At 46.5% G+C, this 288,358-nt stretch overlaps 1 protein-coding gene and 1 pseudogene across 1 annotated transcript; both read right to left on the bottom strand.

Moving 5' to 3' along the window:
- Window positions 1-43,138: 43,138 nt before the first annotated feature.
- On the bottom strand, window positions 43,139-43,257 carry LOC134947091 (5S ribosomal RNA; annotated as a pseudogene).
- A 14,801-nt stretch (window positions 43,258-58,058) lies between these two features.
- Window positions 58,059-238,929, bottom strand: LOC134945224 (BOS complex subunit NOMO3-like). The gene is made up of 31 exons (XM_063934381.1): window positions 238,491-238,929; window positions 229,448-229,537; window positions 225,534-225,579; window positions 222,397-222,497; window positions 221,393-221,499; window positions 188,894-188,966; window positions 180,145-180,297; window positions 177,884-178,021; window positions 155,736-155,825; window positions 153,628-153,733; window positions 152,237-152,387; window positions 151,973-152,150; window positions 151,579-151,720; window positions 144,452-144,583; window positions 143,477-143,613; window positions 135,539-135,626; window positions 135,317-135,380; window positions 116,806-116,901; window positions 104,251-104,460; window positions 102,175-102,257; window positions 101,353-101,512; window positions 100,772-100,898; window positions 87,859-87,972; window positions 87,195-87,322; window positions 85,985-86,126; window positions 84,644-84,727; window positions 76,899-77,009; window positions 72,686-72,787; window positions 62,800-62,919; window positions 61,566-61,658; window positions 58,059-58,569 (listed from the first exon to the last, which is right to left on the bottom strand). Exons 1-31 carry the CDS (start codon window positions 238,620-238,622, stop codon window positions 58,438-58,440), a joined length of 3,630 nt encoding a protein of 1,209 aa, XP_063790451.1. The 5' UTR covers window positions 238,623-238,929; the 3' UTR covers window positions 58,059-58,437.
- Window positions 238,930-288,358: the final 49,429 nt, after the last annotated feature.

Here is a 288,358-nt window from a genome sequence, read left to right as displayed (position 1 = left end):
TGGGTGTTTCTGGGCGGAATGGGTGTGTGTGAAAAAACGCTACCGTTTCTGGGAAAAACGCAGGAGTGGCTGGAGAAACGGAGGAGTGTCTGGCCGAACGTTGGGAGTGTTTGTGACGTCAAACCAGGAACGAAACTGACTGAACTGATCGCAGTTGCCGAGTAAGTGTGGAGCTACTCAGAAACTGCTAAGAAGTGTCTATTCGCAATTTTGCTAATCTTTCGTTCGCAATTTTGCTAAGCTAAGATTCACTCCTAGTAGGCGGCGGCTTAGCGTGTGCAAAGCTGCTAAAAGCGAACAACTCGGAATGAGGGCCCATGTGCACTGCATGGGAGGCAGATATAACATTTGCAGAGAGAGTTAGATTTGGGTGGGTTATTTTATTTCTGTGCAGGGTAAATACTGGCTGCTTTATTTTTACTCTGCAATTTAGATTTCAGTTTGAATACACCCCACCCAAAATCTAACTCTCTCTGCACATGTTATATCTGCCTCACCTGCACTGCACATGGGGGGTCATTCTGAGTTGTTCGCTCGCAAGCTGCTTTTAGCAGCTTTGCACACTGTAAGCCGCCGCCTACTGGGAGTGAATCTTAGCTTCTTAAAATTGCGAACGAAAGATTCGCAATTTTGCGATAAGACATCTCTGTGCAGTTTCTGAGTAACTCGAGACTTACTCTGCATCTGCGATCAGTTCAGTGCTTGTCGTTCCTGGTTTGACGTCACAAACACACCCAGCGTTCGCCCAGACACTCCTCAGTTTCTCCAGCCACTCCCGCGTTTTTCCCAGAAACAGTAGCGTTTTTTCACACACACCCATAAAACGGGCAGTTTCCGCCCAGAAACACCCACTTCCTGTCAATCACATTACGATCACCAGAACGAAGAAAAAACCGTGAGTAAAATTCCTAACTGCATAGCAAATTTACTTGGCGCAGTCGCAGTGCGGACATTGCGCATGCGCACTAAGCGGGAAATCGCTGCGATGCGAAGAAATTTACAGAGCGAACAACTCGGAATGACCCCCATGGTTTTGCCCAATTGCTAACAGAATTCCTACTGCGATCAACTTGGAATTACCCCCATAGTTACTTGTCCTACTTGAATATATATACTGTAAATATATCAAGTACAGTACAAGTGTGTAGACTGTATGCTGGTGAGCAGAGCCCTCTTACCTCTATGTCTGCCTGTTATTATCCAGTCTTGTTTTATTACTGTTTTTCATTTGTAGAACACAATGGAATATATACGGGTATAGTAGGGTATGCCGGTGGCCGGGCTCCTGGCGGCCAGCATACCGGCGCCGAAATCCCGACTGCTGGCATACAGACAGCTGGGTGAGCACAAATAAGCGGGCTTGCGCATATATACAGCGCTCTATAAGTAACTGTTAATAAATACATATCATTTGTTTATGCACCTTGACGCAAATACATTGTGACATTGTTCCTCATGTTATCTGTAAAGAGCATAATGAGAAGAATAAGAATAAGTCAGCAAAACATCCCCAAAACTCTTTCTAAGGAAAAATTAATTAATCAGCATATTCTATTTTGAAAGTATTATAACTTGTCAACCGTTATCATGTCTACCCGAATATGGGGGTCATTCCGACCCATTCGCACGCAGCGGTTCTTCACTGCAGTGAGAACGGGTCGGGACTGCGGCTGCGCACCACCCGCAATGCGCACGCGCGTCGTCGACGCAAAAAGTGATCGCAGCGGTGATCGCATGAAGGCTGACAGGCTGGAGGCATTCCCGGGCATCAACTGACCCTTTTCCATGCGTGGTGAGGCGAACGCAGGTGGATCCAGGCGTTTGGAGGGCGGATGTCTGACGTCAATCCCGGGACCTTCGTCGCCGGATTTGTCGCACAGGGTAAGGAACTCTTACCCTGGTCTTGTTTTGCAGGAAACGGTTTTAGCATAGCAGGGCTGCACAAGCGATCACAGCCCTGCTATGCTAAAATACACACCCCCCATAGGCGGCGTCAAGTTGATTGCACGAGCAGCAAAAAGTTGCTACGTGCGATCAACTCAGAATGAGGGCCCATGTTGCTAGGATGAACTGTCAACAAACCATTCCTGTTGTTCTAGTTCTTCTTACATTTTGCAACGGCATCTCCAGATGAGTATGTCTCCCCCTATCCCTAACTCTCTCCTTAGTGCCTAACCCTTACCCCCCCATCCCCACTTACAATCACCCTCTGTAGCTTAACCCTAACCCTTCCAGCAGAGCCTAACCCTAACCTCACCCCTCCCCCACCCTCTGCAGCCTCACCCTAACCTCATACGCACCCTCTGCAGCCTAACTCGTAACCCTCCCCCTAGTGCCTAACCCTAACCTCACCCCCCCACCACCCCCAATCCACCCCTATCCTCTGCAGCCTAACCCTAACCTCACCCCCAATCCACCCCTAGCCTCTGCAGCCTAACCCTAACCCTTCCAGCAGGGACTAAGCCTAACTGTTGGCACCTTCAAAATGTCGACATTTCACACAGCTGCATTTCAGATGTAGGTATTATAAACCTGTCAACAGTTTGAACCATGTTGACATTCTAATATCGACATTGCAGTGTCGGTATTATGAACTCCAACACGGTTACTGTCAACCATGTGACTATATACTATCTCTTTTACTGGGAATGGTGAAAAAAATTAACAAGTGAAAGAATAGACAATTAACTATGTATATTATAACCAAAAAATACACACACTGTGTTGCTGTATAATACTTTCAGCTGATTATTATATAAATATCAGCAGAAGCTTGACCAGTGAGCAGAATTATCAAAATTTGGCATTGAGTTTGAGAATCTACCAATATTTTCCCACCCTTGTTCTATGGTTAAATTGTCACCTGTTCACATAGTTTACTCCCCAAATGTTAACATGCACCAGCAATGGATAACCCCCGCATAAGGTTTACAAGACCAATGAGTGCAAGGTGGTCTTCAATTTGCCGGCGGTCGGGATCCCGGCGCCGGAATACTGACCGCCGGCGTACTGACAGTTCTTCTACCTCTTGGGGGTCCAAGACCCCTCTGGAGGAAGAATAGATAGCGCGGCACGCGTAGTGCGCCACCTTGCCCACAAGGGGCTCATTTGCGCTCGCCCAGCTGTCGGTATGCCGGCGGTCGGGATTCCGGCGCCTGTATGCTGGTCGCCGGGAGCCCGACCGCCGGCAACACATACTACACCCATGAGTGCACTATGTAAAATGATACTGTACCATGATAGGTGTAACATTATATTGATTTGATACAATAACAATATTCAGTGACAAATAGAAACTTGATTCTGTGTGATGTCAAACTGCAAGTAGATTTCAGATTTTTTTTTATTCATTTATTTTCTACTTCAGGCATTTGTATACAGCAAATAGAAGACTAACTATGTACAGTTACACATAATGGGCAATGGACAAGTAAATAACATTGTACAGTTAAAAATTATATATTTTTTCAGCAGAATCCTCTTGATATATTTTAAGTTGAACACATATTAGGTCATTTACAAAGTGAATATTTCCTAGGCGTAACACAGTAATACAGGCATTCCCAACCACGGTCCTCAGGGCACACTAACAGTGCATGTTTTAGTGATATCCAGGCTTCAGCACAGGTGACTTAATTAGTGTCTCAGTTATTTTGATTTAACCGTCTGTGCTGCAGCCTGGATATCACTAAAACCTGCACTGTTGGTGTGCCTTGAGGACCGCGGTTGGAAATGCCTGCACAAATATGATAAATTCAGAGCCACCATCAGGTGCGACTACTGGGACTGGAGTCCCAGGCCCAGACAGAAAGGGAGGCCCGCCTCTGGCTCCTACCGCTGATACCTGGAGTACTTCACCAGGCTTCACAACAGCAGGCAATTGCACAGGGTGGAATTCTTAAAAACAAGGACTTCCCTGTGCATCGAGCCTCTTTTAATCATTCCTGAAGGTATGCGATACTCCACGTATATGTGACGTCTCAACGTGTCATCTCACGGAATACTGCCCCCGAGAGTTCCAAGTGAACGAAGATTGCATTGCAGAGGAGAGGACAGAAAGACCAGCTAAAGAAGTAGGTAGGTAAGGGTAAGGTAGTCTGGGCCCTGCCATTTTGTCAGTCCCGGACCCCACAACGTCTGATGGCAATCCTGATTTTTAGGACTGTCCTGCTGTCCCACTCACGGGCCACAGTGTCCCACGGTGAGGGGGGGCAGTTGGGTTGCTCCTGTTACTAATGATGTTGCTGCTGTGTGCATGTGCATAGCATCTATTCACAGGAGGCAGAGAGGCTGGGGGCATGGCCAAAAGCTCACAGAGTGCTGGGCATGCCCCATAGTGATAAAAATGAGGCGTGGCTTGCGATCGCAGCATTTTTTACAGCTGAGCAATGCCTCTTATTTCTGAGGCCACGCCACTTTTCACAGACGCGCCCTCTCGGCGTGCAGAATTGTCCCTCCTTTAACACTGAGAATGTTGGGAGGTATGCTGTTTATACTGTAAATGATTAGTAAAATAGCATTTTGCCTAAAGAAGTGTGTATTATATCCATATTTGCATTTGTAAATATTATGTTTACTGAGAGAGAATGCTGCCATAGAATGTGGTTGGTTAAAATACACCTACACACAGAGGACAGCCATCCTGTGTACTGAAGAAATATATACCTTGAGCATCCAGTGGGAACTAGAGCTGTGCGGAGGGCACTTTTCGTGTTTTGGTTATGGATCTGGATTAGTTTTGCCAAAACCACCCTTCCGGGTTTTGGTTTTGGATCTGGATGATTTTTTTTTGGGGGGGGGGAACACAAAACAGCTAAAATCACAGAATTTGGGGGTAATTTTGATCCTACGGTATTATTAACTTCAATAACATTAATTTCCACTCGGTCAGCAAGAGGAGAGGACGTCTTGGCTGAGAGCTCCTGCTAAAAAGCTAGATTTAGTGCCCGTTTACCGTGCCATTGGGACTCTCCACCACCCCCATTAGCCCTAGGGATTACCCCTCATTGTCACTGACTGGGGGACTGTAGCTACGGAGCCGGGGGACCCTTTTGAGGGTCTCTGCGGGTTGTGGCCTTCCCCCCATTGTAAAGCAGGGGACTGTAGTAGCACTCTCTCCCCCGGACCGGACGCCGCGGTGTCCCCTCATCTTGTGGACTCCCAAGACGCCGGCCCCTGAGACGCGCCGGGAAGAGGCGCCCGGGGCTGTCTCCTCAGTGGACCAGTGACAGCTACGTGAGGATCGCGGGCCTAGCGGCGGCTCCGGGCGGCCGACGGATTCCCTCCCCGCAGGCTTTCCCCGAGTGCCCGGGAGACCATCACTGCGGCATCTCCGCACAGACCCCGTGCACGGCTGTGCACGGCTCGCTGGGCGGCGCGGGGAGACGGAGAGGCCTCCTACTTACCCGGATGGCGACGGCTACCTCTTAGTCTCTGAGGCCTCCGTCCGGATCTAAAGCCGGGACCTCGGGTTGGGGATCTCCCCGGGGACGGGCTCTGAAGCCGGGACTGGACCGGAGGCTGCTGTTGTCTCGCTGGCCGCCGGGACTTCTTCACAAGTCTTCTCCCTCCTGCCTTGGACCATCGGGCACGGCCTGGAACGAGTGGGCTCCCTCTCTGCCCCCTGCAGCCACATCTGTTCTCTGTGCTGGCCCCAGCCTAGGCTCATACAGGCGGCCATCTTGGGGCACACAAAACTGTAAGTAATTGCAGCTGTCCCACACTGGGACCCCGCTCTAGAGCCCTCATCCTCATCCTCCTGCGGTGCCTCCTGCCTACCTCCTACCCTGCTAGGGTGCCAGTGCGCTATCTCCCCTGTGACCCTTTCTGACCGCACACGTTGCCTGCGACCTTCCCCAGCTGCAGTAACACCTGCCTGCGGCACCTACTACCGGGGGATACAGTGCTGGGGGGCTCTGCAGACCTCAAGATCTGCGCTCAATAGCGCATAAGTCCCTTAATCGGGTCCTGCCGCGTTGCGACTGGTCACTGGCTGGACCGTGACCAGACGAGCGTGCCCCTCCCCTTTACTCCCACCTGGCTGCCGGGATGGATACTAATGGGATCTACCTACCTCGCTTGGCAATCCTGATGATGCCGCACACTTGATTACTACTTATTTCACCCGCTACAACATGAGGATCATATGATCTCAGCTTTATACTAAATCATTCCGTGACCGGGAGGTGATCAGGTTCTCACGCCTCATAATACTCATAAAATCTCGGGAAGCTGACCCCAACCTGTCCCGTGGCTGTGTCAATAGCTTAATTGAGCCGACAATAATACTGGACATCTTTCAGCCTTTATCATTGCGCCATGTCACAAAAGAACCGCAAAACACCTGCTCAAGCTAAGCCTAGTATTCTCCGAGCATGGGAGAAAGCAGGAGCTATGCCACGGGGCTCCCCATCTGTGGATCCCCAGTCGGATGCCGATGACGATCCTTCATCAAAATCAGGTCTTACGACCCAAGATGTAGTGGCAATCGTCACTAAGACTATCCAAACGGAAATGAGATCGATCCTGACTGAATTCAGAACTGAACTAGCTGACCTCGGCACTCGCACGGATTCCCTGGAACGTAAAGTCGATGAAGTCTGCCAGTATCAGGTGGTGGTCGAACAGGAGTTAGCGGAGATCCGGGCGGAAATAGCCCAGCAAGAGGATCACTTAGAAGATTTGGACAACCGGAATCGCCGGAACAATGTACGGATCCGTAACATTCCGGAGAGCGTCGCTATGGAGAGCCTCCCGACTTTTCTGGAGGGCCTTCTGCAAACCATGATTCCGGAGGTACCGAAAGACTTCCTCCTACTCGATAGAGCGCATCGAGCTTTGCGCCCGCGCCCACCACCGACCCAACCCCCAAGAGATGTCATTTTGCGATTTCACTTTTACAAAACGAAAGAGAGATTTATGATGGCGGCCCGGGATCATCAAACGGTTCTCTACTCTGGAGCCCAATTGCAGATCTTCCAGGACTTGGCCCCCTCCACGCTTAGAAAACGCAAGGACCTGACCGTCATCACTAAAGTCCTTCGAGATAACTCCATCAAGTATAAATGGGGGTTCCCGTTCCAGCTGCATGTCACGAAAGATGGCTCTCACCACTCAATAAAAACGCCCTCCCAGGGATATGATTTCCTCAAAACCTTGGGCTTATTTGAGTCTCTTCCTGATGAGATCCGAAAGCAACTACCTGTCACCTCCCCTAAGAGGCCTGGGGCTCCTGCCCCCGAATGGTCTACTAAATGAGCGAGCGGACTTCCTCCATCGGATCAGCAATAATACTGGTTATTGTTTACAGTCTCCTCCCACATTTGCTGCATAGCGACTTACTGATATATTATTTTACATGTTGGGCCTCTGTGGTTTGGCGAGTTCAGTACTTTAAGTTGCCTTATCTGTTTATTGCTAGGCGCTGCATGGCGCCTCTGTCCTGGGGATGATTGATCGCGCCCTCTGGGATGGACGGGCTCTCGGCCTGCTCAGACCCGGAGGACGACGTGCCCCCCCGGACCCGGTTTGCCTATTTCTAGGGTACGGTTATTTTGCTACTAAATATCTTGATCTAATTAATATGTTACGTTAGTTTCTCATATTTCAGTTTATATAATGTTAGTTACCATATCTGTTTTTGGCGACTAGATTGATTAGACGCAGCTTGAGCCTCCTGCTTCTCGGTTCATAGTGGTCCCTCTTATCTTTGCTGGTTTCGTGCCTTGAAATGGAAAGGCTAATCTGCTTCTAGACTCAGGGGAGCCACTCGGATACCGACAATAGAGGTGACAATTATAGGTATTATGGTGGTCATTTGCTGCCATCGATCTTTCTATACAATGTTGTACACTACATTGATAATGTACCTTAGGATGCCTTGGTTGATTTCATGTAAATGAGCACTGTTATTGTTAATATGAATGATGATAAAGGTTTCCTCTTCTTTCAACCTACCCTTACTTACTCCCTGATCTGAACCCCCCCGCTCCCCCCCTGTTCTGTCCTGGTCTGCGGAATGTTTCTCCTGGTTCTTATACCCTCCCATGTGTTCCTCATCCTCCTTGTTATGTGTTATTACAGACACGACCCCACACCCCGAAGGGGCTGCCCGCTCGGCGCCCGCCCCTTCCTTTCTGGACCCAACCCGTTTTTAGGAAAGGGTTTAGCCCTACAGTTCGTACTTACGATCTCCTTTACCTGTTTCTACTTTCTTTATTTTCCCTCTTTCACACCCCCTGGCCGGCCATGTCCAGAGCTACCTTTTCTATTGAGCTATGCTGATTTTCAACCCCCATGACTCTGAAAGTTTTATCCATTAACGTCAATGGCCTTAACTCCCCAACCAAGCGATCCATGGCGTTTCAGTTTTTTGCCAGACAAAAGGTGGACATCATATTCTTACAGGAAACCCATTTTAAGACCCCTCACCCCTCCTTAAGTTCCAAACGCTATCCTCATGCCTTCTATTCTACAATGTCTGCTAAACGCAGAGGCACTGCCATATTGGTTCATCGTGATCTCCCCTTAGTTGTTCAGGACACAATTCAGGATGACCATGGCAGATTTGTGATTCTCTCCGGCTCCCTTAATCAAACTCCCATTACTTTGGCATCGGTTTGTGCTCCAAACATGCAGCAGGGTTCCTTCTTTAGGACGTTCTCGGACCACCTTTCTAAATTCTCAAATCCCTTGGTTATTGTGGCCGGTGATTGTAACGCTACAATGGATCCCCATGTTGATAGATCCCGCCCGGGTGTTGAGCCCTCTCCTCATGCCAAATTGTCTAAACTCCTCCAGACCTGTGTCACTGCACATAATTTATATGACTCCTGGAAAACGCTCTACCCCTCCGCTAAGGGCTATACACACTTCTCCCCACAACACGATACATACACTCGTATTGACTACATTTTTGTAGATAGAGACTCCACCCAATCCCTGTTGGGAGCCCAGGTGATCCCGACCACTTGGTCTGATCACTATGCGATTCTCCTTGATCTTGCCTGCTCCCATAAACCTCCGACATTCCGCAAATGGCGCCTTAATGAGTCCCTATTCCTTAAGCCTGATAATGTGACCCGAATTGAGGAGGCGATTCATCACTTCTTAAATTATAACGTTTCCCCTGACATATCGCCGACAATACTATGGGAAGCACACAAAGCGACCTTGCGGGGGCTCCTGATTAGCCTTACGTCGACACAAAGGAAGATTGAGTCTAAGCGGATCACGGACCTGGAGATTGAATTAACGGCCCTGACACTCCGTCATCAGCGATTCCCCAAACGTAAATTATATTTAAAAATACTTGCCCTGAAAGGGCAATTATCACAAATACTCACAAAGAAAACGATCAAGTCACTGTTGTGGATCCGCCAAAAATTCTATGAAAAATCGGATAAGGCAGATACATTACTAGCCCGGCGATTACGTGAGAAACGTACGCTCAATCGTATTCTGGCCTTGCGATTACCTGACGGATCCGCAACAAGTGACCCTAAAATGATGGCTTCCCTTTTCCAGGAATATTATGCTTCTCTTTATAACCTTCCCTCAGAGGCCGCTATTGACCCACATTATACCACAACTACCCAACATTACCTTTCCTCTTGTCAATTACCGCAATTATCCACAGAGGACCTTAAGTTACTCAATGATCCCATCACACACGAGGAAATTCTTATCACAATCGGCCAGCTCCGTCGCTCCTCCGCACCCGGTCCTGACGGATATACTGCCATATATTATAAGAAATTCTCCCAAGCCCTTCTCCCTATGTTACATTCACTTTTTAACTCACTGATGGAGGGGAGCTCGCTTGATGCAGCGACCACCAGAGCCAATATTATAGTTATCGCCAAACCTGATCGGGATCCTATGGAACTAAAAAACTATAGACCCATTTCGTTATTAAACACGGATTTAAAGCTATTCGCTAAAATCCTGGCAAATCGACTCGCCCCCCATCTCCCTACACTGATACACCCAGATCAAGTAGGCTTCATCCCCAATCGCCAGGCTGCTGATAATACCAGGCGCCTTATAGATCTTATTCACCTCTCCCATCGGGATGCTACCCCAACGTTGGTGGTGGCACTTGATGCGGAGAAGGCCTTTGATAGGGTAGCATGGCCCTTCATACAACAAGCCCTTCAGGCAGTAGGTATTCAAGGCCCATTTTATAATGCCGTCACCTCGCTATATATTAACCCTTCAGCGTCAATCCTGGTTAATGGCCTCACCTCCTCGCCTTTGTCTATCAAAAATGGCACCCGACAGGGATGCCCACTTTCCCCATTACTCTTTGCCCTAGTGATGGAGCCACTGGCGGCGAAAATCCGTCTGAACCCCAACATTTCGGGTATTCGGGTGGACAACCATGAATATAAAATCGCATTATATGCAGATGATGTCATTCTCACATTGGCCGACCCACACATATCCTTACAACAGCTCTTTCAGGAGATCCACGCATATAGCTCCATTTCAAATTATAAACTTAATGCAGAAAAAACAGAGATTCTGGACCTACATATCCCCCTACAGGATCTCAGTATTTTACGTTCTTCCTATGCCTTTAAATGGCAAACTACAAAACTTAAATACTTAGGCATTTACCTAACCAAATCTTATTCATCGCTATATGCTGCTAACTTCCCACGGTTGATATCTCAATTTAAAACAGATCTTGCTACTTGGAACAAATTCTTTATCTCCTGGTTTGGTCGCATAGCAGCAGTCAAAATGAACTTACTGCCACGGATATTGTACCTGTGGCAAACCCTGCCTATTCACATCCCAGTCAAAATATTAAAGAACCTACAGCGAGATATATCTAACTTTATTTGGGCTGGGAAGAAACCCAGGGTTAAGATACGGCTGCTGCAACAACACCGCTCGGAAGGCGGTCTTGGCGTTCCAGACCTTACTCGTTACTATCGAGCCACACACCTGGCCTCTTGTGTCCTGTGGCATTCACCTCCGGCACAGAGAACGTGGACCTGCATTGAGGCACAATCTCTTCGGATGTTCTCACCTTCAACCCTACTATGGTGCCCAGCCCGTTCTCGACCTGTCTCTAGTCTTCTCTTGCCAACGGTGCGCTTTTCCCTGTCAATATGGGATTTCTGCACTCGCTTCTATCAACTTCGCTCCCACAATCCCTACCTAACTCCTTTATGGAACAATCCGCACTTCCCACCGGGTAATGCCCACTCGGCATTTCATCATTGGACATCACACAATATTCTCTTCCTTCAAGACATTGCCCCTCTTTCCTCCTTCCCATCTTTTGAAAATTTACAATCCCGCTACTCGCTCCCTCACTCGGTATTTTACCAATTTCTACAAATTAGACACTTCTACGGAACATTCCCTAAACCCACCCACCCCATCATAGCTACCCCTCTGGAAATATGGTGTTGCGGCTCCCGCTCAACGAAAGGACTCCTTTCACGCATTTACCGAGTGTTACTATCACATAATATCCCCCCCAAGGAGAGTCACGAGCTGGCATGGGAGAGGGAGGTGGGAGAGACCTTAACTATAGAGGAGTGGGAGGATATTAAACAGGAAATTGCCAAAAGCTCTATTTCAGTTCGTATAGCCGAAAACTCATATAAATTGTATTATCGCTGGTATCTGGTCCCGACTAGATTACATTTTATATATCCAACGTGCTCGGACGAGTGCTGGAGATTGTGTGGTTGCAGGGGGACCCTGTTGCATGTTTGGTGGTCTTGTCCAAAAATTAGCCAGTATTGGGGACAAATTCATAAACTGGTTTTAGAAGTTACGCACTTAACCATGCCGGACTCACCCTTTTACTCACTGCTCTCCCGCCCCATCCCTGACACCTCGCACCACCAACGAGCTCTAATTAAACACATTCTGAACACAGCCAAATGCTTAATAGCATCTAATTGGAAATCTGTGGCCCCTCCCACCATGACCGCTACTATTAACGCAATTTGGTACACATATAAGTTAGAACGAATCACGGCTTCTCTCCGAGACTCCCCTACCTCCTTTATTGAGACATGGACACCATGGACCTTGCATTTTAACGCTGAACCACCATTGACAACCATTTAACATTTAATACTTAGTGTTTCATTCTATATGTTTGACTCTGAATATTTGAGACATCAATCAGACCTTATTTACACCTGAATCTGGCTTCTATAGGTGGCTCGGACTGGCTGACCCTTCTTCTCTCTTCCTCCCTCCCCCCCCCCCCCCTCTCCCTCTTCATGCTATTTCTCTCTTTCACCCCCTCTACTAACTTTAAAGAATAGTTGTAGCAATTAGGTAATTCGGCTATTTGGAGGCAAGCGTCACAGCTACTTATTGATATGTCTATTATATGCCCCTCCATCCTGATTATTACTTCTCACTAGTTCCTCATATGCCTTCTATTGTTACAACGATGTATCTACCTGTTTATATGCTTATATAACCAATAAAACGTTATTTCAAAAAAAAAAAAACAACATTAATTTCCACTCATTTCCAGTCTATTCTGAACACCTCACAATATTGTTTTTAGGCCAAAAGGTTGCACCAAGGTCACTGGATAACTAAACTAAGCGACACAAGTGGGCGGCACAAAAACCTGGCCCATCTAGGAGTGGCACTGCAGTGTCAGACAGGATGGCACTTTTAAAAAGTAGGCCGCAAACAAATTTGCATCATGCAAACAAGAAAAAGAGGTGCAATGAGGTAGCTGGATGACTAAGCTAAGCGACACAAGTGGCGGCACAAACACCTAGCCCATCTAGGAGTGGCACTGCAGTGTCAGACAGGATGGCACTTTTAAAAACTAGGCCCCAAAGACCACATCATGTAAAGAAAGAAAAAAGAGGCGCAATGAGGTAGCTGGATGACTAAGCTAAGCAAGAAAAGTGTGCGGCACAAACACCTGGCCCATCTAGGAGTGGCACTGTAGTGTCAGACAGGATAGCACTTTTAAAAACTAGGCCCCAAACAGCACATCATGCAAAGAAAAAAAAAAGAGGTGCAACGAGTTAGCTGGTTGACTAAGCTAAGTGACACAAGTTAGGGCACAAACACCTGGCCCATCTAGGAGTGGCACTGCAGTGGCAGACAGGATGGCAGTTTTAAAAAGTAGGCCGCAAACAGCACATCATGCAAAGAAGAAAAAGAGGTGCAATGAGGTTGCTGGATGACTAAGCTGAGCGACACAAGTGGGCGGCACAAACACCTGGCCCATTTAGGAGTGGCACTGCAGTGGCAGACAGGATGGAAGTTTTAAAAACTAGGCCTCAAACAGCACATACTTGACAATGTACTTCACTTTAATTTAATTTGACACTTGACAATGACTTCTGATTAATGCGCTGCAGGTGACATGTAAAGAAGGATGTTCCAAGGTGGTTAATGTCCTTACCCGTACTTATTATGGATTGACATAGGAAACAGATGGCTTGACACCTGTTGTCTGGATTTGTGGAGAAATAATTCCACACCGAAGTGATGGCTTTTTTTGGTATTTTGCCCAGACATGACAATGGGCTTTTTCATCCCATGGACAACAACTGTCTCCACTGGTGCCTTATTCAAACAAAAACCACATCACCATCAGAAACGTCATCATCAACTTCCTCCGCAGCGCCAGCAACACCCATATCCTCATCCTGGCGTACTTCAACAGTGACAACTTCAATTTGAATATCAGAAACTGGACTGTGGGTGCTCCTTCCAGCACTTGCAGAGGGCGTGCAAATGGTGGAAGGAGCCACCTCTTCCCGTCCAGTGTTGGGAAGGTCAGGCATCGCAACCGCAGACACACTTGGACTCTCCTTGGGGATTTGTGATACCATCTTAGAATGCACAGTTCTTTGCTGTGCTTTTGCTAGCATAACTCTTTTCATTTTTCTAGCGGGAGGATGAGGGCTTCCATTGTCACATGAAGCTGAACCACTAGTCATTAACATAGGCCAGGGCCTTAGCCGTTCCTTGTCACTCCGTGTTGTAAATGGCATATTGGCAAATTTACGTTTCTCCTCAGACTATTTAAATTTATTTTTTGGGGTCATTTTACTGAACCTTGGCTTTTTGGATTTTACATGCCCTCTACTATGACATTGGGCATTGGCCTTGGCAGATGACATTGATGGCATTTCATCGTCTACTGTATGTCAGTCATCATGACTAGTGGCAGCAGCTTCAGCACTAGGAGGAAGTGGTTCTTGATCTTTCCCTATTTTATCCTCCAAATTTTTGTTCTCCATTATTTTTCTGGAGTTATATAACAATATGCGGCACAGGAGAGTGTACCCCTACACAACACAGGGAAAACCCTGTAAAAATTATTTGGATTAAATATTAACCCCTTTATATGCTTCCTATATTCAGTAGAGATGAGCGGGTTCGGTTTCTCTGAATCCGAACCCGCCAGAACTTCATGTTTTTTTTCACGGGTCCGAGCGACTCGGATCTTCCCGCCTTGCTCGGTTAACCCGAGCGCGCCCGAACGTCATCATGACGCTGTCGGATTCTCGCGAGGCTCGGATTCTATCGCGAGACTCGGATTCTATATAAGGAGCCGCGCGTCGCCGCCATTTTCACACGTGCATTGAGATTGATAGGGAGAGGACGTGGCTGGCGTCCTCTCCATTTAGATTATAAGAGACTGAGAGAGATTTACTGGAGCTGACTAGGAGGAGTACTGTTACTGTAGAAGTGTAGAGACTGAGTGGAGAGAGTTTACTAGTGAGGACAGTGCAGTTTACTTTATAATCCGTTCTCTGCCTGAAAAAAGCGATACACAGCACACAGTGACTCAGTCACATACCATATCTGTGTGCACTGCTCAGGCTCAGGCCAGTGTGCTGCATCATCTATTATCTATATATAATATTATATATATCTGTCTGACTGCTCAGCTCACACAGCTTATAATTGTGGGGGAGACTGGGGAGCACTACTGCAGTGCCAGTTATAGGTTATAGCAGGAGCCAGGAGTACATAATATATTATATAGTGAGTGACCACCAGACACACAGTGCAGTTTATTTAATATATCCGTTCTCTGCCTGAAAAAAGCGATACACACAGTGACTCAGTCAGTCACATACCATATCTGTGTGCACTGCTCAGGCTCAGGCCAGTGTGCTGCATCATCTATATATATTATATATCTGTCTGACTGCTCAGCTCACACAGCTTATAATTGTGGGGGAGACTGGGGAGCACTACTGCAGTGCCAGTTATAGGTTATAGCAGGAGCCAGGAGTACATAATATTATATTAAAATTAAACAGTGCACACTTTTGCTGCAGGAGTGCCACTGCCAGTGTGACTAGTGACCAGTGACCTGACCACCAGTATATATAATATTAGTAGTATACTATCTCTTTATCAACCAGTCTATATTAGCAGCAGACACAGTACAGTGCGGTAGTTCACGGCTGTGGCTACCTCTGTGTCGGCACTCGGCAGCCCGTCCATAATTGTATATACCACCTAACCGTGGTTTTTTTTTCTTTCTTTATACATACATACTAGTTACGAGTATACTATCTCTTTATCAACCAGTCTATATATTAGCAGCAGACACAGTACAGTGCGGTAGTTCACGGCTGTGGCTACCTCTGTGTCGGCACTCGGCAGCCCGTCCATAATTGTATATACCACCTAACCGTGGTTTTTTTTTCTTTCTTTATACATACATACTAGTTACGAGTATACTATCTCTTTATCAACCAGTCTATATTAGCAGCAGACACAGTACAGTGCGGTAGTTCACGGCTGTGGCTACCTCTGTGTCGGCACTCGGCAGCCCGTCCATAATTGTATATACCACCTAACCGTGGTTTTTTTTTTTTTCTTTATACATACATACTAGTTACGAGTATACTATCTCTTTATCAACCAGTCTATATTAGCAGCAGACACAGTACAGTGCGGTAGTTCACGGCTGTGGCTACCTCTGTGTCGGCACTCGGCAGCCCGTCCATAATTGTATATACCACCTAACCGTGGTTTTTTTTTCTTTCTTTATACATACATACTAGTTACGAGTATACTATCTCTTTATCAACCAGTCTATATATTAGCAGCAGACACAGTACAGTGCGGTAGTTCACGGCTGTGGCTACCTCTGTGTCGGCACTCGGCAGCCCGTCCATAATTGTATATACCACCTAACCGTGGTTTTTTTTTCTTTCTTTATACATACATACTAGTTACGAGTATACTATCTCTTTATCAACCAGTCTATATTAGCAGCAGACACAGTACAGTGCGGTAGTTCACGGCTGTGGCTACCTCTGTGTCGGCACTCGGCAGCCCGTCCATAATTGTATATATCACCTAACCGTGGTTTTTTTTTCTTTCTTTATACATACATACTAGTTACGAGTATACTATCTCTTTATCAACCAGTCTATATATTAGCAGCAGACACAGTACAGTGCGGTAGTTCACGGCTGTGGCTACCTCTGTGTCGGCACTCGGCAGCCCGTCCATAATTGTATATACCACCTAACCGTGGTTTTTTTTTCTTTCTTTATACATACATACTAGTTACGAGTATACTATCTCTTTATCAACCAGTCTATATTAGCAGCAGACACAGTACAGTGCGGTAGTTCACGGCTGTGGCTACCTCTGTGTCGGCACTCGGCAGCCCGTCCATAATTGTATATATCACCTAACCGTGGTTTTTTTTTCTTTCTTTATACATACATACTAGTTACGAGTATACTATCTCTTTATCAACCAGTCTATATATTAGCAGCAGACACAGTACAGTGCGGTAGTTCACGGCTGTGGCTACCTCTGTGTCGGCACTCGGCAGCCCGTCCATAATTGTATATACCACCTAACCGTGGTTTTTTTTTCTTTCTTTATACATACATACTAGTTACGAGTATACTATCTCTTTATCAACCAGTCTATATATTAGCAGCAGACACAGTACAGTGCGGTAGTTCACGGCTGTGGCTACCTCTGTGTCGGCACTCGGCAGCCCGTCCATAATTGTATACTAGTATCCAATCCATCCATCTCCATTGTTTACCTGAGGTGCCTTTTAGTTGTGCCTATTAAAATATGGAGAACAAAAATGTTGAGGTTCCAAAATTAGGGAAAGATCAAGATCCACTTCCACCTCGTGCTGAAGCTGCTGCCACTAGTCATGGCCGAGACGATGAAATGCCAGCAACGTCGTCTGCCAAAGCCGATGCCCAATGTCATAGTACAGAGCATGTCAAATCCAAAACACCAAATATCAGTAAAAAAAGGACTCCAAAACCTAAAATAAAATTGTCGGAGGAGAAGCGTAAACTTGCCAATATGCCATTTACCACACGGAGTGGCAAGGAACGGCTGAGGCCCTGGCCTATGTTCATGGCTAGTGGTTCAGCTTCACATGAGGATGGAAGCACTCAGCCTCTCGCTAGAAAAATGAAAAGACTCAAGCTGGCAAAAGCAGCACAGCAAAGAACTGTGCATTCTTCGAAATCCCAAATCCACAAGGAGAGTCCAATTGTGTCGGTTGCGATGCCTGACCTTCCCAACACTGGACGTGAAGAGCATGCGCCTTCCACCATTTGCACGCCCCCTGCAAGTGCTGGAAGGAGCACCCGCAGTCCAGTTCCTGATAGTCAGATTGAAGATGTCAGTGTTGAAGTACACCAGGATGAGGAGGATATGGGTGTTGCTGGCGCTGGGGAGGAAATTGACCAGGAGGATTCTGATGGTGAGGTGGTTTGTTTAAGTCAGGCACCCGGGGAGACACCTGTTGTCCGTGGGAGGAATATGGCCGTTGACATGCCAGGTGAAAATACCAAAAAAATCAGCTCTTCGGTGTGGAGGTATTTCACCAGAAATGCGGACAACAGGTGTCAAGCCGTGTGTTCCCTTTGTCAAGCTGTAATAAGTAGGGGTAAGGACGTTAACCACCTCGGAACATCCTCCCTTATACGTCACCTGCAGCGCATTCATAATAAGTCAGTGACAAGTTCAAAAACTTTGGGTGACAGCGGAAGCAGTCCACTGACCAGTAAATCCCTTCCTCTTGTAACCAAGCTCACGCAAACCACCCCACCAACTCCCTCAGTGTCAATTTCCTCCTTCCCCAGGAATGCCAATAGTCCTGCAGGCCATGTCACTGGCAATTCTGACGAGTCCTCTCCTGCCTGGGATTCCTCCGATGCATCCTTGCGTGTAACGCCTACTGCTGCTGGCGCTGCTGTTGTTGCCGCTGGGAGTCGATGGTCATCCCAGAGGGGAAGTCGTAAGCCCACTTGTACTACTTCCAGTAAGCAATTGACTGTTCAACAGTCCTTTGCGAGGAAGATGAAATATCACAGCAGTCATCCTACTGCAAAGCGGATAACTGAGTCCTTGACAACTATGTTGGTGTTAGACGTGCGTCCGGTATCCGCCGTTAGTTCACAGGGAACTAGACAATTTATTGAGGCAGTGTGCCCCCGTTACCAAATACCATCTAGGTTCCACTTCTCTAGGCAGGCGATACCGAGAATGTACACGGACGTCAGAAAAAGACTCACCAGTGTCCTAAAAAATGCAGTTGTACCCAATGTCCACTTAACCACGGACATGTGGAGCAGGGCAGGGTCAGGACTATATGACTGTGACAGCCCACTGGGTAGATGTATGGACTCCCGCCGCAAGAACAGCAGCGGCGGCACCAGTAGCAGCATCTCGCAAACGCCAACTCTTTCCTAGGCAGGCTACGCTTTGTATCACCGCTTTCCAGAATACGCACACAGCTGAAAACCTCTTACGGCAACTGAGGAAGATCATCGCGGAATGGCTTACCCCAATTGGACTCTCCTGTGGATTTGTGGCATCGGACAACGCCAGCAATATTGTGTGTGCATTAAATATGGGCAAATTCCAGCACGTCCCATGTTTTGCACATACCTTGAATTTGGTGGTGCAGAATTTTTTAAAAAACGACAGGGGCGTGCAAGAGATGCTGTCGGTGGCCAGAAAAATTGCGGGACACTTTCGGCGTACAGGCACCACGTACAGAAGACTGGAGCACCACCAAAAACTACTGAACCTGCCCTGCCATCATCTGAAGCAAGAAGTGGTAACGAGGTGGAATTCAACCCTCTATATGCTTCAGAGGTTGGAGGAGCAGCAAAAGGCCATTCAAGCCTATACAATTGAGCACGATATAGGAGGTGGAATGCACCTGTCTCAAGTGCAGTGGAGAATGATTTCAACGTTGTGCAAGGTTCTGATGCCCTTTGAACTTGCCACACGTGAAGTCAGTTCAGACACTACCAGCCTGAGTCAGGTCATTCCCCTCATCAGGCTTTTGCAGAAGAAGCTGGAGGCATTGAAGAAGGAGCTAAAAGGGAGCGATTCCGCTAGGCATGTGGGACTTGTGGATGCAGCCCTTAATTCGCTTAACAAGGATTCACGGGTGGTCAATCTGTTGAAATCAGAGCACTACATTTTGGCCACCGTGCTCGATCCTAGATTTAAAGCCTACCTTGGATCTCTCTTTCCGGCAGACACAGGTCTGCTGGGGTTGAAAGACCTGCTGGTGACAAAATTGTCAAGTCAAGCGGAACGCGACCTGTCAACATCTCCTCCTTCACATTCTCCCGCAACTGGGGGTGCGAGGAAAAGGCTCAGAATTCCGAGCCCACCCGCTGGCGGTGATGCAGGGCAGTCTGGAGCGACTGCTGATGCTGACATCTGGTCCGGACTGAAGGACCTGACAACGATTACGGACATGTCGTCTACTGTCACTGCATATGATTCTCTCAACATTGATAGAATGGTGGAGGATTATATGAGTGACCGCATCCAAGTAGGCACGTCACACAGTCCGTACTTATACTGGCAGGAAAAAGAGGCAATTTGGAGGCCCTTGCACAAACTGGCTTTATTCTACCTAAGTTGCCCTCCCACAAGTGTGTACTCCGAAAGAGTGTTTAGTGCCGCCGCTCACCTTGTCAGCAATCGGCGTACGAGGTTACATCCAGAAAATGTGGAGAAGATGATGTTCATTAAAATGAATTATAATCAATTCCTCCGCGGAGACATTGACCAGCAGCAATTGCCTCCACAAAGTACACAGGGAGCTGAGATGGTGGATTCCAGTGGGGACGAATTGATAATCTGTGAGGAGGGGGATGTACACGGTGATATATCGGAGGGTGAAGATGAGGTGGACATCTTGCCTCTGTAGAGCCAGTTTGTGCAAGGAGAGATTAATTGCTTCTTTTTTGGGGGGGGTCCAAACCAACCCGTCATATCAGTCACAGTCGTGTGGCAGACCCTGTCACTGAAATGATGGGTTGGTTAAAGTGTGCATGTCCTGTTTTGTTTATACAACATAAGGGTGGGTGGGAGGGCCCAAGGACAATTCCATCTTGCACCTCTTTTTTCTTTTCTTTTTCTTTGCATCATGTGCTGATTGGGGAGGGTTTTTTGGAAGGGACATCCTGCGTGACACTGCAGTGCCACTCCTAGATGGGCCCGGTGTTTGTGTCGGCCACTAGGGTCGCTAATCTTACTCACACAGCTACCTCATTGCGCCTCTTTTTTTCTTTGCGTCATGTGCTGTTTGGGGAGGGTTTTTTGGAAGGGACATCCTGCGTGACACTGCAGTGACACTCCTAGATGGGCCCGGTGTTTGTGTCGGCCACTAGGGTCGCTTATCTTACTCACACAGCGACCTCGGTGCAAATTTTAGGACTAAAAATAATATTGTGAGGTATTCAGAATAGACTGAAAATGAGTGTAAATTATGGTTTTTGAGGTTAATAATACTTTGGGATCAAAATGACCCCCAAATTCTATGATTTAAGCTGTTTTTTAGTGTTTTTTGAAAAAAACACCCGAATCCAAAACACACCCGAATCCGACAAAAAAAATTCGGTGAGGTTTTGCCAAAACGCGTTCGAACCCAAAACACGGCCGCGGAACCGAACCCAAAACCAAAACACAAAACCCGAAAAATTTCAGGCGCTCATCTCTAATATTCAGTAGCTTGTTAGGTAAGTGCTATGAAAACAGACAACAAAGAAAGTTTTTTAGACCTAGGCCACAGACTGGGGAAACCCCCAGATCAAATTACCTGAGTACAGAAGAAAAGAAGGAACAACTTCCCAAACGACAAAAGAAACGAGAAACGAGAGAAGGAAAGAGAAAAAAGAAAATAGAGAAACAGATAGATGTGGAAATGTAAAAACCATCAATATTCAATCTCAGCTCAAAAACATCAACAGATTATAGCGGTCCGAACAAAAGGTCTAAACTTTGCACCACAATGAAGTATCAATAAATTCAACCTACACATTGACACCCAGAAATTTGTAAGAAAATTATGTATCAAGAAATTTTTCGTGAAGGATCTAGTGATGAGGGGAAACTACCAATCAGTCTAGAGAATATAGTCATTCAAACTTCAAACCTAAGTCAACGTTCTTTCCTGCCCACATCAAGGGACCGCATGTAACAACCTTCCAAAAATTAATAGAGGAGAACATAAAAAGATTACATGATAAAGCTAAAATCAAATACAACTTTACAGAAAAATAAAAGAAAGTTTTTTTTTTTGTTTTTTTTAAAGATTTGAAAAATGATACTTCTATCATTATTAAACCTGCTGACACGGAGAGAGGTGGAGTGGTCATAATGAACGAACAACAGTACAATCAAGAAGCAACCAGATTATTATCAGATCAAACAATATATGAGAAGCTAAAAAAAGATCCCACTCATGAACTACAACAATTACTTTAAGAACATCTAGAAGGATGAGAAAAGGAGAGTTATGGTAGACTTACCATGGTTAACTCTCTGCCAGGTACATTGCGTTCCACAGGGAAACTTTGGAGTGTAGAGTGGATCTTGATCCAGAGGCACCAACAGGCTAAAGCTTTAGGCTGTCTCAGGATGCATTGGTGCCTCCTCTATAAACCCCACCTCCCGGCTCTGGAGCTCAGTTTCGTTAACCAGACAAATGCGGGAGCAGGGAAGAGAGAAAGCAGATGTTAGAACCACATTCTCAGGAGAAGGGACCAGCGGCTAATGCCATACAAACCCATAGAATCTAGGTGCGTTAGAGTGGGCGCCCTGTGGATCCCAATGTACCTCGCAGAAAGAGAGATAACCATGGTAAATCTACCATAACTCTCCTTTTTTGCAGCAGGGTACATTGTGTTCCACAGGGAAACATCGGGGATGTCCTAAAGCAGTTCCTCAAGGGAGGGGACGCACCTTAGCGGGTATTTGAACCCGGCATCCAAAGGAAGCATCTTGGAAGGTGGAAGTATCAAAGGCATAGAACCTAATGAACGTGTTCACTAAGGACCACGTAGCCACCTTGTACAATTGTTCTGCGGACGCGCCACAGTGGGCCGCCCAAGAAGGTCCAACAGACCGAGTAGAATGGGCATTAATAGCAGCAGGAGCTGGGAGTACAGCCTGCACATAAGCTTGTGCAATCACCATTCTAATCCATCTGGCCAAGGTTTGCTTATTCGCAGGCCAGCCACGTTTGTGAAAAGCAAACAAGACAGAAAGGGAATCTGACCTCCTGATAGAGGCAGTCCTCTCCACATATATATGGAAAGCCCGTACCACATCCAAAGACCACTCTTTGGAGGACAAATCAGAAGAGATAAAGGCCGAAGCCACAATCTCTTGGTTAAGGTGAAAAGATGACACCACCTTAGGTAAATAACCTGGGCGAGTTCTAAGAATTGACCGGTCACAATTAAATATCAGAAAGGGTGGACGACAGGACAAGGCGCCTAAGTCTGACACCCTTCTAGCAGAGGCAATAGCCAGTAAAAACAAGATCTTGGGGTAAATTTACTTAGATGGGAGTTCTATTTAAGATGTGATGTTGCCCATGGCAACCAATCAGATTCTACTTCTCATTTATCTAGCACCTTATAGAATATAATACCTGGAATCTGATTGGTTGCTATGGGCAACATCATATCTTACATAGAACTCCCATCTTCGTAAATTTACCCCCTTGGCTATAAGCCATTTAAGGTCAACCGACTCAAGAGGTTCAATTGGAGACTCTTGCAGGGCATTCAGGACAACCGACAGATCCCATGGAGCCACAGGAGGGACATAAGGAGGCTGAATCCGTAAGACACCCTAAGTGAATGTATGAACGTCCGGTATAGACGCAATTTTCTCTGAAAACAAACCGACAAGGCAAATATATGAACCTTGAGGGAGGCCAAACAAAGACCTAAATCCAGGCCACGTTGCAGAAAATCCAGAAGTTCTGAATCTGTATGCATCATAATTCTTAGCAGCACACTAGGTGAAGTAAGAATTCCAGACCCTGTAATAAATGCTGGTTTGCAGGCTTTCAACATAGCTTGGATGACCGCCTCAGAAAATCCTTTGGAGTGATGCTTCAAGAGCCATGTCGTCAAAGCCAGTCTGACCAGGTCTGGATAAAGACAAGGGCCCTGTACGAGGAGGTCTGGGCACTGAGGAAGTAGAAGGGGACGCTCTGTCGATAGACCTTGCAGGTCTGAGAACCAATGCTGTCTGGGCCATGCTGGAGTGACTAGAAGTAGTATTCCTCCTTCTTGTTTGAACTTCTGAAAGACCCTGGGCAGGAGTGACACTGGGGGGAACACGTAGAGCAGCTGAACATTCCATGGAATTGCTAGTGCGTCCACGAACGTTGCTTGAGGATCCCTGGTCCTTGATCCAAAGACCGGAACCTTGTGATTGTGTCGAGACGCCATCAGGTGTACATCTGGTAGATCCCACTCGTCCACTAGGAGTTGAAAGTCTTCCAGATGAAGACTCCACTCTCCGGTGTGCACGTCCTGGTAACTGAGGAAGTCCGCTTCCCAGTTTAGGAAGCCCGGAATGAACACTGCCGATATTGCTGGCAGATGGCGTTCCGCCCAACAAAGGATTTTTGACACTTTCATCAGAGCCATGTGGCTTCAAGTGCCGCCTTGATGGTTTATGTATGCCACCGTGGTGGCATAGTCTGACCGTACTTGAACCGGCCTGTTCTGTACCAGAGGCAGGGCAAGAGTCAATGTATTGAACACCGCCCGCAACTCCAGAATGTTTATTGGGAGGAGTGACTCCTCCTTAGTCCAGCGACCCTGAAAAGAGTGTTGCTCCAACACCACACCCCATGCCCTTAGACTGGCATCCGTTGTCAGCAGGACCCAGTCAGGGATCCAGAAGGGACAGCCCCTGCTCAGTTGCTGGTCCTGTAACCAACAGGTCAGCGACAGGCGAACCTCCAGAGTCAAAGTGATCACATGAGATCTGATCCGATGAGGTAGGCCGTTCCACTTGGAAAGAATTAACCTATGCAGAGGGCGGGAATGAAATTGAGCGTACTCTACCATGTCGAATGGCGACACCATCAGGCCAAGTACTTGCATCGCTGAGTGTATTGACACTCTGGAGCGAGAAAGGAAGCATCTTATCCTGTCCTGAAGCTTCAGGACTTTTTCTAGAGACAGAAACAGTCGCTGACTGTGTGTGTCCAGGAGTGCCCCCAGATGCACCATGCTCTGAGCTGGGACCAGCAAGTATTTCTTCCAATTGATGAGCAACCCGTGGGCTTGTAGGAAGCTTACTGTCAGTTGCAGATGACTGAGGAGGACATCGTGGGAGTTTGCCATAATCAGTAAGTCGTCCAGATAGGGCAGGATCCTGACTCCCTGGTGATGGAGATGGGCTGTCATTACGGCCATGACCTTGGTGAAGAGCCGAGGAGCCATAGCCAATCCAAATGGCAGAGCCTGGAACTGATAGTGAAGGTCGCCAATAACAAACCGCAGATACTGCTGATGCGACATGGCAATAGGTATATGCAGGAACGTATCCTGTATATCCAGGGGTACCATATAGTCTCTGGGTTCCATGGCCAGTACAATTGAGCGCAGTGTTTCCATACGGAACTTGGACACTCTCACAAACTTGTTCAGTGACTTGAGGTTGAGTATAAGTCGGAAAGACCCATTGGGTTTCGGAACTAGAAACAGGGTCGAGTGGTAACCTCTGCCTCTGTGAGACAGAGGAACCGGCACTACCACTCCTGTATTCATGAGGGAACTCACAACCTTTTGCAAAGCTTGCGCCTTTAACGGATCTGAAGGGATAACCATGATGTAAAACTGGTGAGTGGGACGTCTCGTGAATGAGACTGCGTACCTGTGAGAGACAACTTCTTGCACCCATGCATCTGAAGTGGTTTTTAACCAGACCTGGATGAGCTGCAGAGGTCAGCCTCCCACCCTGGGGTCCCCCAGGGGGAGGCCCGTCCCCGTCATACAGCAGGCTTGTCTTGTTTAGAAGCAAACTGACGGGCCGCGCTGGATTGTTTAGCCTAGGACTTTGTGATTTTGGAAGCACGAGAATGTCTCGGGTATGCCTGACCTTTTGCTTTCCCTTGAGGCTGAAAGGAACGAAAAGTGGTCCCTTTTGCCTTCTGTGCATAAGGATTAGTATTTGGGAGAAAAGCAGTCTTAGCAGCTGCTAACTCAGACACAATTTTATTAAGGTTTTCCTTAAACAAAAGCACCTTCAAGCTCTTTTTGAAGTCCAGGTACACCTTCCATGACCTCAACCACAGAATATGGCGAGCCAGGACAGACGTAGTCGGCTCCCTGGTTGCCAACACACCCACCTCAGAGGACGCCTCCTAAATGTAATAGTCGGCGGTGGTAATGTGAGACAGGTACTGTCTGGCATTTTCAGATATATCCTCGGGCAGCTCTTCCTCTAATGCCTGAACCCATGCTTCAATACCTTTTGCAGCCCAAGAGGCTGCAATAGTGGGTCTATGTACAGCACCTGTAAGGGAGTAAATAGATTTCAGGCATCCCTCCACACTCTTATCTGTTGGTTCTTTCAGTGGAGTGACCGTGGTGACAGTCAGGCGGGTGACATGAGAATCCACCGGCGATGGATTTTCCCGCTTGTTACATAACTCTGTAGGGAGAGGATAGCGAGCCAAGGCCCGTTTAGACAGAGGTAATTTCTTCCCTCGGTTAGACCAGGGCTCCTGCCTGATGTCCACCAAATGGTCAGAATAGGGTAATAGATCTTTAACTACCTTCTGCCATTTAAACATATCAGTTTTTTTAGTCACAGTAGTGGGATCCTCATAATCAGTGATTTGTAGGATCTGCTTAATAGCAAACACTAGGGCAGGGACATCAATTTGCAATGGAGAATCCTCGTCAGAAACACCTGATTCAGTGTCTGACAGGACAGTATGCTCCCCCTCCTCTTCAGATGAAACATCTGAGAGATATGTGGATTGCGAGGAGAAAGCATCCCGCTTAGATGACCCAGAGACACGGGAGTAACCTGGAGTAGATTTTTGTCTGACCAAGGATTGATTTAATTGCTGCAACTGGTTAGACAAATTTTCCACCCAAGGCAGATTAACCATAGGGACAATTTGTGGCTGTAGTGGCACAGGTGGTCCCATAGGGGGTGTAAGGTGTTCTACCAGAGTACCAAGTAGGTTTCTGAACGCAGCCCAGGGTGACTCCTGGTTGGTTACAGTACCTGCGGACTGACTGGGAGATGTATGTCAAACAGTTCACAGACCATCATACAAATCTTCCCCCTCTAGTGAATCTTTGGCGCATGCTCTGAATGATGCAGGAGCATCCACAGACTTACTGCCCTTCCTGTTAGACATTGTGCAGAAATGCAACAACAGAGTGGTTTAGTACGATAAAGCCAGAGTACAATACCTGCGAATAAATACGTTAGTATGTGACTGAATACACCATACACAACACCTGCAAATCAATCCGGTATTATGTGACTGAGTACACAGTAGAATACACGTAATGGGTATATACTGTGACGCACTGCATATACGACCCAGACGCACCTAGTCCCTGAGGGTACAGAATATAGTGATAGATATAGCTTGGAAACACTGAAAGTTAAACCACACAGCAGATACAGGCACACACAGTCACAGGCAATGCAGATAATTATTATGACAATAAAACTGCGCTGGACTCTTATATGTACAGACATAATTATATATATATATATTGTAACACTGTAGGGGTGCAAGGTGCCTTTTCCTGGGGAATATGGCAGGACGCAGCAGCTGAGGAACAACACAAGTCCAGTTTCTGGTACAACTGACCCCGGCCAGTTTTATTGAAACAGAAAATAAAACAAACCCCAAAATAAAAATACCTTGCCTGCAGCCTTCCCAGGCAGTCTGCCCATACTAATCAGGTTAGAAGCACTATATCACTCTTACACAGCTGAAACCCTGATTAGCCCTCTGTGAGGCCAAAGACCCGAACTGGGCCCACTGTCTAGAACTCGCCTTATCTCTCTCTCAGAGCCTTTACCCAGCTTTTACAGCAAACTGAAAAGGTTCAGACAAAACAAAAAGCATTTTTCCTAGAAGTTTACATTTTCTAAAACATGTAAGACAAGAACCTGGGACAAATATACCTGCCCTCAAACACTATCCCAGTGTTCTTGTCACATATCCCCCTCCCCTGTTTCGACCTAGGGGCCGGAACACTTGTAGCCCCCAAACAGAAGATGCGAGACAATGCATCTGCGTTGGCCAATTGTGTTCCCGGTCTATGTTCGACAGTAAACTTAAAGTCCTGCAACGCTAGAAACCATCTAGTTACACGAGCATTCTTGCCTCTATTTACATACATCCATTTTAAAGGGGCATGGTCTGTCACTAGTCTGAATTGTCTACCCAAGAGGTAATATCTCAAGGTATCTAGTGCCCACTTAATGGCCAAAGCCTCCTTTTCCACAATGGCATACCTTTTTTCATGCTCATTGAGTTTCCTACTCAAATAAATGATAGGGTGTTCGTCCCCATCTCTGGTTTGGGACAGCACAGCACCTATCCCTACCTCTGAGGCATCTGTCTGTACCACAAATTCTTTTGAAAAATCTGGTGTTATCAACACCGGTTGTGAACACAAAGCCACTTTTAACGCTTGGAACGCCTTTTCTGCATCAGGGTTCCATTTCACCACATTTGACTGCTTCCCTTTGGTAAGGTCTGACAACGGCACCGCTGTGGTCGCAAAATTAGGAATAAACCGTCTATAGTACCCAGTAATTCCCAAAAAAGCCCTTACCTGTTTTTTATTCACTGGACGAGGCCAGTTTTGAATAGCATCAACTTTATTCAATTGGGGCCTAATCAGACCTCTGCCTATGGTGAAGCCCAAGTATTTGACCTCCTCCATTGCGAGGCAGCACTTCTTTGGGTTAGCAGTTAACCCTGCCTCTCTGATTGAGTCCAGTACTGCTTGTACTTTAACCAAATGTGACCCCCAGTCTGTACTGTGAATTACCACATCATCCAAATAGGCAGCTGCATATTTTCTATGGGGCCTCAAAATTTTATCCATCGCCCGTTGAAAGGTTGCTGGAGCCCCATGCAACCCAAAGGGTAACATCTTATACTGGTACAGCCCCTCCGGAACCGAAAAGGCTGTTTTTTCTTTGGCGCTATCAGATAAAGGTATTTGCCAGTAACCTTTGGTCAGGTCCAATGTGGTGAGAAACCTGGCTGTTCCCAGCCTTTCTACAAGCTCATCCACACGGGGCATGGGGTATGCGTCAAACTTGGACACCTCATTTAACTTACGAAAGTCATTACAGAAGCGTATGCTACCGTCGGGCTTCGGGATGAGCACTATGGGACTGGACCACTCACTGTTAGACTCCTCTATGACTCCAAGTTCTAACATGGTTTTAACTTCCTTAGAAATAGCTTCTCGCTGAGCTTCAGGAATCCTATATGGCTTTAAATGAACCCTGACCCCTGGTTCTGTGACAATGTCATGTTTTATTATGGTCGTTCGGCCAGGCAGCTCTGAAAATACCTCCCTATTTTGGATGAGAAATTCTTTAACCTGATTGCTCTGATCAGCTGATAATGTCTCTGACACCTTCACTGCGGGAAGCAACCGGGGTGAAGACACCGAAGGGCAAGGCTCCGCTGACAGAGACAACCTATCTTTCCAGGGTTTGATTAAGTTAACATGGTAGATCTGTTCGGGTTTTCTCTTTCCCGGCTGGTATACTTTGTAATTAACCTCATTCACTTTTTCCCTAATCTCAAATGGACCCTGCCATTTAGCTAGGAATTTGCTTTCCACAGTGGGTACCAAAACAAGAACTCTATCTCCAGAAGCAAATTCCCGTATCTTCGCACTCCGGTTATAGACCCTCTGTTGAGCACTTTGGGCCTGTTCCATGTGCTCTCTGACAACAGGTACCACGGCTGCAATCCTATCCTGCATTTGTGTTACATGCTCAATAACGCTTCTATAAGGAGTGGGCTGTCCTTCCCACGTCTCTTTGGCAACATCCAACAGCCCTCTGGGGTGTCTACCATACAACAAATCAAATGGAGAAAACCCCGTAGAGGACTGAGGAACTTCTCTGATGGCCATTAACAAGTAGGGCAACAAACAATCCCAATTTTTCCCATCTCTCTCAACAACCTTTTTTAACATACTTTTTAATGTTTTATTAAACCTTTCCACCAACCCGTCAGTTTGGGGATGGTAGATGGACGTCCTGAGGTGAGTGACCTTAAATAACTTGCACAATTCTTTCATGATCCTTGACATAAATGGAGTACCTTGGTCAGTCAAAATTTCTTTTGGTATTCCCACTCTACTAAATACCTGCACCAGCTCCCTAGCTATCGCCTTGGTTGTGATAGTGCGTAAAGGGACAGCCTCAGGATATCGAGTGGCATAGTCCATAATTACCAGGATATACTGATGGCCCCGAGCAGACTTTAACAAGGGCCCCACGAGATCCATGGCTATTCTGTCAAACGGGACCTCTATAATAGGCATGGGAACTAGTGGGCTCCTGAAATGGGGTCTAGGGGCATGATACTGGCACTCAGGACAGGAAGAACAATATTCAGACACTTCTTTATAAACCCCTGGCCAAAAGAACCTTTGTAAAACTCTTTCAGTGGTTTTTTCTGCCCCTAAATGTCCTGCGGTAACGTGACTATGAGCTAAATCTAGTACCGTTCTCCGATAAGGCTGGGGAACTACCAGCTGTTCCACCACATCCTCACCCCTTTTGACAATGTGGTACAAGAGCTCATTACAGATGGCCATGTGGGGATACGTAACCCTGTCACCTGGTACCACAGGTTCCCCATTAACAATCTTAACATTCTCTCTAGCCTTTATTAAGGTAGGATCCTTTAACTGTTCAGACGCAAACAGATCCTTCTTTACCTCCAGGTCAGGCACGCTTTCAGTTCTAACTACTATGTCTCTGTTCCCGGCAAGAGGGTCCTCACTGGACTCCCCATCTGTCACTTCCCCAGCCAAACTAGCAAAAGGCAAAGGGCCAGAAAGTTCCGAAGACCCACGTACATCCATAAAATCACCGGTATTATCAACTGGCTTTTTACTTCTCACATCTGTTGATAACCGTGATTCCCACAGTTTCCAAAAATGAGGAAAATCCCTCCCTATTATGGCCTCATGCACCAAGGTAGGGACCAGTCCCACTTTAACCATTGCTGACCCACAACAAGTTTCTATATTCACCTCAGCAGTGGCATAATGTTGGGTATCCCCATGTATGCAAGTTACCCCAATAGGTATTTGCTGGACCTTTAAGGGGTTCACTAACCCAGCTTTCACGAGGGTAACTAAACTTCCTGAATCTAGCAAGGCCTCTACCCGGTTACCTTCTAAGAACACATCACACATTTGTTTTTCCAGCTCAGGTGAAGGTACCACAGTACAGGCTAACCTAGCAAAGAAAGATATTCTGCGACATTCAAAGGCAGCATCACATTGCATGGGTTCTTGCGTGACTGGGCAATTGGCAATAACATGACCTGGCATACCACACCTAAAACATTTAACCACACGATTATCAACCCATTTGGGCAGCATAGACCGTTCTAGCCCCATTGGCCTGTTTCCAGGGCCAGTGTTTACAGTCTCTCCAGCCTTGCGTTCTCTTAACCGCCCAGCAACGTTTTCCCACGGAACAGTCTTACCAGTCTTTACTGAAGGGCGCTGTCGAGGATCTATGGGTTGCTGGGTGGTCATCAGTAGTTCCTCTGCTGCCAAATACCTCTCTACCATGTCCACTAATTGGTCAGCAGTACCCGGGTTTCCATGGCTCACCCACTTGCGCAGGACCATGGGCAAAGATCTCAAGTAGCGGTCCATGACGACTCTTTCCACCATCTGGGGACCAGTTAATGTCTCTGGCTGTAGCCATTTTTTTGTTCGCTGAATAAGGTCGTGCATCTGGGAGCGCGGAGGCTTCTCCATGGCGTACAGCCAACGGTGCACCCGTTGTGCTCGTACTGACAGCGTGACTCCCAGGCGGGTCAGGATCTCAGTCTTTAGTTTATCATAGTCCCGAGCCTCAGCAGGGCTTAAATCAAAGTAAGCTTTTTGGGGCTCACCTGACAGGAAAGGTGCCAGCAGACTGGCCCACTGTGCTTTCGGCCAGTTCTCACGCTCGGCAGTCCTTTCAAACGTGGTCAGATAGGCCTCCACATCATCAGCCTCTGTCATTTTCTGCAGGAAGTGACTGGCTCGTATAGAACTAGAGCTGGTTGGAGCACTGACGGCCACATCTCCAACCCGAGCTGCAAGTCTCTGCACCACTTCTGCTAAGGCCTCTCTATCCTGACGCTGTTGCCTGTAAAGTTCATCAACAACTGCCTGCTGTTGTCTCTTATTTTCCTCCATTGCCACCTGCTGCTGTCGGTTGGCCTCCTGCTGAGCCGCTGTAGCTTGCAGCAAGGCTTTAAGCAGATCCTCCATGTCAACAGATTTTTCAGGCGGCTTTGCAGCTGCTTTCACCCAGGACATATATCAAACCCTCAGGGGTGAGTCTCAGTAACTTCACACTGGGCTGTATCTGCATAAACCACCGTTTTCTGCAGGCCTCACAAAGCTGCTGCTTTCACTTATGCGCAGAACGGCCTGCTCGCATTCTCCACCAAGTTGTAACACTGTAGGGGTGCAAGGTGCCTTTTCCTGGGGAATATGGCAGGACGCAGCAGCTGAGGAACAACACAAGTCCAGTTTCTGGTACAACTGACCCCGGCCAGTTTTATTGAAACAGAAAATAAAACAAACCCCAAAATAAAAATACCTTGCCTGTCCGGCACTAACTAAACATAAGATGTTCCTAACTGTCACTAAACAAAACACAGAGTTCTTCAGTACATACTGTATAGCTTACTTGCATCAGAAAGCGTGTCTCTCACACACAGATCCTGCAGCCTTCCCAGGCAGTCTGCCCATACTAATCAGGTTAGAAGCACTATATCACTCTTACACAGCTGAAACCCTGATTAGCCCTCTGTGAGGCCAAAGACCCGAACTGGGCCCAATGTCTAGAACTCGCCTTATCTCTCTCTCAGAGCCTTTACCCAGCTTTTACAGCAAACTGAAAAGGTTCAGACAAAACAAAAAGCATTTTTCCTAGAAGTTAACATTTTCTAAAACATGTAAGACAAGAACCTGGGACAAATATACCTGCCCTCAAACACTATCCCAGTGTTCTTGTCACAATATATATATATATATTGTCAAAGTCGAAAAATATTGCAGTACACACATCACGTACAAACTACGCACAAATGGCCTCCGTGCGCGTACTTGCTCTGCTGTGAGTGCACATATTCGCAATTTGCGTATGGTCGCTCCTGCGGTCCTGCGCATTAGCGCGTGGTATAGGTATTTATGGTAGAGTTTGTGAACGCATGGAAAGCTATCAAAACACATTACATATTTAATCCAAATAGTGCACAATGTACACATAGCCTCCCTGCACCACATCAGAAAATAACAGCAGTTTAAATGGTTTCAGAACAAAGGGATTCACTTTTACAGAATAGGACGGAACAGAACAAGGTTATAAGGTGGTGTTTGGTATCCAGCTGAAGCGTATTTTAAGGGCAACATTCCGGTGTTGGTTTGAGAAAGATCGCATGTTCCTGCGGATAGTTATGTGCAGGAGCAGAATATAGATATTTACTGTACATTATGTATGCGGCGGGAATCCAGAGGAGACCACCCACAAGAGCAGTTGGGAAAGACATCGCCTACCTATTCAAACCGACCTATGACCTCTCCTGTACTGTAAATGTGCATCCCTGTGTCCAATGGACAAAGAGATTACCGTATCTATTGTATTGCTTTTGGAAGAATTGTCTAAAGAGAGCCTGCTGCAGGCCTGGTCAGACACAAGACTCACAACGTTATCTATCAGATGACGGAGGACCGGACCGGGTGGCGCAAGCGAAACCACTCACGTATGTACCATTGAATGTAGCCATTTGCTCTGTTATATTGTATTATTTGTATTGTAACCCCCTTTCAGCAATAATACCCTGTGGTGTCGAAACCCAGCGGTTTAATTACAATCTGGTGTCGTGTCTTCATTGCCCTGCTAAGGTTTAAAGTGTATTATCATTGCATTGCATTGCTGTAAAAGGTTTAAAGTGTATCTCTGGGTGTGTACGCGCTGTGAGTACTTTGTACCGTCAGCGCGGCGTTTGTACGCTAAGTCTGTACACAGCACGGGACTTTGTACGCTAATGGCGTACAAAATACGTAGAGTGTGTATTAAGTACAGCGGCCGCAGCGGCTCCATGGTAAAATGTATTAAGGTGTGTTTGAGGTAAACAGGGGAAAAAAAGCTATTTATAATCTGTGAATTTATTTTGGCGCCAAAAGCGTACACGGCACCCATACTTTGAATACTCTCTCACATTGTTGCCATAACATTCAAATTGTTAGATTCATTTAGACCTGTGTGAAACCGGAGATATTTGTTGCTATATAGTTAAAAATAAAAGAAATATTTAAGGAAATAAGAGTAAAATCACAAAACACATTTCTGGCCCAGTAGTAAGAGGGTTAAAACGGAACAAGTGTGGATTGTGTTTAGTGGGCAATAGTAGTTTTATTGCTCACATTTATAGAATTGTATGATTTGTGCTATTGCGGACGTACGGTTTTGTACACGTGTCTCGGACACAGTACGGAACTGCACACGCGGCGTAAGCGACACGCACGGTAGCGTGTTTACGCAAATTGCGTAAGAAATATGGTCGCTAAGTACAAATTACAAAATAGTTCGTTTAGTTTAAAGGTGGGACAGTAGCCACGCTACAATAGCACCAAACTACCCGGTTTCTAAAGAAATTTTATATAAAAACAAAATTTAGTATAAATAATTTTTTTAATTGCCTCTGGGGGTAAAGCTGCCAACTTGAATGAATCCTAATTTTCTGTACAGAAAAACCAAGTATACCTGAGTGAGCGAACGTAGGAGTGAGTGAAATTCGAACCCCGGGAAATCGGGATCCCGTCGTTTTGGTACATCAAGTGAGTGGAGACTTGGTGGCGTGAGGCGGCTGACTCACGTTAGTATAAGATTGAAATACGCAAATCGTGAGGTGATTTGTAGAGGAGCGTGATAGTGCATTGTATTGCAAAGTATTGAAGTTACAAGATTTTTGTATTACGCTCCGGACTGAGGGTCCCAGTTTGTACAACGACCCATGGTCGTACGGCAGATAAGTAACAAGTACCTATATGCTGTGCAATTGGACCGCGCGTTTGTGGGTGCGATACGTAGCGCAATGTGATATCCGTTTTATGAGCTTTTGCGTAAAATTGCAGTATCATTAGCGCTGTATAGAGCATACGCAAGCGTGATTTGTGTATAATGAAGTGCATAGGGAGTTTTCGCTGGTCTCTCTCAGGAAAATCTCCAACAACCGATACTTTACTGGAAAGGGTAAGTTATTCCTAAAAACTTCCAGTAAATATAGGTTACTATAGGGCCCTAGGTTGGGTACATTGCCTTCGCTATCAACAGTGTATGGTAGTACTGGCAAACGTGGGCGTGAGTGGGTGGAAGCGCTTGGAGAATTTTCACCGTCTATTCGTATTGTGCATTGGGGATTGCGTTAAAGGAAAAAGTGCGCGATGGGATCCAGTTGCACAAGCGGTGGACGTTTTGTAACCAGGGTTCAGGTTGAATAGCCGTGGCCCAGGGGGTCAGCGAGGATTGTTATGTGTGGTAAATATGGATCACACACTGAAGACTTTTTGTCTGAATGGGTACGTATGACTGACAAAGATAGGGTACCATTCCCTAAGGTGAGCAGCTTTGAACCAGAGGTATTACAGAACTTAAGGTTAAGGATATGTCTGATAAAATCCAAGAAAACAAAGGATTAGACATACAGATTGTTTAAATTTATGGCAACAGGAGGGGGATATACAAAGAGAATTAGCTCGCGCAGCAGGTTCCAAACCTAGCGGGAAAGCAATGGCGACCGCACCACCACCACTACCGTATATTGCGGGGGAGAAGATGGCTACAGTCAATGGTATATCCGTAAAATATAGTAGTATGTAAAAACAATGTATTAACCCTAATTATTTTTTTTTTTGCATGATGTATCCTGTTTTTGAAGTCTTTTCAAGGTTATAGGTCACAAGAGGATGATGGACTTGCTGGCAGATCAGTTCCTGTATTTATTTACAGAGAGAGAGAGACATAAGATGCATTGGGGGGAATGGTAATTGTATCGCTGGCCTGTAACTGTAATTGTATGTACAGTAACTGTATGTTTTAACTGCTTACTGTAAGGGTTGTAACTATAGGTATACTGTACTTTGTAATATATATATTGAATCTATATCTTTTTTTTAATAACAAATATATCCAGCCAAATCGCAGCTCTCCTCCAAGCAGTCACCTCGCTGCAGGAAACTCAGGTGGGGCCTGTCCAGCCAGGTAGAGCAGTAACAATATTCCCCAATGAAAGAACTGGTGAGGTCACAGCTACTGGTAAGTGTGAGACAGTTCATTGCACAGAGACAACAACACCTCACAGTAAACAGATTAGGAACGGAATGGTAGGATTACACCCTGTCTTGGAAATAGTAACCCCCAATGGGGGAACCGATAGTCAGGGAATAATCCTAACCAGGAATAATGCAATGTATTGCCCGTGGCCCAGAGATGAGCTGCGATCAATCATTTCAGAATTCCCCGACCCTCGGAAGCATTTAGCCAGATGTCAGACATTTTTCAGAGATCTGGGTAATGCGTATGAACCGACAAACAGACACTGGCGGATATTTTTGAAAGCGTGCCTACCTCCTAATATTGACACCCAAAAATGTATCACTGATTGTAGATTAGAGTCGGATAGTCTAATGACTGACAACACACAATCAGGAGAACTTAGAGCAATTTAACATGCAACTAGAGTTGTATTTCCCCACAACTGTTAAGTGGAGAAAAATTTTCTCCATAAAACAGAGGGAAAATGAAATGACATCTGAATACTTCCATCAGGACCTGCAAATAATAGATAGATACATGGGGGTATCAGATACAGGGAACGATGCGAATTACAGGGAGGTAGCTGTTTCTGTATTAATGGACGGACTCAATCAGACAGTAAGGGACAGGGTACAAACATTTTTTGCCTGATTGGAGAGTGGCTACAGTAGCTTGTCGTAGAGAGTGCGCGATTGAACACCATAAGAATATTGCTAGGCGTAGAGAACTGCAGGAGGAGAGGCTGGGGATTGAAAGTATACAGGCTCTTACACCAGAGTCTCATCAGCCTAAACCCCAAAAACCCTGGTGGTAAGAAAAGACAGAGAAATTGTTACATTTGTAAAAAAAAAATAAAGGACATTTTGCTAGAGATTGCAAGAGTAGTAGAGCACATAGCCAATATAGGCCCTCATTCCGAGTTGTTCGCTCGTTGCCGAGTTTCGCTATATTGCGATTAGTCGCTTACTGCGCATGCGCAAGGGTCGCAGAGCGCATGTGCTTAGCTATTTTACTCAAAAGTTAGGTATTTTACTCACGGCATAACGAGGATTTTTCATCGTTCTGGTGATCGGAGTGTGATTGACAGGAAGTGGGTGTTTCTGGGCGGAAACTGGCCGTTTTATGGGAGTGTGCGAAAAAACGCTGGCGTTTCTGGGAAAAACGCAGGAGTGTCTGAAGAAACGGGGGAGTGTCTGGGCGAACGCTGGGTGTGTTTGTGACGTCAAACCAGGAACGAAACTGACTGAACTGATCGCAATGGCTGAGTAAGTCTGGAGCTACTCAGAAACTGCTAAGAAATTTCTATTCGCAATTCTGCTAATCTTTCGTTCGCAATTCTGCTAAGCTAAGATACACTCCCAGAGGGCGGCGGCCTAGCGTGTGCAATGCTGCTAAAAGCAGCTAGCGAGCGAGCAACTCGGAATGAGGGCCATAGACCCCTAGATAGGGAAAACAAGCCACATTACTAAACACATAGACGGGATCAAGGGACATATAGTAAGGAGTCACGAGCTATATAGAAAACACAGATTCGGTTAATGGGAAGAATGGAATAAATGCAACTTTACCCTTTTGACAAAACTTACTGGGGTTAGGAGGAGGTCTCTAAACTTCTGCTTCTTTCTCTAGCAGAAGTGACCTCTAATTAATTTAGCAGAAGTTTTGTTAGAGATGGTATACAGATAGCGTGCTCCCGCCCAGGAAGTACGAATTATGTTGGATACCCACGAAGACTAAGGTTGCATTTCGCTGTTCTAGATACATGTCCATTACAGGTAGAGGAAATTATCTCAAAGATACCGGGTTCCCTATGAATTTAGAATGGACAGGACACTGGATTGATGGCTGGGATATTCCCAGTAGAGATATAACACACATAGATTTTTTTTGGGGGGAGCAGACCGAGTAGAGAATCATTCCCCTTAGTGCCCAATCCAGATGTCAAACTTTGTAAAATCTTCTTTGCCTCTACCAATTTATCTGTTACTAAACTCTATGTGATTTGTCTTCAAAGCTTCCTCTTCATCTCTTACGTTCACCGACAGGGTTACAGTTCAGACGCCACAGGCCTACTCGGTCTTTCAGAGTTCTGCCCAAATCCAGTATATCTCACCAGCATAGGGACACCAGTATCAGTGTGCCTGGTCATGCACAAAGGGTGGAGAATGGGAATACGGGTGAAGGGAGACTGTATAGACACCGATATGCATGATGGCGTGACAGCCTGATGGTGAACGCAAATCTGAAAAATTGTCTTTTTATTATTTCCTTTCTCTTTCACTTTCCACAGATGGTTTACTTCACACAACTGATAATGCAGAACAGTTAAACACATTGAAATGCAAGATTTATGTTCCCTACAGAAAGGCCGCTGACCCGGAGAGAACTCATGACAAAGAGCAGAGTGTAGAGAACCTCATATCACTGGAGTGTCTGTTCCGGAAAGGTTGAGAGGCAGGACTGTTGAAGGGTATCCGAGCACAGATCTAGAACGGTTGTAGTATCATTCTTTTTTTTTTTTTCACCTCCCCCTGCATTTTCCTGTCTTTTCCCCTTCTTATTTTCCTCCTTTCCCTAAACGAAATGGATCGATCACAAGAGACTGCGTTTAGGGTTCTATTAGTAATTCTGGTTTTGATCAAGGACAGTTTGTTTTGGTGAGGGTCCCAGAGAGGTCGAGCAGGGATCTGGAATTGGTTCTGATGGCAAGTATGAATTTATAGGATCTCAGGATCAGCACATCGCTCAAGTAAAGGCTAGCATCAGTAAGCGCTCTGGTAGTCAGGGAGCTCGGAGGCACTGTGAGGGGTTATTGTCTGATGAATATTGTATTTGTAGGAATTGTGAGAATATAGTTGAGGATGGGTGCATCCAGAGATGTCAGTCCAACCTTAATATCGACATGGACCGTCAACCGTTGAGTGATTACCACTCACTAGTGGGTAAGGTCTTAAACCAGACAGAATGTTGGGTGTGCTCACAGGTACCTCAAGGTCAGAGCAAGTCAGGATTAGTACCGTACCCTTTAGCAATAGAGGAGGTACTCGAATTACGGGGTGGGAGACCGGTGGACAAGAAATTCAATATTTCTAGGTCCCCTAGTTTGAAGCTCCACCAGTATCGTGTAGACAGATCCTTATTGTGTTTTAATATTTCCAATTACCGAAAACCGGGAAATTGGGAAGTGACGTGGAATAACCAGACAATGACCTTTTCACACAGAGCTGATAGAATACCCATAGACTCTGAACTTGTACGCCAAATAGCCAACAGTGGGAGGTATTTTCGGTATAGGTATACTCGTGGAAGCAAGACCATGTGGGTTGGAAAAGTATCGCCAGGGTATTGTGCCCATATCATCTAGCCCGATACTTGTACTGAGCAGATGGGAGAACTAGGGATTGGTTTCTTCACTTGGAAAGTTTGTAATATGGTGATGTCATATTTTGTCCCCTATGTTCTCCCAGATGATGCCTATTTCATATGTGGGAGGAAGGCGTACAAGTGGCTTGCAACGAGCTCAGAGGGATTGCGTTATATTGGGAGAGTACTACCAGAGGTCATGACCATAACCCATGATAAAATGAAAGACGTTCACCACAGTGCTCAGGCTCCTTATACTCATACTCACTATGAACACATCATCAAGAGACACCTCATAGATAGGGCAGAGCATGCAGCCTCTGATTTGATCCACAAATCCACCGGGATTCAATTCCTTCTCGCATTAGACATCACCCGTACTGCCAGAGGAATTAAAAATTATAGGTATATCCATGCGCTAGCGAACTTGATAGATAATATCACTGAGATGTATGACGACACCTTCAGGTATACGGGAAGGGAGTTACAAGCTTACAAGAAGGAACTGATTCAGCACAGAATGGTCCTAAATTATATCACAGCCGTGAAAGGTGGGTACTGTATTACTCTGGCAACTCAATATGGGGTGAAGTGCTGTACGTATATTACGAACAGCACTGATGATCCAACAGAGATTAACGATCAAAAGATGGACGATATCTTGCAGTTGAAGTGGGAGTTCAGGAGGAAACACAACCTTACCTTGGCGACTGTGAGTAATGAACTGACCGGCTGGGTCTCATGGTTGAACCCACGAAATTGGTTCTCAGGTTTAGGAGAGTGGGCTCAAAATGTTATTACGAGTGTAGGGAAATTTCTCCTTTGTTTCCTGGGAGTCGTCATAATTGTTGGTTTGATATTTAGGTGTGTTCGAATTCTGATGCAGCGCAAGCACGGCACAAAGTTGATGAATCTAAGGAGCGAGGGCGCTGTTATAGCAGCAGACTTAATTTATGACCCATCCATAGAGACAGTGTTATGATAAGGATTGCAAATGAATTTCATGGCCCGTTTCTTTCACCCGTTTTTCTTTTATTTCCCCCTCTGCCCAGATACTTCCATCCGGAAAAGACATCTGCCCTACCCAAAATGTTTATATGAATGTATTTTAGATATGTGTCTTATCTTCACCTCTGCAACCTCCAGTTGATAGCACACATAGTCGACAGGTGATATCCACATATACTAGCACTCACATATGTTTCCCCCTCCATGTATCATCAACTAAATGTGCACCCCATTTGTTTTAACAAGAAGCCGAAAAGAGCTCGGTAGTGTTTGTTGGCCCATTTACAGACCCTTGATACGGGATGAGAAGGATTTAATGTATACTTCGCAATACCTCGAAGCTTATTTAGAACATATACGGCATGATGTTACTTGCCCCTCAGACATGGATTCATACATACATGCTTTTTACTATCGCACTAGGTCATACATTTCCCACCTACAACTCTCCCCGATCATCTGTAGATATTGTATTGATATTTTTCTGTTTAGTGATTAGATAGTGGCAGTTATTGGTGACTGCCAAAGGGTGGACTGTCAAAGTCGAAAAATATTGCAGTACACACATCACGTACAAACTACGCACAGATGACCTCCGTGCGCGTACTTGCTCTGCTGTGCGTGCACATATTCGCAATTTGCGTATGGTCGCTCCCGCGGTCCTGCACATTAGCGCGTGGTATGGGTATTTACGGTAGAGTTTGTGAACGCATGGAAAGCTATCAAAACACATTACATATTTAATCCAAATAGTGCACAATGTACAGATAGCCTCCCTGCACCACATCAGAAAATAACAGCAGTTTAAATGGTTTCAGAACAAAGGGATTCACCTTTACAGAATAGGAGGGGACAGAACAAGGTTATAAGGTGGAGTTTGGTATCCAGCTGAAGGGTATTTTAAGGGTAACATTCCGGTGTTGGTTTGAGAAAGATCGCATGTTCCTGCGGTTTGTTATGTGCAGGAGCAGAATATAGATATAAACTGTATTTACTGTACATTATGTATGCGGCGGGAATCCAGAGAAGACCACCCACAAGAGCAGTTGGGAAAGACATCGCCTACCTATTCAAACCGACCTATGACCTCTCCTGTACTGTAAATGTGCATCCCTGTGTCCAATGGACAAAGAGATTACAGTATCTATTGTATTGCTTTTGGAAGAATTGTATAAAGAGAGCCTGCTGCAGGCCTGGTCAGACACAAGACTCACAACGTTATCTATCAGATGACGGAGGACCGGACCGGGTGGCGCAAGCGAAACCACTCACGTATGTACCATTGAATGTAGCCATTTACTCTGTTATATTGTATTGTATTATTTGTATTGTAACCCCCTTTCAGCAATAATACCCTGTGGTGTCGGAACCCAGCGGTTTAATTACAATCTGATGTCGTGTCTTCATTGCCCTGCTAAGGTTTAAAGTGTATTATCATTGCATTGCTGTAAAAGGTTTAAAGTGTATCTCTGGGTGTGTACGCGCTGTGAATACTTTGTACCGTCAGCGCGGCGTTTGTACGCTAAGTCCGTACACAGCACGGGACTTTGTACGTTAATAGCGTACAAAGTACATAGAGTGTGTATTAAGTACAGCGGCTGCAGCGGCTCCATGGTAAAAAGTATTAAGGTGTGTTTAAGGTATAGCTTTCATTCCTAAGGATAAATCAGCATTATATATATATATATATATATATATATATATATATATATATAATTTATTAAAACACAGTGCGGTCCTTGACCAGAGGTATATATCAGAATACTCGTACATTATATCCTGTAATAGGTACACTCTTTCTTAACTAACGCTCTCTGTATAAAGACATGTAGAATACTCAAGTGTTTGTAAAGTCACAGCGCTGTATACAGGCAGCTTTACAAGGGAGACCTTGCCCTGGAGTCTCAGAGACCAGCCGCAGCTATGCTTAGAAGATGGCACCCAGCGTCTCAGTCAGGGAGTGAGGGAAAGTGTGAGACAGCTCCAGGACGGGAAAATCTGCAGTAGATGGCGCCCCGGGCCAGGGGAGGGGCTACAGATCAAGCACCGGCTCCCCTTTATGCTGGTCCTCACCGCCGGTACTATGGAGTCTTATGAAAATGGCGTTAGTACACCCGACCTGTACTCCTATGCCCTGGCGGTCTAATGGGGTCCCTGCTCGGTGACAGTGTCCACGCCAGCATCGCGGTCCGTCTCCCTAGACTGCGGCAGGAATGCGATTTAATGGCGGGTCCCGCCTGGGGGACCCTCATACCTCCTTTCTATAGCAGCCACGCGAACCAGGAGAGCGTCTGCGACCATGTGCCTAAAGCTGGAGCGTCTCCGCCGCAAGTACCCGGGAACAAGCCGCTGGAGTATTCGACACCCTTGGGAGGTGATGGAGCCACAGCCCAGAATGTCACACTGACATTATCAGCGCTGCGGCCCTTAAAGTCTTCTTAGAAAGCTTTTAAGTGTTGCCCAGTGCAGCCCCCCTGTTAAGTGTTGCCCCGGCTGCAGGCACCAACTTGAAACTAAGCTCCACTGCCTGGAGGCGGAGTTTATAGAGGAGGCCCCAATGCATCCTGGGACAGCCTAAAGTTTTAGCCTGTTGGTGCCTCTGGATCAAGATCCACTCTACACCCTGATGTTTCCCTGTGGAACACAATGGAACGTAAAGTCTCCATACGAAACCAGAGGCACCCAAAAGTACTTGTTCGGTGCTTTGAGAGTATGGGCCAGAACGACCCATTTGGCTTCTGGACTAAAAACAGGTTGGAATAAAACCTTGTCCTCATTGTGCAGGAGGAACTGAATTATCACTCCTGACTGAAGCACCTGAACTGCCTCTGGTCTTCGTTTCCACTAAAGACGGGTTGGTACAACTTTTAATGAGTGTGTTTCTTGAAAACACCTACAGCACTTGGTATTCCCAGGTGGTTTACCAACCAAGTACTAACCAGGACCAACACTGCTTAGCTTCCAAGATCAGATAAGATTGGGCATGTCCAGTGTGGTGTGGCAGTAGATCATAACCGTGATACCGCTTTTTTGCACCCAGGCATCTGTAGTAGACTGCTGCTAGCTCTGTGCAAACTGAGGAAGTTAAACTCCCACCCTGGGTCCCCCCCAGGTGAAGGCCAGCACCATCAGGCTGATCGATTATCTTCAGATTTGAAAACCGGTCCTCCGGTAGCCCAATACCTTTTAGTCTTACCAGACTTGTTGGATTGGGACTCTTTGCCTTTACCCTTTTCTTTTGTTTTTCCTTGATTCTGAAAGGACTGGAAAGCTGGAAACTAGGCTTGAATTTATGTGTGAAAGGAAACTTCACTTTCTTGGAGTCTGCTTCTGACTCCACAATACTGTTAATTCTTTACCACAAAGAATATCTCCAGTAAACAAAGATTTTCTGAGTCAGCTTACCATGTACATAGCCAACCTGCTCTGCGAGCTGCTACTGCTGCAGCTGCTATCTGAGAGGCAATTGTACCCATATCCAGGTCCGCTTATCGCTGCCCGTTTGATATGTGCAATATGGTATTTTTGCTCTCTAGATCACAGGTTCTCAAACTTGGTCCTCAGGACCCCACACGGTGCATGTTTTGCAGGTTTCCTCACAGAATCGCAAGTGACATAATTAGCTCCACCTGTGGACCTTTTGAAATGTGTCAGTGAGTAATTAATACACCTGTGCACCTGCTGGGTTACCTGCAAAACATGCACTGTGTGGGGTCCTGAGGACCGAGTTTGAGAACCCCTGCTCTAGATACCATTGAAAGATCCTCCCTCAATGCATCAGTCCAGGCTCCACTGCTTACGCCATCCAGGCTGGTCTAATGATTGTCCAAGACAAAAATAAAAATGGTCTTTAGAAAACTATCGACTCTCCTATCAGTGACATCATTTATTTATGTTGAAAAAAAAAGTAATGTAGATTTTCACACCAATCTAAGACCTGCGAATCTACTTAGGGAGCCACCTCCATTATTTTGTAAACAGTTCCGAGCTGGAAGAGGATAATTGGAATTCCATTTCTTGGAATTCCAACTTCCTACTGGGCGTAACCCAAACTTTTTGCATGATTTCCATCAGCTGTTTTGGGATGTTCAAACACAGTTGCCTTAGTTTTTAGCACAGGCTCTGCTGCTTCTAAGGGTAGAATGGCTTACATAGCACTAATTAGCTCAAATATGTCCACTGAGCTGAGACCTTCTGAAGTGCAATGAGGCCTCATCCTCCGACGAATCCTCATATAAAACATGTGTAGACTGTGAAGATTTGTATTATGTCTATGTGATTTATTTACCACCGTCCTTTCAGTCTGCTTTTGTTGAGAGGCTGCCATTACCCTAGGTCAGTGGTTCTCAAACTCGGTCCTCAGGACCCCACACAGTGCATGTTTTGCAGGTAACCTAGCAAGTGCACAGGTGTATTAATTACTAACTGACACATTTTAATAGGTCCGCAGGTGGAGCTAATTATTTCACTTGTGATCTGTGAGGAGACCTGCAAAACATGCACTGTGTGGGGTCCTGAGGACCGAGTTTGAGAACCTGTGCCCTAGGTCATCGGTCTGCAAACTCGGCCCTCATTACCCCACACAGTGCATGTTTTGCAGGTCTCCTCACAGAATCACAAGTGAAATAATTAACTCCACCTGCGGACCTTTTAAAATGTATCTGTGAGTAATTAATACACCTGTGCACCTGCTGGATAACCTGCAAAACATGAACTGTGTGGAGTAATGAGGACAGAGTTTGCAGACCTATGCCATACCTCCCAACATGACCCTCTCAAGGAGGGACAGAACGCTCTGCTTCTGGACTTCCCACATAATGTATGATTACCCTCACCTGTGGGAAAACACCTTTCTTTTCTATTAACCTGTTCAGCACAGGTGATGGCAATCATAAATTAAGAGAAAAGTCCAGGAGCAGAGCATTCTGTCCCTCCTGGAGAGGGTCATGTTGGGAGGTATGCTATGCCCTAGGTGAAAAACCCACAGAATTATGTTGCATGTAAGGGTTAATAGGGTAACCTATCACTAGTATAGGAGCTGGCATTATCTGCTCAGCTACATTGGATAATGGGGGTAATTCATACCTGATCGTAGCAGCAAATTTGTTAGCAGCTGGACAAAACCATGTGCACTGCAGGTGTGGCAGATATAACATTGCCAGAGAGAGTTAGATTTGGGTGGGTTATTTTGTTTCTGTGCAGATTAAATACTGCCTGCTTTATTTTCACACTGCAATTTAGATTTCAGTTTGAACTCACCATACCCAAATATAACTCTCTCTGCAAATGTTATATCTGCCAGCCTCCCCCCCACCCCCTGCAGTGCACATGGTTTTGCCCAGCTGCTAACAAATTTGTTGCTACGATCAGGTGTGAATTACCCCCAATGTCTGTGCAAAGTAGCCCGTGAAGGTTCAACCAGAACCTGTGCCTGCCTTGGTTATTTAAGAGCAGGCGTGGGGAACCTTTTTTCTACCAAGGGCCATTTAGACATTTATAAAATCCTTCGGGGGCCATACAAAAATGATCAACTTAAAATTAGCCTGCCCCTAGTAGTTATGCCCCAGTAGATATGCCCCCAGTAGTGCACTGCCAGATAGACATATGCCGCCACAGTGCCAGATACACATATGCCGCCAGTAGTGCACCGCCAGATACACATATGCTGCCACAGTGTCAGATACACCTATGCCACCACAGTGCCAGATACAGATATGCCACCACAGTGCCAGATACAGATATGCCACCACAGTGCCAGATACAGATATTCCCAAATAGTGCCAGGTACACACATGTCCCCACAGTGCCAGATACAGATATGCCACCACAGTGCCAGATACAGATATGCCACCACAGTGCCAGATACAGATATGCCACCACAGTGCCAGATACAGATATGCCACCACAGTGCCAGATACAGATATGCCCCCATAGTGCCAGGTACACACGTCCCCACAGTGCCAGATACACATATGCCCCCACAGTGCCAGATACAGATATGCCACCACAGTGCCAGATACAGATATGCCACCTCAGTGCCAGATACAGATATGCCACCTCAGTGCCAGATACAGATATGCCACCTCAGTGCCAGATACAGATATGCCCCCATAGTGCCAGATACACACATGTCCCCACAGTGCCAGAAACACATATGTCCCCACAGTGCCAGATACAGATATGCCCAAATAGTGCCAGGTACACACATGTCCCCACAGTGCCAGATACACATGTCCCCACAGTGCCAGATACAGATATGCCACCTCAGTGCCAGATACAGATATGCCCAAATAGTGCCAGGTACACACATGTCCCCACAGTGCCAGATACACATATGCCCCCACAGTGCCAGATACAGATATGCCACCACAGTGCCAGATACAGATATGCCACCACAGTGCCAGATACAGATATGCCACCACAGTGCCAGATACAGATATGCCACCTCAGTGCCAGATACAGATATGCCCAAATAGTGCCAGGTACACATATGTCCCCACAGTGCCAGATACAGATATGCCCAAATAGTGCCAGGTACACACATGTCCCCACAGTGCCAGATACACATATGCCCCCACAGTGCCAGATACAGATATGCCACCACAGTGCCAGATACAGATATGCCACCACAGTGCCAGATACAGATATGCCCAAATAGTGCCAGGTACACATATGTCCCCACAGTGCCAGATACAGATATGCCCAAATAGTGCCAGGTACACACATGTCCCCACAGTGCCAGATACAGATATGCCACCACAGTGCCAGATACAGATATGCCACCACAGTGCCAGATACACATATGCCCCCACAGTGCCAGATACAGATATGCCACCACAGTGCCAGATACAGATATGCCACCACAGTGCCAGATACAGATATGCCACCACAGTGCCAGATACAGATATGCCACCACAGTGCCAGATACAGATATGCCACCTCAGTGCCAGATACAGATATGCCCCCATAGTGCCAGGTACACACATGTCCCCACAGTGCCAGATACAGATATGCCACCACAGTGCCAGATACAGATATGCCACCACAGTGCCAGATACAGATATGCCACCACAGTGCCAGGTACACACGTCCCCACAGTGCCAGATACATATATGTCCCCACAGTGCCAGATACAGATATGCCAACAGTGTCAGATATGCCCCCATAGTGCCAGGTACACACATGTCCCCACAGTGCCCGATACAGATATGTCCCCACAGTGCCCGATACAGATATGTCCCCACAGTGCCCGATACAGTATGCCCCCACAGTGCCAGATACAGATATGCCCCCGCCCTGCTCACCGCTGCTGCTGGCCTTCTCCTGCCCCTTTGTGCTGCTGTGTGTGACAGGGGAGGAGAGTGCAGCGTGCACCTCTCCTGCCCCTTTGAGCTCAGTCCGGCCGCGGAGGCGTGTGTCATCTGTAGGGAGGAGAGCGCAGCTATGTCCACTGACCAGTGGCGGCGTGTAGGATCTCAAACCAGCCGCCAGTTCGTAAGCCAATAAGAACTCACAGACCGGCAGCGCGGCTCCTGATTGGCTGCCGGTCCGCGAGCTCTGATTGGCTCACGAACCGGCGGCTGGTTTGAGATCCTACACGCCGCCGCTGGAAAGTGGACATACTGTAGCTCCGCTCTCCTCCCTGCAGATGACACACGTCGCCACGGCCGGACTGAGCTCAAAGGGGCAGGAGAGGCGCACGCTGCGCTCTCCTCCCGTCACACACAGCAGCGGGTGGCCGGGCCGGATCAGTTGGCTTTGCGGGCCTTATACAGCCTGCGGGCCGGAGGTTCCCCACCCCTATTTAAGAGGCTTTGGAGACAACTAAAAACCCTATTGCACACAGGGGGTAATTCCAAGTTGATCGCAGCAGGAATTTTTTTAGCAGTTGGGCAAAACCATGTGCACTGCAGGGGGGGCAGATATAACATTTGCAGAGAGAGTTAGATTTGGGTGGGTTATTTTGTTTCTGTGCAGGGTAAATACTGGCTGCTTTAGTTTTACACTGCAATTTAGATTGCAGATTGAACTCACCACACCCAAATCTATCTCTCTCTGCAAATGTTATATCTGCCTCCCCTGCAATGCACATGGTTTTGCCCAACTGCTAACAAAGTTCCTGCTATGATCAACTCAGAATTACCCCCATAATCCCATTGAATCAGTCCTAATAAATTAACCCAGCTTTGCAAGACAAACATGAATTCAGTGTTGTTGCTGCTGTGGAAAGTATTTTCCTCACCCTTGCTGATCTTAGACATGATAAATAAAACGCACACTTTTACAGTGTTACTACACAATCCGACCCTACCCTGCTTTGCACCAGCATTGAGGATCGGAATACACAGAAAAAATGACAGAATTATAGTAAAGTCAGCAATCACACTAGCAGTCAGTGACAGGTTATACATTAGTATAATAAGCAATATGAGCACATAATCAACTACAAATACATTTCAAGTATGTAGGAGAAACATATTACTGCATTACCTTATATAGGAGTTTTAAACGTATTCAGTTGCACAACAAAAGAAAACAACAGCAATAGTTATCAGACACATATGCATCAGGCACTTGTCTATCTATTCATACTCAAAGGTAGATAGAGACGTAGTGCTGGCCTGTATTACCCGCTCAGTAGAGTGGGATACAGGTAGACTCACCCCGCTTCCAGGATTGTTCAATATGTTTGCGAACGCTGAGTGGATCCAGATGCTAATAGTGTACACAACTGCTCCGTGAACCTATAGTGAACTCAGACACCCAAGTGAACACTGACGCACCAGTCACACAGCCGCCTATGCTGCGAATGGGTCCCTTTAGATACAAAGCGTCTCAGACGGAAGCGAGGAAACAGTTCATGGCGGGAGACTTGGAGGAAACTGGTCATGAACCGGGGGGAGGGGTGACCAGGGGAGTGTCTGACACCCCACTGCTGACATCAATCCTAGGGATCACGGCCTCATACTATCCCTGGAGCACATGATCCCTATGGCCTAGCGCTGGTGCACCCTAGGTGGCAGCCGCGTCAGCGACTGTTTGGTAGTCTCCTCTCAAAACAGTGCGGCAGAGTCCGCATTCCCTCTCTAAGCGGAACAGATGCCTTACCTTCTCCCTGTGCTCTGGCTACAGCCTGGTAACATCTGCTGGACCTGCTAGTATATCCAACACAGACCCCTGCCGAAACAGCACTGTACTCGTGGGTAAGCGTTGTCGCGACCCGGCAAGGAGTTGTTGGAGCGACTCTTTCTAAGGTACGTATAAGACACTTTTTAGAAAGATCAGTCAAAAAAAATAGTAAGACTATAAAAATAAAAATAAGATTTTACTTACCGATAAATCTATTTCTCGTAGTCCGTAGTGGATGCTGGGGACTCCGTCAGGACCATGGGGAACAGCGGCTCCGCAGGAGACAGGGCACAAAAGTAAAAGCTTTAGGATCAGGTGGTGTGCACTGGCTCCTCCCCCCATGACCCTCCTCCAAGCCTCAGTTAGGATACTGTGCCCGGACGAGCGTACACAATAAGGAAGGATTTTGAATCCCGGGTAAGACTCATACCAGCCACACCAATCACACTGTACAACCTGTGATCTGAACCCAGTTAACAGCATGATAACAGCGGAGCCTCTGAAAAGATGGCTCACAACAATAATAACCCGATTTTTGTACCAATAACTATGTACAAGTATTGCAGACAATCCGCACTTGGGATGGGCGCCCAGCATCCACTACGGACTACGAGAAATAGATTTATCGGTAAGTAAAATCTTATTTTCTCTAACGTCCTAGTGGATGCTGGGGACTCCGTCAGGACCATGGGGATTATACCAAAGCTCCCAAACGGGCGGGAGAGTGCGGATGACTCTGCAGCACCGAATGAGAGAACTCCAGGTCCTCTTTAGCCAGGGTATCAAATTTGTAGAATTTTACAAACGTGTTCTCCCCCCGACCACGTAGCTGCTCGGCAGAGTTGTAATGCCGAGACCCCTCGGGCAGCCGCCCAGGATGAGCCCACCTTCCTTGTGGAATGGGCATTTACATATTTTGGCTGTGGCAGGCCTGCCACAGAATGTGCAAGCTGAATTGTACTACACATCCAACTAGCAATCGTCTGCTTAGAAGCAAGAGCACCCAGTTTGTTGGGTGCATACAGGATAACAGCAAGTCAGTTTTCCTGACTCCAGCCGTCCTGGAACCGATATTTTCAGGGCCCTGACAACATCTAGCAACTTGGAGTCCTCCAAGTCCCTAGTAGCCGCAGGTACCACAATAAGCTGGTTCAGGTGAAACGCTGACACCACTGTAGGGAGAAACTGGGGACGAGTCCGCAGCTCTGCCCCGTCCGAATGGAAAATCAGATATGGGCTTTTGTGAGACAAAGCCGCCAATTCTGACACTCGCCTGGCCGAGGCCAGGGCCAACATCATGGTCACTTTCCATGTGAGATATTTCAAATCCACAGATTTGAGCGGTTTAAACCAATGTGATTTGAGGAATCCCAGAACTACGTTGAGATCCCACAGTGCCACTGGAAGCACAAAAGGGGGTTGTATATGCAGTACTCCCTTGACAAACTTCTGGACTTCAGGAACTGAAGCCAATTCTTTCTGGAAGAAAATCGACAGGGCCGAAATTTGAACCTTAATGGACCCCAATCTGAGGCCCATAGACACTCCTGTTTGCAGGAAATGCAGGAATCGACCGAGTTGAAATTTCTTCGTGGAGCCTTCCTGGCCTCACACCACGCAACATATTTTCGCCACATGTGGTGATAATGTTGTGCGGTCACGTCCTTCCTGGCTTTGACCAGGTTAGGAATGACCTCTTCCGGAATGCCTTTTTCCCTTAGGATCCGGCGTTCAACCGCCATGCCGTCAAACGCAGCCGCGGTAAGTCTTGGAACAGACATGGTACGTGCTGAAGCAAGTCCCTTCTTAGCGGCAGAGGTCATGAGTCCTCTGTGAGTATCTCTTGAAGTTCCGGGTACCAAGTCCTTCTTGGCCAATCCGGAGCCACGAGTATAGTTCTTACTCCTCTACGTCTTATAATTCTCAATACCTTGGGTATGAGAAGCAGAGGAGGGAACACATACACCGACTGGTACGCCCACGGTGTTACCAGAACGTCCACAGCTATTGCCTGAAAGTCTCTTGACCTGGCGCAATACCTGTCCAGTTTTTTGTTCAGGCGGGACGCCATCATGTACACCTTTGGTCTTTCCCAACGGTTCACAATCATGTGGAAAACTTCCCGATGAAGTCCCCACTCTCCCGGGTGGAGGTCGTGCCTGCTGAGGAAGTCTGCTTCCCAGTTGTCCACTCCCGGAATGAACACTGCTGACAGTGCTATCACATGATTTTCCGCCCAGCGAAGAATCCTTGCAGTTTTTGCCATTGCCCTCCTGCTTCTTGTGCCGCCCTGTCTGTTTACGTGGGCGACTGCCGTGATGTTGTCCCACTGGATCAATACCGGCTGACCTTGAAGCAGAGGTCTTGCTAAGCTTAGAGCATTATAAATTGCCCTTAGCTCCAGTATATTTATGTGGAGAAAAGTCTCCAGACTTAATCACACTCCCTGGAAATTTTTTCCCTGTGTGACTGCTCCCCAGCCTCTCAGGCTGGCCTCCGTGGTCACCAGCATCCAATCCTGAATGCCGAATCTGCGGCCCTCTAGAAGATGAGCACTCTGTAACCACCACAGGAGAGACACCCTTGTCCTTGGAGATAGGGTTATCCGCTGATGCATCTGAAGATGCGATCCGGACCATTTGTCCAGCAGATCCCACTGAAAAGTTCTTGCGTGGAATCTGCCGAATGGAATCGCTTCGTAATAAGCCACCATTTTTCCAAGGACTCTTGTGCAATGATGCACTGACACTTTTCCTGGTTTTAGGAGGTTCCTGACTAGCTCGGATAACTCCCTGGCTTTCTCCTCCGGGAGAAACACCTTTTTCTGGACTGTGTCCAGTCCCTAGGAACAGCAGACGTGTCGTCGGAAACAACTGCGGTTTTGGAATATTTAGACTCCACCCGTGCTGTCGTAGAACTACTTGAGATAGTGCTACTCTGACCTCCAACTGTTCTCTGGACCTTGCTCTTATCAGGAGGTCGTCCATTTTCTTCGAAGAAGAATCATAATTTCGGGCATTACCTTGGTAAAGACCCGGAGTGCCGTGGACAATCCAAACGGCAGCGTTTGAAACTGATAGTGACAGTTCTGTACCACGAACCTGAGATACCCTTGGTGAGAAGGGCAAATTGGGACATGGAGGTAAGCATCCCTGATGTCCCGGGACACCATATAGTCCCCTTCTTCCTGGTTCGCTATCACTGCTCTGAGTGACTCCATCTTGATTTGAACCTTTGTAAGTGTTCAAATATTTCAGATTTAGAATAGGTCTCACCGAGCCTTCTGGTTTCAGTACCACAATATAGTGTGGAATAATACCCCTTTCCTTGTTGTAGGAGGGGTACTTTGATTATCACCTGCTGGGAATACAGCTTGTGAATTGTTTCCAATACTGCCTCCCTGTCGGAGGGAGACGTTGGTAAAGCAGACTTCAGGAACCTGCGAGGGGAAACGTCTCGACTTTCCAATCTGTACCCCTGGGATACTACTTGTAGGATCCAGGGGTCCTGTACGGCCCCAGCGTCATGCTGAGAACTTGGCAGAAGCGGTGGAAGGCTTCTGTTCCTGGGAATGGGCTGCCTGCTGCAGTCTTCTTCCCTTTCCTCTATCCCTGGGCAGATATGCTTATGGGGACGAAAGGACTGAGGCTGAAAAGACGGTGTCTTTTTCTGCATAGATGTGACTTAGGGTAAAAACGGTGGATTTCCCAGCAGTTGCCGTGGCCACCAGGTCCGATGGACCGACCCCCAAATAACTCCTCCCCTTTATACGGCAATACATCTTTGTGCCGTTTGGAATCTGCATCACCTGACCACTGTCGTGTCCATAAACATCTTTTGGCAGATATGGACATCGCACTTACTCTTGATGCCAGAGTGCAAATATCCCTCTGTGCATCTCGCATATATAGAAATGCATTCTTTAAATGCTCTATAGTAAATAAAATACTGTCCCTGTCAAGGGTATCAATATTTTCAGTCAGGGAATCCGACCAAGCCACCCCCGCGCTGCACATCCAGGCTGAGGCGATCGCTGGTCGCAGTATAACACCAGTATGTGTGTATATACTTTTTAGGATATTTTCCAGCCTCCTATCAGCTGGCTCCTTGAGGGCGGCCGTATCTGGAGACGGTACCGCCACTTGATAAGCGTGTGAGCGCCTTATCCACCCTAAGGGGTGTTTCCCAACGCGCCCTAACTTCTGGCGGGAAAGGGTATACCGCCAATAATTTTCTATCGGGGGAACCCCGCGCCTCATCACACACTTCATTTAATTTATCTGATTCAGGAAAAACTATAGGTAGTTTTTCCACACCCCACATAATACCCTTTTTTGTGGTACTTGTAGTATCAGAAATATGTAACACCTCCTTCATTGCCCTTAACAAGTAACGTGTGGCCCTAAAGGAAAATACGTTTGTTTCTTCACCGTCGACACTTGAGTCAGTGTCCGTGTCTGTGTCGACCGACTGAGGTAAAATGGGCATTATAACGTCCCTGACGGTGTTTTAGACGCCTGGACAGATACTAATATGTTTGCCGGCCGTCTCATGTCGTCAACCGACTTGCAGCGTGTTGACATTATCACGTAATTCCTTAAATAAGCCATCTATTCCGGTGTCGACTCCCTAGAGAGTGACATCACCATTACAGGCAATTGCTCCGCCTCCTCACCAACATCGTCCTCATACATGTCGACACACACGTACCGACACACAGCACACACACAGGGAATGCTCTGATAGAGGACAGGACCTACTAGCCCTTTGGGGAGACAGAGGGAGAGTTTGCCAGCACACACCAAAAACGCTATAATTATACAGGGACAACCTTTATATAAGTGCTTTTCCCTTATAGCATTTTAATATATGTAGTCATATCGCCAAATCAGTGCCCCCCCCTCTCTGTTTTAACCCCGTTTCTGTAGTGCAGTGCAGGGGAGAGCCTGGGAGCCTTCCCACCAGCATTTCTGTGAGGGAAAATGGCGCTGTGTGCTGAGGAGAATAGGCCCCGCCCCCTTTTCGGCGGGCTTCTTCTCCCGTTTTTCTGAGACCTGGCAGGGGTTAAATACATCCATATAGCCCCCAGGGGCTATATGTGATGTATTTTTAGCCAGAATAAGGTACTATCATTGCTGCCCAGGGCGCCCCCCCCAGCACCCTGCACCCTCAGTGACCGCTGTTATGAAGTGTGCTGACAACAATGGCGCACAGCTGCAGTGCTGTGCGCTACCTTATGAAGACTGAAAAGTCTTCTGCCGCCGGTTTCTGGACCTCTTCACTTTTCGGCATCTGCAAGGGGGTCGGCGGCGCGGCTCCGGGACGAACCCCAGGGTGAGACCTGTGTTCCGACTCCCTCTGGAGCTAATGGTGTCCAGTAGCCTAAGAAGCCAATCCATCCTGCACGCAGGTGAGTTCACTTCTCTCCCCCAAGTCCCTCGATGCAGTGAGCCTGTTGCCAGCAGGACTCACTGAAAATAAAAAACCTAACAAAACTTTTACTCTAAGCAGCTCTTTAGGAGAGCCACCTAGATTGCACCCTTCTCTGCCGGGCACAAAAATCTAACTGAGGCTTGGAGGAGGGTCATGGGGGGAGGAGCCAGTGCACACCACCTGATCCTAAAGCTTTTACTTTTGTGCCCTGTCTCCTGCGGAGCCGCTGTTCCCCATGGTCCTGACGGAGTCCCCAGCATCCACTAGGACGTTAGAGAAATAAGAAAGCTTATGGCTGCTAAAAAACAACAGCCCTCTGACCACTATCTGGCTCCTGCCGCACCAAAAAAACTGACTTGCCTGAACCAACAAACGGGGATATATGGACGGGCCCGTTGCATGCTGGGAGGCCGAAAGCTTTGATTGTTTAGTGCAAATCCGCAGTTGCGTCATCATATCCCAATGTTATCCTGTGGATAACCTGTGGACCCTGCCGAGAAAAAAATATATGTATATGCAATAAATTATACAATTGCACTGAACACTTAATCAACTACTCGGTACCACAGGGGTAGGTAGGAGTCAGTGCTGTATAACCTGGCCCTTGGGAGTATACAGGGAGGCTAAACCCAGCGTTCCTGAAGACATGCTGTAACAAATTTCACCCAGAGTATATTGTCGCCCAGCGACTATCTGCAACAGACACTTCCAGCGTATATATATTGCAGCACAGAGCATATATATTGCTTCACAGCGATTACTGCAGTAGACACATGTATAATGTCACTCAGCATCTTTTACATGGAAGAGGGCCAATCAGAAAACCGTAGTTAATTCACCACGTGTCATGGGGAAGGCCTTACTCCACACTGCTATCGTCCACCCCAGGGTTCTGCGGCCTCCAAATTTATCCCCGGAGCCTGTGATCCCTGGTGGTCTAGCAGGGGAACACCAGAGGTGAACGCCCCGTGTCAGCGCTGTCCAGTAGCCTCCAACCAGACACAGCCAGGCTGCGTAAACAAACGCGACTTCCCGCGAGTGGGAAAGTTGCCTTACCTTTCTTCCCGTGCTCCGGCCGTAGCCTAGGATTGTCAGCATGGGACTGCTAGTAAACTCGTGCTGGTGCCTGCCGAAATCACCAGCGTAGTTACTGGTCTTGCAGCACCGGCGGGAAGTTGTTGAAGCGGTTGCTGCATTACGTCTTAGATGCATAGCGCAGCACACTCTAAAAAGGCTATATAAAATAACAAAGGTTAAAAAAGCTTGGGACTGTGAAACAGTCCCATCGTTTTACTGTGGTCTGCCTCCTGCCGCACCAAAAAACTGACATCCTTTGGACAGGAGGTAGGGTTATAGAGAAGGTTGGACCGGAGCATTCTGGGAGCTCAAAAGCTTAACCGTTAGCTACCCAATCCTTATCCAACCACCTACACCCATGTCAATCCTGTGGATCAACTGTGGACCCTAAAGAAATTCTTTATTTTTATTGATGAACATATCGTTAAGTACACACATTTTCCATTGTGTGATATTTTGTTGGCTATTAAATGATAATTTTCTACCATGCCAATACTAAGTTTTTTAACAAGCGCAGTGCCTCACATTTATTTATTTTTTCCAATGTTGACAAATCGTAACACCTACATGGTCTATTTGAAGTTTGTATCTGTTTCTGAGGAACACACGGAAAGTCCTAGGCCAACATCAAGAACAGCCTCACTATAGTATTTCAATGCTTTCTTGGTATAATCTATCAAAGGCAGAAACTCTGCGTTCCCCTACTTGCAGACCTTGAGCTGTTGCATCCATTAGATAATAACCTTATTTCTGCCTGTGCTATTATTAAAAGAAGTAGTATTTTGCACTGAGATGTGGTAGCTTTTAGAGGCGAACAATGGAAACATCCACTTTATGTAACGGTATAGTTGATGTGGAAGGTGCGCTGAATAAGAAAGAAACTATCAGGTTTGCCCTAGCTGTTCTCTAAACTCGTCTGAAAAAGGAAATGTTTTTTGTCTAGTGTTCTTTTTTTTCAGCATGGAAGTTTCTTATAAGTTTAAAACTTGCTTAACTAATAAAAAATAAATCTTCAAATTCAGGGAGGACTGGACAGTATCTGAATCAAACAAGAATCTGAACCTGAGAGGACCTCTTGCATCTATGAGACTGCAGAACTTAGCATTTTCTCCCAGGAGGAGATATCTTGGTAAGTTCCTGCTACAGACTGCGGCCCCAAAAGGGCTCTTGGACTAGTGGTGATTGGGATGAAATAACTATCTCCCATAAATCCTATATGGGACTGTTGCTCACCTACCACTGGGTGAACTGGCCTCTTGGGCCAGCTTCGCAATGGACCGTGCCGAGCACTGCCTTCTCTGGACTCCAACTTCACAAGGTACACATTGTGGTGGTGTCCTGAGCACCCATTAGGTAACTTAGCCTTGCATTATTAAGAAAGTAAAACATTACAAACATATTTAATATATTTAAAGTTATACATTATCTATATACAGACAGATGTGTTCTCATACACTACTGCTACAGTAACACCAAGCATTGATTCTTGGAACGCCAGGTCCGGTGCGACTATGCTTGCGCCAAGGTTCTTTTCTGGCTTAAATGTGCATCTTATTCGCAATGTGATCCAACAAAACATTTTCATGAGACTACACTGATTAATTTGATATGTGGCACTTGTATATCCGTGAGCGTCTGAGTCTGTATACAAAAGCTCAAGGGAAGATGGCGTGAAACAAAAATGAAGCTGGGATGCAGTTAGGTTGCCGGCAGTCGAAATCCCGACCGATGACAATGCCGCCAGCCAGTATCCCAGCTAACAGGGGCTATTCCCACTCGTGAGTGTCCACAACCATAGAGTGGGAATAGAACCTGTGGCGAGCGCAGCGAGCCACCGACCCCGCTAGGGGACTCTCTGCGCTTGCCATGCTGTCGGCCGGGATGCCATTGTCTGTATACTGACAGCCGGCACTCTGGCCGCCGGTATATCATACTGAACCCATGCAGCCGCTTCATCATAGCACTTCATATATAGATTCAGACTCAGTAGCACTGCTTTGGCACAACCACAATACAGACTTGATTAAACTGAACCGCATACATTATATTAATCACCTTCATTTTTACATAAGAACAATACATGTCCAGCTCAGAAAAAGCCCTTATGCTGGGATCTCAGAGCACGGTGTTTCACACTTTTGGGAAAACAAACTGGAAACATCACATCAAGGTAAAAAGGCAAAACAAAGCACTTTTTATTTAGCTTCCTTGGGAAATCAGTAATGCAGATAAATGAATTTGTGTTAGTCTCAACAGTCATCAAATATTTCAGAGATAACGAAAAATAAATTATTTCCAGTGGAAAAAAATTACAAAAAAGTGGTCAATTTTCATTTGCGAAATAAATCAGGCTGCAGAATGTTTATTTACACCCCAAATGTACAAAACAAATTTTATTAAGAAAAAAAAAAGGGGGAAGGGGAGATGATGTGCTTTAGTAAATCTGTATTTATAGTCTGTAGTTTCTTCCAAACTAAGGAGCATTTCCATAACATGTCCCAAGGGTCCAGGCATGACGTCAATGTCACTTCACACCATGATGCCTTTTCTTTACGTCCGCCGTGTCTTTTGTCTTTTTTGAAGTCTCTTTGCATCCTCTGGGTTGCCAGTGTCAACTCCTGTCTGTCCAAGTGCCCGTACTCCTTGCAGACGACTTGTCAGCTGCAGCAGCAGGGGAACCAACTGGCAAAGGGAAGACGAGAAAATAATGACTTTATTAGACAGGTGACTATAATAAAAATGTCTACCTCCACTGTGATTACTCATCGCTTCTATTTACTGGTCTTAAAACTTCAGACTCTATTACTTTAAAAAAAGAACCTTGAATAAAAAAAATTAGCTTTGTTAATCAAAACAGGTGAACGGTTGTTTAACTACTTACATTCTACAAAATAAAAAAATAAAAATTATCTGTCGATACTCCATTTAGAATATGGAAAGCTCTGTAATCTGACATTGGCTAGGTGATGCAGTGGTAAGGAGATTACATAAATCATACATGATTATACTACAGTACTATATAAAGCATGGGTCTTCAACCTGCGACCCTCCAGCTGCTGTGGAACTACACATCCCAGCATACCCTGCCTCAGTTTTAGCATACCGTAATAGCAAAACTGTGGCAGGGCATTCTGGGATATGTAGTTTCACAGCAGCTGGTTGAAGACCCATGATATAAAAGAACAGTGTTTTCCTTATAGTGTTTACATATTAGACAGCACTAACAGAGGACAATGGAGCTGCCAGAGTGGACCTTATAATTACTAAGGGCGGGATGTATTTAAAGGAAAAAGCATCTAAAAATCGCTGTTATCGAGTTCTGACTGAATTTCCCATATACACCAAACTCCGGAATGCAATACTTTCTGGAGATTGGACCCAGTGGGCAACGCTGCCCAATAGAAGTCTATGGGCTTCTCTTTGCAATTTTCCTCTGAGAGGGATCAAATCGTATCTCACCCAGCATCCCCTGTGGCGTACGTCACACGGCGGATGTGCAGAAGGACTCCCGGGTCATGAACTCGGAAGTCTTATCATCACCAGTATGTACCCAAAGTGACAAGATGTATCACGTAGAAGGAAACCATGCAAACATAGGAGAACATAAAAACTCCACACACACAGCCTGGTTAGAAGTGAACCAATGACCCCAGTGCTGTGAGACAGCAATGCTAACCACTATTGTCCATTATATTTCTTTGGGATGCATCAGACAATGTTAATTTGGGAATGATTTTAAAAGGTGAACAATCTCTACCATACCTAATCAGGAGAATATGGAGGGTTCATGCCCGCCACTCTTAAATACACATTGGTGTTCGGGCCACTGATATATGTAAATTTTCAAGAGTTCTATCTATAGAAATTAGCCCACAATAAACCTGTCTCTAAAGCATTTTTTTGGGAGCTGCTTAAATATTTTACCGTACCGTAGATTATGTCATCTTTGCTGAACTACAGCCTTTTTCAATTGCAGATATGCAACCTGCTATTAAAGGTCTCTGTCATAATCCCAAACGCCCATTGCCTATTTTGGGGGTGGACTGTAGGCGGCTATCACGGACCACAAACAAGTATGGTCCTATTACCTCCCTGAGGTACGCTGGCAACGAAAGGGTTACCATAAAGCTAAGTATAGTAAATCATGCTTCAATTCTGATCAGTGTGGAAACTGGATGGGACTCCTGTAATTATGTATAGGCGGAGTGTGGGATTAGTGATCGCTACCTTAATGCAGGACAAAAAAAAAAAAAAAAAAAACCGCTTAAACCAATGCAATAAAAAGTAAAATGCTCTCAAATAGTAAGGAAATAAAAAAGCACATAAAACTCAGAGTTGGATCTTTTCCGACTTTGCAATGCCTGGCAGTCCAGCCCATTCTTCAGCCAAAAACTATTTACACATGTCGGGTAAAGAAAGCGTGACGGATAGTTCCGCAGATCTCACTGGCATATCAGGCTTCTTATGTAATGAGACCATAGAAATACAGTGGCCATTTTTCAGGCTGCTAAGCAATTACCATCAATACACTAAAAGGTCAGTCTCGTAATGAGAAATTACTGCTACAGTGTATCCAACTAGACCCTACAGTTTCAGGAAAGTGCAGTCATCTATTACTTGCATTTTATAGTCTGACCAGAAACGAAGGGCAGATTTGTTTGCTTTGATGGCCTACACTAAATTGCAAACTCCCCAACCAGTCAGTTATAAAAAGAAATAAAAAACCTCAACATCAAATTGTACGCGGACTCAGTAGCCTGCCTTAAAGGACGATTCCAGTTTTAGCAAAACCAGAGCCATACTAATAAGGAAAACTCTACCGTAACATTCACTTTGCTGTAATGCTTCTTTAGTTAGAGCACGGGATGAAGCCCCCTGTAATAACTGGCTAAGCTTGTGTATGTACTAGTTGCCTAGAATGACCACATAAAAGTGCTGGCAGATTGCATATTGATCCTCACTCCTGCAGTATCGCAGTGGTGAAATACAGTGTACTACAAATGTATCAGTGGATATGGTCAATAAGCACTGCGAGGCTGTAGCAGACAGGAACGCAACTAATGAAACTGGCAATCACTGTCTACAAAGGGCACACTGCAACAAGTGGAAGACAGAGCCACAAGGGGGAAGCAAAACATGCGGTAACTAATAAAGAATTGGAACTACATATTAGTAAAGAATTATCCTTCTACTAGTTACCAGACCGTCCAAATGACAGAACAGCATAACAGTAATGTCAGCGCTGGCGGCTGTGCGTGCCCGAGTGGAGCAACAATTGACTTGCTCTGTCGGACGCCATCTAGTGGCCGCCAGCGCACAAAACACTAATTCCCCCATAGAGGTGAAGCGTTAGCCTTTTATTACATAGGATTAGGAGAGCTTTAAAATTTAGGCTTTAATTAAACAATTTGTACGTATTCGTTAAGGCTCAGTGAGGCTTCAATGTTATTTTTTGCTGCCAATGAGTGCAATAGGCTTGGTGTTAAAACAGTTTCCACATGGCAAGGATGGCAACAGTATACTGGCAAGCAGAGAAGCAACAGTCCTGTAATGATAGGAATGTCACAATGCCCCTACAACTCAGGCTGCTGAAAAGCCATGGACTCTGCAATCACTGGCTGCCTATGTACAATGATTGTGCTACCAATCACAAACCTCAGCAGAGAGGACGCAGTTACCTTGTCATACTTGTAACCGGCAAATAACAGCAGCAGGGTCAAAGGAAGTGCAAGATATGAGCCCTGGACAACATCTTGCTCAGGTAGTTTTCTCTGCATATAAAACAAAAGGATGCCATAAAGATAAATCCCATAAATAAAGGTAGGTGTGTGTGTGTGTGGAGACAGTGTATAGAGCAGAGGTTCTCAAACTCAGTCCTCGGGAGCCCACACAGTGCATGTTTTGCAGGTAACCCAGCAGGTGCACAGGTGAATTAATTACTCACTGACACTTTTTAAAAGGTCCACAGGTGGAGCTAATTATTTCACTTGCGATTCTGTGAGGAGACCTGCAAAACATGCACTGTGTGGGGTCCTGAGGACCGAGTTTGAGAACCTCTGGTATAGAGGCACAACGTTATATATCCATTACGAATTATTACCAAATCACACTTCTTGTACCATCTCATGTTTTGCTTCTCTAAACACGTGTATTCCTGATTACCTGCATTTGAGCTGCTGTGACTGTAAGGCCTTTTTGGCCTCTATTTGACTTTTTATGTATCTGTTGTCTCCACCCCTCCACCCCATTTATTTCCATTCCCTCCCATTCCCGTTTCTACTTCTGTACCCTATACTACCCTGCTTAAAATCAATAAAAGTTTAATAAGTAACCTAATATATTTAAAAGTTAGTGACAAATTGGTGACTATTGGTCTAGTCACAAAAGTGCCAACTGCATTTGTTCTTGATGAGATTAACTGGAAAATATAAACCAGGACTGAAGGGGTGTCAGACTGACAGCAGATTACCTAGAACAGGGGTTGGGGACCTTCGGCCCTCTAGCTATTGTTGAACTACACATACCAGCATGCCTTGCTACAGTTTTGCTATTTGGCCATGCTGAAACCGTTGCAAGGCATGCTGGGATGTGTAGTTCAAGAACAGCTGGAGGGCCGAAAGTTCCCCATCCCTGACCTAGAAGGTCAGAGCCTCAACATATCAATGACAGAAGACATGTCAGTGTAATAACTCCAGACTGCTACAGATCAGAGAGGGATGCAGTCAATTAACCTACAATAAAAAATGCCAGTCAATTGCTGTTGGGATTTTGATTGTAGGTATTTCATACTAAACCCATCAGAGAGATGGGTTGGTGTTATGTTTGTACAATGAGCATATGTGACTAATGGAAACAGTAATGCTTTCCAGAAAACAAAGGATGATGAAATAGGAATAATGATGCAAGACTTACCGTAGGGTTGAATGTCAGAGTGATGTGTTTGTGGTATCCCTGCGTGCTGAAGGAAATCTGGGGCAGGGTGTAGTCATACTGAGACTTGGGTAGGGTGGAATCCAGCTGCACAACATACGTCTAATAAGGATTAAGAGGGAAAAAAGCGAGAAGTAAATTATTATTTATCTGTATATTTGCATTAGTATGTTAGTTATTGTATGATAAGAGTAAAATGCACCAGTCACTCACATTACATATTTACAAAAAGAGCACTGTGTAAAGGTGCACACACACTGGACGTTTTTGCCCAGTGTGTATGCACAGCGATGATGTGAACATCGCTGGGCGATTTTCACGGGAGTGAACCACTTTCCACAGTAGGAGACTGTCGAAAGTGGTTCATTCGGCCGGTAAAACAGGCCGACGGATGGCGATGGCAAGCGATGATGTGGGAGCCCGGCCATGCACACTAGGAGATTTTGAGCTCAAAACGACAAAAGTGAGCTACTTTGGGCTCAAAATAGACTAGTGTGTAAGCACCTTTATATATAGTACGTGTTTTAAGGGGTCAGTATGAATTACCGACGCCGACATCCCAATAGTTGCAATCCCGAGGGGGGCGGCATTGGGGTAAGAGTGTTTCCCCGTATCCTATACCCCTCCCACAGCCTAACCCTAACCTCCCCCCGTTAATGCTTGACCCTATCCTTCCTTCGGTGGTGCGTAAACCTAACACCCCCCTGCTCCGCAGCATAACCCTAACTCTTCCCCACAGTGCCTAAACCTAACCTCCCACCAGGTAGGTCCATCTCCCAAAGCTCCTTTCTCAGGCTCACTCAGCAGGATATGCAGATGCAACCACACATGTGACTCATGATATCAGTATGTCACATCAGGCTGCGCTTCTCTATCGGGAAGCTGAGCTAGTCACATGCTGCCAAGCAAAAAGAGCCAGGAGACCTGACCACAGTTAAGGGGAGCAAGGTGGACATTTAAGGGGATGAGGGGAGTGCTGTGGTGTAGTAATTAAAGGTTCTGGAGGTGGTAATGGGGGGGAATGTTGGTGCTTTGAAATGGTTATTAAAGGGAGGGGTGGGGGTGTACACTGAAGGGCACGAGGTGGACATTGAAGGGGGCTGCTGTGAGAGGTGGACTTAGAAGGTGGTGGTGGTGAGTGCTACAAGAGATGGTCATTGAAGGGGGGGGGGGGTGGAGAGCAGCGAGAGGGGGACACTGAAGAGGGGCAGTGCTGTGAGAGGTGTACTTTGAAGGTGGAGGGGATACTGCGGGAAGTAGGCATGGGGAGGTACACATTAAAGAAGAGGTGGCCATTGAAGAGAGGGGAATACTGTGAAAGGCATAGGCATGTGCGTAGGGGGTGCCTTGTGAGTACAGGCACACCATAATGTCGCGAAACTCCCACCAGTGGTGGATTAAGAGTGACGATAACAGTCCCATACAGTCAGCTGTTAGCCAAGTCCAAGGCACTTGGCGAGCTGGAGAAGGAAGACGAGTGGCATGGGATTTGTAGTTTAGACCCTGAGCAGTAAAAGATTAATTACAAAGCCCATGACGGCTGCTGTGACTACTGTGAGTTGCTCGATGAAGTGGTGCGTGGGAGCCGACAGCCTATTAGAGGTGTGTTAGGACGGGGGAGGTGCCCGGTGTGTAACAAGGCAGTGCGTGTTCCCTCCCCTTGTATGACTGGGCAAAGACACTGCAGGAGCAGCCTGAGAGAGAACAAAAAGTCTGTGGGACTGGGAGAATCTTGCCTCGTCTGGAATATGTGTCTACGCTCCACCCCCCCCCCCCCCCTGCCCCCCTCCCCTCTATAGAGAGAGGTCTATGGAGAGGGGTAATGAGAGACAGCTATGAGGTGGGGGGGGGGGGGGGCAATCGGGGATATATGCAGGGGTCACTTGATTTCATTTGCCCCTAAATTGCCAGCCAGCCCCTGACTAGGATGGACTATGGGAAGAAGGTAAGCCGGTGGAGACAGTGTGATGCTCTGTGCAATGTTGTGCTGGGAAACCTTGGGTCTTGTGCACATGTGCATGATGTCTGTTTATTTCCGCCATCCTATGTGAATGATTTATGTTGGGTACACATTAAACGCTGTGTAGCCAGCACGATATCATCAGCGAAGGCATCCAGCAGCGGCGAGGGGAAGTGGAGGCCATGCTGCATTCACTGCATGTCGGTCCAACGGAAGAGGTCGCTTACGACGCATCGTCAGCGACATAGAACATACATACAAGATGATATAGTGAACGATGTGTCGGAATCGGGCACATCAATATCGTCTATTGTGTACCTGGCTTAAATGCTGAAGGCGGATCGTTACTCCCTGATGTATGAAGGAAGGGGTGTCTAAAAGATAGCATGCCGATAAGCGTGGGCAATGTATCAACGGTCAGCATCGATGACTGTTCAGACAACTGCAGCTGTCAATTTCGACAGCTGCAGGTGGTGATGCTCACAGACCACAGCAGGGACAGAGCTGTCCCTGGCTGTGGCGGGTTCCCGGCTCCGTAGTGTGCAGGGATTCTCGCGTGAGTAGCGAGATCCCGCGCTGGCGCACTGGAGCCGGCCGGGACAGGGAGCCAAAGCGCTTCAGCACTGAGCTTAGGCGCTGTGTGCTCGGGGGACATCGCCGGAGGGGGAGCACAGACAAGATATTAGTACATCTCGTCGATATCCCTTCCTGCTTCACCTCAGTAATGATCCGTGCCGCTATATTACATTTACCCCTATAGAAGAAAAATGTACTAAACATTTATAGTATACAGGTTGAGTATCCCATTTCCAAATATTCAGAAATACGGAATTTTTGGAGCGAGAGTGAGAAAGTGAAACCTTTGTTTTCTGATGGCTCAATGTACACAAAGTTTGTTTAATACACACAGTTATTAAAAATATTGTATTAAATGACCTTCAGGCTGTGTGTATAAGGTGTATATGAAACATTAATGAATTGTATGTATGTACACAGTTCTTAAAAATATTGGCTAAAATTACCTTCAGGCTGTGTGTATAAGGTGTATATGAATCATAAATGCATTCTGTGCTTATACTTGGGTCCCATCGCCATGATATATCATTATGGGATGCAATTATTCCAAAATACGGAAAAATCAGATATCCAAAATACTTCAGGTCCCAAGCATTTTGGATAAGGGATACTCAACCTGTACTAATATCCTTACAAAGAATTAAGGTTCAAAAAGGGTTGAGATTACCTAAAGGATAAAAAAGGGGCAGACTAGATGGGCCAAGTGGTTCTTATCAGCCGTCAAATTCTATGTTTCTATGTTAATATTCATAATATTTTGTTCAAGTCTAAAGCCAATTTGCCATTATAACATTAAGTTTGCTCCTCTTCAATACACAAACCTACATTAGTAATTGCAAATCTAGAGAATCAGATGCTGCTGTTAATATGTGCAAAAAAAATAAATGTAATTTTTTTATGCCTTTAAAAGCAGCAACAGAAAAAAAGCACATTGGGCCCAATTCAGACCTGATCGAAGATGTGGGAGGACGCCCAAGCACAGGGCTAGTCTGCCCCGCATGTCTGGCTCAAACTCCCCTCGCACAGGTACAAAAGCATTGCACAGCGGTGATGCTTTTGTACCTGATGAGTAGCTCCCTACCAGCGCAGCTACTCGACGCTTCCTGGGTCACAGCAGCTGCGTGTGACGTCATGCAGCCGCCGCGGCCCGTTGTCCGGACAAACGCCACCAGCCCGCCCAGCGACCGCCTCTGCCTGTCAATCAGGCAGAGGCGATCGCTGGGCAGAGATGCCGATCGCATCTCTGGCATGCACTGCCGCACTGCGGTGCCAGCGCTGCGCAGTTCAGACCTGATCGCCCGGTGTGCGAAAACACACAGCAGTGATCAGGTCTGAATTAGGCCCACTGAGAAAGTAGGAAAGTCGATGCTCACATCTTCATCTCTTACAATTTGGTTGTGGATTTAAAAACTGTACAACACCTTTTCTAAACATATATTCATCGCCTGTGGGTGGAACTAGGTTAATAGGATTTTAATACCTACCGGTAAATCCTTTTTTCCTAGTCCGTAGAGGATGCTGGGGACTCCAAAAGGAACATTGGGTATAAACAGGATCCGCAGGAGACATAGGCACTTTAAGACTTTAAATGGGTGTGAACTGGCTCCTCCCTCTATGCCCCTCCCCCAGACCTCAGTTATAGGAACTGTGCCCAGGGAGACGGACATTTCGAGGAAAAGTATTTTTGTTAACTAAAGGTGAGATACATACCAGCTCACACCACAACACACCGTACAACATGGCTTTTAAGAAATACCAGCTAACAGCATGAACATAACCGATACACAACCTCTGTGTGACAGACGCAATAACAATCAACACTACTGCAAATACAGTCCGCACAGGGACGGGCGCCCAGCATCCTCTACGGACTAGGAGAAAAGGATTTACTGGTAGGTATTAATAACCTATTTTCTCTTACATCCTAGAGGATGCTGGGGACTCCAAAAGGACCATGGGGTTTATACCAAAGCTCCAGACCGGGCGGGAGAGTGCGGACGACTCTGCAGAACCGATTGAGCAAACATGAAGTCCTCAACAGCCAGGGTATCAAACTTATAGAACTTAGCAAACGTGTTTGAACCCGACCAAGTAGCTGCTCGGCAAAGTTGAAGCGCCGAGACTCCTCGGGCAGCCGCCCAAGATGAGCTCACCTTCCTGGTAGAATGGGCCTTCACCGACTTCGGTAACGGCAATCCAGCCATAGAATGAGCATGCCGAATCGTATTACAGATCCAGCGTGCAATAGTCTGCTTGGAAGCAGGAGCCCCAATTTTGTTGGGAGCATATAGGACAAACAGAGCCTCTGATTTCCTAATCTGAGCCGTTCTGGCGACATAAATTTTCAAAGCTCTAACTACATCGAGAGACTTTGAATCAGCCAAGGCTTCCGTAGCCACAGGCACCACAACAGGTTGGTTTATGTGAAACGAAGAAACCACCTTTGGCAGAAATTGTTGACGAGTTCTCAATTCCGCTCTATCCACATGGAATATCAAATAGGGGCTCTTGTGAGACAAGGCCGCTAATTTCGACACCCGCCTTGCGGACACCAAGGCCAAAAGCATGAGCACTTTCCAAGTGAGAAATTTCAACTCAACCTTTCGCAAAGGTTCAAACCAGTGTGACATAAGAAATTGCAACACCACGTCAAGGTCCCATGGTGCCACAAACGGAGGTTGGATGCGCAGCACTCCTTTCACGAAAGTCTGAACCTCTGGAAGGGCGGCCAATTCTTTTTGAAAGAAAATAGATAAGGCCGAAATCTGCACTTTAATGGAGCCTAATTTTAGGCCCGCATCCACACCTGCCTGCAAAAAATGGAGGAAACGACCCAGCTGAAATTCTTCCGTAGGAGCCTTCTTGGATTCACACCAAGACACCTACTTTCTCCAAATACGGTGATAATGCTTTGCCGTAACCTCCTTTCTAGCCTTAAGCAGAGTGGGGATGACTTCCCTCGGAATACCCTTGCGAGCTAGGTAAGTCCTGGAACACGCACGGCCCTTGCAGTAACAGATCCTCTCTCAGAGGAAGAGGCCAGGGATCTCCTATGAGTAATTCCTGAAGATACCAGGCCCTCCGTGGCCAATCTGGAACAACGAGTATCGCCCGAACCCTTGTTCTTCTTATGATCCTTATCACTTTTGGAATGAGTGGAAGTGGAGGGAACACATATACCGACTGATACACCCACGGAGTTACCAGGGCTGAGGAAATCTGCTTTCCAGTTGTCCACGCCCGGAAGGAAGACCGCTGACCGAGCGCTTACATGTTTTTCCGCCCAGCGAAGAACTTTTGTGGCCTCCGCCATCGCCGCTCTGCTCTTTGTTCCCCCCTGGCGGTTTATGTACGCCACTGCTGTTACGTTGTCCGACTGAATCAGGATAGGCAGTCCGCGAAGAAGGTGTTCCGCTTGTAGAAGGCCATTGTAGATGGCTCTTAATTCCAGAACGTTTATGTGCAGACAAGTTTCCTGGCTTGATCATTTTCCCTGGAAAATTTTTCCGTGTGTGACTGCTCCCCAGCCCCGGAGGCTTGCATCCGTGGTCACCAGGACCCAATCCTGGACCCCGAACCTGCGTCCCTCTTGGCGGTGAGACCTGTGAAGCCACCACAGGAGAGAGATTCTGGTCCTGGAAGATAGGCTTATTTTCCGGTGCATGTGCAGGTGAGACCCGGACCACTTGTCCAACAGGTCCCACTGAAATACCCGGGCATGAAACCTGCCAAACGGAATGGCTTCGTAAGCTGCAACCATCTTCCCCAGCACCCAAGTGCATTGATGAATCAACACTCTTGCCGGTTTCAGAATCTCCTTGACCATGGTCTGGATTTCCATAGCTTTTTCTGCTGGGAGAAACACTCTCTGCAGTTCCGTGTCCAGGATCATGCCCAAGAAAGACAGCCGTGTTGTCGGAATCAACTGTGACCTTGGCAAATTTAGGATCCAACCATGTTGTTGCAGAACTGTCAGGGAGAGCACAACGTTTCTTAGCAACTGCTCCCTTGATCTCGCCTTTATCAGGAGATCGTCCAAGTACTGGATAATTGTGACACCCTGCTTGCGTAGGAGCACCATTATTTCCGCCATTACTTTGGTGAAAACCCTCGGAGCCGTGGAAAGACCAAACGGCAACGTCTGAAATTGGTAATGACAATCCTGAACAGCAAACCTCAGGAAAGCTTGATGTGGAAGATATATTGGGACATGTAAGTAGGCATCCTTGATGTCGACTGACGCCATAAAATCCCCCCCTACCAGACTGGCGATCACTGCTCGAAGAGATTCCATCTTGAACTTGAAACTTTTCAAATATAGATTGAGGGATTTTAGGTTCAGGATCGGTCTGACTGAGCCATCCGGCTTTGGGACGACAAATAGGCTCGAATAAAACCCTTCTCCCCATTGTGACGGGGGCACCGTGACAATGACACGCTGTTGACACAGCTTTTGTATTGCAGTGCACACTACTTCCCTTTCTGGCAGAGAAACTGGCAAGGCTGATTTGAAAAATCGGTGGGGGGGCACGTCTTGAAACTCCAGTTTGTACCCTAGGGACACTATTTCTAACACCCAAGGATCCAGGCCCGAATGAAACCAGACCTGACTGAAGATTTGGAGACGTGCCCCCACTGGTACGGACTCCCGTAGAGGAGCCCCAGCGTCATGCGGTGGACTTGGCAGAAGCCGGGGAGGACTTCTGCTCCTGGGAACCTGCCACAGCAGGTGACCTTTTTCCCCTTCCTCTACCTTTAGAGGCAAGGAAGGACGACCCTCTTCTTTTTTTGTATTTATTGGGCCGAAAGGACTGCATCTGATAGTGAGGAGTCTTTTTCTGTTGTGCAGGAACATAAGGAAGAAATGATGACTTACCCGCGGTAGCCGTAGACACCAGATCATCGAGGTCGTCACCAAACAAGACACCACCTTTATACGGGAGAGCCTCCATAGCTTTCTTAGAGTCGGCATCAGCATTCCATTGATGAATCCACAGTGCTCTCCTGGCCGAGACTGCCATGGCATTGGCCCTTGATCCCAAGAGGCCAATATCCCTCGCCGCATCTTTAGGTAAGCTGCAGCGTCCCTGATATAACCGAGAGTCAAAAGAATGCTATCCCTATCCAGGGTATCCATGTCAGATGCCAAGTTATCTGCCCACTTACCAATAGCGCTACTCACCCATGCCGATGCCACGGCAGGTCGGAGCATCGCACCCGTAGTGACATAAATGGATTTTAAGGTAGTTTCCTGCTAACGATCCGCAGGGTCCTTTAAGGCTGCCGTATCAGGAGACGGAAGCGCCACCTTTTTGGACAGCCGCAACAGAGCCTTGTCCACATTGGGGGGATGACTCCCACTTTTCCCTGTCCGCAGAGGGGAATGGATATGCCATTAGAATTCTTTTGGGAATCTGCCACCTTTTGTCAGGAGATTCCCAAGCTTTTTCACAAAGAGTGTTCAGCTCATGAGAGGGGGGAAACGTCACCTCAGGTTTTTTACCCTTATACAAACAAACCCTGGCATCAGGAATAATAGGGACTTCTGTAATATGTAAAACGTCTTTAATTGCCACAATCATGTACTGAATACTCTTAACCAGTTTCGGATTTAAACTGGCTTCACTATAGTCGACACTGGAGTCAGAGTCCGTGTCGGAATCAGTATCAGCCATCTGGGTAAATGAACGCTTTTGTGACCCTGAGGGGGTCTGGACCTGAGACAAGGCATCCTCCATGGATTTCCTCCATGTTTGGGTCTGAGAATCAGATTTATCCAGCCTTTTAGTCAATAACGCCACATTTGCATTCAACGTACTCAACATATCGACCCAATCAGCAGTCGGCGGTGCCGACAGAGTCACTCACAGCGCCTTATCCGCCCCCACTGCAACTTCCTCCGGGGAGGAGCACTCAGCCTCAGACATGTCGACACACACGTACCGACACGCACCAACACACTGGCTATAGGGGACAGACCCACGGAAAGCCTGTTAGAGAGAGAGACAGAGGGAGTTTACCAGCACACACCCCAGCGCCTATTCCGGTACTGAGACTTTTTACACACTGCCTCAGACCTGTTTGCGCTCTTACAACAAATGATAGTAGCACCAATTTACTGTCCCCCCCCCCCCCACCCCCATTTTGCACCCTGTTACTTGTGCAGACGTGCGGAGAAGTCCGGGCCAGCGTCTCTGCAGATCCATGTGATGAGAAAATGGCGCTGGTAAGCGGAGACGGCTAAGCCACGCCCCCTCACCGGCACGCTGTAGTCCAGCTCAAATTCAAAAATGTTTATACTGGCGGGGGGCTATATTTAGTGCCTAGGCACTTCTAATATACATTTTTAGCCAGTGTTCCACTTCAGTAACATGCTGCCCAGGGCGCCCCCCCTGCGCCCTGCAAGTGCCGCCGTATGTGTGTGTGGGAGCATGGCGCGCAGCGCGACCACTGCGCGGTACCTCAGTACTGAAGTCTTCTGCCGTCACTGAAGTCTTCTTTTCTTCGTAATACTCACCCGGCTTATATCTTCTGGCTCTGTGAGGGGGGTGACGGCGCGGCTCCGGGAACGAGCAGCTAGGTGCACAAAGTGATCGCACCCTCTGGAGCTAATGGTGTCCAGTAGCCTAAGATGCAGAGCCTTTGAACTCACAGAAGTAGGTCTGCTTCTCTTCCCTCAGTCCCACGATGCAGGGAGCCTGTTGCCAGCAGTGCTCCCTGAACATAAAAAACCTAACAAAAGTATTTTTTACAGAGAAACTCGGGAGAGCTCCCCTGTGAGTGTCCAGTCTCTCTGGGCACAGAATCTAACTAACTGAGGTCTGGAGGAGGGGCATAGAGGGAGGAGCCAGTTCACACCCATTTAAAGTCTTAAAGTGCCCATGTCTCCTGCGGATCCCGTCTATACCCCATGGTCCTTTTGGAGTCCCCAGCATCCTCTAGGACGTAAGAGAAAACTGTAAATTGGCTAGGTGAGTAATAAAATATATGAGATGTACGATGTACCTCCTACCAGTGTTGTCATTAGGTCCCATAGAATGGATAGGCTGCTGTCTTCAGCAACCAATAAAGAGATGATAGGGCTTTGCTCTAACAATGACACAAATGACTGAACATGGAGTGTATACTTTATGTGTTAGCCCACACAATGAAGGAGGATTTATTTATTTCAGAACTGAGGTCTGACTCTTACACTGTTTGGTAACTATTAATCATTTCATTTTAGTAGAACCTACATGGCTGCACTTATAGCATACAGTACCTGGTGGTGCGCATCCTCAACTTTCTATTTCAAACCTAGATATAAATCCATGGCAAAAAATACATAGTTACCTCTCCATCTCGGAGCAGAGGGGGAAAGTGGAAAAACAGAGATTGTCCCAGAGACACTGACTGTATTGGGTTGTCCAAGTTGTCACTTTTATAGAGCTTTACCTACATACAGAAGAAAACAACATAAGAATATCTACAATAAAATATGTATACTGCACTGCTTTATTTCAGTCACACAGATTCCTACTGTTAATATAACTGTTAATGGGGGGCTATTAAATGCGCAAGGATTAGCAGCCCTGTAGGTGAACTCCACACCTCAAGCAGACATATACAAACACAAGGAACAATACCCTTCCCACTGGAGCTCATCCCCAAGTGCTTATGATCAATCCATAGTGACAACGCTTTCTCTCAGGATTTCTACCACAATCTTAATTCACCTACTATATCTCCTCCTCTAATGGTAGTAGGACAACAAAACTGAGTGCCCTGAATAGTTCAGTACCCCCTGAAGTGAATGTTGGATGGTGATTATAACAACTGCATTCAGGATTAATTGCTGTAAGCAGGAGTGTAGCCAGAACTTTGTGGGCCCCTAATTCCCAGTGTTACTAGAGACACCTCTCCACAGCAATTTTTAATTTTATGCCCCAATGTAGTGCCCTAGTTCACATTATATCACATTGTAAGGCTGCCAGTACACATTAGGCCACACAGTATCCCCAATTCACATTAAGATATACAGTGTCCACAATTCATATGTCACATTACAGTGACCCCAGTTTATGTCACATTACAGTGACCCCAGTTCATATTAAGTAACATCATAATTCCCTCAGGTTTACTTTATACCACATTACAATGAGCAGGACCAGGGGCATACCTAGATATATTGTAGGTCCGAAGGCAAAAATTTGTCACCCATCTGTGAAAAATGTATAACACATAAATGTGACAGGGATGGTGGATCCCTCGTAGCCCTGGGCCTCATAGCTGCTGCATTCCTTACACCTATGGTAGCTACACTCTTGGTTGTAAAGACCCAACAACCGCATGACATGGTAAGAGGTTAAGAGTGTCAGAACCAGTGGGGAAAGTATTGTTCCTTGTTTTTGTATAAACATGTTAATAATCCTTTACACAATGTATCATGTTCCATTTTAGATTATTCATGAGCAGAGGTGCTTTAAACCTCAATGACCAGACTTATGCCCTTATTTATCAATAAGTGATAAATTTCACTGTGAGTGATAAATTTCCCCAGCCAATAAGCACCTGTCATTTTTCAAACAAAGGGGCAGATGTATTAACCTGGAGAAGGCATAAGGAAGTGATAAACCAGTGATAAGTGCAAGGTGATAAACGCACCAGCCAATCAGCTCCAATATGCAAACTGACAGCTAGGAGTTGACTGGCTGGTGCGTTTATCACCTTGAACTTATCACTGGTTTATTACTTCCTTATGCCGTCTTCAGGATAATACATCTGCCCCAGAGTCTGTAGCATGGCAGTTAGGAGGTGATTGGCTGGTGCAATTTATCACTCATAGTGAAATTTATCACTCATTGATAAATAAGGGCATAACTGTCACTGCTATACAAAGTACCCTGCTTTTGATAACTCTTCTTTATGGATGGATGAGGCTTCCAAAAGCGGTTATGCAAAGCTGACAAATCCAAAAATTGGACACACTCTTTGCTTCTGAAGAAACTGGGGTGTAACCAACGGAAAGAGTTAAGGTTTCTGAATATTGACTATCACACTTCTATACACTTACAATCTAACACACCACAGGGAATTGACACTGCTACTCTTTTTGGGCTGTGTGGACAGCTCCTACAGTACCTGGCTGATTAATTGAGCGGCATGGTCTGCTGTGGTGTCGGTGCACCCAGCTCCTGGTGACATAGGTCCGGGTCCCACCTGTCACTCTGTGGCGTGTACTTCCACTACCCCTTCCGCAGTGTAGTTGTGAGTAGTACCGACTCCAGTAGGGGTGTGTACAGGCTACATAAATCATCTGCAGCTGAACTACTTTGTACCAGTCTGCAATGTCACCTAATACAGTGGTTCCCATACGTTTTTGATTAACTGCACCCTAGAGCAGGCCTGGCCCACCTGTGGCTCTCCAGCTGTTGTGAAACTACAAGTTCCAGCATGCCCTGTCACAATTGAGCGACTAGGAAATGCTAAAACTGTGGCAGGGCATGCTGGAACTTGTAGTTTCACAACAGCTGGAGAGACACAGGCTGGCCAGGACTGCCCTAGAGTATCAGATTTTTTTTCACGGCACTCCTAGCCTTAAGTTTCTTTTTGAGAAATTTAGGAAAATACATTTTAAATTAGGTAAATAGTGTTCATATGTCATCCTTGGGTTCAATTGTGTGGTGAGGGACAAGATTTGCTTCTGTTTGTCCACACAGTTTATGACTGACAACCACCAGCACTGGTTTTACCTATTACACTGACCAGAAGTGATTTAAATTGGTCCTGGACCATCAACCTAGGACACCCCTGCAACTGTGCCAAGGCACACCAGGGTGCCTAGGCACAGTTTGAGAACCACTGACCGAATATATTCTGCTACCTTGTGCTGAAACATTTGCCTTTCCAGATGATGATAAGGTGTGTGTGTGTGTGTGTGTGTGTGTGTGTGTGTGTGTGTGTGTATATATGTGTGTGTGTGTGTGTGTGTGTGTGTGTGTGTGTGCGTGCGTGTGTGTGTGTGTGTATATATATATATATATATATATATATATATATATATATATATATATATATGTGTGTGAAACACAACAGTATCTTTATCTTGCGCCAAGTTCAAAGCAGCACAACGGGAGAGGTCCCTGTTGGAGGACCTCAATAGCATACAGAATAAAAAAAACAGTTTCCCAAGTGCGCTAAATAAGATTGTATCTACAATGGTTCTTCCAGTGTTGTTTCCATAAGTCAGAATTGAATACTGGAGAAGATTTGTATCTGGGAACCTGTAACGGACACCCCTCACCAGATGGTCACCCAAACAAGAGGCCCAAGGCCAATTAGTAAAAAATTGTTTTAATAACACATGTTAGAACAAATACAGTTTTCACATAAAATTCCTCATATAGTGTTTACAAAGATGTATTTAAAATGATGACAATAAAGGATAACCAGTATGTTCGTTGTGTGGTCTTTAACTCTAGATACTCCCTCACCTTTTTCAAGGTGCGAGCTTAAGAGGGAGTATCTTCACAAACTATGCTGGAAACTCCTGACTGACAAACCCAACGCGATTCGTCTTATCGACTTCATCAGGGGTAACAAATATATATAAAACTGGCTTATTTGCCATTAACAGATTTGTGTGTGGAGAATCACAACCTTGGGTATAGTGATAAAAAAAGGATTCTCTTAAGTTCGCTCCTGATAGGAGCTTTCTTGGTGGTTCCTTTTAGGAATCCTAATGGTCCTAGATATAAAATTCTGCCTTAAAGATAATTATTCGAGACTCCTTTGTGGAGCTCCTTATAGGGACTATTGATTGAGGTTCCCTTTAAAAATACGGGCAGTCAGATTTTGACGCACTGCCTGAATAAGATATCCAGATCTTACAATCAGGACTATTTCTGATTCAGGTATTAGCCCCTATATAGAATACTTCTAGGAAAAAATACTTCAAAAAGTATAAAGCTGATTTGACAATCACAATGCAATGAAAACCTCCTCAGTACAACTCACAGAATGGATCCTGAGAGATTCTGGCTGTGAATGGAAGTGGCAGTGTGTGTATATATATATATATATATATATATATACGTGTGTGTGTGTGTGTGTATGTGTGTATATATATATATATATATATATATATAATTTATTTTAACATGTTTAGTAAATGGTCTTTTATAAATTGGGATACTGACTTATTCTTATGTGATTTGAAACAAAGTGCTTTGTTTCATAAGTGATACAGTCACAGTCTGGTCACCCAGAAAATATAACTGAACCTTATAATCAATAAGGACACGACAATTCAATTGTACAACCTAAAAACAAGTGATCTGTGCAAGATATAATTGTAGATGACAGAAACCACTTGCTATACCAGGAAGCATGTGTGTGAATAATGATCACATTTAGAAATATACATCATGACAAAACACATGTGACTGGACAGGGAAGGTGGGCCCCTCTAGCTCTGGGCCCCATAGCAGCTGTACTCCCTGCACCTATGGTAGCTACGCCCTTGCATCATGTAGTAAAACTGATCTGGGTAAAAGCGGAAACTTACCAGTAAGGTAGACAGGTGCTCAGGTGAAGTAATCACATTTCCACTTAAGTCAAACTGGTTGATTTGACGGAAGGCAATAATGTTGACATCATCTATATCATTGCTGCCAACCTAAAAGATAAAATATAAAAAGCATGTATATGAACTGTTCAATAATTAATGCAAACTAAATATATATGTTGGATATAATGTAGAAACTAGCAAACGAGTAATTGTGACATTACAGGTAAATAACACATTTTAGGAGCTTTATCTTTGGAATTCACAGGACGGTCATTTTAAAATGTGTTTCATCTACATTGGCTACACTGACTTAAAACAAGCTGCACCTACATCATTGTAAAACTGTGGTTCAAAAAGCTTTTTGGAATCAATGCACCCTAGAGCATGAGCATTTTGTTCACTGCACTTCTAGGCCAAATGTTTCTTATTGGAGAAATCTAGACAAAAAAATATTAAATGGAGTAAATTGTGCCTACATGTCACCCTTATGCTGAGTACACACCTACAGACGCATTTGTCCAATCTGTATGGTGTGAACAAAAATCTTGTAATGTACGAGAGCAAACGACAATCCACCATTTGCTTGCTAACAATGGACGTTCAGACAAAGTGGTAAAATCCATTGGATTTAACAAATTTATCTGAACAATTATTTTTGTCCCTTTTCCAGCATTTGGAAGCAAATGGTTGTCATTTACTCCCATACATTGATTTTTGTTCCCAAGAGACAGAATGGACAGATACATCTTAAGGTGTGTACCCAGCTTTAGATTCATTTAGGTGGTGGTGCAACATATTTTATGATCGGCAGCCACCTGCACTGGTTTTGCTCATCACATTGACCATAAAAAATTAGATTTTTGTCCTGGACCAACAAACCAGTGGCACCCCTGCATGTGCCCCACAGCACTCCGTTTCGGAACCACGGTTTTAAACAATAGTCCAGAAATAGCAATACACCTCTTTAAAATATAGTCCGTTCTATGAACCGATTTATATGGTGTTCGTCTTTAAAATGATACATTAACACCCAATTCTGTTCAAATGGCCTCGGTCCGATCAGGCACATTACACTAATGAGGTATTTAAGCCCATGTGCCAGGATTTGCATTTCACACTAGCTGAATAAAACTCTAGTCTAGTCAAAGCGAGACCTGGCTCAGCTCATCATAAATGCACCAGAATATAGCACTAAAAGAGCACAGACATTGCTGCCTTCACTCACTTAAGAGCTTTGCTGCATGTAGAGGCACACTTCCTAACATGCTTCTACACAAAACACCTGGTGCATTCCCAGCACTTGCCACATGGAACACTGGGAAAATGCTGCTTACTTCAAACCCCACCACTCATACCATACACATCAGTACAGCAAGATCCAGAGCATTTGATTCAAGATGCCAAATGCTGCATGTGTATCCCCACCGGACTATACTAGCACGTTACCTTGTTTTTTACATGACTGTTTAACATACCACTTTGTAGTAGTAGCAGCAGTAGTAGTAAACCTCTGAAGCATTTAGGATAACATTTAAAATAAGGGATCTGCATTAAAAAGTGATGCAATGACTTTAGAGACATATCAAATGGAAATATGTATTTAAATTCAAGATAATTGTGCAGCTGGAAAAAATAAGAATTTACTTACCGATAATTCTATTTCTCATAGTCCGTAGTGGATGCTGGGGACTCCGAAAGGACCATGGGGAATAGCGGCTCCGCAGGAGACTGGGCACAAAGTAAAAGCTTTAGGACTAGCTGGTGTGCACTGGCTCCTCCCCCTATGACCCTCCTCCAAGCCTCAGTTAAGATACTGTGCCCGGACGAGCGTACACAATAAGGAAGGATTTTGAATCCCGGGTAAGACTCATACCAGCCACACCAATCACACCGTACAACTTGTGATCTGAACCCAGTTAACAGCATGATAACAGAAGGAGCCTCTGAAAAGATGGCTCACAACAACAATAACCCGATTTTTGTAACAATAACTATGTACAAGTAATGCAGACAATCCGCACTTGGGATGGGCGCCCAGCATCCACTACGGACTATGAGAAATAGAATTATCGGTAAGTAAATTCTTATTTTCTCTAACGTCCTAGTGGATGCTGGGGACTCCGAAAGGACCATGGGGATTATACCAAAGCTCCCAAACGGGCGGGAGAGTGCGGATGACTCTGCAGCACCGAATGAGAGAACTCCAGGTCCTCCTCAGCCAGGGTATCAAATTTGTAGAATTTAGCAAACGTGTTTGCCCCTGACCAAGTAGCTGCTCGGCAAAGTTGTAAAGCCGAGACCCCTCGGGCAGCCGCCCAAGATGAGCCCACTTTCCGTGTGGAATGGGCTTTTACAGATTTTGGCTGTGGCAGGCCTGCCACAGAATGTGCAAGCTGAATTGTACTACAAATCCAACGAGCAATCGTCTGCTTAGAAGCAGGAGCACCCAGCTTGCTGGGTGCATACAGGATAAACAGCGAATCAGATTTTCTGACTCCAGCCGTCCTGGAAACATATATTTTCAGGGCCCTGACTACGTCCAGCAACTTGGAATCCTCCAAGTCCCTAGTAGCCGCAGGCACCACAATAGGCTGGTTTAAGTGAAATGCTGAAACCACCTTAGGAAGAAATTGAGGACGAGTCCTCAATTCTGCCCTGTCCGTATGAAAAATTAGGTAAGGGCTTTTATAGGATAAAGCCGCCAATTCTGAGACACGCCTGGCTGAAGCCAGGGCTAACAGCATTACCACTTTCCATGTGAGATATTTTAAGTCCACAGTGCTGAGTGGTTCAAACCAATGTGATTTTAGGAATCCCAAAACTACATTGAGATCCCAAGGTGCCACTGGAGGCACAAAAGGAGGATGTATATGCAGTACTCCCTTGACAAACGTCTGAACTTCAGGAACAGAAGCCAGTTCTTTTTGGAAGAATATTGACAGGGCCGAAATTTGAACCTTAATGGACCCTAATTTGAGGCCCATAGACAGTCCTGTTTGCAGGAAATGCAGGAAACGACCCAGTTGAAATTCCTCTGTAGGGGCCTTCCTGGCCTCGCACCACGCAACATATTTACGCCAAATACGGTGATAATGTTGTATGGTTACATCCTTCCTGGCTTTGATCAGGGTAGGGATGACTTCATCCGGAATGCCTTTTTCCTTCAGGATCCGGCGTTCAACCGCCATGCCGTCAAACGCAGCCGCGGTAAGTCTTGGAACAGACATGGTCCCTGCTGGAGCAGGTCCTTTCTTAGAGGTAGAGGCCACGGGTCTTCCGTGAGCATCTCTTGAATTTCCGGGTACCAAGTCCTTCTTGGCCAATCCGGAGCCACGAGTATAGTCTTTACTCCTCTCCTTCTTATGATTCTCAGTACTTTTGGTATGAGAGGAAGAGGAGGGAACACATACACTGACTGGTACACCCACGGTGTTACCAGAGCGTCCACAGCTATTGCCCGAGGGTCCCTTGACCTGGCGCAATATCTGTCCAGTTTTTTGTTGAGGCGGGACGCCATCATGTCCACCTTTGGTTTTTCCCAACGGTTCACAATCATGTGGAAGACTTCTGGGTGAAGTCCCCACTCCCCCGGGTGAAGATCGTGTCTGCTGAGGAAGTCTGCTTCCCAGTTGGTCCACTCCCGGAATGAACACTGCTGACAGTGCTATCACATGATTCTCCGCCCAGCGAAGAATCCTTGCCACTTCCATCATTGCCCTCCTGCTTCTTGTGCCGCCCTGTCTGTTTACGTGGGCGACTGCCGTGATGTTGTCCGACTGGATCAACACCGGCTGACCCTGATGCAGAGGTCTTGCCTGACTTAGGGCATTGTAAATGGCCCTTAGTTCCAGGATATTTATGTGAAGTGACGTTTCCATGCTTGACCACAAGCCCTGGAAATTTCTTCCCTGTGTGACTGCTCCCCAGCCTCTCAGGCTGGCATCCGTGGTCACCAGGACCCAATCCTGAATGCCGAATCTGCGGCCCTCTAGGAGATGAGCACTCTGTAACCACCACAGGAGAGACACCCTTGTCCTTGGAGACAGGGTTATCCGCTGATGCATTTGAAGATGCGATCCGGACCATTTGTCCAGCAGATCCCACTGAAAAGTTCTTGCGTGGAATCTGCCGAATGGAATCGCTTCGTAAGAAGCCACCATCTTTCCCAGGACCCTTGTGCATTGATGTACTGACACTTGGCCTGGTCTTAGGAGGTTCCTGACTAGGTCGGATAACTCCTTGGCTTTCTCCTCCGGGAGAAACACCTTTTTCTGTACTGTGTCCAGAATCATCCCTAGGAACAGCAGACGTGTCGTCGGAATCAGCTGTGATTTTGGAATATTTAGAATCCATCCGTGCTGTCGTAGTACTACTTGAGATAGTGCTACTCCGACCTCTAACTGTTCTCTGGACCTTGCCCTTATCAGGAGATCGTCCAAGTAAGGGATAATTAAGACGCCTTTTCTTCGAAGAAGAATCATCATTTCGGCCATTACCTTGGTAAAGACCCGGGGTGCCGTGGACAATCCAAACGGCAGCGTCTGAAACTGATAGTGACAGTTCGGTACCACAAACCTGAGGTACCCTTGGTGAGAAGGGCAAATTGGGACATGGAGGTAAGCATCCTTGATGTCCAGAGACACCATATAGTCCCCTTCTTCCAGGTTCGCTATCACTGCTCTGAGTGACTCCATCTTGAACTTGAACCTTTTTATGTAAGTGTTCAAGGATTTCAGATTTAAAATGGGTCTCACCGAGCCGTCCGGCTTCGGTACCACAAACAGCGTGGAATAATACCCCTTTCCCTGTTGTAGGAGGGGTACCTTGATTATCACCTGCTGGGAATAAAGCTTGTGAATGGCTTCCAATACCGCCTCCCTGTCGGGGGGAGACGTTGGTAAAGCAGACTTCAGGAACCGGCGAGGGGGAGACGTCTCGAATTCCAATTTGTACCCCTGAGATACTACCTGCAGGATCCAGGGGTCCACTTGCGAGTGTGCCCACTGCGCGCTGAAATTCTTGAGACGGGCCCCCACCGTGCCTGAGTCCGCTTGTAAGGCCCCAGCGTCATGCTGAGGACTTGGCAGAAGCGGGGGAGGGCTTCTGTTCGTGGGAAGAGGCTGTTTGCTGCAGTCTTTTTCCCCTTCCTCTGCCCCGGGGCAGATATGAGTGGCCTTTTGCCCGCTTGCCCTTATGGGGACGAAAGGACTGAGCCTGAAAAGACGGTATCTTTTTCTGCTGCGAGGTGACTTGGGGTAAAAAGGTGGATTTTCCAGCCGTTGCCGTGGCCACCAGGTCCGATAGACCGACCCCAAATAACTCCTCCCCTTTATACGGCAATACTTCCATATGCCGTTTGGAATCCGCATCCCTTGACCACTGTCGCGTCCATAATCCTCTTCTGGCAGAAATGGACATCGCACTTACTCTTGATGCCAGAGTGCAAATATCCCTCTGTGCATCTCGCATATATAGAAATGCATCCTTTAAATGCTCTATAGTCAATAATATATTGTCCCTGTCCAGGGTATCAATATTTTCAGTCAGGGAATCCGACCAAGCCACCCCAGCACTGCACATCCAGGCTGAGGCGATTGCTGGTCGCAGTATAATACCAGTATGTGTGTATATACTTTTAAGGATATTTTCCAGCTTCCTATCAGCTGGTTCCTTGAGGGCGGCCGTATCAGGGGACGGTAACGCCACTTGTTTTGATAAGCGTGTGAGCGCCTTATCTACGCTAGGGGGTGTTTCCCAACGTGCCCTAACCTCTGGTGGGAAAGGGTATAATGCCAATAATTTTTTAGAAATTAGCAGTTTTTTATCGGGGGAAACCCACGCTTCATCACACACCTCATTTAATTCATCTGATTCAGGAAAAACTACGGGTAGTTTTTTCACACCCCACATAATACCCTTTTTTGTGGTACTTGTAGTATCAGAAATGTTCAAAACCTCCTTCATTGCCGTGATCATGTAACGTGTGGCCCTACTGGAAAATACGTTTGTTTCCTCACCGTCGACACTGGAGTCAGTGTCCGTGTCAGTGTCTGTATCGACCTGAGGTAACGGGCGTTTTATAGCCCCTGACGGTGTTTGAGACGCCTGTACAGGTATTAACTGATTTGCCGGCTGTCTCATGTCGTCAACAGTCTTTTGTAAAGTGCCGACACTATCACGTAATTCTTTCCATAAGACCATCCAGTCAGGTGTCGACTCCCTAGGGGGTGACATCACTAACACAGGCAATTGCTCCGCCTCCACACCATTTTCCTCCTCATACATGTCGACACAGCGTACCGACACACAGCACACACACAGGGAATGCTCTGATAGAGGACAGGACCCCACTAGCCCTTTGGGGAGACAGAGGGAGAGTTTTCCAGCACACACCAGAGCGCTATATATATACAGGGATAACCTTATATAAGTGTTTTTCCCTAATATAGCTGCTGTATATATTAATATGCCAATTTAGTGCCCCCCCTCTCTTGTTTTACCCTGTTTCTGTTGTGCAGGACTGCAGGGGAGAGTCAGGGAGCCTTCCTCCAACGGAGCTGTGAGGAAAAAATGGCGCTTGTGTGCTGAGTAGATAGGCTCCGCCCCTTTTTCGGCTGCCTTTCTCCCGCTTTTTTGTGGAAAACTGTCAGGGGTTAAATACATCCATATAGCCCAGGAGCTATATGTGATGTATTTTTAGCCATTTAAGGTATTTTCATTGCGTCCCAGGGCGCCCCCCCCCAGCGCCCTGCACCCTCAGTGACCGGAGTGTGAAGTGTGCTGAGAGCAATGGCGCACAGCTGCGGTGCTGTGCGCTACCTTATTGAAGACAGGACATCTTCTGCCGCCGATTTTCCGGACCTCTTCACTCTTCTGGCTCTGTAAGGGGGCCGGCGGCGCGGCTCCGGGACCCATCCATGGCTGGGCCTGTAATCGTCCCTCTGGAGCTAATGTCCAGTAGCCTAAGAAGCCCAATCCACTCTGCACGCAGGTGAGTTCGCTTCTTCTCCCCTTAGTCCCTCGATGCAGTGAGCCTGTTGCCAGCAGGTCTCACTGAAAAAAAAAAAAAAAAAAAACCTATTTAAACTTTTACTCTAAGCAGCTCAGGAGAGCCACCTAGATTGCACCCTTCTCGTTCGGGCACAAAATCTTAACTGAGGCTTGGAGGAGGGTCATAGGGGGAGGAGCCAGTGCACACCAGCTAGTCCTAAAGCTTTTACTTTGTGCCCAGTCTCCTGTGGAGCCGCTATTCCCCATGGTCCTTTCGGAATCCCCAGCATCCACTAGGACGTTAGAGAAAATGCTATTATGCAAAAATACATTCATTATTTAAATATTATTGTGCTAGAACAGTCTGTGACCAGGTTCCAATCTCATGCGTGAAAAACACAGAAAACAAAATGCTGACCCCAGCTGGCAGTTGGAAGCAGTGGAGGAGTACTCCAGAGAAATGGAATTTAAAGTATATACTTTGATACTGAGGGGCAGATGTATTAACATGGAGAAGGCATAAGGAAGTGATAAACCAGTGATATGTGCAAGGTGATAAAGGCACCAGCCAATCAGATCCTAACTGTTAATTTACATATGGGAGCTGATTGGCTGGTGCCTTTATCACCTTGCACATATCACTGGTTTATCACTTCCTTATGCCTTCTCCAGGTTAATACATCTGCCCCTCAATTACATCTGTATGCTATTTTCCAGTCTGTAGAATAATAAATACAATTGTAGAGACTCACCTCTATTGCACGATATGGTGGCAGCGCACGCTCAATATGATCATTTCCCTCAGATTTCAACTGCACATGGTAAAGACATCCTGGCTGCAAATAAACTAATATACTGTCAAAGAAATATCTAGACTTGGATTTTTAAATAAAATGAGTGAAAACACTATGGGATCAATTCAATAAGGTTCAAATTAGTCACGGCCGTAAGCAAGCAGGGCTATCCACTGTTCCACAGTGCTCTCCGATATTTGTACGCAGTTTCATACACAATTCCACGAGAACAATGCGAGATGAGACTGCAAGTACAGCTGTCGTTGCCAGTGTTTTTACACCGTTGCAGTGGCAACTTTCCCCTCCTGCTCCTAATTGAATTGACCACACAGGTTTGGGCAGAGGGTGTCAAACTACATCTTGTTCCCAAATTACATCACTTTCTTTCCTTAAGCATGTATATTTTCCTTTTTCTGAGTGATTCTGGTTCCATGGTGATATAGCGTCTCCATTAGGACTTTGGCATTTTAAATATATGCATCCTTGACCTCCTTGGATTCTAGGAACTCTTCCCATTCCATGTGATTGATAATAGATTTCTATGATCCAACGTTGAGCTTGCCGTAGAAAATGAATGGAGTTTAGGGTTACAAAGCAAAAAAATTGCCCAAAGGGAACCATTTGGTTTCTAGACCAAAAACACAGTTGAACAGAACCCTATCCCCCCTCTGATCTGCTGATGCAGTGAGCAACATGTAGATATCTTCTTGCTGTTCTAGCATTTTACATGGCGTATGAAAAACCAGCAGTGAAAATAAACAATTTAATGACGTTCAGATATCACTTATCCCCAATCCATGATGCCCCTCACCAAGGTGTATGAAGAGGAGCTGAACCACTTATCCCAAAAGAGAAACAGTTGGAAACTCACAACTGCTGCCAGGAGCGATGTGTCAGACCAGCTTTAAAGTCCTCTATGCTGCCCCCCCTACCCTAAAAAGAAAGAAACTGCTTTCGCCACCCTCAAGGTTTCTCTACTACCAGCAACAGAAAAGGACTTAAAAAAGCAGTGACATTTGGGGTCAATCATTCATTATTCCATATGTAAGTTTTCCTGACGTATTGATATTTACTTACCATAGAGGTCCTTAGCCAGAAATGTAGAATACAGGCCTCACAAAGAAGATAGATGTGGCTCATGCCTCAAATAGAATAAAAATCGCTGCAGCAAAATTGGAAATCTGCTAAAGTGTGCGTGAGCGCACGACTGTACAGTAAGTGTTTTCCGATTAAATTACTAAATGGATAGTGCGATCATTTGGTGAAATATAACAGGACAAAGTAAACATCTACACTCACCCTTAACCCGCGAAGTCTGAATTTCCCCTCCTCGTCTGTGACTGTGTCTTCACCATAGATAGAACAATCGTTCTGTCCCATGGCTTCCACTGACACTCCTTGCTCTGGTTCACCATTTAAAGAGAACACTGTTCCATAACAACTGCAGTGAGGTGGACAGTATATTATTAAAAACTTGGTTATCTATCATAATTATCTTTTCAAGGTATACTCAAATTATGAAATGGAAATGCAGGTAAATGTCTCATGGTTTATTAGCAACATCACTTATTCAGCTAGTTTTCATAAACAATATCCCTATTATTGCAAAAGGAGTACAAACCGTATTAAGCACTTTAGTTATCAGGAAGTATGTACACACAGGCCCAACCAACAACATAAACGGATACAAAAAAAAAAAACTATGTTGGAACTTAAAAGATAACCCCAGTTAACCTTAATCAGCAAAATTGTAGCATTTTTGAAAAATCTCTTTCCAAATACTCTTTGTCACCCCTCCTACCACCCTTGTACTGTACAGGCATCAGAGCATGGAGAATTCTGATAGTTTGACTGATCTAGGATGTCTAACGTCAGCAGGCTATTTGAAGTGTTGGCTTTTGTAAAAATGTGTCCAAACTCTAAAATGTCCAGTTTCTCATGAAGGAAAACTCTAGAAGGCAAGTTTTGCCTTTGAAATGATTGGTACTTTAAAACATCGGCCAGACACGCTCTCTCATTACGTCTAGTCCCAGGAATACCATGGTGGTAGAGTAATGAAAATGCAATCTGGTGGAACCGAATATGCTTCATGGTCTAGACCAGTGATGGGCAACCTGATGCACTTCAGGGGCTGCATGGGAAGAACGCTAACCTTCAAAAGGGCTACACATTACCCTTAACTTCAATACACTGAATCAATACAAGAGATACCTATAGGTAATGAAAGATCAGCTGACATTTTAAATAAGCAAAAACAAAGTAAGCTAAGCCCCTAAAAAAATTATATTAAGCAACTTATGTAAGTTACTGTATGACAGAATTACACATAATAAAATGAATAGAGGACTACAAAGTTTGGAAACGATACCTATGCTGGATTCATTGAGCTTTTTCTTATATTAATCCATAAGTGAAGAAAGTTTTTATTGCTGCAAGCAAATAAGGAAATGTGGTCTCTAAAGTGTCACTTGTCAAAGTCTGAAGTCTAAAATCCCAGCTGGAAACTGACCTGTAAGCCGTCCTGTAGCCAGTGATTTGAATCTTTAAATTCTGTCCCTCTTGTGCCTCTATCATCTGGGAAGAAGGCTCAAAGCGAAATTCCTTCATCATGGGCTTAAAATAATACTGCCCAGGACTCTGAAACAAGACCATTACTTCAGCTTGTCTTTGCTTAGGAAAATAAAAGTACATAACACCATTTTATTAATTCACTGAAAAAGTGGACCTTTCGCTTATAAGCAGGGGATGCAGCTATCTGTGGTCTGATAATACAGTACCAAGTCGCTAGAAAACTGTCACGCGACAGGCCTCAGTAATGTCACTTGTATCTGGAGTATTCATAGGTTGTCTGCTCATGAATATTGATTAAGCTGACAAAATGGATTACTCCACTGTGTATTGGTAAAGGGTGAACAACAAAAATAGGTTCCTCAAGGCGTAGAATATGGGAGGATCCAAAAATCAACTCCTATTCACATGCAACGGATTTATTTATTTTTTTAAAGAAAGGTAATGGATACAAAGGATGTATTCAAACATACATTGATTTAAAATTTGTAGCAATAGTTCCTTATCCATAAGAATATATTTATTTTTTAGATAATACTATGCAGAGTTTACTATACCCACTGATAAACAGTGAGTAAAAGTGTTACACAGAATGCTTTAATCACCAGGTTTGAGAATGTTAACATCCCATTGTCGTGGGTAAGAAGGTTTGAGCGAAACATTCCACCACTGAGAGACAGGAGAACTCCAGCTAGAGGCTGATCATCTTCTGATCGGATCTGTGCAGAATCAATGAAATGTATTAATATAACATGTAACACATTAATATTTTACCATTAATAGAACAATGCTTCACCAAGGAGGAAGCTCCTGCAAACCCTCCAAAATGTTTTTCTGATGTTATGAAACAAAACTCAACAAAAAACGGAGGAAAGAATCAGGATAACTATAAACTTATTAATCACTTGCCTGGCGTGATTGCATTAGATGCGACTATGCCAAACTGGGCTTTCCCCGACATGGTCGCATCTGTTGCGACCAGTCAGAAACACCCTCCCGACCCCTCTGCACTGCTGGAAACAGTGATCGCCCAGACCAACAACCCCTCCCCCACCTGTGTATACATGGGGGCTGCAGAGAGAAGCAGCCGCCCAGGAAGTATAAACATATCAGCACCCTAATATCACGCCCATCACCATTGATATAAGCAATACATTAGAAAAAAAATATTTATTTTTTCAGAAGAAAATTACAAATTAAATAATTGTGAACGATATGACTGGTGACAAGCAATTATTTATTTATTTATTTTCTGACATTGATAGCAGCTAGGATATCAAGGAACATGAGTGGCGCCAGCCTGATGGCCACTGTCTTCGCCTACACAGAACCTGACCATTGTTGACTAAATTCTCAACGTTGGCTGTTAATACAGTATACCATAATAACTGCTATTTTTCTTGTTTACTGTGTTGTAGAAAAAAAATATATATATATATATTTTTATTATTATTTTTTTTTAATTAAATCGTATTGGATACGTTTTAAAATATACGTTATGGTAAGAACTTACCGTTGGTAACAGTATTTCTCCTAAGTCCACAGGATCCACAGGATAACAATGGGATATGATGAAGCAACAACGGATTTGCACCAATCGGTCAAAGCTTTTCCGGCCTCCCAGCATGCAACGGGCCCGTCCATATATCCCCGCCTCCTTGCTCGGGCAAATCAGTTGTATTCCAAAGCTCAAGGCAGGAGCATCATAGATAGCCCTAATCAGGCGATAAGAACACACATGCACACCCTTCCGTACAAGAAGAAAGAGGTTAATGAGTAAAATGATCCTCAAATCAGGTGCGTCAGGGTGGGATCCCTGTGGATCCTGTGGACTTAGGAGAAATAGAGTTATCAACGGTAAGTTCTTACCATAACATATATTTCTCCGGCAGGGTCCACAGGTTATCCACAGGATAACAATGGGATTTCCCAAAGCAATTTAGTGGTGGGGACGCTCCTAATTGGACAGGAGAATCCTTCGCCCAAAATTCAGCGTCTTGAGAGGCAAAGGTATCCAAGGAATAATGTCTAATGAATGTGTTAATGGAAGACCATGTGGCTGCCTTACATATCTGTTCTGCTGAACCACCACGTTGTGCTGCCCATGATGGGACCTACCTTACGAGTAGAGTGAGCAGAGACATTAGCCGTAACAGGGAGATCAGCCTGAGAATATGCTTTTGAAAAAGTCATACGAAGCCATCTTGCCAGCGTCTGCTTATCAGCAAGCCATTCTCTCTTGTGAAATACGTAGAGAATGAAGAGATAATCTGTCTTTCTGATGGCACTGGTACGATCCACGTAGATCCTTCAAGCACGGACCACGTCCAGCGATGCATCTCTCGCAGACAGGCCCGGTACATGGAAAGCCGGGACTACAATTTATTAATTAAAGTGGAAATTAGACACCACCTTCGGAAGATACCAAGATCTAGTTCTGAGAACTGCTTTATCTGGATAAAAAAAAAAAAATCAGAAATGGGGAACGACATGATAATGCCCTTAAATCTGAAACTCTTCTAGCCGACGCCATAGCCAGTAGAAAGAGAACTTTAGCTGTCAACCATTTAAGATCCACTTTATTAAGTGATTCAAATGGGGCAACGTGAAGAGCTTTCAGGACTAGACTTAAGTCCCAAGGCACTGTAGGAGGAACAAAAGGATGTTGAATGCGCAGTATTCCCTGGAAGAAAGAACGCACATCCTGTAAATTGGCAATTTTCTTTTGGAACCATACAGCCAATGCCGACACTTGCACTCTCAAGGAAGCCACCTTCAAACCTTTATCCATTCCTACCTGAAAGAATGCTAAGACCCTGGAAACTCTGAAAGCCTTAGGGTCCATTTTCTGTTCAATGCACCAATGAATATAGGTTTGCCATATTCGGTGATAAATGCGAGCTGAGGAAGGTTTCCTTGCTCTGAGCATACTTTCAACTACCTGTTGTGAGCATCCTCTTGACTTCAGGATAGAGGTTTCAAAAGCCACGCCGTCAAAGACAGTCGATCCAGATGTCTGTGATAACAAGGACCCTGCATCAGTAGATCTGGACGTTGAGGGAACAGAAGTGGAACATCCATCGACATCCTCTGCAGATCTGTGTACCAATGTCTTCTGGGCCAAGCCGGAGCTATTAGTATCACGGCACCTTTCCCTTGTTTTATCTTTCTCACCACCTTGGGTAATAGGGTGATTGGAGGAAACACATAAGCCAGATGAAAGTCCCATCTCACCGACAGGGCATCCACAAAGATCGCTCTGGGATCCTTTGTTCTTGACCCGTATGCGAGAACTTTGTTGTTCAGACAGGACGCCATGAGATCTATCTCTGGCAACCCCCACTTGTCTACTAGAGTCTGGAAGACCTCCGGGTGTAGAGACCATTCGCTTGCCTGAATGGCGTGTCGACTGAGAAAGTCTGCTTCCCAGTTTAGGACTCCCGGAACGAACACTGCGGACTAGGCTGGATGATGAAGTTCTGCCCACTTTAGTATGTGACTTACCACCTCCATTGCTTTTCGGCTGCGAGTTCCTCCCTGATGGTTGATGTACGCTACTGCCGTCGCATTGTCCGAGCGGATCTGGACTGGTTTTCCCCGAAGAATGTCCTTTGCCTGAATCAGTGCCATGTATATGGCCCAAAGTTCCAATATGTTTATTGGCAGGCAGCTTTCTTCCCTGATCCATTGCGCCTGAAAACACAACCTTCCTGACACTGCTCCCCAGCCCTGTAGACTGGCGTCTGTCGTCACAATTTCCCAATCTGAACTAGAATGACTACTCCTGAGTGAAGCAATTTCTGAACTGCTTCTAACAAAGCCCTGGCCTTCATCTTTACCCGAGATGGGCTGGTACAAAAAAACCTTTGAGGAGGGTGCTTCTTGAAGGCAAAAGCATAACCTAGAGATATCACTTCCTGCACCCAGGCATCTGTTGTAGACTGCTGCCAGATCTGTGCAAACTGAAGAAGTCGGCCCCCCCACCCTGGGGTCCCCCAGGTGGAGGCACGCACCATCAGGCTGATGGTTTATTATCTGTCTTCCCAACCGGTCCTCTGGTAGCCCAATGCTTTTTAGTCTTACCAGACTTATTGTATTGGGCCTGCTTGCAATCACTTTTTCCTTTAATTTTTCCTTGAGAACGAAAAGGCCGAAAAACCGTAACTTTAAGTATGAAATTATATGTGGAAGGAAACTTGACCTACTCGGAGTCTGCTTCTGACTCCAGAATATCTGTCAATTCTTTACCAAAAAGAATATCTCCAGAAAAAGGTAACGATTCCAAAACCTTCTTAGATTCTGAATCAGCTTTCCACGTACGTAGCCAAACTGTTCTGCGAGCAGCTATTGTTGAAGCTGATGCCCTGGAGGCAATAGTACCCATACCCAATGCTGCTTCTTTCAAGAACATTGCAGCCTGTTTTATATGAGCTATATGGGATTTTTGCTTTCTAGAAACTATAGAAAAATTCCCCTCCAATGTAACAGCTAAGGCAGCCACTGCCTTTGCCATCCAAGCTGAAGCCATGGCTGGCCCTATGACTGACAGGGAAAAAACTGACTGATCCCAGACAGGGAAAAATGTTTTTTTAGAAAACCATCCACTCTCCTATCCATGACATCAATTAATGATGTTAAAGGCAAAGGTAATGTAGATTTTCGCACTAATCGAATTACATGTGTATCTACTTTTGGAGCCACCTCCCTTTTTAAACAATCCCCAGCTGGAAGAGGATAATTAGAATTCCATTTCTTAGGAATTCTAAAAACTTCTTACTGGGTGTAGCCCAAGCCTCTTCCATAATTTCCGTCAGCTGATCTGACCCTGGAAACTCAATCTTAACTGTTTTGGGACGTTTAAACAGAGGTGCCTTGGTTTTTAACACAGGCTCTGCTGAATCCTCTAAGGATAGAATGGCTTTCATTGCTTTAATTAACTCAGCTATATCCACTGAGCTGAGCCTTCCTCCACCTCTTCGTATGCCGAAGTAGAATTAATTGAACTTTTATCTTCCGATGAATCCTCACCTGAATCATGTGTAGCCTGTGAAGGTGAAGATCTACTTACCACCGGTGTATCAGCTTGTTTCTTTTGAGAAGCTGCTGCTGGAAACGATACACCATAGGTGGGAGCTGAATGTAAGGGTTAATAGTGTAACCTATCCGTGGTACAGAAGTTGGAGGAAATATCCGTTCAGCTATACAGGATAAAGTCTGTGCAAACATAGGCCAAGGTGGATCCATCTGTACCGGAATCTGACTTGTATTTTTCATTAATCCCTGATGAAAGCTAAAACAATTTGCACACAAACCATCCAGAACCAGATCCTGAGAGGATAACCCAGCTTTGCAAGACAAACATGATATGATATGAGTGTTGGTGTTGCTGTGAGTGTACCTTCCTCACCTTTGCCACTCTTAGGGTGTGTACACACGGTGAGATCCTTGCTATGCCGGATTTTCACTTGCGATTTCCCTTGAACTCCCCGGAGCCCAGCACCACCGATTTTGACTAACTTTTCTTGAGATATGGACTATGTGTGCTTACGATTTTGGCTTATGTGAGATTTTGGCTTATGTGAGATGTCATTGACATGTGAGATGAACTAGATAGTACATCAATCTAGCTAGAATTGATTTGCCTGCACAGTCTATCTTTTCTTGCGATGCCGACCTGGCGGGACTGCGCATCGGGATCGAATCGGGATCACAAGGTGACTTTCACCTTGCGATCTGCACTAACTTTTCTTGCGATTTTGACTATATAGTCAAAATCGAAAGAAAATATCTCACCGTGTGTACACACCCTTAGACATGATAAATAATCAACACTTCCACAGTGTACTACACAATTTGTGACTGTAATCACTTTAAATTTCTTAAAGTGATATACAATCCGACCCTACCCATGCACCGGCATTGAGGATCGGAATAAACAAACTGACAGAAATATAGTAACGTCAGCAATCACACTAGCAGTCAGTCACATGATATACATTAGTATAATAAGCAATATGAGCACATCAACTACAACTACATTTTAAGTATGTATGAAAACATATTACTGCATCATGTTTAAACAGATCTAACGTATTCAGACGCAAATGCGAAATAAACAACAGTAAATGTATACAAACTCATATGCAATAGGCACTAATCTAACTATTCGTACTCAAAAGGTAGAGACTTTAGTGCTGTATAACCCGTACTCAGTAGAGTGGTATACAGGGAGACTCACCTCGCTTCCAGGGCCGATCAATACGTTAGCGAACGCTGAGTGGATCCACACGCTACTAGTGTACACTGCCGCTCCATGAACAGATAGTGAACACAGACGCACCAGTCACACAGCCGCCTATGCTGCGACTGTGTCCCCTACGTATACAGCGCCTGAGACGGAAGCGGGAAACAGTTTATGGTGGGAGACTCAGAGGAAACTGGTCATGAACCGGGGGGAGGGGCGACCAGTCTGACTCCCCACTGCTGACATCAACCCTAGGGATCGCGTACTCATACTAATCCTGGAGCCTCTGATCCCTAAGGCCTAGCGCTGGTGCACCCGAGGTGGCAGCCGCGTCAGCGACTGTTTGGTGGTCTCCTTCCCAAAACAGTGCGGCTGTGTCCGTATTCCCCTTCTAAGCGGAATCGATGCCTTACCGTCTCCCCGTGCTCCGACCACAGCCTGGTAACGTCTGCTAGACCGGCTAGTATATCCGACACAGACGCCCGCCGAAACAGCACTGTACTCGTGGGTAAGCGTTGTCGCAACCCGGCGGAGAGTTGTTGGAGCGACTCTTTCTAAGGTATGTATAAGACGCTGTTTAGAAAGATCACTCAAAAAAATAGTAAGACTATAAAATAAAATAAGAAAGCTTAGGGCTGCTAAGAACCAGCAGCGCTTTGACCATGGTCCGGTTCCTGCCGCACCAAACAAAAAACTGATTTGCCTGAGCAAGGAGGTGGGGATATATGGATGGGCCCATTGCATGCTGGGAAGCCGGAAAAGCTTTGACCGATTGGTGCAAATCCGCTGTCGCTTCATCATAACCCATTGTTATCCTGTGGATAATCTGTGGACCCCGCCAGAGAAAATAGGAATTTGATACCTACCGGTAATTCCTTTTCTCCTAGTTCGTAGGGGATACGGAGATGGTCTTCGTACCATAGGTGTATACATGGGGTCCATTGGAGCCTTGGCACTTTAAAAATTCTTCAGTATGCTGGCTCCTCCCCTCTTTGCCTCTCCTGCAGACTCAGTCTAGGAAAACTGTGCCCTAGGAGACGGACATACTTTGAGAGGAGTAAAACAGATAAGTAAAAAGTGGTGCGTTAACGAACCAACACACAATCATAACAAGAGGATAGCCACACTAACCACAACTTGAAACTAGGGACAGCAGCAGCAGACACAACCAAGAAACACCACAACAATGCTTGCAGGAAATTAACAAAGCACAGAGGCGGGCGCCTAGTATCCCCTATGGACTAGGAGAAAATGAATTACCAGTAGGTATCAAATTCCTATTTTCTCTAACGTCCTAGGGGATACTGGGATGGTCTTCATACCATGGGGATGTCCCATAGCTCCCAGACCGGGTGGGAGAGTGCAGAGACCCCTGCAAAACAGAGCGACCAAACTGAAGGTCCTCTGTCGCAAAGGTATCGAACTTGTAAAACTTTACAAATGTGTTCAAACCAGATCAAGTAGCTGCTCGGCATAACTGCAAAGCTGAGACACCACAGGCAGCCGCCTAGGAAGAACCCACCGACCTTATGGAGTGGGCCTGAACAGAACTCGGCAGCGGCAAGGCTGCTGAAGAGTAAGCCTGTTGAATTGTCATGCGGATCCAATGAGCAATGGACTGCTTTGAAGCAGGACATCCAATTTTTGTAGCATCATAGAGAACAAAAAGGGAATCAGACTTCCGGTGACGAGTTGTTTTCTTAACATAAATCTTCAAAGCCCGTACAACGTCCAAGGAGTTTGAAGACATTGACATGTCGGACATTATAGGAACCACTATTGGCTGGTTGATATGAAATGCCGACACCACCTTAGGCAGAAACTGCGGAAGAGCCCTGAGCTCCGCTCTATCCTCGTGAAATACCAGGTAAGGGCTCTTATAGGATAAGGGCCCCAATTCCGAGACATGCCTCGCTGAGGCCAAGGCCAATATAACATGACAGTCTTCCAAGTCAAATATTTCAAGTCCACCGGTGCAAAAATTCAAACCACTCTGATTGCAGAAAGGTCAGGACCAAATGGAGATCCTGCGGTGCCGTGTCAAGTACAAAGGGCGGTTGAATACGAAGGACACCTTTTAGGAATGTCTGGACTTCCGGGATAACAGCAAACTGTTTTTCAAAGAAAATAGACAAGGCCAAGATCTGAACCTTAATGGAGCCTAAACGAAGGCCCATATCCACACCTGCTTGTAGGAAGAGCAAGAACCTACCCAGATGAACATCTACAGTGGAGTACTGTCGACCTTCACACCATACTTCTTCCAAATGCGGTGGTAATGCATAGATGTGATCACCTTCCGAGCCTGGACCATAGTAGAGATAACTTTGGAGGGAAGCCCTTTTCAGGCTAATATCTCCCTTTCAACCACCATGCCGTCAAATGTAGCAGCGGTAAGTCTGGTTAGACAAACGGTCCTTGCAGAAGAAGATCCTTTTGAAGCGGCAGAGGCCAGGGCTCTTCGAGGAACATGGCCAGGAGGTCCGCATACCAGGCCCGGTGAGGCCAATCCGGGGCAATCAGAAATGCCGGAACGCTTTCCCTTTTTAGTCTCTTTAGGACCCTGGGAATGAGAGGAATCGGAGGGAACAGATAGACGAACTGGTAAATCCACGGTGCCGTCAGAGAGCCCACCGCTGCAGCCTGTGGATCCCTCGTCCTGGAGCAGTAGCACCGCAGCTTCTTGTTGAGACGAGAAGTCATCATGTTGAACCAACTGTTGGAACACCTGCGGGTGAAAGCCCCACTCCCCCGGGTGCAGATCATGTCTGCTGAGGAAGTCTGCCTTCCAGTTGTTCACTCCTGGAATGAAGATGGCCAAAAGGCCCTGGCGTTGCGATCCGCCTAGAGTAGTACCCTGGACACCTCCCGCATTGCGTACCTGCTTCTTGTTCGGTCTTGTTTGTTTATGTATGCCATCGCCGTGGCGTTGTCTGACTGGACCTGTATAAGCCCGATGTTGGAGGAGAGAAGAGGCTTGTAGAAGGGCATTTTAAATCACTCTGCATTCCAGAATATTTATTGGAAGAGAGGCCTCCTGAGGTGACCACCGTCCTTGAAACTGAACTCCCTGGGTTACAGCACCCCAACCGCGGAGGCTCGCATCCGTTGTTAAGAGAATCCAGGTCTGAATTCCAAAATGTCGACCCTCCACTAGGTGGGAGGTCTACAACCACCATAATAGGGAAATCCGTGCTTATGGTGAAAGGGATATACTCAGGTGCATGTGCAGGTGTGACCCTGACCATCTGTACAGCAGATCCCACTGGAACGGACGGGCACTGATTTGCCTCGTAAGAGGCTACCATCTTGCCCAGCAGGCAGATGCAGAGATGCACCGAGATTTTTGTAGGTTTAAGAACGGAGCGCACCATCGACTGAATAGTCAATGCCTTGTCCATAGGAAGGAACACCTACTGAGACACCGTGTCCAGGATATCCCCAAGAACTGAAGCTTCTGTGATGGTACCAGGTGCAATTTCTGTAGATTGAGAATCAACCCATGATCCATCAGTAGCCGCATAGTCAGGGTGATCCTTTCCAACAACAGAGCCTCAGATACCGCTTTTATGAGAAGATCGTCCAAATATGGAACGATGTTCACACCCATCACGCGGAGTTGTAGTATCATTCACCTTTGTGAACACCCGTGGTGAGGCCAAAGGGCAAGGCCCAAACCTGGAAGTGAGTATCCTGCAGTGCAAACCTGAGGTAAGCCTGATGAGGGGGCCATTTCGGGATGTGAAGGTACGCATTCTTGATATCCAGGAATACCAGGAATTCCCCTTCTTCCAGGCATGAGATCACCGCTCTCAAGGATTCCATCTTGAACTTGAATACCTGTAGGTAAGGGTTCAGAGACTTGAGGTTCAGAATAGGTTGGGTCGGACCGAACCGTCTGGTTTCGGTACCACGAACAGGCTGGAATAGAAGCCCTTGTTTCAGCCGTCGGACAACCCCCAGCAAGGCAAGTAGTGACGCAGGTGAAGCTGGCAAGCCTGATTTGAAGAATATGTGAGGAGGGAGCTCTTGAAACTCCAACCGGTATCCTTGGGCGATCAGGTTACTCACCTAAGGGGCCCGCCCAAATATGGCTGAAATAATTGAGGAGGGCACCAACATGAAATTATCCTTGAAGCCGGGGCCATCAGTCATGCAGACAGCTTGGCAGAGGTAGAGCCCGAACCCTGTGCAAGGGAACCACCTCGATTACCTCGGGCAGCGTTAGAATTACCTCTGGCCCTGCCCCTGAATCTGGCCACACGAAAGGACTGGAGAGAGGAGCCTGGATAAGCATGCCTAGCAGGAGGAGCCGCAGACGGCAGATAGGTGGACTTACCAGCAGTAGCTTGTGAAATCCACTTGTTTGGTTCCTTACCAAACAAAGCTTCCCCTGTAAAGGGGAGATTTTCAAAGCCCTTCTTGGAATCAGCGTTCACTGTCCACTGTCACAGCCACAGAGCCCTGCACACCGACACAACCGTAGCCGTACAGCGTGAATTGATAATGCCAATCTCCTTGATAGCCTCACTCATGAAGTTAGCTGAATTCTGAATATGATGCAGGAGTGTTAGAAGCTCATCCTGAGGCATGGTGTCAAAACCCACTATGGCATTAATCGGTCCATTTAACAATGGCCCTTGTGATCCAACCACAAGCAATTGTGGGTCACTGAGCGACACCCACTGCAGTGTAAATGGATTTGAGAGTAGTTTTGATCTTGCAATCCGCAGGGTCCTTTAAGGAGATAGCATCAGGTACAGGCAGTACAATCTTTCATGACAGCCTGGACACTGAATTATCCACCGCAGGAGGAATCTCCCAAACCTTCTTCTCTTCAGAGGGAAATGGGAAGGAAGTCAACAACCTGTTAGGGGTTTTACACTTTTTGTCAGGATTAATCCACGCTTCCTTAGAAACAGGGAATGTAGCATGAGACTTATGGTGTGTAAACACGGTGAGATTTTTTCTTGCGATTTTGAATATATAGTCAAAATCAAAAGAAAAGTTAGTGCAGATCGCAAGGTGATAGTCACCTTGCGATCCCGATTCGATGCCGATGCGCGGTCCCGCGCGGTCGGCATCGCAAGAATAGATAGACTGTGTAGGCAAGTAAATTTTGACCATCTCTGTAGAAGAGATAGTCAAAATTGACACTTAGCCAAAATTGCACATAGTCAGTATCACAAGCACATACTGAGTGTGCTTGCGATACTGACTATGTGCCGACCTAGCCCCTGTCGCATAGTGAGAATCGGGCATAGCCCGAATCTCACCATGTGTATAGGCCATTAGGTTTTATATTGAAAAACAATTCCTCATCAGGCTCTGTTCCCTTTGCAGGGATATTTAGAACCTCTCTAATCCAGGTTGAGTATCCCATATCCAAATATTCCGAAATACGGAATTTTCTGAGTGAGAGTGAAATAATGAAACTTTTGTTTCTGATGGCTCAATGTAGACAAACTTTGCTTAATACACAAAGTTATTAAAAATATTGTATTAAATGACCTTCAGGCTGTGTGTATAAGGTGTATATGAAACATAAATGACTTGAGTGAATGTACACACACTTTGTTTAATGCACAAAGTTATTAAAAATATTGGCTAAAATGACCTTCAGGCTACGTGTATAAGGTGTATATGACACATACATGCATTCTGTGCTAATACTTGGTTACCATCGCCATGATATCTCATTATGGTATACAATTATTCAAAAATACGGAAAAATCAGATATCCAAAATACTTCTGGTCCCAAGCATTTTGGATAAGGGATTCTCAACCTGTAGAATAAATCAGAGCTTCCACACCCTGAGACAGAGTATTCTCTGCTTTATCCCCCTCAACTTCCCCCTCCTCCAAATCTGGCAAGTCATTATCAGAGTCAGTTTGGAACACATGGGGCAGTGTGCGTTTCCGTGAAACTGGCAGAGAGGGTTGGAAAGCAGGTCTGAGGTCAGCAGTCTGAACTAGAAAATCATCCATAGATTTTTTTAAACACCTGCCTTTCTTGCTTGTCTGTAGCTAGTACAGTGCTGATATCAGTAATGATCCCTTTAATGGAGTCTAGCCATGCTGGCTCCTGAGAGCTGTTACCCTGAGAAGGTATACTGCACTGAGTACACAAGAGAGACCCCCCCCTGGGGTAGGGGGAAACTTTGTGCTACAGGACTTACATGTAACCTTTTTTACAGACATACTGAACAGCAGAACACACACAGGAATAGGTTAAATATAACATAGTGACTCAAGACAGCCCTGCAAGGATTGAGACAGAGAGGAGAAGCCAGCAAACTCTGCCACAAAACTAAATCAGTGCTTTGCCGGGCAGTAGCTATAACCTTATATAAGGTACAATAGCTGTATCACATATAAATTGCTCCCTCCCTTCTACAAACCCCCTTGGTACCAATTACAGGTGCAGTGGAGGGTCCTAAGAGGAGCAGCGCTTATCTGCAGGCCGCCTAGAGTCTGATGCAGCAGGAAATGGCGCCTCTGAGCTGCTGGTCCCGCTCTCCGGGATGCCCCTGCCCCCTGAATTGCGTGCAGTGTTCCCTACACATTTTATACTGGCAAATGTCTCCCAAATGTAGAAAACGGGGGTTAAAACCCTTTTTTCATGCCAGCGCCAGTATGGGAGTATGCAGCGGACAGCGTAGGCCCCGCAGCGCCACGTGCCCGCCACCCACTTATGCCACCATTGAACCGGGTACCCGCTAACCAGGACCCCGGTTTAGTACTCCACACTCCAGCGTCTTCAGCTTTGTTAGGGGTGGCAGCATGCTGTTGGAGTGCGCGCACACCCTGGGGGCATGTGAAAAACACCTCAGGAGCTATTGTCCTGTCAGCAGGGATCCGGAACATTAACCCTTCAAGTGTTTAGTACTGGTAACCCCCTAAGTCCCACGACGTAGGCAGACTGGTGCCAACGAGTGCTGCCTGAAAATAATAACCTAACAAAGTTTGTAGAAAACTCTCTGGAGCTCCAGAGAATGCACCAGGCTCCTTGGGCACATTTTTATAAACGGAGTCTGCTAGGAGGGGCATTGAGGGGAGGAGCCAGCACATTGAAGTATTTTTAAAGTGCCATGGCTCCAATGGACCCCATCTATACCCCCATGGTACTAAGACCATCCCAGTATCCCCTAGGACGTTAGAGAAAAGATGCTCTTCACCAAATTCAATTAATTAAAAAAAAAATCAACAACTTTTGAGCGGTTTTTAAGTGTTTCAAATACTGCACAGCACTTAATGATCTGTAGTGATATACCTCAAATGTAACTCCAGCAAGGGCAAAAGCATTGAAGCCTCCTACTGTTCCATCAATCGCAGTCAAAACAAAGCCTTCTTTCTGAGCAGAAACGGTGTACTCCAGGTCGCTGTGTAAAGGTCCCACACTGTGCACACAAAAAACACAGCTGGATAGTCACATGACAATGAACTGACATTTACAAAGCAAACTAATTAAATATTCACAGATAAAGAGCAACTGAAGCCAAAACACAAGTTTCTTGTAACATGAACAAACATATGAAAAGGGATTTCACAAACAATTGAACATACTAGCTCAGTGCAGCTATAATTCAGGGCTACCAATGTTAGCTTTTCTAATGCTAAGACAGTCTTTGAAAAGAGGGTAGACAGGGAGTCCGGAGTGCAAAATTCTTCCCCGACTGTGTATTCTTATTTAAGAATTGTTGTCAGTTTGAAAAAAATCATGACATATTTATCTACTTGTAACATTGACCAATACTTAAGGCAAATTATTTATTAGCCCTTCAATATTCAGAATTTACGATTAAATCATTCGATACAGACTATATTACATCTAAAACACAACAATGTACAAACCTGTATGACCCTTTATCATCAGTAAATACTGTTATGAGAGGTGAAGCTGCTCCTCTCTCACTGATTACAATTTCAACACCTTCTAATTCTGGCTGTATCTGTCCTTCAAGAAACAAACCAGCTTTTCCATGGATTTCTATTAACTTTCCTGGGCAGCTCTCTGTAATGAAAACATCAATGAGAATAACAAGAATCCATATTTAGGACAGAAACCTGTGAGACCAGGGGGTAGTTTCTCTAAAAGGTTTTAAGCATGAAAAGCGGAGGTGTTCCTCATGGCAACCAATTAGATTTTTTGTTATCATACATCATTGTTGCGGTCACAGCAAACAGCCCCTTTTGGCGTGCCAGGTCCCATGCAACTCTGCTAACACGGTGTATTTTTTCACCTGAAAATGTGTCTTACTTGTAACGTAATGCAAATAGGATGCACCAGGAAACTCTGCTAATTAATTTGATATGCGACACTCGTCAGTGTATGACTGAATCTGTATACAAAGTGCTACAATACTGCAGCATGGTCGCAGCACATCAAATAAGACACATTTTTTGGTGAAAGAGACACCCAACGTTAGAGTTTCACAGGACCTGGCGGGTCTCTCATGTCGGGTGTCTTGCGTTGCATGGCATATTGGGGTTGGGTGTATGAGGACGCATCTGTAGCAGATAAATGATAGCTAGAACCTGATTGTTTTAGTACATCTACCCCAAGCTCCTACAGCATGCTATATAAACACACATTGCCCAGATACCATGAATGTTTTGTTGGAGAATTAGAAACTAATTATGCACTAAACAGTATATAATATCGCTGTACTTTACCTCCACTGACAACAGCCTCGACAGAGGGCGGGTAGAAGAGAAGCTCTTTAGATGAAGGCGTCACGGTGAGCTTTTCACCAGATCTATAAAAAGTAAAGCAAAGGTAATAAGTGGCTCTCCTAAAGTCAGAATTATAGAGATCAATTTTGGCTGACAATAGCATCACCACTAAAATGTTTCTAGCCATATATCCTGCACTCAGAGAATCAGAACTCTAATGTACTTTAGGATATATAGAAATCTTGCTGAGTAGCACTAATGGCTGCTAGAATGTGTTAATCACAGGTTAAACAAGAGTCAAACAACTTCACATGCCTTGCCAACCAAACAGCGCTTCACACTGCGGTGAAAAACAGATAATACTATATCTATCTGGTGTAAACTACTATTCTGTAACAAAATTATATAACATGACGAATAGAATAATGTAAACAAAATTAGATTATGCGGGGATATTCAATTGTTTGAAAAGTCAGTTGGGTGTCTGTTTTTTTCCTATCAAATAGACAGGAAAAAGCAGACACCTAACCGACTTTCAAACATTTGAAATCCCCCCTATGTGTCTAATTCAGTGTTGCATGCAACTCCGTTCTGCAGCCAAATCTTACAATGCAAACAAACACAGTGGTAACTGCTCAGTCACTCTGGAAATACTTTTCTGGTGCTTGAAAAGGGAGGGGTCACAGCAAACAGCAAGGAGGTTGCTTCCCCCCCTCCCTCTCCCGCCCCCCTCCCTGGTAGCCCCAACACACTGACAGATACCTGAAAACTGTCTGGTATTGTTACAGGTATCAGTCAGTGTGCTTGGGGCATGCCAGGGGGGGGAAAACACCTCCCTTGCTCCCTTGTTTTTGCTGTGACTCCTCCCTTTTCAAGAACCTGATAAGTATCTCCAGAGTGATTGAGCAGCTACCACTGTGTTTGTTTGCATGTGTGAGAAGGCATTGTATGGGAGCAGAATTTGGAAGGCATGCTGGTCCTTGTGGTACTAATGAAAGATCATAGGGGTGGCTCTCAGGTAAGCTAGCCCTCAATCTGGATGTATTTTTGTATGGGCCTTTATCATGAGGCCTTACTTTAGACATATTGCATGGCCCTATGTGAGCACTGCTATCATGTAGTGTAGGACTGCCGATATCAGAGAAGCCGTGACTGGCTCAGCAGCTTATCAAGTCGAATATTTGCAAATATATGTAACAAATATCTCTGAAATTCTATTACCAGATAGTTTTCAGGTAATGTTACAGGTATCAGTCAGTGTTCTGGAGGGATACCAGGGGGAGAATTGCACCCCCCTTTCTGTTTGCTAAATCTTGCGATGGGTTGGAGCATGCACATGCAACTTTAAGAGGATGGGAGATTCAGCATCCTATGCATCACTGCCACCTTTTTAATTGCAGCTTTAGTGGATGAAACTGGATGACAATGCCGCATTCACATATAGGATAGGACGATCATGGGCACGTAGATGGGATTGCTGATTATACAGAGTTGTTTGTATTCAGCGACCCTTCTGATTCAGACCGATCTCTTGCGGCAAAGATATTACTGGTACAAATGATAACTGCTATTTACATAGACACGGCTGACCCTGAATACAGGTGGATATTTGCATTTATTTCTGACTATGGAAAGTGGCTGCAGATACTTTTTCTGTGTGTGCAACTCTGAAATAGGCCCTATGTGACCATCTTTAAAGCACTAAAAACTAAACTGAATTTATACAGTGCATAAAACTTATGGACAAGTGGATGAACAACTTGAGCTCAGAGAAGACTGTCCAATTTAGGTATACGAAGATGGGCGTAGCAGCCAAGTATCTTCCCATCTCCACAGAGGGATCATATGTAGTCACAAATGGGACTGCACACATAATAGCAGTCATTCACTGACTGCATTTACTAACATGCAATTCAATCCACAGAGATTATTATCGAGCATCAGGCCCATTTCAGGGCTGCACATATTGAGAGAACTGCAGTCATCTTAAATAGAATTACACATCTTACATTATACACTTTCCTGAATATAGATTTCCCTTGCCAAAACAGAACTATATAACATTCTATACATCACCTTGCCCAATAGGAAAATTCATATGTAAATGGCCCCTGAAGTTCCTCTACAACTTCCTGAGTGGGCGGTCGTATCTCCGCATCTTCTGCTCCAGCTTTCTCTCTCTCCAGCCTGCGAAGCTCAATCTCTGCCAGCTGTTGCTCTCTACGTGTCTCTTCAATAGACTTTAATGGTCCTAACACAAGGGCTGGCTCACTATCTATGGAAGATCTGGGTGGAAGAAATAAGTACAGATAATCAGTTACAGAAAAACAAAATTTGGGTTCTTATCTGCTAAATCTGTTTCTCTGACGCCATAGGGGACACTGGAGAGACCATGGCGTATAGTTGATGCTGGAGGAGTCTGGGCACTAACAAGTTAACTTTCAGGACAGCTCAGGCCCCTACTTCCCCGCACAGGACAATCCGTTTACCTTAGCTAAGGCCCAAGAGGCAAAGAGGAGGCAGAGGAAGGACCAGACACACAAGCACATTCACACGTGAGGGTTAGGTGACCTAGTATAAGGCAAACCTAAACACAACCCAGGAAAATCAGGAGCAAACGGGAGGGAATTCAGTGTCCCCCATGGTTTCAGAGAAACAGATTTAGCAGGTAAGAACCAAAGTCTTGTTTTCTTGCTTAGCCATGGGGGATACTGGAGAAACCATGTGGACCTCCCAAAGCTGTCCACTAAGGGAAGAAATACTCCTGAGCCGCAAGGAGGTCCCTTCGTCCAAAACCAGTGTCTCTGGAGGCTAAGGTGTCAAACTGGTAGAAACAAATAAAAAAGTGTGTGCCAAGGACTAAGCAAAGCTGCTCTGCCGTGGCCCATTGCCAAGCCGCCCAATAGGTCCCAACCAACCAGGTAGTGTGGGCTAAAACCAAATGAGATAACAGAAGGCTAGCCAAATGTAAGCCTGATAGATGACTTCCATGATCCATTGCACAATGGTTTGCTAAGAAGCAGGCCAATGTCTCTTGATCACCAAAAAGAGAACAAAGATTCCGAACAGTTAAAGTCTGCAGAGAGCGGTTACGTCGTCCAAGTACTAAAGAGACATCTGGGAATCACCAGTACCCTGAAAGGACTGAACCACAATCTTCTGATAAATATGAAATTTGGAGACCACCTTTAGAAGGAAAGATCAGGTCATTTGTGAAACACCCCGTCCGGATAAATTAAAAAAAAAGAGTCCGGAATGGATATCTATGTGAGAAAGCACACCCGACACGCTGGAGAAATAGCCAAATTAATAAATGTTTCTACATAAGCCATTTGAGGTCTATTGACTTCAAAGACTCAAAGGGAAAACGCTGTAGAGAGTACTAAGAGCAAATCCATTGGCTCAAGCGGAGGCAAAAATCGGGGCTGAATAAGGAGAACCCCCTGGAGAAATTCTGAAAAGCCGGAACAGTTGCCAAGTGTCTCTGAAAATAAATAGATAGTGCAGAAAAAAAATAGGATTTTAGTTACCTGAACGGTAAATCCTTTTCTCGTAGTCCGTAGAGGATGCTGGGGTCCATATTCGTACCATGGGGGTATAGACGGGTTCACCAGGAGCCATTGGCACTTTAAGAGTTTAATAGTGTGGGCTGGCTCCTCCCTCTATGCCCCTCCCACCAGACTCAGTCTAGAAACTGTGCCCGAGGAGACAACATACTTCGAGAGAAGGAATTACACAGATAGTGGTGAGATTCATACCAGCTCACACAAACATGCGAATCCGGTCAACATGCCGGAACCACTGCAGCAACAGCTGAAACAGTAAATAACGCAGAACTTACCTAGGAACCAGGTAACACTGAACCATAAAACCAATGCAGGAAAACGAAGCGCTGGGCGGGCGCCAAGGATCCTCTACGGACTACGAGAAAAGGATTTACCGTTCATGTAATTAAAATCCTCTTTTCTCTTACGTCCTAGAGCAGGCATTCCCAACCACGGTCCTCAAGGCACACCAACAGTGCAGGTTTTAGTGATATCCAGGCTGCAGCACAGATGGTTAAATCAAAATAACTGAGCTACTAATTAAGTCACCTGTGCTGAAGTATGGATATCACAAAAACCTGCACTGTTAGTGTGCCTTGAGGACCGTGGTTGGGAATGCCTGTCCTAGAGGATGCTGGGGTCCATATTAGTACCATGGGGATGTACCAAAGCTCCCAGTACGGGAGGGAGAGCGAGGAGGCTCCTGCAATACTGCCTGACCAAACTTGAGGTCATCTGAGGCAAGAGTATCGAACTTGTAAAACTTGGCAAACGTGTTCGAACCAGACGAAGTAGCAGCTCGGAACAGCTGTAGGGCCGAGACACCCCGGGCAGCCGCTCAGGAAGAACCCACTTTACGAGTAGAGTGGGCCTTAACCGATTTCGGACACGGCAATCCTGCCGTAGAATACGCATGCTGGATAGTGAACCTGATCCAGCGTGAAATCGACTGCTTAGAAGCAGGACACCCAATTTTCGTAGAGGACAAATAGAGAGTCAGATTTCCTATGACGAGCAGTCCTCTTCACATAGATCTTCAAAGCCCGTACCACATCCAAGGCCTTTGAAGCAATTGAGGAGTCAGTAGCTACTGGCACCACAATAGGTTGGTTGATATGGAAAGCAGATACAAACTTAGGCAGGAACTGTGGACGAGTCCTAAGTTCCGCCATGTCTTCATGGAAGATCAGATAAGGACTTTTGGCAAGACAAAGCCCCCAATTCCGACACGAGTCGGGCAGAAGCCAAGGCCAACAGAGTGGCCGCCTTCCACGTGAGAAACTTGATGTCAGCCTCCAGTAGAGGCTTAAACCATGCTGATTGCGGGAACTGCAACACCACATCTAGATCCCAGTGGCGCCACAAAGGGAGGCTGGATGTGCAGAAACCCTTTCAAAAAGGTCTGAACCTCAGGGAGGACAGCCAATTGTTTTTGAAAGAAGATGGACAGAGCAGAGATTTGGACCTTAATGGATCCCAATCTCAGGCCCATATCCACTCCTGCCTGCAGGAAAAGGAGAAAAACGTCCAAGTTGAAACTCCACCGCAGGAAACTTCCTGGCTTCTCACCAAGAAATATATTTCTTCCAAATACGGTGGTAATGTTTAGACGTCACCCCCTTCCTAGCCTGAATCAGGGTTGGAATGACCTCACCCGGAATACCTTTCCAAGCTAAGATCTGGCGTTCAACCGCCATGCCGTCAAACGTAGCCGCGGTAAGACTTGATAGGCGAACGGCCCCTGCAGCAGCAGATCCTCCCGAAGAGGTAAGGGCCTTGGAACTTCCAGCAGAAGATCCGCATACCAAGCCCTCCTTGGCCAGTCCGGAGCAATGAGGATTGCCAGAACCTTTGTTCTTCTTACCAGCTGAAGGACCTTTGGAATCAGAGGAAGTGGAGGGAACACATACACCAACGTGAACACCCACGGTGTTACCAGTGCGTCCACCGCAACTGCCTGCGGGTCCCTCGACCTGGAACAGTACCTCCCCAGCTTCTTGTTGAGGCGAGAGGCCATCATGTTTATGTGAGGAACCCTCCACCAACCGGTTACCTCCTCGAACACCTCCGGATGGAGGCCCCACTCCCCTGGATAGAGAGCGTGACTGCTGAGGAAGTCTGCTTCCCAGTTGTCTACTCCCAGAATGAAGATTGCTGACATCGCTACAGCGTGCCTTTCTGCCCAGAGGAGGATTCTTGACACCTCTGACATGGCAGCCCTGCTCTTCATTCCGCTTTGTCGGTTTATGTAGGCCACCGTGGTCACGTTGTCCGACTGCACCTGAACAGCCCAATCCTGTAGAAGGTGTGCTGCTTGTAGAAGGGCGTTGTACACGGCCCTTAGCTCCAGGATGTATATTGGGAGAAGAGATTCTTGATTCGACCACCTTCCTTGGAAGGTTTCCCCCAGAGCGACTACTCCCCAGCCACTTAGACTTGCATCTGTTGTTAAAAGGATCCAGTCCTGAATTCCGAACCTTCGGCCTTCCAGAAGGTGAGGAAGTTGTAGCCACCAGAGGAGTGAAATCCTGGCTTTCGGAGACAGGCGTATCCTCTTGTGCATGTGTAGGCGAGAGCCCGACCACTGGTACAAAAGGTCCAGCTGAAAAGGTCGAGCATGAAACCTGCCGTACTGCAGAGCCTCGTAGGCGGCAACCATCTTCCCCAGAAGGCGTATGCATTGATGAACCGATACCCTGGTAGGCGTTAGGACATCCCGGACCATTGCTTGAATCACCAACACTTTCTCCACTGGGAGAAATACCCTCTGCACTTCCGTGTCGAGGATCATTCCCAGGAAAGACAGCCGCCTTGTCGGTTCCAGATGAGACTTTGGAAGGTTTAGGATCCAACCGTGCCTCCTGAGCAGTTGTGTCGTGAGCACGATGGACCGCAACAACCTCTCCCTGGACAACGCCTTGATCAGGAGATCGTCCAGATATGGAATTATGTTCACCCCCTGTTTGCAGAGGAGAACCATCATCTCCGCCATCACATTGGTGAAGATCCTCGGTATTGTGGAGAGGCCAAACGGCAGCGCCTGGAACTGATAATGATCGTCCATCAGCGCAAACCTGAGATATGCTTGATGTGGCGCCCAAATGGGAATGTGGAGGTAAGCATCCTTGATGTCCAGAGACACCAGGAACTCCCCCTCAGTCAGTCCTGAGATGACAGCTCTCAGAGATTCCATCTGGAATTTGAACTCCCTGAGATAAGGGTTCAAAGACTTTAAGTTTAGAATAGGCCATACCGAACCATCTGGTGTTGGTACCACAAAAAGGTTCGAATAATAACCCTTGTTCCACTGCTGAAGTGGGACCGGAATAAGGACCTCTGACACCACCAATTTTCTGATGGCCTCCAGAAGAATTGCCCTGTCTGCCAGCAGGGCAGGCAAGCCTGACTTGAAGAAACGGTAAGGCGGGGGATCTTGAAACTCGTCTCTACCCTCTGGACACTATATCCAGTACCCAGGGGTCCAGACCCGACGACACCCAGACGTGACTGAACTGCCGGAGTCTTGCCCCCACCTGCCCCTCCTCCAGGCCTAGCTGTCCACCGTCATGCGGAGGACTTAGGGGTATCAGAAGCGGGCTACTGGGCTTGGGAACCTGCGGGAGCAGGTTTCTTTCCCTTGGCACGACCACCTCTGAAGGTGGTGTTCGCAGGCTTGTTCTTTCTAGGCCTCGCGGGCCGAAAGGACTGTGACGTGTGAGACGAAAAGGGTTTCTTCGTAGCCGGTGCAGCTGAGGGGAGAAAAGGAGACTTACCCGCGGTAGCTGTGACAATCCACGCATCCAGTGCCTCCCCAAAGAGAGCCTGACCCTTGTATGGTAGGTCCTCCACACACTTCCTGGATTGCGCGTCCGCAGACCAGTTGCGCAGCCAGAGACCTCTGCGAGCCGAGACGGACATGGAGGAGATCCCCGCAGCCATGGAACCCAGGTCCTTCATGGAATCCACCAGGAACCCTGCAGAATCCTGAATATTACGTAAAAATAAATCAACGTCACCTTTGTCCATCGTAGTCGATTCGTCCTGCAGAGTGATTGACCGCCTGGCAATAGCTTTAGCAATCCAAGCACAGGCTATAGTAGGCCGCAATATAGCCCCTGAAGCCGCGTAAATGGATTTCAGCGTAGCATCCACCTTGCGATCTGCCGGGTCCTTTAACACGGTAGATCCCGGGACCGGTAATACCACCTGCTTGGACAGCCTGGATACAGAGGCGTCGACTATCGGCGGGGACTCCCATCTCTTCCTAGCTTCCACTGGGAAGGGAAAAGCCACCAAGACCCTCTTGGGAATCTGGAATTTCTTTTCCGGAGTTTCCCATGCCCTTTTTCAAAGATAGCATTCAATTCTTTGGATGCCGGAAAGGTGAGGGGGGGGCTTCTTATTATCCATAAAGAAGGCCTCCTCCACCTGTTCCGGAGCTGTGTCCGAAATGTGTAAAACATCCCTAACATCCTCAAACATCACCTGCACCCCCTTGGCAAGTGTGCCGTCCCCCTCAACACATCCCCCATCACCGTCTGCAGCGACAGAGTCGGTGTCCGTGTCATCCTGCATAATTGCAAGCGCACGTTTATGAGAATGTATCACAGGGGACCCCGAGGAGGCAGAATCAGACCACTCCACCATAGAGGACTGGAGGACCTGAGTTGCATGCTCAGTCCTAGCAACCCTATCAGAAATCTGAGAAATAGTCCCCCTCAGAGAGACTAACCATTCTGGCTCTCTAGCTGGGATCTGCGCTAAAACAGTGCAATCCTGATTACATGGAATGGAGTCTTCCTGGGAAGACAAATCCTCTGCAGCATATGAAACTGTGTCCCTAGACATGTTGTCCCACACACTCAAACACCCCACAAACACACAGGGTATTATGCAGACAGAGTTTCCCCCCCAAGAATGGCAGAGAGACACAGAGATTGGAGCCAACCCACACACAGCGCTTTTCAGGCAAAGGGAGTCCCTTCCCAGCGCTGACTGTGTCCCTTAATAGGTGACACAGCCTTTAAGCAGCCTCCCCTCCCTTCTACAGCCCCCTGGTACCATACAGACTGCTGGAGAAAGCTCTGGAGGGACCTGGATCCAGTGAACCGCGACTGCAGGCCGGAAAAATGGAGCTGAACGCTGCTGGGCCCGCTCTGAAATGAAGCTCCGCCCTCTCAATGGCGCTGTCTTCCCGCTCACATGAGGATTATACTGGCCCGGAGGATTGTGCTGACCTGGATCCGCAGACCCCGACATGCCTGAAACGACCAGTGTAGGGTCCGGAGCTGGCCCAGGGCGCTCCCTCCCAGCGCCGCACCAAGGTACTGCTGAGCCTTCCAGGAGCGCGGGGAAGACCGCGCTCCTGACCCTATGGCCGCCCTCTTCACACTGTCCCCGCGCTTGCAAGAGGGGCAGTGACTCACTCGCCACACTTCAGCTCCTGAGGGGGTGGCGGCTGGCTGCCGGGGCAAGCGTTCCCCTGCGACGGGGCGCGATCAGACCCCTCTGGAGCCAACGTCCAGTCAGCGGGAGCAGTGGCTCAAGACCCCGCGGGGCGGACACTGCTCCCCCCCTTCCCCCCCCCGCCCCCCAGTCCCACGCTGCAGGGAGGCTGTCGCCAACAGCCTCCCTGTAAAATAAAAAAACCTGAAAAGGAAGAAAAATACTATTTACCAAGAGAACTCTGTAGAGCTCCCCTAGCTGTGGGGCTGGTAGAAGGGGCATAGAGGGAGGAGCCAGCCCACACTGTTAAACTCTTAAAGTGCCAATGACTCCTGGTGGACCCGTCTATACCCCCATGGTACTAATATGGACCCCAGCATCCTCTAGGACGTAAGAGAAACCTGGACTTTCAGGATGACAGACGAAGGACCAAATCTAATCCTGTCTGTAAGATAAAATCTTAGTCACATACAAAATTTCCGGATTACATTTTTGCCAAGCACGAGAAGTAGTAGGTTAACACAATGGTACAATAGAAGAAGTGGTACTCAACAGCATAGCCAATTTGATTTTATCTCACATGTTTATATTGGATTGTTCATGTCATAAAGGGGAACTGATTTGTAGGTATATGCCAGGCGGAAGTTACTGCCCTAGAATACTGATTGTCATCGTCACAAATATAGTCAGGTGGGACAGGTTCACAATCAAAGTCTAAACTAGTTTAAGATCTAGATTTCATGGACCCCTGCAACTCCGAAAGTTCTTCCTTTGCGACAAAAGATTTTTTTATCCAGTCCATTAAATTAAATCCTGCAGCTGTTTGGACTGACTAGCAACAGGTGCAGCTTCTTTCACACAATCCTTCTTTCTCATCCAGGGAAAACCTTATCACATGCCATAAAAGTAATTGAAAGAGGTTTCTTCTTACAAGTTTTGTTCCTATCCCCCCAAGGCAGAAGACACACTGAAAAGGATGATATATTTTACTATAAACCCCAATACTAAATTATAGTGCCCTCTATGAGGACTTACCTGTTTTGAGCAAATTGCAGGCTTTTGACGAGAAGGCTCTATATCCATATTGCTCAAATGCAGGTGGAAGGATATCACCAAGGGCAATGAGATGATCCATATTATTCCCAGTGCATGGTGCCATCTTTATAGCCCTTTGATCCTAATTTGCTGGCAAGGTATGACGCGACTGTCCCACAGGCCTTTGTGAGACAGTTACTTCATACCTTGCCAGCCACCCACATCACTTTCGCCCGCCCCTATGCTCTCCCGGCACTTCTGCCCTCTGCTGCCAGAACCGGGAATGCTCAGCACATACAGCGGTAAGCGGGAGAGCAAAGAATGGGGCAGCCAGCGCAGGCAGACACCAGAATGTACAAATGGCCACTTACCAGCCCTAAAAATGGTGTGCACCAGCCTCCCCCCAGGGAGCCAACTCATCCGTCTGTAAAAAGGCTTTTAGCTGGGAAATAAGGGAGGAAAGCCTCTATGAAAAATACAAAAACTGCTACTCTGTCCTAACTAGGAGACAGGAAAAAAGACTAACGAGGGAAAGGAAGAGGGACCCTATATACCGGGGCTGGCCAAACCGGTCCTCGAGATCTACCAACAGTTCATGTTTTCCAGGCCTCCTGGAGATCTGTAGAATTGTCAGTTAGGAATGAATGCAGCACATCTTAATTAGTAATGACTACACCTGTGCACCAGCTAGGTGGTCTGGAAAATGTGAACTGTTGGTAGATCTCGAGGACTGGTTTGGCCAGCTCTGCTATATACCCTAAAGTGGGCAGTACCTGGAATGAAAAATCTTCCAGTCTATAACTAGAAGGATGGGATGTAAGTAGCGTAGCATAACTCATCCTCTGGTAGTGAGGAAGCTTCAGAAACCAACTCATATCCAGACTGGAGGGGCGTGGGTAAAGTGCTTAGCAGGATGTGGACATGTAGCAGGATCCAGCAATCGTTGCACGGAAGCGGAAACTTGAACCAAGCCGTGAACAGACACCCTGCACAGACAGAGGCTCCGTAATATGTAGATAAGGAACTGAGGAAGGCTCCGCAGGAGAATCCTGGGGGGACTGCTTTGACAGCTAGTTCTGCTATAGCTTGAGACAGGTTAGAAGGCCACGCTGGCTTCGGCAGGGGATACACTACTTGAGGTCTGAGATGCAGCGCCGTGGCAGAGCAGAAAACACATAGGCCACCATGGTCCAGAGCCAATGGCACAAATATATCCTGGTATTTTTATTTTTGTTTACATGAAAGGGACTTGGCAGCAGCACCATTCTGAGACTGGCCTGAAACTTCACTTATTAGACATTATGTGTACAGAGAACAGTAAAACCGCTGCCTAATGTGAAAATAATGTGAAAATAAAATAAATAAAATTAAAGTACAGCTTTAGAGCAGCTAAAAAAAGTGCCTCAGTGCACTAAAATAAAACCGACTGGCCTGGGCAGGGTAAGGGGTGCACAGGGGAGGAAGAGCAAAGTTAACTTCTTAGGGGGGAATTCAAATGTTTGAAAAGTCAGCTGGGTGTTTGTTTATTCCTATCTAATAGACAGGAAAAAACAGACCCCCAACTGACTTTTCAAACATTTGAATTTCCCCCTTAGTGTCCAGACTCCTCCAGCACCAGCTACACCCCATGGTCACATCAACTTGGAGAATCTACCTACCAAAGGCATAAAAACCAGAGACAACCTTAACAAGGAATGAGGAAACTACACTCATTTTAATATCAAATATACTTTTTTTAACAGATGTAACACCCCACTTTTCAGTGAGATATCAGGTCATAATTGCCTACCCTCCCTCATTCTGCAGGAGACTCCCTGAAATAGCAGTAATCTCCCCGACTCCCTGAATAGTCCAGCAATCTCCCTGATTTCACCTTATCCCCATTATGCAGCTGTTACAGTCTCGGGGGGGGAAATAAATCAGAGATACATACATTCAAACAGGATTATCAGCGCCAGTTCCCTGCACTTGGTATAAGGCACAATTATCTCTATGGCTACATGCATTTTAAATAAAGTTTCTCGTGGCCACTTACAGTAAATGGAACCTCTTGTAAAACACAATACACAAACAAATCCTGAAAAATATCAGCGTCTTTTCTTCAACAAGTAGATTTAACTAGCTTTGGGGCTCATTTATATTTGGATGTAGCAGTGCAAGTCCACACTGATAGGTGTTAATGGGGGTACTCACGGAGCGATCGCTGCTTAAAATCTAAGCAATCTGACTAGATTGCTTAGATTTTAAGCAGCGATCACTCCGTGTGTACCCCTCACAGCGACAGCGATGCGCAGCCCCGCACATCGCTATTGCTGGTGCTAGATTGGCCTGCATGGCTCAATCTAGCAGGTCGCTCACTTCACCCGCTGGGTGAAATGAGCGCCCCCCCCCCCCCTGTCTCCCCCCGCACACTCAGCACACATCGCGATGCTAAGCGGGGGGAGAGATGTGTGCTGAGCGGTGGTTCGCTCAGCACACATCTCTCCCACATCGGCCGGTGAGTACTGGCCTTTACTTTCATAATCTCCCTGAAATGCTTTTTCAAAAGTAGGCATGTATGTATCAGGTGTACCTAGATTTCTGACCTTTCAGCAAGTTTGACTGCTTGGACACAAATAGCTAACAGCAAAATATGAAGTGTACAGATGGTCTGTCCTAACATATAACTATCTATGGCAAACCTGAATATAAGAAGTCTCTTTGAAATAACCTGCCTTTTTTTATAGCATTCGGTGTCATGCACATTGTATGTTTCACATTGCTGAATTAGTAAGGTTCAATAGTATTGAATCTCTACAAATAATACTAGTTTCAGATCTGAAAAATGGAAGAACATGGCTTTATGACAACTGTACATGCTTGCATCCCAATATAGAAATGCCAGATCTGGTCTCAGAGAACCTCTACAGTAATTATGAGCCTCACTTGGCACCCTCAAAGCTAGCCAGAGAGTAAAACGACAAAGATTTAATATATGTTGGTTTTTCAAAGCTATGGAGGTGAGGAGGTTGTTGGGGGTCAGAAGGGGAGGCTGGTCTGCACACCCTAATTCTAAAAATGATAAGACATGCTACCATGCTTAGACTTGTAGTGCCACAGGGAAAAAAGGAAAATGCAGGTGCACGCTCAGCACTAAGAACACTGTTGATCAAAATAATAATAATAATAATAATAATAACAACAACAACGATGATAACTTCTGTAATTTAACATGGACTAAAATTGAGGTTTTTAATGTTAAGGACCCACCTGATGAGGTCACCTGGCTGTTGTAGGTGGGCCCACATTTTGGGTCAAAACTTGTGATGAGAACCTCAGTTTTACTCCATGTTAAATAGCAGAGACCCCATCCATTTGGCTCCAGGCCGCTTCTGTCCCGGGAGCAGAGTACTGCAGCAGCAACTTGTGCAGTGCAATCCTATAAATTACAATAACGGCGCTTCCTGCCCTCGGCTGACCCCTCCTCCACTAGGGGCCCGGATGGTCCTCGCTGCCACTGATTTCTCTGAGGAGGTCCATCAAGGAACAGCTGCTCATGCCACCCATGTATTGTCTGCCACTAGGCTGAGCAGATGGGTCCTCCTGGCTCTGACATCTCCAGGCTCTGAGTCACGCAGTACCACACACTTCCACCAACAACCAAACCACCGGCCATCTCACTCATCCTCACTGCACCAGGAGTCTCTACACTGACCACCTGGACCTCTCTCTGTAACGGCAAATCTCCTGACGATTAAACCTTGGTCTCCCTACGTACTTTCTACCACTTCTACCACTAATGAACCCTGTACCCTCGCACTCTGTGATACACTCTCCCTCACGTCCCCACCAGCTCATCCTGATTGCCACCTCTGATCGTGAACTGCATTATTTACTGTGTAACGTAATGCTCACATATTCTTCACTACACTCACCATTGCTTTCCACCTTATGTTTGCTCTACATCTACTATCACTGTATTTTCCATCACTCTCTGCCCTAGTTAATGCGTTAGTTTACTGCCTATTACCTTCTGTAGCACCTAGCTAGTGACCCAGCAAATGACCGGTCCAAAATACTACTCTACAAACAAGAACAAACAACTATTGAAGTTATAATTCATATTTCCTACTTTTTGATCACTCCTCTGATTTGATTAAAGTAATCAATCTTAATTGAATTAATAAAAGCTACTATTTATGCCTGAAATTACTTCCTATCCAAGGGCACTACAAATAGACAGTCTTGTTTCTTTCTCCTTTCACGTGTGCTAAAAAGTGGCACAGGTCTGATTTACTGTAGGTCCCATTCCCATTTGAATAAACAATATCACGGGGAGTGAGACTGTTCTGAAGCAAGGTGGGCTTTCCATTGGGTAGATAATTAATCTGTCTACATGAGCAAACAATACAGATCCTGTACATCTCCATTCCAAGACAACCAATTTAGTAACATATCACCTGACCGTATGCAATCCATTAGCTAAACCTCATACTGCAGACACAACTGTTATTAGCAAACTTACTGACTTTTTCATAAAGTTACATCAATGACTGTTATTTTTCAAACTAATATTTGAAATCAGGAAAGAAAGGAGATTACATGCTGGAATAGTTGTTGTTCTTACTTAATAGTAACGGTCACATCCATTAGTTTATCAGCTGTTATGGCTCCCAGGACATGATGTCGCATAGCCGTCAGAGTAAGTATACTGGGTGAAGACCTGTTAATTAGAGAGCACACAGAAATTACATAATATTTTAGCAACAAAAGCTTTGAAAGTAAACAAATTGCAAACCTAATTTGTACTTGTAGATAATGTCCTGGTTTAATAAAAACTTTGCACCATACTTTCAACAGGCACAACAAGTAATTCACATTTTTTAATCTGTTTGTCTGGAATTGTCATGGGAGAGACAGACGTGTTTTTATATTGCTGCTCCTCCGAACTGCTTCAAAGAGAAAGAGACTACCAAACTACCCACTGCATCTTCCACACTGTCTTTTTGAATTTCAAAGTAGCTGTGCTAGAATAATGTAATTAGATATGCATATGTATCCCCAGACTCAAATCATTAACACAATGGCATTAGTAAATAATACGATATTACTAGAGATGCGGCCACAAGATTGAGTATGAGGAACAGAGCTGCTGCACATGTCCAGCGAACAAGAGAGCAGCTGCCAACTAGAAGAGACCGTTATTTTACCATGAGGTGGGTGAATGTGTAATTCAAAAAGCTCAGTTCTGTCTTCTACGGTTTATAATATGTTTGCATATTGTGATAAAAGCAGGTAAATTGTGTTTGAGGGCAGGTATATATGCTCAATATTTCCTGAGTTTAAAACTCCAGAAAAAGGTCTGTTTCTGCAAAGCAGACTTAATTAGAGAAGGCTAATTATTGCTAACACCTACATGGGTCTAATAAAAGCCTGTCAGGCTGGACAGGAAGTTGCTCATTGCCTGGGGAGCAAGCTGCAGGCTGCAGAGAGAGACACAATTACTGCCTGAAGTGAGTGCTGTGTTGGACTGCTGCTTGGAGAGCTGGACAGTCGGTTTTCTCATACGTAGAGAGGAATACTTTTGTGTATAGTTAGGGCTAAAACACACGAGCCGGCATTTGCCGGCCGGGAAAAAGCCGGATGGCTTTTTCCCGTGCCGGCATTGTAATGAACAGTGTGAGGCTACAGATCCTTTCACACTGCACGGCCCCGGCCCGGCTGCCGGATTGCAGCCGGAACTATCCACTGGAAGGTCCGGCTGCCGGGCCGGCGCCTGGCCGTCTTTGCAGCCAGTAAACCATGTGTGTGAAGGGGAGCTTTCACACACGTTTTTTCTCTCAAGCGTGTCTAATGCTGCGCATGCGCACAGCATCACACACGGCTCAAAGCCGTCCTGTGTGACAGACACTGCCAGTTTCTCCTGGATGGAACAAAGCCGGACAAAGTTTGTCCGGCTTTTTGCGATCCGGGGAAAACCGGCCAGTGTGTTACAGCCCTTAGTACAGAGACAGGCTAGGATTTATGTTTTATTTATTTTTGCTGCAAACAAAAATTGCTGAGGCTATTTGCACAGGTGTGGTGTGTCACTATTTTGGCTGCTGTTAGAAAGTGCATTAGTGTACATCAGAACGGCCTCCTTACCCCGATCTTCTCACAATACTTAATATTAGTAAAGGGTCACATCAGTCTGCTCCCTGCTCCACCCCCACTCTATCCTCTGACTGCAGCTCTGTCCCACTATGCCCCCTCTATGCTAATCTCTTTGGTCCCCAAAATATTTGGAAACCCCCCTCTAGAAATCCTGTGTTGTCCCTCTGAAAGCCCATCCTGCTACAATAGATGAGGTTAGCAACAGATGGCAAAGTAATATTGTATCCACAATACACATCAGAGCGAAGCTATGAAGGACAGAATGATCACTGCTCCGAATGATTACACTGCACCAGGTTGCATGAGATATCTTCTGGTTGGGCGTGCAGCACGGCTGACCAGAAGATATTGCATATAACCCATGTGAACACGCAATCAGGCATGCACACTGCCCAATATGCACAATATGTCACACCGATTAGTCCGCAAACGATATTGGGCAGGTGTGAGCAACAGATGGCAAAGTAAACTCATACTGTCACAGTAGGTAAGGTGAGTGACAGATGGCAAAGTAAACCAATACTGTCATAGTAAGTGAGGTGAGCAACAGGTGGCAAAGTAATCCCATACTTTCACAGTACGCAAGGTGAATTAACTCACTGCCTTTCAGATTTGTTAAGAAGCACCACAGTGGAATGGAAAATATAATTGGCAGGAACAGTCTAGCATAGCAGAGAGCAACTCATCCTCACAGGTGATACAATACATCTGAATATCGACAAATGCAGGCAGCCTATCCATCCATGGAACGCTCAAACAGAACATAGAGGATGTGTATGATGAAACACAGCAGAACGATTGAGACACAAATGTAAAAAGTGCACCACATTCAAATTTGCGTAAGGTACGCCAGCTCCTGGTGATTGTTGTACAGACTCGATATCACTTTGAATAACATTTGAAAATGATACTAAACTCAAATTTGCTAAAAAGTCACATACAGATGTAGCCACGATAATCGCAGGTGCCACTATTCGCACCCATGACTGTTTTTTCGTGAATAGCATGCCTGTCTACGGGCATGTGCACACTCCATGGAGATTACATTGTGCGATCAGGTGTGTAAACTTCACAGCAATGATCAGCGTGGCTACATCTGTAGCAGCACAATTTTAAAGGTGAAGAACTGTAATGGACAAAAGCAAATTGCCTAACAAAAAAGAGGAGTTTGAGGATGGAGAGCCAGTGAATCAAAGTACTCCACGAAGCCAAGGCCATGTGTACTCCTCATCCACATAGGCTGCACTAGGCCCACCATTTCACCTCTAGTGACATGTCTAAGATGCAGGCAGCCACGACAATGGGAAAAAGCATGTATACAAAGTTAGAGATTCAACTTCTGGGGAATTACCACTACTCAGGGTCCAAGTTCTAGCAAATGAGTACGTCTATCACAGAATTGTTGATCCAGTATATATACACAGACAACACCAGAGTGTGTGGACTTCACCAAGAACAGAATCCTGCACACCTAGCAAGTGCACAGGTGCATTCATTACTCATCGACACATTTTAAAAGATCCACAGGTTCTGCTAATTATTTCACTTGTGATTCTGTGAGGAAAACCTGGAAAATGTAAACTGTTGAGGGTCTTTGAGGAGAGAGTTTGGGAACCACTGAACTCAAAAGAATCTCACATTCTAACAGAGCATGGAAAATAGCACAAATTTCCAAGTCATTTATATGAAGACTAATCTCCTGTGTCTATAAAACTAAATGGAGCAGACTACTATGATCTACCACCAAAGGTGGAAACTATCATGTCCCAGATCCATCCGTGACTGGTTTCCATTTTTTCCTCTAATGAAATCATATCAATAATTATGAGTAGCAAACATTTAAGTTGCTACAGATTTATAACAGACTGACTTACTAGAATGGCCATTAGCAAAGATATTGGAGATCACCAGATTCCTACACATACAACTTAAATGGAAGGACGTTTGAAGATTTAGAACACCTGGGAATTAAGCGATCAAATGTTAGGCTATTGGTGACCTTATACGTCATCTGCAAATATGTTGCTAAAGTGATTTCTTCTATCCTTATTACACAGGGGGTGAGTCAGACCTGATCATTGCAGTGCGTTTTCGCCCAGCGGGCGATCAGGTAGTAACTGCGTATGCACTGCAATGCAACGCGAGTCGGACAACAACAAAGGGCACCGCCGGTCAGCGACGGGATGGTGCGAAAAATCCGATCGCACGGCATTCGCAAGGTGATTGACAGGAGGAGGCCGTTTGTGGGTGGTAACTGACAGTTTACTGAGAGTGTCCAGAAAAACGCAGGCGTGCCCAAGCATTTTCAGGGAGGGTGTGTGACGTCCGCTCCGGCCCCGATCAGCCTGTTCTCATCGCACTGTAGGAGTAAGTCCTGGGCAGCGCAGAGACTGCACAAGGTGGATTTTTTGCAGCTCGGCGTACACATGGGATCTCACACTTGAACGGCGAATTTACACTCCCCCTGGGGGCGGCGACTATCTGAACACAGGACAGCAAAGTTAGAAGCCCAGCAATCAGGTCTGAATCACCACCAAAATTTGCTTAAATCCATACATTTTCTCAAAATTGTTAGTTTTGCAATATATCAAAAATAGGATTTTAAATGGGTGGTGTTCAGTATGCCGACTGACGGGATCCCGGTGCACAGTATACCGGCGCCGGAATCTCGACAGCGGGCATACCGACACTTATTCTCCCTCGTGGGGGTCCACAACCCCCCTGGAGGGACAACAAATTAGCGTGGCGCGCAAGGGGCTCATTTGCGCTCGCCACACTGTCAGTAAGCCGGCGGTCGGGCTCCCGGCGCCGGTATGCTGGTTGCCGGGAGCCCGTCCCCCGGCATACCATACTGAACCCTTTTAAATACCTACCGGTAAATCCTTTTCTCATAGTCCATAAGGGATATTGGGGACAGATTAGTACGATGGGCTATAGACGGGTCCAAAGGAGCCAGTGCACTTTAAATTTCTTCAACTAGGTATGCTGGCTCCTCCCCTCTATGCCCCCTCCCACAGGCAGTTATAGGTAAAACAATGCTAGAAGGAGAAAGGACATATTTGAGAGAAGGAACATAACAACAATAAGTGTGGTGAGATTTACACACCAGCACACCATAACATAACCTGGCCAGCAACAGCTGGCAACAGAAAACAGCAACAGCTGAACAGGTGACACATAACAAAGAACCTGCAGAAAGTTACCGCACAGAGAAGGGCGCCCAATATCCCTTATGGACTATGAGAAAAGGATTTACTGGTAGGTATTTAAAATCCTATTTTCTCTAGCATCCATAAGGGATATTGGGGACAGATTAGTACAATGCAGATGTCCCAAAGCTTCCAGAACGGGCGGGAACATGCAGAGACTGCTGCAGCACCGCCTGCCCAAACCGGGTATCCTCTTTGGCCAGGGTATCAAATTTGTAGAATTTCACAAAAGTGTTCTTCCCCGACCAGGTAGCTCTCTCGGCATAGTTGCAAGGCCAAGACTCCACGGGCAGGCGCCCAGGAAGAGCCCACTGACCTTGTAGAGTGGGCCTTCAGAGACTGAGGAACAGGTAAGGCTCCCAACACATCCAAAGACTCCGGAGGAACCGAAGCGTCAGAACAGGACGGAACCACAATAGGTTGATTCAGGTGGAATGTGGAAACCACACTTTCGGCAGGAACTGCTGTCTAGCCCGGAGCTCCGCTCTGTCCTCGTAAAAGACCAAGTAGGGACTTTTATACGATAAGGTCCCCAATTCTGAGATGCGTCTAGCAGAAGCCAGGGCCAATAACATCACTGTCTTCCATGTGAGGTACTTGTCTTCTACCGTCATCAGAGGCTCAAACCAGGAGGACTGCAGAAATTTCAACACTACATCCAAAGCCCAGGGTGCCGTAGGTGGCACAAAGGGAGGTTGTATATGGAGTACCCCTTGTAAGAAGGTCTGAACTTCTGGCAATACGGTCAATTTCTTCTGAAAGAAAATTGAGAGAGCTGAAATCTGGACCTTAACGGAACCCAGACATAAGCCCTTATCCACACCAGCCTGCAAGAAATTGAGGAAACTTCTCAAGTGAAACTCTGCAGGCGGATACATGCGTTCCATGCACCAAGAGACATATCTCCTCCAGATATGATGATAGTGTTTTGACGTCACAGGTTTTCTGGCTTGCACCATAGCTGTAATTACTTTTTTGGAAAGCGCTTTGTGAGCTAGGATGTTCCGCTCAACTTCCATGCCGTCAAACAAACCGCCGTAAGTCCGGGTAGACGAATGGCCGTTGCGGAAGATCCTTTCTTAGCGGCAGAGGCCAAGGGTCTTCTATCCACATGTCCAGAAGAGCTGTGTACCACGCCCTTCGGGGCCAATCCGGCGCAATCAAGATTGCTTGTACTCTGTGATGTCTGATCCGCTGGAGCACCCTTGGGATCAACGGAATCGGAGGAAATAGGTATACCAGCCGGTAAGGCCAAGGCGACGTCAGCGCATCCACTGCACTCGCCTGAGGGTCTCTGGTATGCGAGTAGTAGCAGCAAAGCTTCTTGTTGAATCGAGACGCCATCATGTCGATCTGCGGGTATCCCCACCTGTTGACAATCTGTTGAAACACCTGAGGATGTAATCCCCACTCCCACAGGTGGAGGTCGTGGCGACTCAGGAAGTCCGCTTCCCAGTTGTCCATGCCTGGAATGAAAATCGCGGACAGCGCTCTTGCATTTCTTTCCACCCAAAGAAGTATTCTTGACACTTCTCGCATGCAGGCCCTGCTTTTTGTCCCTCCCTGTCGATTGATGTATGCCACTACCGTGGCATTGTCCGACTGAACCTGAATCGCCTGATCCCCGAGTAGAGGGGAGGCCTGAATCAGAGCATTGTAGACAGACCGAAGTTCCAGACTGTTGATCGGAAGTAGGACCTCTTGGGCAGACCACCTGCCCTGGAACTGTGCCCTCTGGGTGACAGCTCCCCATCCTCTCATGCCCACATCCGTCGTGAGGAGAATCCAATCCTGAAACCCGTAACGTCAACCTTCCAGCAGGTTGGAAGACTGTAACCACCACAGGAGTGAAATCCTGGTCTGGGGTGACAGCTGAATCATCCGGTGCATCTGAAGATGTGAACCGGACCACTTGTTCAGGATGTCCAATTGGAAAGGTCTTGCATGGAACCTTCTAAACTGTATTGCCTCGTACGAGGCAACCATTTTTCCCAACAATTTTATGCAAAGATGAATGGAAACTAGAGTAGATCGGAGAACCATGCGAACTATATCTTAAAGTGTTCTCACCTTGTCCTCTGGGAGGAACACTCTCTGAGCTACAGTATCATACCCAGAAACAGTAGCCTTTAAGACTGTTCCAGTTGAGACTTCTGTAGATTGAGGATCCACCCGTGGTGAGACAGAAGCTGGATAGTGCGATCTATATGGATCAGTAGAAGCTCCCTGGAGCTTGCTTTTATCAGGAGATTGTCCAAGTAAGGGATTGGGCGGGATGTATTAACATACATCGCCGCCCCTCGCCGGTTACCGCAGCGATGTTGATCGCATATGTACTAACATATGCGATCAACATCGCGATGCGGTGACGGAGGCCCCCCGCGATACCTGTTAGGTGGTCTGCGGGGGGTCTCCGTCACCTCCCGGGGTCCCCACACTGGCTAGATGCCGGGAAGCAGCAGCAGGCTGCCCCCGGCACCTCCTCCTCCCCCCTGCAGCCGGAAGGACGTCCGGCTGCGTTGCTAGGGGGAGGAGGACACTACCTTCCGGGTCCAGGGCAGCCTGGAGGAAGGTAAGCCAGGGGGAAGGGGGGTCGGCGTCTGCGGCGGGGGTCGACGGTGTCGGCGGGTTGCGGCGGTCGGCGAAAAGAAGCCCATAGGCTTCTATAGGGTTTCGCCATCCAGAGATGGCGAAACCCTGGACGCCGAAAACGGTGCGGTAGGGTCTTAGTAAATATGAAAATGCGGTAAAACCCCCGTTTTCGGGGGTTTTACCGCATTTTTGCTTTAGTACATCCCGCCCACAATGTTGACCCCCTGGAGTCTGAGCTGGAACATCATTTCCGCCATCACCTTCATGAACACCCTCGGAGCTGTAGACAGGCCAAAGGGCAACGCCTGAAACTGGTAATGATCTTCAGTAGGGCGAACCGCAGATAGGCCTGATGAGGAGGCCAAATTGGGATATGTAGGTAGGCGTCCTTGATATCCAGGGACACAAGGAATTCCTGTTGTTCCAGGCCCGCGATCACCACTCTCAAAGATTCCATCTGGAATTTGAAAACCTTCAGGTAAGGATTCAAGACCTTCAGATTCAAAATGTGTCTCACAGACCCGTCTGGTTTCGGTACTACAAACAGACTGGAGTAGTAACCTTGTCCTTGCTGTAGCAGGGGTACTGGAACAATGACCCAGGACTGGACCAACTTGTCGATGGTCAGTATTAGCGTAACGCATATCTTCCAAAACTGGCAAGCCTGATTTGAAAAATCGTTGGGGAGGAGCACCATCGAATTCCAGCTTGTAACCTTGAGCGATAAGGTCCCTTACCGAGGCATCTTGGCAGGAACCGTCCCAGACGTGGCTGTAGTGACGTAACAGAGTTCCCACCACAAGATTCGCTCGGGGTGGGTGGTCACCGTCATGCCGAAGTTTTTGTGGGAGCAGAACTGGTGCTCTGTTCCTGAGAGCCAGCAATGGCTGGTTTCTTACCTCTGGAGCCTCTAGTTGCATTGGAGGCACCCCGGGCCCTAGATCGAAATCTGAAGGACCGAAAGGACTGAGTAGACATCCCGGGTAGGTATGCCTAGCAGGCGGAGCTCCTGAAGGAAGAAACATGGATTTCCCAGCAGTAGCTTTGGAGATCCATGCGTCCAATTCAGCTCCGAAGAGCCATTCACCTGTGAAGAGAAGAGATTCCACATTACGTTTAGAGTCAGCGTATGCCATCCACTGACGCAACCATATGGCTCTGCATGCAGACAGAGCCATAGCAGTGGTTCTAGCATTTATATTGCCAATCTCTTTAAGGGAGTCACAAAGGACTCTTGCTGTGTCCTGAATATGTTTTAGGAAAGTTACAGTAGTAACCAAGGTCATATCACTCTAAAGACCCTCTTGAATCTGAGTAGCCCATGTATGAATGGCATGCGTCATCCAGCAACCAGCAATGACCGGCCTTTGAGCTACACCTGCAGCAGTGTAGATAGATTTCAGAGTGGTCTCAATTTTCCTATCCCCCGGGTCCTTTACCGTAAAAGAGCCCGGAGCAGGGAGCACCGCCTTTTTAGAAAGGCGAGAGACTGAGACGTCTACTGCTGGAGATTCTTCCCAGAATTTCCTGCCTTCAGGGGCAAATGTGAAGGTATTTAAAACCATTTTGGACACCTGATATTTTGTATCTGGATTTTTCCAGGCTAATTTAAATAAATCATCCAATTCCTTGGAATCAGGAAAAGTGACTGTCAAGTTTGTCTTGTGGGAGGAAAAATGACTGCCGATTAGTAGCGTCCTCCAGGGGGAGCTTTAACACATCCCGTATAGCCAATATGAGGGGTTTGACACCCTGTGCCTGGGTGGAATCCCCATCATCCACATCCACCTGTACATCATCATCAAAATCTGATAGAATTGCAGGTAAAGCACGTTTTTGTGCACCTGTAGTAGACAGCGGGGGATGGGAAGCATCATCCTTGGCAGTTAACCTAGCCCCTGCTTGTTGCAGTTCTTGTGTTTTATTTTATCTGCAGTTTGTGATGACTGACTACACTGCTCACAGGATAAGGAGCCCGATGAAATAGGGGAGAATCTGACATTACATACATTACATGACTTCAGTTTCACCATAATGAAATACAGAAACAATACACATACAACACAGACTGAATACAAAACAACCCTGCCCTATTGCATGCGAGAGGAAACACAGAAGAGAGGACACCAGCGCACCCAACATTTTACAGCCCCAGTGAGACGGTCAGCGTTTTATGTAGTAATATATAACAGTTATACTGTTGCACAGAAAATTCCCCAAAGGAATGTAAACTGTGTACTAATAGCGGCTCTCCCCCTCTACACCCAGTACCAGTGATCCTGTGACCGTTTGGAGGAGCTGTATGAGGCTGCTGCTTATGTAGAGGAAGGCGCCAATAAGCCGCTGAGCCTGCTCTGATGTAGCTCCGCCCCCCGCTATGGCGCCGGAGCTACTAATAAGTTTTATACTGGCTATGTCTCCACAGGCTGTGTAGCCTTACATAAATGCTTGGTACAACACACCTCCAGCCAGTCTCATGCAGGGGCACCCGCGGGTCCCCCCCAGGAGGGACCCGTACGCCTCACCTACGCTTCTGCCGCACAATGAACCGGGGGTCCCCGCTAGCGGGGTCCCTGGTTTGTACTCACCACGACGATCACCTTCAGGCTCTGTTAGGGTTGTGCAGCAAGCTGTGACAGCTAAGGCGCAGTGCCCCGCTGAACAAACAGCCCCTCAGTACGGTGGTCCTGCAGCGGAGAAGTGGCTCTGCACCTCATGAGGCCGGTGACCGTCCCCCCCCCCTCTAATTCCCACGGCGCAGGTATGCTGTTGCCCAAACAGCATACCGAAATAAGCAAAAGTTTAAATGAAATAGAAGAAAAACTGTGGAGCTTGCAGAGTGTGCATCCTCTCCTGAGGGCACTTTTTTCTAAACTGCCTGTGGGAGGGGGCATAGAGGGGAGGAGCCAGCACACCTAGTTGAAGAAATTTAAAGTGCACTGGCTCCTTTGGACCACTCTATACCCCATTATACTAATCTGCCCCAATATCCCTTATGGATGCTAGAGAAATTTAAAGTTAATGATTCTAATTGCAGGATTATAATGTTCAACATACTGAACATTGATCTCCTATGTATTACTAAAGGCCCCTACACATTAGAACGATATTGTACATGATGTGCACGATTTTGACACATCGGATCGCTATAGCGTTCGTAAAAGTGCAAATCGTGTACCTTTCACTAACGTTTCGATGCGCAGCCCCGCGGGTCATTTGTTGCATCCCTGCTGCAGGCAAGATCTGAAGTGATCGTCAACAACAGAATTCTCCTGGATGTGGCCACTCCTCAGTTCTTTTGCAAGATCTTAGGTGCCCACACATTAGAACGACTAATTAGCGACTGATCGGACGGACGAGGTATCGTTAGATACATCAGTTGTGAAAAACCACAAACGATTTGATCAAAACCGATCGATAGGACACCATATCTTCCCTGCAGCAGGGAAGATCAGAGGATGATTCTAACGAGCAGTGCGACCGTGCATCGGATTGTTATCATTCAGGAACACTGAACGATATGTACTTTTCCAAACAATTTATTGTTGAGATGCATCTAAATCGTTCCATTTTCACTAAAATCATTGTAATGTCTGGGAACCTTAAAAGATCTACCTTATGTGTATGCACTATAACGCGAGTCCGAAGCTATAACGTGAGTTCAAGAGAAAAGGAGATTTATGGTAAGAACTTACCTTTGTTAAATCTTTCTGCGAGGTACACTGGATTCCACAGGGAATTACATTGGGGTGTAGAGTTGGATCTTGATCCGAGGCGCCACCAGGCTAAAAGCTTTGACTGTTCCCAGGATGCATAGTGCCGCCTACTCTATATCCCCGCCTCCAGGCACTGGAGCTCAGTTTTGTTAACCAGTCCAATGCAGTAGCAGGTAAGAGACGACAACAGTTAGTAGCCATATACAAATACATTCTCACGACAGGAGAAGGTACCAGCGGCTAATTCCATACAAACCCAAAGAAACTAAGTGCGTCAGGGTGGGCGCCCTGTGGAATCCAGTATACCTCGCAGAAAGAGATTTAACAAAGATAAGTTCTTACCATAAATCTCCTTTACTGCAGCGGGATACACTGTGATTCCACAGGGAATTACATCGGGGATGTCCTAAAGCAGTTCCTCATGGGAGGGGACGCACTGTAGCGGGCACAAGAACCCGGCGTCAAAAGGAGGCATCCTGGGAGGCAGAAGTATCGAAGGCATAGAACCTTATGAACGTGTTCACTGAGGACCACGTAGCCGCCTTGCACAATTGTTCAAGGGTTGCGCCACGGCGCACCGCCCAAGAAGGTCCAACAGACTGAGTAGAATGGGCTTTGATGGTTGCAAGAGCTGGAAGGCCAGCCTGTACATAAGCATGTGCAATCACCATTCTAATCCATCTGGCCAAGGTCTGCTTATTTGCAGGCCAGCCACGTTTATGAAAACCAAAATTAGATCTCCTAAGCGAAGCTGTGAACTTCACATAAATACAGAGAGAGCCCGCACCACATCCAAAGACCGCTCTTTGGAGAATAAACCAGGAGAGGTAAAGGCTGGAACCACAATCTCTTGGTTAAAGTGGAAAGATGACACCACCTTAGGCAGATAACCAGGGCGAGTTCTAAGAACCACCCGGTCACGGTGAAAAATCAGAAAGGGTAACCGACAGGACAAGGCACCCAAGTCTGAAACCCATCTAGCAGAGGCAATAGCCAGTAAAAACAAGACCTTAAGAGTAAGCCACTTAAGGGCCACAGACTCAACAGGTTCAAATGGAGACTCTTGTAAGGCATCCAGAACAACCGACAGATCCCAAGGAGCCACAGGGGGAACATAGGGAGGTTGAATCCGTAAAACACAGAGTGAATGTATGAACATCAGGCAGAGTCGCAAATTTTCTCTGAAACCATATCGACAAGGCAGAAATATGAACCTTGAGGGAGGCCAGACGAAGGCCTAAGTCCAGGCCCTGTTGCAGGAAGGCCAAGAGTTTGGCAGTACTGAACTTGTATGCATCATAATTCTTAGCCGCACACCAGGTGAAGTAAGAATTCCAAACCCTAGGATAAATCCGAGCAGAAGCCGGTTTATGGGCCTTCAACATAGTTTGAATGACTGCCTCAGAAAATCCTTTGGCCCTCAGAACTGAAGCTTCAAGAGCCACGCCCTCAAAGCCAGTCGGGCCACATCCTGGTAGACACAAGGGCCTTGAATGAGGAGGTCTGGTCATTGAGGAAGTAGCAGAGGATGCTCTATCAAAAGACCCTGTAGGTCTGAAAATCAATGCCATCTGGGCTACGCTGAAACGATTAGAAGTAGTATTCCTCCTTCTTGCTTGAACTTCCTTATTACCCTGGGCAGGAGTGACACCGGAGGGAACACGTACGGCAGCCGAAAATTCCATGGAATTGCCAGTGCGTCCACGAACGCTGCTTGAGGATCCCTGGTCCTTGATCCAAAGACCGGAACCTTGTGATTGTGTTGCGACGCCATCAGGTCAACATATGGTAGGCCCCACTTGTCCACTAGGAGTTGAAAGACTTCTGGATGAAGACTCCACTCTCCGGCGTGTACGTCCTGACGACTGACGAAGTCCGCTTCCCAGTTGAGGACCCCTTAAATAATGCATGTCCAAACTACGGCCCTCCAGCTGTTGTGAAACTACATATCCCAGGATGCCCTGACACAGTTTTGCTGTCAGAGAATGCTAAAGCTGTGTCAGGGCATGCTGGGATGTGTAGTTTCTCAACAGCTGGAGGGCCGCAGTTTGGACATGCCTGCCTTAAATTAACACTGCCGATATGGCCGGCAGATGGCGTTCTGCCCAAAGAAGAATCTTTGACACTGCCATCATTGCCATGCGGCTTCGAGTGCCGCCTTGATAATTTATGTACGCCACCAGTGGTGGCATTGTCTGAATGTACTTGAACAGGACTGTTCTGTACCAGAGGCAGGGCCAGTTTCAAAGCACTGAACACTGCCCACAACTCCAGAATGTTTATCGGGAGGAGAGATTCCTCACTGGTTCATTGACCCTGAAGAGAATGTTGCTCGAACACCGCGCCCCAACCCCGCGGACTGGCATCCGTCGTTAGAAGGACCCAGTTGGAGATCCAGAATGGACGAACCCTGCTCAATTGCTGGTCCTGTAGCCATCAGGTCAGTGACAAGCGAACCTCCGGAGTCAAGGAGATCATGCGAGTCCTGATCCGGTGAGGCAGGCCATCCCATTTGGAAAGGATTAACCTCTGCAGAGGGCAGGAATGAAATTGAGCGTACTCCACCATGCGAAAGCCGACACCATGAGGACTAGTACTTGCATCGCCGAGTGTATCAACACACGTGGGCAAGATAGGAAGCATCTTATCTAGTCCTGAAGTTTCAGGACTTTCTCTGGAGACAAGAACAACCGCTGGTTGTGAGTGTCCAACAATGCCCCCAGGTGTACCATGCTCTGAGCAGGGACCAAGGAGGATTTCTTCCAGTTGATGAGCCACCCGTGGGCTTGCAGAAACTGGACTGTCAGATCCAGATGACGGAGGAGAATTTCTAGGGAATTCACCAGGATCAGCAAGTCATCCAGATACGGTAGGATACTGACACCCTGACGGCAGAGTAAAGCCGTCATTACCGCCATGACCTTCGTGAAGACTCGCGGAGCCGTGGTCAAACCAAAATGTAAAGCCCGAAATTGATAATGGAGGTTGCCAATAGCAAACCGCAGGTACTGCTGATGCGACATGGCAAGAGGAATATGAAGATAAGCATCCTGTATGTCCAGGGAGACCATATAGTCCCCGGGCTCCAAAGCCAGAACAGAGCGAAGAGTTTCCATACAAAACTTGGAGACTCTCACCAATTTGTTCAAGGACTTGAGGTTGAGAATGGGCCAGGAGGAACCATTTGGTTTCAGGACTAGGAACAGCGGTGAATAGTACCCCTTGCCTCTCTGAGCCAGAGGCACCGGTACTACCACTTCTGTGTCCAGGAGGGATTGTACCACCAAATGAAGAGATTTTGCCTTCATCTGATCCGAAGGGATGTCTGTCAGGCAAAATCGATGAGGGGGACGATTCTTGAAGGATATGGCGTATCCGTGAGTGACGACTTTCCGTAACCAGGCGTCTGAAGTGGTCTTCAACCATTCCTGGGTAAACCTTAGAAGTCGGCCTCCCACCCTGGGATGCCCCAGGGGGAGGCCCGCCCCGTCATTCAGCAGGCTTGTCTGATTTGGAAGCAGGCTGACGGGCAGCCCAGGCTGTTTAGGTTTGGGCTTAGTGGTTTTGGAAGTGCGAGCCTGTTTCGGGTACGCCTGACCCTTTGCTTTACCTGGAGGACGAAAGGAATGAAAGGAAGTACTCTTAACCTTCGGTACCAAAGGAGCAGTACTAGGTAGACATGCAGTCTTAGCAGACGCTAAGTCAGCCACAATCTTGTTGAGAGCCTCACCAAAAAGAATGTCTCCCTTAAAAGGGAGCACCTCCAGGGTTTTCTTGTCTAGATCCACAGACTAGGAACGTAACCAGAGAATCCGGCGAGCCAAAATGGACGTAGTAGAAGCCTTGGCCGCCAGAATACCGGCATCAGAAGCCATCTCCTTAATGTAATGAGATACTGTGACAATATACGAGAGACATTGTCTAGCATTATCAGAAAAGCTGGATGACAGCTCTGCTTCCACCTCCTGAGCCCACGCTTCAATAGCCTCTGCAGCCCAAGTAGCTGCAATAGTGGGACGATGCACAGCTCCTGCGAGGGTGTAAATAGCTTTTAAGCAACCCTCCACACGCTTATCCGTTGGTTCTTTCAGAGAGGTGACGGTAGTTACAGGCAGAGCAGAAGAAACTACCAGCCGAGCCACTTGCGAATCCACCGGCGGTGTTGTTTCACAATTCTTACTTAGCTCCGCAGCGAGGGGATAGCGAGCCAGCATCCTCTTGTGAGGTGTGAATTTCTTTCCTGGATTTTCCCAGGATTCCTGACGTATGTCAACTAAGTGGTCAGAATGAGGTAAAACTTGTTTAATAACCTTCTGACGTTTAAACCTATCCGGTTTCTTAGAGGTAAGAACAGGTTCTGGGTCATCATCAATTTGAAGAATCCGCCTGATAGCCTCCAATAAGTCAGGAACATCCACCTGCGAAACAGATTCCCCAACAGAAACATCTGGGTCAGTGTCTGAGGGGTCAGTATATACGCCATCTTCATCAGACGAAGTGTCTGGAACATGGGTGGATTGTGAGGAAGTAATGGCCCGCTTAGAGGAGCCCTTGGTCTTAGGCGGGCGAGGTTTAGGTTTTTGTTTGTTCAGTGAGTGATTCAATTGCTGTAACTGAGCAGACAGGACATCTGCCCATGGCGAATTAACTGCAGGGACAATATGTGGCTGTACCGGCACCTGAGGTCCCATAGGGGGCGTAAGTCTAGTTACCAGCGTATTTAGTAGAGAGAAAAATGTAGCCCAAGGTGGGTCATTATGGACCCCCGTTGCTACGGCCCTACTGGGGGGCAGGGAGCCCCCAGAACCTGAACCCCTCCGCTGCTATGTTTTCCTCCAATGTGTCTGCAGCGTCACCACCACGCAGTGTGGGATTAGCCGCAGAACCGTCGCCCCTTGAAGCTGACATAATATGAAAGCGTGAACCACGGGCAACACAGTACAATATCAGCAATATAATACCTAATCAAGGACCCCCTGTGATAGCACAAACAGAGGATTCAAGAGGTATATAGTGACTGAAAATCACAGAGAAAAATACACAATAAGTATATCTTGTGAAATACCTATATCAAATAACCCTGACGCACTTAGCCCCCCCTCAGGGTACAGAATATAGGGATAGCAATCTGAGTGAGATACATGGAATAGAAATCACGCAGCAGCTGTATATGCACACACACATAGTCACATGTACAATGCAGAAATTCTGACAAGCAATAAAACTGCACTGGACTAGCAATACTAAGTAATACTAAGTAAAGCTATACAGATCAATAGATATATCAATGCATAGTAAAGACTGGATGTATATCACAGGGTACTTGTACTACATAACCCTGAAGTAATGTACTGTTTCTTAACTAACACTGTCAACAGACATGTAGAATACTCAAGTGTCCTGTAAAATGCACAGCGCTGACATGCAGGCGGCTTTACAGAGGAGGCTTTGCCAAACAGTCCCAGGATCAGCTCAGCATGTGAAGATGACGCCCAAACGCTGACAGGAAGTGAGGGGAAGAGAGAGATGCAGCTCCAAGGCGGGAACATTTACTCTAAATGGCGCCCTGGGGCTGGGGGAGGGGCTACAGGTCATTGACTTATCCCCTTGCTGGACTTCACCACTGGGTACTGTGGGCCATATGTAAACGGTTTTTAGTAAAACCGACCTGTGCCCCTGCCCTGGTGGTCTAGTGGGGTCCCTGTACTAACACAGTGTCCACGCCAGCGTGCGCGGCCCGCCTACCACCAGCCGCGCTGGATCGCGATTTCCAGCGCGTCCTGCCTGGGGGACCCTCTTACCTCCTCCCTGAGTGCAGCCACGCGATCCCGGAGAGTTGCGGCTGGTGTGTGTGCCTGATGTAGAGAACCGGAGCCTCCGCTGTAAGTACCCGGCAACCAGGGACACTGGAGTATACAGCGCTGCTGGGGGAGGTGATGGAGCTGCAGTAAGAGATGTCAGGATGACATCTAGCACATATAGTGCCTATGCTGCGGCCCTTTGAAGTCTTCTTTCTTCACTTTAAAAAGCTCTTTTCAGGGCTGCTGGAGCAGCCCTGCCTGTTATCTGCCTGCACTGTAGGCACCAACTTACAAACTGAGCTCCTATGCACGGAGGCGGGGTTATAGAGGAGGCGGCGCTGAGCATCTTGGGAACAGTCAAAGCTTTAGCCTGTTGGTGCCTCGGATCAAGATCCTACTCTACACCCTGATGTTATTCCCTGTGGAACCCAGTGTACCCCGCTGCAGAAAACATTTTGGGGAGATGGAGCTATTAATCATAATGAGCTCTGGCACTGGATCTATTTTCTTTGGGAATTGGACTTTTGAGGAATGAGTAATGTCACCAAAAGAAAATATCCTGATGGCTAGTAAAGCCATGCTGGAATTCTAGAAAATTGAGCCCTGCCTATGAAAAGCAATACAGAACCCTCTAAAAGACAGAGTTCTGGGAAATGTTCCGACAATCTATAACTGTTACCGAGTTGCAGCAATACAACTGCATGGAGGAAGATGCTGTCATGTAAGTAGGAGCCACAGTCACTGTACCTCACTCTACCTATATCCCCCAATGGAAGGCAACATTAAGCTACGGTGGCAGGCCAGACCACAGCCTCCACTATTCCAATTACCCACCCCTGAAAGAGGTGAAGAATGGACACAAAGCCCTACTGTTAAGGAACCAGTTAGTGGTGAGGGATTGAGAAGATGGGAACTCTCCCATCCCTACTGTAAGGAATCGGGAACTGGGACATCTATCATCACTAGTACTTACAGCTTCCCATTCCAGTCTTTTTTTTTGGTAGACAGCATACTGCATAAAGTGAGTTTACATCAGGCCCTTTCCCCTACAGCATTCCGACACAGAATCTTATCACATGGCAGAGCTGACAACTTTTGATTCCTTTATCAGTGACTTTGAATATCCTTACATTTCACAGAAAGGGGGTCAAAAATTACATCACAAAGTAGCTGACCTCATAATATAAGTATCACTTTTCAGAACATAAGAAGTCACTTAAATGAAAGGACACCTGAAGTGTCACATTGATATTCATGTAATGAGGTATTCCATTTATGGAAACACATTGCACAAATTGTATTAACTAAAGTGGTAAATGTTATTTTTATTATTTACATTTTTAACATGTTGTACCCCTTTTCTACCACCAGATGTCACACAGCACTCTAAAACCCATGTAGACCCATGCTGACCAGACACTTCCACTGTACCTGCTGTGCTATTATACTGTAGTGTGAGCTGCCCAGCCTGTCTAGCCTGAGTCCTCCAAATAAAAAAAAATGAATTCATTTAGGGTTACATATGAAAAGCTCAATGCAATAAGATTACAACATGCCATACTAATTCATGCTACAACTGTACTAAAACCAATAGCACATTGAACAGAATTTGTAATGGACTGGCAAAATGAAATTAAATATACAGTAAAGTAATTAAAACGACTTACGTATCGTAAGTGTAATGAGAGTGTTCAAACCGATGGCAAGATCTCGGGGTGACTTTGTAGACACCTGAAAAAAGAAATTAGATCATTTTATTAGCAGATGTATTAAGAAGTAGCGTTAAACATCTCTACTATGGAATAACTACATCTGCCACAAATGAAGACTCTCCACTGCAGTTAGAAGGCTCATGAAAAATGCAACCAAAAGCAAATATCATAAATCACCTGGTTTTGAAAGGCAGAATCTGTTGATTCCTTTTGTTAGGTTATAAACCCCAACATGCTCAGGTGCATTCCCATCCTGGTAAAACTCCTGTTAGAAAGAAAGGAAAGTAATTAAACTCCAGAAATGTTTACACTTGTTAGAATGAGACATGGATTTTAAAATGAAAAGAAAATGTTACGTATAAGTAGTACAGTATAGATTTTGTAATAAAGATAGTAATGCTATCCAGTACAGAGACTAAAGGTGAGATTTAATAGCGTAAGAGATTGACGATCTCGGACGTATTTTTCCGAATCGGCTTTATTGGCCAGGTGTATTTATGTACACTAAGAATTTTTTGCGGTACAATACATTGCCAAGCAGCAACATGAAGGGGGAATACATAGCATACGAAGGGGGAAAAAAACGTAGCATACATTACAAACATTACACATATGAGTTCATACTGCACATTGCAACTGTACGATAAACTCGACATATTATACATGTAAAACTAAAAACGAGGGCTGCTTGGGGGCGTGTCCACGGCGGCAAGGGACTAGGAAGCAGGGTCAAGGAGCTCCCTGGACGCAGATCCTGAATAAATCCTGGGGCTCTGTTTGTGGTCCCCCCTGGGCTCCTCTCCTGTCTGGTGGTGTTGGGGAGGCGGCAGGCACCATCACTGACCCGTACGAGCGCTCCCTCCTCGCGCCAGCGGCCGCCCGGACTCCGGGCCTAGGCCGCAACCCGATCCCCAGCCTCAATTTCGGAGCTCCGCCGGGCGCGTGTGCGCGATCGCGCACCCGAGGCGGCCACAGCGGCCAGCGGCACCAGAGGACAGCGGCACCCCACTCCTGCACCTCCAGGGCCCCACATATATATAACTCTGCTCCCCTGAAGGCTGGTGCAGGGAGGGAGGAGAGGAAAAATCAGTGTGCTAGGCGGCCATTTTAACATACAGCTTCCTGTGTCTCTCCTCACTACAGGGTGCAGTGTGTGTGAAGATACACTGGGCTGGAGGATTTGGACTGGTCCCAGCTGCCCTGCCTTTTGCACCACCATACTCTGGATATATATATATATCTGGCACTGGACTCCCCCTGGTCCCCCCTTCTCCCTTCAATATAACAGCTGGCTATCCCAGTGCCTGGCGTGCTGCTGATACTGCATTCACCACCCACTGCTATACTTCTTGACACTGAATACCGGGACTCTGAGTACTGCTGGGCCTTGATACGATGGTGAGGGGCGGCCAGAGTGCGGCCGCGGCTAAATTGGAGAAGTTTGCTCGACAGCCGGCAACCCAGTCGCGCAGTCATCCCCCAAGCCCTCCCCCCCCTGCCAGAATGGATCCCTCGGCCGGGGCCGACTCAGGGGCGAATGCACAGCCATCTGCTCCTTCCATCCAGCAGGTCTTGGAGGCCATTGCGGCCAGTGAACAACGTCTGTCGGACAAAATGGAGAAGGTGCAGTGTGATTTATCACTGCTGCGACAGGATGTCCAGCGAGTACGAGAGAGGGTGGGCGAAACCGAGACAAGGGTCTCCAACTTGGAGGACCTCAGCGGCCCTTTACGACGATCGGTGTCTGCAGTTACACAACAAGTCACAACGATGCAAACCAAACTCCTGGACATGGAGGGCAGACTCCGCAGAAATAACGTGAGATTTGTGGGCCTTCCCAAAAAGGAGGAGGGGGCACACCCCGAAGATTTCCTGGAGTCCTGGCTAAAAGAGGTATATGGCGCTGAATCCTTCACCTCCCAGTGTGCAGTGGAGCGGGCTCACCGGGTGCCCTTCCGGCCTTTACCCCCAGGCGCCCCGCCACGAACTTTTATAGCAAAATTCCTGCACTACAAAGATCGGGACTCTGTCCTGCGCCTGGGACGCGTGAAGGGCCCCTTGATCCGGAAAGGAATCCGGGTGTCGGCATTTCCGGACTTTGCAGCGGACGTTCAGAAAGACCGGGCCCAGTTTCTTCCCATTAAGCGACGTCTTCGCGACCTGAACCTACCCTACTCGATGCTATTCCCCTCCAGGCTGCGTGTGGTGGCGGACGGGGAGACCAAGTTCTTCAGCTCGCCCAGGGAAGCGACTTCCTGGTTGGACAGATATGCTCCTGGGGTCCGCCAGCTGGCTCCAGACTGACATCGGGTCGCCCTCCTCTATGGGCCTACATTCCGCAAGTATAAGTCCAGGGAGCTTCCTCTCGTTTAGTGGTTCTGGACTCTGCTGAGAAGTGATACAAACGTATTAACGTATAAAGATTTTTGTATTGGGGTTGTTTTGATCTGTAAGCCTGGTACAGTGTTGCCGTAGGCTTTGGGATCTCCAGGGCTAAAGTTTGGTTAGGGATATGGGTATGCCACAGTTTGGGGAGGTATACGGGGTGGGGGGATGTTTGGGGGCCACTGTTGGCCTCTCAGCAGTTTTTTTGTTATATGTTTTGAACTTACGAAGCCTATATACTTGTTCTTTAAAGGGTGTGGTGGGGTTGTACTGTTCTCTGGGGTTCGGCTCGGGGTCCGGGGCCTGCGGACGACATGATTATGTGAGCGGAGCGCCGGGTGGACTGGCGGTTGCTAGGGGTGCTGTGCCCCTGTTGATATCTTGGCCGACATGCCTCCCTTAAAAATCGTGGCATGGAATGTCCGGGGCATCAACAACAAAGTTAAGCGATCCTTAGTATTTAAAATGATCAAGAAATATGGCCCGGACATCATTTGTCTAAGTGAAACCCACTTGGAGGGGAACAGGCTGTTGTCGCTCCGCAGGCCTTGGGTGGGATGGGCGTATCATTCCTCGCACTCCTCCTATTCCCGAGGGGTGTCGGTAATGATAAAGAGGACTGTACAGTTTGAGATGATCAGGGTAAATACAGATCCACATGGTAGATACGTGTTCCTAGAATGTAAACTGTTTTCACGTAATTTTTTCCTATTGTCTGTGTATGTTCCCCCCCCGTTTTCATATGATGTCCTGCAAAAGGCCGCCTCATTTGTTGCCTCCTCCCCCCACACCCCTGTCATCTGCCTGGGGGACTTCAACGCTGTGTTGGATGCCTCTTTAGACAAGTGGAGGGCTCCTCGGGATCAGGGGGCGGGGGGCGGCTTGATTTCATCTAGATCTAAATTCGCAGATTTTCTAGATAGTATGCAGTGGGTAGACGCCGGGAGGATTCGGAATCCTACCCTCCGGCAATACTCCTGTTATTCGGGTACACATGGCTCCTTTTCCAGAATCGACCTGGCCCTGGTCTCGCCTGAGCTTCTGCCTGGCGTGACGGATGTCCGTTACGAGGCACGGGGGGTGTCCGATCATTCACCCCTGGTGCTGACATTGGATGGGGGCTGTCAGAGGGGACAGTCATATTGGCGGTTGCATTCGTCTTGGCTGGCCCAGCTGGGCGATTGCCCGGATTTAGCGCCCACATGGGAGGGATTTTTCGCGGATGACACGGGCATGGCCCCGGCCCCGGTCGTTTGGGATGCATTCTAAGCGTATTTGCGCGGTACATTGATTGGCAAAATTGCTGCCTGCAAGGTGGCCCGCAGGGCGACGGAAAGACAGCTTGAGACTGAGTGTAGGGACCTGGAGACACGATACCTGACTGAGGGTACCCCTGCGCTGAAGGCCCGCTGGCTGGTGGCTCAGGAGGCATGGCTGGCTCACCTTTCAGACAAAAATGCACGCTCCCTCTTGTTTAGGGCCACTAATATCTATATGCAGGCGGACAGACCAGGTAGTTTGCTGGCCCACTTAGTGCATTATGACCGACCCGGGAACACAATAACTCAGCTGCTTGGCCCCGACGACTCCACGGTAAATAACACCCCTGACATCGCACAAATGTTCCTCCGTTACTTTAGGGAGGTATATGATAGTCGACTGACATGCTCCATGGAGGACTTAGACTTGTACCTGACAAATATACCACTTTCTAAACTCTCCCCTGAGGCTAGGGACGCCTTGGACGCGCCTCTGACCCTGGAGGAGGTGATATCGGCGGTGGAAGTGTCCCCCAGTGGTAAATCCCCGGGTAGTGACGGTATTCCCACGGAACTATATAAACAATACATTGGGTTTTTTGGTCCCCAGCTGCTTGACACGTATGTTGATATGTTTGCCGCAAGCTGCCTCCCTCCCTCAATGTCCGAGGCGATTCTTATAATGCTTCCAAAACCTGGTCAGGACCCCAAACTATTGGAGTCCTACAGGCCAATCTCCCTTATTCCCACCGATGCCAAGATCCTGGTGAAAATTCTTGCGGTCCGGCTCAACCTAGTAATAGAATCTTTAATTCACCCGGATCAAACCGGCTTCATGCCTGGGAAATCCACATCCATCAATTTGCGCAGGCTGTACACTATTTTGCAGGCTCCTCATGACTTCCCCTCGGACGCGGCTGTGGTCTCATTGGACGCGGCCAAGGCATTTGACAGCGTTGAGTGGCCCTACCTGTGGGGAGTCATGGGGAACATGGGCTTTGGCCCAAACTTTATACAATGGATCAAACTGTTATACCAGAATCCACGCGCCAGGGTCCTGGTGAACGGCTACATTTCCTCCTCCTTCCCTTTGACACGGGGCACCAGACAGGGATGCCCCCTCTCTCCTGCCCTGTTTGCCATAGCCATAGAACCCCTGGCTTGTTTGATTAGGTCGCACCCGGACATTGGGGGTATAGATACAGGTTCCTGCACTGACAAAATAGCCCTTTATGCGGATGACCTGCTGTTATTCCTCCGAGACTACGCGGCAGATATGCCCAATGTGTTGCGGGTCATCGAGACCTTTGGTGGGTATTCGGGTCTCCGCATAAATTGGTCCAAATCATTTATTATGCCCATTATAGGCCCTATCCCCCAGGTTCCGAAAATATCCCTACCGCTGTGTTGGACAGTCCAGTTTAAGTACCTCGGGATCTTAGTTACTAACGACCCATCAGACTTTGTGCCCTTAAACCTCGACCCTCTTGTACAGACAGTAGTGCGCAAATCGAGAGCTTGGTGTAAGCTTCCATTGACAATGACGGGCAGGGTCGGCCTCATTAAAATGGTAGTTTTGCCTAAACTATTGTACGTTCTCTTGCAGTCCCCTGTATACATCTTTCCAGCCTTCTTCAGGAAATTAAATAGTGTCATGACGTCCTTGATATGGGCCAATAGAAGACCTAGAATAAAATTATCCACCCTTACCAGACAAAAAAGGGAAGGCGGCTTGGCCTTGCCCCACTTCCAATTGTATTGCTATGCTGCTCAGTTATCACATATTGGTATGTGGCTCCGAGGAGGGGAGGGGGCGGGACTAGGCTGGGCGTTCCTTAGGTGCTATTACCCGGATCTTTCCCCGGCACAGGTCCTGGTGGGGGGAAACCCTTCTAGATTCTCACCTCCTATTGTTTTTCAGGCTATAAAGATTTGGCTAGCATTGAAGGGCCTGCTTGGGTACGAGGGTATGGACCCGGATACCCCCCTATGGCACTCCACACTGCTTAGTGAACTGGGGTCTCTAGAGGGCGAGAAGGTGTGGGCCTCATATTCGATAGTTTCACTGTCCCAGTTATATAGCGATGATTCATTGAAATCATTTCAACAATTGAAGGAGGAGTTTGGACTCCCGAACTCTCACTTTTACAGATTCTTACAGCTCAGGCACGCCTTGCAGGCACAGTTCGGAGATTCTCCACCGGCGCTCATCCCCTTCCCCATAAAAATATTTCTACACTCACTGGGTCGAGTCAAGGTGATCTCCTTCACCTACTCGTACCTTCTTCAAACAGTACATGTAGACCCGCTCTCGAATCTTCGGGAGAGCTGGGAGTGTGATTTGGGTCCCATAGATGGGGAAGATTGGGAGGGCGCTCTGGGCAACCCGAGCCAGGTCACCAAATCGCTGCGGTTTCAGCAGATACAGCTTTTCATTCTGCATAGATCATACATGACACCGAGCAGGCTGGCCAGATTTAGGTCTGATAGCGCTGATGTTTGTCCCAAGTGCGGGGTTGCCGGAGGCACATTCTGGCACCTCACATGGGAATGCCCGTTGCTGCAGGTGTTCTGGGCTGGGGTCGGGTCGATTCTGGAACATACGGGGATACCGAGAGGTTTGTTGACGCCGAGATTTTGTATTTTGGGGGTGGGAGATCCCGACTATGGGTCCAGTTGGGAAAACATGTATGCCCGCAGTATGTGCGCTCTTGCAAAGGTGTGTATTGCGCGGACATGGATGGCCCCGCGTCCTCCCACGATACCTGCTTTCAAAGGATTGGTAAACGACACCCTATTAAAAGAACGATATGTATATATGAAATATAATGCCCTTACCAAATACGAGAAGATATGGTCTCCCTGGATCAATTCCACATACTCCTCCCTTGCCCTTCAGATTTAGAGGGCATAGGCCCTCGCTGCGTTGCGCTATGTGGGCCTTGGGGCGCTGGGCCGAACCTTCATCTCTCCTTTAACGTAGTTGTTTAATTATCTAGCTGCCACACCACGCCATACACACCTTGGCTTGACTAGGCTTGAGTTCGTTTTAAGGGGTTTTGTTTGGGTGTAGAGGGGTTGTAGGCTATATTAGGCCTACTAGACGGGGTAATTACAATAAAGGTTAGGGGAGAAAATATCTAAAAAACGTTAAGTATGTGAATTACGATCTGAGTACAGACTTCAGAAAAAATATGTATATGGTGGGGAAACTGCACGGGAAAAGCAATACGGGGAATGTTATTCGTATATGTATACTCTTGGAGACAAATGCGACTCAGAATATTGTGTAATACCACATGTGCTTCCCAGTGTGCACTGAAATGTCTATCTTTATTATGCTGTTGAATAAAAAATTACTCTATTAAAAAAAAAAAAACGAGGGCTGCTTGGTAGAGCAGCTCCGAGGCAGCCATTCGCAGCACCATCTCGCCAACCATGTCTTGTAAATTACTGCAGCTTTAAAAAACATCCGAGATCGGCTGTCACCCCGCACCTCCAGCAATCTCGGATGCCATTACATCTTGCCTTAAGGGTCCAGTCCAATTAAGAGTGAGTTAGCGCTGCAAAAGCTGCCCTTTATGGCAGCCCGAACTTGCAAAAAACTGCTCGGGCAGCGAGCACTTTTTGAGTGAAATCGGGCTGCAAGACGTTAAAATACCGCAGCAACGGCAACTCGCACTCTTCACATCTAATTGGCTTGATTCCATGAGCTTATATAGGCCGTGAAGTGTCTTCACCCAACAAATTGTGGAGATACTTTGCTGCCATCACTTGGGGGCAAAGCTCTGCATAAGCATTTGTTTCTAGCCAAGCTTAAACTTTCCAATTTGAAAAATCCTTGCACTGTCTTCCCAATTATGAAATGTTGGTGGTACCCACTTTAGACGGGAGGCATTTGATATGCCGGTTGTCGGGATCCCGGCGCTCAGCTTACAGGCGCCGGGTTCCCGACAGCCAGCATACCGACACAACACTCCTGGAGGGAGAATAAATAGCGTGGAGCGCATAGCGTGGCGCGCATAGAGCCCCACGGTGGCCACAGCAAGCCCGCAAGGGGCACTTTTGCGCTCACTCCGCTGCTGGCATGCCGGCGGTGAGGATCCCAGCGCTGGTATGCTGGGCACTGGGTTCCCGAGCACCGGCATAACGTAGTAGACCCCTTCAGACCATCAATTATTAATTTTATTTTCTATCCAGTAGCTAAAATTTCATTTGCTTTACTACGGTTTTTCTGCTTTTTGTTTGTCATGATCAGAACACGATACACATGAACTAAAAGGAAATGAAGAATGATAACAAAAAGGAGATCAGAATCCTTAAACACGGTGCAACACAAAAAATCAATTCAAGGACCTTGGGGATATGCACAAAAAAAAAAAATGCACAAAACAGACTGTAATGGCGGCTATAATAAATACATCAGTCTATAAATGCCCTATTATGTGTCCACATAAGATTCCTCACCCACCAGTGTTATGCCATGTGAAAGGGAGCATCGCAACATGTATCCAGTCTGTCTGAACTCTATGCCAACAATGTCCTCGTCCGTGACTTCAAACTCCAGAGATTTATTCTTCCAGCACCAGTCTTCCTGGATGATGCTCGCTTGGGAATAAAGAACAGAGAGTATAGTATGACAATAGGTATTAGGACACAAAGGGGGATATTCAATTGTTTGAAAATGGAATGGAATTGCTGGTTATTATGGTGCTCATTCAGTGATTTGTGACAAATAATTGTCCATCAGAGTGTCTGAGCACTTCACTTAGAGGGACAGAGAAACATGAAAAAACAAAATGAAGATGAATAAGGCAAATCACAAATACACACTCCAGATATACAGAGGGCAGGGTTTGACAGTTCTAACAGTAATCACAGTGTGCATGTAAGATAAGGGAGGAAACTGTACAAGATTTCCTGTACACTTGCATTGAGCACCTATCACAGCACCGCTTGCTCCAGGAAGGCTAATCTAAAAGGCAAGTTATCTCACAAAGGGCACCCTCGGCAGTACATTTAGGAAGGGTAACCATAAAAGCCTCATTAGAACATTATGATCATATTTTTTTATTTTATTATGATCAAGTGCTGTATGAACAACGTCATCATTTTTACATACACTGAATAGAAGTGTAAAGCTGCTTATACTATATAGCTGATGAGACCAATAATTAAGTCATGCTCTGATAGCAACATCTAGAGGTTGTGCTATACTGTATTTTTTTTACGTTTAGCAGTATTTATATTGGTTATAGGAGAGAGCCTGGCTATGAGAGAACAACAGGTCCTACGGTAAAAATAGACATGAAACAAAGCAGACAGAAAGAAAACATTCCTAGAAGCCTAAGGCAGCTCCGGTCTATAACTCACTATTTGGTAGCAGCTGCAATAAGATGATGTTTATCTGAAGCAAGTCTTCTAGTGTGCATATAAAGTATCTTACCTTTATACCTGCCAGGTAAAATGTCCTCATAAGTGAAAGTCACACCTTCTGTCTTGCTGGAAACCTGCAGGGTGCGCTTATCTCTCTGCCGGCTCATGGACTGCAATGTTACAGTCAGGTCCCCGCAGGCATCTGAATCACCAGAAAGGAGCATTGGACAACTGATGCAGACGATGCACTTTGCTAATAATATATTTAATAAAAACTACTAGTAAAATAATAGATGATGATGCTGGCTATATAATCACGCATCCAAGCATATACACAGAGGTCATGTTGCCGCATAGATGCTTACAACTACGCAGACAGCAAATATCCAAATTATGGGTGTAATTACGACCAACTTACGTTCAATTCTGAATTGGCACCTATATGCTTTTGTGCCTTAATCAATGCCTAACGACAGGGTAAAGTTGCATTTTTTGTAGAGCATGGTACAAACTGTTATATAGAGCTATAAATACAGAGCTATAGATATAGGTGTGTATGTTACATACATTTTTTATACCCATGCATTCCCTATACTGTAATATGATTGGGCTCTCTACCAGCACTTTATGCAACAGCCACTATGACTAGGTGGGATTTCGGTTAGCCAGCAGGGGTAGTAATAAAGTCTTTGGAACAGATACTAATGGATTGCTTTATGGAGGTAAAACAAAAACAGAATGCAAAGACACCAATAGAAAATGTACCAGCAACTGATTACCAGGGAATGTCGACTTGGCTTCTCTCAGTACCACCGATTTACAGAACATAAAAAAAGGAATTTAATACCTACCAGTAATTCCTTTTCTCGTAGTCCGTAGTGGATACTGGGGAATAGTATATTACCATGGGGTATAGATCGGGTACAATGGAGCCTGGCACTTTAAGAAATCAATAGTGTGTGCTGGCTCCTCCCCTCTATGCCCCTCCTAGCAGACTCAGTCTAGGAAACTGTCCCCGAGGAGACGGACATACTTTGAGAGAAGAATATAACACATAAAGCGGTGAGGTAACGAACCAACACACAAACAATAAGGCAGCAGAGCTAACCAGAACAGAGGAAAGCAACGCTAACAATATAAGGATAGCAACACTAACCAAACATGGAACAGGGAAGCAACAGCAAACCCATCCAATAACACAACCTGGTAAGCATGAAAACGATGCACAGAGGCGAGCGCCCAGTATCCACTATGGACTACGAGAAAAGGAATTACCGGTAGGTATTAAATTCCTATTTTCTCTAACGTCCTAGTGGATACTGGGGAATAGGATATTACCATGAGGACGTCCCAAAGCTCCCAGAACGGGTGGGAGAGTGCCGAGAGTGCCGAGACCCCTGCAAGACCACCAGACCAAACTGAAGGTAAATTTTGGCCAAGGTGTCAAACCTGTAGAACCTAACAAAGGTGTTCACACCAGACCAAGTTGCTGCATGGGGGAGGCGGTCGTTAGGTCGACAAGCATTGGGTCGACATGCATTAGGCCGACACGTACTAGGTTGACATGAATTTTTCACAAAAATGTTTTCAATTTTTTCACCTTTTTCATACTTAACGATCCACGTGGACTACAATTGGGAACGGTAACCTGCCCGAAGCATGGCGAGCAAAGCGAGCGATGCCAGGGGGCGCGGTGCACTAATTGGGGTTCCCATTCACTTTACGAAGAAAACTACACCAAAAACAGTCAAAAAACTAATGTCGACCTTGTACATGTCGGCCTAATGATCATGTCGACCTTCAGTGGTCGACCAAATGCACTACACTCGCTGTACGGCACAACTGTAAAGCCGAGACGCCCCGGGCAGCCACCCAGGAAGAACCCGCCGACCTTGTGGAGTGGGCCTGAACCGAACTAGTCAGCGTCAGAGCAGCCGAAGTATAGGCTTGTTGAATAGTCAATTTGAGCCAACGAGCAATGGACTGCTTGGAGGCAGGACAACCAATTTTCGTAGCATCATAAAGGACGAAAAGAGAGTCAGACTTCCTGCGACGAGCAGTCCTTTTTACGTAAATCCTCAAAGCCCTCACAACAACCAGGGACTTTGGAGCAACTGAAGTGTCGAATAAGACTGGAACCACGATTGGTGGATTTACATGAAAAGCAGATACCACTTTTGGCAAAAACTGTGGGCGAGTTCAGAGCTCCGCCCTATCTTCATGAAACACCAAGTATGGGCTCTTACAGGACAAGGCCCCCAATTCTGACACTTGCCGAGTCGAAGCAAAGGCCAGCAACATAACTGTCTTCCACGTCAGGTATTTTAAGTCAACTTTATGTAAGGGTTCAAACCAATCCGACTGAAAAAAGGTCAACACCACATTGAGGTCCCACGGAGCAGTGGGAGGAACTAAGGGTGGCTGAATGTGCAACACCCCATTAAGAAAGGTCTGCATTTCAGGAAGTACCGCCAGTTGTTTCTGGAAGAAGATAGACAGAGACAAAATCTGAACATTGATGGAGCATAATCGTAGGCCCTTATCCACTCTTGCTTGCAGGAACAGTAGAAACCGGCCCAGACGAAATTCCACAGGAGAACATTTTCGACCCTCACACCAAGAAACTTGTTTCTTCCACATACGGTTGTAATGTTTGGAGGTACCCACCTTACGGGCATGAAACCACCTTAGATGGAAGACCCTTCCTGGTTAAAATTTCCCTCTCAATTTACAGGCCGTCAAACGTAGCCTGGAAAGTCGAACGGTCCTTGTTGAAGAATGTCCTTGAGAAGCGGCAGGGGCCAAGATTCCTCCAACGACAGGGACAGGAGGTCCGCATACCAGGCCCGTCGAGGCCAATCCGGGGCAATGAGAATTTCCTGAACCCTTCTCTTTTTGAGTCTTTTTAGAACTCTTGGGATTAGAGGAATTGGAGGAAACAGGTAAACGAACTGGAAATTCTATGGCGCAGTCAGAGCGTCTACCACAACCGCCTGTGGGTCCCTCAGTAACGACGGAGCTTCTTGTTGAGACGAGAAGCCATCAGGTCTATCTGTGGGCAACCCCAAATTGTTGAAACACCTGAGGGTGGAGGCCCCATTCCCCCGGATGGAGGTCATGCCTGCTTAGGAAGTCTGCTTCCCAGTTGTCCACTCCTGGAATGTAAATGGCTGAGATGGCCCATGCGTTGGCTTTCGCACAGAAGAGTATTCAAGACACTTTTCGCATTATGGCCCTGCTTCTTGTTCCTCCCTGTCGGTTGATATACGCTACTGCCGTGGCATTGTCAGACTGCACCTGGATGGCCTGATTCCGAAGGAGGGATGAGGCCTGTAGTAGAGCACTGTAAATTGCCATGAGTTCCAGGAAGTTGATTGGAAGAGCAGATTCCTGGAAGGCCCACGTCCCCTGGAACTGCGCTCCTTGAGTCACAGCCCCCCAACCCCGGAGGCTGGCATCTGTTGTCAACAGCGTCCATGACTGGGTGTTGAAACGCCGACCCTCCACTAGATGGGGGACTTGTAGCAACCATAGCAGGGATACCCATGCTTTCGGTGACAGGGTTATATGCTGATGCATGTGCAAGTGAGATCCCGACCATGTGTCCAACAAATCCAGTTGAAACGGTCGCGCATGGAACCTGCCATACTGTATCGCCTCGTAGGAGACCACCATCTTGCCCAGCAAGCAGATGCAAAGATGAATCAAGACCACCCGAGGTTTCAGTACCGACTGGACCATAGACTGAATAGTCAAGGCCTTGTCCACAGGAACTTTTGAGACACCATATCCAGGATCATCCCCAGGAACTGAATTCTCTGAGACGGTTCTAAGTGAGATTTCTGGAAATTGAGTATCCATCCGCGACCCATAAGCAAACGAGTAGTCAAGTCGATACTGTGCAGTAGCTGTTTCCTGGACACAGCCTTTATCAGGAGATCGTCCAGGTACAGAATTATTTGGACACCCCTCATGTGCAGTTGTAGTATAATTTTTGCCATTACCTTTGTGAATACCCTTGGGGCTGTGGAGAGACCAAAGGGTAAGGCCTGAAACTGGAAATGTTGGTCCAGAATCGCGAACCTGAGGAACGCTTGGTGAGGGGGCCAAATTGGGATATGTAGGTATGCGTCCTTTCTATCCAGGGACACCAGAAACTCCCCCTCCTCCAGATTTGTTATCACTGCTCTTAGAGATTCCATCTTGAATTTGAACACCCGAAGATACGGGTTCAGGGATTTGAGGTTCAAGATCAGTCGTACAGAGCCGTCCGGCTTCGGAACCACAAAAAGAGACTTGAGTAAAACCCCTGTGTGCAGCTGAGGCGGCACTGGAACAGTAACTCCTGTAGAAAGCAGTTTTTGCACTGCCTGCTGTAAGGAAACTCTTGCTTCCTGTGAAGCTGGTAAGCCTGACCTGAAGAATCTGAGAGGAAGGAGTTCCTGGAATCCTTGGGATATGAGGTCCCTCACCCAAGGATCCTGGCAGGACTCTGCCCGTATGTGGGGTGAGCACCTACCTGAAAGTGGCCTTGCTGCTGGGGTCAACCGTCATGCGGAGGGCTTCGTGGAAGAGGATCCTGAGGCCTGGTCCCCAGGTGCAGCAGCTGCTGGTTTACGGGACTTACCGCAAGATCATCTAGCAGCATTAGAGGCACCTCTGGCCCTGCGTCTGAATCTGGCCACCCGAAAGGACTGCAGGGAGGGTCCAGGATAGGGACGCCTGGCAGGTGGCGGGGCAGACGGCAGATATGTAATTTACCTGCAGTTGCCTGAGATATCCACATGTTCAGTTCTTCACCTGTAACTGACGTAGCCACAGGGCTCTACAAGACGATACTGACATAGCAGTGGTAAGGCCATTAATGATACTAAGTTCCTTATCAGCACCACTCTTAAAGTTTGCAGCATCTCAGATGTGTTGTAGTAATGTAACTATCTCTTCTTGAGGTAGTGTAAGCAACCCTTTCAGAATACCATCAGACCATTTTACCATGGCTCTAGAAATCCAGACACATACTATGGTAGGGCGTTGGACTACACCTGCTGCAGTACAAATTGATTTAATAGTGGTTTCAATTTTGCGATCAGCTGGGTCTTTAAGGGAAAGAGCCCCAGGAACAGGTAAAACAATTTTACATGACAGCCTGTACACAGGCGTAGCCACTGCCGGTGGGGTTTACCAGACTTTCCTATCCTCTGTTAGTGTTCACTCTAGGGGACGGGCAGGGCAGGGCGCGGGTCCGTGAGGGGCACAAAAGGGGGCATGGCCAGGCAAATAGGGGGCGTGGCCACTTGCACGTAATGCAAGTGGGCGGTTCAGTCCACAGACGGGGGCGTGGGCGGCCGGCGCCGTCACTGTTGGGGGCGTGCCCAGCACCTACGGCTTTCCCCAAGCTCTCTGACAGCGTGAATGGACGCCGCGCGCATGCACGCGGCATCTTTACACACTGAGAGGGCAGAAAGCGGGCGGCTGTTTTAGCAGGGTGCCGCAGAAAGAGCAGGATGGGTTTTGCCCTTTAAAAAAAAAACGGGCAGGGCGCGGCGCCCTGCTAAAACATCCTAGAGTGAACACTATCTGTAGGGAAAGGGAAAGAATTTATCACCTGTTTAGGGGTAATACATTTTTTGTCAGGATTTACCCATGCTGCCATAGCCAGGGAATCTAATTCTTTAGAAACCGGGAAGGTAGCAGAGGACTTTGGTTTCACATTAAAATACAATTCCTCTGCCTGTTCTTCCTCCTTATCAGGGATATTGAGCACCTCTCTAATGGCATAAATGAGGGCCTCAACTCCTGGGGCCATGGAATTATCCTCGTCCACCTCAGCCTCTCCTTCATCAAACTGGTAGTTCAGAATCAGAGTCAGATTGTAACAAGTGAGGGAAAGTGCGTTTATGAGAGACCAGCAGGGGGAACTGAAGAGCCTGTCTGTGGTCTGCAGCAGCTACCATAAACGTTTCCATAGTTTGTTTCAGGGTCTGGCTTTCTTGCTTATCCGTAGCTAACTCTGAATTAATACTGGAAACCATAGTTTTAAATGATTCCATCCACTCAGGTTCCTGCACATTACTACCTTGTGAAGGAATGGAGCACTGGGTACACATGAGGGACCCTTATGAGGAAGGTGTAAACCTAGCCTTGCATAAAGTACACACAGACTTATATGCAGACATGCTGAGCAGAAAAAACACACTTAGTATAATAACACAGTGTAGTATTAGTGAGCTATGCACACTTATCCCAGATTACCCTGAATGGAGTGACATAGAGAGGAATGGAACCAGCACACTACACCACAGACTGAGCAGCACTCCACTGGGTGTCTTCTATGTGTAATTTTTCCCACAGCGGTATAACCGCAGATTTTGCGCTCCCCCTTCACTATAACCCCCTGGTACCAGTTACCATGGTGATTCAGTGGGTCCGGTGGAGGAGCAGTCTCCACATGCAGCCTGTTATCAGCAGCAGGAAATGGCGCCGTTTAGCCTCTGGTCCCGCTCTCCGGGAAGCCCCGCCCCCATAATGGCATGCAGCCCCTGTAAGTTCTTCATACTGGCTTACTCCATTGAAAGGGTAAAACAAGAGCCTGCAGCCCCCGTCTACCATGTTGCCAGTCTGGGTTCCCAGTGGGCACCACGGCCCGTAGCCGGATGATCACCGTCCCTTCATGCCGCCATTTTGCACCAGGGAGCCGCTAACTGGGTCACTGGTGTAACACTCACCGCACCGTGTCTGTCTTCGACATCTGTTAAGGGGTGGCGGCATGCTGTCGGCGTGGGATCACCCTCTGGGAGTGTGAGAAACATCACCTCAGGAGCTAAGTGTTTTAACAGCTGGGATTATGAACCATTAACTCTTAGGAAGTTGGTTCGGTCCCCCCCCCCCCCTTAAGTCTCACGACGCAGGTAGACTGGTTGCCAACTAGTGCTGCCTGAAAATAAACTAACACAAATTTCTGAAGAAAACTCTCTGGAGAGCAACAGAATGCACCCGGCTCCTTGGGCACATTTTCTAAACTGAATCTACTAGGAAGGGCATAGAAGGGAGGAGCCAGCACACGCTATTCATTTCTTAAAGTGCCAGGCTCCAGTGGACCCGATCTATACCCCATGGTAATACACTATTCCCCAGTATCCACTAGGACGTTAGAGAAATAAACTTTATAAGATTTTGTGTCACAAAAAATGAACATACCTAGGCAGGACACTTTGCCAGAAACAGATGCAGTGAACTGTAGAAAGGACACATCCATAACAGGTTTGTCTGTTACAGTCACTGGGTACACAGCCGGTTTTAATGCAAGGCCAGCTTTCACCTCAGCTTCTGGTATGAAAACCTGCAATAAGGGATAATTAGATGTTAGGTACGTGTTCCTACAGGACTGGATGAGAGCCTACATAAATCTAAAGCTAACCACTACGCCAACCATATCTTGAGTAGTCTGCAGTAACATACCCTTAACACGAATTCAGCAAACTGAAATGCTCTCAATATTTGGAATATACAGTAAAGTAAGGGGTAAGCAACTGGAAAAATAAAAAGAATGGAAAGATTGCTCCCTTTGTAATTTATATAATGGTGTTAGCACCTGTATGTTGTAGGATCCTCTTCTAGCTTGGAAGCAGAAGGCTCCTTGAGCATCGGACTCTGTTGTCAGGACAGCTGTCCGTTCCCTGTCTTGTGGTGTTAGAGTAACTTTATATCTGCTCATCGCTTTTATACTGTCAGGAAAATGTGTGATGGAAATTTCTCCACACAAACTAAATCTGCAAAGACAACATGTTATTATTATATATAATAAAGACTGTATAAGAAATAATAATACAGAACAGAAATTCTCAGATCCTCTCACCTTGCTGCTACGATGTCTGCAAGCTGTGGAGTGTTTGGCGCGATCTTCACAGTGAGTGTATCAAAGTATATATGTTCTTTCTGAGCATCAATACTGTATGTACCCGCGGTCATGTTTTCCAAACGGAATGACCCATCGGTATTTGTTATAACTATATAAAATAGGGAGAAGGGTTCACAAACAGTCTATATTTTATTAAATTAACTTAACTTAAATTTAATTTAGAGGTGCACTTGAGAACACAATCTTCCAGAATCAGTTAAACAGCACTGTGTACCAATGGAGACCCTGCTCCTTCCTCTAACAGTCCGTTCTATTCATTCCCCTCCTCAAATCAGCTATCTATCACAGGCCCTTACTTCCACAACTGGTCAGAGCCCCTACAGTCCCAGATCAGCACACTGGTCTCCTGACAGAATGGTGCTGGGAGCATTTTGCTAAACCCAAGGCTGCACTATACCCGGGATACAGTCGTTAGGTCGACAGTCATTATGTCGACCACTGAAGGTCGACATGGTCAATAGGTCACCATGGTCATTAGGTCGACAGGTCAAAATTGTCATTAGGTCGACATGTACTAGGTCCACAGGTCAAAAGGTCAACATGAGTTTTTCACATTTTTCTTCTTCATTTTTTGGATTTTTCATACTTAACGATCCACGTGGTTTACGATTGGAACGGTAACCAGTGCCGAGCGAAGCAAGACACCTTACCCGAAGCATGGCGAACCGTGCGGGGGGACACGGTGCACTAATTGGGGTTTCCAATCACTTTACGAAGAAAACGACGCCAAAAGCAATAAAAAAAACCATGTCGACCTTTTGACCCGTCAACCTAGTACATGTCGAGCTAATGACCATGTCGACCTATTGACCCTGTCGACCTAATGCATGTCGACCTTCCATAGTCGACCTAATGACTGTCGAACTAAGTTGTCTCTATCCAACGACCCATCCCCCTATAACCACCTACTTTAACATACAGGGATCTGACCAAGTCAAAGAACTTAAAAAAATAATATACTTGGAAACATTTATGAAACCTGATGCATAGGAACACTGGTGTTACCCACAGCAACAAATCAAATTCTAGCTATAATTTTTGTAGTTCAGTGCTGAAAATTAAAGAAAACATCTGACTGGCTGATATGAGCATCACAACAGATGTCTTGTGCAGTAGATTTTATAAAAGTTCTATGTAACTTTAGCAGCTGTGATGAGATTCCTTCACAAGAAAAATGTTCAGTGCATGATGTATTTACACAGAACTCAGGTTCCTGCACTTGGACCTATGCAGGTGATCTGTAAATCTGTATTTAAGTTTTGAAGTACATGCGGAAATGAGCATACATTGACTTTTTATTTTCATTCGTGCAGGGGGTATGGCTTTACCTTTCATCTGATTGTTGAGTGTAACGACTGCATCAACAACTCCTTCACCTTCCGGCCCATTCAAAACCCGACCAGTAACAGAGAAACCCATCACATGAAAGACAGGCTGGAATTAAGCAAGACAAAACACATATCTTTCCATCACCCTTAGTTTATTAAAGGCTCAAAAAAAAAAAAAAAACTACTTCACAAAATTTTAAGTAAGAGATGTGAAGGAAAAATAAAAAAGCTGGTTTTATGAAGTATGAAGGATCAAATCTCTAGTTTCTTCAGAACTCACAGATTAGGTTGTCCAAAGTTTAGAGGTGGCTCATTCGCCAATATTGTAATCACCCATTACACTTCACTACAAAAGTGTTCTTTCATGGTCAAAGAAACATTATTGCAATAGTCTCTACCTGGCCTTACGTACTCACCTCTCTCTCCACTCCCTGGCTCCCCTTCCCTCAGAGTACACTTCAAATAGCCTTACTCTACATATCTCCAAGCTCATTGCCCCTCCACACTCCTGCCTGCCCTTTTATCTCTACCAATGACTGTCACATCGCTTCTAAACGGTTTACTCCTACTAATGCCCACTGTCAGGAAGCACTTCTCCCATGCTGCTCCTCACCACTGAACACACTTCCGCACCCCAACAGATTCTCCAGCTCTCTAAAAGTGCGTACACACTATGCAATATTTTAAATGATATTGCTCATTTTCACCCTTCTGAGCGATGTCGTTTGTAATATTGGGCAGTATGTATGCTACGCTCCTGCGCATTGTTATATGTCCCCTCCATCACCTGTGCATGCAGATCAATTTGGACTTATTGTCAAAAAAATGCATGTTCGGGACGACCGCGGCATAACGTCCCTGAACTATATCGTTAGCAATATTGTTCAGTGTATACGCACTATATCGGCCGCCGGGGATGGGAAACACTAGGTCATATCACTCATGGAGCGAATTGCCTAATGTATACCCAGCTTTAAGCTTCGTATTGGCTCTCAAACTCATCTTGTTATTGAAGCTTACCAGCACTCCTTATAACCCAGCCCTTTTGTCCCCACACACTCTGTCACCCATGTTTGACTAACCCACCCCTATAGATTGTAAACTCTCATGAGCAGGGGCCTCTGCCTTTTTAAACCTCTCTTACCAACACCAACAACTCCTCCCCCGATGGTATTATTTTTGCCGTCAGTAGTTCTGTACCTGTCTGCTGCACCCATCAGCCCTCTGATATTCTAGCAAGTACCGTATATTTGGTGTTTTGCATATTAGATCTGTTTTGTACATTTTATGAACCTTGTCCTGCTATGCTTGTTTTGTACTTTTGTATGCACTTTCAATGGCGCTGTGTATTGCGCTCTATCAATAAAAGATAACTATTTGTTAATTTGTGAACCTGTATCTGTCTAAACAGTTTCCTTGTAGCCATTTAATCTTGTATTAAACAGTGCAAAATACTTATAAATGAAAAATGCTGATCATGAAAATCTCTTAATTAATCTGTAACTAGATTTTCTTTAGACATAAGTGTCAATCCAATTAGGTGCGTGTTGAGAGTTTGTTTTCATGAAACTCGCAGACTTTGCACAAATGCGCGCACCCGAGAATTTTCCAATCCAATTAAAACTGCATACCTTTTGTACTGATGATCCAAAGCAATTATTTTTGGCTTAAATAAATGCTTTCATTAAATCTGGGGTGCATAATCTAACAAAACTTGATTCTGGGGTAATTTGAAGCCATTTATTTTTTTACTCCCAAAAATGAGATGTAATTATTTGCCCAATTAAGCCAACTGAAAACATCCAAATGCCTAATTAGTCATTGGGGTGGGGGTTGCCCAAGGGGTTCTTACATTTTAACTTTAAAATAAAGATTTTTCCCTACCATCTCTCAAGTTTGCAAGTTTACCGAGTTGTTTGTAATTGGATTTCAAAATTAAGTCGCAACGCGTATTTGCAGAGAAAATGGCAACTCACACCTCCTGACCCCACAACTATATAACTGCCATTGCTTTTTGAAAATGTAAACGTGTTGGCTAAAACAAAACGAATAAAAAGGATAAAAACAGTCAGCTGGTGTGAAAGGTTTTACTGAAATTTTTGTTTTACCTCTAATTTGAGGCTGTCGTGTTCCACAGTGAAATCCAGCCTGGAGGGAGCAACATCAAATGTAATTCTCTCCCCTCTGTAAAACGGGATCTGTGGAATACATGAAAAGGGGAAATGGTAGCATGTAAAAGTGAGCGCTGCTCCCTGCTCAAAAATCATAAATTAGATATGTAGGGGGCTATGCAATGAAGTACGAGGGCCCATCTGAGCCACACACAATGTGGGGTACTAGTATGGGTGGTCAGCAATGCAGGTTACAGATGGCAAAAAAAAATTAAACGCTCTGCAACCCCCCCACCCCACCTCCTCCATCAGTTGGAAACGTAATCCATCATGTCATATGAGTGCCACGTATTAATAGCCAGCTTTACCAAAGTATACTGCAAAAGAGTAAAAGAAGCTTGAGTACAAATTACAACAATAAGTAGCCTGGTCCGTTTTCACAAGCGCGAACAAGGAGTCTCTATGCACAATGGACCCGATTCTGAGCCATATGCATAGCTTATCCAAATAGCCACACTGCGTCCCAGCTGCCTGCAGAAAAGCATACACCTATATGCATACATACGGAGGCACTAAAAGAGCACAACAAGGCGGCGTGGTCATGGCTCACAGGGGTATGACCTTGCAGCATGCCCCCATGTCTCTGTATGATAGGCATCCGAGCAGAGCGCCAGGAGGCAGAGCTGATCAGCCAGCCCCTGGCTCTCTTAGTGCCATGAATCCATGCAGAGCTGCTTGGCCAGGCTTTTAGGCTGGACCAGTCCATCAGCCCTTCTGGCATTTGTCCGGCCTGGTGTAGAGATATTCTGACCTGTGCCTCTGCTTACTGGTATAAGGGTGTGAAAGAACGGCAACTGGGCATGTTCACACAGTTAATGTGGAAATAGGTGTGCAGTGGAAGGGTATGCAGAGTTCAGGTGTGCTTCTTTCTGACGGATCTACTGCACCCAGCGTGGCCTGGTGTAAGTCCGGATAATTATGATGACTGTTGATCGTTGCTGTGGATGTTTAGGGGGCATTGGGACTACACGCAACATTGGTGGTCATTCAGAGTTGATCGCAGCCAGCAACTTTTTGCTGCTGCTGCGATCAACTAGTACACGCCTACGGGGGAGTGTATTTTAGCTTAGCAGGGCTGCGATCGCTTGTGCAGCCCTGCTAAGCTAAAAAAATTTCAAGCAGAACATGACTAGCCCTGGACATACTTACCCTGTGCGACGTTCTCTGCGATGCTGGGGCCGGCTTTGATGTCAGACATCCGCCCTCCGTTCTGCTGGACACGCCTGCATTTTCTTCTCCACTCCACGAAAACGGTCTCCAACGCTTCGGATCCGCCCAGGTACGCCTTCTTTCTGTCAATCTTCCTTCGTTAGACGCAACGTAACCTGGCGACCCCTGTCGCCGGGCAACGTCGCGCACGCGCATTGCGGCCGCCGCACATGCGCATTCCAGACCCGTTCGCACCGCAGCGATAAACCGCTGCGTGCGAACGGGTCGGAATAACCCCCATAGAAGTCAAAATAGCCACAGAAGTCAGATTGCGTTTCCACGCAAACAATGCGTGCGTAGATGTGATCTCATCGCATGCGTCTCATTGCAGGCCCAGTATATGACTAATATAAGAGATCTAGGGATATATTTAATAAAGCATCTAAAACTAATTAAATGGTGGTGTTGCTTATAGCAAGCAGATTTTCGCTATCATTTCTCTATTCTAGATAAACAGAATCTGTTTGGTTGCTATAGGCAGCACCTCCACCTGTCTGTTTAACTTTAGTCATTGTACCCAACCCCCCCCCCCCCCCCCATCCCTAAATATTTTCCTATGGCAGCACCCTGAACTTTAGCTGATTAAAATGAACATAGATCTTTAAATAAATGACTACAGCTCAGTACCCTGCATTAGGAAAACAAGTGGAAAAATCAGCAGCAGAGTGATATGTACTAGGTGGGGTAGGCTACGTTGAAGGGCCAAAAACACACAGAAACACGTACTGTGACCAATACATAATACATACTGTATATATACACACACGTACAAGCCAGCTCCTGTGCCTGCTGGAATCCCTGCAATACCTGTGCTGACACAGCTACTTATACCACTTTCACACATGCATGAAAATCCCTGGTTTTTGCAGTGAAAGCGCATCAACGCAGGATTTCTGTATGTGTGAAAGGAAAAGACCCAGGCCGGGCTAAGACCCGGAAATTTGCTGGCTTGCTAGAACGGCAGATTCCCGGGTCACAAGTGTTAAAGGGATGTTGCTGTGTCTATGGTTCATGGAATCTTATTCTCGGAGGGCTAATGAGACAGTGGCAAGGGTGGATTTAGAGGTAAGGGCACCCCTAGGCACTACAGTAATCCCCCCCCCCTCCTCCTCCTAATTTTATGATTTTCACAGTTTGGCTATAAGCCCTCATTTTGCAATTGGCAGTTTAATAAAAAAAAAAAAAAAAGCTATGAGCTATGACATTGCATTTTATTTTTAAATTATGTATACATATCTACTAGTAGGACAGCTTACAGTGGCAGTACGTGCATCTATCAAACAAATCCACAAGGAGCAGTCCAGACAGAAATACAGAAAATAAGAATTTACTTACCGATAATTCTATTTCTCGGAGTCCGTAGTGGATGCTGGGGTTCCTGAAAGGACCATGGGGAACAGCGGCTCCGCAGGAGACAGGGCACAAAAAGTAAAGCTTTAGGATCAGGTGGTGTGCACTGGCTCCTCCCCCTATGACCCTCCTCCAAGCCAGTTAGGTACTGTGCCCGGACGAGCGTACACAATAAGGGAGGAATTATGAATCCCGGGTAAGACTCATACCAGCCACACCAATCACACCGTACAACTTGTGATCTAAACCCAGTTAACAGTATGATAACAGCGGAGCCTCTGAAAAGATGGCTCACAACAATAATAACCCGATTTTTGTAACTATGTACAAGTATTGCAGATAATCCGCGCTTGGGATGGGCGCCCAGCATCCACTACGGACTCCGAGAAATAGAATTATCGGTAAGTAAATTCTTATTTTCTCTATCGTCCTAGTGGATGCTGGGGTTCCTGAAAGGACCATGGGGATTATACCAAAGCTCCCAAACGGGCGGGAGAGTGCGGATGACTCTGCAGCACCGAATGAGAGAACTCCAGGTCCTCTTTTGCCAGGATATCAAATTTGTAGAATTTTACAAACGTGTTCTCCCCTGACCACGTAGCTGCTCGGCAGAGTTGTAATGCCGAGACCTCTCGGGCAGCCGCCCAAGATGAGCCCACCTTCCTTGTGGAATGGGCCTTAACCGATTTAGACTGTGGCAGGCCTGCCTCAGAATGTGCAAGTTGAATTGTGTTACAAATCCAACGAGCAATCGCCTGCTTAGAAGCAGGCGCACCCAACTTGTTGGGTGCATACAGTATAAACAGCGAGTCAGATTTTCTGACTCCAGCTGTCCTGGAACATATTTTCAGGGCCCTGACAACTCCTAGCAACTTGGAGTCCTCCAAGTCCCTAGTAGGTGCAAGGCACCACAATAAGCTGGTTCAGGTGAAACACTGACACCACCTTAGGGAGAGAACTGGGGACGAGTCCGCAGCTCTGCCCTGTCCGAATGGACAAACAGATATGGGCTTTTTTGAGAAAAAACCACCAATTTGACACTCGCCTGGTCCAGGCCAGGGCCAAGAGCATGGTCACTTTTTATGTGAGATGCTTCAAATCCACATATTTGACTGGTTTTAAACCAATGTGATTTGAGGAATCCCAGAACTACGTTGAGATCCCACAGTGCCACTGGAGGCACAAAAAAGGGGTTTGTATATGCAATACTCCCTTGACAAACTTCTGGACTTCAGGAACTGAAGCCAATTCTTTCTGGAAGAAAATTTACAGGGCCGAATTTGAACCTTAATGGACCCCAATTTGAGGCCCATAGACACTCCTGTTTGCAGGAAATGCAGGAAACGACCGAGTTGAAATTTCTTTGTGGGGCCTTCCTGGCCTCACACCACGCAACATATTTTCGCCACACGTGGTGATAATGTTGTGCGGTCACCTCCTTTCTGGCTTTGACCAGGGTAGGAATGACCTCTTCCGGAATGCCTTTTTTCCCTTAGGATCCGGCTTTCCATCGCCATGCCGACAAACGCAGCTGCGGTAAGTCTTGGAACAGACATGATACTTGCTGAAGCAAGTCCCTTCTTAGCGGCAGAGGCCATAAGACCTCTGTAAGCATCTCTTGAAGTTCCGGGTACCAAGTCCTTCTTGGCCAATCCGGAGCCATGAGTATAGTTCTTACTCCTCTACGTCTTATAATTCTCAGCACCTTAGGTATGAGAAGCAGAGGAGGGAACACATACACCGACTGGTACACCCACGGTGTTACCAGAACGTCCACATCTATTGCCTGAGGGTCTCTTGACCTGGCGCAATACCTGTCCCGTTTTTTGTTCAGACGGGACGCCATCATGTCCACCTTTGGTATTTCCCAACGGTTTACAATCATGTGGAAAAAACTTCTCAATGAAGTTTCCACTCTCCCGGGTGGAGGTCGTGCTGAGGAAGTCTGCTTCCCAGTTTCCATTCCCGGGATGAAAAACTGCTGACAGTGTTATCACATGATTTTCCGCCCAGCGAAAAGTCCTTGCAGTTTCTGCCATTGCCCTCCTGCTTCTTGTGTCGCCCTGTCTGTTTACGTGGGCGACTGCCGTGATGTTTTTCGCACTGGATCAATACCGGCTGACCTTGAAGCAGAGGTCTTGCTAAGCTTAGAGCATTATAAATTTATTTATGTGGAGAAAAGTCTCCATACTTGATCACACTCCCTGGAAATTTTTTCCTTGTGTGACTGCTCCCCAGCCTCTCAGGCTGGGCTCCGTGGTTACCAGCATCCAATCCTGAATGCCGAATCTGCTGCCCTCTAGAAGATGAGCACTCTATAACCACCACAGGAGAGACACCCTTGTCCTTGGATATTGGGTTATCCGCTGATGCATCTGAAGATGCGATCCGGACCATTTGTCCAGCAGATCCCACTGAAAAGTTCTTACGTGAAATCTGCCGAATGGAATTGCTTCGTAGGAAGCCACCATTTTTACCAGGACCCTTGTGCAATGATGCACTGTTTTTAGGAGGTTCCTGACTTGCTCGGATAACTCCCTGGCTTTCTCTTCCGGGAGAAACACCTTTTTCTGGACTGTGTCCAGAATCATCCCTAGGCACAGCAGACGTGTCGTCGGGATCAGCTGCGATTTTGGAATATTTAGAATCCACCCGTGCTGATTGTAGCAGTATCCGAGATAGTGCTACTCCGACCTCCAACTGTTCCCTGGACTATGCCCCTATCAGGAGATCGTCCAAGTAAGGGATAATTAAGACGCCTTTTCTTCGAAGAAGAATCATCAATTCGGCCATTACCTTGGTAAAGACCCCAGGGTGCCGTGGACAATCCAAACGGCAGCGTCTGAAACTGATAGTGACAGTTCTGCACCACGAACCTGAGGTACCCTTAGTGAGAAGGGCAAATTTGGGACATAGAGGTAAGCATCCCTGATGTCCCGGGACACTATATAGTCCCCTTATTCCTGGTTCGTTATCACTGCTCTGAGTGACTTCATCTTAATTTGAACCTTTGTAAGTGTTCAAAAACAAATTTTTAGAATAAGTCTCACCTAGCCTTCTGGCTTCAGTACCACAATATAGTGTGGAATAATACCCCTTTTCTGTAGTAGGAGGGGTAATTTAATTATCACCTGCTGGGAATACAGCTTGTGAATTTTTTCCCATACTACCTCCTTGTCGGAGGGAGACTTGGTAAAGCAGACTTCAGGAGCCTGCGAAGGGGAAACGTCTCGACATTCCCATCTGTACCCCCGGGATACTACTTGTAGGATCCAGGGGTCCTGTACGGTCTCAGCGCCATGCTGAGAACTTGTCAGACGCGGTGGAACGCTTCTGTTCCTGGGAATGGGCTGCCTGCTGCAGTCTTCTTCCCTTTCCTCTATCCCTGGGCAGATATGATCTTATAGGGACGAGAGGACTGAGGCTGAAAAGACGGTGTCTTTTTCTGCAGAGATGTGACTTAGGGTAAAAAACGGTGGATTTTCCAGCAGTTGCCGTGACCACCAGGTCCGATGGACCGACCCCAAACAAGTCCTCTTCCTGTATACGGCCATACTGTGCCGTTTGGAATCTGCATCACCTGACCACTGTCGTGTCCATAACATCTTCTGGCAGTTATGGACATCGCGTTTATTCATGATGCCAGAGTGCAAATATCCCTCTGTGCATCTCGCATATATAGAAATGCTCTATAGTCAATAAAATACTGTCCCTGTCAAGGGTATCAATATTTTTAGTCAGGGAATCCGACCAAGCCACCCTAGCTCTGCACATCCAGGCTGAGGCGATCGCTGGCCGCAGTATAACACCAGTATGTGTGTATATACTTTTTATTATATTTTCCAGCCTTGTCAGCTGGTCCTTGAGGACGGCCCTATCTATAGACGGTACCGCCACTTGTTTTGATAAGCGTGTGAGCGCCTTATCCACCTTAAAGGGTGTTTCCCAACGCGCCCTAACTTCTGGCGGGAAAGGGTATACCGCCCATAATTTTCTATCGGGGGGAACCCACGCATCATCACACACTTTATTTAATTTATCTGATTCAGGAAAAACTATGGTAGTTTTTTCACATCCCACATAATACCCTCTTTTGTGGTACTTGTAGTATCAGAAATACGTAACACCTCCTTCATTGCCTTTAACGTGTGGCCCTAATAAGGAATACGTTTGTTTATTCACCGTCGACACTGGATTCAGTGTCCCTGTCTGTGTCTGTGTCGACCGACTAAAGTAAACGGGCGTTTTAAAACCCTTGACGGTGTTTTTGAGACGTCTGGACCGTACTAATTGTTTGTCGGCCGTCTCATGTCGTCAACCGACCTTGCAGCGTGTTGACATTATCACGTAATTTCCTAAATAAGCCATCCATTCCGGTGTCGACTCCCTAGAGAGTGACATCACCATTACAGGCAATTGCTCCGCCTCCTCACCAACATCGTCCTCCTACCTGTCGACACACACGTACCGACACACAGCACACACACAGGGAATGCTCTGATAGAGGACAGGACCCACTAGCCCTTTGGAGAGACAGAGGGAGAGTTTGCCAGCACACACCAAAAACGCTATAATTATATAGGGACAACCTTATATAAGTGTTTTCCCTTATAGCATCTTAATATATATATATAAGCATATCGCCAAATTAGTGCCCCCCCTCTCTGTTTTAACCCTGTTTCTGTAGTGCAGTGCAGGGGAGAGCCTGGGAGCCTTCCCTCCAGCCTTTCTGTGAGGGAAAATGGCGCTGTGTGCTGAGGAGATAGGCCCCGCCCCTTTTTCGGCGGCCTCGTCTCCCGCTCTTAACGGATTCTGGCAGGGGTTAAATATCTCCATATAGCCTCCGGAGGCTATATGTGAGGTATTTTTAGCCAAAATAGGTATTCATTTGCCTCCCAGGGCGCCCCCCTCCCAGCGCCCTGCACCCTCAGTGACTGCCGTGTGAAGTGTGCTGAGAGGAAAATGGCGCACAGCTGCAGTGCTGTGCGCTACCTTTAGAAGACTGAGGAGTTTTCTGCCGCCGATTCTGGACCTCTTCTTACTTCAGCATCTGCAAGGGGGCCGGCGGCAAGGCTCCGGTGACCATCCAGGCTGTACCTGTGATCGTCCCTCTGGAGCTGATGTCCAGTAGCCAAGAAGCCAATCCATCCTGCACGCAGGTGAGTTCACTTCTTCTCCCCTAAGTCCCTCGTTGCAGTGATCCTGTTGCCAGCAGGACTCACTGTAAAATAAAAAACCTAAGCTAAACTTTCCTAAGCAGCTCTTTAGGAGAGCCACCTAGATTGCACCCTTCTCGGCCGGGCACAAAAATCTAACTGGCTTGGAGGAGGGTCATAGGGGGAGGAGCCAGTGCACACCACCTGATCCTAAAGCTTTACTTTTTGTGCCCTGTCTCCTGCGGAGCCGCTGTTCCCCATGGTCCTTTCAGGAACCCCAGCATCCACTAGGACGATAGAGAAATACTACTGTTACAGGAGTGTCCTCATACATCTAGCCTTAATACGCCATGCAGTACGAGATGCTTTGCGTGAGCGAGCAAAGGCACACTTGTATTGTATATCTGTGTATCTGTGTAAAATGTAGCAACTACAGCTTTTTTAGCAACTGATTGGTATACAGTATCTGTGTGCATGTCCGAGTCTGTACATAAAGCATGACAGAACTTGTTTTGGGAAAATTAAAAAAAAAGCTGCGCTTGCTACTTTTTGAACAGATATACAAGTGTGGCTTTTCAAATTACCAGAGTGCCTATTAAAGCAATGGGGAGGATCATCAGTCAAAAAGATAACACTCTGGTAATTTGAAAAACCACACTTGTATTGTACAGATGTAGCCATTCTTATCCTTGCTGCAAAGACTGACTTCTGCATGGCGCGCCAGGCTTTGACTATTGGCATTTGGCAATTGCTCCATTAGCTAAAGGAATTAAAGGAGCGATCACCTGCTGCAAATAGTCACAGCCTTTGCATAGCAGCAAAGATGACCAGGGCTACATTTGTATATCTATGTAAAAAGTAGCAAGCACAGCTTTTTTTCGCAACGGATTGGTATATCTACGTGCTTGTCAGAGTCTGTATATGAAGCATGACAGAACTTGTTTTGGGAAAATTAGAAAAAGCTGTGGTTGCTAGGGTAAAAAAAAGTGGTAGCTGCTCTATCACTCTGGCAATACTTACCAGGTGCATGAAAGGTGAGGGGTCACAGTAAATAAAAGGGGGGGGGGTTGAGAGCTATCATGTATTTGCAAATATATGTAACAAATATCTCTGAAATTCTATCACCATATAGTTTTCAAATATTGTTACAAGTATTAGTTGGTGTGCAGGGGGAAAAATGCACCCCCTCCCCATTCTGTTTGCTGTGACCCCTCGCCTTTCATGCACCTGATAAGTATTGCCAGAGTGATAGAGCAGCTATTACGGTGTTTGTTTCTATGCATGACACTTAGGACATAAAGAGTCAGCCCTAAGACCAACACACTGCATTGTTACTGGTGTTCGGTAGACCCTGTGGAAAAAATAAGAATTTACTTACCGATAATTCTATTTCTCGTAGTCCGTAGTGGATGCTGGGAACTCCGTAAGGACCATGGGGAATAGCGGCTCCGCAGGAGACAGGGCACATCTAAAGAAAGCTTTAGGATCACCTGGTGTGCACTGGCTCCTCCCCCTATGACCCTCCTCCAAGCCTCAGTTAGGATACTGTGCCCGGACGAGCGTACACAATAAGGAAGGATTTTGAATCCCGGGTAAGACTCATACCAGCCACACCAATCACACTGTACAACTTGTGATCTGAACCCAGTTAACAGCATGATAATAGAGAAGCCTCTATAAAAGATGGCTCACTACAACAATAACCCGAATTTTTTGGTAACAATAATTATGTACCAGTACTGCAGACAATCCGCACTTGGGATGGGCGCCCAGCATCCACTACGGACTACGAGAAATAGAATTATCGGTAAGTAAATTCTTATTTTCTCTGACGTCCTAGTGGATGCTGGGAACTCCGTAAGGACCATGGGGATTATACCAAAGCTCCCAAACGGGCGGGAGAGTGCGGATGACTCTGCAGCACCGAATGAGAGAACTCCAGGTCCTCCTCAGCCAGGGTATCAAATTTGTAGAATTTTACAAACGTATTTGCTCCTGACCAAGTAACTGCTCGGCAAAGTTGTAAAGCCGAGACCCCTCGGGCAGCTGCCCAAGATGAGCCCACCTTCCTTGTGGAGTGGGCATTTTAAGATTTTTGGCTGTGGCAGGCCTGCCACAGAATGTGCAAGCTGAATTGTACTACAAATCCAACGAGCAATCGTCTGCTTAGAAGCAGGAGCACCCAGTTTGTTGGGTGCATACAGGATAAACAGCGAGTCAGATTTTCTGACTCCAGCCGTCCTGGAAACATATATTTTCAGGGCCCTGACCACGTCAAGCAACTTGGAATCCTCCAAGTCCTTAGTAGCCGCAGGTACCACAATAGGTTGCTTCATGTGAAATGCAGAAACCACCTTAGGTAGAAATTGAGGACAAGTCCTCAATTCTGCCCTGTCAGAATGAAATATTAAATAAGGGCTTTTATATGATAAAGCCACCAATTCTGACACACGCCTGGCTGAAGCCAGGGCTAACAGCATCGTCACCTTCCATGTGAGATATTTTAAGTCCACAGTGGTGAGTGGTTCAAACCAATGTGACTTTAGGAAACTCAACACAACATTGAGATCCCAAGGTGCCACTGGAGGCACAAAAGGAGGCTGTATATGCAGTACCCCTTTTACAAATGTCTGAACTTCAGGCACTGAAGCCAGTTCCATTTGGAAGAAAATCGACAGGGCCGAAATTTTAACCTTAATGGACCCTAATTATAGGCCCATAGACAGTCCTGTTTGCAGGAAATGGAGGAAACGACCCAGTTGAAATTCCTCTGTAGGGGCCTTCTTGGCCTCCCACCACGCAACATATTTTCGCCAAATGCGGTGATAATGTTTTGCGGTTACGTCCTTCCTGGCCTTGACCAGGGTAGGGATGACTTCATCTGGAATGCCTTTTTCCTTCAGGATCCGGCGTTCAACCGCCAAGCCGTCAAACGCAGCCGCGGTAAGTCTTGGAACAGACAAGGCCCCTGCTGGAGCAGGTCCTTTCTTAGAGGTAGAGGCCACGGTTCGTCCGTGAGCATCTCTTGAAGTTCCGGATACCAAGTCCTTCTTGGCCAATCCGGAACCACGAGTATAGTTCTTACTCCTCTCCTTCTTATGATTCTCAGTACTTTTGGTATGAGAGGCAGAGGAGGGAACACATACACTGACTGGTACACCCACGGTGTTACCAGAGCGTCCACCGCTATTGCCTGAGGGTCCCCTGACCTGGCGCAATATCTGTCTAGTTTTTTGTTTAGACGGGACGCCATTATGTCCACCTTTGGTTTTTCCCAACGGTTTACAATCAGGTGGAAGACTTCTGGGTGAAGTCCCCACTCTCCCGGGTGAAGGTCGTGTCGGCTGAGGAAGTCTGCTTCCCAGTTGTCCACTCCCGGAATGAACACTGCTGACAGTGCTATCACATGATTTTCCGCCCAGCGAAGAATCCTTGCAGCTTCTGCCATTGCCCCCCTGCTTCCCGTGCCGCCCTGTCTGTTTACGTGGGCGACTGACGTGATGTTGTCCGATTGGATCAATACCGCCTGACCCTGAAGCAGGGGTTTCGCTTGACTTAGGGCATTGTAAATGGCCCTTAGTTCCAGAATGTTTATATGAAGAGATGTCTCCAGGCTTGACCATAAGCCCTGGAAATTCCTTCCCTGTGTGACTGCTCCCCAGCCTCGCAGGCTGGCATCCGTGGCCACCAGGACCCAGTCCCGAATGCCGAGTCTGCGGCCCTCTAGAGATGAGCACTCTGCAACCACCACAGGAGGGATACCCTTGTCCCCGGTGACAGGGTTATCCGCTGAAGCATCTGAAGATGCGACCCGGACCATTTGTCCAGTAGGTTCCACTGGAAAGTCTTGCGTGGAATCTGCCGAATGGGATTGCTTCGTAGGAAGCCACCATTTTTACCCAGAACCCTTGTGCATTGATGCACTGAGACTTGGTTCGGTTTTAGGAGGTTCCTGACTAGCTTGGATAACTCCCTGGCTTTCTCCTCCGGGAGAAACACCTTCTTTCTGGACTGTGTCCAGGATCATCCCTAGGAACAGAAGACAAGTCGTCGGAACCAGCTGCGATTTTGGAATATTGAGAATCCAATCGTGCTGCCGCAACACTACCTGATATAGTGCTACACCGATCTCCAACTGTTCCCTGGATCTTACCCTTATCAGGGAATCGTCCAAGTAACAGATAACTAAAATTCCCTTCCTTCGAAGGAATATCATCATTACGGTCATTACTTCAGTAAAGACCCGGGGTGCCGTGGACCATCCCTACGGCAGCGTCCGAACTGATAGTGACAGTTCTGTACCATAACCTGAAATACCCTTGGTGAGAAGGGTAAATTTTGACATGAAGGTAAGCATCCTTGATGTCCCGAGACATCATGTAGTCCCCTTCTTCCAGGTTTGCAATCACTGCTCTGAGTGACTCAATTTTGAATTTGAACCTCTGTATGCAAGTGTTCAAAGATTTTAGATTTTAGATTTTAAAATCGGTCTCACCGAGCCGTCTGGCTTCGGTACCACAATAGTGTGGAATAATACCCCGTTCCCTGTTGCAGGAGGGGTACCTTGATTATCACCTGCTGGGAATACAGCTTGTGAATGGTTTCCAAAACTGCCTCCCTGTCAGCGGGAGACGTCGGTAAAACAGACCTTTGGAAACGGCGAGGGGGATACGTCTCGAATTCCAATTTGTACCCCTGAAATATTACCAGAAGGATCCAGGGGTCTACTTGCGAGTGAGCCCACTGCGCACTGAAATTCATTGAGAACGGGACCCCACCGTGCCTGAACTTGTAAAGCCCTAGCGTCATACTGAGGGCTTGGCAGAGGCGGAAAAGAGTTTCTGTTCCTTGGAACTGGCTGATCTCTGCAGCCATTTTCCTCTCCCTCTGTCACGAGCAGAAAAGAGGAACCCTTTTGTCCGCTTGCCAACCAGGCCTGCGCCTGATAATACGGCGTCTTATTTTGAGAGGCGACCTGGGGTACATCCCCTCTTTTAAGGCAATACTTCCAAATGCCGTTTGGAATCCGCATCACCTGACCACTTTACTGGTATAATTGGACAACGCACTTATACTTGATGCCAGTCGGCAAATATTCCGCTGTGCGTCATGCATATATCATATTTCCAGTCAGGGAATCCGACCACGCCAACCCAGCACTGCACATCCAGGCTGAGGCGATTGCTGGTCGCAGTATAACACCAGTATGTGTGTAAATACATTTTAGGATACCCTCCTGCTTTCTATCAGCAGGATCCTTAAGGGCGGCCATCTCAAGAGAGGGTAGAGCCCTTGTTCTTACAAGCGTGTGAGCGCCTTATCCCACCTAGGGGGTGTTTCCCAACGCACCCTAACCTCTGGCAGGAAAAGGTATACTGCCAATAACTTTTTAGAAATTATCAATTGTTATCGGGGGGAAACCCACGCATTTTATTTCTCAGATTCAGGAAAACTACAGGAAGTTTTTCCTCACCAACATAATACCCCTTTTTTTTTGGTGGTATTCATATTATCAGAAAAGTGTAAACTTTTTTCATTGCCTCAATCATGCAATGTGTGGCCCTATTTGGAAATCACGGTTGTCTCTTCACCGTCGACACAGGAGTCAGTATCCGTGTCGGCGTCTGTATCTGAGGTAACGGGCGCTTTAGAGCCCCTATATGAGACGTCTGGACATGCACAAGCTGAGTAGCCGGCTGTCTCATGTCAACCACTGTCTTTTATACAAAGCTGACACTGTCACGCAATTTCCACAGTACATCCACTCAGGTGTCGACCCCCCAGGGGGTGACAACACTATTACAGACACTCTACTCCGTCTCCTCATCATTTTTCTCCTCATACATGTCGACACAAACGTACCGACACACAGCACACACACAGGGAATGCTCTGATAGAGGACAGGACCCCACTAGCCCTTTGGGGAGACAGAGGGAGAGTTTGCCAGCACACACCAGAGCGCTATATATATACAGGGATAACCTTATATAAGTGTTTTTCCCTTTATAGCTGCTGTATTGTTTATACTGCGCCTAATTTGTGCCCCCCTCTCTTTTTTAACCCCTTTCTGTAGTGTAGTGACTGCAGGGGAGAGCCAGGGAGCTTCCCTCCAACTGAGCTGTGAGGGAAAATGGCGCCAGTGTGCTGAGGAGATAGGCTCCGCCCCTTTCTCGGCGTCCTTATCATCCGTTTTCTTGTATGTTTTGGCAGGGGTTAAATGCATCCATATAGCCCAGGAGTTATATGTGATGCATTTATTTTAGCCATAAAAGGTTTTCTAACGATTTATTGCGTCTCAGGGCGCTGCCCCCCCAGCGCCCTGCACCCTCAGTGACCGGAGTGTGAAGTGTGCTGAGAGCAATGGCGCACAGCTGCGGTGCTGTGCGCCTACCTTTATCTGAAGACAGGAAAGTCTTCTGCCGCCGATTTTTCCGGACCTCTTCGCTCTTCTGGCTCTGTAAGGGGGCCGGCGGCGCGGCTCCGGTGACCCATCCAGGCTGAACCTGTGATCGTCCCTCTGGAGCTAATGTCCAGTAGCCTAAGAAGCCCAATCCACTCTGCACGCAGGTGAGTTCGCTTCTTCTCCCCTTAGTCCCTCGATGCAGTGAGCCTGTTGCCAGCAGGTCTCACTGAAAATAATAAACCTAAACTAAAACTTTCACAAAGAGCTCAGGAGAGCCCCTAGTGTGCACCCTTCTCGTCGGGCACAGAAATCTAACTGAGGCTTGGAGGAGGGTCATAGGGGGAGGAGCCAGTGCACACCAGGTGATCCTAAAGCTTTCTTTAGATGTGCCCTGTCTCCTGCGGAGCCGCTATTCCCCATGGTCCTTACGGAGTTCCCAGCATCCACTAGGACGTCAGAGAAATAAGATTTTACTCACCGGTAAATCTATTTCTCGTAGTCCGTAGTGGATGCTGGGGACTCCGTAAGGACCATGGGGATTAGCGGCTCCGCAGGAGACTGGGCACAACTAAAGAAAGCTTTAGGACTACCTGGTGTGCACTGGCTCCTCCCACTAAGACCCTCCTCCAGACCTCAGATAGGATACTGTGCCCGGAAGAGCTGACACAAATAGGAAGGATTTTGAATCCCGGGTAAGACTCATACCAGCCACACCAATCACACCGTATAACTCGTGATACTATACCCAGTTAACAGTATGATAACAACTGAGCCTCTCAACAGATGGCTCAACAATAACCCTTTAGTTAGGCAATAACTATATACAAGTATTGCAGACAATCCGCACTTGGGATGGGCGCCCAGCATCCACTACGGACTACGAGAAATAGATTTACCGGTGAGTAAAATCTTATTTTCTCTAACGTCCTAAGTGGATGCTGTGGACTCCGTAAGGACCATGGGGATTATACCAAAGCTCCCAAACGGGCGGGAGAGTGCGGATGACTCTGCAGCACCGAATGAGCAAACTCTAGGTCCTCCTCAGCCAGGGTATCAAACCTGTAGAATTTTGCAAAAGTGTTTGAACCCGACCAAGTAGCAGCTCGGCAAAGCTGTAATGCCGAGAGCCCTCGGTCAGCCACCCAAGAAGAGCCCACTTTCCTTGTGGAATGGGCTTTCACCAGGTAGTCCTAAAGCTTTCTTTAGTTGTGCCCAGTCTCCTGCAGAGCCGCTAATCCCCATGGTCCTTACGGAGTCCCCAGCATCCACTTAGGACGTTAGAGAAACATAAAAATGGACTGGTATCTAGTACAGGGAGTGGTGTATTGAACAGATCCTAAAATGTTTGTACCCAGTGTTCACCAGAGAGGGAGCCAACATCAGCCTCCCACTTTACCTTGACGGAATTAAGTCGTCCAATTCTATTTCTCGTAGTCCGTAGTGGATGCTGGGGACTCCGTAAGGACCATGGGGAATAGACGGGCTCCGCAGGAGACTGGGCACTCTAAAGAAAGATTCAGTACTATCTGGTGTGCACTGGCTCCTCCCTCTATGCCCCTCCTCCAGACCTCAGTTAAGGAAACTGTGCCCGGAAGAGCTGACATTACAAGGAAAGGATTTTGGAATCCAGGGTAAGACTCATACCAGCCACACCAATCACACTGTACAACTTGTGATAAACTTACCCAGTTAACAGTATGAACAACAACTGAGCATCACTCAACCGATGCTACATAACCATAACCCTTTGTTAAGCAATAACTATATACACGTATTGCAGAAAGTCCGCACTTGGGACGGGCGCCCAGCATCCACTACGGACTACGAGAAATAGAATTACCGGTGAGTAAATTCTTATTTTCTCTAACGTCCTAGTGGATGCTGGGGACTCCGTAAGGACCATGGGTATTATACCAAAGCTCCCAAACGGGCGGGAGAGTGCGGATGACTCTGCAGCACCGAATGGGCAAACACAAGGTCCTCCTCAGCCAGGGTATCAAACCTGTAGAATTTTGCAAAAGTGTTTGAACCTGACCAAGTAGCAGCTCGGCAAAGCTGTAATGCCGAGAGCCCTCGGTCAGCCACCCAAGAAGAGCCCACTTTCCTTGTGGAATGGGCTTTCACTGATTTCGGCTGCGGCAATCCCGCCGCAGAATGAGCCTGCTGAATCGTGTTACAGATCCAGCGAGCAATAGTTTGCTTTGAAGCAGGAGCACCCAGCTTGTTGGATGCATACAGGATAAACAGCGAGTCAGTCTTCCTGACTCCAGCCGTTCTGGTTACATAAATCTTCAAAGCCCGGACTACGTCAAGCAACTTGGAGTCCTCCAAGTCACGAGTAGCCGCAGGCACCACAACAGGTTGGTTCAAATGAAAAGATGACACCACCTTTGGCAGAAACTGCGGACGAGTCCGCAATTCTGCCCTGTCCATATGGAAAACCAGATAGGGGCTTTTACATGACAAAGCCGCCAATTCTGACACACGCCTAGCTGAAGCTAAAGCCAACAGCATGACCACTTTCCACGTGAGATACTTTAGTTCCACGGTCTTAAGTGGCTCAAACCAGTGGGATTTCAGGAAATCCAACACCACGTTAAGATCCCAAGGTGCCACTGGTGGCACAAAAGGGGGCTGAATATGCAGCACTCCCTTAACAAACGTCTGAACCTCAGGCAGTGAAGCCAGTTCTTTTTGAAAGAAGATGGATAGGGCCGAAATCTGGACCTTTATGGACCCTAATTTCAGGCCCATAGTCACTCCTGACTGTAGGAAGTGCAGGAATCGACCCAGCTGGAATTCCTCTGTAGGGGCCTTTCTGGCCTCACACCAAGCAACATATTTTCGCCATATACGGTGATAATGCTTTGCTGTCACGTCCTTCCTAGCCTTTATCAGCGTAGGAATAACTTCATCCGGAATGCCCTTTTCTGCTAGGATTCGGCGTTCAACCGCCATGCCGTCAAACGCAGCCGCGGTAAGTCTTGGAACAGACAGGGCCCCTGTTGCAACAGGTCCTGTCTGAGAGGCAGAGGCCATGGTTCCTCTGTGAGCATTTCTTGCAGTTCCGGGTACCAAGTCCTTCTTGGCCAGTCCGGAACAATGAGTATTGTTTTCACTCTTCTTTTCCTTACGATTCTCAGTACCTTGGGTATGAGAGGAAGAGGAGGAAACACATAGACCGACTGGAACACCCACGGTGTTACCAGTGCGTCCACAGCTATCGCCTGAGGGTCCCTTGACCTGGCGCAATACCTTTTTAGCTTTTTGTTGAGGCGGGACGCCATCATGTCCACCTGTGGCAGCAGAGCCGGCCCTAATCAATATGATGCCCTAGGCAAGATTTTGGCTGGTGCCCCATAGCACCGCCGCTAGTTCTGAAGGAGATGCCTGGCATGAGTCAGCTGGCAGCTCTGCTAACGTCGGGCGCCTTTTGTTTATGAAAATGCATCTTATTTGCATTACTATGTGGCTAGGATGCACAAGCAGCTTCTGCTGATTAAAATGATATGCAGCATGCCTATATACTGTGTACGACTGTGGCTGTATCTGCATACGAAATGCTACATTACAGTGATTTACAGCAATACACTGCAACGTAGCATTTCTTATGCAGATACAGCCGCAGTCACACACAGAATATAGGCATGCCGCATATCATTTTAAATCAGCAGAAGCTGCTGGTGCCCCTAAGCATACCAAATGCCCTAGGCATTTGCCTAGTTTGCCTATACCTAAGGCCCGGCTCTGTGTGGCAGTTCCCACCGACTTGCAATCTGCGTGAAGACTTCTTGATGAAGTCCCCACTCTCCCGGGTGGAGGTCGTGCCTGCTGAGAAAGTCTGCTTCCCAGTTGTCCACTCCCGGAATGAACACTGCTGACAGTGCTTGCACGTGATTCTCCGCCCAACTTAGAATCCTGGTGGCTTCCGCCATCGCCACTCTGCTTCTTGTGCCGCCCTGGCGGTTTACATGAGCCACTGCGGTGATGTTGTCTGACTGAATCAGCACCGGTTGGTTGCGAAGCAGAGGCTCCGCTTGACTCAGGGCGTTGTATATGGCCCTTAGTTCCAGGATATTTATGTGCAGACAAGCCTCCTGACTTGACCACAACCCTTGGAAGTTTCTTCCCTGAGTGACTGCCCCCCATCCTCGGAGGCTCGCATCCGTGGTCACCAGGACCCAGTCCTGTATGCCGAACCTGCGGCCCTCGAGAAGGTGAGCACTCTGCAGCCACCACAGAAGAGACACCCTGGCCCTGGGGGACAGGGTGATCAGCCGATGCATCTGAAGATGCGATCCGGACCACTTGTCCAACAGATCCCACTGAAAGATCCTCGCATGGAACCTGCCGAAGGGAATGGCTTCGTATGATGCCACCATCTTTCCCAGGACTCGCGTGCAGTGATGCACCGACACCTGTTTCGGTTTTAAGAGGTCTCTGACTAGAGTCACGAGCTCCTGAGCCTTCTCCGCCGGGAGAAACACCTTCTTCTGGTCTGTGTCCAGAATCATGCCCAGAAAGGGCAGACGCGTCGTAGGAATCAGCTGCGATTTTGGGATATTCAGAATCCAGCCGTGTTGTTGCAACACTTCCTGAGAGTGTGCTACGCTGATCAGCAACTGCTCTCTGGACCTCGCCTTTATGAGGAGATCGTCCAAGTATGGGATAATTGTGACTCCTTGCTTTCTCAGGAGCACCATCATTTCCGCCATTACCTTGGTAAATATTCTCGGTGCCGTGGAGAGCCCAAACGGCAACGTCTGGAATTGGTAATGACAGTCCTGTACCACAAATCTGAGGTACTCCTGATGAGGTGGATAAATGGGGACATGCAAGTAAGCATCCTTGATGTCCAGAGACACCATAAAATCCCCCTCTTCCAGGCTTGCAATGACCGCTCTGAGCGATTCCATTTTGAACTTGAATTTCTTCAGATAAATGTTCAGGGATTGTAAATTCAAGATGGGTCTGACCGAACCGTCCGGTTTCGATACTACAAACATAGTGGAATAGTAACCCCTTCCCTGTTGAAGGAGAGGAACCTTTACAACCACCTGCTGGAGGTATAACTTGTGAATTGCTGCCAGCACTACCTCCCTTTTCATGGGGGAAACTGGCAAGGCCGATTTTAGGTAACGGTGAGGGGGCGTCACCTCGAATTCCAGTTTGTATCCCTGAGACACAACTTGTATAGCCCAAGGATCCACCCGTGAGCGAACCCACTGGTGGCTGAAATGTCGGAGACGCGCCCCCACGGCTCCTGGCTCCGCCTGTGGAGCCCCAGCGTCATGCGGTGGATTTAGTGGAAGCCGGGGAGGACTTTTGTTCCTGGGAACTAGCTGCGTGGTGCAGCCTCTTTCCTCTACCCCTGCCTCTGGCAAGAAAGGATGCACCTCTGACTTTCTTGCTCTTTTGCGAACGAAAGGACTGCATTTGGTAATACGGTGCTTTCTTAGGCTGTGGCGGGACATAAGGCAAGAAATTTGACTTCCCAGCCGTAGCTGTGGAAACTAGGTCTGAGAGACCGTCCCCAAACAATTCCTCACCCTTATAAGGTAAAACCTCCATGTGTTTTTTAGAGTCGGTATCCCCTGTCCATTGCCGAGTCCATAAGACCCTTCTGGCAGAAATGGACATTGCGTTTACTCTAGAGCCCAGCAGGCAAATGTCCCTCTGGGCATCCCGCATATATAGGACCGCGTCCTTGATATGTGCCAGGGTCATTAGAACAGAGTCCCTGTCCAGGGTATCTAACTCCTCAGACAGAGTATCCGTCCATGCTGCTACCGCACTACACATCCAGGCCGAAGCAATTGCTGGCCTCAGCAGCGTACCAGAATGTGTGTAAACAGACTTCAGGATAGCTTCCTGCTTTCTATCCGCAGGATCCTTTAGGGCGGCCGTATCTGGAGACGGCAGGGCCACCTTCTTAGATAAGCGTGTCAACGCCTTGTCTACCCTGGGGGAGGATTCCCAGCGTAACCTGTCCGTTGGCGGGAAAGGATACGCCATCAGCAATCTCTTGGAAATTACTACCTTCCTATCAGGGGAATCCCACACTTTTTCACATAATTCATTCAATTCATGTGACGGGGGAAAAGCCACTTCTTGCTTTTTCTCCCCATACATACAAATCCTCTTGTCAGGGACAGGATTTTCCTCAGAAATGTGTAACACATCCTTCATTGCCACAATCATGTAGCGGATGGCTTTAGTCATTTTAGGCTGCAACTTTGCATCATCGTCATCGACACTGGAATCAGATTCCGTGTCGACGTCTGTGTCAACTAACTGGGATATTGGGCGCTTTTGAGACCCTGACGGCCTCTGCGCTGTGGGAGCAGGCATGGGTTGAGACCCCGACTGTCCCAAGGCTACAGCTTTATCCAATCTGTTATGCAAGGAGCTTACATTATCATTTAACACCTTCCACATATCCATCCAATGAGGTGTCGGCCCCGTCGGGGGCGACACCACATCTATTTGCACTTGTTCTGCCTCCACGTATCCTTCCTCATCAAACATGTCGACACAAGCGTACCGACACACCGCACACATACAGGGAACGCTCTGACTGAGGACAGGACCCCACAAAGGCTTTTGGGGAGACAGAGAGAGAGTATGCCAGCACACACCCCAGCGCTATATAACCAAGGGATTACACTGTACCTTAGTGTTTACCCAGTAGCTGCTGTTTTATATATATATATATATATATATATATATATATATATATATATATATATATCTCTGCGCCTAAATTTATGTGCCCCCCCCCTCTCTTTTTTACCCTCTATTGCACCTGTATACTGCAGGGGAGAGCTTGGGGAGCGTCCTTCCAGCGGAGCTGTGAAGAGAAAATGGCGCTGGTGTGCTGAGGAAGAAGGCCCCGCCCCCTCAGCGGCGGGCTTCTGTCCCGCTTCTCATGTGTAAAAATGGCGGGGGCTCGCACATATATACAGTGCCTGACTGTATATATGTATACTTTTGCCATCAGGTATCTTAATTGCTGCCCAGGGCGCCCCCCCCTGCACCCTACAGTGACCGGAGTGTGTGGGTGTGCTGCGGGAGCAATGGCGCACAGCTGCAGTGCTGTGCGCTACCTTACGTGGAGACAGGAGTCTTCTGCCGCCGATTTCGATGTCTTCTTGCTTCTGCTGCTTCTGTACTTCTGGCTCTGCGAGGGGGACGGCGGCGCGGCTCCGGGAACGGACGATCAAGGTTAGGTACCTGTGTTCGATCCCTCTGGAGCTAATGGTGTCCAGTAGCCTAAGAAGCGCAACTTAGCTGCAGTGAGTAGGTTTGCTTCTCTCCCCTCAGTCCCACGTAGCAGAGAGTCTGTTGCCAGCAGAAGCTCTCTGAAAATAAAAAACCTGACAAAATACTTTCTTTTCTAGCAAGCTCAGGAGAGCCCACTAGGAGCACCCAGCTCTGGCCGGGCACAGATTCTAACTGAGGTCTGGAGGAGGGGCATAGAGGGAGGAGCCAGTGCACACCAGATAGTACTGAATCTTTCTTTAGAGTGCCCAGTCTCCTGCGGAGCCCGTCTATTCCCCATGGTCCTTACGGAGTCCCCAGCATCCACTAGGATGTTAGAGAAAATTAGATATTAAGAGTAGCATAAACAGAGGATACTCGTCCCCCAAGAGCCCAAGTTCAACAGTAGTGATAGCAATAACCTGGCTTACTACTGGAAGACATTCAGCCACAGATTCTGATTTGAGCTTGTGCTGACATCCAGCCAAAGTGAAAAGACTGCACAAGCTGTCTCTGATTAAATTGTACTTTGCAGGCAAACTGTGAACAGATTATTAAAATCTGCAAGAGACATTGTTGATGGGTTTATCCAATAAAACCTCACGGTTAGTAGCAGCTAAAAAGAGATTAGCAGTCTAGTCTGAGCTAAACAGCATATGTTCATTAGACATGAGAAAAGCAGTTCAAATAACCCCTCCTCACTTACCACACTGTAATCCCCACTTGGCAGTGTCTGGAATATAAAAGATCCATCTTCTTTGGATACGGCATGACACAGGTAGGAAACAGATTCATCTTTCCCTTCAAAGCCCTCTACTGGTGACAGGTTGCAGCCCAAAATATCCTGCAATGTTGAAAGTGCTATGTCAAAGCATGCAATCACGTACAATAAAGGATAAAAAAAAAAAAAAGATGATTCCTTTATAGGTCACATCTCCCATTGTGGTAACATTCCTGGGTGGATTATTTAATAAATGAAACAAGGAACCTTTCTCTCTCTCCAGTAAAGCTATGTCACCCTTTACTTCATGTTCATAAAAAGATCAAAAAGATTACATTACTTTTTTTATTTTCCAATGCATGGCCGTTGATCAGTATACAGCTCACACAGAGTCCAGTGACAGGTTATCACCAATTAAAATAAAGAACCATTGTTTCTTTTTTTTATGTAGTTTGTGGCAAATATGGGCAATAGGTGGAATAATTAATGTCAACTGACCACCCACAATCCCCCTGCATACTAAACAGCGCCGCCGTACACATGTGGCTATATAGTGTGAGAGGAGTCCAGCAATAGACCACATGTGACTGGAAGAGCTGCCAAGCACTAGCAACTGTAACTACTGAGAAAACATGGCAGCTGCTGTCAGGAAGTAATGTAACCTTAGGGATGGGGACCAGAGTAAGAGGGGAAACAAGCAGCCATAAAGCAAGATGAAACCCTGCTATACTACGGGACATGCACCCCTGTGGCATCTATTGTGACACCCACCTCACTCCATACGTGTTTCTCTCTACAAGCTTCTAATCTACAGTGTGACTGATCTGGGGAGATCACATGTCATGCTCTCTCCCGCGCTGATTGGCTGAATGACTGAGTGTAGGGAAATGGAAAACTTCACTCAGAATTCCTGACGGCATCCCTTCTCCGTCCCCTCCTCCTGCTGTCCCCCTCCTGGACCACATTCCTTCATGGCTACTGCCCACACTATAATGAGTCAATCTGACTCATTCTAGTGCTGGAGGCTGCAGACCTCCTCACTGCGGCGGATGCTAGTACCGCCACTGCCCACAGGGCTCACCTTCTGTGGCCACTCTGTGCGCTATATGCACAGTGCAGGGCAGCTCTTGAGTCCCCTCATTAGCGACACAGACTTGATTTGTTATGCAGCGCTGATGAGGATACTCAGAGCTGCTCTGTGACATATGCAGCACTGACTGTGCATACAGTACACCAAGCCGCAGCACATCCCATCCTCGTCAATTGCAGGTGTCACGGCCCTGGGATGACTGCCCCTGTTGCCCCTCCCTTAATCAGGTCCTGCTTACTTCTTTTTTTTTTTTGTCTAGGGGTGAGGGGTAGGTTCCATAATTGTGGGACAATGCCTAACGTAATGATGTACAAAATAAATAAACAAAGATCTACAACATATCTAGTCTTCATTAACAGTAAAACTACATTTATAATGTACTAGTAATAAGGAGGTATGTTGGGAGAACATGCCTAAGAGACAGATTTTTGGAGCACCATATAAATGTTCTTTATTAGAAACAAAAAAATAGTGTACCCATCTATGGGTTCCGGTATGAATGGTAGACAATGTTAAGGTCGACAGTCATTAGGTCGACCACTATTGGTCGACAGTGACATGGTTGACATGGACAAATGGACGACACGTGAAAATGGTCCACATAGATTTTTTAACAGTTTTTGGTGTAATTTTTTCCGTACCATGAACAGGAACCCCAATTAATGTACCGCGTCCCCTTGCATAGCTTGCGAAATGGGCAAGATTAGTATTCCCAATCGTAGTCCAGGGGGATGGTAAAGTATGAAAAAGTTAAAAATCGAAAAAATATTTTTTTTAAAAGCCATGTCGACATTTTCAATAATGGTCGACCTAATGAGTTTCCACCATCTGAACGGATACCCCATCTATGGGGGTCTTTTTAATTTGCCAAAATTCTGAATGTTATATGTTGTATAATAAATGTGCTTAGTACTCTCAGCTAATGGGTCACATGGTATGACTGATTTTCACCAACACACACACACACACACACACACACACACACACATTAAGAATGGGCTAAGGCTTCATGTTGTTGGAGTAGATATTATTTAGAAAAGGTATACACTAAGAAGGTGTGTATAGCATGTAAATGGCCCATAACCATCAGACACAACAGAATTCTTACAAGAAACTATGCCTTTATTATTCCAAAATCAGAATAATGATGCTGTACCTCTCTTGTGATGGATGATGAGAACAGCAGAAACATTACACCTTTCATTGGTTCCCCATCACTCCGAACAGAGCCCAAGACATCATAGCCAGCAACAATAAGAGGGTTTGCTGCATGTGCATTTGATTGCGTCACCTGAACAACTGTTGTTGCCTGAGACATAGAATGTAAACATGGAAACAAGACAGCACAAAGTTAGAAAACATATTCTATCTTTTCCATCGATAATATATAAGAAACTAACATTTTAGGTGGACAATAGCAGAAAATGCATTATTTTAGGCATAGTGCCACACATAAAATGGTCTGTGGCTTTCCACACATATACTCCTGCATCCATGTATGATTTCCCCATACATGGCAAAAACCGGACCCTTTGGGGCCTATGCAGAAGCGCATACTCAGAAACGCAAGCCAAGGAGCGATTGCAGAGTGGGCTGCATTATGGACACATAAAGCCTTATGGCCTCATACGATGAACAGGGGTGTAAAAGGGCATCCACTTGTAGGCAAAGTTCAATAAGGGCAGTGTGATCTTAACGTATAGGCACACTGGGCAGCTGCCCAGGGCTCCACAATTCTAGGGGTCTTTGAGCAGAGGCGGATGGTGGTCACACAATCAGAGCGGTGAGGCAGCAATTACTACCTGCCTTCCAACCTGCAGCGAGACACTGAATGGCTGTCAGCCTGCTGATTGGTGGATCAGAGTGCTGAGAGCAATTCACTGTATGGAAGCATGTGGAGAGATGGCGCAGGACTGAAGGAGGGGCATGTTATGATTTTTTTAATTGGTTCCTGTGAATGGGTGGTTAGGAGCCCCCCAGTGCATTGCATTAAAGGTGTGTTTACACAAATGCTACTCAATCAGACAGAATGATGGCTTGTGGCAGTGACTAGCGGTGGGATCAGGGGCTAGGGAGGCAGTCTCGCCACTGTAGACAGGAATCGGGACCGGCTGAGCAGCTAATATCCCTTATATGCAGGTGGGGAGGCTGCAGGTAGGAAGCCAGGCTCTGTCTGCTACAAACCCCACATAGCTGCCGCTGGCACCTCGAGTCCCAATTCCATCCTCTCCCACCGCACTGCATATGACAGGGGTGGCTCTGCTCTGACTGCACGTCCCTGGCTTGTAGCAAACTAGGGGCCTGATTCAGGTTTGTAAGCAAAGCAGAAAAGCACACAACTAGGAAAATCCATGTTGCACTGCAGATGGGGTGTGTTCAAACTGAAATCTAAACTGCAGTGTAAAACTAAAGAAGCCAGTATTTACCCTGCACAGAAACAATATAACCCACCTAAATCTAAATATCTCTACACATGTTCCATCTGCCCCACCTGCAGTGCAACATGGTTTTGCCCAGTTGTGTCCTTTTTTGCTTTTGCTTACAAACCTGAATCAGGCCCTAGGCACAAATGCTACTTATGCAAATCTGGATGATTCATGAGAGGTGTGCAGCCCCTTATATGCGTGGAAACATTGAGGGGGGGATGTAATATAGTGTCACGGATTGTGACGCTATAACACTTCCTGCTTCTCCTCATTACCGAGGCAAAGCAGGAAGGAACATCGACAAATGGATTATCTTCTCTACCGAAGCGTGGACGTGAAAACTCCCCCTCCAGTGATCCCTGCCTAGAACACAGCGCATAGCTTAGTGCTGATGTGCCTTGTCTCCCTGCCCGGTCAGCTCCAGTGCGCATGTGCGAGATCTCACATGCAGCCCGGAGCTGGCACCTGCCGCAGCCAGGTACAGCACTGTTTCTGCTGGGGGAAAAGGGCATCGACACCTGCAGGTGTCGGAACTGTCAGTGCCACTGACCGTTCTTACATTGCCCTGCATATCGGCGTGCTATCCAAAAGATAGCAGCACCGATAATGGCTGGGCACACACCGCTGCTGTCATACTGGGGGGGAAGCTGTATCAGTGGACATAACGAACGCTGATACCACTTCGTAAACCCCCCCACACACAGACACACACCCACCCATAAAGACGATTAATACATATACCATATTGTGTGGTCCATTTTTCTACTAACTCTGCATTAGCCCCTAAGCATTTAATTAAGTGCAAGCGACATCTATCATCATAAAAAGGTTTTATCTACTCATAATATACTTTTTATCAAACATAAGAGGAGCATAACATTTCCCAAATGTATAATACTACTAATCTAATCCCAGTGAGATATTTATATGTTTGTGTTAGAGTTTAATAAGGTGTCCACAATGCAGTACTGAATTTGCCTTAGAGATTAGGGTGGGGGTGTCTGATTAAAGTCCTAACCCCGCTTAACTGAAAGATTTAACATTAGTAGTATATCAATTAAAAACATTAGGAGTATATCAATACACTTGAAAATATATTTTAATGTGTTGAGATGGAAGGATTATTTAAAATCCCTTTCAGACATACGACCCGGGAATTTCCCTGCTCAGTCCCAGGTTTTTCAACTCTGCAAAAATAGGATTTTAATTACCTACAGGTAAATCCTTTTCTCGTAGTCCATAAGGGATATTGGGGAATCTAGTACGATGGGGTATAGACGGGGTGCAAAGGAGCCAGTGCACTTTAAATTTCTTCAACTGGGTGTGCTGGCTCATCCCCTCTATGCCCCTTCCCACAGGCAGTTATAGGTAAAAATGTGCCTGAAGGAGAAAGGACATATATGACAGAAGGAAATATGATAACAAAGAGTGGTGAGATAACAACCAGCAACGGCTGGTAACAACAACAACAGCAACAGCTGAACAGGTAACCACATAACAAGAACCTGCAGAAAAGACAACGCACTGAGGCGGGCGCCCAATAAGGGATATTGGGCAATCTAGTACGATGGGGACGTCCCAAAGCTTCCAGAACCGCCTGCCCAAACTGGGTATCCTCTTTGGCCAGTGTATCAAACTTGTAGAACTTCACAAAAGTGTTCTTCCCCGACCAGGTAGCAGCTCGGCAAAGTTGTCAGGCCGAGACTCCATGGGCAGCCGCCTAAGAAAAACCCACTGTTCTCGTAGAGTGGGCCTTCAGAGACTTAGGAACAGGTAAGGCTGACAACACATAGGCTTGTTGAATAGTAAGCCTAATCCAAAGAGCAGTGGACTGCTTTGAAGCAGGACAACTTTTTTTTCTGTGCATCACAGAGCACGAACAAAGAATCCGTCTTTCTGATCCAAGCCGCTCTCTTGACATAGTTTTTCAAGACTCGCACAGCATCCAATGCCTCCGGAGGAGCAGAAGCGCCAAAACGGGACGGAATCACAATAGGCTGATTCAAGTGAAACGCAGAGACAACCTTTGGCAGGACCTGCTGCCTAGTCCGGAGCTCTGCTCTGTCCTCGTAAAAGACCAAGTATGGACTTTTACACGACAAGGCCCCCAATTCTGAGACACGTCGAGCAGAAGCCAGGGCCAGTAACATCACCTCACGTTTTCCACGTGAGGTACTTGTCTTCCACCATCATCAGAGGTTCAAACCAGGAGGACTGTAGAAAATCCAACACTACATTCATTTCCCAGGGTGCCGTAGGCGGCACAAAAGGAGGTTGGATGTGGAGTACCCCTTGCAAGAATGTCTGAACTTCTGGCAACACTGCCATTTTTTTCTGAAAGAAAATGGAGAGGGCTGAAATCTGGACCTCAATGGAACCCCGATGTAAGCCTTTATCCACACCAGCCTGCAAGAAACGTAAGAACCGTCCCAAGTGAAACTCAGCAGGCGGATACGTGCGCTTCTCGCACCAAGAGACATATCTTCTCCAGATATGATGATAGTGTTTTGACGTCACCGGTTTTCTTGCCTGAACCATGGTAGCAAAAACATTTTTGGAAAGGCCCTTGTGAGCTAGTATGTTCCGCTCAACCGCCATGCCCTCAAACGAAGTCGCTGTAAGTCCGGGTAGACGAACGGTCCTTGTTGAAAAAGATCGCTTCTTAGTGGCAGAGGCCAAGGGTCTTTGACGGACATGTCCAGAAGATCCGCATACCACGCCCTCCGAGGCCAATCCAGGGCAATCAGAATTACCTGGACTCTTTGAATCCTGATTCACTTTAGCACCCTTGGGAGCAACGGAATCGGAGGAAACAGGTAGACCAGCCGGTAAGGCCAAGGTGACACCAGTGCATCCACTGCCCTTGCCCGAGGGTCCCTGGTTCGTGAGCAATACCAGGGAAGTTTCTTGTTGAGACGAGAAGCCATCATGTCTATCTGCAAGCAGCCCCACTGGTTGATGACCTGTTGGAACACCTGCTGGTGGAGACCCCACTCCTCCAGGTGGAGATCGTGACAACTCAGGAAGTCCGCTTCCCAGTTGTCCACACCCAGAATGAAGATTGCTGACAGAGCTCTTGCCTTTCTTTCCACCCAGAGGAGTATCTTTGACACCTCTTGCATGCAGGCTCTGCTTTTTGTCCCTCTTTGTCGATTGATATACGCCACTGCCGTGGCGTTGTCCGGCGTACCTGGATCGCGTGATCCCTGAGCAGAGGAGAGGCCTGAAGCAGAGCATTGTAGATCGCCCGAAGTTCCAGAATGTTGATCGGGAGGAGGCTTTCGTGGGCTGACCACCTTCCCTGGAGCTGCGCCCCTTGGGTGACAGCTCCTCATCCCCTTAGACTCGCATCCGTCATGAGGAGGGTCCAATCCTGAATCCCAAAACTCTGGCCTTCCAGGAGATTGGAGGACTGCAGCCACCACAGGAGGGAAATCCTGGCCTGAGTTGACAGCCGAATCATTCGGCGCATCTGTAGATGTGATCCGGACCATTTGCTCAGGAGATCCAATTGAAATGTTCTGGCATGGAACCTCCCGTATTGGATCGTCTCGTATGAGGCGACCATCTTTCACAACAACCTTATGCAAAGATGGATGGACACTCGAGTAGGCCGGAGCACCATGCAGACCATCTCCTGAAATGTTCTCGCCTTGTCTTCTGGTAGGAACACCTTCTGGGCCACAGTATCCAGCAACGTCCCCAGGAACAGGAGCTGCTGATTCGGCTCCAGGTGGGACTTCTGTAAGTTGAGGATCCACCCATGGTGTGACAGAAGTTGGATAGTGCGGTTGATATGGAGCAGTAAAAGCTCCCTGGATTTTGCCTTTAGCAGAAGATCGTCCAGGTAAGGGACAACATTGACCACCTGGACCCGGAATTGGAACATCATCTCCGCCATCACCTTCGGAATACCCTCGGAGCTGTGGACAGGCCGAAGTGCAGTGCCTGGAATTGAAAATGATCGTCCAGCAGGGCAAACCACAAGTACGCCTGATGAAGCGGCCAAATAGGAATATGGAGGTATGCATCCTTGATATCCATGAATTCCTGTTCTTCCAGGCCCACAATCACTGCTCGCAGGCATTCCATTTTGAACTTGAACACCTTCAAGTAAGGATTGAAGTATTTTAGATTCAAAATGTGTCTTACCGAACCGTCCGGTTTCGGCACCACAAACAGATGGGAGTAAAACCCTTTGCCGCATTGTGGTATTGGTACTGGAACAATGACGTGGGACCAGACCAAATTTTCGATGGCCTGTTGCAACTTAACTTGCTTATCCTCCAAAGCTGGTAAGCTGGATTTGAAAAATCATTGGTGAGGAGAACTGTTGAACTCCATCTTGTAGCCCTGAGAAACGAGATTTCTGACGCAGGTATCTTGGCAGGAAGTCTCCCAGACGCAACAGAAAAAACTACTTGTACAGCGCCTCACCCAAATATATGAATATGTAAACCGAAACAATATATATATAAATAACAATATATATATATATATATATATATATATATATATAAATATAATGAAACTCCTGAGACACTGCGCTTGCCACAAACCACTATGTGAAGATGGATGGAAATACTGGAAAACAACAAAAGTGGCCGCGCTGTGTGTCAGAAGTTTTGTAAAAAACAGAGAGCACAACGACGCGGCTGAAGTGACGCAGTCGAGCTAGGGGTGGGTGGGCACCGTCATGCTAAGGCCTTAGTGGAAGCAGAACTGGTGGTCTGTTCCTGAAAGCTGGTGCTTGCAGGCTTTCTGGACTTACCTCTGGTGCCTCTAGACGCATTGGAGGCACCTCTGGCCTTAGATCAAAATCTGTGAGACCGAAAGTACTGGATAGACGGCCTCATGTAGGAGCGTCTCGCCGGCGGGGCCCCAGTGGGGAGAAACATGGATTTCCCAGCTGTAACTTTGGAAATCCAGGCATCTAATTCAACCCCAAAGAGCCATTCCCCAGAAAAGGGGAGGGATTCCACACTATGTTTGGATTCTGCGTCCGCAATCCACTGACGCAACCATAAGGCCCTGCGCGCCGACACTGCCATGGCAGAAGTCCTAGCATTAATGTTCCCCATCTCCTTGAGCGAATCACAGAGGACACGTGTAGTGTCCTGAATGTGTTTTAGGAGGGTCACCAGAGTGACCAAGGGCATATCCCCCGAGAGGCCACCCTGAATTTTTGCGGCCCAGGAATGAATGGCATGGGTAATCCAGCAACCCGCAATAACCGGCCTTTTTGATTCACCTGCTGCTATGTAAATAGATTTGAGTGTAGTCTCTATCTTCCTATCCCCAGGATCCTTCATAGTAAAGTAGCCCGGGGCAGGCAGCACTGCCTTTTTGGACAGGCGAGAGACTGACACATCAACCCCTGGGGGTTCCTCCCAAAATTTCCTACCTTCAGGAGCAAATGGGAAATTGCAAAAAAAATGTTTGGACACTTGGAATTTCTTGTCTGGATTTTTTCAGGCCAGCTTGAATAGGTCATCTAACTCTGCAGAATCAGGGAAAGTGACATTAATCTTGTTTTGTATAAAGAAAAAAAAACGACTGCTGTGACGCAGCATCCTCTAGAGGGAGCTTTAACACGTCCCGTATAGCCAGAATGAGGGGTTCAATACCCTGAGTAGAATCAGGATCCCCACTAACGGGATCCAAGTCATCCCCATCCTCCTGTATATCCTCATCTGTATCAGAGAGAAGAGCAGGTAACTCATGCTTCTGTGGGCCTGCATGAGAGGGGGGGGGGGGGGGGGGGGCGCTGTGTTGCATCCGCCCCAGCAGCTAAATCTGCAACAGCCTGTTGTAGTAGCCGAGTTTTCTGTACATTACCAGTGAGCTGGGATGACATATGTGACATCATAGTTTTTAGAGACCCTAGCCAGTGGGGCTCTGGACCCTGTCCCCCAGCCCCTTCACCGATTTGTAAAGATTGGCTCCATTGTTCACATGAATTAGATTCAGATGATAATGGAGAGAATCTGGTGTGGCATACACTGCACAGCTTGTGTTTACCCATGTTTCACAGTAAGCACAATAACATACACACAGAAAGTTATATTGCAAGCCTGCCATACTGTATGTGAGAGGAGACAGAGAGAGAAGGACACCAGCACACCCCTAGCTGTACAGCCCCCCAGTGAGGCTATACGCTAACTATATTTCAGTAAACACTAACAAATACTGTCCTAGAGAGGACCCAGATAGTGTACACTAGCGGCTCTCCCCCTTTTCTACACCCTGTACCAGATATCCAGCGTGGCTGAGGAATCAGGAAGCGCTGTGTGTGCTGAGAATGGCTGCAGTAAGCAGAGGAAGGCGCCAAAACGCCTCAGGTCCCGCTCTGATGTAGCTTCGTCCCCTCCAATGGCGCCGGAGCTACAGTGATAGATTATACTGCCAAAGTCTCCATTTAGCTTAAAAACATCACAAGTGCTAGTCAAAGCGTTTTTGTGCCAGTCTACACGGGGGATCTTAGCGGGGGATAAACAAACATAAAAAAGAAACTGAAGAAAACTCTCTGGAGCTCAGTGATGTGCATCCTCTCCCGAGGGCACTTTTTTCTAAACTGCCTGTGGGAGGGGCATAGAGGGGAGCAGCCAACACACCCAGTTGAAGAAATTTAAAGTGCACTGGCTCCTTTGCACCCTGTCTATACCCCATCGTACTAGATTCCCTAATATCCCTTATGGATGCTAGAGAAATGCCGGGTTTTTGCTTTCACACTAGACCCGAGACCTGGGAAATTTTGAGGTTGACCCTTTTCAGACATAAGCCTGGTCTCCCCTGGCATTCTACAAGCCAGGACACACCAGGCTACTCTCATGTCACACACACACATACATGTCTTACACAAACACGTGTCATACTCATACACACATCATCCCTCACCACAACAGTCACGTCTATATTGCTAGGCTGTGCCAGCTGCTTCTACTACACACTGCAGCACGGACCACAGCAGCTGGCGCATGCCCCCTCCAGGCAGTAAACACCAATCAGAGGCACCTAGGTGCAACCTGGGAGTAAATTCCTGGGTCGCGCCATTCACACTTAACCCGGGTTGTTTACCCGGGATGAAATACCCAGTAAAAACCCAAATCAATTGCAGGGTTGGCGACCCGGGAACACGTTCCCTGGTTGGTGCCTTTCAGACATGCCAAAATTCCGGGTTGATGCGCTTTCATGTGCAAACACCCGGGATTTTGGAGGATGTCTGAAAGGGGTATTAGAACCTCGGTTAATGAAACCCATTTTGTAATTGATGTTTTTTTTTTAATTTGCAATAGTTGATCGTTAAGTGGGCTTGCCAACAATAATTTTCAACTTAAATAAGATGTAGTTTAATTTAGTTACTTAAGCGTAACTTTGAAAGAATCATTCCATGTCTGTTTTAATAAAGATGCTATGAGACAGGCGCTAGACACTAATAACGCTATCATTTTGATGACAGTAATAATATGTCAATAATACCTCTTTCAAAGTCCAAGTGGGGTGAGATGCAACAATTTCATATTCTCCAGGGAGGACTTTATTAAAGAAAAACCTTTGACAAAAAAATATATATATATTACGTGAGACCACTGTGCGAGATATATTACATAAAAATAATACACAAGTCATTCTAAGATATGTATAAACTGTGAATAATATCTGATAAAAAATAAGAATTTACTTACCGATAATTCTATTTCTCGGAGTCCGTAGTGGATGCTGGGGTTCCTGAAAGGACCATGGGGAATAGCGGCTCCGCAGGAGACAGGGCACAAAAAGTAAAGCTTTCCGATCAGGTGGTGTGCACTGGCTCCTCCCCCTATGACCCTCCTCCAGACTCCAGTTAGGTACTGTGCCCGGACGAGCGTACACAATAAGGGAGGAATTTTGAATCCCGGGTAAGACTCATACCAGCCACACCAATCACACTGTACAACCTGTGATCTGAACCCAGTTAACAGTATGATAACAGCGGAGCCTCTGAAAAGATGGCTCACAACAACAATAACCCGATTTAGTTAGCAATAACTATGTACAAGTATTGCAGATAATCCGCACTTGGGATGGGCGCCCAGCATCCACTACGGACTCCGAGAAATAGAATTATCGGTAAGTAAATTCTTATTTTCTCTATCGTCCTTGTGGATGCTGGGGTTCCTGAAAGGACCATGGGGATTATACCAAAGCTCCCAAACGGGCGGGAGAGTGCGGATGACTCTGCAGCACCGAATGAGAGAACTCCAGGTCCTCTTTTGCCAGGGTATCAAATTTGTAGAATTTTACAAACGTGTTCTCCCCCGACCACGTAACTGCTCGGCAAAGTTGTAATGCCGAGACCCCTCGGGCAGCCGCCCAAGATGAGCCCACCTTCCTTGTGGAATGGGCCTTAACAGATTTAGACTGTGGCAGGCCTGCCACAGAATGTGCAAGTTGAATTGTGCTACCAATCCCACGAGCAATCGACTGCTTAGAAGCAGAAACACCCAGCATTGTTGGGTGCATACAGGATAAACAGCAAGTCAGATTTCCTGACTCCAGCCAACCTGGAAACTATATTTTCAGGGCCCTGATAACATCCAGCAACTTGGAGTCCTCCAAGTCCCTAGTAGCCGCAGGTACCACAATAAGCTGGTTCAGGTGAAACGCTGACACCACCTTAAGGAGAAACTGGGGACGAGTCCGCAGCTTTGCTCTGTCCGAATGGACAATCAGATATGGCTTTGTGAGATAAAGCCGCCAATTCTGACACTCGCCTGGCCGAGGCCAGGACCAACAGCATGGTCATTTTCCATGTGAGATATATCAAATCCACAGATTTGAGTTGTTTAAACCAATGTGATTTTTTTAGGAATCCCAAAACTACGTTGAGATCGCCCAGTGCCACTGGAGACATCAAAGGGGCTGTATATGCAGTACTCCCTTAACAACTTCTGGACTTCAGGAACTGAAGCCAATTTCTTTCTGGAAGAAAATCAACAGGCCGAAATTTGAACCTTAATGGACCCAATTTGAGACCCATAGACACTCCTGTTTGCAGGAAATGTAGAAATTAACCTAGTTGAATTCTTCCGTGGAGCCTTCCTGGACTCACACCCTGGCACATATTTTCACCTAAGTGGTGATAATGTTGTGCGGTCACCTCCTTCCTGGCTCTGACCAGGGTAGGGATGACCTCTTCCGGAATGCCTCTTTCCCTTAGGATCCGGCGTTCACCCGCCTTGGCGTCAACGCAGCTGCGGTAAGTCCCGGAACAGACACGGTTCTTGCCGAATCAAGACCCTTCTTAGTATCTCTTGAAGTTCCGGGAACCAAGTCCTTCTTGGCCAAACCGGAGCCACGAGTATAGTTCTTACTCCTCTCCTTCCTATCATTTTCAATACATTGGGTATGAAAAGCAGAGGATGGAACACATACACCGACTGGTACACCGACGGTGTTACCAGAGCGTCCCAGCTATTGCCTGAGTGTCTCTTGACCTGGCGCTTCAGGTGGGACGCCATCATAACCACCTTTGGTCTTTCCCAACGGTTTACAATCATGTGGAAACTTCCAGATTAAGTTTCCACTTTTCCGGGTGGAATTCATTTATGCTGAGGAAATCTTCCCAGTTGCCCACTCCCGGAATGAACACTGCTGACAGTGTTATCACATGATTTTCCGCCCAGCGAAGAATCCTTGCTGTCATTGCCCTCCTGCTTCTTGTGTCGCCCCGTCTGATAACGTGGGCGACCGCCATGATGATGTCCTACTGGATCAGCACCGGTTGACTTTGAAGCAGGAGTCTTCCTAGGCTCAGAGCATTGTAAATTGCCCTTAGCTCCAGTATATTCATGTGGAGAGAAGTCTCCAGACTTGACCACACTTCCTTGGAAATTTTTTCCCTGTGTGACTACTCCCCAGCCTCTCAGGCTGGTATCCGTGGTCCCCAGAACACAGTCCTGAATGCTGAGTGTGCTGCCCTCTAAAAGATGAGCACTCTGCAGCCCCCACAGAAGAGACACCCTTGTCCTTGGAGACAGGATTATCCGCTGATGCATCTGAAAATGCGATCCGGACCATTCGTCCAGCAAATCCCCTGAGATCTGCCGAATGGAATCGCTTCGTAAGAAGCCACCATTTTTCCCAGGACTCCTGTGCATTGATGCACTGATACTTGGCCTGGTTTTAGGAGGTTTCTGACTAGGTCGAATAACTCCTTGGCTTTTTCCTCCCGGAGGAACACCTTTTTCTGGACTATGCCCAGAATCATTCCTAGGAACAGCAGACGTATCGTCGGAAAACAGCTGCGATTCTTGGAATATTTAGAATCCAGTCGTGCTGTCGTAGAACTACTTTAGATAGTGCTCTTCCGACCTCCAACTGTTCTCTGGAACTTGCCCTTTTCAGGATATCGTCCAAGTAAGGGATAATTTAGATGCCTTTTTTCTTTGAAGAAACATCTTTTCGGCCATTACCTTGGTAAAAGGCCCGGGGTGCCGTGGATAATTCAAACGGCATCGTCTGAAACTGATATTGACAGTTCTGTACCACGAACCAGAGGTACCCTTGTTGAGAAGGGCAAATTTGGACATGGAGGTAATCCTTGATGTCCAGGGACACCATATAGTCCCCTTCTTTCCGGTTCGCTATCACTGCTCTGAGTGACTCCATCTCGATTTGAACCTTTTATGTAAGTGTTCAAAGATTTCAGTTTAGACTATGTCTCACCAAGCCGTCTGGCTTCAGTACCACAATATAGTGTGGAAAAATAATACCCTTTTCCTTGTTGTAGGAGGGGTACTTTGATTATCACCTGCTGGATATACAGCTTGTGAATTGTTTCCAATGCTGCCTCCCTGTCGGAGGGAGCCGTTGGTAAAGCAGACTTCAGAAACCTGCGAGGAGAAGATGTCTCGACTCTCCAATCTGTACCCCTGGGATAATACTTGTACTATCTAGGGGTCAACCTGCGAGTGATCCCACTGCGCGCTGAGACTCTTGAGACTACCCCCCCACCTTGAGTCCGCTTGCACGGCCCCAGCGTCATGCTGAGGACTTGGCAGACGCGGTGGAGGGCTTCTTTTCCTGGGAAGGGGCTGCCTGCTGCAGTCTACTTCCCTTACCTCTATGTCTGGGCAGATATGACTGGCCTTTTGCCTGCATGCCCTCATGGGAAAGGAAGGATTGAGGCTGAAAAGACGGTGTCTTTTTCAGCTGAGATGTAACTTGGGGTAAAAAGGTTGGATTTCCCAGCTGTTGCCGTGGTCCCCAGGTCCGATGGACCGACCCCAACTAACTCCTTCCCTTTATACGGCAATACTTCCATGTGCCGTATGGGATCTGTATCACCTGACCACTGTCGTGTCCATGACATCTTCTGGGTGATATGGACAACGTACTTATCTTGATGCCAGAGAGCAAATATCCCTCTGTGCATCTCACGTACATATATATAGAATGCATCCTATTAAATGCTCTATATGAATAAAATATTTTCAGTCAGGGAATCCGACCAAGCCAACCCAGCACTGCATCTCCAGGCTGATGGCGATCGCTGGTCGCAGTATAACCACCGTATGTGTGTATATACTTTTTAGGATATCTTTCCAGCTTCCTATCAGCTGGCTCCTTGAGGGCGGCCGTATCTGGAGACGGTAACGCCACTTGATAAGCGTGTGAGCGCCTTATCACCCTAAGGGGTGTTTCCCAACGCGCCCTAATTTCTGGCGGGAAAGGGTATAACGCCAATATTTGCTATCGGGGTAACCCCACGCATCATCACACACTTCATTTTATTTTATCTGATTCAGGAAAAACTACAGGTAGTTTTTTCACTCCCACATAATACCCTTTTTTGTGGTACTTGTAGTATCAGAAATATGCAACACCTCCTTCATTGCCCTTAACGTGTGGCCCTAATGAGAAATACGTTTGTTTATTCACCGTCGACACTGGATTCAGTGTCCGTGTCTGTGTCTGTGTCGACCGACTGAGGTAAATGGGCGTTTTTAACGCCCCTGACGGTGTTTCTGAGACGCCTGGACCGGTACTAATAGTTTGTCGGCCGTCTCACGTCGTCAACCGACCTTGCAGCGTGTTGACATTCTCACGTAATTCCCTAAATAAGCCATCCATTCCGGTGTCGACTCCCTAGAGAGTGACATCACCATTACAGGCAATTTCTCCGCCTCCTCACCAACATCGTCCTCATACATGTCGACACACACGTACCGACACACAGCACACACACCGGGAATGCTCTGACAGAGGACAGGACCCACACTAGCCCTTTGGGGAGACAGAGGGAGAGTTTGCCAGCACACATCAAAACGCTATAATTATATAGGGACAACCTTATATAAGTGTTTTCCCTTATAGCATCTTTATATATATATCAATATCGCCAAAATCAGTGCCCCCCCTCTCTGTTTTAACCCTGTTTCTGTAGTGCAGTGCAGGGGAGAGCCTGGGAGCCTTCTCTCCAGGCTTTCTGTGAGAGAAAATGGCGCTGTGTGCTGAGGAGATAGGCCCCGCCCCTTTTTCGGCGGGCTCGTCTCCCGCTATTTAGTGAATCTTGGCAGGGGTTAAATATCTCCATATAGCCTCTGGGGGCTATATGTGAGGTATTTTTCGCCAAAAAAGGTTTTCATTTGCCTCCCAGGGCGCCCCCCTCCCAGCGCCCTGCACCCTCAGTGACTGCCGTGTGAAGTGTGCTGAGAGGAAAATGGCGCACAGCTGCAGTGCTGTGCGCTACCTTTAGAAGACTGCAGGAGTCTTCAGCCGCCGATTCTGGACCTCTTCTTACTTCAGCATCTGCAAGGGGGCCGGCGGCGCGGCTCCGGTGACCATCCAGGCTGTACCTGTGATCGTCCCTCTGGAGCTGATGTCCAGCAGCCAAGAAGCCAATCCATCCTGCACGCAGGTGAGTTCACTCCTTCTCCCCTAAGTCCCTCGTTGCAGTGATCCTGTTGCCAGCAGGACTCACTGTAAAATAAAAAACCTAAGCTAAACTTTCTCTAAGCAGCTCTTTAGGAGAGCCACCTAGATTGCACCCTTCTCGGCCGGGCACAAAAATCTAACTGGAGTCTGGAGGAGGGTCATAGGGGGAGGAGCCAGTGCACACCACCTGATCGGAAAGCTTTACTTTTTGTGCCCTGTCTCCTGCGGAGCCGCTATTCCCCATGGTCCTTTCAGGAACCCCAGCATCCACAAGGACGATAGAGAAATGAGTATTGCCGTCATCACTTCAGTGCATATTTAGACAAATTACACGTTATAAGATCTCCATAAAAGGTTAAAAGCACCCTAATGAGCCTCTAAATTGAAATTGACTGTCCATCTATCAAAATTGTAGAATAAACACAAATACTCCTAATGTATGCACTAAAATTATCCTAAATTAACATAGTAATTGAATTAATCCTTTAAATCAATGGTTATTAACTGCAGTCCTCAAGTACCACCAACACAGCTCTGGGAAATGGGAGGTGTGGGTGTGTGTTTAGGTATCCTGGTCCTCTTCAGCCAGTGTGTGTGGAAGCACAAGTCTCAGAATAGCCAGAGGTTGGAGAGCCACAGGTTGCCCCGTTCAGCCTGATGCAACAGAAGGGTGAGTGTGTGTGTAACCGCCATCTTTGCATACCACACACTTGCACCTAGTCCTGCTGCTAGCACACCGACTCCACTCAGGAGTCGATCCATCATCCCACCGGCAACTGCTGCCTAGCCGGCAACCCGCAGGGAGAGTCCAAGTGATTTGGGAGGGGGGAGCTGTGGTATCCGCTGTGTAAGGAGTCGCCCCCGTGCAGAAAGTGTCACAGCACGGCACGCCGGGCTGATTGGGGATCACATGCCGCTCGCTGTTATGCAGTCCTCGTTGTCATGGGACCCGTGCTCCCAGCGGCGACTGTGACTCCCTCCCAGTCTGAGCGGCGGCATCAGCAGCAGCGCTGACTGTGGCTTGTTTCCCCTGGACTCAATATGCCTATCCGCGGTAAGGGAGCGGGCATTCTCGGAGCAGAGCACGTGGAACTGTTCTGACGGGGAGATTCGGCGGTGATTGGACGTGGAGTGTGAGGATTCCTATTGGCGCAGTGAGACACAGCACGTCCAATGGGACCCACTCATTTTTTTAAACCGGGTCCCTCACTTTCAATAGCGTGTAAAAATGTGCTATACCGCGTATTTTGCGATCACTGTATATATATCCCAAACAGTCTCTGACTTTCAACGGGTGTGATACCACATGCCGGTGGTTTGCATTCTGGCAGGCACATGACTGACCACAGCATCCCGACTTTAAAATGTCGACAGGGGATGGGGTAAGTAATATACCCCTCCCACCTACCCCTAACCTGCCTGAGGTGGCAGCTAGGGCTAAGACTCCAAGCGATTCCAAGTGGTGTTGGGATTCCAGCGTCGGTCATCTGACGGCAGGGATGCTAATTGCAGGTTTGTTTGGTCTTAAAACTAATTACATTTGTGTCCATACATACCTATAACCCCGTTTGGGGTGCCACAAACTTTGCAACTAAGCCACATCATGGGTCCTGCCACACACTTTTGTACTGAATATGCCTCTTATTCACATGAATACAAAAATACAATGCACAAATACCCTGGGCTGCACAAATACCCTGAGCTGCTGTGACTCAGATGCTAACCTGGATAAAAAGCAAAAGACTAAGGGCCTATAAGGGTGAGCCACACCATACAAAATCTGCCACTTTATACCAATTCCATTGCAACAAAAATACCAAATCTAACTACCAAGGATGCTGTAACTTACTTTGGATGAACCTACAATGCGGACCCTATGCATCATGTGAACCTTGTTTCCTACCAGGGTTGGCTGGTTTGAACCTTGGCTTAAACCAAATGGGTTTAAAAAAAAAAAAAAAATCATGTTTTTTTTTTATTATGCTGTGACCCCAGCACAGCACTGCAACTTCTTTAAAAAAAATAATAATAATTGTAAGAGAATAGATTTCATTCCACGCACTTGTTGCTTGTAGTCTTCATTTGAGTGAGCTGAACCAATGCAGTAACTTCACACAAACAAAGATATAGGGAAGATGGAAGGGTGAACTAGGTCAGAGGTACTAAATTTGACTAGCATCAGCAAAGACTCCACAAACTACTCCCCTAGCAATTCTATAAAACAGGACAAAACCACAACTAACATTCTTAATCTTAACGGATTCATTAAAGAGGCAATACACAGAGAAACACCTCATGGTTTAATCTCCTACATGTTTATTTCAATTCAAGACCTTCAGTCCTATTGAGATGCCTTTGAGTGTACTTTCTGTGTTTTAATATGTTTAGTCTATCTACATATATTCAGATGTAATAGAAATAATAAGCAGTACAAATTGGTTTTATTGAAAGATGTAAAATAAATCATATCAAAGCCTAATACCTTCGGATTGTTAATGTTAGAAAGCTTCACAACATGGTTTATCAATGTTTCTACAGGTTGAGTATCCCTTATCCAAAATGCTTGGGACCAGAGGTATTTTGGATATGGGATTTTTCCGTAGTTTGGAATAATTGCATACCATAATGAGATATCATGGTGATGGGACCTAAATCTAAGCACAGAATGCATTTATGTTTCATATACACCTTATACACACAGCCTGAAGGTCATTTTAGCCAATATTTTTTATAATTTTGTGCATTAAACAAAGTGTGTATACATTCACACAATTCATTTATGTTCCATATACACATTATACACACAGCCTGAAGGTCATTTAATACAATATTTTTAATAACTTTGTGTATTAAACATAGTTTGTGTACATTGAGCTATCAAAAACAAAGTTTTCACTTTCTCACTCTCACTCAAAAAAGTCCGTATTTCGGAATATTCCGTATTTCGGAATATTTGGATATGGGATACTCAACCTGTACTACATAGCAATGTTTCACAGTATTAATATAATAAGCAGGATTTTTTTTTTTCCATTAAAACATTAATGCAAAAAAAAAAAAAAAAAAGTTTAAGAAAAAAAAAATGATTTTTATTTTCCAACCCTGCTTTATACTCCATGTTAGTTGTAAGAGTTTAGCAAAATTGTTTTGACTATCAGTATTCTTACTGCTTAGAGCAATGGTTCTCAAACTTTCCTGAATCACGGCACCACAGGATAAAAGTTTTTTTATTGATAAATTTAGGGGGAAAAAATCTTACATTAAGTAAATTGTGCCTACCCTGTCATCCTTAGGTTCAGTTATGTGGTAGTGTACAGTTGTGCTTCTGATTATCCATGTTTTATTATTGGCAGACAACTAGCACAGATTTTGCCCATCAATCAAATAGGATTTTATATACCTACCGGTAAATCCTTTTCTCGTAGTTCATAGAGGATGCTGGGGTCCAATTAGTACCATGGGGTATAGACGGGTCCGCAGGAGCCTTCGGCACTTTAAGACTTTTTTTTACAGTGTGAACTGGCTCCTCCCTCTATGCCCCTCCTCCAGACCTCAGTATAGGAACTGTGCCCGAGGAGACGGACAAACTTCGAGAAAATAAGAATTTACTTACCGATAATTCTATTTCTCGGAGTCCGTAGTGGATGCTGGGGTTCCTGAAAGGACCATGGGGAATAGCGGCTCCGCAGGAGACAGGGCACAAAAAGTAAAGCTTTAGGATCAGGTGGTGTGCACTGGCTCCTCCCCCTATGACCCTCCTCCAAGCCTCAGTTAGGATACTGTGCCCGGACGAGCGTACACAATAAGGAAGGATTTTGAATCCCGGGTAAGACTCCTACCAGCCACACCAATCACACTGTACAACCTGTGATCTGAACCCAGTTAACAGTATGATAACAGCGGAGCCTCTGAAAAGATGGCTCACAACAATAATAACCCGATTTTTGTAACTATGTACAAGTATTGCAGATAATCCGCACTTGGGATGGGCGCCCAGCATCCACTACGGACTCCGAGAAATAGAATTATCGGTAAGTAAATTCTTATTTTCTCTATCGTCCTAGTGGATGCTGGGGTTCCTGAAAGGACCATGGGGATTATACCAAAGCTCCCAAACGGGCGGGAGAGTGCGGATGACTCTGCAGCACCGAATGAGAGAACTCCAGGTCCTCCTTAGCCAGGGTATCAAATTTGTAGGATTTTACAAACGTGTTTGCCCCTGACTAAATAGCCGCTCGGCAAAGTTGTAAAGCCGAGACCCCTCGGGCAGCCGCCCAAGATGAGCCCACCTTCCTTGTGGAATGGGCATTTACATATTTTGGCTGTGGCAGGCCTGCCACAGAATGTGCAAGCTGAATTGTATTACCCATTCAACTAGCAATAGTCTGCTTAGAAGCAAGAGCACCCAGATTGTTGAGTGCATACAGGATAACAGCAAGTCAGTTTTCCTGACTCCAGCCGTCCTGGAACCTATATTTTCAGGGCTCTGACAACATCTAGCAACTTGGAGTCCTCCAAGTCCCTAGTAGGTGCAAGGCACCACAATAAGCTGGTTCAGGTGAAACACTGACACCACCTTAGGGAGAGAACTGGGGACGAGTCCGCAGCTCTGCCCTGTCCAAATGGACAAACAGATATGGGCTTTTTTGAGAAAAAAAAACCCACCAATTTGACACTCGCCTGGTCCAGGCCAGGGCCAAGAGCATGGTCACTTTTCATGTGAGATGCTTCAAAACCACAGATTTGACTGGTTTTAAACCAATGTGATTTGAGGAATCCCAGAACTACGTTGAGATCCCACAGTGCCACTGGAGGCACAAAAGGGGTTGTATATGCAATACTCCCTTGACAAACTTCTGGACTTCAGGAACTGAAGCCAATTCTTTCTGGAAGAAAATCGACAGGGCCGAAATTTGAACCTTAATGGACCCCAATTTGAGGCCCATAGACACTCCTGTTTGCAGGAAATGTAGGAATCGACCGAGTTGAAATTTCTTCGTGGGGCCTTTCTGGTCTCGCACCACGCAACATATTTTTTTCCACATGTGGTGATAATGTTGTGCGGTCACCTCCTTTCTGGCTTTGACCAGGGTAGGAATGACCTCTTCCGGAATGCCTTTTTCCCTTAGGATCCGGCGTTCCACCGCCATGCCGTCAAACGCAGCTGCGGTAAGTCTTGGAACAGACATGGTACTTGCTGAAACAAGTCCCTTCTTAGCGGCAGAGGCCATAAGTCCTCTGTGAGCATCTCTTGAAGTTCCGGGTACCAAGTCCTTCTTGGCCAATCCGGAGCCATGAGTATAGTTCTTACTCCTCTACGTCTTATAATTCTCAGTACCTTAGGTATGATAAGCAGAGGATGGAACACATACAACGACTGGTACACCCACGGTGTTACCAGAACGTCCACAGCTATTGCCTGAGGGTCTCTTAACCTGGCGCAATACCTGTCCCGTTTTTTGTTCAGACGGGACGCCATCATGTCCACCTTTGGTATTTCCCAACGGTTTACAATCATGTGGAAAACTTCCCGATGAAGTTTCCACTCTGCCGGGTGGAGGTCGTGCCTGCTGAGGAAGTCTGCTTCCCAGTTTCCATTCCCGGAATGAAACACTGCTGACAGTGCTATCACATGATTTTCCGCCCAGCGAAAAGTCCTTGCAGTTTTTGCCATTGCCCTCCTGCTTCTTGTGCCGCCCTGTCTATTTACGTGGGCGACTGCCGTGATGTTTTTCCCACTGGATCAATACCGGCTGACCTTGAAGCAGAGGTCTTGCTAAGCTTAGAGCATTATAAATTTAGCCTTAGCTCCAGTATATTTATGTGGAGAAAAGTCTCCAGACTTGATCACACTCCCTGGAAATTTTTTTCTTTGTGTGACTGCTCCCCAGCCTCTCGGGCTGGCCTCTGTGGTCACCAGCATCCAATCCTGAATGCCGAATCTGCGGCCCTCTAGAAGATGAGCACTCTGTAACCACCACAGGAGAGACACCCTTGTCCTTGGATATAGGGTTATCCGCTGATGCATCTAAAGATGCGATCCGGACCATTTGTCCAGCAGATCCCACTGAAAAGTTCTTGCGTGAAATCTGCCGAATGGAATTGCTTCGTAGGAAGTCACCATTTTTACCATGGCCCTTGTGCAATGATGCACTGATTTTAGGAGGTTCCTGACTAGCTCGGATAACTCCCTGGCTTTCTCTTCCGAGAGAAACACCTTTTTCTGGACTGTGTCCAGAATCATCCCTAAGCACAGGAGACTTGTCGTCGGGATCAGCTGCGATTTTGGAATATTTAGAATCCACCCGTGCTGTTGTAGCAGTATCCGAGATAGTGCTACTCCGACCTCCAACTGTTCCCTGGACTTTGCCCTTATCAGGAGATCGTCCAAGTAAGGGATAATTAAGACGCCTTTTCTTCGAAGAAGAATCATCATTTCGGCCATTACCTTGGTAAAGACCCGGGGTGCCGTGGACAATCCAAACGGTAGCGTCTGAAACTGATAGTGACAGTTCTGTACCACGAACCTGAGGTACCCTTAGTAATAAGGGCAATTTTGGGACATGGAGGTAAGCATCCCTGATGTCTCGGGACACCATATAGTCCCCTTCTTCCTGGTTCGTTATCACTGCTCTGAGTGACTCCATCTTGATTTGAACCTTTGTAAGTGTTCAAATTTTTTTAGATTTAGAATAGGTCTCACCTAGCCTTCTGGCTTCAGTACCACAATATAGTGTGGAATAATACCCCTTTTCTTGTTGTAGGAGGGGTAATTTAATTATCACCTGCTGGGAATACCGCTTGTGAATTGTTTCCCATACTGCCTCCTTGTCGGAGGGAGACCTTGGTAAAGCAGACTTCAGGAGCCTGCGAAGGGGAAACGTCTCGACATTCCAATCTGTACCCCTGGGATACTACTTGTAGGATCCAGGGGTCCTGTACGGTCTCAGCGTCATGCTGAGAGCTTGTCAGAAGCGGTGGAACGCTTCTGTTCCTGGGAATGGGCTGCCTGCTGCAGTCTTCTTCCCTTTCCTCTATCCCTGGGCAGATATGACTCTTATAGGGACGAAAGGACTGAGGCTGAAAAGACGGTGTCTTTTTCTGCAGAGATGTGACTTAGGGTAAAAACGGTGGATTTTCCAGCAGTTGCCTTGGCCACCAGGTCCGATGGACCGACCCCAAATAACTCCTCTTCCTTTATACGGCAATACACCTTTGTGCCGTTTGGAATCTGCATCACCTGACCACTGTCGTGTCCATAAAAATCTTCTGGCAGATATGGACATCGCACTTACTCTTGATGCCAGAGTGCAAATATCCTCTGTGCATCTCGCATATATAGAAATGCATCCTTTAAATGCTCTATAGTCAATAAAATACTGTCCCTGTCAAGGGTATCAATATTTTTAGTCAGGGAATCCGAACAAGCCACCCCAGCTCTGCACATCCAGGCTGAGGCGATCGTTGGTCGCAGTATAACACCAGTATGTGTGTATATACTTTTTATGATATTTTCCAGCCTCCTGTCAGCTGGCTCCTTGAGGACGGCCCTATCTATAGACGGTACCGCCACTTGTTTTGATAAGCGTGTGAGCGCCTTATCCACCCTAAGGGGTGTTTCCCAACGCGCCCTAACATCTGGCGGGAAAGGGTATACCGCCAATAATTTTCTATCGGGGGGAACCCACGCATCATCACACACTTCATTTAATTTATCTGATTCAGGAAAAACTACGGTAGTTTTTTCACATCCCACATAATACCCTCTTTTGTGGTACTTGTAGTATCAGAAATATGTAACACCTCCTTCATTGCCCTTAACGTGTGGCCCTAATAAGGAATACGCTTGTTTATTCACCGTCGACACTGGATTCAGTGTCCGTGTCTGTGTCTGTGTCGACCGACTAAAGTAAACGGGCGTTTTAAAACCCCTGACGGTGTTTTTGAGACGTCTGGACCGGTACTAATTGTTTGTCGGTCGTCTCATGTCGTCAACCGACCTTGCAGCGTGTTGACATTATCACGTAATTCCCTAAATAAGCCATCCATTCCGGTGTCGACTCCCTAGAGAGTGACATCACCATTACAGGCAATTGCTCCGCCTCCTCACCAACATCGTCCTCATACATGTCGACACACACGTACCGACACACAGCACACACACAGGGAATGCTCTGATAGAGGACAGGACCCACTAGCCCTTTGGAGAGACAGAGGGAGAGTTTGCCAGCACACACCAAAAACGCTATAATTATATAGGGACAACCTTATATAAGTGTTTTCCCTTATAGCATCTTTTTTATATATTTCTTACGCCAAATTAGTGCCCCCCCTCTCTGTTTTAACCCTGTTTCTGTAGTGCAGTGCAGGGGAGAGCCTGGGAGCCTTCCCTCCAGCCTTTCTGTGAGGGAAAATGGCGCTGTGTGCTGAGGAGATAGGCCCCGCCCCTTTTTCGGCGGCCTCGTCTCCCGCTCTTTAACGGATTATGGCAGGGGTTAAATATCTCCATATAGCCCCCGGAGGCTATATGTGAGGTATTTTTTGCCAAAAATAGGTTTACATTTGCCTCCCAGGGCGCCCCCCTCCCAGCGCCCTGCACCCTCAGTGACTGCCGTGTGAAGTGTGCTGAGAGGAAATGGCGCACAGCTGCAGTGCTGTGCGCTACCTTAAGAAGACTGAGGAGCCTTCTGCCGCCGATTCTGGACCTTCTTCTCGTTTCAGCATCTGCAAGGGGGCCGGCGGCGAGGCTCCGGTGACCATCCAGGCTGTACCTGTGATCGTCCCTCTGGAGCTAATGTCCAGTAGCCAAAGAAGCCAATCCATCCTGCACGCAGGTGAGTTCACTTCTTCTCCCCTAAGTCCCTTGTTGCAGTGATCCTGTTGCCAGCAGGACTCACTGTAAAATAAAAAACCTAAGCTAAACTTTTCTAAGCAACTCTTTAGGAGAGCCACCTAGATTGCACCCTTCTCGGCCGGGCACAAAAATCTAACTGAGGCTTGGAGGAGGGTCATAGGGGGAGGAGCCAGTGCACACCACCTGATCCTAAAGCTTTACTTTTTGTGCCCTGTCTCCTGCGGAGCCGCTATTCCCCATGGTCCTTTCAGGAACCCCAGCATCCACTAGGACGATAGAGAAAAGGATTTACTTTAAGCTAGTGGCGAGAGTCACACCAGCTCACACACCCTCAACCATGCCGCACAACATGGCATACAACTCAAACACATGCCAACGAGCATGGATAACTTTACAGTAACTGCTGAACAACAACTTAACACGTGATAACTTGTGCAAGAAGAAAAGATAATATGCAGGAAAATGAACACTGGGAGGGCGCCCAGCATCCTCTACGGACTACGAGAAAAGGATTTACCGGTAGGTATATAAAATCCTATTTTCTCTAATGTCCTAGAGGATGCTGGGGTCCAATTAGTACCATGGGGATGTACCAAAGCTCCCAGTACGGGCGGGAGAGTGCGGATGTTCCTGCAAAAATGATTGACCGAATTTAAGTTTATCAGCGGCCAAGGTGTCAAACTTGTAGAACTTAGCAAACGTGTTTGCCCCTGACCAAGTAGCTGCTTGGCAAAGCTGTAGAGCCGAGACACCCCAGGCAGCCGCCCAGGAAGAACCCACTTTCCTAGTAGAGTGGGCCTTAACCAAATTCAGTACCGGCAATCCTGACGTGGAATAAGCATGCTGAATCGTACATCTGATCCATCGTGCAATTGTCTGCTTAGAAGCAGGACACCCAATCTTGTTGGGATCATACAGGATAAACAATGCTTACGTTTTCCTAATACGAGCTGTCCTCGTAACGTAAATCTTCAAAGCTCTGACCACGTCTAAGAACTTTGAAGGAGCAGAGGTGTCAGTAGCCACTGGCACCACAGTAGGTTGGTTAATATGGAATGAAGACACAACCTTTGAAAGAAAGTGCTGACGAGTTCTCAGTTCAGCCCTATCTTCATGAAAGATCAAATAGGGTCTCTTGTGAGACAAGGCCCCCAACTCAGACACCCGCCTCACGGATGCCAAGGCCAACAGCATGACCACTTTCCAAGTGAGAAACTTTAACTCAACCTCTTGCAGAGGCTCAAACCAACCCGATTGAAGGAACTGCAACACCACGTTAAGGAGGCACGAATGCCGATTGGATGTGCAGAACCCCCTTCAGGAACGTCTGAACTTCAGGAATGGAAGCCAATTGTTTCTAAAAGAAAATGGACAAGGCCGAAAGTTGGACCTTGATAGACTCCAATCTTAAGCCTGCATCCACACCAGCCTGTAGAAATAGGAGACGACGTCCTAATTGAAATTCCACCGTTGGAGAATTCCTGGATTCACGCCAAGATACATATTTTTCCCCAAATACGATGGTAATGTCTAGACGTTACTCCTTTCCTCGCCTGAATAAGTGTGGGAATGACCTTGTTGGGAATGCCTTTTCGGGCTAGGATCTGGCGCTCAACAGCCATGCCGTCAAAATTAGCTGCGGTAAGTCTTGATAAACAAACGGCCGATGCAGAAGCAGGTCCTCGTGAAGAGGAAGAGGCCGAGGATCTTCTACCAGTAACTCCTGAAGATCTGGATACCAAGCCCTCCTTGGCCAGTCTGGGGCAATGAGGATCGCCGAACCCTTGTTCTTCTTATGATCTTGAGAATCTTTGGTATTAGTGGAAGTGGAGGGAACACATACACCGACTGGAACACCCACTGGGTTACCAGTGCATCCACTGCTATTGCGTCTCTCGACCTGGAACAATATTTCTGAAGCTTCTTGTTGAGACGAGATGCCATCATGTCTACTTGAGGAACGCCCCAACGATTTGCTACCTCCGCAAAGACCTCTTGGTGGAGGCCCCATGCCCCTGGGTGGAGATCGTGTCTGCTAAGGAAGTCCTCTTCCCAGTTGTCCACTCCCGGAATGAAGATTGCTGACAGAGCTTGTGCGTGTCTTTCTGCCCAGAGGAGTATTTTTGTTACCTTTGCCATTGCCGCTCTGCTTTTCGTTCCGCCCTGACGGTTTATGTAAGCCACTGCTGTTACATTGCCTGACTGGATCTATATGGGACGATCCTGAAGAAACTGTGCCGCTTGTAGAAGACCGTTGTAAATGGCTCTCAACTCCAGAATGTTTATGTGAAGAAGTGTTTCTTGACTTGACCATCTTCCTTGGAAGCTTTCCCCTTGCGTGACTGCTCCCCAACCTCAGAGACTTGCATCTGTGGTCACTAGGATCCAGGCTTGAATCCCGAACCTGCGTCCCTCTAGGAGGTGAGAACTGTGTAGCCACCACAGGAACGAAATTCTGGCTTTCGTCTACAGGATTATTCTCTGGTGCATGTGTAGATGCGATCCGGACCATTTGTCCAGTAGATCCCACTGGAACACCCTCGCATGGAATCGGCCATACTGTAGAGCCTCGTAAGATGCTACCATCTTCCCAGGCAGGCGGATGCACTGATGAATCGACACACGTGCTGGTTTCAAAATTTGTTTGACCATTGTCTGGATTTCCAGAACCTTTTCCACCGGTAGAAATACTTTCTGTACCTCGGCGTCCAGTATCATTCCCAGAAATGACAATCTCATCGTCGGTTCCAACTGTGATTTTGTAAAAGTTTATGATCCAACCATGTTTCTGAAGTACTGTCAGGGATAGTGCAATGCTCTGCACTAACTTTTCCCTGGATCTCACTTTTATTAGATCGTCCAGGTAAGGAATTATGTTGACTCCTTTCTTATGAAGGAGAACCATCATCTCTGCCATCACCTTGGTGAACACTCTCGGTGCTGTGGAGAGCCCGAATGGCAATGTCTGGAACTGATAGTGACAGTCCTGAAACGCAAACCTCAGGTATGCTTGATGTGGAGGGTAAATGGGAACATACAGATAAGCATCCTTGATGTCCACCGACACCATGAATTCCTTCTCCTCCAAACTGGAGATCACTGCTCTTAGAGACTCCATCTTGAATTTGATTCTTTTTAGATAAAGATTCAACGATTTTAGGTTTAAAATCGGTCTGACCGAGCAGTCTGGCTTTGGTACTACAAACAGGCTTGAATAAAAACCACAGCATGACGCTGGGGCTCCCCTGTGGGAGTCCGCTCAGGTGGGGGCGCGTCTGAAACTCTTCATCCAGATCTGGATACAATCAGAGCTGGATTCCTGGATATTGCAAATAGTATCTCAAAGTTACAAGTTGGAGTTTCAGGATCTCCCCCCACATGCACATTTGTCAAATCAGCCTTACCAGCTTCTGTACAAGACAGACAGAAAATAACGGAAACGATACAAAAATTACGTCAGGATGAGGTAATCACCTTAGTTCCATTGCTACAACGGGGAAAGGTATTTTGCAGATACAACGGCTGACTTCTGCTCCTGAGATCCTGATGCTGCTGAAGGTCTCTTACCTCTTCCCCGCCCTCTCCCAGCGAAGAAGGGTGTACCCTTGGCCTTTTTGTACTTGTTGGGCCGAAAGGACTGCATCGGATGAGCAGAGTATGTCTTCTTTGCAGGTGGAAGGTGCATGAGGAAGAAAATCTGACTTACCTGAGGTAACTGTTGAAATCCAGGTATCGAGCTTGTCCCCAAAAAGCGCCTCACCTGTATAGGGGAGAACTTCAATATTCTTTTTAGATTCTGCATCTGCATTCCACTGGCGAATCCACAGTGCTCTGCAAGCCGAAACCGCCATAGCTGAGGATTTTGAACAGAATAAACCAATATCCTTCATGGCTTCCGCCATGTAACCTGCAGAATCCTTTATGTGACCGAGAGTTAAGACCACGTTATCCCTATCAACTGTGTCTAGATTATCTAGCAAGTCTTCTGACCATTTTACTATAGCATTTCCCACCCAGGCGCATGCAATGGTGGGCCTGAGTGCTGCTCCATTAGCCATATAAAGGGATTTTAAAGCTGTCTACATTTCACGGTCAGCCGGCTCCTTTAAGCAAAGCCGACCCAGGGACAGGTAGAATAATTTTCTTAGACAACCTAGACACGGAGGTGTCTACCATGGCCGGTGATTCCCATCTCTTCCTATCCTCTTCAGGGAAAGGATACACCAAACGTATTCTTCGGAGAATATGAAATTTCTTTTCTGGGTTAGCCCAGGATTTTTCAAAGAATGTATTCAATTCCTTTGAAGGAGGAAAAGATACCACAGATTTCTTATTTAAATTAAAATAAGCCTTTTCCTCTGTTTCAGGTGTGGCCTCTGTAATATCTAACATCTCTTTAATAGCAGTTATCATATATTGAATGCTTTTTGCTAATTTGGCGTCTACTCCTCTCAAATCCCCAGTGTCGACACCTGGGTCGGAATCTGTGTCTGGGTCAGAATCTGTGTCTGGGTCACCTTGCATAATTTGCGTAAGTGACCTCTTCTGGGAACTAGAGAGGGGACGTGTGGATGACGTGGAGGGGTCGGCATACAGCACATCTTCCACTGATTTTCTCCAATATTTAGTCTCTTGTTCAGACTGAGAACTTTCTAGAAAGCTGGGAAATCATCTGTTGTAGATTTTCCACCCACACTGGGTCCTTCCCTGTGGGTGGAATGCCACCACATTACACTCCTGCGTATCTAAAATGGCTCTCTCAGGGGAAGAGCTCTCTGTAATGTCTGACATGTTTACATTCGACATAACACTATTGTGCACTTTTACACCGCAGTCACACAGGGAGCTATCGGTGACAGACCCACTAAAATCTGTCAGAGAACAGGCAGAGGGATTTGCCAGCTCACACAACGCGCCCTATGAAGTTAATTGTGTATAAAATATAGACAAAACCTTCAGCGCTGTAATATTCAATATTAGGCTCGCTCACCTAATTTACTATACACCCCCCCCCCCCCCCCATCTATAACACCCTGGTACTTGTTCAGCGGCGTTATGAGGAGAAAAACAGCGTCTGTCAGTCTTTTCTCTGTGTATCTGCAGGAGAAAATGGCGCTGAGTGAGTGCTGGCAAGCCTAAGAAGAAGCTCCGCCCCCCTGTAATGGCACGATTCTGCCTCAGAAGCAATTATTTTTATACTGGCTGGGGTTGTGTAAAACCAGAGGCTGTACTTGTGTCTTATGTTTTGCCAGTGAGAGTAGGATTTATCATGCAGCTCAGGGCGCCCCCACCCGCGCCCTGCACCCTGTGCGTGAAGGGCTTATAGTGTTATGGAGATGCATGTCAGCGCAGCCATCCCGCCGCTGCGCTGTACCTTTTGCCGCCAACGATGACCGGAGGGCCCCTCTCTGCAGGTCTCCGGTGATATACTCTTCTGACTTCTGGCTCTGTTAGGGGGTGGCGGCAGTGCTGTGGGAGTGAGCGGCAGCCAGGCACGGACTATGATCAGTACCCTTCAGGAGCTAATGGTGTCCTGTCAGCGGGAGCAGAGCCATGGAACTACACAGGAAGTTGGTTCCTACTCCCCCCACTAAGTCCCACGAAGCAGCTTCCCCGAAAATAAAAAACCTAACAAAGTATTTTCCAGCAGAACGCTGTAGAGCTCCACTAGCATGCCTCCAGTCTCACCGGGCACAATTTCTAAACTGAGGTCTGGAGGAAGGGCATAGAGGGAGGAGCCAGTTCACACTGTAAAAAAAAAAAGTCTTGAAGTGCCGAAGGCTCCTGCGGACCCATCTATACCCCATGGTACTAATTGGACCCCAGCATCCTCTAGGGCGTTAGAGAAAAATAATTTGATTTAGTCCTGGACCACCAACTCAAGGCACCCTTGCAAGAGCCTCGTGGCTCCCCAGGATACCTAGGCACACAGTTTGGTAACCACTGCATTAGAGTGTGCATCTGTATTTTTCTTTTTTTCTGTGTGGTACTAGAAGCTTCAGCATGGTAGCACCTCTTATGTTAAAAAGTAGGGTATGCATTTCAAGTCCCCTCCTTTAGCCCTTTGTAGAAAGAGCTTCAGCCAGTATAACAGGCTGAAGCCACTGAGACTTCACCCAGAACAGTGTTTCTCAGTTCTGGTCCCAGGACCCATAACAATGCACATTTTCCAACCAACACATTTTAAAGATAGACAGGTGACCTGGAAATCATGAAATATTTGGGGTCCTGAGGCCCAAGTTTGAGAACCACTGACTTGGAGTGCTCAGAGCAGGACACAAAGACCCACTGGTGGGTAATTAACTACTATTTCTAGTTTCTACTAGACATGCCAGAGCCCTTAATACATTGTCCACTGCCCATTTTGGGTATCTATAGCAGTGACGCACTGTCATACAGTAGTTTGCAGTCAGTATTGTACAACCATCAGGTATTGGGGCCTGCACTGTACAGCAACCATATGTTTGCTTAAGCATTGTGTAGTACGCTCTCAAAATTACATCGACATTGTACAGTTCAGTGTTGCTTGTCAGATATGATGTACATCCTATGGGATGCACTGTTCCCGCCTGTCAGTACCTGGAGCCAAAGACCCCCCATCTACGAGATGCAGTTAAAATACCAACAGTCAGGATTCTGACAGTGGGCTCCCAATGGTCAAAATCCCATCACATCCCGGAGGTAAGTACAGGAGGATAAGAGTTCAGCACTAGGGGGGAGGACTAGGCTTGTTAGGGTAGGTTGGTGTTAGGCTGCGGGTTGGGTTAGAGTAGGAATAATAAGAATTTACTTACCGATAATTCTATTTCTCGTAGTCCGTAGTGGATGCTGGGGACTCCGTAAGGACCATGGGGAATAGCGGCTCCGCAGGAGACTGGGCACAAAAGTAAAGCTTTAGAACTACCTGGTGTGCACTGGCTCCTCCCCCCATGACCCTCCTCCAAGCCTCAGTTAGGATACTGTGCCCGGACGAGCGTACACAATAAGGAAGGATTTTGAATCCCGGGTAAGACTCATACCAGCCACACCAATCACACCTTATAACTCGTGATCTAAACCCAGTTAACAGCATGATAACAGAGGAGCCTCTAGAAAAGATGGCTCACTACAGCAATAACCCGATTTTTTTGGTAACAATAACTATGTACCAGTATTGCAGACAATCCGCACTTGGGATGGGCGCCCAGCATCCACTACGGACTACGAGAAATAGAATTATCGGTAAGTAAATTCTTATTTTCTCTAACGTCCTAAGTGGATGCTGGGGACTCCGTAAGGACCATGGGGATTATACCAAAGCTCCCAAACGGGCGGGAGAGTGCGGATGACTCTGCAGCACCAAATGAGAGAACTCCAGGTCCTCCTCAGCCAGGGTATCAATTTTGTAGAATTTTACAAACGTATTTGCTCCTGACCAAGTAGCTGCTCGGCAAAGTTGTAAAGCCGAGACCCCTCGGGCAGCCGCCCAAGATGAGCCCACCTTCCTTGTGGAGTGGGCATTTACAGATTTTTAGCTGTGGCAGGCCTGCCACAGAATGTGCAAGCTGAATTGTACTACAAATCCAACGAGCAATAGTCTGCTTAGAAGCAGGAGCACCCAGCTTGTTGGGTGCATACAGGATAAACAGCGAGTCAGATTTTCTGACTCCAGCCGTCCTGGAAACATATATTTTCAGGGCCCTGACAACGTCTAGCAACTTGGAGTCCTCCAAGTCCCTAGTAGCCGCAGGCACCACAATAGGTTGGTTCAGGTGAAACGCTGAAACCACCTTAGGGAGAAACTGAGGACGAGTCCTCAATTCCGCCCTGTCCGAATGGAAAATCAGATAAGGGCTTTTACAGGATAAAGCCGCCAATTCTGACACGCGCCTGGCCCAGGCCAGGGCCAACAGAATGACCACTTTCCATGTGAGATATTTTAACTCCACAGATTTAAGTGGTTCAAACCAATGTGACTTTTGGAAACCAAAAACTACCGTATTTTTCGGACCATAAGACGCACCTGACCATAAGACGCACCTAGTTTTTAGAGGAGGAAAACAGGAAAAAAAATATTCTGAACCAAATAGTGTAATATAATATTTAATAAACTATAACAGAATAGCATTTGAACTCAACAGTGGCATTAAGAACCATTATCACTGTCATTAACAACGGTTTGAGTACGGTACTCTAGTTTTATGGAAACCCCAAGAACTCATCATCGCTAGAGTCAGAATTTATGAAGCTCATTTGCTCACAATCACTGACATCACTTTCTTAGCTGTCTTCATATAAGATACCGTCTTCACTTCCATCTAAGGCATTGGTAATGCCACATTTTTTGAATGAATATACAACAATCTCCTCCTTCACTGAGTCCCATGATCTTTTTACCCATTCACAAACTTGAGTGATGGTGGGCCTCTTCATTCGTCCAGTAGGTGTCAGATCATGATTACCAGCAGCCATCCATTTGTTCCACTCTTCTCTCATAAAGACCTTAAATGGCTTGTTGATGGAAACATCAAGAGGTTGCAACTGGCTGGTAAGACCTCCGGGAATTACAGCTAGATGAGTCTTCACTTCTCTGAAGCACTTTTTTGTTGGTTCGCTAATATGTGCTCTAAACTGGTCAAGCACTAATAAAGCAGGTTTTTTCAGAAGTCCTCCAGGACGTTTGGCCCACACCTTTTCAACCCATATTCTCATTCCATTTTCATCCATCCATCCTTTGTCATGTACATGTACAACAACTCCTCGCGGAATCACTTCTTTTGGAAATGTTTTCCTCTTGAAAATCAACATGGGTGGCAATTTGGTGCCATCGGCACAGCAGGACAACACAGTAGTGTAATGGGTCTTCTCATGCCCTGAAGTTTTCACAGTGATGGTTTTGGCACCCTTCAGATCTACAGTCCTATTAGATGGCACATCAAAGGTTAGCGGGACTTCATCCATATTCCCAATCTGGCCAATTTCAAAGCCATTTTTCTTCCTAGCATCAATAACAAATTTATGAAAGGACAGAATTTTAGATTCATACTCTTTTGGCATTTTTTGCGCAATTCTAGTTTTGGTCCGCATAGCAAGACCACATCGCTTCATAAATCTGTAGCACCATGATGGTGATCCTGTAAAATCCTGAATGCCTTTCTCTATAGAAATGCGTTTCGCTTCAAATATGATCATTTTTGTTGAGACAGAGAAGCCATTATTCCGGTGACGTATGATCCATTCTTTCATGTCCACCTCCAACTGTGGCCACTTTGCAACATGCCCACGGAAAGTGTGCTTACTTTTATCTGCTTTTTGCAGCTGATCCTCCTGTTTCCTCCACTCTCTAATCATTTTTTCAGTTGGAGGAGGTCCAAAATGTCTCTCCGCTGCTCTGTTTCCATGCTCCTTAGCATATTTTACTACCTCTAGTTTAAAAGGATTTTTATATGCTAGCCTTTTCTGCTTTATCATCCTTGCAATGGTCGCGGATTGGCCTCCCTAGTTTTCACCGACTCCTACAATACAGAAGATAAGCCTGCCTCAGTGTCTAATGTGGCTGGGTTCAGCTCAACTAGAATATGATAGCACAAACAGAATCTACGGTATCTATCACAGCAACCGCTGCATCTCTGCCACCCTCCTTCATCCCTCATCGTATATAGCGCAGCAGATTCCGTTACAGTGTCTTATATAGCGCAGCAGGTTCCGTTACAGTGTCTTATATAGCGCAGCAGATTCCGTTACAGTGTCTCATATAGCGCAGCAGATTCCGTTAGTGTCTTATATAGCGCAGCAGATTCCGTTAGTGTCTCATATAGCGCAGCAGATTCCGTTACAGTGTCTCATATAGCGCAGCAGATTCCGTTACAGTGTCTTATACAATTGTAAATAGAGATAAAACAAATTGGGTAACAACAGACAGACTTGGAGGTAAGAGGGCCCTGCTGCAAGCTTACAATCTATACTGTAGACACAGACATCAGCTTTACAGGCCATTTACAGAGAATACGGTACACAGATTTTTCTGGGACAGTGTGTGACAGAGGCAGCCACACAAGCACAGCCATAGTACACAGTACAGAGCAGACGAGAACCTTTTTACCTCACATACAGTATTAGGAACTTTAAAAAAAAAAATCCCCATTCATTATAAATTGAAGCAGCATCATGGCTCTTCACTTACTACCACTACTATACAGTACTGTATGGTAGTATATGGGTACCTTAAGAAAGAGGTGAGGGGGGGGGGGGGGGGGGGGGGGGAGTCACTTTATTGTGGCAAATGTGTACAGATGGTTCCCAGCATCCAGCCCGAAGCACACTACTCTGAGGACTCGGAGGAGGTGAGGGGAGGGAGCGGAGGAGCCACGTGATGCCGCCTCAGATGACGGCTAGGCGGCAGCAGCAGTACCGTACTTTGGAGGAGGCGAGGGGAGGGAGCGGAGGAGCCACGTGATGCCGCCTCAGATGACGGCTAGGCGGCAGCAGCAGCAGTACCGTACTTTGGAGGAGGCGAGGGGAGGGAGCGGGGGAACCACGTGATGCCGCCTCAGATGACGGCTAGGCGGCAGCAGCAGCAGTACCGTACTTTGGAGGAGGGGAGGGAGCGGAGGAGCCACGTGATGCCGCCTCAGATGACGGCTAGGCGGCAGCAGCAGCAGTACCGTACTTTGGAGGAGGCGAGGGGAGGGAGCGGGGGAACCACGTGATGCCGCCTCAGATGACGGCTAAGCAGCAGCAGCAGCAGCAGACCCGCCGCTTCCCGCACTCGTAATTGCTGCCTCTCCCACGCAGTGCGCTCCCACCCAGCACATTGAGAGCGCATTGAGAGCTCTCCATAAGGTTTTTACTGTTACCTATATGTTTTTATGTTACTCGGACCATGTTATTCGGACCATAAGACGCATATTCGGACCATAAGACGCATGTACTTTTCCCCCCATATTTTTTTGGAGAAAAAGTGCGTCTTATGGTCCGAAAAATACGGTACATTGAGATCCCAAGGTGCCACTGGAGGCACAAAAGGAGGCTGTATATGCAGTACCCCTTTTACAAAATGTCTGAACTTCAGGGACTGAAGCTAGTTCTTTTTGGAAGAAAATTGACAGGGCCGAAATTTGAACCTTAATGGACCCCAATTTCAGGCCCATAGACACTCCTGTTAGCAGGAAATGTAGGAATCGACCCAGTTGAATTTCCTCCGTCGGGCCTTACTGGCCTCGCACCACGCAACATATTTTCGCCAAATGCAGTGATAATGTTTTGCGGTTACATCCTTCCTGGCTTTGATCAGGATAGGGATGACTTCATCCGGAATGCCTTTTTTCCTTCAGGATCCGGCGTTCAACCGCCATGCCGTCAAACGCAGCCGCGGTAATTCTTGGGACAGGGTCCTTGCTGGAGCAGGTCCCTTCTTAGAGGTAGAGGCCACGGATCCTCCGTGAGCATCTCTTGAAGTTCCGGTTACCAAGTCCTTCTTGGCCAATCCGGAGCCACGAATATAGTGCTTACTCCTCTCCATCTTATCAATCTCAGTACCTTGGGTATGAGAGGCAGAGGAGGGAACACATACACTGACTGGTACACCCACGGTGTTACCAGAGCGTCTACAGCTATTGCCTGATGGTCCCTTGACCTGGCGCAATACCTGTCGAGTTTTTCCCAACGGTTTATAATCATGTGGAAGACTTCTGGGTGAAGTCCCCACTCTCCCGGGTGGAGGTCGTGTCTGCTGAGGAAGTCTGCTTCCCAGTTGTCCACTCCCGGAATGAATACTGCTGACAGTGCTATCACATGATTTTCCGCCCAGCGAAGAATCCTTGCAGCTTCTGCCATTGCCCTCCTGCTTCTTGTGCCACCCTGTCTGTTTACGTGGGTGACTGCCGTGATGTTGTCCGACTGGATCAACACCGGCTGACCTTGAAGCAGAGGTCTTGCTAAGCTTAGAGCATTGTAAATGGCCCTTAGCTTCAGGATATTTATGTGAAGTGATGTCTCCAGGCTTGACCATAAGCCCTGGAAATTCCTTCCCTGTGTGACTGCTCCCCAGCCTCGCAGGTTGGCATCCGTGGTCACCAGGACCCAGTCCTGAATGCCGAATCTGCGGCCCTCTAGAAGATGAGCACTCTGCAACCACCACAGGAGGGACACCCTTGTCCTTGGTGACAGGGTTATCCGCTGATGCATCTGAAGATGCGACCCGGACCATTTGTCCAGCAGGTCCCACTGGAAAGTTCTTGCGTGGAATCTGCCGAATGGTATTGCTTCGTAGGAAGCCACCATTTTACCCAGAACCCTTGTGCATTGATGCACTGAGACTTGGCTCGGTTTTAGGAGGTTCCTGACTAGCTCGGATAACTCCCTGGTTTTCTCCTCCGGGAGAAACACCTTTTTCTGGACTGTGTCCAGGATCATCCCTAGGAACAGAAGACGAGTCGTCAGAACCAGCTGCTATTTTGGAATATTGAGAATCCAATCGTGCTGCCGCAACACTACCTGAGATAGTGCTACACCGACCTCCAACTGTTCCCTGGATCTTACCCTTATCAGGGAATCGTCCAAGTAAGGGATAACTAAAATTCCCTTCCTTCGAAGGAATATCATCATTTCGGCCATTACCTTGGTAAAGACCCGGGGTGCCGTGGACCATCCATACGGCAGCGTCTGAACTGATAGTGACAGTTCTGTACCATAAACCTGAGGTACCCTTGGTGAGAAGGGTAAATTGGGACATGAAGGTAAGCATCCTTGATGTCCCGAGACATCATGTAGTCCCCTTCTTCCAGGTTCGCAATCACTGCTCTGAGTGACTCAATCTTGAATTTGAACCTCTGTATGTAAGTGTTCAAAGATTTTAGATTTAGAATCGGTCTCACCGAGCCGTCCGGCTTCGGTACCACAACAGTGTGGAATAATACCCCGTTCCCTGTTGCAGGAGGGGTACCTTGATTATCACCTGCTGGGAATACAGCTTGTGAATGGCTTCCAAAACTGTCTCCCTGTCAGAAGGAGACATCGGTAAAGCAGACTTTAGGAAACGGCGAGGGGGAGACGTCTCGAATTCCAATTTGTACCCCTGAGATATCACCTGAAGGATCCAGGGGTCTACTTGCGAGTGAGCCCACTGCGCGCTGAAATTCATTGAGACGGGCCCCCCACCGTGCCTGATTCTGCTTGTAAAGCCCCAGCGTCATACGGAGGGCTTGGCAGAGGCGGGAGAGGGTTTCTGTTCCTGGGAACTGGCTGATTTCTGCAGCCTTTTTCCTCTCCCTCTGTCACGGGGCAGAAATGAGGAACCTTTTGCCCGCTTGTCCACGAAAAGACTGCGCCTGATAATACGGCGTCTTCTCATGTTGAGAGGCGACCTGGGGTACAAACGTGGATTTCCCAGCTGTTGCCGTGGCCACCAGGTCTGAAAGACCGACCCCAAATAACTCCTCCCCTTAATAAGGCAATACTTCCAAATGCCGTTTGGAATCCGCATCACCTGACCACTGTCGTGTCCATAACCCTCTACTGGTAGAAATGGACAACGCACTTAGACTTGATGCCAGTCGGCAAATATTCCGCTGTGCATCACGCATATATAGAAATGCATCTTTTAAATGCTCTATAGGCAAAAATATACTGTCCCTATCTAGGGTATCAATATTTTCAGTCAGGGAATCCGACCACGCCAACCCAGCACTGCACATCCAGGCTGAGGCGATTGCTGGTCGCAGTATAACACCAGTATGTGTGTAAATACCTTTTAGGATGCCCTCCTGCTTTCTATCAGCAGGATCCTTAAGGGCGGCCATCTCAGGAGAGGGTAGAGCCCTTGTTCTTACAAGCGTGTGAGCGCTTTATCCACCCTAGGGGGCGTTTCCCAACGCACCCTAACCTCTGGCGGGAAAGGATATAATGCCAATAACATTTTAGAAATTATCAGTTGTTATCGGGGGAAAACCACGCATCATCACACACCTCATTTAATTTCTCAGATTCAGGAAAACTACAGGTAGTTTTTCCTCACCGAACATAATACCCCTTTTTGGTGGTACTCGTATTATCAGAAATATGTAAAACATTTTTCATTGCCTCAATCATGTAACGTGTGGCCCTACTGGAAGTCACATTTGTCTCTTCACCGTCGACACTGGAGTCAGTATCCGTGTCGGCGTCTATATCTGCCATCTGAGGTAACGGGCGCTTTAGAGCCCCTGACGGCCTATGAGACGTCTGGACAGGCACAAGCTGAGTAGCCGGCTGTCTCATGTCAACCACTGTCTTTTATACAGAGCTGACACTGTCACGTAATTCCTTCCAACAGTTCATCCACTCAGGTGTCGACCCCCTAGGGGGTGACATCACTATTACAGGCAATCTGCTCCGTCTCCACATCATTTTTCTCCTCATACATGTCGACACAAACGTACCGACATACAGCACACACACAGGGAATGCTCTGATAGAGGACAGGACCCCACTAGCCCTTTGGGGAGACAGAGGGAGAGTTTGCCAGCACACACCAGAGCGCTATATATATACAGGGATAGCCTTATATAAGTGTTTTTCCCCTTATAGCTGCTGTATCTTTAATACTGCGCGTAATTAGTGCCCCCCCTCTCTTTTTTAACCCTTTCTGTAGTGTAGTGACTGCAGGGGAGAGCCAGGGAGCTTCCCTCCAACGGAGCTGTGAGGGAAAATGGCGCCAGTGTGCTGAGGAGATAGGCTCCGCCCCCTTATCGGCGGCCTTATCTCCCGTTTTTCTATGTATTCTGGCAGGGGTTAAATGCATCCATATAGCCCAGGAGCTATATGTGATGCATTTTTTGCCATCCAAGGTGTTTTTATTGCGTCTCAGGGCGCCCCCCCCCAGCGCCCTGCACCCTCAGTGACCGGAGTGTGAAGTGTGCTGAGAGCAATGGCGCACAGCTGCAGTGCTGTGCGCTACCTTGTTGAAGACAGGACGTCTTCTGCCGCCGATTTTCCGGACCTCTTCTGTCTTCTGGCTCTGTAAGGGGGCCGGCGGCGCGGCTCTGGGACCCATCCATGGCTGGGCCTGTGATCGTCCCTCTGGAGCTAATGTCCAGTAGCCTAAGAAGCCCAATCCACTCTGCACGCAGGTGAGTTCGCTTCTTCTCCCCTTAGTCCCTCGATGCAGTGAGCCTGTTGCCAGCAGGTCTCACTGAAAATAAAAAACCTAAAACTAAACTTTTCTCGTTCGTGCACAAAAATCTAACTGGGGCTTGGAGGAGGGTCATGGGGGGAGGAGCCAGTGCACACCAGGTAGTTCTAAAGCTTTACTTTTGTGCCCAGTCTCCTGCGGAGCCGCTATTCCCCATGGTCCTTACGGAGTCCCCAGCATCCACTTAGGACGTTAGAGAAAAGGGGTTGAGAGACACAGGGGAGGGGAGAGTGGAAATAGTTGAAAAGTTGGGAGAAGACAGAGTAAAATACAAAACCTGTAACGCTGGGCACAATAGCTACTGTATAGCAAATGGCAGGACCAAAATATTAGTCATTACTATTGTTGCAGATTTGTATGGAGCCATATTGCTCCGCAGGACAGAACATGAGGAATTCTGCAGTCAGCCTTCGGACTGTCGGGATTCTGACTACCTGGATTTTGTACACAACACAGTCAGAAATCCTGCATCAAATGGCTGCCAGGCTTCAGACATCAAATCAAGTGATGCAATCACTACAAACCATCGGATCAAAACCATTTCATGGTATAACCATTGATGGTTTACTATGGTCTTATTGTGAGTTGGGAATAAAGAAAGAGCAAGTAACTGTACACTTTGGTAAAACAATGCTGCACTGTAGTTGGAGCAGACTTAAAATATGCAGAGAGATAGGTTTGAAAGAATGTGTCCAAACTGAAATGTAAATTGCAGCGTAAAAATGAAGCTTGTACCCCTAAAGGTTGAGACGCCTTCTGTTTGGTATTAGCACCACTCCCATCTGCACGAGGTGATTTTAATTAGTGAGAGGCATTGCTGTCTACATATTGAAAGTGCCACTATTATCGGTAAGTCGTTAATTGATTTAATGTGTTAGTATTAGGGATGTGACTGTGGATGGACCCACATTTTTGGCCAAACACGTGCTAAGAATCTCAGTTATATTATGTTAATTTGCAAAATTTATTATAATTATTTTGACTATCAGTATTTTAAGTGTTTGGCATGTGCACCTGCATTACCTTTTTCCTACATAGTACCACAAGTCTCAGCATGGTAGCACCTCTTAACATGTTTAAAATTAGGGTGTGAAGTTCATGTTCTCCCTTTTTTCAAAAAATAATGTTTTTTATCATTTGTGGCCTACATGAAAAAGCAGTCAGTATTTGGCCCCCATGCATTGCAACGGTATCCATTTGTAAAGTTACTAGCTCTTTCTTACTTTATTCCCAACTCAGAATTAGGCCCTAAGGGCCTAATTCCGCATGGATTGCTATTCAGAGAAATTGCATTTGTTCCCGACAGGAAGAAAAAACGCCCAGTGCAAAATTGCGAATGCATCGCAGTTCACTATCCACTTGCAGATGCATACACAATTTCCAAAACATTGAAGAATCTTTGCCGACTGAGCAAATGTGAGTAGGTCTGAGGCTGCCACTAATCTGCGACTGAGAGGGCCTAGAAGTGGTCTGCACTGACGTCAGACACCCTCCCCAAAATCACCTGGGCACACCTGCGTTTTTTCTGACACACCCAGGAAACGCCAAATAGAGAAACTTCTTGCAGCTGCAGCTCTCAGAGGGATGGAGGGTCCCTCTGTCTCACTGCACCCTCCACCAGTGTTTGCTGAGCTGCTGATCGGTAAGTACGGCAGGACCCCCGCACCTGTCGGTTGCAGACAATAGCAGCCACTGGGGAAGTGTAAATTAAACCCCCAGTGTCTACCTGGTGGTTGCAGGGCTGTAAAAAGGAATGTCGCAATCTATACAATGTTCCTATGGTGCTGGCCGCCCGATGTTCCAATATTTTTTTTAAAAAAAAAGATTTTATTTTTTTTTTTACAAATATCCAAACAAAAATAAAATTACTTATTTTTTTAATAAAAGCATTTTGGATAAGTTTAAATACAAGTTCTTCATCTAGTTCACTCATATAAACCCAACAATTTCTAGCAGGTTTTAGAAATAAAATTGTCAGTTAAGTGGTTAAAGTACCCAGCACGGCAGCCATCTAGGGCGCACTACATAGGTGACAGTGGGCAGTATGAGCACCTTACAGAAGCGTAACATGCAGTGAGTAGGAAGATGGTAGAACTTATGGGCGTGTCTCTAACTCCTAGATCATCTCCCCAATTCCCTCTCTCACCTAGTTCCTCTCTCCAAGCAGGGACACAGACATTTCGGATTGGGTCCCAGTGCAGATGGCGGTGGTAGTTTAAAGTTGGTGCAGTCCACGAGCCAATCTCAGCAGCCAAAGAGAAGCAGCTGCGTTGAGCCAGGCCATGGCTACTTCTGATTGACTGCTGGTCCGTGATCTGCCCTAGCTAATGATTAATGGCTTGTCCCTTCCTGCTGGGTGATCTATAGATCAGGGAACTGGCGGGTCCTCCAATCCCGCTCAGAAGTGAGAGAGATGCGCCCATGTGTCCTGCCAGTGCCCAGAGATGAGCAGGGATGCCATCAGGGCACTGGTGCTGTGCCTGGCACTGAGGTGCGCCTACCCCGGGGGTGCATAGAACGGGTTCAGTATGATTTGCTGGTGCATGGTATGCAGACAGTCAGAGTACAGACGCCGGCATCCTGAGAGTTGAAATCCTCACAGGGGGGAGGTAAGAGTGGCGTGCCAGGCAGCGACTATTCACAACCGGCGATCGCTTCATTAATTGCTTTGGCAATTTCACAGCAAAGGTGAGCATGGCTAAATCTGTACTTCTGAACAGTATTTTTTATGCAAAGGAATTGATAGAAAGTCGCAAATTAAGCATCACAATGTGTGGCTCGAAGGCTTGGTATGAACTGGACCTCAATTTTTTGGGGGGGGTTTTACTAAGTGGCACATAGAAGTTACAGAAAATGCCAGCGTCAGCATGAAGGGTACCCTAGCATTGTATTTTTGTAGCAATATTCATAGAAATACTACAAATATTTTTGGAAAGTTTCAGACGGGAGGCTTGGAGTCAGTGGCTTTAAGTGTAAGTGTATTTAGAAACATCTGTATTTTTGTCACCAATTAATGAAAATGTAAACACTGTTCAAACTTTAACTTGTATAAACTTACTTTCCTCCTGTTTGAGTAACTGTTGTCTGTAGGTTCACTCCACTCCCAACTCTTCTCATTGCAACCTGAACTCCAACAGGACCCAAATTCTGGTTTCGGCTGAGTACCTGAAAGTTATTTGTTAGATTTTAGGATCAGTTATTAAAATTATGGATTTGTTGGAATACAACAGGCTTTGAAGGAGATCCAGGCAGAGTAGCATTTTACCATACAGCCTATGGGGCACATACACTTTAGCCTCCGGGCTTGTGGTGCAGTCTCTTCTCCCGGAATTGAATAGCTTTGTGCAAATTCAATTAATGTGATCAGCCCTGAGGCAGTATTTAATGCTTATATCTGCTCAGACCCTCTATTAGATCTATTTTCCATGGATGCCTAATTCATGTCCACCACACATTTATTGGCCACATGGAATTCCTAGTGAGCCTATTATAAATACCGAAGGGCACAGCACCGCAGCATTTACTTGTAAAGTCTGCAATTGCAATTGTGAAGACTAGAACAAATCAGCATGGTTCCTGGTCCCACCAATGAACTCTGCTGCTGCCATTTACGGAACAGATATAGGCTTACTGGCAGTTGCAGCTGTGGACGTGGTTTTGCAAATTGCATTACATTTATGTGGGTATATTTCCTCTGGTATAGTACATGATTCCCTGTTATTTCACTAGCAAAACCAGGGCATTAAAACATTGTAAAGATCACAACTTCCCTGACAAATGATGACCTACAGTACTAACATACTGGACACTTACACTTTATCACGGTTGCCCTTTCCGCCGTCACATCACAATGGGAGCCATTTGCAGGAAGGGGGTGGGGGGCACCTGCATGAGTCTGTCCCAAGTTAGACATGCTCCCACTGCGCGTGTCTAACAAAGGACTGACCTTGAGCAATTTTTATATAGATAACTGGACAGCACAGCTCAATGTATGATGACAATGTATTATGCTGTACGATTGTGAATCTCTCTTATAGCAAACCGTATATTATATTTCAATACCTTTCCATTGACGGAAAATCCAGTAAAAACAAAGTTGACATCTTCTCCTTTTGTACAAATGTCATTTACTCCATCCACATGAAGGGGAACACTTGCTGGCTCTGCACAGAACAGAAAAACACATATGCTGATAGATGTATATAGTTTGTAGATTTCTTCTGAACTATGTAACAACTTTTTCAATATCAGCTGGTCCACAATGCTTGACTTAGGGGGTAATTCAGACATGATCGCTAGCAGGTGATTTTTGCACTGTTGCGATCAGATAGTCACCACCCACAGTGGGAGTGTATTTTAGCTGTGCAAGTGTGCGAACGTATGTGTAGCAGAGCTGTACAAACAGATCTTGTGCAGTCTCTGCGCAGCCCAGGACTTACTCAGCCGCTGCGATCACTTCAGCCTGTCCGGGACCGGAATTGCCATCAGGAACCCTCCCTGCAAAACGCTTGGACACGCCTGCAATTTTCCAACCACTCCCTGAAAACGGTCAGTTGCCACCCAGAAACGCCTTACGAACGCCCGTCAATCTCCTTGCGGACGCCCATGCGAACGGATCCGTCGCACAAACCCATCGCTGAACGCCAATCCGCTTTGTACCTGTGTGACGCGCCTGCGCATTGCGGTGCATACGCAGTTCGGACCTGATCGCAGGTCTGAATTACCCCCTTAATGCCTCAAATTACAATGGAAAGCAACAGTGTGCATGAGGAGACTGGTCTAACAATACGCTGCACCATTATAAACTGGGCTGTAAACGAAAAAGCACTTGCAAATACAACAGTCTCAAAGATACATACTTCCAACTGTAGCGCTTTGCTGGATTAGTATCAGTCTCTTTAACCATAAATGGAAAACCAACGAGGCCACGCAGATGAAATAACTATAACGATGGTTCAGTTAAAACAAATTGTTTATTCCGGCATTAACTGCTATACCACATCTAAATTTCGACCATATATACACTCATTAAAAACAACTAATATATGAAACATACTAACTCTAAAAACTCAAAACTGTTATTTTATAGGCAATTTAGCAATGTGTGCTATTTCCAACAGGAAGATTGCCCAGCGATGCTATTTATAAAATGTATCAGTGCTAATTTTAACAATTTCAATCGTTGTTATTAAATGGCCATTTCTATTTCTGCAGGCAGGATGGTTAATGGCATACAGCAGCTAACAATTCTTCTGGGTTTGTATTGTATAAATGCAAATAAAGATAGCAGGGGCTACCGGTATAAAGTTGAGTTCAGGCAAAACATGTATTTGACAGCACTGTTTCCACCTGGGACCAGTGGTGTCACAAGAGAGGTGCGGGGCTGCGGGCCGCACCCGAGTGTCGCCATCGGAAGGGGTGCCACCAAAGTTCCGGCTCTTCTGCAGCGACAGGAGCCAGGTGCTGCAGAGTGTTATTTTTCTTGCAGCACTCTGCTCCAGATGAAGAGCTGGCACACACACTGTCCAGTCTCCGGGTACAGCCAGCATCTCAGGGGATGCTGGACATGTCCCCGGAGTGACTATCCCCACGAAGCCACACCCCTTTTACATATGACACACTCCTTTTGGGCAGCCGCACCTCCGGCACGGGAATATAGCACAGAGCGCGCACCGGGTGTCACCACACCCAGTGACGCCTCTTCCTGAAACTAGTCCATTAAAGAGACTGGGAACCAAGGAATATAGTGATGTTATCCGCTGTTGTTTCTCAATTATTATCACTATTGCATACTCACAGCACCAGTCCATCCCGCTGATGTTCATTCAAAATGTGGCACAGAGTGTATGATTAGTGTATGGATGCAGTCTCCCTTTGGCCACCTGTAATCCAATAGCTAACATATGTGCAGATGAGCTGCTTACCCGAGCGGCCTCGGGTATCGGAGGTTTGGCCGCTGTGATTATATGCTGTGTTGGGCCACGCTGGCCTTCAATGGTGCATGGCAAAACGGAGTCCTAGTTTCGTCAAGCTCACGTGACTATTTCAGTAGGAGTTCATTCATCATAAAGCAAAGAGCACAGCATAATTTCAGTTGAAACTTTCTGTGATGCCAATGGAAAGGTCTCTTTAGAAAATGTATTAATATGTACAGAGTATCGCAAGTCAAACATTTCCCTCCTCCTAAGCAATCCATCCACTATCACCAAGCAGATGGGCAAAAGAACATATTAGAATATGCACAGTTAGCATAATGGTTAGCATTACTGACTCACTGCACTGAGGTCCTAGATTCGATTCCCACTAAGGCCCTGTATAGAGTTTGCATGTTCTCTCCATATTTGCCAAGCTTTCTTCTGCTTTCCACCCACAATCCACAAACAAAAGCAGCTATACATTTTGATGAAGTCTGTCTTGCTTGCAGACTCCAAAACTAGGGATAATCCTCAAATGCACGCTGTCTTGAGCTACTGCTGATCCCACAGCCTTCTAAAGCATCCAGTACTGCCCAAAACCACTGTGGGCCTGATTCTGAGTCAGACGTAGTGCTGATGCTGGATTCAGTGGAATGATTTATTCTTCTGTGCACGCTTACAGATTGTCAGGGAGGTGGCTAAGTGGACGTACGGATATAGTCCATCTTATAGGCGTGCTATGGAAGTGTCTCGGGCGTGTTGCTGATGGTGGTTGCAGAATCGTTCCCAGAGGAGGCCGTATTCAGATAATCTGCACCTGCCATAGGGCTGGTACATATTTTGATGGTGGGTCTAAAGACACACAAAGCAGTATTTCAGCGTATACGGGTACTGAAATTGGGTGTCTCAGTGCTTTCACATTCAGACGCATGCCTGTACACCGGGAGAGGGCCGTATCAGTCACAGACTCATCTACAGCAACAGATGCTAAAGCTGTCGTAGTCCCTGTGTTCTGTCCCTAAACCGAAAGTTTCATGTACTGAAGACATTAAGCAAGCACCAAGAAAGCAGTTCTGAAAGTATAGTCACGCACCGGTATTATAGCTACATATTAAAGCACATAAAGAGATTTCAGAAGGATTGTGCCAGGCCTCTAAAGTGCTGTGGGATTTGATGATTACATCTAACTCATGCAAATAGGTGAAACTAGGGAATGTAAAACATAAACACACTATGCCACAGGGACATGAACGCTGCTATTATAGCGATCAAACAGCAACTTACCAAAACTCCACCCTAGGGGAGGCTCAATCTTAAGAACAAAATCCCCCTAGAAGAATAAAAGATAAAATTAACTGCGATTAGCATTATGATGTTGTAAATTCTCACCGTAACGAATAGCAGGCACATCCAGATGCTGGCATTAGTTTACTATTAACAGATGCAATGTAATGAACAAGTTCTTTCCCTCTTAGGCACTTACAAATGACAGACATCATCTTAAGAGGAAACTAACAATTATTCAGGAAGCCTGGCATTGCTGCAACAGGTGTTTATGTCATTCAGATGATAGGATGTATTTATTTTCTGTGGCATTTGTAATCCAGACAAACCTGTTGACTTTTTAAAGGGCTGAACACTTTTACAAAAGTGAGTGAGTGGGTGATTGAGTGAGTGTGTCTGCATACGTATGCGTTTGCACGCGCGTGCGTGTGTCTATTTTTATTATTTTATTTATTACACACACAGGTCTAAGACTGATTGTAGCTATTAATTAATTATTTTGGTGCATTTTAAGCCGGAATGGGAGTAAATGACAATTGGCCATTTACTCCCAAACAATGGAAAACAGACAAAAATGGACGGTCAGACAAATTGGTTAAATCCATTTGACATAACCAATTTATCCAAACGACCATTTTTGCCCATTTTCCGGCTTTTGACAGCAAATTGTTCATTCGTTTGCTCCCAGACATTGCCAGATTTTCGTTCCAACCAGAAAAATTGGACAGATAATCTTATAGTGTGTATCCATATTGATTTTTTTTGCTGACACGCCTCTCCATCTATCCTTTTAATAATCTGCCATATACATTACGGCAGACTATACTATGTATTTTAAATCTGCTACTGTCGATTAAAGGACTTAAGTAAATAACTACATCAGATAATACAAATATGTAATAAATCAAGTCACAATAGGATTAATTACCATATGTGGGCGTGTGAATTACTGTCACAATTAGGAGTGCAGACTTAAGCAATAGTGTATTATAAGTTACAAGAAGGTAGTGAGTACAATACAAGTATATACAGGGTTACTATAAAGATATAGACTCTTTCAATATTTTATATAAACCAAAGTATTATTGATATAGTCAAAATACTTACATGGATATGTAGTATATGTCTATACGTTTCTATGACTAAGTTACAAATGATCTATGTGAGTGTTTTGTCACACGACAGATATCAATACAATAATCCAATGCATTCAAAACACACCGGAGCATGCCCACGTCAACACTAGCAACAGCTGCTGTGATGCGTTGCTTCAGATCGTTTACACTTACAGGAAGTGGAGGGACAAAAAAAAAAAAAAAATCACAGCTGGGATGAAAGTTTTTACGACTGCAGCTGTTCGTGACATCAGCATCGGGTGAGCGGCCATTACGTCATGTAAACAAAATGGATGCTACACCGGTAGAGAAGGCTTTTTGTGTGCTAGAATTAGTGAAAACAAACTCTGTTACTGTTATACAGCGGCATTTTAGAACAAGATATAGGAAACCTCCACCTACAAAGCAGTCCATCTACAACTATATAGCAAGAAATTTATGGACACTGGTTGTTTATGCAAAAGGGAAAAGTTTTGGGAGGTCACCTCTATCACAGGAACAAGTGGCTCGTGTCCGTGAGATCTACATGTGCATTGATATGTGTTGTGTGACGAAAGGCTCACACGTACAACATTTGAAACTTAGTTACACAAACTTACAGACATATACTACATACAGTATCCATGTAAGTATTTTAACCATATCAATACTTTGGTTTATATAAAACATTGAAATTGTCTACTTATTTTATTCTAACACTGTATTTTGGATTTAGTATAAAGCAACTGTGAAATTTATGGAGAAGATTGGGGCTTCTACAGCAAAGTCATCTTAGAGGACCAGCGCATTCTTTAGTATAAATAATGCCGCTTTCACATGGCAATGCCGGATTGCACCCGGGAATTGGAAACAGGTCCTTCCTGGGTGCGACCTGGCACTGGAACCTTTCACATTGGCTTCCCGACCCAGCAATATGCCAGGTCGGGTTGCCATAGAGGGCGGTGCGGGGGGGGGGGGCAGGGCCGGCATCAGGGGCGGAGGCGGCTTTGGGAGAGGAGATCATCTCTACGCCGCCTCTGTCTATGCTGTGAACGGGTCCCGGGTTGCATCGACCTGGCAACCGGTTCACACTGCAGCTGACCCGGTAATAACCCTGCTTTGTTCCTGGGTTGATTACCCGGTCAGGCAACCTGGGAATTTGCCAGTGACCCCTTTAACACCGCACAGCAACCTCCGTCGACTGGGCAATATTCCAGATCAATATCGGGTTATTTATGCAGTGCGAAAGGGGTATAAATGATTAAGGGTACATACGGCTGCCAGTGCTGGCAGTTCAGCTCACACCCCCCAGGAGTGGTGAGCTGAAATAAGTGAAAAGTAACCCATTTGAGTGCTCAAACCAAACTTTTTCAAGTCACGCCCATTTAGTTTGGTTGGGTTTAGCGACTTTATATGGCTAAACCCAATGTCTCTGGGCGCGACAAGCGCGATAAATAAGCATAGCTGAATATCACCCCCAGACAGGAGATCAGGAAATTAATGTCACCCATTAAGTTTAAGAAAGCGCTGATACATTAAAGAGGAGGTGGAAGAGACCGTTGGAGATGTGAGAGATCAGGGGAGGAGAAGTAGATTTGTGTATCATCAGCATAAAGATGGTACAAGAGGCTGAAGGAGCTGAAGAGATCACCAAGGAAGGAAGTGTAGAATGGTGCCACGGACAGAGCCTTGTGGAACTCCACCAGGTAGAAAGAGAGATAAGGCTCTAGACACATACAAGGAATGGTTAGAAACGTAGAAGGACAGCGTCACAGAGCCCTAGAGAATATACGGTTTGAAAGTGTAGAGGCTGGTCACTTGCATCAGAGGCAGCCAACAGGACAAGGAGGATAAGGATGGGAAATGACACTTGGATTCAAAGGGGAGAAAGTCATCAGTGAACACTGCAAGAGCAGTTTCTGTGGAGCACAGGGAGCGAAAGCCAGATTGAAGCGGGAATGGGAGGACAGGAAAGTGGACAGATGTCGGAAGGGGAGGCAATCAACAGAGCGCCTGTCGGGATCCCGGCGGTCACAATGCCGACGCTGGCATCCCGGCAGGCCGAGAAATGCTGCCACGAGAATACCGGCACCACAGGCTTCTCTCTCCCTGTAGGTGTCCACACACCCATAGAGGAAGAATAAATCATGTGGCGAGCACAGGGAGCCATCGTGCCCACAGCGTGGCGAATGCAGCGAGCCCACAAGGGGCTTTCTATCGCTCATCCCACTGCCGGCATATTGGTGGCCGCGATCCCGCTGTCGGGATCATGACAGCTGAGATCCCAGCCTCCTGTAAAAGGTATGTATTCCGTTAGAAGACAAGATGCTCCACAAGCAGTGAAGCAAAGGGTAAGAAAGTGGATGAAAGGATCCAGAGAGGAGGAGTTGCTTTTTTTTTTTTTTTTGGGGGGGGGGGAGGGGGTTGGAATGCAAATGACAAGGGCATAATTCATATAGCACTGACATTATGCAGCTCTACATATAAAATATATTAATTCACATAAATCCCTACCTGAGAGGAACTTGTGCATTCCTCTACCACAGGCACATGTATACACACATTAAGCTCAGTGTCAAAGGAAGCAATTATTATACTAGTGTGTTTAATACTGACAAAAACCCATCAGTATACAAGGAGAACATACAAACTCCAGGCAGATGGTACCTTGGTCAGGATTGATGGCACATGGGGAAAGTTACTGTCCCCCGTAATGCCTAAACATCAAAATATATATCTGAACTAATACTGAGATAAACAGTGTTAGCTCATAGTGACATTTACTTTAGCATATACTACTACAAGCCAAAGGTCACTTACCTTGTCATAAAGAGGAATCATAAAATATCCATTATTAGGAGCACAGTCTGTCTGGTATTTCAATGTGCCTTGCTTGGTGTACAACTTAATCTAAAAATCAAAACACGATAGCAGTTTAAATTAGGAAATGTCTTGCTGACATCTGAAACAATATGAAGCAAATGAGTTTAGTAAAAAATAAGATTTTAAACCTACCGGTAAATCTTTTCTCCTAGTCCGTAGAGGATGCTGGGTACTCCGTAAGGACCATGGGGTATAGACGGCTCCGTGCGGAGACATGGGCACTGTAAAGCTTTAGAATGGGTGTGCACTGGCTCCTCCTTCTATGCCCCTCCTCCAGACCTCAGTTAGGACTGTGCCCAGAATAGACTGACAGTATGAGGAAAAGGATTTTGTTATCTAAGGGCGAGATACACACCAGCCCACACTATACACACCGTAGAACATGGTATACAATAACCAGTTAACAGCATGAACAAAACAGCATCAGCCATAGGCCGATCTCAACTGTAACTTAACCCCTAAGTATGCAATTACTATATACCAGTCTTGCAGAAATTGTCCGCACTGGGACGGGCGCCCAGCATCCTCTACGGACTAGGAGAAAAAGATTTACCAGTAGGTTTAAAATCTTATTTTCTCTTACGTCCTAGAGGATGCTGGGGACTCCGTAAGGACCATGGGGTTTATACCAAAGCTCCAGAACGGGCGGGAGAGTGCGGATGACTCTGCGGCACCGACTGAGCAAACACGAGGTCCTTATCAGCCAGGGTATCAAACTTGTAGAACTTAGCAAAAGTGTTTGACCCCGACCAAGTAGCTGCTCGGCAAAGTTGTAATGCTGAGACGCCTCGGGCAGCCGCCCAAGAAGAGCCCACCTTCCTAGTGGAATGGGCCTTTACTGAATTTGGTACCGGCAATCCAGCGGTAGAATGAGCCTGCTGAATCGTGTTACAGATCCAGCGAGCAATAGTCTGCTTAGATGCAGGAGTGCCAACCTTGTTGGCTGCATACAGGACAAAGTGCCTCTGTTTTCCTAACCATAGCCGTTCTGGCTAAATAAATCTTTAAGGCCCTGACTACATCAAGGGACTCCGCAGTATATATAAGTACTCTGCCAGTCTTATTTGAGGTATATTTATGCTGCCCAGGGCGCCACCCCTGCGCCCTGCACCCTTACTGTGGCGCCTGTGTGTGTGAGCTGGGAGCAATGGCGCGCAGCGTTTCCACTGCGTGTTACCTCATGAAGATCTGAAGTCTTCTGCCGCCTTTGAAGTCTTCTTTCTTCTTATACTCACCCGGCTTCTATCTTCCGGCTCTGTGAGGAGGACGGCGGCGTGGCTCCGGGACGAACGGCGAGGGTGAGACCTGCGTTCCGACTCTCTCTGGAGCTAATGGTGTCCAGTAGCCTAAGAAGCAGAGCCTATCATTTAAGTAGGTCTGCTTCTCTCCCCTCAGTCCCACGAAGCAGGGAGCCTGTTGCCAGCAGTGCTCCCTGAAAATAATAAACCTAACAAAAGCTTTTTCAGAGAAACTCAGGAGAGCTCCCCTGCAGTGCATCCAGTCTCCACTGGGCACAGGAACTAACTGAGGTCTGGAGGAGTTGCATAGAGGGAGGAGCCAGTGCACACCCATTCTAAAGCTTTACAGTGTCCATGTCTCCTGCGGAGCAGTCTATACCCCATGGTCCTTACGGAGTCCCCAGCATCCTCTAGGACGTAAGAGAAACTACTATGGTTAATAGATGTACACATGGTATCCGGTTTTTAGGTCGCCATAGTCAAAAGGTCGACAGTCAATAGGTCTATATGGTCAAAAGGTCGACACAACATATGGTTGACATGAGTTTTTTTCTTTTCATTTTTTTTATTTATTTTTATTTATTTCATACTTATGATTCTTAATTTATACTTTACTATTTATACTTTACTATCCACGCGGACTACGATTGGGAACGGTAACCTGTGGCGAGCGCAGCGAGTCACACTGCCTGAAGCATGGCGAGTGAAGGAAGCCATGAGAAGGGACGCGGTACACTTATTGGGGGTCCATGTGCTTAAAGTTAAAAATGAACACTCCAAAAACCTAAAGAAAATCATGCCAACTTTTTTATGTGTCGATCATTTTCGGGTCGGTCTTGTGAAGTCGACCTAGATACTGTCAACCTTATTACTGTTGATCTAATGAACCATACCTGTACAAACACCCTTAATGACACTTATTTTACTCAAAATGATGAGAGCTAAAGTGAGGAGCATTTCAAAAGAAAGACTATCAATATATACACTGTGTAATGTTCCCACTGTCCTGTCCCATACAGAAGCCGCACACCTCTTTTGACTATTTTGAGACAACCATATGTACTGTAACCAAAAAGAGATAATCATTCAATTTAAAACACATAGCAAATCCTCTTAGAGAAAGATTCTCAGCTACAGCGAGAAATACACAAATATACAGTATATAATTGAAAAATAGTTATATCCCAGGCAATGAGTGAGGGTGCTGTTATTAAAAGAGAACTATCACTGAATAAGCTGGGAGCACTGTATTACAGTAATGAGAAAATAGAATTTTGGTTACCTACCGGTAAATCCTTTTCTCGTAGTCCGTAGAGGATGCTGGGGTCCACATTAGTACCATGGGGTATAGACGGGTCCACCAGGAGCCACTGGCACTTTAAGAGTTTGAGAGTGTGGGCTGGTTCCTCCTTCTATGCCCCTCCTACCAGACTCAGTCTAGAAACTGTGCCCGAAGAGATGGACATCTTCGAAGGATTTAACACAGATAGTGGCGAGATTCATACCAGCTCACACATACAAACACATCAAACTAATTAGCTTGAAACATTCAGCAACTGCTGAAACATTACTTACCAAGTAACAATGCAGTACGTAACTAAACAAAGTTGTACTGAACCAGATAACAATCGCAGGAAAACGAAGCGCTGGGCGAGCGCCCAGCATCCTCTACGGACTAGGAGAAAAGGATTTACCGGTAGGTAACCAAAAACCTATTTTCTCTTACATCCTAGAGGATGCTGGGGTCCACATTAGTACCATGGGGATATAACAAAGCTCCCAGAACAGGAGGGAGAGCGCGGAGGCTCCTGCAGAACTGATTGACTGAACTGCAAATCATCAGAGGCCAAAGTATCGAACTTGTAAAACTTTGCAAACGTGTTCGACCCAGACCAAGTTGCAGCTCGGCAAAGTTGCAATGCCGAGACACCCCGGGCAGCCGCCCAGGAAGACCCCACCTTACGAGTAGAGTGGGTCTTAACAGATTTTGGACACGGCAGTCCTGCCGTAGAATAAGCGTGCTGGATAGTGAACCGAATCCAGCGAGAAATAGTCTGCTTAGAAGCAGGACACCCAATTTTCTTGGGATCATATAAGACAAACAGAGTCCGACTTTCTGTGACGAGAAGTTCTCTTCACATATATCTTCAGAGCCCGCACAACATCCAAGGACTTTGATGTATTGAGGAGTCAGTAGCCACTGGCACCACGATAGGTTAGTTGATATGAAATGCAGACACAACCTTCGGAAGAAACTGCTGACGTGTCCGGAGCTCAGCTCTATCTTCGTGGAAGATCAAGTAAGGGCTTTTACAAGATAAAGCCCCCAATTCTGACACGCGTCTAGCAGAACCTAAGGCCAACAACGTGACCACCTGACCATGTAAGAAATTTGACCTCAACCTCCTGTAGAGGCTCAAACCAATCTGACTGGAGGAACTGCAACACCACGTTAAGGTCCCAAGGCGCCGTAGGCGGTACAAAGGGAGGTTGGATGTGCAGAACTCCCTTCAAAAAAGTCTGAACCTCAGGGAGGGCAGCCAATTGTTTCTGAAAGAATGGATAGGGCCGAAATCTTGACCTTCACAGAACCCAATCTCAGGCCCATATCCACACCTTCTTGCAGGAAGAGGAGAAAACGTCCGAGTTGAAACTCCACTGCAGAAAATTTCTTGGATTAACACCAAGAGACATATTTCTTCCAAATACGATGGAAATGTTTAGACGTTACCACTTTCCTAGCCTGTATCAGGGTAGGAATGACCTTCTTCTGATTGCCCTTCCGAGCAAGTATCAGGCGCTCAACTTCCATGCCGTCAAACGTAGCCGCGGTAAGTCTTGATAGGCGAACGGCCCCTGCTGCAGCAGGTCCTCCCAAAGAGGAAGAGGCCTTGGTTCTTCTTGCAGTAGATTCAGAAGGTCCGCGTACCAAGCCCTTCTCGGTCAGTCTGGAGCAATGAGGATCGCTTGAACCCTTGTTCTCCTTATGAGCTTTAGGATTCTTGGGATGAGTGGGAGTGGTGGAAACACGTACACTGACTGGAACACCCCAAGAGACACCAGGGCGTCCACTGCCACTGCTTGTGGGTCCCTCGAACTGGAACAATAACACCAAAGCTTCTTGTTGAGACGAGAGGCCATCATGTCTATTTGGAGTAACCCGCAAAGGTCTGTTATTTCCTTTAACACCTCCAGATGGAGACCCCACTCCCCTGGATGGAGATCGTGTCTGCTTAGGAAGTCTGCTTCCCAGTTGTCTACTCCCGGAATGAAGATGGCTGACAGCGCCAACGCGTGTTTTTCTGCCCAGTAGAGTATTCTTGTCACCTCTGACATTGCCACTCTGCTCTTCGTTCCGCCCTCTCGGTTTATGTAAGCTACTGTTGTTACGTTGTCCGACTGCACTTGAATGGCCCGATTTCTTAGAAGAGGGGTCGCCTGAAGAAGACCGTTGTAGACGGCTCTTAGTTCCAGGATGTTGATGGGCAGGCCGGCTCCAGACTTGACCACAGTCCTTGGAAAGTTACTCCTTGAGTGAGTGCTCCCCAGCCCCGAAGTTTTGCATCCGTGGTTAGAAGGACCCATTCCTGAATCCCGAACCTGCGGCCCTCCAGAAGGTGAAGTAATTGTAACCACCAGAGAAGCGAAATCCTGGCCTCCGGCGACAGACAAATTCTCTGGTGCATGTGGAGATGAGATCCCGATCACTTGTCCAGAAGATCCAGTTGGAAGGTCCGAGCGTGGAACCTCCCATACTGGAGAGCCTCGTAAGAGGCCACCATCTTTCCCAACAGGCGAATGCATTGATGAACCGACACCCGGGCTGGCTTCAGGACATCCCGGACCATAGACTGTATCACCAACGCCTTTTCCTGCGGAAGAAACACCTTCTGCACTTCTGTGTCCAGGGTCATTCCCAGAAAAGACAACCTCTGGGTTGGTTCCAAATGTGACTTTGGAAGGTTCAGAATCCAACCATGACTCTTGAGGAGGCGTGTTGTGAGAACAATGGACTGCAGTAGCTTCTCCTTGGACGATGCCTTTATAAGCAGATCGTCCAGATATGGAATGATGTTCACCCCTTGTTTGCGGAGGAGAACCATCATCTCTGCCATCACCTTGGTAAACACCCTTGATGCGGTGGAGAGGCCGAATAGCAGGGCCTGGAACTGGAAATGACAGTCCAGCAATGCAAAACGGAGATAAGCCTGATGCGGCAGCCATATCGGAATGTGGAGGTACGCATCCTTGATATCCAGGGATACCAGGAATTCCCCCTCTTCCAGACCTGATATCACCGCCCTGAGTGACTCCATCTTGAACTTGAACTCCTTTAGAAAGGGGTTCAATGATTTTAGGTTCAGAATGGGCCTGACCGAACCATCCCGTTTCGGTACCACGAAAAGGTTTGAATAGTAAACTGTGGCCTGCGCAGGAGGAGGAACTGGCACAATGACCTGTGCCTCCACCAGCTTTTGTAGTACAGTGCTGTCTGTCAACAGAGCTGGTAAGCCTGATTTGAAAAAACGATGAGGGAGACTTTGAAATTCCAGCCTGTATCCCTGCGATACAATATCTATCACCCAGGGATCCAGGCCGGACGATACCCAGATGTGACTGAAGTGTCTGAGTCTCGCTCCCACCGGCCCCACCTCCAGGACGCGCAGTCCACCGTCATGCGGAGGACTTTGGCGTACTTGAATCAGGCTTTTGTTCCTGGGAACCTGCAGCGGCAGGTTTCTTGGACTTAACTCAACCTCCCCTAAAGAAGGTGTTGGACGGTCTGGCCTTTCTAGGCTTGTTAGGCCGAAAGGACTGTGTTGCAGATGAAGAGGATTTCTTCGGAGCAGGTGCTGCTGAGGGAAGAAACGGAGGAGACTTACCCGCTGTAGCCGTGGATATCCACGCGTCTAGAGCTTCCCCAAAGAGAGCCTGACCTGTATAGGATAGGGATTCCACACTTTTTCTGGATTCCGCGTCGGCCGACCACTGGCGCAGCCACAGTCCCCAACAAGCTGAAGCAGACATGGAAGAGATTCCCGCAGCCATGGAACCCATGTCTTTCATGGATTCTACCATAAAACCGACCACTTTACTATAGCCTTTGCAATCCATGCACTAGCAATAGTGGGACGTAGTATGGCCCATGAAGGAGTGTACATTGATTTAAGTGTGTTATCAATTTTTCGATCAGCCGGCTCCTTTAAGGCGGTAGATCCTGGAACAGGCAAAACCACCTTCTTTGAGAGTCTGGACACAGATGCGTCAACAATCCGCGGGTTTTCCCATTTTTTTCTCTCCTCCTTAGGGAAAGGAAACGCCACCTGTACCCTTTTAGGGACCTGGAATTTTTTCTCAAGGTTTTCCCATGCTTTCTCAAATATAGCATTCAAATCCTTTGACGCAGGGAAGGTTAGCGAGGCTTTTTTATTTTCAGTGAAAAAGGCCTCCTCAACCTGTTCAGGTGTGGTATCATTAATATTCAACACATCCCTGATAGCCTCTATTATCAATTGCACCCCTTTTGCAAGAGATGCGGACCCCCGCAACACATCCCCATCACCATCTGTGGTGTCAGAATCGGTATCCGTGTCGTCTTGTGTGACATGCACAAGCGCACGCTTATGGGGGTATATAGCGGAGCGTCCTGAGGTACCAGAAACCGGCCATACTGCCATAGAGCTCTGTAATACCTGGGTTGCAGATTCATTACTTGCAACCCTGTCAGAAATCTGAGAAATCCAAGATTTGATAGAGGAAAACCACTCAGGCTCCCTTGCTGGTATATGTGCTAAACTAGTGCTATCCTGATTACATGGAATGGGATCATCCTGGGAGGACAATACCTCTGCAGAATATGACACAGTGTCCCTGGACATAGCTAAAGGAGACCACCAAACACTCTACACACACAGGTGAGGGCAGACAGAGTTTCCCCCCCCCCCCCCCCCAAGAATGGCAAGAGACACACACAGATTGGAACCAACCCACACACAGCGCTTTTACCAAAGGGAGACCCCTTGTCAGCGCTGACTGTGCACCTTAATAAGACACACAGTCGTATTACAGCCTCCCCCCCCTTCTACAACACCCTGGCACCGTTTACAGATAACTGGAGTTGCTGTGGAGGGACCTGATACTCCTTCTCAGCGCTGTGCAGGCAGGAAAATGGTGCTGAAACGATGCCGGGTCCGCTCTGAGAAGCTCCGCCCCCTTAATGGCACTGTCTTCCCGCTCTTCATGGATTATACTGGCCTGAGGAATTATTGCTGGCTGAGATCCGGGGACCCCGACAGGCTTCTGGACCAGTGTAGGGTGTCGCGCTGGCTCAGGGCGCCTCTCACAGCGCCGAACCTCGTACCGCTGAGCCATCCCCGAAGCGCAGTTAATACTGCGCTCCTACCCTGTGCCGCCATCTTCACACCGACCCCCACTTGCTAGGGGGGTCGGTGTCTCACTCGCCACCGATTCTTCAGCTTTGCAAGGGGGTGGCGGCATGCTGCTGGGGCGAGCAGTCCCCTGTGGCGGAGAACGATCATAACCCTCTGGAGCTCAGTGTCCAGTCAGCGGAGCCAGTGGCTCAGACCCCGCAGGGCGGACACTGCTCCCCCATCAGTCCATCGCTGCAAAGAGGCTGTTGCCAGCAGCCTCCCTGTAAAATAATAAACTCTAAAAAAAAAAATATTTACCAGGAAAACTCAGGAGAGCTCCCCTAGCTGTGACCGGCTCCTCCAAGCACATTTTCTAAACTGAGTCTGGTAGGAGGGGCATAGAGGGAGGAGCCAGACCACACTCTCAAACTCTTAAAGTGCCAATAGCTCCTGGTGGTCCGGTCTGGGACTGAGGGTCGACAGCACAAAGGTCGACACACCTTAGGTCGACGCCAATTGGTCGACACACCTTAGGTCAACATGGACAAAAGGTCGACATGGACAAAAGGTCGACAGGAACAAGGTCGACATGGAAAAAGGTCGACATGGAAAAAGGTCGACATGAGTTTTTTATGGTTTTTTGGTGTCGTTTTCTTCGTAGAGTGACCGGGAACCCCAATTAGTGCACCGCTTCGCTCGCCATGCTTCGGGCATGGTGCCTTCGCTCTGCTACCGCTTCGCTCGGCACACTTTACCGTTCCAATCGTAGTCCACGTGGATCGTTAAGTATGAAAAGGTTCAAAAAAAGAAAAAAATCGTGAAAAACTCATGTCGACCTTTTTCCGTGTCGACCTTGTTCCTGTCGACCTTATGTCCATGTCGACCCAAGGTGAGTCGACCAATTAGCGTCGACCTTTGTGCTGTCGACCTGGAGTCCGGATACCGTCCCGTCTATACCCCATGGTACTAATGTGGACTCCAGCATACTCTAGGACGTAAGAGAAATAATCATAAAACACATGGAAGAAAGTGAAGACTGGGCTCAAGGACATTAATCAGATAGAGCATTATGTCCCTTGCTGCTGTGAAAGCCCTAGCTACTGTGATTGAATCCTGACCACTATTGCATTTATGTGCACAATGCCAGCATGGAGTGTACAGATATAATGTATAGCTGTGTGTACAGTATGTTTCTCCTGTCACTAGTAATAAGCAGTATAACAGCTGCCTCTGACACAGGTGACACAGGAGATCAGGGCTATGGGGTGCAGGACGGGAATGAATGAGAGGATGAGGCCTGTCCCAGAAGAAGGAGGTGCCCCATGGGAGTAGTCACCCTCCCCCACGGCAGCCTACCCCCAGCATACCTACCTCAATCAGAGAATAGTTAATATCCACGTCAGATTTTACGAATCCCCCGCAGCCTACCACGATGTCATCAGCTCCCCGCACCCAGCCCAGGCACAGGGCGCAGAGCACCGTCCATAACTCCCGTACGTGCATTTTTCCACTTCAACCGGAGGCCGCTGTTTCCCTTCTTCCCACGGAGCGGAGAGCACGCTGGCTGCTGCTACCGGCCTGCCCCGACCTTCCTGCTGCTGCAGCTGACGGGACGGTGGTGCGCATGCGTAAGCCTGCCTGGCTCAGTTGGACTGGTAGTTTGGCATGTTGTCATGGGCACGATACTATAGAGAACACATTTCAGTGATGTGCTGCCATCTAGTGACAGGAGGACTAATTATACTTGTGTGAACACATCAATAATCAATAAAATATAATAGTAGGCAACAGTTCAAGTGTACGCGGTAATCAGGGACGGTTCTAGGCCTTGTGGCACCCAGGGCAAAAGTTTCCTTTGCGCCTTCCCCCACATTAAATAGGTTTAGTGCTCATTGCCATACTTGCCTACCTGACCCTCTCCATGAGGGAGAAAATGCTCTGTTCCTGGACTTTTCTGGTAATGTATGAATGCCATCACCTGTGGTGAAACGGTTGGTTCTAAATCGGAGTGGGAGAAGGGACCTTCTGACTTCACTAGGGGAGAAGACACGTCACCAGGGGGAGGAGCTACGGGCGAACAGGGTACCCACAAAAAGTACCCTTGCGGGCTCGCTTCGCTCGCCACCTGAGTACTAAAGGTGATGGTTGGTGGCGTGGATAGTAGAGGAATGATCCCGCTGGCCTAGCTCCTTCCCCTTGTGTCGTGGGTCCTCCCCCTGGCGTAAAAGGTCCCTTAGGCCACTTGGATGTAGCATCTACCGTGGTGAAACACCTTTCTTATCAATTAACTAGCTCACCACAAGTGATGGCAATCATACATTACCAGGAAAGTCCAGGAACAGAGCATTTTCTCCCTCATGGAGAGGGTCAGGTAGGCAAGTATGGTGCGCACGGCAAAAATATGGGCGTGGCTTCATAGGGAAGGGGCGTGGTCACAGTTTAGCCCCCTGCAGTTTTGCCCCCAGTAGCTGTTGTGCCCCCTGCAGCTGTGCCTCCATTAGTTTTGCCCCCAGTACTGCACCCTCAGTAGTTGTGCCCCCATTAGTTTTGCCCCCAGTATTTGTGCCCCCATTAGTTTTGCCCCCATTACTGTGCCCCTAGTAGTGCCGCTTACCAAAAATAAAAAAAAATAAAGAATACTCACCAGCCCCGCTCCTGCTTCCTGACCGCTGCTGCCCTCCAAAGACAACAATGGTTTGGAACTTGCGCTTGCAGAACTACAATTAAAAATGTGGCTTAAAATCCCACTAGGACAGGCGAGTGTGTGCAATCCTCATCAGGAAATGGTTACACCTGTGTTCTTTGCTCTTTGGAAAGGAACTTACATTATGTTCCCTTCACGAGTGCATGTAAAGGTATCTTTTTCACACCATCCTTTCTTCTATACTAGGGAATACAGCCGAACAATATCATAGAGAATAAAACTTACATCAGAATTCTGTCCCGCGTACACATAACAGTATCTTTAGGGTCCTCCAATCACAATAATATGGATATCCTTCAGGTTTTCCAAACATTGATTTATTTAACAGTTCCACATAAAATCACACACAGGGCTGGGGCTGGCAATAGTGTCAGTGAACCTCAGAGTAGACTGGATGGAAAGACGGACTCACACAGACGTCCCGGCTGCAGACACGGATCCGTAGTGTGGATGGTAAAACAAGTCCAAAACGTCGCCTTGGTATTTCTCTGACACACAGATGACCCCTCGCTGACGGCTTCAACGCGTTTCTGGGAATCCTTTCCCCTTTGTCAAGAAGTGCCATCTTACAAGTGGTCAGGGATTTTATCCCTCCTCAATCAGATCACATGACCATACCAAGGCGACGTTTTGGACTTGTTACTGTTATGTGTACGCGGGACAGAATTCTGATGTAAGTTTTATTCTCTATGATATTGTTCGGCTGTATTCCCTAGTATAGAAGAAAGGACGGTGTGAAAAAGATACCTTTACATGCACTCGTGAAGGGAACATAATGTAAGTTCCTTTCCAAAGAGCAAAGAATACAGGTGTAACCATTTCCTGATGAGGATTGCACACACTCGCCTGTCCTAGTGGGAGTTTAAGCCACATTTTTAATTTTTAATTGTAGTTCTGCAAGCGCAAGTTCCAAACCATTGTTGTCTTTGCACGTCTAGTTTCCCTTCGCGGAGAGGACCTTTTCCTAACCACCGCCGCCGCCACCCCAGTTAGTAGCGGCTCTTGCCACGGTGGTGGCGCCCTTGGGACAGCGAAAATCCTGCCAGACTTCTATAGGCCAGATTTGCCATAAACATACCTCCCCAACTGTCTCAAGTTTGGCGGGACAATCCTATTTTTCTGGCACTGTCCCGCAGTCCCATCCACATTATCTAGTCATGGGAGAGAAGGTCTGGGGGCATATCCAGTAGTTCCTGGAGTGCTGGACATGCCCCCACAGTGACAAAAGATGGGGGCATGGCTCACGGGCACAGCATTTCCCGTGAGACAGGAGGCAACACACTTTAATTTTGGCCAAGCGTCTTTGGTGCACGCAGATGCCACTCTTTCAACAAAAAGAAAGTTGGGGGTTTGCATAAGAGAGAACTGCTGTGCTCCCAGGGCTAGTGCAATGTTTTAAGGTGCCCTGGGCAAAGCTACACCATACCACCCCTGCTTCTCCCAGTACCATCACATACACATTCCTACTATACTTTACCTGCTCCCCCCATGCAAAGTCTGTATTCCCACTCCAGATGAACATTCACACTAAAAAAAAATGCAGGTTGTGTCTGTGGAATTCTGTAAAATTTGGGTGGTAAAGTGCAGTTCAAACAGTTTGTGACGTGGGTGCTGCAGATCTGCCACGATTTTCTCCGCTCGCTTCCTGACTCTTGACTGGTATAATTCCTGGATGGGAGGGAGGTCAGCCCCAACAATCTTTTCAGCTGTCCTCACCACCCTTTGCAGCCTCTGTCTGTCACTCTCATTGGCAGCTCCATACCAGACTGTGATTGAAGAACATAGGACCGATTCTACAATCACTGTGTAGAAGATGAGCAGCAGCTTCTGCGGGATGTTGAGTTTCCTGAGTTGCCTCAGAAAGAACATCCGCTGCTGGGCCTTCTTAACAACAGTGCTTATGTTGGGTCCCCATTTGAGGTCTCTGGAAATTTTTGACCCTAGGAATTTGTAGGAGTCGACCCACGAAACCTTGCTGTCGGCTATTACAAATGGTTGCATGCCATTGGGTTTCCTTCTGAAGTCCACCACCATCCCAACTGTTTGAGGGGATTTAAGTCAAGATTGTTCCTGCCGCACCACTGCGTTGGCCATTCCACTTCGCGTCTGTATGCAGATTCGTCTTCGTCCTTGATTAAGCCGATGACGGTGGTGTCATCTGCAAATTTTATAATTTTTACTGATTGCTCAGCCGTCATTGCAGTCGTTGGTATATAGAGACAAGAGCAGGGGGGAGAGGACACATCCTTGAGGAGCCCTCGTGCTGATCGTGCAAGCCCACTAGACGTGAATGATCTGGCTTTCACCACCTGTTTCCTTGCTGCCGCACCACTGCGTTGGCCGTTCCACTTCGCGTCTGTATGCAGATTCGTCTTCGTCCTTGATTAAGCCAATGACGGTGGTGTCATCTGCAAATTTTATAATTTTTACTGATTGCTCAGCCGTTGTTGCAGTCGTTGGTATATAGAGACAAGAGCAGGGGGGAGATGACACATCCTTGAGGAGCCCCCGTGCTGATTGTGCAAGCCCACTAGACGTGAATGATCCGGCTTTCACCACCTGTTTCCTTGCTGTCAGGAAGTCGACGATCCAGAAGCATGTTGATTCTGGGACCCCTAAGGAGAGGAGTTTGGCTTGCAGGATACTGGGGACGATTGTGTTGAATGCCGAACTAAAGTCGACAAATAGGACCCTCGCATAAGAGCCCGGTCGATCTAGGTGCTGTAGGATGTAGTGCAGCCCCAAGTTAACTGCGTTCTCGACACTCCTGTGCGCTCGGCATGCGAACTACAAGGGGTCTAGGTGAGTGTTAGTCGATTCTCTTGGATGGTTCAGCACCAACCGTTCAAACACTTTCATTGCCACAGATGTTAGTGCGATCGGCCTGTAGTCGTTTAGGTCTTTTGCAGCTGTGCTCTTTGGAACCAGGACGATTGTTGAACATTTAAAGCAGGAGGGAACCTTGCACATCTCCAGTGAGGTGTTGAAGATCTTGGAGAAGATGGGGGCGAGCTGAACAGCACAGTTCTTTAGGGCAGATGGCGATACTCCGTCCGGGCCTGTGTGCAGCCTTAATGTTATAGAAACTTGTGATACTTTTAACTGATAAAGCATAAAAACTTTGGTAAATATAGAATCTAAAATTCATATTGGAAAAAAAAGTGTTCTAATAATAATATTATCAAGTTAATCACTAAAGTGCTGTTAAAAAAAAAATTGTGTCATCGACACCCCAGCTGCGGGGGAGACTTGAGTGGGTGCAGGGACTCGGCTGCCCCAGTGGATCCGGGGGCTCGGCTGCCGGCCGGGAGACTTGCCAACTCTTCTGGGAGTGCCACCCAATTTTCGGGAGCCTCCCGGCCATTCCGGGAGAGTAGGGAAGTATGCAGTTAGGAACAGATTGGTTGGTACTTTTGGGCCAGATGTGCTAAGCCTCGAAAAGTGATAAAGTGGAGAGTGGGGCTGGATCAAGCCTTGGGGGGGGGGGGGTTCCTGTGGCACTTAAGACAGGGGACCCTGGTGGAGGGGGAGGGTGTATATTAGATTGTGCATACCTCTCAACATGACCCATTCTCGGAGGGACAAAATGCTCTCTACTTGGACTTCCCTTTTAATATATGACTGGCATCACATGTATTAAACTATTTCACTGATAAAAAAAGGTATTGCAACAAAAATGATTACAATCATAAATTAAGCAGGTAGAGAGCATTTTGTCCCTCCTGGAATGGGTCATGCTGGGAGGTATGAATTGTGTATATTAAATATAAACCAATGGTGTATATTAGATTTAAACTAATACTTTAAAAATGCCTGGGTACTGTTTTTATCGCCACCTAATAAAGATACAACTATTTTATAATGTTTTCCTGTAGTGGAACAAAGACAAATGAAGCTTAAAATACACATAGAAAAATAAAATCTATAATTTATCTTGCAAAAATGCAATAGCAGCAGCCTCTGTACTACTAACACACTGGGACAAGACCCAGGAGGATGCTTTGTGTGTGTTTCTCTCTAGACATGAACACTCTCATTAGATAACAGGCTACACAGGACCCTGACACCCAGGCGGGAGGAGGAGAAGCTGGGGTCCCTGGGTTACTTACAGCTCTGTCTCCCCTCTGCTATCTCTCCTCTGGTCAGGAAGCTCCATCGGTATCTCATGAAACCTGATACTCCTGTTCTCTGCCTGCAATGCATACTGTCCTGCTCACATTCTGGCAGCCTGGTTCTGCTGCTGCACAAGAGGGAGAGCTAGTGATGTCTGTGTGCTCGAGCTGGGGGGCCCCTTGACAGAGGGAGGCCTGGGGTATAGTATGTCCTGCACCCCCTCCCCCATAATCTAGCTATGTCCAAGACTGTCACTTACCTAAAATCACCTGCCACAATGCGGAGGGTGGGGGGGGGGGGAAAGCTGTGTCTGCTTGGGTGGGGGTCCAGTTGGCATGGGGGATGTCGGCAGTGGGGTGTTGGTGGTGTTGGTCACTCACCAAACTGGAGACAGCTGTGTTGGGCAAATCATTTTGGAGCACTAATCATCTAGGAGCACTAGTGTATGTATGGACCGCCTGTACATACAGCCAGATGGACCGATATATCTGCAGATATATCAGCCATCAGCTGTACTGCAGGGCTGATTCGAAATGTCTGTGAACGACGTCATTCACAGACATATTAAGAGAAGCTCACGATATGTTTTCCATTTGCTTGAATGGCCGATATATTGGCCATTGTGTGTACCCAGCATTATGCAGCAGCTGAAAGCCTGCCCCACCTGGACAGTTAAGGCAGAGAGACCCGCTGGCAGGGGGGAGAGATCAGGGGGTAGCTATTTGCTCTTGGGATTTGAATCAAGTGTGATATCAGGAATTTCAACTTATATACTGTAAAAAAATGTAATTACAGGTTGAGTATCCCATATCCAAATATTCCAAAATACGGAATATTCCGAAATACGGACTTTCTTGAGTGAGAGTGAGATAGTGAAACCTTTGTTTTTTGATGGTTCAATGTAAACAAACTTTGTTTAATACACAAAGTTATTAAAAATATTGTATTAAATGACCTTCAGGCTGTGTGTATGAGGTGTATATGTAACATAAATGAATTGTGTGACTGTAGACACACTTTGTTTAATGCACAAAGTTATAAAAAATATTGTATAAAATTACCTTCAGGCTGTCTGTATAAGGTGTATATGTAACATAAATGCATTCTGTGCTTAGATTTAGGTCCCATCACCATGATATCTCATTATGGTATGCAATTATTCCAAAATACGGAAAAATCCCATATCCAAAATTAGAGATGAGCGGGTTCGGTTTCTTTGAATCCGATTGTTAAGTGTAGTACCGCACATACCTGTAAAAAAAAAAAATTTTTGGGTTAGTAAGTAATGTTTACAGCCCCTTTTAGAGGTGTTGTTTTTTTGAGATCTGGATTGAGGATTCCGAATACTGTGGTCCGGTACCCGATGCGGGTGTTGTTTATATGATGCAGTCCCGTTCTATCTATCCCTACTGACCCTACCTTGCAAGGCGCTGGCTGCGGCTTGCTTCCGGTTTTCAGACCTGGTCTCCTCGCCGCTTGCTAGCGGTGTCCGTGCAGGTTGTATCGCCGGGCGGTCAGTGATGACGTGTACCTGCGCCTCCGATCTCTGTCTCTCTCTCTCCAACGCGTTTCGGGGTGTAACCCCTTTCTCAAGGATGAGGGAGTGTGATTTCCTTTTCCTTTTTATTTGTTAATTTTTCAAAAAAAAAAAAAAAACTACAAAAAACTTTATTGTTCATTTTGTTAAAAACCGGAAGTAATCATCCCGGAAGTTATGTGTTTGGCGGCAACCATGTGCCAATTTCATTCTGTTAAAAAATTATGCTTTAAGGTATGGCGGTTTTATCAATAATTAAAAGTAATAGTAAAATAGATAAAAGTAAATTAAAATTTAGTTTGTATGAATTAATTTATGGAATTATTAATTTTTTAAAAATGCATTTATGTCTATCTCTACGTTAAGACCAGAGGGTTGTAATGTTTGCATGAAGTAAATCCATTTAGTTTCTTTTCTTCTAAGCTCCAGACATAGGTTTCCTCCTCTCCAATTTTTTTGCACTTTTTGTATACCCATGAATTTTAAGCTTGATGGTTCTTGTTGATGATGGTCCTTATAGTGTTTAGATACACTATGTGTCTCCAAGCCTCTTCGTATGTTGTAAATATGTTCCGAAATTCTGATTTTTAATTTTCTTTTTGTTTGTCCGATATACTGATATCCGCAAGGACATTCCATTCCATATCAGTATATCGGACAAACAAAAAGAAAATTAAAAATCAGAATTTCGGAACATATTTACAACATACGAAGAGGCTTGGAGACACATAGTGTATCTAAACACTATAAGGACCATCATCAACAAGAACCATCAAGCTTAAAATTCATGGGTATACAAAAAGTGCAAAAAAATTGGAGAGGAGGAAACCTATGTCTGGAGCTTAGAAGAAAAGAAACTAAATGGATTTACTTCATGCAAACATTACAACCCTCTGGTCTTAACGTAGAGATAGACATAAATGCATTTTTAAAAAATTAATAATTCCATAAATTAATTCATACAAACTAAATTTTAATTTACTTTTATCTATTTTACTATTACTTTTAATTATTGATAAAACCGCCATACCTTAAAGCATAATTTTTTAACAGAATGAAATTGGCACATGGTTGCCGCCAAACACATAACTTCCGGGATGATTACTTCCGGTTTTTAACAAAATGAACAATAAAGTTTTTTGTAGTTTTTTTTTTTTTTTTTTTTTTTTGGAAAAATTAACAAATAAAAAGGAAAAGGAAATCACACTCCCTCATCCTTGAGAAAGGGGTTACACCCCGAAACGCGTTGGAGAGAGAGAGACAGAGATCGGAGGCGCAGGTACACGTCATCACTGACCGCCCGGCGATACAACCTGCACGGACACCGCTAGCAAGCGGCGAGGAGACCAGGTCTGAAAACCGGAAGCAAGCCGCAGCCAGCGCCTTGCAAGGTAGGGTCAGTAGGGATAGATAGAACGGGACTGCATCATATAAACAACACCCGCATCGGGTACCGGACCACAGTATTCGGAATCCTCAATCCAGATCTCAAAAAAACAACACCTCTAAAAGGGGCTGTAAACATTACTTACTAACCCAAAAATTTTTTTTTTTTACAGGTATGTGCGGTACTACACTTAACAAGCGCTCTTTTTTCTAAACCATATTTGTTCATATTATACGGAGCAGCTATCACACATAAGCGCAGTAACTCATATATTTAAATTCTTTGAATCCGAACCCGCACGAACTTCACTTTTTTTTTCACGGGTCCGAGCGACTCGGATCTTCCCGCCTTGCTCGGTTAACCCGAGCGCGCCCGAACGTCATCATGACGCTGTCGGATTCTCGCGAGACTCGGATTCTATATAAGGAGCCGCGCGTCGCCGCCATTTTCACACGTGCATTGAGATTGATAGGGAGAGGACGTGGCTGGCGTCCTCTCCATTAGAATAGATTAGAAGAGAGAGAGAGAGAGATTGTGCAGACAGAGTTTACCACAGTGACCAGTGCAGTTGTTGTTAAGTTAACTTTTATTTAATATATCCGTTCTCTGCTATATCCGTTCTCTGCCTGAAAAAAACGATACACAGCAGTCACACAGTGTGACTCAGTCTGTGTGCACTCAGCTCAGCCCAGTGTGCTGCACATCAATGTATAAAAGCTTATAATAATTGTGGGGGAGACTGGGGAGCACTGCAGGTTGTTATAGCAGGAGCCAGGAGTACATAATATTATATTAATTTAAAATTAAACAGTGCACACTTTTGCTGCAGGAGTGCCACTGCCAGTGTGACTAGTGGTGACCAGTGCCTGACCACCAGTATAGTAGTATATTGTTGTATACTATCTCTTTATCAACCAGTCTATATTAGCAGCAGACACAGTACAGTGCGGTAGTTCACGGCTGTGGCTACCTCTGTGTCGGCAGTCGGCACTCGGCAGGCAGTCCGTCCATCCATAATTGTATAATTATATACCACCTAACCGTGGTATTTTTTTTTCTTTCTTTATACCGTCGTCATAGTCATACTAGTTGTTACGAGTATACTACTATCTCTTTATCAACCAGTGTACAGTGCGGTAGTTCACGGCTGTGGCTACCTCTGTGTCGGCAGTCGGCAGGCAGTCCGTCCATCCATAATTGTATTATTATAATATATACCACCTAACCGTGGTTTTTTTTTCATTCTTTATACCGTCATAGTGTCATACTAGTTGTTACGAGTATACTACTATCTCTTTATCAACCAGTGTACAGTGCGGTAGTTCAGGGCTGTGGCTACCTCTGTGTCGGCAGTCGGCAGGCAGTCCGTCCATCCATAATTGTATTATAATATATACCACCTAACCGTGGTTTTTTTTTCATTCTTTATACCGTCATAGTGTCATACTAGTTGTTACGAGTATACTACTATCTCTTTATCAACCAGTGTACAGTGCGGTAGTTCACGGCTGTGGCTACCTCTGTGTCGGCAGTCGGCAGGCAGTCCGTCCATCCATAATTGTATTATAATATATACCACCTAACCGTGGTTTTTTTTTCATTCTTTATACCGTCATAGTCAGTCATACTAGTTGTTACGAGTATACTACTATCTCTTTATCAACCAGTGTACAGTGCGGTAGTTCACGGCTGTGGCTACCTCTGTGTCGGCACTCGGCAGGCAGTCCGTCCATCCATAATTGTATTATAATATATACCACCTAACCGTGGTTTTTTTTTCATTCTTTATACCGTCATAGTGTCATACTAGTTGTTACGAGTATACTACTATCTCTTTATCAACCAGTGTACAGTGCGGTAGTTCACGGCTGTGGCTACCTCTGTGTCGGCAGTCGGCAGGCAGTCCGTCCATCCATAATTGTATTATAATATATACCACCTAACCGTGGTTTTTTTTTCATTCTTTATACCGTCATAGTGTCATACTAGTTGTTACGAGTATACTACTATCTCTTTATCAACCAGTGTACAGTGCGGTAGTTCACGGCTGTGGCTACCTCTGTGTCGGCAGTCGGCAGGCAGTCCGTCCATCCATAATTGTATTATAATATATACCACCTAACCGTGGTTTTTTTTTCATTCTTTATACCGTCATAGTCAGTCATACTAGTTGTTACGAGTATACTACTATCTCTTTATCAACCAGTGTACAGTGCGGTAGTTCACGGCTGTGGCTACCTCTGTGTCGGAACTCGGCAGGCAGTCCGTCCATCCATAATTGTATTACAATATATACCACCTAACCGTGGTTTTTTTTTCATTCTTTATACCGTCATAGTCAGTCATACTAGTTGTTACGAGTATACTACTATCTCTTTATCAACCAGTGTACAGTGCGGTAGTTCACGGCTGTGGCTACCTCTGTGTCGGAACTCGGCAGGCAGTCCGTCCATCCATAATTGTATTACAATATATACCACCTAACCGTGGTTTTTTTTTCATTCTTTATACCGTCATAGTCAGTCATACTAGTTGTTACGAGTATACTACTATCTCTTTATCAACCAGTGTACAGTGCGGTAGTTCACGGCTGTGGCTACCTCTGTGTCGGAACTCGGCAGGCAGTCCGTCCATCCATAATTGTATTATTATAATATATACCACCTAACCGTGGTTTTTTTTTCATTCTTTATACCGTCATAGTGTCATACTAGTTGTTACGAGTATACTACTATCTCTTTATCAACCAGTGTACAGTGCGGTAGTTCACGGCTGTGGCTACCTCTGTGTCGGCACTCGGCAGGCAGTCCGTCCATCCATAATTGTATTACAATATATACCACCTAACCGTGGTTTTTTTATACCACCTAACCGTGGCAGTCCGTCCATAATTGTATACTAGTATCCAATCCATCCATCTCCATTGTTTACCTGAGGTGCCTTTTAGTTCTGCCTATAAAATATGGAGAACAAAAAAGTTGAGGTTCCAAAATTAGGGAAAGATCAAGATCCACTTCCACCTCGTGCTGAAGCTGCTGCCACTAGTCATGGCCGAGACGATGAAATGCCAGCAACGTCGTCTGCCAAGGCCGATGCCCAATGTCATAGTACAGAGCATGTCAAATCCAAAACACCAAATATCAGAAAAAAAAGGACTCCAAAACCTAAAATAAAATTGTCGGAGGAGAAGCGTAAACTTGCCAATATGCCATTTACCACACGGAGTGGCAAGGAACGGCTGAGGCCCTGGCCTATGTTCATGGCTAGTGGTTCAGCTTCACATGAGGATGGAAGCACTCAGCCTCTCGCTAGAAAACTGAAAAGACTCAAGCTGGCAAAAGCACCGCAAAGAACTGTGCGTTCTTTGAAATCCCAAATCCACAAGGAGAGTCCAATTGTGTCGTTTGCGATGCCTGACCTTCCCAACACTGGACGTGAAGAGCATGCGCCTTCCACTATTTGCATGCCCCCTGCAAGTGCTGGAAGGAGCACCCGCAGTCCAGTTCCTGATAGTCAGATTGAAGATGTCAGTGTTGAAGTACACCAGGATGAGGAGGATATGGGTGTTGCTGGCGCTGGGGAGGAAATTGACCAGAAGGATTCTGATGGTGAGGTGGTTTGTTTAAGTCAGGCACCCGGGGAGACACCTGTTGTCCGTGGGAGGAATATGGCCGTTGACATGCCAGGTGAAAATACCAAAAAAATCAGCTCTTCGGTGTGGAGGTATTTCACCAGAAATGCGGACAACAGGTGTCAAGCCGTGTGTTCCCTTTGTCAAGCTGTAATAAGTAGGGGTAAGGACGTTAACCACCTCGGAACATCCTCCCTTATACGTCACCTGCAGCGCATTCATAATAAGTCAGTGACAAGTTCAAAAACTTTGGGTGACAGCGGAAGCAGTCCACTGACCAGTAAATCCCTTCCTCTTGTAACCAAGCTCACGCAAACCACCCCACCAACTCCCTCAGTGTCAATTTCCTCCTTCCCCAGGAATGCCAATAGTCCTGCAGGCCATGTCACTGGCAAGTCTGACGAGTCCTCTCCTGCCTGGGATTCCTCCGATGCATCCTTGCGTGTAACGCCTACTGCTGCTGGCGCTGCTGTTGTTGCCGCTGGGAGTCGATGGTCATCCCAGAGGGGAAGTCGTAAGCCCACTTGTACTACTTCCAGTAAGCAATTGACTGTTCAACAGTCCTTTGCGAGGAAGATGAAATATCACAGCAGTCATCCTACTGCAAAGCGGATAACTGAGTCCTTGACAACTATGTTGGTGTTAGACGTGCGTCCGGTATCCGCCGTTAGTTCACAGGGAACTAGACAATTTATTGAGGCAGTGTGCCCCCGTTACCAAATACCATCTAGGTTCCACTTCTCTAGGCAGGCGATACCGAGAATGTACACGGACGTCAGAAAAAGACTCACCAGTGTCCTAAAAAATGCAGTTGTACCCAATGTCCACTTAACCACGGACATGTGGACAAGTGGAGCAGGGCAGGGTCAGGACTATATGACTGTGACAGCCCACTGGGTAGATGTATGGACTCCCGCCGCAAGAACAGCAGCGGCGGCACCAGTAGCAGCATCTCGCAAACGCCAACTCTTTCCTAGGCAGGCTACGCTTTGTATCACCGCTTTCCAGAATACGCACACAGCTGAAAACCTCTTACGGCAACTGAGGAAGATCATCGCGGAATGGCTTACCCCAATTGGACTCTCCTGTGGATTTGTGGCATCGGACAACGCCAGCAATATTGTGTGTGCATTAAATATGGGCAAATTCCAGCACGTCCCATGTTTTGCACATACCTTGAATTTGGTGGTGCAGAATTTTTTAAAAAACGACAGGGGTGTGCAAGAGATGCTGTCGGTGGCCAGAAGAATTGCGGGACACTTTCGGCGTACAGGCACCACGTACAGAAGACTGGAGCACCACCAAAAACTACTGAACCTGCCCTGCCATCATCTGAAGCAAGAAGTGGTAACGAGGTGGAATTCAACCCTCTATATGCTTCAGAGGTTGGAGGAGCAGCAAAAGGCCATTCAAGCCTATACAATTGAGCACGATATAGGAGATGGAATGCACCTGTCTCAAGTGCAGTGGAGAATGATTTCAACGTTGTGCAAGGTTCTGATGCCCTTTGAACTTGCCACACGTGAAGTCAGTTCAGACACTGCCAGCCTGAGTCAGGTCATTCCCCTCATCAGGCTTTTGCAGAAGAAGCTGGAGGCATTGAAGAAGGAGCTAACACGGAGCGATTCCGCTAGGCATGTGGGACTTGTGGATGCAGCCCTTAATTCGCTTAACAAGGATTCACGGGTGGTCAATCTGTTGAAATCAGAGCACTACATTTTGGCCACCGTGCTCGATCCTAGATTTAAAGCCTACCTTGGATCTCTCTTTCCGGCAGACACAGGTCTGCTGGGGTTGAAAGACCTGCTGGTGACAAAATTGTCAAGTCAAGCGGAACGCGACCTGTCAACATCTCCTCCTTCACATTCTCCCGCAACTGGGGGTGCGAGGAAAAGGCTCAGAATTCCGAGCCCACCCGCTGGCGGTGATGCAGGGCAGTCTGGAGCGACTGCTGATGCTGACATCTGGTCCGGACTGAAGGACCTGACAACGATTACGGACATGTCGTCTACTGTCACTGCATATGATTCTCTCAACATTGATAGAATGGTGGAGGATTATATGAGTGACCGCATCCAAGTAGGCACGTCACACAGTCCGTACTTATACTGGCAGGAAAAAGAGGCAATTTGGAGGCCCTTGCACAAACTGGCTTTATTCTACCTAAGTTGCCCTCCCACAAGTGTGTACTCCGAAAGAGTGTTTAGTGCCGCCGCTCACCTTGTCAGCAATCGGCGTACGAGGTTACATCCAGAAAATGTGGAGAAGATGATGTTCATTAAAATGAATTATAATCAATTCCTCCGCGGAGACATTGACCAGCAGCAATTGCCTCCACAAAGTACACAGGGAGCTGAGATGGTGGATTCCAGTGGGGACGAATTGATAATCTGTGAGGAGGGGGATGTACACGGTGATATATCGGAGGGTGAAGATGAGGTGGACATCTTGCCTCTGTAGAGCCAGTTTGTGCAAGGAGAGATTAATTGCTTCTTTTTTGGGGGGGGTCCAAACCAACCCGTCATATCAGTCACAGTCGTGTGGCAGACCCTGTCACTGAAATGATGGGTTGGTTAAAGTGTGCATGTCCTGTTTTGTTTATACAACATAAGGGTGGGTGGGAGGGCCCAAGGATAATTCCATCTTGCACCTCTTTTTTCTTTTCTTTTTCTTTGCATCATGTGCTGATTGGGGAGGGTTTTTTGGAAGGGACATCCTGCGTGACACTGCAGTGACACTCCTAGATGGGCCCGGTGTTTGTGTCGGCCACTAGGGTCGCTAATCTTACTCACACAGCTACCTCATTGCGCCTCTTTTTTTCTTTGCGTCATGTGCTGTTTGGGGAGGGTTTTTTGGAAGGGACATCCTGCGTGACACTGCAGTGCCACTCCTAGATGTGCCCGGTGTTTGTGTCGGCCACTAGGGTCGCTAATCTTACTCACACAGTCAGCTACCTCATTGCGCCTCTTTTTTTCTTTGCGTCATGTGCTGTTTGGGGAGGGTTTTTTGGAAGGGCCATCCTGCGTGACACTGCAGTGCCACTCCTAGATGGGCCCGGTGTTTGTGTCGGCCACTAGGGTCGCTAATCTTACTCACACAGCTACCTCATTGCGCCTCTTTTTTTCTTTGCGTCATGTGCTGTTTGGGGAGGGTTTTTTGGAAGGGACATCCTGCGTGACACTGCAGTGCCACTCCTAGATGGGCCCGGTGTTTGTGTCGGCCACTAGGGTCGCTTATCTTACTCACACAGCGACCTCGGTGCAAATTTTAGGACTAAAAATAATATTGTGAGGTGTGAGGTATTCAGAATAGACTGAAAATGAGTGTAAATTATGGTTTTTGAGGTTAATAATACTTTGGGATCAAAATGACCCCCAAATTCTATGATTTAAGCTGTTTTTTAGTGTTTTTGGAAAAAAACACCCGAATCCAAAACACACCCGAATCCGACAAAAATAATTCGGTGAGGTTTTGCCAAAACGCGTTCGAACCCAAAACACGGCCGCGGAACCGAACCCAAAACCAAAACACAAAACCCGAAAAATTTCAGGCGCTCATCTCTATCCAAAATACCTCTGGTCCCAAGCATTTTGGATAAGGGATACTCAACCTGTATTATTATCTCCAACTCCTGCATGGACACCCTGCATTGTTGCTACATTGGAAGATTAATACTCAGACAATTGTTAGTAAAATATTTATGGAAGTTTATTTCAAAACACCATCACGTTATCCCTGTGTTGCATAGGCATAATTCACGCTTTCTGCTTTGGTGTAACTGACACATAATAATCTGAAGTTTAATAACTGTGAAATTTAGGGCCAGAATCAAATGTCGTTGTCCCCCTCCCAGCCGCAATCGCGCCCACCGGCAGTATTCTAATGTTACTGCCGACAGGCACGACAAGTTAATTTCAGCCCGCTACCTCCGGGGGTAGAGAGCTGAAATGCATGTAAAGAGACCCGTTTGGGCGCCCAAACAGGTCTTTTCACAATCGCGCCTATTACTTTAGTCGGGTTTAGGTGCTTTGCGCGCCTAAACCTGACTGTAATGGGCGCAATCAGCGCGATAGCTGGGGGGTCACTTTAGACGGGAGATAGGGGGTATGCTAAGATTTGAATTCCCCCCTTAGAACTTCTTTCATTTATCTCCCAATAAAATGGAAAAAAAGCCAAGTAACTACATCCTGCATGCATTTGTGATGTAAAAATATCACCCACAATCACAAAGCGAAAATGAATATTTTTGCTTGCATTTCTCATCCTTCTGGTGCCAGGACAGAGCTTCCGAACTAGCCTTGTCCCGAAAGGTTAGAGGAAAAGTGACAGCTACCATTGTCCTAATTACTGTACATCAGAGATTGGTTTTGCTGAAGTGGAACCAGGTAGCCACCGTGATTACTGCCCTCGGCACATTCACTGGCAGAGTGCCAGCAGCGCACCTACCAGTCAGTAGGAAGCAAGGTAAGGTGTGGGCACAGCAATTGGAGGCAATATTATTGGTGGTCCCCTGTTGAATAGCTGGGGCTGGAATCAGGGCCTGCTAAGTACAGTAGATGCAGCTAAAACTTTTCCTGTGCAGTACGGGAGCCTTGTAGAATATACAGTCACTGGTGCAGACATATCTGTCTAGCACTGAATAACTTTTTTTTTCTTCTTAAAGTTTAAAATAATATAAACTAGAAACTGGTGCACTTTTGCTATGAACTAATCTAACATAGTAATTCTGGTGCATTTAATCTGGAGGTTGGGTCAGTGATCAGCTGATCATATATAATTGCTGCTTTACACTGACTCTACTGTATCTCCTCCTTCACTGTGACGGACCTGTCGCGCCCAAAGACTCCTCTGCTCCTCCCCCTGTATGAAGAACAAGGACTGAAGGCAAAGGTAAGTATATCTGATCCTCCTGTCCCATTTTCTATTAATCTTTCCAATCATTGCCATTCTCTCTTCACGTTTCCTGCCCATGTCACAGTTTTGCTCTCTTGGTCCTGTGGGAGCTGCTCTGTGTCCTTTCTGTCTCTACCACCACTTCTCCCCATCCTCTGTCAATTAGGGATGGCCATTGGTGGGTTATCCATCAATGGTCACCATCGATGGCACCATTGATGGATAACCTCAATGGTGTAAAACCATCTGTAAGGGAACCATCGATGGTCACCCCTGCATTACTGTAAAATGAACTGCGGGACAATCAGAGTCTGGGGGAATGGCTTCGCGGGTGTCAGGGGGCGGGTCTAAGCTCTTTGCCCTGACACTTTCATGAAAAAACTATGGTAACCCCTTAGTGCACATAATAAACGGGAATCAATTATAGCAAGTACCTGGCTTTTGCTACTTATCAAGCAAAGCACGAAATTGGCAGTCAGTGTGTACTGCTTTAATAATTGCAATTAGTAGCCTGGTGGGAAAAGACGGACCAGATACCATCACTTTGAATTTATGGTTATTATTAGGGTATATCCCAGGGTCGATTTAACCCAGTGTGATACTTGCAATCATCCTCACGAGACTCAGGGACACAAACTATAGGTACGGTCAGCACAACATACAGTGTACACCCACGCTTTATAGGATACTGAAAGTCGAATAAAACAGCAGCTGACAGCTGCGGGCACTCCAACGCAAATAGATACAATTATGTTTATTTCACTTTGTGGTACACACAATATATCAATAAGACATTAAATTTATATAACATCATATATTATATGTGTCAAAGTCAGAAAAATGTCCCAATGCACGTTGCCATATTTGCACCACACACTGGTCCGCGCTGCGCGTGCGTACGCTCTCCCGTGGAGGCGCATACCCGCAATAGCGTGCACTCGCAGGCGCGGTATGCGTATTTACGGTAGAGTTTATATAGTCGTAGCGTGCGACTCATTCGTTACATATTTTCACAATTAATGTAGTTTATAGATCATGGTCCCTTTGATAGATTCTGAAAGTTTGGTTAAAATACAATGTCCCAGAGCTGAGGAATCCCTCTTTATATCGTACGAAGGGTCTAACAGGAATCATACAGCAGTGTTTGGTACCCATCGGAAGAGTATTTAATTAGCAATATTCCGGTGTTGGTTTGGAGCGTATTAATCGCTCGTGCGAATAGTTATGGACATAAGAAGTTTATGTCCATTTCTATTAATTACACATACTCAGGTATGCGGCGGGAAACCCAGTTTCCCACCCACCTGAGCTGTTGGAAATCGTCACAGCCCACCTGTATGAATCACCCTATGACCTTTTGTTATGATGCAGGGCCGAATTCCTTCGGCCAATGGACAATGGGATTGTAGGACCAGGAGATTGCATTGTGTGTGGGGCATAAATAGGCAGGCCGACCACATCCAGCTCTCACTCTCTCATCAACGGTTATCTGCTGATAGCCGGGAGCTGGATATCGAGGCGCAGGCGATCATACCCTTTGTGCGTAAGTTTCTCTCCGTAATCATTGTCTTTCTGTGAGCCAATTTCTCTCATCTCATCTCTCTCTCTCTCTCTCTCTCTCTCTCTCTCTCTCTCTGTTCTGTTCTCTCATATCTCCCCTAGACTAGGCTAGTATTGTATTGTATTAGATAGTATTGTATCGTATTTTATTTAGGTCAGAGTAGTATTGTCTTTTTGTATTTTAGTTCTGTGGTTAGGAAGTCTCTGTTATATTGTAGTGTATCATTTGTACTGTTATCCCCTTTTACAAGTATATTAGATATAATACAGTTAATAGGCTTTGGAACCTAAACCAGCATCTGTGTATTTCCTATAGTGTTAAGTGTTCACTTGAGCGTCGGTGACGCTCAAGCAGCTTTGTAGTTAGTCAGGTTACACAAGGTTGCACTTACACCCTGTACTCACATTAAGGTATTCAGTGTATTTCATTGGTATAAGGTTTTATCGTAAAGGTATAGTGTTGTGAGCGTCTGCATCGCTGGTGACCTCCTCGTGGTCTCGAGCGTAAGCTACGCCATAGCGAATCATTACCCTAGACATAACCAATAACGTGTCCTGTGATCGCTGGGCCGTGAGCGAACGTGACGCTTGAGCGTCTCGCCTACGGCTGAGCGATCGTTACGCAACTAGCGTACCATTACGGTACTACTTAAGTAAACAGCGTACAGTGTTCTTAGCTTCATAAAGGGTTGTTATATGACAAGCATTGTCAATTGGGGACTCGTCCTATCCTTCTCATATCTGCACTAGGTAGATCAGCAGACATTATCCCTCCAGCAAAGGGTGGGAGGTTGTCTCATAGTGCTGGCGGGATAAGCGTCTGCTTCGCTTAGATAAAGAGTGCTGAAGGAATCCGGGAACCGGAAGTAAGAACAAAACGCTTGTGTCTTTTTAAAACTGTTTATTTTTCTTTTGTCTTGCGTACGCACGCATATATCTGCATTTCTGTTTCATTTTCGTATATCACTATTCCTGTTTGCCAATTTTATAGTTGATAGAAAGTGCTAAAAAGAGATTTGCTGTTATTTAATAGTAGAGGTAATAGTTAAAGTATAGAACAACACACGGTTTGTCTGAGATACAAGGCAGTCAGTGTGGATTGCGGTAGATGATCAGGGATCATTTACATTGATAAAAGTATATATTGTGTTACGGTGGATCCTTTGCATTGCGTACACGTGTCGCTAACAAAGACTAGCGTACGCAATCCAAAAGGCAGACGCACGCAGCGTACATTACGCAACGTAGCGTCCGGTTACGCTCACGTAGCTCAAGTCACGATAAAGTGAAGTAACGCAAAGGCGATAATTAACGCACAGCGGTAGATAACGCGAAGCGGTAAATAACGCAAATCTATTTTTGGAAAATCTGAAATTTAGTTTAACAGATCCTGCTCCTAATTGGTAACACTTTTGGCCTAAAGACAATTTCTGCGCAGAAATAGATATAGAAACAAAAGTGTACATGTGTTGAGTGAGTGTGTTTTGTATACAAAAGTTTATATAACTTTAAGGTGGAACCAAAAGGAAAGCCGGGTACTCGTCAAGGGACATACGTGTAAGTGACATATACGGTGGCTAGGGAGGCATCCCTGGTTAAATAATATTTGAGCATTAGAGTATAGCGGACCATAAGGTAACAAGACCAGGAGGTCATAAGGTAACAAGACCAGGAGGTCGTAAGGTAAAAGGTCCGCTATAAAAGTCCAGTGGCACAACGCCTGGGGTGTTGGTGCAGAACCCATATAGGCCACAAGCTCTTGCTGAAGGAATCGCGGCCGGAAACATCGATTCCATTGATCTTTCAGTACATGACAAGTAGTGCTCGTGTACTGAACGATTGGACCACACGTAATTGTGTGCAGTAGTTAGTAATCTGACCTAATACCATTAGAGTAAAGTGGTCACAAACGCTATCTGTACATTCTGACGTGATTTGTGTAATTTTTTATTTTTGGAAGGGAAGTTCGCTGGTCACTCAGGAACTATCTAACAACCCCAACTTTACTGGAAAGAGTAAGTGTCCTGCGGGTAACCCTCATATGTTCCAGTAAACTGAAGGTTCCATAGGGGCCCTGTATCGAGTACGCCAGCACCATATCGGTGTGATCAGGTCGTATTGGTCGAGGTGGGCGAGTGAGTGGGGTACTCGGTAAACCGCCACCGCCGGCCTACTGTGGAGTAATTTGGTTGTCTGTAAAGGCTTGCTGAAAACCTTGATACAGAGATCCAAGGAGGACTAAGCAACACCTGCAGACTATGGGGGCCAGTTGCTCAGGTAGGGGGCGATCAACCCTGGTTCAGGTTGATTCTGTGAACCGACCAATTGGGTCGGCACGATATGTAATGTGTGAAAAATATGGAATTCACACCGAATCTTTATGTGATGAATGGGAGAGAATGACTGTACAAGACAGGGACAAATTCCCAAGAATAGGTAGCTTCAGTCCAGAAGTGTTACAAAATTTAAGGAGGAGGATATGTCTCGTAAAATCAACAAAGAGACGAATTCAACATCATGATTGTTTACAGTTATGGCACCAGGAAGGTGAGATACAGAGAGGTTTGGCTCTGGCGGCAGGATCTGGGGCAGTCAGGAAGTTGATTGCCACAGCTCCTCCTCCACCATACATTGCAGGAGAGAGGTTGATTGCGGAGAGAAACGCACTGGGTTGTAAAACACAAACTCTTAGTAACCCTGTAAATGTTAATGATGTTAACCAAATAACTCATGCAAGTATTAACCCGTGCAAGATGTACCCTGTTTTGAACCTTCCTCAGGAGTGTGATCAAGAAGACGATTCAGCAACAATTTCAGCTCTCTCTCTTGCAGCCACCATAGCTGAGACCACAGTAGGCACAGCGACACCCACGAGATTAGTGAAAGCCCCTAGCGGAGGGATAGGTGAGGTCGTGTCAACGGGTAAGTACGGCACCATGCACTACACTGAAACAATTGTACCACAACAAGCTGTAGAATCTACACAGGAAGAGGCTGTTAGAATTGCTCCTGTAAGGGTAATAGCAGTTCCCAATGGAAAAACAGATGTGTCTGGAGCCACTCCCATAAGGAACATTGCCATGTACACTCCATTTTCCAGAATGGAATTAAGAACAATAGTGTCCGAATTTCCTGACCCCAGGAAGGATTTAGTTGCTAGCCAAAAATACATCAGGGATCTAGGTAACACTGTAGAACCCAACAACAAGGATTGGCAGATACTGCTAAGAGCTTGTTTACCTTCCAATGTTGATGCAACTCAGTTTTTAGCTGATTGTGCATTGGATAAAGATGTACCGCTTACAGACGTGTACAACAAGGATAATGTAAAAAGGATAAATTTACAGCTAAAAGAGTATTTCCCAGCCGTTGTTAAATGGAATAAAATATTTTCCATTAAGCAAAAGGAGTCCGAAACGGCAACAGAATATTTTCACCGGGCACTATTAGAAATGGCAAAGTACACTGGTATAGAAGACATTAAGACCAACCCAAACCATCGGGAAGTAGCAGTATCTGTACTGATGGATGGTTTAAAGGAAACATTAAAGACTAGGGTTCAGACCACGCAACCATGCTGGCGAGGTCTGTCAGTGTCCGGCTTGAGAGAGGCTGCTATTGATCACGACAGAAACATCACTAGGCACAGGGAGTCGCAAAGTGATAAGTTGATGTCCGTAAGTATACAGGCGCTGACCACAAGGCAACCTGCGTATGTACCACCGAATCCTGTGGGTAAGGCAAGTGTAATAACATGTTTTTCTTGTAACAGACCGGGACACTTTGCACGAGAATGTAGAACAAAGAATGTACAAAGATCTTTTCAACCCCCTAGACAACAACACAACACACGACATTGGGAGCAGGGTCCACAGAGGCGGAGTTTTGAGCCACATACAGGGGAAACAAAAAGATATCCCCCGAACAGAAATTGGCATGCCTCTGGTAGTTCCCAGCTAACTCCCTCACAAGTAGTTGCTGCCAGCGGGATTCAGGGAGGTCAGCATACCCAATAGGGGTGTGGCCATACCTGTAATCTGCAGCCAGTTAAGTTGATTGCCAGTCTTGGAAGCGAACCAGAGATTGCAATCAATGTGGCTGGTAAAACTTTAAACTTTCTTGTAGACACAGGGGCGGCCAAGTCAGTGATAAATTCGACAGTGGGCATGAGAACCACTGGTAGGACAATTCCAGCCATGGGAGTAACAGGAGTAGTCCAGCACTACCCTGTTAGCAAACCAGCCGAGATTACAATAGGGCCTTTGCATACCAAGCATTCCTTTTTGCTGGCTGCATCGGCACCAACTAATCTCCTGGGGAGAGACTTACTATGTAAAATGGGTTGCGTCATTTATTGTACTCCTGAAGGTGTATTCTTGGACATTCCTGAGAATCACGCTCAGGAAGTACGAGACATGTTAGACTCCCCATCAAAATTAATGTCACATTCCATTATGACAAATAGGAATCCATCCCAAGTAGAAGAGATGATATCTCAGATACCAGAGTCACTTTGGACAAAAGATGGACAGGACACTGGATTAATGGCAAACGTAGCTCCAGTAGTTGTGCAAGTAAAAGATGGTAGGATAGCTCCAAAAATCCCACAGTATCCTCTGAAGCCAGAGGTGGAGTTAGGAGTTTTTCCCGTAATAGAGCGCTTGCTACAACAGGGCATTCTAGTAAGAACGTCCAGCACAGCAAATAGTCCCATCTTCCCTGTTAAAAAGAGTGGGGGGAGGGGTTACAGGCTAGTGCAGGATCTAAGGGGGATTAACAAAATAGTTGAGAGTCAGTTCCCCGTAGTGCCAAATCCAGCTGTCATCCTAATGCAAATTCCTCCCACTGCCAAATTTTTCACTGTTATTGACCTCTGCTCCGCTTTCTTTTCGGTACCTCTGCACCCTGACAGCCAATATTTGTTTGCATTCACATACAGAGGAGTCCAATACACGTGGACTCGGTTACCCCAAGGTTTCATAGATAGTCCAAGTATATTTTCTCAGGCTTTGCATGATTGTTTACAGTCTTTCCAACCAGACAGTGGATCAGTATTGATACAGTATGTGGACGATTTATTACTGTGTTCAGATTCACTGGAAACATCTCTGAAGGATACGAAACAGCTCCTGTTTCATCTTTCAGACACAGGTCACAAGGTTTCCAAAGACAAGTTGCAATTATGCCAAGCTAAGGTAAAATATTTGGGACACTGTCTAACACAAGGACTGAGACACCTGACCGCTGATAGAATCCAAGCCATTAGAGACATGACACTGCCACAAACCCAGCAACAGATCAGGACGTTTTTAGGAATGTGTGGGTATTGCCGTAATTGGATCCCAGGGTTTTCCATATTGGCGCTACCTTTGCAGGAAATGGTCTCTTCAAACAAACCTGATCGGATTTCGCATACAGACGAATCTGAAACAGCATTTGAGAGACTCAAACAGTGCCTAACGCAGGCACCAGCACTAGGTATGCCAGACTATGGGAAACCCTTTGAACTATACGGAACAGAAAGTGCTGGGTGCGCAGCAGGTGTACTAACACAAAAACACGGTGATGCCAGCAGGCCAATTGCATACTACAGCGCTCAGCTAGACACGGTAGCGCGATCCCTCCCCACATGCTTGCGTAGCGTTGCGGCGATAGCATTGCTAGTGACAAAAAGCGAAGATGTTGTGCTAGGCCACAACCTCACAATCCATACACCGCATGCGGTATCTGCCTTATTGAATTCTGCCCAAACCAGACACGTCTCATCAGCAAGGTTTACGAGATGGGAATTGGCATTAATGGCCCCAGTAAACATCACCATAAGGAGATGCAGCGCATTAAACCCTGCAACATTCCTCCCAGGTGTGCCTGGTCAGGCACAAAGGGTGGGAGGTGAGAGTGATGGGGAAGGAGGATTTAATGCAAAGGAAGATACACATGATTGTATGGAATATTTGACCCAAAATTTTACCGCAAGGCCTGACATCAGTGACAATCCACTGGAAGATGCAGAACTCACGTTCTACACGGACGGTAGTTGTCATAGACAGTCAGACTCGGGAGACTTGTGTACTGGATACGCAGTCGTAGATGACCAAGACACCATAGAAGCGGAACCGCTAGGCCCACCTCACTCAGCCCAGGTTGCTGAACTGGTCGCCCTAACCAGAGCATGTGAATTGGCTAAGGGTAAGTCTGCCAATATCTACACCGATTCTAGATACGCGTTCGGGGTAGTACATGATTTCGGAGCGCTATGGCGGCTCAGAAATTTCATGACGGCAGCTGGTACACCGATAGCGCATGCAGCTCACATAAAAAGGCTTCTAACAGCGATACAGGAACCCGACAGAGTGGCTGTTATCAAATGTAAAGCACATACATATAGCCAAGACCCAGTATCCCTTGGTAACAGCCGAGCAGACGAAGCCGCAAAGCTTGCAGCTGCTACCCCCACACGGACAAACACCACACAGTTGATGGTATTTAATACCATCAACACACAAAAGTTGTGTGAGATGCAGAATTTGTGTTCCACACAGGAAAGAGCAGTCTGGAAGGCAAAGGGATATGGCCAGGAGTCCTCAGGGCTCTGGACGGATGGACATGGTAAACCAGTGGCCCCCAGGGCATACCTTCCATGTCTGGCTGAAGCAGCTCACGGGCTGACTCATCTAGGCAAGGAGGGGATGTGCAAATTGGTAAGAGCATACTGGTGCGCCCCAGGATTCTCCTCTCATGCGGGTAAAAGAGCAATGTCATGCCTTACCTGTCTGAGAAAGAATATTGGAAAAGCAATACCTACAGAACCATCCCATATCCCACCTGCCGGCGGCCCTTTCCAGGTAATACAAATTGACTTCATTCAATTGCCCCCATGTCGAAATTTGAAATATGTACTTGTTTGTATAGATGTTTTCTCGAATTGGGTCGAGGCTTTTCCAGCAGCTACAAATACCGCTATGTTTACAGCTAAGAAAATTGTGCAGGAATTTGTATGTAGATATGGTATCCCTAGAATCATTGAAAGTGATAGGGGTACCCATTTTACAGGTGATGTCTTTCAAGGAATGTGTAAATTGATGGGTATTGATAGCAAGCTGCACACTCCGTACCGTCCACAGGCGAGTGCGAAGGTCGAAAGAGTGAACAGCACTATTAAAAATAAATTGAGTAAAGTAATGGCAGAGACAGGATTGACGTGGCCAGAAGCTTTACCCATTGTTTTGTATAGCATCAGAACCACTCCCAGGTCCCCTCTTAATCTGTCTCCTTTTGAAATCTTGTTTGGTCGACAACCGCATGTCATGATTAACCCTCAGGATGATTTGAAATGTAACAATGAAGTAACTGTAAAGTACTTGATTAACATGAGTAGACAGTTGAGGAATCAAAATGATAATCTGAAGTTGGTGATTCCTGATTTACCAGGTAGTAATTGTCATGACATTGAACCTGGGGATTATGTAATGATACGAAATTTTCTACGCTCAGGTTGTCTTATTGATAGATGGGAAGGACCATACCAGGTCTTATTGACCAGCACCACAGCATTGAAGGTTGCTGAGAGAGAGACTTGGGTCCATTCATCCCACTGCAAGAAGGTTGCTGATCCCGAGAAGTCCCGTGATAAGGAACAGACGGTAGAGGTTGTATCACTGGAGTGTCTGTTCCAGGAGGACTGAGGCGGCACCTGAGCCTTGAAGACCGAAAGCAGTTGTCGACTCCCTTCTCCCTTTTATTGTTTTTCTCCACTTCCCAGCCCCTCTCCCTTAAAATTTCTTTTTCCCCCTTCTCATTCTTCTCTATTTCCTCCTCAAAGATGGACTTGCCCCAAGAGACTGTGATCCGGATTTTGATGTTAACCATGATGTTGACCAGAGCAGTCTGTTCCGGCGAGAGTACCATAGAGGTCGAAAGAGGTTCTGGAATGGGTTCCGATTATGATGATGGAGGCGTAGTTTTCCAAGATCAACCAAACCAACAAGCAAAGGCGAGTATCAGAAAACGATCCGATAGAAGAAATTGTGATGGATTGTTAGCTGAAGAAAATTGTATCTGTAGGCTCTGTGATAATCTGGTTGAAGATGGATGCATAAAGAAATGCCAATCTAGTTTTAATATCCATATAGACCGGCATCCATTGAGTGACTATCACTCCTTAGTGGGTAACGTGTTAAACCAAACAGATTGTTGGGTATGCTCTCAAGTACCTCAGGGTCACAGCAAATCAGGGCTAGTACCATTTCCTTTAACGTTAGGGGAGGTACTTGAGCTAAGTGGTGGGAGACCGGTGGACCGGAGGTTTAACATCTCCAGCCCTCCTAGTTTGAAGCTCCACCAATACCATGTGGATAGGTCCCTCTTATGTTTTAACATCTCCAATCCCAGAAAACCGGGAAATTGGGAAGTGTCATGGAGCAACCTTACCATGACCTTTTCACACAGAGCAGATAGAATGCCTACAGATACAGAGCTCGTACGCCACATAGCCAGTAGAGGAAAATCTTTCCGGTATCGATATACCTTAGGAAATAGGATTACTAGAGTTGGAGAGGTATCACCAGGATACTGTGCACATATCGTACAAACCGATACGTGCATTAAGCAGATGGAAGAATTAGGGTCAGGAGATTTCACCTGGAAGGTTTGTAACATGATCATGTCCTTCTCCGTCCCATATGTTCTCCCCGATGATGCATATTTCATATGCGGGAGAAAGGCGTACAAGTGGCTTGCCCCAAACTCTGAAGGATTGTGTTATATTGGAAAAGTATTGCCTGAAGTGATGACTGTTACACATGACAAAATGAAGGACATACACCGTGGTGCCCAAGCTCCTTATACTCACACTCATTACGAGCACCGAGTTAAAAGACAACTGTCAGAAAGGTTAGAGCATCCGGCCTCTGATCTTATCCATGAATCCACCGGGATTCAGGTTCTGGTAGCGTTAGATTTCACTCGTACCGCTCGAGGAGTGATGAATTATAGATACATTTCCGCACTCGCCAATTTGTTAGATAATATCACTGAAATGTATGATGACACGTTTAGATACACTGGAAGAGAACTTCAAGCTTACAAAACAGAACTAGTTCAGCATAGGATGGTTCTTAATTATCTTACAGCAGTAACAGGCGGATATTGTGTTACATTGGCAACACAGTACGGCATAAAGTGTTGCACGTACATCACAAATAGCACCGAGGATCCGGTAGAGGTCATAGACCAAAAGATGGACGATATTCTCCAATTGAAGTGGGAATTTCGTCGAAAACACAATCTCACCCTTGCTGCTGTAGGTAATGAGCTGACTGGTTGGGTGTCATGGTTGAACCCGCGAAATTGGTTCTCCGGTTTAGGAGACTGGGCTCAAGGAGTCATAATGGATGTTGGAAAGTTTCTACTATGTATCTTGGGTGTCGTTATATCGATTGGATTGATATTTAGATGCGGGCAGGCTTTAATGAGGTGCAAACAAAGTACAAAAGTGATGAGCTTGAGGAGTGAGGAAACTGTAATTAACCTGGATTTGATTTATGACCCAATGATAGAAACCAGGATGTGATGAAAATGCGATTATACGGTCCGTTTCTTTCACCTGTTTTTCTGCTTTTCTCCAAGATACAAAGACCCCCTTGGACGAGGAAGCTGACGAGACGAGATGTATACAGACAACGGATTGACCAAAGAAGAAGATTTGACAACTTTAAATATGGACACTTGATGAACTTTGCCATGGATCCCCAGTTTCCCTAGTATTTTTAAACTCACGCTAGCCCAACATTTTTGTAAATCTGATGGCACTGACAAAGCTTGTTGCTCATGCCTAAGGAGCAAAACAGCGCAAAGAAGACGACTCTCAACAGATACCGAACACAACTTCAACAACAGATGTACATTTCCCTGACATAGAATATCATTGCATTTTTCGTAAGTGTTCTTTATCTTCATCTCTACAACCCTCAGGTAACGACACACATAGACGATAGGGAATACAGGCACAGATATCAGCAACCACATACCTCCCCCATTCATGTATCATCAACTAAAATGTGCATCCCCATTTTGTTACAACCACAGCCGAAATGAGCTCGGTAAAGTTTGACAGCCCATCCACAGACCTGTACCACAGGATAAGAAGGAATTCAAATGTATACTTCGCAATACCTCGAAGCTTGATTTACAACACGTACGGCACGATGATACATGACCCCCCAAACATGGATTCATACACACATGCTTCTGCTATCTCACTAGGTCATACCCTCTTCACACCTTCTCCTCTCTCCTCCCCTACCCAACCATGGAAATCAATTAACCCCTGACTTACATTTTTCTCCTTAAATGTTTTGTGGCAGTTATTATTGACTGCCAAAGGGTGGACTGTCAAAGTCAGAAAAATGTCCCAATGCACGTTGCCATATTTGCACCACACACTGGTCCGCGCTGCGCGTGCGTACGCTCTCCCGTGGAGGCGCATACCCGCAATAGCGTGCACTCGCAGGCGCGGTATGCGTATTTACGGTAGAGTTTATATAGTCGTAGCGTGCGACTCATTCGTTACATATTTTCACAATTAATGTAGTTTATAGATCATGGTCCCTTTGATAGATTCTGAAAGTTTGGTTAAAATACAATGTCCCAGAGCTGAGGAATCCCTCTTTATATCGTACGAAGGGTCTAACAGGAATCATACAGCAGTGTTTGGTACCCATCGGAAGAGTATTTAATTAGCAATATTCCGGTGTTGGTTTGGAGCGTATTAATCGCTCGTGCGAATAGTTATGGACATAAGAAGTTTATGTCCATTTCTATTAATTACACATACTCAGGTATGCGGCGGGAAACCCAGTTTCCCACCCACCTGAGCTGTTGGAAATCGTCACAGCCCACCTGTATGAATCACCCTATGACCTTTTGTTATGATGCAGGGCCGAATTCCTTCGGCCAATGGACAATGGGATTGTAGGACCAGGAGATTGCATTGTGTGTGGGGCATAAATAGGCAGGCCGACCACATCCAGCTCTCACTCTCTCATCAACGGTTATCTGCTGATAGCCGGGAGCTGGATATCGAGGCGCAGGCGATCATACCCTTTGTGCGTAAGTTTCTCTCCGTAATCATTGTCTTTCTGTGAGCCAATTTCTCTCATCTCATCTCTCTCTCTCTCTCTCTCTCTCTCTCTCTCTCTCTCTGTTCTGTTCTCTCATATCTCCCCTAGACTAGGCTAGTATTGTATTGTATTAGATAGTATTGTATCGTATTTTATTTAGGTCAGAGTAGTATTGTCTTTTTGTATTTTAGTTCTGTGGTTAGGAAGTCTCTGTTATATTGTAGTGTATCATTTGTACTGTTATCCCCTTTTACAAGTATATTAGATATAATACAGTTAATAGGCTTTGGAACCTAAACCAGCATCTGTGTATTTCCTATAGTGTTAAGTGTTCACTTGAGCGTCGGTGACGCTCAAGCAGCTTTGTAGTTAGTCAGGTTACACAAGGTTGCACTTACACCCTGTACTCACATTAAGGTATTCAGTGTATTTCATTGGTATAAGGTTTTATCGTAAAGGTATAGTGTTGTGAGCGTCTGCATCGCTGGTGACCTCCTCGTGGTCTCGAGCGTAAGCTACGCCATAGCGAATCATTACCCTAGACATAACCAATAACGTGTCCTGTGATCGCTGGGCCGTGAGCGAACGTGACGCTTGAGCGTCTCGCCTACGGCTGAGCGATCGTTACGCAACTAGCGTACCATTACGGTACTTCTTAAGTAAACAGCGTACAGTGTTCTTAGCTTCATAAAGGGTTGTTATACGACAAAGGAATTTAGCATTGTCATATGTGAGTTAGTGCAATCTACGGAGCAGACCATTTTTATTCCTATCACTTTTCTACCTTAGAGCACATTTCTATATTCTCCATTTTAACCTTATATTTCGCATGCTGACCGAATATCGGCCTTTTAACACAACAATAAAAGTTAAATGTTAACATATATTTTGTGTGCACCTTATCAGTACAACCCCTTTCTCTTTCTTGTATTGTGTGTTGCTTATGGTTGTCTTAGGTAGCACCCCCGAGATGAATGTATAGGAATTCCTCCAGTCATATCTATTGGGGTCACTACGAGTTATTCCTTTATGTAATTGGAGAGTGCAGATTATTTTCTAGTTCTTGTTGTCTGACACAAGGAACTGGCAGCTTATGTAACACAAGTCTCTTTACTTTTACTTCCTGGTCCTTGGTCATTGGTGAACAGAGTCAGGTGATTTAGAGAGTTTCAGGCTGGCACAGGATTGGATAGCTCGAAGTCAGGTGATCAGACCCTGTCATGTCAGTACTCCAGGTTAGGCTCTGATGTGGAGTGAGGCCTAGCAGGCCGAAAAAAAACACTGAAGCCTGAACGTCTGCAAATGAACAGAGGATGCTGACTTTTAGGCCTGAACTCCAGAATGAACACAGGGGGAAATTCAGAGTTGATCGCAGCAGCAAATTTGTCTGCAGTTGGGCAAAACCATGTGCACTGCAAGTGTGGCAGATATTGCATTAGCAGACAAAAAAAAAACTCCAAGAAAGGATGACATGGAAAAGGAGGAGATCAAGAAATTAGAGAGGACACAGAGACCAAGAAAAAAAAAAGATTATAAGAGAAAGAATGGAGAGAGGAGAGTCAGAAGTAGGGGGATATCCTATTAGCAGCGTTACTTTACCGCTGCTAATAGGGGGCGTTCCTATTAGCCCCGATACTAGCATTTATCAGGGATTATGCTTTGCATGCCTCCTAATCCCCGATAAGCAGCCACCGGAGTTGCGATAACACATAGACTTATGCGTGATTATCGTGCGAACCTGGGTCCAATTTCGACCTCTAATTAGATACCACGATAATGACAATTAGTCATTAATTGCGATATACGGCCATTTGTAGCGGCTGAAATTGCATCGGGGCTAATTGGATACCTCGTAGAGAGAGCACATAGTGAATAGAATAGAGAATACTGAGAGTGCAGACTAGGCACAAAGAGCTAGGAAGAAAGAAGAGAGTTACAGCAAATAGACAATCCAAAAGAAATCAGGGAGAGAGGAAAAAAAGCAACCCAAGGAGAGCAAATAGAGAGATTACAGAGACAAGAGAGGACAGGCAGAATAGACAGAACTGACAGAAAAGTAAACTAGTATAACTGGACTTGCGCTCTTGTACAATGCTCACACTTATCACAATCGCTTCCCTGCACACCTCTCTAGGAGGGGGGCAGGGGGAGAGGAGGGGCATGGCAGCAAGTTCCCAGGTCTCTATGACTTGCCTATTCTGCGGATCCAGTTCTGGAAGTTAGCAGGAATGGTGCTGCTTCCCTGGCCTGTGGTGCTCCTGGTGTGCTGTCTGGCATCTGTTTCTGATGTGGGGCGGGACCCTGCTGCACTGATCATTCTCCCCTGGTCAGCTTGGCTTTCTGCCCACGTGTCTCCACTGGAGCTTCCTCAGGGATAGCGCCGGCCGAATGCAAGGACTCCTGGGTGGTCATCTCCCGGCTAACGCACCCAAATGTGCCTTCTAGCCGGAGCAGATGATATCGTGGCAGCCAGCCCATCTGGAGAATGAAACAGCACAGACAGTGTGAGCCAGCCTGGCTAAGGGGAACATGGGACCTGCCAAGCAGGACCTATCCCGCTTCCCCAGAGGCCCAATCCTCCCTTGGCAGAGACTATAGAAGTGTATCACTCATGAAATAATGGGTAAACAATACAATCTGATCTTTGAACAAGGAATGATTGTTAGCACTCGCAGCAGCGTTGCAAGCATTAGCAAAACGGCTGCAGCAGTATGGTATGAAGAGCAGTCCACAGCAGCTGTGAGGAAAGACAAAGTCAGTAACTAGGAAAGGCCAGGAACTAGGGAAGGCCAGAAAAGCTGTAGTTCAGATCCGTACAGTGATTCTGCCGCTGGAGGATCCTCTGGAAAACCTTGTGTTGGGGGCCAGACATCAGCCTCTGGATAGAAAGTGCTGCACAGAGGATAATTAAGGCAGACCACCATGTCAGGCAACAGACTAGACTACAGCAGACGTAGGACCAAAATGGAGAACATGCCTCCTTTTGTATTGATAGAATGAAGCCGGGATCCAACCTATAGACCTGCTTAGGGTGGCAAACAAGATACAGGTAGGGGGCCTGGACCCGTCTCCTACAATTAAATTGCAGGATATAAAGCCTGAAAAGCTCGAAGACTCATAGTATAAGGAGTAAATAGAAACTTATGGGACCATGAGCATGTTGAAGAATGAGTTAATGCAATGTGGGCAATATGGGTTATTGCTATGGAGACTAGGCAGGGTAATATTATTGGGACACTGAAGGGATAATGAGGCAGAAGTATTAAGCCTGGAGAAATGATAAAGCAGTGATAAGTGCAAGGTGATAACACACCAGCCAATCAGCTCCAATACGTAAATTGACAGGAGCTGAAAGGCTGGTGCGTTATGACCTTCCACCTATCACTGCTTTATCACTTCTCCAGGCTTAATACATCTGCCCCAATCTTATATGATACTAGTATGGGGCAGAATAGGGAGTTAATTTTATGTGAGGACCGGTGGCTCTAAAATTAATTTCAAATTATCGTATTCCATTTACATTTTCCTTGCCACTTATAAATTTCCTATTCAACCAATGCGTATATATGTAACTCATGCATCACTCCATTTTATAAGCAATGTGCATACATTCTACCAACATTTCAGAGCTGCACAGAGCCCTTTCATCATGATACACCATAAATGTATGACAAAAACTGCTGGGGGGAAAATGGAGCGTGTCGCATGTGCATTACTGACACATTGTTGAAGTGAAGGCACCAAGGTAATTATCTGATTATTTATAGTATCAAATAGACTGGAATACATACAGTGGCGCACGCAGGGAGGTGGGGTTTCTGAGTACTCACAAACCCCCCCTTATAGACCATATGTTTTGTTTAGAGTCTCTGCAACACCCGTGGGACATTCGTGATCAGCGCAGCCCGAGACACTGCCACTGCCCGCCTGTGTAGCTGTCAGCGCTTCTGCGTCAGTCCACAGAAGCGCTGGCTGCTGTACAAGCTGTTTGCGGGCAGTGTGCCGCGATCGCAGGCAGCTCTCCCAGGGCGCACAGGAGACAGAGACTCTGCACCGCGCAGCATCCTGGCACCTAGAGTCACAGAAGAGGTCACATGAAAGGACAAGCAAGGTTGTGTGTGTATGTATGTGCGGGGGTGGGGGGGGGATGCTCACTGTAAGCTTGCAAGTAATCTATGTGTGTTTGCCATGTGTGTGTGTGTGTGTGTGTGTGTGTGTGTGTGTGTGTGTGTGTGTGTGTGTGTGTGTGTGTATATATGTATGTATGCACTGTATGTGTGTGTATACTGTATATTCATATATATATATATGTACATACACACACGTATAGTATACACGTACACAGTATACACACACATAGCATATATACACACACATATATATATATGTTTTATATATATACAGAAACCCCCCTCAAAAAATCCTGCGTTTGCCCCTGACATACCATACCTCCCAACTGTCCCAATTTTCGTGGGACAATCCCGTTTTTTTGGGACTGTCCAGTGTCCCGCTGTCCCACCTGCGGGCTGCAGTGTCCCGCAGTGTGTGTGTGTGGGGGGGGGGGGGGGGGCAGTTGGGAGGTTCCTGCAATCGCTGCTCTGCTTAGCAGAGCAGCGGTGGATAGACGCTGTGCGCATGCGCACAGTGTCTATTCAGTGTAGCCAGAAGGAGAAGGGGCATGCCAGCGGCTCACGGAGCGCTGGACATGCCCCCTCAGTCATGAAATTACCACGTCCCCTTTTCGGGAGTGCTTCGCCGCATGTGTCTCTCTCTTCTGGTGCTAAGAAAGTTGGGAGGTACGTATACACTTACGGGGTTTTTTAGGTTTGTTAGCAAACCAATAATGCACACTAATGGGCAAAAAACCATGCTGCATTGCAGGTGACATGTGCAGAGACAGTTAGACTTGGGTGGGTTATATTGTTTTTGTGCAGGGTAAATCCTGGCTGCTATATTTTTATACTGCAATACACACTAGACGATTCACTCCATGCAGAGGAGGATTTACCACAAGGCAACCAAGGCAGCTGCTTAGGGCCCTGTGAGTTCCAGGGGACCCTGTGTGTCCCAGGGGTCCCATCGATAAGGCATTTCCAGCGGACCGCGACCACCGTCAAAAATGTTGGAGCACTGGACTGGCTGAATACTCCTAGCAGGCTGTCAGTGATTAGACAGCTGTTGGATGCCAGTTCCAGCACACTCCGTCTATCCAGTCCTGCAGTGTTGTAAGCCTCAATCACTCATATATAATGCGGTCAGTGAGTGAGGGTGTAATAATAGGGTATGGGGACCTGCTACATTCAGTGAGGGAAACACTGATCTAAAATGCACAAACTGAGTGGTGTAATAATGGAAGTTAGAGGTGAGGGGACATGGTGCAATCAGTGAAGGGGGAAGTGATATACTGTAATAGAATATAAGGAGGAAAAACAACAAACAATGTAAGGGGCATAAATAAGGAATGAAAATATAGTGCTATAGTTTGAGGGAGGGGGGCTCTAAATTTGTGTTGTGCTTAGGGCCCGTGAGGTCTAAATCCACCTCTGGATTCATGAGCAATATCGCCTAGTGTTTCCCCTACCCTCCCGGGTGACCGATATGATGCGTACACACTTAATGATATCATTAACAATATTGTTCAGTGACATCATGAAATGCCTGGCCCGAACATGCATTTTTTTATGATAACTGAAATGATGGAGGGGACTGATAACAATGGCCCTCATTCCGAGTTGTTCGCTCGGTAAAAATCTTCGCATCGCAGCGATTTTCCGCTTAATGCGCATGCGCAATGTCCGCACTGCGACTGCGCCAAGTAAATTTTCAATGCAGTTAGGATTTTTACTCACGGCTTTTTCATCGTTCTGGCGATCGTAATGTGATTGACAGGAAATGGGTGTTACTTGGCGGAAACAGGCCGTTTTATGGGCGTGTGGGAAAAAACGCTACCGTTTCCGGAAAAAACGCAGGACTGGCCGGAGAAACGGGGGAGTGTCTGGGCGAACGCTGGGTGTGTTTGTGACGTCAAACCAGGAACGACAAGCACTGAACTGATCGCAGATGCCGAGTAAGTCTGGAGCTACTCAGAAACTGCTACGAGGTGTGTAATCGCAATATTGCGAATACATCGTTCGCAATTTTAAGATGCTAAGATTCACTCCCAGTAGGCGGCGGCTTAGCATGAGCAAATCTGCTAAAATCCGCTTGCGAGCGAACAACTCGGAATGAGGGCCCATGTTCATTGTTTGCAGCATACACAATGGGCGATATTACAAACGGTATCACTCAGAAGGATGAAAATGAGCTGTATTGTTTCAAATATCGCATAGTGTATATGCACCTTTTTTCAATTTGAACACACCCCACCTATATCCTATACCCCTTTCAGACCGCCTCCTATGAACACGGATTATTGGCACATCATGTGATCTCCAAGCGCCGCCCCGCCGCGTCACCATTGACGTCACCAACCCGGCAATATGCCGGGTTGCAGCCAGAGGTAGCAGGGCGCCTGAGGCAGGTTGCACACTGGGAGCTCCCGAGTCAGGCTCCCGTGTGCGACCCGCCTCAGACAGTCTGAAAGGTATCCGGACTCCAGATCGACAGCAAAAAGGTCGACAAACCTTAGGTCGACGCCAATTGGTCGACAAACCTTAGGTCGACATGGACAAAATGTCGACATGGACGAAAGGTCGACAGGAACAAGGTCGACATGGAAAAAGGTCGACATGAGTTTTTCTCAATTTTTTCTTTTTTGGAACCTTTTCATACTTAACGATCCACGTGGACTTCGATTGGAACGGTAATCTGTGCCGAGCGAAGCGGTAGCGGAGCGAAGGCACCATGCCCGAAGCATGGCGAGCGGAGCGAGCCATGCGAGGGGACGCGGTGCACTAATTGGGGTTCCCGGTCACTCTACGAAGAAAACGACACACAAAAAAAAAAAACTCATGTCGACCTTTTTCCATGTCGACCTTGTTCCTGTCGACCTTTTGTCCAAGTTGACCTTTTGTCCATGTCGACCTAAGGTGTGTCGACCAATTGGCGTCGACCTAAGGCTTGTCGACCTTTTTGCTGTCTATCCTGAGTCCCAGACCCGTCTGAAAGGGGTATAAATCTCATGCTTCTAAATTTGAGTATTGTCTTTTGTTGTGGAACTAAAAGTCCCCGCAAGCCTCCCCCACATGCTGGTACTTGGAGAACCACAAGTACCAGCATACGAGGAATTGCCAGGTTGCAGTCAGCAGTAGCGGCGCACCTGAGGCAGGTTGCACACTGGGAGCTCCCGTGTCAGGCTCCCGTGTGCGACCCACCTCAAGTACCAGCATGTGGGGAATTAACGCAGTTCCCCGCATGCTGGTACTTGTGGTTCTCTAAGTACCAGCATGCAGGGGAGGCTTCCTGGGACTTGTAGTTCAATATTAAAAGACAATACTCAAATGTAACTCTTTCATGGCTATCAGCCCTACACCCACAGCCCACGGATGGAGGGGACAGCCTTGGGCTTCATCCCTGGTCCTTGGATGCCTGGAGGGGGGGACCCCTTTATTTAAGGGGTCCCCACTCCCACAGGGAACCCCGGCCAGGGGTGACTAGTTGGGGGGATTTGTGATGGTTTGGCCGCAGAGACCTATATAAAACTGTCCCCCGGCTGCGGCATCACCTCCCTGGCTAGTGGAGCCCAGTGCTGGTTTCAAAAATCAAAAATACGGGTACCAGGCCGACTCAAAGAGCCCGGGCTGATTATGCTTTTGGGAGAGACCTGTACGTCAGGTTTTTGTCTTTGTTTTTTTACTTTAAACTATTACAACACTTTTAAAGGCAGAAGCTTCCACAGATATTACTGATCGGTGCATACTTAACCAAAAATCGCCAGTGTAAACCTTGTCTATTCTGGCAATTTTTGGTAAGGTTTTCTGTCTAAGTGTCAAAATCGCATCCTATTACATTTGCGATTTTCAATGTTTTCAATGGGAAAACATCTGGATGCGATTTTGATACTTGTGAATTTTGGTATAAGTAAAAAGATGAGTTTTTTTGTAAAACCGCATCCTGTTATATTTGCGATTTTTTTTTGGAAAATGTGCAAATTTGCGGTAAAATCTCATGTTTTCCTAAATCGTACCCTTATTGCCATACAGGTAATTGTCCGCACTCAATATAATATTAGGGCAATGGATATTGTCTGAATTAAAATATAATTCATTATAAATAGGTGATGTAACCATAGTGAATAGTATAGTGGATATATATAGTAAGGAATAGATATAAAATAAGTTTGAATGTATGAGGTAATGTTTAGCTGATTTAAGAGATTAGGTTTGTGTATGTGTTTATATATTTATACTGTATATATTTGTGTTTTACTGCAAGATGGTAAAACATAGTGTAGGGAACAGGTTTATACTGCTCTAGCCATAAATAAGGCTAGAGAGGTCACAGTATAACAAAGAATGCATTTACAATCAAATGGACACTGGAATCCACAGGTGTACATTTAGATCAGAATCAAGATTTGCAATACCTTTGGCAATTATAAAACTAGCTGGTCAATGGTCCAGTTATAGGTCAGATCATGGGTCATAAAACAGTAGCTTACATTAGCTACTACAAAAAGAGATCACATCCATTGATAAAACATGGTCTAAATGACTTCAGGCAAAATGTGTCAATACTACAGAACTTTGGATGAAAAGACATTTTGCATTTTACAATACTCTCCTTGCTTCAGGCACAGTGGGCGAAGTTGGGCATGTCACGTTTTATGACACCATGCCTGCTTGAGCAGAACAATCCTACTTGGAGCAGAGCATGTTTTATGACACCATGGAATGTACATGGCAAACCTATATTCCATTGGAAACTGTGGGGATATGCTAGTTTGAATGAGTGAAATATGGTATAAAAAGAGGCAGGTCTGAGAGAGTCAGAAGAAGTCATGAAGAAGAGGCAGAAGGAATGATCCTTGGGATGGCATTCATGTACTTGCAAGTATACACTTTATGTTAGTAATTGAAACTGTTTGTGAAACTTATGTCATGTTGTTTTAGGTTATATAACTAAGGAAGCATAGATAAATATTAGTATATATATATATATATATATATATATACAATCACAAACTGGACCTCGGGACTCCGGACTAACGTAAATACTGCTCCGGTGCCTTCCCTTCAGGGCTTACCACCTCTGTTAGCATATATTTCCTTGGAGAGGGCGGCACTCAAAGACTTGGCAAAACGATGTAGGTGAAGAAAAACGCCGCAGGGCATCCTTTATTGTGACGTTTCGGGGACTAAACCCTTCCTCAGACAACTCGTGCTAACAAAAAACAGTGTTTAAATAGACAAAACAATTAAGACATCTTACCCTCCTCTCCAGTGTGTTCCCAGGCGTGCACGGCTGCCGTCCTGCAGCGGCACCTCCGGCCGCGGGACCCCCGTCACGCTGGAAGTGACGTCACACGTCCGGCCCGGGCACCATAGAAACACACTGAAACAGTAAACAGAGCAACATGAGCCGTGTATACACTTCTACAACAAACTAGACAAGTGTCAAACCTGTGGCATTATTCAACAGTGCAAAATGCAAATACAGTACATAACATAGTGCATGATAGTTTAAAATTTATACTTCGCTAAACAGTGCTGCCTTCATGTGCCTAATTCACTTAGACTCCACCAACAAATAATCATTCTGATTATGCCTCCTAAGGGCAAAATATAAAGTGCAAGTGCTATCATCATTTTTTTTTTTTGGCTTATAAAACTCTTTTAATTAGATTAAATTTGCTAACCTTGCGCAGGTAAGTATACAAACTCCTAGATACTGTTGCCCTCTTGTGGTAAATGCTGGAAACTGCATCAAATGCTGCTTTAAGTAGAATAATTGTTTAAACAGAATAATTGTTTAAACCAAAGGGGATGCTCCATCAGGTCAATTTACAGAAAATGTGAAAGGCCCAAAGATTCATTGAGTCCTTTTGGAGATAAACAATCCAACCTGAAAATCCAACGGGATTCCAATTGTAGGAGTTTTCTCCCTCGATCCCCCCCACGACGTAATGGGGGTATGTGGTCGACAGCTTTATACCTCAAACTTGCCAGATTGTGTTTAAACTGGACAAAATGTCGGGCTACCGGTTGTTCACTTGACCCTGACAGTAAAGCATTTCTAATGGCCGACCGAAGCTGGGTCAGCCTCACTTTTAGCTGACACTCGGTCTTCCCGACGTAGTAGAGGCCACATGGGCACACCAGTATATAGATCACAAATCGACTGGTGCACGTTAGTGGCCAGTTGATTTTAAATCGCTTCCCTGTATGGGGATGGGGTATGGTGTCACCTGTTAGTAGAAAAGAGCATGTCGTACACCCCAAACATTTAAAACAGCCGTTTTTTTGGCTGAGAAAATTTTGGGGTGTGGGGGATGTTAGAAAACCAGTGACATCAGTTTTAACTAACAAATCTTTAAGATTCCTGCCACGTGAGTAGCTGGGTCTTAGCCTGGTTTTCTGGAAGCACTTAAGATCTGGATCTGTGCTGACCATCTGCCATAATTTCTTGGCCTGTTTTGTGATTCTTGGACTTTGCGTATTGAATTCGTTTACCCACGTGACCACCTCCTGTTTTTTATTAATGCCACTTTCCAAGGATTTTTTAGATGATTGTTGTGACACTCGAATGGCCTTATCTCTGGCTTTTCGCAATTCCTTGACACAATAACCCCTATCGCTGAATTTTTTAACCATGGCATCCAGTTGGCTCATGGCCTGGTTCTGATCGCTATTATTTCTGCATAAGCGCAAAAATTGCGAGTATGGAAGCCCTCGGATTGTGGTTTTAGGGTGAAAACTATCAGCGTGAAGGATAGCATTGCGGTCTGTGGGCTTCGCATACAATGAGGTATGAATTTGTTGATCTCTGATCTGTATGCATATGTCCAAAAAACAGATTGTACTAGCATTACTTGTCAAGGTAAACTTAATTGGACTACTAGATGCATTTTGTTTCTCTATAATCGAAGTTAAGATTGAAAGATCAGCCTGCCAAAAAATCAATAGATCGTCTATATAACGGTGGTACATAAAAAGTGCATCAGCTATACCTTGATTTTCAAAAAAGAGGCCTTTTTCCGTCTCCCACATAAAACAATTAGCGAAGGACGGGGCCACCGAGGACCCCATAGCACAGCCGTTGACCTGTTTATAAAACTCCCCATTAAAAATTAAATAGTTGTGTTCTAGGGTGAAAAGCAATAATGTTAAAAACAAGTCAACGTCAGGACCATTATACAATGTGTTACCATAAATCAGCTTACGGACAGCCTCCACACCTGCTTTATGCGGTATACATGTGTATAAACTGGTGACATCCAGTGTCACCAGTGTCACTTCTTCTGGAACCATTTGTACCTGTGCAAAGTTTTTTAATAAAGTGCTGGAGTCTTTCAGATGTGTAAAAGTATTCTGAATGCAGGGTTGTAGGTACGAGTCTAAAAAGATTGCCACTGGTTCGCACAGAGAGCCACGGGCTGAAATGATAGGTCTGCCCGGTGGCCTCTGTGCGTCTTTGTGGATCTTTGGCAATGTTTAAAATATAGGTGTCACAGGAAACGGGCTAGCCAATTTATCCACCATTACCTGGGATAACAGCCCCTGTTCCATCGCCTGTTTCAGAATGCCGTCCAGTTCTCGCTTGAACTCCATGGTGGGGTCATAATCCAATTTAATATAGGTCGAGGTGTCAGTTAAAAGCCGTTCACATTCCTGTATATAAGCTGCTGTCTCTTGGACGACAATGGAGCCTCCCTTGTCGGCTGCCCGTATTATAATGTCTGTCCGTGTTTGTAGACCTTTCAGTGCATTCCTCTCATCACGGGATAAATTGTGTCTAGTTGGGCTTTCTGGAGTCTCAACGCTCTCCTCCAAGAGCCGATGGAAAGTTTTTAGAGTTGAATTTGAGGATTGTGGGTCAAAGTGTGAATGTGGACCCAATCTCCGTACACGCTCTGGTAAAACAGCAGAGGAGTTCTTAATTGGCTGTTTGGAATAGTACTCCTTCAGTTTCAGAATCCTGTTGAATTTAAAAGTTTCTAGTTTCCATCTAAACTTGTCCACTCTATTTGTTGGAATAAAGGTTAACCCTTTATTCAAGAGGCTTTTCTCAGAATCCGTAAGCACATGGTTGGACAGGTTGAAGATGGTCTCTACTTGTGCTTGTGTTGTCTTCCCTTTTGTTTGTCTTTGCGACTGTCCCCCCCCGCCGCATTGGCCTCTTCCTCGGGCGACCGCGTCCGCCCAAGTGCGCACCCCTAAAGGGGTCATGCTGGTGTTGGTTGTGGCGGAGCTGGTAATGACCTATTCGGATTCACTCGCCGAGGTACTGGAGAATCTGACCCTCTGGGTTTTCTTGTACGAATTTGGATACTGGCGTCCCCGAAAGGTATTAGGCGTCTGGTGTAGCCAACTGTACACCCGATGCTGCGCATAATCAGCCTGTAGCTTTCTATGTTTTTCCTTTTTCTATCTCACCAGATCATTTCTGTATGTCTCTAGTTGTTCTTTGAGTTTGGACATCCAGTTTACCGTTTGGTCCTGCGTCAGAGTCTCCAAGTGTTCCAGGCCAAGAAATTATGGCAGATGGTCAGCACAGATCCAGATCTTAAGTGCTTCCAGAAAACCAGGCTAAGACCCAGCTACTCACGTGGCAGGAATCTTAAAGATTTGTTAGTTAAAACTGATGTCACTGGTTTTCTAACATCCCCCACACCCCAAAATTTTCTCAGCCAAAAAAACGGCTGTTTTAAATGTTTGGGGTGTACGACATGCTCTTTTCTACTAACAGGTGACACCATACCCCATCCCCATACAGGGAAGCGATTTAAAATCAACTGGCCACTAACGTGCACCAGACGATTTGTGATCTATATACTGGTGTGCCCATGTGGCCTCTACTACGTCGGGAAGACCGAGTGTCAGCTAAAAGTGAGGCTGACCCAGCTTCGGTCGGCCATTAGAAATGCTTTACTGTCAGGGTCAAGTGAACAACCGGTAGCCCGACATTTTGTCCAGTTTAAACACAATCTGGCAAGTTTGAGGTATAAAGCTGTCGACCACATACCCCCATCACCAGTGCCGTAACTAGGCATTTTAGCGCTGTGTGCAAGAAACGACAGTGGCGCCCCCCCATGTAAGATAGGGGCAGTGCGCGCCGCAGGTGCGTGAAAAATTTATAGGGGCGTGGCTTCACGGGGAAGGGGCGTGGCCACAAAATAATAGCAATTCATACTACGGTGCACAGTAGTCTACATTATTCAAATTACGCTGCACAGTAGTGCCACTACACCAGGTAGAGCCCCTTTTATACATTACAGCAGACATTGGCCCCCTTTTTACACTGTGCGGCAGCCAGGCCCCCTTTTTACACATTGCGGCAGCCAGGCCCCCTCTTTACACATTGCGGCAGCCAGTCCCCCTTTTTACACATTGCGGCAGCCAGTCCCCCTTTTTACACATTGCGGCAGCCAGGCCCCCTTTTTACACATTGCAGCAGCCAGGCCCCCTATTTACACATTGCGGAAGCCAGTCCCCCTTTTTACACATTGCGGCAGCCAGGCCCCCTTTTTACACATTGCAGCAGCCAGGCCCCCTATTTACACATTGCGGCAGCCAGTCCCCCTTTTTACAGCCAGTCCCCCTTTTTACACATTGCGGCAGCCATCCCCCTTTTTACATATTGCGGCAGCCAGTCCCCCTTTTTACAGCCAGTCCCCCTTTTTACACATTGCGGCAGCCATCCCCCTTTTTACACATTGCGGAAGACGGTGACCCCCTGAGAGAGAGAGAGAGAGAGAGAAAGAGAGATATACTTACCATCTCCCTGCTGGCAGTCAGGCTCCTCGTGCAGCTCCCTCGGTGCAGGCAGTGAGGTGAGAAGGAGGAGGAGGGAGGGGGAGCAGGGAGCCGAAGCAGCGATATGTCATTGGTACTAGTAAGCGCCGCTGCAGCATCCCCCTCTCCTTCTGTATTGGCTGCCTGGCGCTGCTGTGGATGCTGGGATGGAGGAACCGCATCCCAGCATCCACAGCAGCGCCGGGCAGCCAATACAGAAGGAGAGGGGGATGCTGCAGCGGCGCTTACTACCAATGACATAGCGCTGCTGCGGCTCCCTGCTCCCCCTCCCTCCTCCTCCTTCTCCGCTGCCCGGCGCTGGTCCTCTTCTCCCTCCACAGCGCGGCGCACGGCGCACACAGCAGAGGCGGCATGTAATGAGTCAATTTGACTCATTACATGCCGCTGGCCGTGCGCCCTCAGGGCAACTGCGCTGTGTGCCAAGCCCACTTGGCACACACGTAGTTACGGCCCTGCCCATCACGTCGTGGGGGGGATCGAGGGAGAAAACTCCTACAATTGGAATCCCTTTGGATTTTCAGGTTGGATTGTTTATCTCCAAAAGGAATTAATGAATCTTTGGGCCTTTCACATTTTCTGTAAATTGACCTGATGGAGCATCCCCTTTGGTTTAAACAATTATTATGTTTAAACAATTATTCTACTTAAAGCAACATTTGATGCAGTTTCCAGCTTTTACCACAAGAGGGCAACAGTATCTAGGAGTTTGTATACTTACCTGCGCATGGTTAGCAAATTTAATCTAATTAAAAGAGTTCTATAAGCCAAAAAAAAAAAAAAATTATGATAGCACTTGCACTTTATATTTTGCCCTTAGGAGGCATAATCAGAATGATTAATTGTTGGTGGAGTCTAAGTGAATTAGGCACATGAAGGCAGCACTGTTTAGCAAAGTATAAATTTGAAACTATCATGCACTATGTTATGTACTGTATTTGCATTTTGCACTGTTGAATAATGCCACAGGTTTGACACTTGTCTAGTTTGTTGTAGAAGTGTATACACGGCTCATGTTGCTCTGTTTACTGTTTCAGTGTGTTTCTATGGCGACCGGGCCGGACGTGTGACGTCACTTCCGGCGTGACGGGGGTCCCGCGGCCGGAGGTGCCGCTGCAGGACGGCGGCCGTTGATAAAGCTAAATATTTATCGTATATAATACCCTTTATGAGGTCTAAGAACACTGTACGCTAACTACGTATGAAGTACCGCAAGGGTACGCACGTTGCGTAACGATCGCTTAGCCGTGGTCGAGACGCTCAAGCGTTACGTTCGCTCACGGCCAAGAGATCACTGGCAGGCACGCTATTGGCTGCCGACTACCGTAATGATTCGCTATAGCGATGCGACCGCTCGAGACCACGAAGAGATCACCAGCGGCGCATACGCTCACAATGTAAAACCTTTATATCTAAACCATAAACAGTGTATTATGCAGTAAACCCTTTGTGTAGTGATATGGTGTAAATGCAACACAGTATAACCTTACTAGCTTAAAAGCAGTTTGAGCGTCACCGACGCTCTGAGAATACTTAACTCTATAAGAAATACACAGATGCCTGGGCTTAGGGTCCAACGCCTAATATATATATATTTTGAATGATATACTTGCAAAAGAATTAATACAAATACAAATCATACACTACAATATAACATAGACTAACTAACCAGGTAACTACACAGTAAATACAATACAATTAAGTTTAAGAGAAAAATGAGAGAAAGAGAAGAGAGAGAGAGATATGGCCCATAATAACAAGAGAGAAACAGTATGATTACGGAGAAAAACTTACGCACAAAGGAAACGATCGCATGCGCCTCTGGACATCCAGCTCCCGATTTTCAGCAATGATAACCGTTGAAGAGTAAGAGCTGGATGTGATCGGCCTTTCTATTTATGCCCCACACACAATGCAATTCAATGGTCCCTACAATCTCATTGTTCATTGGACACAGGAATTCGGCCTTGCATCATAACAAAAGGTCATAGGTTGATTCATACAGGTGGGCTGTGACTATTTCCAACAGCTCAGGTGGGAGGGAAACTGGGTTTCCCGCCGCATGGGTAATAAAGTGCAAATAAAGTAAATGTTCATAAACTTCTTATGTCCATAACTATTCGCACGAGCGATTGATCTGCTTCAAACCAACACCGGAATATTTCTAATTAAATATTCTTCCGATGGATACTAAACACCACTGTATTACTCCTGTCTGACCCTTCGTATCAAACAAAGAGGGATTTCTCTGTTCATGAACATTCTATATTAACCAAACTTTCAGAATCTATCAAAGGGACCATGATCTACAAAATACATTATATAGTGAAAATATGTAACGATTGAGTCGCACGCTACGATCACATAAACTCTACCGTAAATACGCATACCGTGCGCCTGCGGGTGCCCGCGACTGTGAGTATGCGCACGTACGGGAGAGCGTACGCATGCGCAGCACGGACCTGTGTGAGGTGCAAATATGGTAGTGTGCATAGAGATATTTTTCTGACTTTGACAGTCCACCCTTTGGCAGTCAACAATAACTGCCACTTCCTGAAAACATTTCAAAAAGAGAAAAATATATGTTAGGGGTTAATACATTTACATGGTTGGGTAAGGGAGGAGAGGAGATGGTAGGAAAAGGGTATGACCTAGTGAGATAGCAGAAGCATGTGTGTATGAATCCGTGCTTGGGGGTCATGTATCATCGTGCCGTACGTGTTTTAAATCAAGCTTCGAGGTATTGCGAAGTATACATTTGAATTCCTTCTTATCTCGTGGTACGGGTCTGTGGATGGGCTGTCAAACTTTACCGAGCTCTTTTCGGCTTTGGTTGTAACAAAATGGGGGAGCACATTTTAGTTGATGATACATGAATGGGGGAGATATGTGATTGCTGATATCTGTGCCTGTATTCCCTATCGACTATGTGTGTCATTACCTGAGGGTTGTAGAAATGAAGAAAAGACATAATTACGGTAAATGCGGTGGTATTCTATGTCAGGTAAATGTACATTCGTCGATTGAGGTCTTGTTTGGTGTCTGTTGAATGCAGTCTTCTTTGTGCTTTTGCTCATAAGGTGCGAGCAAAGCTGTCAATGTCCATAGATTTACAAAAGTGTTGGGCTAGCGTAATTTTAAAATTTCTAGGGAAACTGGGGATCCATGGCATAGTTCATCAAAAATCTGTGTATCAGGTTGTCAAAACTTCTTCTTTAATCCCTCTGTTGTCTGTATATCGGCTCATCAAATTCCTCGTCCAAGTGGGTCTTGTTACCTTGGAGAAAACGGAAAAACAGGTGAAAGAAACGGACCGTAGAAATCGTATTTTCATCACATCATTGTTTCTACATTTGGGTCATAAATCAAGTCCATTGGAATTACAGTTTCCTCACTCCTTAAACTCATTACCCTAGTACGATGATTGCACTTCATTAAAGCCTGACCGCATCTAAATATCAATCCAATCGATATGACAACACCTAAGATACATAGGAGAAACTTCCCAACATCCATTATGACTCCTTGAGCCCAGTCTCCTAAACCAGAAAACCAATTTCGCGGGTTCAACCATGACACCCAACCAGTCAGCTCATTACCTACAGCAGCAAGAGTGAGATTGTGTCTCCTGCGAAATTCCCACTTCAATTGGAGAATATCGTCCATCTTTTGGTCTATGACCTCGACCGGATCCTCGGTGCTATTCGTAATATATGTGCAACATTTCACGCCGTATTGTGTTGCCAGTGTGACACAATATCCGCCTGTCACTGCTGTGAGGTAATTGAGAACCATTCTATGCTGTACCAGTTCTGTTTTGTAAGCTTGAAGTTCCCTTCCAGTATACCTAAATGTGTCATCATACATTTCAGTGATATTGTCTAACAAATTTGCGAGTGCCGATATGTATTTATAATTCAGCACTCCTCTAGCGGTGCGGGTGAAATCTAACGCGATTAAGAATTGAATCCCGGTGGATTCACTTATCAGATCAGAGGCCGGATGCTCTGTCTTCTCTATCAGGTGCCTTTTAACAACGTGCTCGTAATGGGTGTGAGTATAAGGAGCTTGGGCACCACGGTGTATGTCTTTCATTTTGTCATGTGATACAGTCATTACTTCAGGCAATACTTTTCCAATATAACACAATCCTTCAGAGTTTGGGGCAAGCCACTTGTACGTCTTTCTCCCGCATATGAAATATGCATCATCGGGGAGAACATATGGGACGGAGTAGGACATAACCATATTACACACCTTCCATGTGAAATCTCCTAACCCTAATTCTTCCATCTGCTTAGTACACGTATCAGGTTGTACGATATGTGCACAGTATCCTGGTGATACCTCTCCAACTCTCGTAATCCTATTTCCTAAGGTATACCTATACCGGAAAGATTTTCCTCTACTGGCTATGTGGCGTACAAGCTCTGTATCTGTAGGCATTCTATCTGCTCTATGCGAAAAGGTCATGGTTTGGTTACTCCATGACACTTCCCAATTTCCCGGCTTTCGGGGATTGGAGATGTTGAAACATAATAGGGACCTATCCACATGGTATTGGTGGAGCTTCAAACTAGGAGGACTGGAGATATTAAACCTCCTGTCCACCGGTCTCCCACCACTTAACTCAAGTACCTCCCCTATCGTTAAAGGAAATGGTACTAGCCCTGATTTGCTATGACCTTGAGGTACTTGAGAGCATACCCAACAATCTGTTTTATTTAACACATTACCCACTAAGGAGTGATAGTCACTCAAGGGATGCCGGTCCATATGGATATTAAAACTGGATTGGCATTTCTTTATGCACCCATCCTCAATGACATTGTTACAAAGCCGACAGATACAGTTTTCTTCAGCTAACAATCCTTCACAATTCCTTCTATGGTCAATGCTATCGGATCGTTTTCTGATACTCGCCTTTGCTTGTTGATTATGTTGTTCTCGGAAAACTACGCCTCCATTTCTGTCATCAGAACCCATTCCAGAACCTCTCTCGAACTCCATGGTACTCTCGCCGGAACAGACTGCTCTGGTCAACATCATGGTCAACAGGAAAATCCGGATCACAGTCTCTTGAGGCAAGTCCATCTTAGGAGGAGACGAAGAAGAATGAGAAGGGGGGAAAAATAATTTGAGGGAGAGGGGATGGGAAGTGGAGAAAAACAATAAAAGGGAACAGGGGATCGACAACTGCTTTTGATCTTGTGGTTCTCGATGCTCAGGTGCCGCCTTAGTCCTCCTGGAACAGACACTCTAGTGATACAACCTCTACCGTCTGTTCCTTATCACAGGACTTCTCTGGATCAACGACCTTCTTACAGTGGGACGAATGAACCCAAGTCTCTCTCTCAGCAACCTTCAATGCTGTAGTGCTAGTCAATAAGACCTGGTATGGTCCTTCCCATCTGTCAATAAGGCAACCTGAGCGTAGAAAATTCCGTATCATGACATAATCCCCAGGTTCAATGTCATGACAATTACTATCTGGTAAATCAGGAATCACTAACTTCAGATTATCATTTTGATTCCTTAACTGTTTACTCATGTTAATCAAGTATTTTACAGTCACTTCATTGTTACACTTCAAATCATCCTGAGGGTTAATCATAACATGCGGTTGTCGACCAAACAAGATTTCAAAGGGAGACAGATTAAGAGGGGACCTGGGAGTGGTTCTGATGCTGTACAGTACAATGGGTAAAGCTTCTGGCCATGTCAATCCTGTCTCTGCCATCACTTTACTCAGTTTATTTTTAATAGTGCTGTTCACTCTTTCCACTTTCGCACTCGCCTGTGGATGGTATGGAGTGTGCAGCTTGCTATCAATTCCCATCAATTTACACATTCCTTGAAAGACATCACCTGTAAAATGGGTACCCCTATCACTTTCGATAATTCTGGGGATACCATATCTACATACAAATTCCTGCACAATTTTCTTAGCAGTAAACATAGCGGTATTTGTGGCCGCCGGAAATGCTTCGACCCAATTTGAGAAAACATCTATACAAACAAGTACATATTTCAAATTTCGACAAGGGGGTAATTGAATGAAGTCAATCTGTATTACCTGGAAAGGGCCGCCGGCAGGTGGGATATGGGATGGTTCTGTAGGTATTGCCTTTCCAATATTCTTTCTCAAACAGGTAAGGCATGACATGGCTCTTTTACTCGCATGAGAGGAGAATCCTGGGGCGCACCAATATGCTCTTACCAACTTGCACATCCCTTCCTTGCCTAGATGAGTCAGCCCGTGAGCTGCTTCAGCCAAACACGGAAGATATGCTCTGGGGGCCACTGGTTTACCATGTCCATCCGTCCAGAGTCCTGAGGACTCCTGGCCATATCCCTTTGCCTTCCAGACTGCCTTTTCCTGTG

This window comes from Pseudophryne corroboree, chromosome 7 (assembly GCF_028390025.1).
Source record: "Pseudophryne corroboree isolate aPseCor3 chromosome 7, aPseCor3.hap2, whole genome shotgun sequence".
Classification (NCBI taxonomy): domain Eukaryota; kingdom Metazoa; phylum Chordata; class Amphibia; order Anura; family Myobatrachidae; genus Pseudophryne; species Pseudophryne corroboree.
This window is presented reverse-complemented; position numbering and strand designations above follow the sequence as displayed.

Bases quoted from the DNA above. Each gene is read 5' to 3' on its own strand.
- LOC134945224 (XM_063934381.1), bottom strand. From the start codon at position 238,622: ATGCACGTACGGGAGTTATGGACGGTGCTCTGCGCCCTGTGCCTGGGC. The intron at 155,826-177,883 runs GTAAGTGAGGAG...TGTATTCCACAG, and splicing joins CAAGTGGGGATTACAGTGTG to ATCCCGTTTTACAGAGGGGA. The intron at 77,010-84,643 runs GTGAGTCTCTAC...TTTATCTTTTAG, and splicing joins CACCATATCGTGCAATAGAG to GTTGGCAGCAATGATATAGA.